Source organism: Anastrepha obliqua, chromosome 1 (genome assembly GCF_027943255.1).
Source record: "Anastrepha obliqua isolate idAnaObli1 chromosome 1, idAnaObli1_1.0, whole genome shotgun sequence".
Classification (NCBI taxonomy): domain Eukaryota; kingdom Metazoa; phylum Arthropoda; class Insecta; order Diptera; family Tephritidae; genus Anastrepha; species Anastrepha obliqua.
In genome coordinates this window covers 98825845-99051442 of record NC_072892.1, presented here as the reverse complement: position 1 = coordinate 99051442, position 225598 = coordinate 98825845, and the positions used below count along the sequence as shown (strand labels likewise).

General features: G+C 36.4%; 2 protein-coding genes across 3 annotated transcripts; both read left to right on the top strand.

Moving 5' to 3' along the window:
• Positions 1–11011: 11011 nt before the first annotated feature.
• On the top strand, positions 11012–170168 carry LOC129253167 (uncharacterized). 2 transcript variants are annotated; one of them, XM_054891437.1, is made up of 14 exons: positions 11012–11173; positions 76483–77724; positions 147162–147595; positions 149601–150331; positions 150435–150971; positions 155088–155324; positions 155575–156133; positions 156400–156598; positions 162801–163065; positions 163326–163531; positions 163695–164338; positions 169007–169187; positions 169305–169558; positions 169652–170168. In XM_054891437.1, the coding sequence occupies exons 2-14, from the start codon at positions 76794–76796 to the stop codon at positions 169919–169921; spliced, it is 5448 nt and encodes a 1815-aa protein (XP_054747412.1). In that variant the 5' UTR covers positions 11012–11173; positions 76483–76793; the 3' UTR covers positions 169922–170168. The 2 variants fall into 2 exon arrangements, with proteins under 2 accessions (XP_054747412.1, XP_054747411.1); XM_054891436.1 differs by having other exon boundaries at positions 11012–11457.
• Positions 170169–175530: 5362 nt separating this feature from the next.
• On the top strand, positions 175531–220543 carry LOC129253166 (dorsal-ventral patterning protein tolloid). The gene is made up of 13 exons (XM_054891435.1): positions 175531–175553; positions 187907–188460; positions 190810–191003; positions 194645–194743; positions 194828–195749; positions 195862–196060; positions 206664–206925; positions 210793–210998; positions 211142–211504; positions 217020–217306; positions 217413–217593; positions 219788–220050; positions 220138–220543. Exons 2-13 carry the CDS (start codon positions 188236–188238, stop codon positions 220396–220398), a joined length of 3462 nt encoding a protein of 1153 aa, XP_054747410.1. The 5' UTR covers positions 175531–175553; positions 187907–188235; the 3' UTR covers positions 220399–220543.
• Positions 220544–225598: the final 5055 nt, after the last annotated feature.

Below are 225598 nucleotides of genomic sequence, written 5' to 3'. Positions count from 1 at the left end.
AACACAACAGTTCAAACTTTCCTCGGCCCAAACTTAGAACCTATCGATGTTGTGCGTCGATTGATAACACAATATCTTAATGATCTCTCTGCCCTGGAAAAGCTCCTCATAAAAATATCAGCCGTTTGGAGTGGGCTTGAAACTGTAGGTCCCTCCATTTGTGGAACAACATCAAGACTCACACCACAAATAGGAGGAGGAGCTCGGCTAAACACCCAAAAAGGGTGTACGCGCCAATTATAAATATATATTGTATATATATAAACTTTTCTTACAGGTTGTATTTTTTATTCCATAATTTACTTCAATAAATATTCATAGCCAGAATGCATGCCGTTAGAGAATAGTTTTTGTAATTAAACGAATTGGAGAAGAGTCATCATACAGAGGAAAGAGGACGCATGAACATTTTTAAATGATGAAAAATGCCCTCAAACTTTTATGGCCTGGGGCAGAATATTTTTCTTTGACTACAGTAAATTTTCATTTATTAACGGTTCTCTTAGTATTGGTGGTTATCTGAACATAATAATTGTGATAATTTAGAGACTGGTTCTGCTAGTAGTATATCCAATTTTTCAAGTCTATTTTTTTAAAGTAATTGAAACAGCAATTTTAATTTACAAACACGTTGTCTTCCATAACTTAAAGATGATGCATAGCAAATCCAACTAAAATCATTGCTTGACCAAAAAATAGTCCCTTATTGTAGCGCAGAAGTGATATTAGCACCTTTTGAGATTTACTGGGCAGTTTTAAAGATATTCTTTAATAGACGAAATCTAAAGAATAAAGTAGAATTGAATTTTCCAAACAACGAACAACGAAATTTCTACACATTATTGTGCAAAATTAATAGATTAGATGCTGAGTTGAAGGATATTATACAAAAAGTAAGCTGTCAGTTAGATTAAATACTTTCTGCTGTTAAATTACATTAAATCAAAAGTATTTGTATCAACAGACATTTTTTTATAAATAAGGAGGATAAACCTCGGTCCGAACATAACCTTATATACTCGCGTACATTTTAGTACAATTTAATTTAGTCTAGCTGTTAGTTTTTGGGGTCAAAAAAATGCATAGGCAATGAGAGTTATAGTTTAACATAAGAGGGGCGGTCGGAAATTTAGTCTTAACATATAAAAAATGGGTGAGTCAAATTTAAATGAGGTGAGGAGCAACACCAAGTGTACCAAATTTGTCCAAATCTCTCATTATTTGTGGAGCAACTTCTTATTGAAGGCATTTCAACTTCAACAGGAAATGTCACCAACGAGACAGAAAATTTATGGAACTGTTTTCTTTGAGTTGTTGTCTATAAAGCATGGATTTGTTTTATAACGCATTAATACAGCTTAACCGACGACATGTTCGATTAACTTGACGAAGAATTTGCATGTGAATTGCTTTCTTATCGAGTAAGATTCGACGCTAGCGAGTATGGTTACACTTGCTAACGCTTGGCGAAAAGAAGAGGCCTATGGACTAAGTCCTCAATACACGAGAACTCACTGCGGTTAACTCAGATACAACTTACCGAAATTGCGTATTGCAAATAACGTAAGTAAATAATTTTAAGAATTCAGTACAACTTCGACAAAGTTTGCTTTTTATATAACTAATGTCTTCTCAGTTCGAAAAAAAAAATATCTTACAGACTAATGCAGATGTTTCAACCAAATATATAATAATAATCTTAATACGCAAGTAGTCCAGTCAAAAGAGACAAAAAAAATAGCCAACTAAGTAATTTTAGGAGTATGCGAGTTTATGGTTTTATTATATAAAACCCATCACTGTGAACTTAAGTTTGAGTTTTCGGGGTCGGGGGTTGTGTCCCGCGGCCGCCATCTTGGAAATAAGGGTGCAACTGGTTTTTTGCGTTTATCTCGTGAATTCCGAAAGTTACGAACATTTTGTAAGATACTTTTTTGTAGACAATAATATTATCTACAACTTTCATTCAAAACTTTTTATTGTAAAATTAATAATAAAAAAGTTATAAACAAAATTACGCGAAAAATTAAGGGATGCATTGTTTTAAAGCGTAATAACTTCTTTTTTATAGATTTTATGGAAAATATACTTTAGAGCTTTTTTATAGAGCATTCTTTTGTGAACATTTTTGTCTATAAGTTTTTTCCGCTATCTTTATTTAGTCGTATGATTTTGAGCTGCTAAGCGGAGCAACCAATACATTAGCGAAGCGCGTACATGATTACACAGGCCGACAAAATTTAACCAACATTCAGACTCAGAAACCAGACTATATATTTCCGAAGGTTTATGATGCGCTGAATCCAAATCTGGTCTCAGAATTGCTCTATCTGCTCTGGTTATCCTAACCTAAAAGTGCAAAAAACACCATTTTTGCCCATATTTGAGGTTATGTAGCCTTGCAGATGTTTTCTTTCACCAAAATTAAAGGATGACATCTTTAAATACAAGCCTTCTTTTTTCAAATAGCGTTTTGTTTGCTCAAATATCATTTTTTTCGCAGAGATATCGCATTTTGAAATTTTCATGTTTCTAAATTTTCCTACACCTGAAAATCGATTAAGATAACATAGACATGATATAGTCGATTACTCCTAAAATTACTAAGTTAAATCTTCTTTTGACTGGACTAAAGAAGAAAAATATAAATTCTGTACTGTTGCGTCGTACAAACTCTAATATAATATACAATTTCCAAATTATATAATTAATATGACTAGTAAAAGAGACCATGTGAATGGCGATCAGTAACATTCCCCACTAGGAAGGACCTCTCCGAGCCGTTTGATACCAAACGAGGTTTCAGACAGGGTGACTAGCTGTCGTGTGACGTCTTTAACCTAATGTTGGAGAGGATCGTACGAGCCGCAGAACTTAATCGCTCAGGCACAATTTTTTATAAGAGCGTACAATTGTTGGCGTATGCCGAGGATATCGACATCATCGGCCTTAACAACCGCGCTGTTAGTTCTGTCTTCTCCAAACTGGATAAAGGGGCAAAGCGAATGGGTCTGGTGGTGAACGAGGACAAAACGAGGTTCCTCCTGCCATCAAACAAACAGTCGGCGCACTCGCGTATCGGCACCCACGCTACTGTTGACAGTTATGATTTTGAGGTTGTAAAGGACTTTGCATACTTAGGAACCAGCATTAACACCGATAACAATGTCAGCCTTGAAGTCCAACGTAGAATCTCTCTTGCCAACAAGTGCTACTTTGGAGTAAGTAGGCAATTGAGAAGTAAAGCCCTCTCTCGACGAACGAAAATAACATTCTGCAAGACTCTCATCATGCACGTTCTAACGTATGGCGCAGAAGCGACGGTTGGAGTGTTTGAGAGAAAGATTCTGCGGAAGATTTTTGGACCTTTGCACGTTGGCAACGGCGAATATCGTAGGCGATGGAACGATGAGCTGTATGAGCTTTACGACGGCATAGACATAGCGCAGCGAATAAAGATCCAGTGGCTACCTTGGCTGGGTCATGTTGTCCGAATTGATACAAACACTCCGGCTCTGAAAGTATTCGATGCGGTATCAGCTGGTGGTAGCAGAGGAAGAGGAAGGCCTCCTCTGCGTTGGAAAGATCAGGTGGAGAAGGACTTGGCTTCACTTGGTCTGCCCAACTGGCACCTGTTAGCACGAGAAAGAAACGACTGGCGCACTTTGTTAAACTCGGCCAAAATCGCGTAAGCGGTTATCGCGCCAATTAAGAAGAAGAAGAAGAAGTAAAAGTGACCTTTGCGTCAATAATAACTTGAACATATGAATACTTCGTTTTTATTCCTTGTTTATTTTCTCCATTTTGGTGGGGGTGGGGGCACAAAAAAACAGAATATGATTGCATTTGACTTACGAAGAAACACCGTTAAGCTCGAATATATTACTGTTAACTAGAGAACGAAAGAATAACAAACCAAACCGAACTGGACTAAATATTTTCAAAGGCGAAAAAATTATCAAAGGTATACAGATACCATACATTTCAATCGCATTAAATTTCAGCTCATAACGTATCCTTATGTTTGCAAAAATAACAAAATAAAACTTATTTTTACATACACATGTATATGTATGTATATAGTTGCATAATTTTATATTGTTATGTAAAAATAAGAGCTTATCTGCGTTTTCTCGTTTCAAGCGGCACCGTCTAGAAGTATAGATCAATCGCTCCATATATGGCTATAGCCACACTCGAAGGAGAAGCAGATAGATATTTTGAAAGAATTTTTTCGAATAATTTATTAGCAGTAAATAATCACTGAGATATGTTAGTTGATGAAAAATAATTGAAGTGAAACTTCTTTAGGCGCGTCGGGGGCCCCAAGGCAGATTGAAAATAGGCGAGTGAAACGGTAAGTTCGGAGCGTTACCGAAATCCGTCAAATGGGCGGGGCCAAGGAGCAGCTGCTCCTTCCCACTCTCGCCTATTCGCTCTCTCTGTCGCTCTCTCGCATCGCAAGCGCTGAACGATGTGAGGGAGCCACCGAGACACGCCGTCTCTCCCCTTCTCTCTCGAATGCCTTTCTTTCTCTCCCGTTTGCTCTATAGCAAACTACCCACGCCGTGCATCAGCCGTTCAGTAAGTGTGAAGTGTGTGTTAGTACAAGTGTGTGTGTGTGTTAGTACAACTAGACAAAGGAACAACAATAGACGCAGTTTTCGCACGATTCATCAACAATTTGAGCGCAAATGTATATATCTCCCACTTTAGCTATCATAAGCCGATTATTAGTATATTAGGAAATAACCATTGTGAGAGTGATCCTGAAAATTTTGCGATGTCATGTGAATAATTTGTGAATACAATCGATGTATATACTAGAAATGTGTTGAAAAGGTGCCTATGATTCCATTGTAATTATAACTATATTTTATCAATGTATAATAAAAAATTTATGAGTAATATTTACGCTTTTCTGAAAAAAAAAAAAATGAAAACCTGAATTTAATACGAGAGAGGGGGGAGAGATCTAAACCGGAGCTCCCATGCATGGAACAACCAACTTAGAAGTTTCACTTCTACCGTGCGTGAGTCTGACAGACCCTAGATTTTTTTTTTCTAATACTATTGCTGTAAATCATTTACCATACTATACATGATAATCATAAAGGCTATCTTGAATTTGTTCTGAATGAATAGAAATTAAACATTGTTCGTTTTTTTGCCGAAGCCGAAACCGAAGTTCGCTCATTCTCTACTGTTAACATAAATGTGAACAATTGTCCTCACCTATTGATGATAATAAAAAGTTTTCCGCTGTTAACTTAAATACTTGACGCATTTGCCGCAACAGTTCTCGCACTTTTATGATAAATGCTGAAAATAAATATTTTGGCACATTTCGGAAGTAGAAAATATTTGTGGGAAATGCAGAATGCTTTGGTTTTACTAGGTTTTCCTTTCGGTGTAGAGGTGTGCCTGCAAAGTGTTAGAGCATTATTGCTTCTTCTAAGAGCAAATGATTTATGCTATTAAGCAAATGATTAGTACACATTTTATTGTATGTCGTCTTTGTTGTACGTTTGTTGAATGTTCGAGTTAAAAAAGCTGACACTATGTTTCCTTCAGAAAAACTTAAGAAATATAATACTTTTTTATCTATAAAATACTTTCACATAATTAAAAAAAATATACAAGAAAATAAAAAAATAAACCCTTGGTTGAACAAGAGTGCATTATAGCATTTATTTGACCACTGCTGTACGAGTAAATACAAGGTGGTGCAAAATTTTCGTGTTGGAATAATTTTACTAACTAAAAAAAAGTGATTTTTAGTATGAAAATCTTTATTTTGACGTTTACGCGTTCCATTGCTTGTCTGTTTGTATACTGTGATTGACTTACGATGCCACTACACAAGTGCATATATGCATTTTCATGTCGTCCTCCAAACGGAGGGATCTACCTTAAGTAGGCCGTAACGAAGCTATCAAAAACAAAGGACAAAAAAATAAATAAATATATAAAAGAAAGAAACAAACAAAAAAAAAATTGTCAGACGAAACGACAACACCAAATGACGTACAAATTTTTATACATTCATATTTTCACCCAATGAAGGTTATAGGTATGTTTTTATGATGGAACTCCCTTCCCACAGCCCCCAGGCCGCGCCACCACTCTCATTCGTCACTAATAATCGAATATTTGCTAAATTTAATCTAAAAAATCTTAGTTTTTCCTATTTCCCACTATTTATAGCACAATCTAGACTTCATAATCCGCATAAGCTGTTCAACTATGACCCAAATGCAAAGTTCAAAAACGGTTTGAGATAGAAAATTAATAAAAATAATTTTGCTTGATATTTTTCTGATTGTTTGTTTTGATTTTATTCAACGAGGCATAGCAACGGATGCCGGGTATTGTAATATTATGGTTATTAATAAAACATTATTTTCTATGAAATTATTGTTTGTAATTCTTTTACATACATATCCTAAATCCCTCAAAACTTTTACGCGAGCGGGGCCGCGGGTTAAAGCTAGTGAACTATAAAACTAAAAGAGGCATGTAGTAAAAAAGTATGCATACTTCAATTTTACTAGTTTTTTCCAAATACTCGTATTTGTATTACCAAATACTCGGAAAGGTACCCTAGGGTTATTTTAAATAGACTCATTTAAGTAATGAAATAGGAAAGCGAAACACAAATGTATGTAAACCTATAAATGCATAATATTAGGGTCACCCTAAAATTAAGCAAGCCTTACCATTTTTTACTATTGAAATATTGTTTTTTTAAGGGGCGTCAGCGTTTATATGCATTTGGCGTTTAAAAATTTGCTGCTATTTACTATATCCTAGTTTTGGGCACTTCTAGTGGTGTCAGGCGGCATTTTACGCTTTCATTGAAAAATTTGACACATTTTACTTTAAACGCATTCTGAACTTTTTGACGGATGTGCGACTTGTATTACTGTTGTTTGTAGTGGCTTTAAATATTCATTTCGGTAAAAAAATGGTATTAAACCGTAAACATTTTCGTACGATTATTTTTTGCAATTTTCGACGTGGATTAACAAGACAAGGATGCATCGTCGAACATAAATTATTATACGGATCATCACGGAGAATATTCTGAAAATCAATAATACCGTTTTCAACTTCCAATGCTAATTTTTCTCTTGTTAAGCCAGAAATATAAATAGCAACCCTCGTAGGTACACATTTTCTATTCAAGGAGAATCCACAAATGGTGGCTTTGATATAGCAACTGTATTTTCTTCTCACGATTGCAAAAACAAAATATGTGGCCTTGCCGGTGTAATAATCATGTCTGAATTCGCTTTGTAGGCAATTTTTAGTTTTTCAAATCCAGTTGAGTTGCCAAAATAGCTACTTTCAACCTATCAAGCATTGAGTTGCTTTGCTGCGTGTCACAGTGCTTTCTGAGTAGGCAAACATCAAACATTTTGTTGTCACAAATATAGACGAATTTGGTATTGTTGGAATGCTTTAGAAAGAAACATTTTTAATGTTCTTAGAGTTAATTTCATCGGGAAAACACTAAGGAAAACACTTTTATCAAACCCCTATTTTTGCCCATTTTTTATATGGAATCATAACACTGTAGGTTGTTTATTCTTTCTTTTTGCTCTGTACACGAGCAAAGCCATTGCTACTCGTCTTCATAACACGACACTATGATTTGTCTATCCCCTTCATTTCATACTTCTTACTTATAAATGGCATCAGTTAGTAAGGAACGCGAAAAAATAACTGCTGCACCTTGTTAAACTTGCCCTAATCACTTCACATGTGGCAAAGCCCTGATTGCATAAAAAAAGCTCAACAGAATTGCAGTTAATGAATTTCCTTGAGGGCACTTCTGACCTTTCAAGTTTTGTTTTCGAAACTGAACTGCATTACCTTGTCGTGCCACAAGTTTTAAAGCAAATTTGAAAAGTACTTTCACTTAAGCGGCTTATTGCTCGTGGGGTCTTCGGCAAAATTCATATTACACGTATATATGCATAAGTAAATGCACATACACACATCCATATGTACTTATATACCTATAGTTTAGTTTCTCGCATTTTACTGTTCTGACTAATGTTGCAAGCAGTGGAAAAAAGTTCATGGTTAGTAAATGTCACGTGTTAAATGCCTTATAAAGTTGAGAGAACACTCTGCTCGTCAATTTGACAGAGTCTGTTGTCGAGTGCACGTGTGCAATTGCCGAGTTTTTCTTACATATATATTTTTGCATTCAAACTCTTTTTCCTTTTTATTCTCTAACTTGTTTATATTAACCTTCTCTAACTTCTCATTTTTGTTAACAAACTATTTTGACACTCTCTAACATCTTCCCCTCGCCCATTTTTCGACTTCAACCTATGCAATTCTGTCTTGTTCTATCATTCTTGGCATTGATGCTTTAAGGGGTCAATAGGGGTTTCAAGCAGGGACAGATCAATATTGAAAGGTTGTAGTGACCATGTTGTTTAGAGGGCAACTGTCAAATTTATTGATAAAACTTTATCAAGTGTAGGCCACTAAGATCGCTTGACCAATCGATATGGCTCTGCAGAATTTTTCTTGCGGGGGTGACCCTCAAAGTCAACATAATCCATGCCAATAATCAAATTCATCACGACTGCAGACTTAGCTCGTTAACACGTTTTTGGTTTTGCTCAACAGTGAGTAAACGCGGCACCTACTTTGAGCTTTCTCATGCTCTTGCACTATAAAACCAACACGCTTTTTTGAGATCTTTACAAAGCCAGCTCACTCACTCAACTTCACTTTTCGATCATTCATAATGGTTTTGTGGATTTTTTGTATGCTTTCTGGTCTCATTTTGACGCCCCCTTCGTTGTTCATCATCGGTGTCTCTACGGCCACTCTTGCCCTCAGCAAATCATCGTTTTTTTGTTGTTTCTGATGGAGCGTAATTCCCATAACACTTTTCAAGCCATTGCATTGCTTGCAGCATATTTTTTCCCCATCAAGAAGCAGTGTAAAATTAAAACACGCAATTCTTTTTGATCCATTGTGTTGAAAATAATGAACGAATGAATAGAATATTATGAAATTTTAGCCGCTGTTAGCTTAAGGTTAGCACTAACTGAAAAAAAGTGAATGTAATAAAACCAGCCTGGGACTTTTCAGCCCATGTGTTATATGGGCCTCTCAATTGAAAAAGGAATTTCGTTGTTACGATTTATTATTAATTTATTTATTTATTTCATTTCGATCCATTCTTATTGGATAATCCTTAAATAATCTTTTTGTTTTATATTAGCGTCACTAGAGTTAAAAAATCATGAGCACTATATATGTGTGATTAAATCACCGTGTTGATCTTTGACCGAGTGACTATACTTTGTCGATATAGATCTGCAATTAAACTTTCCATCACAATGACCGAATGGTCCTTCGTTGTTTTAAGTCTTAGCAATTCCCAAGCCTAGGCCAGCATAAAGGTATCTAAAGTTATCTTCTAAAATAGCCAAGCGGCCATCAAAGTATAACCTAATGTGATGTTTACATTCAGGAGTGATGTGATACTCTTCAACTTCTAGCTGTAAAAAAACAGTTATGCAGTGCTGAGTACTTGACCATATTTATCTTCCAGATTTACTAAGTGGGTAAAAGGCTAGTACCAGTACGGTTAAAAATAAGTGAGCTCAAAGAAGCGAAGCTGTTTGGTTGACATATTGTTAATTAAAAAAAAGCTTCGATCAGGCACAAGATTATCTATTAATAAAACTAATTTCTCTTGTCCGATTGATTTTAGATGAATTTCCAAGGACTTGTGATGATCACCGCAAGGGACTTCTGGAGAAACGAGCTCCACACAAAGAGCGATTACTTTTATAATTATTAATTTTTGTTTTGAAATTTTGTTAAAGGTAATTCGAAAAATGATGCATTAATGCTATATTTTTATTTTTGTAAAATAAAGCAACTGACTAGTAAAAAAATATCGGAAATCATCATTTTTCGAGCCTCTACTACCACTAACCCTTTAACTGCTGCACTCTTTTGCGTTTTGTACGGGAAGTGTAAGTTTTTCACTAAAATTCGCTGAAGGCTCCAACTGGTTATACCCAATTGCGTGGCCTGTCGTCTATTTGATGTTTCTTCGTTCTCAGCGACATTGACAGTCATACCCGTGATAATTTCGGTCGGTGGCGGCCACGCAATGCAAGATATTGTGTGGTACCAACCTGTTCGAGTTGCCATTGGCTGCTGAAAAGCGACCGCCATTACAAACAATTTTTTCTATCAATTAAGTTTTCATTTAGAGTTTCGAACCTGTGTACTTCCGAATGATATTCATGCACCAACCTTTTCGGCTGCGGCGACCGGCAAATCTAATTAGACCTTTTTTCAAAGCGTAATTACGATCTTTACCGTGCGTAATATATTCTGTTTGATTGATGGTAAATTTTATTCTTGTAGGAAATAAATTAACTTGATTATTCCAGAATTTTTTTTGTGTTTTCAAACTTGTCAGGTAATTTTACTATATTCGTAAACTATTTCAAACAAAATTTGCCGGTATTATTGTAAATAATAACACACATACTTACACACAAATACTAAGCCTAACGTCCAACCATAGAGGAATGCATACAGACTCAAATAGTTATAATACATCCACACAGCATCCATTCAAAGCACATTTGCACTTGCGCTTTTATATTTTGTTCGCTAGTTGCTCTCCCCACAAGCACACGATTCGCATCAGCTGAGCCTTTCGACATTCGTCTGACTGTTCCCTCTGCGCTGGACCAGCGTCGGCGTCGTCAATGCTAATGCTGTTTTTCTACTGTGCCGTTTTGGCGCTTTATCAATGCTGAGTGTACACTTTGCATTCATGCTAGCTTCGGCAGCCTCGTGTGCAAGGCAGCAGCAGTTAACAGCAACGATACATGCAGACGATGTTGACGACGGCGACGGCGACGGCGACAGCACTGTGCCGACGCAAATGAGCCTTTTAATGCTCTAAGTTCGCAGCATCTTCTGAACGAATTTCAGTCGAGTTCAAGCAGCCGAACGTTATGGATGCTAAGACATAAAAACGGAAACGAAATAAGAAAAAAGAACTAAAATCGAGCGGGTAATTGAATTTGGCTGATGATGGTAGTAAGTGTGGCATAAATCGTTGAAGTGAATATAAAAAACGAGTGGGTGAATGCTTGAGTACTAAACAGAGGTGAGCATTCATGCGTACGTTTTTGAGTTGTGTTTGTGTGCATACTTATAAAACGGAAATGCTTTCGGCGCCATCTTGGAATTCCTTTTGTGCGTTAGTTGAATTTGAAAAGTGTGTTAAAAAGTGAATAGTCTAAAAAAGTTAGAGATTCGACGGTGTCTGTTAATGAGAGTTTAATTTGTGATTCTACTAAAGTGCACACGTTGACGCTTCTACGTGTACGTGTTGAATATATTTATAATATAAAAGTACTTTCGCTGCGTTTCGTTATGTTTGCATGTGTAGTAAGTATTTATATTTTACAAAGCAATCATTGATAACATTAATTGCGGCGACTTGGCATTTTCTGATATGACTGAGTCTGTAGCTAAGTAGCAGGCAAATGGATGTTTACGCCGCCAGTGAGACAGCTTGACGTACGACAATTTGGCCGGCTGAATGTTTATGCGTATTGTTTTTTTATGGCTTGCCCGATCGTAGTTGGGATGAATATGTGGCGTTTGTTGTCAACAGCTTATCAGTTACCCTGCTGTCATTGCCACTACTACTGGCGATATGCTAACTTTCTACAGCTCGCAATGCTGATGTGTTTCATATTACAGTTTTTGTTTGACTTACTGCAAATGCAGCCGCGACGATAGCTAAAAATAATACTTAAAGTAACACGCGGCCTCAGTAGAATTTTGTTTCCCCATTTTTTCAGTATTGTTTTTTTTTTTGTTTTTTTTTTTACACATTCTATTCGTATTGTTCATTTTTATTGCATTGGTCTGCATTAAACATCTTCTTTTCTTTACCTATGTGCAGCTTGCTGCAATGCTTGCGCATTAATTTATTTTATCTTTGTTTATTTTTCCGCTTGAATTGAAAGGCGCGCAAAGAAAGCATTCGAAAAAGGATTAATTGCTACATTAATGAAATCAGAAAAAAACGACTGAACTGAAATATATATGTACGATATGCAACATAGACATAAGAATAGAAAAATTTGGACATGCATATCAGTCGTCTAATCAAATATACAGGGTGCGTACGGTATTTGAGGACAACTTCAGAGTAAAAATAATTAGCTTTATTTTGGACAAAAATTAAATAAACTCTCCGATTTTTTTACACAACATTAACTTATTATATTATATATGTGTATCTATAAATCATTCAATAAAGTTTCCATTAGTTGCAATAACCCCCTCGATCCGGGTCCGGAAACGATTGCATGCGCGAATCAAATGCTCCTTTTTCATATTGACCATAACGGTATAAACTGCAGCCTTCAGAAAAGAAATGGTGTGATGAGGATGCTTACTGGTTTACGTAGGAACGAAGGATTTATAGCGGATTCATGGAAAATTCGACAGATAAGGCCTTCAGAAACAGTAAGCTCATTCGCTAGGCCTTCAATGCGTTTTATAACTGATTCTGCATCGCCGACTGATGCTTCTAATTCCACGTCTTGTCTGAAAAAGAGCAAAAAGAAAATATTAGTAATGGTTTCGGAAAGATTGTCAGTATATGCATGCCCTCAAATACCGCATGCATGTTTTCATATAAATCGCTTGAATTTACATATGTATGTATATGTATTGAAATGTTATATGTAGAAATATTTAAAATGCCTATTCCGTAAGAATGCTTTTCTACTACGATCCGTTTATAGGAACAAAGTGACTTCATATGAATAATTTTAAACTTTTATCACAGCTATTCATACGTCTTTTCAATTTAACTCCTTCAGCCTCCTCTCGATCGGTTGGTGGAAAAAGCGCCACTAGAGTCTGAGGAAGTGGTTAACGATAGGAAAAGAAATTTAATTAAAGCAACAACGTGGTGAGCTATCAAATTGATTCTAGTTTTATATTGGAGCTACATCCGTACTTCAAACGGTCGGTTACTTTAAGCTGTGGATTCAAGTTTTGATTGAAACGGTCCAATATATCCGACGTTATTCTGGCAATAGAGCCTAGAAAGTTTGCCTCGATCTTGTCCAAAGAGGTTATTTTGCTAGACTTACTACTTGACATAGACCCAGAGAAAATTCGCAGGATGGCCAATTGATAACCCTAGTATGAGATGACCCTGAAGTCAAATTTCTCCTTCATAACTTCGAGCATTGTGTGCTGGTATGGCATCGGTTAACCTATTTATTTACCGGGGACCATTGCCAGCTACCTCAATTCGAAAGAAATAAGTTCCGATGATGCTGCCATGGCATAAACCGCACCAAAAAGGTCTATTTTGGTGGATGCATTGATATTTGGTCGAACACTTGTAGATTGTGCTTGCTTCCACAACGAAAATTTGGCTTGTTTACATAATCTCGCTGAGCCAAAAATGCGCCTCGTCCGAGAAGGTGATGTTTTGCTAAAAATTCGGATTTCCGGTCAGCATTAGGAAACTCACGAAGCTGTCTGTTTTCTTTCGGCTTCATGTAGACCCAAGTTCAACCGTAAAATAAGCCGGGTTGACTTTCTGGCAATACCCAATTCAGCTAATTTTGAGTCTTTTTCGGTACTGGCTGCTGCAGCGTTTACGTTTTCTTCACTTCGGACAAATCTCTGTGTGGTGGTGATATATGCTCCAAAAGATTGCACTCACGCTCAAACTTTTTCATTCTAACGACCGACTTCACGATGAAATTAACGTTGCGTATTTGCAATTGCGCAGAAATTTCAATACTACTTTTTAATAATTTCCACACGTTCGAGAAGTGTGAAACGATACCCGATTATTCTTAAATCTGGATGAATTTGTAATTTTGACAGATGTTAAAACAATTGGAAAAATTATCTTTGCAATCTTCAATCTGCGATGATAACGTTCTGCCTCATGTTGCGAAAGCGGTGAAGACATACCCAAAAACTATTTAAATAGGAGGGTCTTACCACTCCCGCCACACTTGTGCTCTTAAGCGGATTGGTTTATAGCCCCTTAACTTGTAAACAATTGACAGCGCTTCGTTGGTCTTTGATATTCCAATTTCTGTATACTATATATCCTCGTATACCTTCAAATGTGTTCACTTGTTTTTGCAATTTTTCGGCGCTGATCGCCAATTTTATATTATATACTCCGTATTAATAAATTTCTTATTAATAACGGCATTGTTTACAACATATTTTGCGTATTGAGAGTTTTGTGCAGATCATTCTCACAGCGTACAACGCTATCAGTTTGTCATAGAAACTGAAGCCAAGCTAAGAAAAGTGAGCAACACAAGCTTACAATGGGTCACCTCAAGTGGTTGGTGAACTGAAAATAGCTATTGTTATTATCCGCAGGATTAAGTTCATTTGACTTAGTATATTTGCATTTATTATTTATTTCTTATTTCAAAATGTAAAACACTAACCACATAATAAAATTTAATTTATTATTTTTAATGATTTTTTTGGATTTGAAAATTAAAAAAATGTTTTCATAAATAAAATAACTATAAAATTTAAATTTATTAAATAATTTTAAAATTTTTGTTTTGCTAAAAAAGTTAATTAAAAAATGTTTAACGTTTTTTTTTTTCAAATTAATCAACCGAAAAAATCCTACGTCACTCTGTGTATAATACGTTTAAGTAGGCGATAGTGGGCGGCTGCCGTAGCTGACTGTTTGTGCGTGACTACCATTCGGTAGGCTCCGCGTTCGAGCCCCACTGTGGATATGAAACACTAATAGCGGTCGGCATACTAATCTCGGCAGGTAAAGGCACATTTTTGAGTGTATTTTCGCTATGAAAAAGCTCATCATAAAAAACATCTATCGTTCGGAGGATATTTCATCAACAGACAAAATTCTAAAAAATCCCCAATAATTTTTGTGGGCGTTGGCAGCAATGATGTATAACTTCTATTCTGGTATTATGAAGAAAAAGAAACATAAACAATGTGTTACATTCTTCTACAAGAATTGTTCGAGACCTTACGTCCAACTTCCGATAAATAGAATTGGGCTCTTTCAAAAAATATTTATTGAGCAGGCATTGGCTTCCCTACGATTTGAGCCCCCTATTCCATCTATAATTCTTGGCTAAAGTTCACTTTCCTTAATTTTGAGTGTTGTTAATGGCATCATCGACTGCCCAGTTCTTGAGCGGATAAGCTTTAATGTTCCAAAAAGAATTCTTCGCAATTTTTGACGATTTTTTGGGGGTAAATTTAAGACTAAATTTTGAATTAATACACCTATTGCACCTTGAGACTTTAATTCATTATCCAAGTCTAGCTTGATTTCGCTTTATCTAGATCTAATTTTTTAAAAAATTTACAATTATCTGCTTAATATTGAATTTATTGGGTTGGCAACTAAGTAATTGCGGATTTTGTTTAGAAAATCAAAGATAATTTTTCCATGGAACTAAATAACTTTATTCCGTAATGTACTGCCCATTTCGATCAATGACCTTTTGCCATCTTTCAGGCAGCATCATAATGCCACGTTAGCAAAAAACTGAATCAGGTACGATATGACATCATCATCATTATTGAAATTTTTACCATTCAAGCAGTTTTGTAAAGATCGAAACAAAAAGTAATCAGATGGTGCAAGGTCAGGACTATATGGATGATGTGGCAAAACATCCCAATAATTTTTGCCGAGTGGCCAAAGATGTGTGCGCCCTTGCATTGTCATGATAGAATACATTACTTTTTCGATTTGTCAATTCGGGCCGCTTTTCATCAACTGCATTGTTTAATTTCGTTAGTTGTACAATGTAGATATCAGAATTGATCGTTCGGTTGGGTGGTAAGAGTTCAATGTAGACAATTCTTTGTAATCCCACCAAACTGGTAACAAAATTTTCTTTTAATGAATATCAGCTTTTGATGTTGTTTGAGTTGGTTCACCTGACCTGCTGGACGATTTAGTTACCAGTCGTTTTAAAAATGGATCATTTTCATTACGTTTCTTTAACAAATCGCAGCTGTTAATGCGTTGCGTTAAATGCGTTTCTTTCAGTTCGTGAGGAACCCATGTATCGAGTTTTTGAACATAGCCAATTTCGTTTAAGTGATTTTCAATGCATGTATATGATAGATGAAGCTTCTCTGCAATCTCACTGTTGTACTGTGACGATCCGAATCGATTACTTTGATTAGGGCATCATCAACTTCAACTGGACGACCAGAGTATTTTTCATCTTTGAGTGAGCTTGCGATGCGGTTTTCCTTGTTCCTTTTGATTTTCAATTACTTATTTTGATTGGTAATATTTTAGTTGCCAAATTTGGCTTGTTTTTCTTTACATTTTTGTTTTGCCTGTAAGGTAATTTTTACTGTAGATTATTAAAATAAATAAATAAAATGTATTCGGGATACTTAAAACAAGATGAAATTAGACGATTAGTTAATTTCAAGAACAATAAAGATTTGGATTCAATCTTTAAAGTATTTCAAATAATTTTATGTGAATGTATTCTACGCAGCATTTGCTGTCTGGAATATGATATCATAGGAGATGAAAGACCTGTAATTCCAAATTCGCTGACCCTTGCACTTTGAAATTATTATATACGTCTTTCGTTCGATCCAATTTGAAATACGCTCATTTCATTTGGATGCCAAGTCATATAATATACACAAAAAGAATTGAATGGGTTCAAAATTTTTTTCTTAGAAAAACTCTAAAACTCTAAAATCCCAAACTTTGTTGAACCAATTCCAACCTATCAATCGCGCCTGCTTTTGATTAACCTAAAGTTAGAGTAAGATCAATCCTATCGCTTTTATTTGTTAATAGTATCATTAATGGAAGTTTTGACTGTTCATTTCTTTTGGAAAGAAATAATTTCAAAATATTCAATATTTTTCGTAGCTCTTTACCTTTCTGTAGTGCTAAATGTAAAACGGTGTATTCGCATAATGCGAATTTTATTTTAATCTCGGGTTCTATCCAACTAGACTTTTCATACCCGAAAAGTATATTTTTAATTATTTTGTATTCTATTTTTTAGTTATTTAAATCATGTTCGGTAGTTATTCTGCTTTTCGTCGTAATTAGTCTGTAAGAACCTTGTGTTCATACACTAAATAATAATAAATAAAAAGAAATAATAATAAAAAATTCTTACAACTGAAGATTTGCGTTTTTCAAGAGCTAATCGATTTTCTATAATAGTTTGTGCCTAATAACAGACCATTCCAATTTGTTGCCAAATATCTTATTAAACATTAAATTTATCTCTCAAATAAAGGCTTTCCTAATTCACTTCATATAATTTCATATTTATGTATACATTGACTTGCTAGTGCTACCAATTGCAAAAGGATATGCTGCCAAACTATTGACGAAAAACACAATGAACAGAACGAATCATAAATTGAACCATTGTGATCTCCATGAGGATCACATCGTTGTTGTTGTATTTGCCTGCAAAATGTTTATCCGCACCCCGACTATTGAACGCGATATTTAGCTCCTGGGCGATGCTAGGACTACTAATCTGCCGATCACCTTCGATTATTTCTGTGTTTTTATCGAAAGAAACATCAAAAATGCCTGAACGGAATCGGCGATTACACATAATTAACTGTTACCGTATCGACACTAGAAACACCATTCACCACTCACAATTTCACGGCCTGGCTTGCATTTTCGCCTTTATCAAAGAAAAATTGTAAAATGTACGAATTTTCTTTTTGTTGACTTCTATTGTCCCTGAAACACACAACTGAATGGAACAAACAAAAAACAGCAACAGAATGTTTTTAGTGTGACACCTTGACAACGAACATAAACTTTAAGAGGGGGGTAGGGTCTTCACTCATCTTATAGTAAATCATTTCAAGAATGTTGTGTCAAAATTTTAAGTGGATCGGAGCAGAACTCTCAAAGTTATAGCCTTTGTAGGCACTCTACCTCGAATGCGGAGCATCGATAATTTCTCAGAGTCATTTTTTCAAACGCGTTTTTCCCGAAACGACTTCTTAAAAGTCGGTGCCAATCACAACTCCGAAACTATTCAACCGATTCTTTTCAAATTTGGCACACGTTTTCTAAATCAAAAATACCTCCCCCCTACACTGTTTTTTTTTATTTTTTTTTTTAAGGTTGTTTTTCACTTACAAATATGGCGAAATTTTTCGCCAAAAATGCTCGTTTTACGTTTTTTTGCCACCAAAACTACAAAAATGAAAAAAAAAAATTTTATTAATGTAGGGGGGGGGGGGGGGGGGGCATTACGTCATACTTTAACTGAAAAATTCGACTTTTTTAGTTTCAGATGATTCTACGACGAATGCCGATTGGCACCGCAGAGCACCTCTCGAAAAACATATCTCCAAAAAAACTCTGTCATGGGCTTATTTGTCAATATTTTATTATTAATATTTTTTAAAAACTTATTGAAAAGATGTACAATAACATGCAACTGATTTTATTAAAGTATCTTAAGCCATATTTCTGTAAAAAATTCAAAAAAAAGTGTTTTTTTTAGCGCTAAACCCTACCCCCTCTTTAAATTGTTTCATCGATACTTTACGAGACATTGATCCCTACCGCCATCTACTGGGAAAATAATGTATGTATTTTTCCGCAAACTAATATTTGTTATTTTACTTAAAAATTAAGCGAAAAAATTAGATTTTTTGAATACTTGTGGGTGGTCTTACCCTTTAATATTTTGTATATAGTATATTAAGTGCAGTTCAGCTTTATCCGCACAGCGCTCCCTGGAAATCTCCCACAGGTGGAAATAGTACAGTGCCTTCTTTTTTCAGTTCCTTTCCTAACCCTTTCATAGCTTTAAAGGACTCGAATCTCGCTCTTTTCCCTGCAGATTTCACCTTAGAAAACCTTTATGTATAGATATATCACACGGCGCAAAATCTGCATTGTCTCACACTGGGATAGAACCTACCTACTCAATCATTAATACAGGCACACACACAAATATCTAAGTTCGTATTACTCTCTCACACTTGTGCTAATGCACGCCTTTGTGTTACTTAATTTGCTAAATTTTAATTTTACCACGCTTTTTTGAATTTTCCATGAAGGCTGAAGTTTGTTCTTCTACATGTCGACCAGCATTTGCTAACATCATAGAATTTATCTTTTCCGTACTCCGCATATTTACCCATTTCATTTCATATATTCAAATGCACACATAATTTACATACTTTCAGAAAGTTATAATTTTTGCAACAAATTACATATTCCAACAACTTTATACCACTTGTGTTTGGAAAATATTTACTTAGATTCTGTTTCTGCAAAATGTGTACAAATTGAAGAAGGAAAGTTTACGACTCGATTAGAGATTGCAATTAAAGACAATTACTCAAGTTATTAATTTGTTTTTTTAAAGATATTTTTGTTTGCATGCACGTAAATAAAATCGTATCGGAAGATGGTTCCGGGCGTAGCAGTCCATGGAAGTGGGGAAAGTGTTTGTCTGACATTCACCGGTTAGTGGTCGGAAAGGATTTTTTTGTTCACAAGTTTCGACTTTTGACAAGTATTTTCTAATTGTATTAGTTTAGTTTTAATTGCGAGTTAAAGTGAAAATTCGAACTTCGTTGGAGCTACTCTGACGGCTAGAAAATTTGTAAGTAGCCGTCTGCTTTATGAACCTACTCTTAAGTAAAAACATTGGGGTCAGAATGTGCGCTGATCTAAAAAAATAGTTTCCAATGTGACGAATTTTGAATTTATGCATATGGGCCGGAAATAAAACAGCAATCAACAGTATTGATGTTCCAAGACGCCAAGCTGAATTCAACAAGTGTTGTTCGCGGAAGAAACACCTCAAAGCAAATAGTCGTCGGTTTTTTTCTAGGAAATCTTGTCATGTCGCAACTGTACCACTGGAGAAACTTAAAACAGTTAATTCTCAGTGACACACAATCATTTGTTTGCCAGAAGTTTTCGGAGAATTAAGGAAAACTAACCGCTGAAGACGAATCATCCTTCGCCAAAGCAATGCAATCTCTCACGTATCGGCTCACGTGATCAAGCGATTGTTTGAGCACTCAAAAGATCGAATTAATAAGTCATACGTATTGCAGAGGTGATTTGGCACCTATTGATTTCTTTGTGCTCGTATATAAAAAAAAAAATGTAAGGCCAACGTTTTTGAACGCCTAAAGAAGTTGTTGAAACCTTTAAACAGCTTATTTTGGAGGTGGCCTGAGTGGCAAAGGGTTTTTGAAAATTAGTTCAAGCGAATGCAGAAGTGCCTGAATCCAAGGAGAGTATTTTGAAAAACAATAAATCAGCTTTAATTTTTATTTTACTGTGTTTTCATTATTGGGCGCAAAATAAAAAAGGGCAACCCTCGTATGTATGTATGTATGTATGTGCAATATTGAGACTAATCAATTCACAGAAGTACTTATGAGCTCTGCATTAAGTTAAAAGAAAACTGTTTGATATAAATGAAACGTTTTTTGAAACATTTGGTTGATTCCCCACGTTCATTGCTGTACTAGAATCAAAACGAAAAAAAAAAATAAAAACAAAAGCATGAAACAAAGAACAAAATAAATAGTAAATAGGTGTTGAGCTTCTCGCTTGTGGCATAAAAATGCGTTGTATCTGTGTATGTACGTGTAAGTATATAAACGTGTATGTATGTAGCTAAATGCATGCATTTTTTCTGGTTCATTTTTAGCCTGAAAACATTAAAGAAATAAAAATAAGAGCAAAAAATATCAACTAGCTTATCGCACAAAGATTTAAGAAGAAAAGTAAAATATCAAGAGAAACCGCACATGAGGCGACGCATCAAGGCGAGATACGAGTATTACATATCTATATTGAGATATACCCGTATAAATGAACGCGGGCATGAGCATATCAAATAAAAATACCCTGCGAAGTCCCAGTCAATAATCGAGCGTATATCACATGCACGTGAGTAACCCGCTACACGGTTTGTACACATACATGTAGATATGTAAATTTCAATGTATGCTTGAATCTGATGATTGTGCCACACTACATACACTTGTTCCTTGCTGCCGCTATGTCCGTAATATCTATTGCTATTCCCGTTGCCGATTGACGGTTGTCGGTTGTCGATCATCTAAGCCCAAGAAACGTGCAGTGCATCATCTGTACTTCCTCTCTCACATTGGGTGCATGCAATTTGTTGCATTGGTAGCGTAGTAAAGCTTCCGACACCAATTGATTCTTGGGGATTTGCTTGCTTCCCGTTTTTTGTCGTTCCGAGACGTAGAAGTGCCGCCAACAAATAACTACGACTACGACAACGACAACGACGACGACATTGGCAAGGTATTGGGATAGGAAGAATTCTTTATCCGCACACAATCAATAGCATCCCATTACAGAGCAAAAAGCTGTATCATCTCAACTCAGTAGTCGTGAACATTGGCGCGCTTTACGCGTTTAAATCTGCACTTGCACCCGCGTCCGCTTAGCATAGTGTAATTAAACGCTAGTAAAAGCGCATGTCGTGCTGTACCGTCAATGAAGGGTAGAAGATGGGAGTACAAGAACTTGAATGTGGCAAGATGATTTCCTTACACACACACGTATGTATATGTTCGCACACTGGTGCATCCAAAATTCTCGTACGGAGGGGGCTTAATAACAATTAGAAGAAAATATAGTACGCAATAACCTTCATACTTCTAAGACCACTGAGCATCGCTAATCAAATGTATTGCATAAGTTGTAGACATTGAACTGCCTGCAATTGAGAAGTGTCTGTAGATATGACATGTTTTTGCCTATTGGTGGATTTATGGTTGAAAAGAAAAATCACCAAATTAAAATTCTAGCACAACATTTTTGAAGTGAAACTTCTTTTGTCTCGAAGGATGAAACGCTGTGAGGAGTAAAACCATAGCGTTTCATCGATATGTGACGCTACGCCAGCGCCATCTGTTAAAAGCGTGGCGTGGATGAAACGCTGTGAGGAGTAAAACTACGCTAAACTACGTAAAACTCACGCTATGCCAGCGCCATCTGTTACATTCTTATCGAATGTAATTTGTAAATATGACATTTGATTGACGGCCGCCATAGCCGAGTGGGTTGGTGCGTGATCACCATTCGGAATTCACAGAGAGGTCGTTGGTTCGAATCTCGGTGAAAGCAAAATTAATGAAAACATTTTTCTAATAGCGGTCGCCCCTCGGCAGGCAATGGCAAACCTCCGAGTGTATTTCTGCCATGAAAAAAATCTGCTCATAAACATATCATAAAACAAAATGAAATAAATGCATAAAAAAAAAAAAAAAAAAAAATTTCTTGTGATTCGAACCAAGGATTTCGGATCGGAAGCCCACATTGCTAGCCGCTGGGCTATCGCGCTGTGCTGTCGCCGCAAAATAATGTATCATAAAGCTGTTTACCATACCAAAGACCATACACTTTGCGAATGCATTTCGGTGGAAACAGTTGACAGTTATCCCAAACACAATATTATATTAGTAACGCGAGACGCGTCATAGAGTGTGTGTGTAGTTTTGAGCAAATCTTACAAACATATTTTGTTTTGTTGATTGATTTCTGTTAAATATGGCATCAAATCAACAAAAACGGAAACCGAAAACAGGTGCTGAACGGCAACGTGAGTATTTGGAGCGTAAAAAATTAAGAGCTACTGTTGAACACCGTGACAGTGAATCCTCCGGTTGTACGATAAGTGATAATTTGTAGTACCAACAACAAGATGCGGAACTACCATTGATGCAGTATTTCATCGATACCTTGATAGATTAGAATGTAGATCATTTTTTACGTACAGTAGGTTCTGTTTTTATGCGGCTTTTTTTTATGCGGTTTTGAAATAGTGCGGTTTTTTTTAAATTACAAAATGCATGTCGACCTATCGGGAATTGTACATATAAACAAGATTCTAAACCAGCTAAGCAAAAACTCATCACAGATTCATGCGGTCTATGGAACGTATCTATAGTTATAATATGGGACTAGTGCCCTTTTTTATGCGATTTTATTATATTATTTCAGATTTATGCAGTTTTAGCATTTGAAACGTATCTATAGTTTTACTATAGAACTAGTAGCTTTTTTTATGCTGTTTTTTTTTATGCTGTTTCTTGCGGAACGTATCTACCGCACAAAAACAGAACCTACTGTATTTCAGTTACCATAAAGCCCTTGTTTCATTTTTGGAAAACGAATCCAATAATGATAATGACAATGCCGAGAACCAAATGTAATTGAGTACAATAAATTCATTTCTTTTTATATTAAAATAAATAAATAATTCTGTTTAATAAAATTCCATTCCATGCTTTCCATGACTTCTGCATGCATTATATTGAAATAATAGTTAAATTATTGATTTGTTGATAAAAGAAGTTTCACTTCAATCGTGCGGGTTCCGTGAACTACCACACACTTTCTTTTTTTTAAATACTTCGGGAGTGAGCCCTTAAACATACATATTTTCCATCTTGACTTAGAAATTTTTGTTGAATCTTAAGTTTCGGTGTATTAAGAGACTTGCACTAGTATTTTATGACAAACATCTTTTTGGCACATTTTATCCCTCCTTATGAATATTTTTTTCCCTTCTAAAATAAGGGATCTTTTAAAAGACGTGCCTAGATGCTGTTTTAAAATAAAACATGTAAAAATTAGGATTCTTTCATTGTTCACTACTTTTATTCAAAATATATATATGTATATATATAGTATATATAATTGGCGCGTACACTCTGTTTGGGTGTTTGGCCGAGCTCCTCCTCCTATTTGTGGTGTGCGTCTTGATGTTGTTCCACAAATGGAGGGACCTATAGTTTCAAGCCGACTCCGAACAGCAGATATTTTTATGAGGAGCTTTTTTTCATGACAGACATACACTCGGAGGTTTGCCATTGCCTGCCGAGGTGCGACCGCTATTAGAAAAATGTTTTTATTATTTCTGGTGTTTCACCGAGATCCGAACCTACGTTCTCTCTGTGAATTCCGAATGATAGTCACGCACCAACCTATTCGGCTACGGCGGCCGCCTTTTATTCAAAATACGGATCTTAAAATTTATATGTGAAAAATCACATAATTTAAATCTAATTGTTGAGAACGTCGAAATATCGATGTTGAAGGTTGAAGACAACACTTTGCGCTAAAGCAGAAGCAGCAATATTCTCAATAGAAGGTCTAGTGTTTGGTCTGCAAGTCCTTTCTCTATCGTCGACAGAAATTGTTTCACCAACCTTTCAATTGTCGACTCATTCGGACTATTATTTCTACTAAATTAGGCGATACGTTGTCCTTAAAGATGGACCATTTTTATAATGAGTTTCAATAACTTTAATGCGTTGTTCTATCGTGAATAATTGTACGTCTGCCTACTTGACAAATTGCTGATCTCTAGGGGTCACTTTTGAAATACTCTTTATAAGTGTCACATAGTTTCTTATGCTTATTTACCACACATTTGCACAATTTTCAAAAGGGAGGCACTTTGATCTCCCTTAAAAAATTTTGTTGACATAAACTTTCAAAGCGCCGATACACGTACAATGTCCCATATACCAGAATCCAATGTCGGAACTTTGTAATTTGCCTGTGTTGTACAGTGTAATTGGCGTTAAAGTTTCTCTAAGTTGCAATTAAGACTCTGAGGAGAGATAGACGTCATGTTCAGAGATCCCTTCGTACGGTATAACTTTTCAGCCTCCTCTTCTAATGGACTGAAACTGATCGGCTTCACCAGACTCGAGACATAATAAATACATACATATTTTATGGCATTAGAAGTATACATAAATCGTTATTTTGAAACGAAATGTTAGGTTTCAATATTTTAGATATAAGAATTTTCCAAGGGCTCAATGCCCACTCTGATCGTTATTTCACTATAATGATTGTGTCAGAAATATCTAAAAGTAAAAGGATTGAGAGGAGTAAGAAAACTTTATACAAAATTTTTAGAGATCTTCCCGATAGGTGCAAATCTCAGCATCGGTGAGAATGTATAATTTGTAACGAATTTCCTTAATAATCCTTTTGAATTCATGATGATAGTGGGCAGCTGGCAAGAAGAAAACCTAAATTTGCATGACGAAAAAATTAATAGTGCTGGTATTATAGGAAAGCTTACTCTCTCCATTAGGGTGTAAAGGGGCTCACTTAAGCCTGGATGCCCATTGCGATGCTAATTGTTTGGACTTAAGCCTCCCCTCTAATCCTCAATGCGGAACGATAGCTACGGATTCCAAGTTTGTCGGACATGAAAGAAGTCGGAGCTAAGACAGCGATGTAGCGTTTTGGCAAGAGTGGGCGTGTGGCATAGAATGTGTTCTACGCTCTTCACTTCTTCTTCGTTCCTGCAGCTGCAACAGATGATACCAACTACTGCCTGGCGATGATACCAACTACTGTACCAATCGAAAGTCGCGACCGGTCGGTCAGGATTGATGAGGTTTCTAGTTCTGTTTTTGTTCTCGGCCAGACCTCACAAGAGGGTTCCATGGTTCATTCATTGTTGGCCTGCTCGATGTAGACCGACCTGCTCTAGAGCTTTATTAGAGATTGAGAATAAATGAATGTCCATATACTGGACAGAGTTGACTGATTTAAGATAAGTTCGCCTTCTAACCAGCTGAGTTGCGGTGCAATTCCTAAGAATGTCTCTGCATAAAAGAGCCTAACATTAGGAGGAACTTTGGAGGAAGACACTGTAGAGATTTTATGGCAGCATGACTTTCAGAGTAGATTGTGATCGATTGCACTATTACCCCTGTGAAGATCTGACCTACAATGCAGCTTGTTTCATAGCCACGAGTATTCGCTCAGTTTGAAACACACTGCAGTGGTCAGGTAACCGTGACTTAGGTTTAGCAAATCAGCAAATAAATAGCATTTTTAAGGTCAGTCAGCTCAGCGTTTTCCGTTGACGATAATTCTGACGGTGACGAAATACAACTTCATATTCGACTACTCGGAAATATTCTCCAAGCCCCGTTTTTAAGAACTTACGAATCAGTAAGAGCACACTGACTTCAGCAGGCTTGGCTGGATCTTTTCTAGCGTCAGTAATGGGCGGCCGCAAGAGCCGAATGGGCTGGTGCGTGACTACCGTTCAGCAGCGCTCAGGCTCGAATCTTCCTGCAAGAAACACTAAGGGATAGAAAAGGTTTTTTTCAATAAGCGGTCGCGCCTCGGCAGATAATGGCAAACTTCTGAGTTTATTTCTGCCATGAGAAAGCTTCTCATAAAAAACCATCTGCTGTACAGAGTGGGCTTAGAGCTATTGGCCCCTACAACAATATCAAGATGCATGCTACAAATAGGATCAGGAGCTCGGCCAAATACCCAAAAAGGCCCATGATATATACACATATTGAAACTCTGAATTTTCGTTTAAATGTTTTAGCACCAAAATATCTACAATATTTAATACAAGCTGATAGGGGTTCGAATCCCCAATATCCCACCCTTAGATACACTTTGAGCACGTGCTTCTGCAAAAATATTTATGCTTGGCAAGCGCTTCTGCAAGAGTTTGTATATTTGCGCTATTGTACTCTGAATCTTGACATCAGTCCTCCTCACTGTACCATCACATTGACGCGACTTAACTCGGTGGCTTTGGCGCACCATAAATGTACTGTGGATGAAGAATTGAAGCAATGAAGCATTGGATAGCTTTGAGTGCTTCCAGTTCTTTTAATTTTTTTATCGACTTCCTTTTTTCTTGTTCTTGCTCTTCATGTTCTTGCACTTGTGCTCCTGCAGCAGCGCCAACTCGTCGTAGTCGTCGTCAACATTGCGCTCGCTTGCCTTATGAGCCGTGACGGCAGTTCATCGACAAGTGTTTGCTGTATTCCAGAAGGAGACCACTTCAGAAAAACATGAAAATAAAAAGAAGAAATCCTAAAAAATATGAAATACACATTATATAGTAGTAGTTGTACATAGTACATTCGCAATACGAGCTTTGCTGCAAAAACTTAAAAACTGTAGGAATCATCAAAATTAAAATGCTATATTGTAGTGCGCTATCGTAAAGATGGTTGTTGTTGGTTCATTTCGTTGCGGTTAAATGATGGCTGCTTAAAGTTGTTTTACAAAAGCCAGGAAAATGAACAAACTCATACGACTGCATATATAAAAGTTTTGTGCATGGTAAACTAAGTCTGAAAAAGTACAAGTGTTTCGTTTCTAAGCGAACCCTCAAATATACAAGCATACTTTTAAGAATTAATACTAAAGTTAATATACATAACACATAGAAGCTGGGCACAAAGTCAGCGCTTCAGTGTAATATAAGCAATAAAGTTCTGGAACAATTTAAATGCCTTTATCTGTAAATTGAGCTTTGTTCGATAAGTATAAGTGTATAAGATAAGTTGAGGCGTGCAGAAAATCACTTCGGTCACTACTTAAATCATTTATTATCCTATTGTAAGACAAAGAGAACAAATGGTGCACAATTGCGGTGATCTGACTTTTGGAGTACAAGAGATTTTTATTTTGGATTATTATTATTATTTTTAATTGGATTGAGCGACGACATCTGCTGATATGAGATGTGAAAACGATGTCTGAGCTGATTGAAACTATATATGGCATGATGCCGTTGCTGCAAAGCGCAAGATGTACTAAAAATCTCTGTAAGGCGAAAAGTCGACAATCTCCAAGGTAGCCTCGAAATGTCCCTCATCTCTAAACGAGATGCATGAGTCATTTCACTTAAAGGTAACAAGGGTTCCTGGCCATTGTGACACTGAGGGTAAGTGCAGAGCGATTGAACTAGCGAAACTCGGCACCAAATTGACCGATGAGTACATAGACAATGGATATAGGCAGAAGTTGTCTAGATGTGGAAGAGGCAAAGAGGGTCCCGCATTTTTTGAGCCACTTTTCTGGTCGACAATTCTTTAATGAATGAAGATCTTAGTTCAGTTGAAATCAAGGAGCTTCTAAAATTTTTGAAAAGTACGCACTAGTTTTAGGAGAGATAAGGACAAGTTCCCCACGCGGTATCACAATGGGTTATGAGCCTGAGTGTGTCCCATCAGTGGACAACCGCTTCAACTTAACCTAACATAAGACGCAAAAGGAGGGCTAGAATTTTTCACAATGAATGCATAAATTTATCAAAAATGCTGGATGCTGTTTTGCGCGCATCAATGACTTCACACTTCACTCCGCACAAAAGAAGTTGACAGAAAACATTACCTAAAAATTGGGGGGCTTACCATTGGTGTCGCCCTACAGTGGGTTGCGAATTATATGTGAATATTTTTTTTTACTGAACATTGATATTCGAAGTATTTTTCTGCAATTATTTGCTCTTCGCATTATAAATACTATTTTACACAGTACTGAATAAAAAGGATCTTCGCCTTTCTTCATAGTGAAGAAAAGGTTTTAAAAAATATACTCAAGCTTTCCTGTACGAGTATATGATCAGTCATGATGAAGGGCCAGCCTACTTTCTTAGAATGGTAATTTGCAAAATTGTTATATTTCAGTGCAAACTGTTAAGTATATGTGATTATCTCTTGGGGCACTTTAATGAGCACTTCCAAACTTGGTGGACATATCACATTTGATAAGCTTTATTTTCAAAATAATCGAAATCGGTGCAAACTTTTATACGTCGACGAGATATTTTTAAAATCAGTGTGCTGACGGGATTTTGAGGACAACTGGACAGTAAAACTAATTGGCTTTTATTTGAGCAAAATTTAATGAAACTTCTCGAATGTTTTACTTGTAATAAAATTATTACCTATCTATAAAATCATTCAATAAAATTTCCATTAGCTGCAAAATCATCATCGACCGGGGTCCCGAAACGATTGCATGCTCAAATCAAGTACTCATATTTACCATAGCGGTATTAATTGCAGCCTTCAGAGAAGAAACGGTGATATGAGAATGCTTATTGGTTTCATGCTCAACTACGCTCTTTACGCTGTAATCCAGGGGGTTAAGGTCTGGGGAGTTAGGCGACCATAAGTTCGGTGTTATGTGGTCATGGAAATTTTCAGCCATTCAATCTTGAGTCGCCACCGCTGTTTGTGAAGGAGTAGAGTTCTGCTGGGCTGTCCCCGCGTACACTATCAAACCAGGGTTTCACTACTGCCTCTAGAACCTCGATATATGCAACAGAATTCACACGAAATCCTTGAGTAAAGAAGTGTGACGTGTTCTTTGTTGCTCAAAAAATCTAAAACCATAACCATGGCTGGAAACTTCGTGTGCATGACAACAGGAACCTCTTAGGATTGGAAAATATCGATCTGTCATTTCTGCGGTGGGCCTATTGGTCTTAGTCAAATTTTTGGCGTAAAAAAAAAATATATATATAATATATATCATATATATGTATAACATCTCAGGCGCTTAGGGGTATTTAATTTTATTTAGAAGGCGTTTTGATCGGATATCTTGCTGTTCTCGTGTTTGCGCCGACTTAAACTGTGCTCTGCGCATAACGTAGGATTTATATCAGAGATATTTATGGATAACGCGACGGATGCTTAATGTTTATGAGGGTCTTAGAAGCCTTAAGCTCCTTCGCAGGGTCCTCATTGATTTTGAAGGGTCCTCGTCAATTATCGTTTGCCCTTGTTGAATAAATTCTGCAGATCGGACAGTGTCAAAAGGTTCCTCGTGGTTTTTGTGTTTTGCAACGGATTTTGCATCGACGCCTGATGCTTCTAATTTACGGCAAGCTTATGAACGAGTGAACGTGTGCTTTTTCTGACTTTCTCTTTTACCCAGTTTAAGAAAGTGCAATTGAATTCGTCTTTACATTCATCCAAGAAGGCTCTCTTGGGCCACCGCTAAAGATTCATCCAGATGTATCAATTCACTCGTTGTTTCGCTTCCGTCGTTGTTCCTATGATAAAGGGAACCTAGATAAGCGATGTTACCATTAATTCAACCACTGAGTTGACTGACACTTAGTTAAAACATCTGATTCAAAGGTGATGGATATCTTTGACTGCAATTATTTGGAAATTGATCCTACAGACTTTGGCAAAGTTAGTCATGGAGCGATACTCAGTTGAACAACGCGTAAAAGTGACTCAAACCATACGCATTTCGCACATTGCGCTTTAAGCGATGTGGAAATTTACCACCGAAACGGATACGTTAGCAAGCTGAACTGAAGAACTGAAACATTTGGGGTGCTGTCATTTAAGAAAAAATCTATACACAACCAGTCACCGTTTGGTGTGCGGAGTCGTTGGACCGCTCTTCTTCGAAAAAAATATTGAAAATTCTGTTACAGTGAGCGGTGAACATTATTGTGACTTGAAACCAGACTTTGTATGACCTGAATTAGATGTCATGGACTTGGACATACAGCACATGAAGCAATGGCCCTCTTGCGATTTCACAATATTGCATTTCTTTCTTTGGAAGAAAACGCCTTTGACCTAAAGAAATAGCCCTCTGTGCTTTTATGGACATTGAGAGTGCATTTGATAACGTGAAATGGAATAGAGGTAACTGTAAAGGAAGAGATTAAATATCTAGGAATTATCTTGGATAAAAAACTCACTTGGGAGGCCCACCTCAACTCTATAATAAAAAAGGCATCGAAAAACCTATGGACAACAAAGCAACTCTTGGGTAAATCTTGGGTTCTGAAACCTAAAATGACCTTTTGGATCTACATATACCCAATGGGTAAAACTTATTGTACTATGTATATGAGGCTTTGGTATGATGGGTTAAAACACCTCAAACTACTGCTGCAAACTGTGTAAACTACAAAGGCTGGCGTGCCTAAGCATAACAGGGGCCATGAGAACTACCCCAACTGCTGGCATGGAAGCGCCTTTAAATTTACCACCGCTACATTTAGCAATCAAGAGGAAGCTATTATGCAAGCACTCTCTTTTCATATGAAAGAAAAACCAGGAGATCTTACTGGATATCTCAATATCTTGAACAGGGTTGAACATGCAGTATGCATAACCCAGGCGTATGACCACACGGAAGCCGTACTCAATTTTATAAAGAGACACAAGGTTATCTTCCCGTCTAGGAAAGAGCGGAACACAACCCAACATGGCTAAATGATGACTCACAAAAATGGTACACAGATGGTTCCAAGGAGTAGGAGCAGGAATAATGGGGCATAGAGCACACGACTCCCTAACATTAAGTACAGATACCACGATTTTCCATGCGAAGCTCTTCGCCATAATGGAAGCAGTGGATATCATATCCAAAAGAGGGTTCGAGAAAGTAAATAAAAATACTTTCGGACAGCCAATCGGTTCTCAAAGCCTTGAATAGCTTCACATTCAGGTCGAAAGTCCTAATAGAGTGGAGCAATGCACTCAACAAACTGGCCACTCATAATCAGGTCTCACTGATTTGGGTACCAGGACATGAGGAACACGAAGGAAACATTAGGCCACAGGAGACACAGAATCCTGGGCTCGTACCTACTAGAGGAGGGATACATACAATTGCTCCCTCCTAAGGAGCTGGTTCGATTCCTCGGTATACTACATAATTATAATTAAGTAATTAGGGGCGTACAATAGATCAATTTGGTCGCAAAGTATAAAGGCCTTAGCCTAACCCGAACAACCATTATCATGAATAGCAGTAACTCTGTTTTCCCTGGACTCAAATTTATATTAATGTATTTCCTGCGCTCCTGGCAACAATCTTTCCAACACTTTCTCTAGAAGTCCGTAAATGATGAAACATGATTTCGTATTTATATAGCGATTTGATTTAAGTTATTGGAATATACATATATACACCTGTAGGTCCAAAATTAGCTGTGCTGAGTATGTGGCGCGTTTGCTGTGGGTTTTTGCGCAAATTCCACTTTCAGATATAAACGAAACTAATTGGAGAGTTAAAGAAAAGTTAAATCTTATTGAAATGCACCGCTTACTCCGTTGGGCCTGTTCTACATCTATGCGCGCCATATCCCTCCCATTCGCATCCGACGCAATGTGCTCACTTTCAGTTCATTTCATTTCACTTGTTTTGCTGTCGCATAGGGGGATGCCTTCAAGTGAGTGTTTTCACTTGTACGCAGCACTCGTCGACTTGAGGGTATCTCTAAGAGTGTATGTGTGCACGTTTGTAAACTCTCACACTCGCCTCATCACTAATGGCCTGCTCCCTCTGTTGGGTAAGCTTGTTTTTTGTTAGAATGTTCTTTGCTGCCCTTGCTTTTACTTTTACATTTATTTTCCATTTAATAATCCAAATTTGGCCGAGTATGCAATTTCGATGACAATTCTTATTGCTGTGCAACTTTAATAACGACTCTCCATTTCTATTCCCCCGTTTCCGTTTCTTTGGCAGCAACTGAGGCGAAATTGGAAGGTTTATTTGGCTGAAGTAAAGCTATTGATTGAGAACTTACTTAAAATTTGTTTGGAATTTCTGTTGCCTCAGAGTTTGCAGCCATTTTCTTCCTAAGCCATTTTAAACTTCTATAATTGTTGAAAATTCAGCATTTCCTCAGCTAAGCAATTTATATATACTTTTTATGTAGCCATTTACAAGTAAAGGAGTGTGGGCAAGTCGATTAGTACAGAGCTTTACATAATCGGCGCATATTTTAATTGAATTGTTATCGTCACGGTTACAAAAATGAAAATAATGAAATGAAAGGTGGCGCAAAATTACTCATTCCATTTGGATTGTAAATAACTTTTTTACTAAATAAAAAAAAGTTTCTGATGGAAGGAAAACTTTATTTTGACCCTCACCCGAGCGCTCCATTGCTTATCTGTTTGTATACTGCAGTTGTTTAAATGTTTAGTTGTTTGAAAAAAGTATAAATCTTCGGATAAGCTGATTAATTTTGTGTATATCTTTTAGAAACAGTGACCTTTCACAGACCGCAATTTTTCTATCAAGCTATTTTAAGAAATATCAATTATTTTTATTTTTATTTCATAAAGGTTTATATAACAATAAAATTATTATACAAACTGAAAGTAGTGCAGCGCTAGCATCGGAGGCTTTCGGCTAAAGAGCAGTAATTAAAAAATGTAATTAATTTTAATACTCTTTTCAATCCTATACAAAAATCAAATAAATCCAAATTTCTATCTATAAGGGAATTAAAAAAAGAAAGAATTTTCAATCTTTTTTCAATCAGAACTTAAAAAAGCGTGTATGCATTTTTATAGCCTGTTGAGTTTTGTTATGGTTGGTTGGTTGGTTGGTTTAAGTGCTGATTCTTCCAGAATCCAACTTGCGCTTCCGCACCATTTTGTTGCCACATCCTCGTTACCAACTTGTTTACCAGTTATTTACAGCATGACTATATCCAGTCTGTGCGGTTCAGGAACCTATCAGGTTGTTGACATCTAAGCCAGACAGCTGTTCCAGACTCTCGAACAGCGGTTTACCCAGGCTTAACATTCTATCCTTCCATAGGGCAGGGCATTCGCAGAGGGCATTCTCCGGTTCTTTGCAACTGTGACAGTATGTGTTGCGAGGGATGCCAATTTTGACTGCTTGTTCCTCCACAGACCAAAAGCCAGTTATGACTGCCGTTAGTCTCCAGGCGTCCCGTCGTTTCATGTTTATCAATATTGACGATTGCTTACGGTTGTAGGTGGGCCCTAACGTTCTTCTAATTTTGCATTTCGTCTGGTCTCTCCATCTACAATCCACAATTCGGAGGTATTTTAGGGAAATTTCACTCTTGACCCTTCTTGCCAGTTCATCTGCTTTTTCATTACTTTCAATGCTCCGATGTCCCGGGACCCACATTAAGGTAACTTTATAGTTTTCGCTCAAGGTGGTATGGCTAGTCCTGATTTGTTCCGCCAGCTAGGAGTTTTGTTATAATAAAGTGAGTTTTTTTGCTGGCGGTCTTGTGCATTCTTTCCATTTAACGAATGCTAAACATTTTTTTATGTTACAAAAAACACCCAATACCTTGAGCAAAAATAATTTTCAAAAATCAACGCGATGAACTACTTCAATATTGCCCTTGAACATAATATACCAACTCAATTTTATTCAATGGGCTATATAACTGCACTCCCAAATTTTTCTAAAAATTCTGATTCAATCAGATATGAAATTATGATGAAAAGTTTTTTTTAATGTGTGCAAAATTTGAAACATGGCTTTATATGGTTTTTGTAGCAGATTTTCACGAAAAAATATTTACATTAAATGAGCAACAAATATATTGTGGAAACTTTTCAAGTCTTTATGTTGGTTATAACATCCCGAACCCATTATTTTTCTTTGCTCTACAACTTAACTCAAAAAATTAAGAGACTTGCAGTTATCGTCGCTATATGCACAAATCACTCCGATTTAGAAATCTCTAATTTTCTTAAGTGTGCCCGTTCATTTGTTTATAAGGTTCGCCGTGAACTGACAGCATCAGGCGGCGATGCAGAATCTGTTGCAAAAAACAAAAACACGATGAACGTTTTGACCGATCTGAGGAAATTCAGCAAGTATTTTTTTTTTTATTATTGAAACGTTATAAAATTTGTATACATTTCATGGTATTACGCCTAGCTTAAGCTAACAAGTAACATTATTCTATCCTTAGCATTCAAATTTAAAAACAATTATAAATATTTTGCAAACAATTATACAGTCTTGGCGACTAAATCTCGAAGTCTTCTTGTGCAGACTGTTTTGGTAAGCTCTGTGGCCTCCGGGTTTGTGTGCTCTTTCAGCCTGGTTTCACGCTTATTTGCAAGAATTGGGATTATATCAGCGACTTTTTTCACCGACAGATCATTGTGCAGGTCGTGATTTTGCACATACCAAGGTGCGTTGACCATGTCTCTGAGAATCTTATTCTGCAGGCGTTGTACAGCTTCAATGTTTGATTTAGTGGTACATCCCCATAATTGAAAGCCATATGTCCATACCGGCCTAACTACTTGGTTTTATATTAATAATTTGTTCTGTATTGACAATGTAGACTTTCTGCCAATTAACCATTTCATTTTTTTAATTTTCCAGTTGATTTCAGTTGCTTTCATTTTGACATGCTCTTTCCATTTGAGCTTTGCATCCAAAGTCATACCCAAGTATTTTGCTGTATTACCATACGGAACAGTAGCAGATGATATTTTCACTGGGTTATAGGCTATTTTCTTGTGTGTAAAGTCTACGTGAACAGACTTGCTTTCATTTAGTTTGATTCTCCAGTTTTCAGTCCATGCGACAACCTCGTTTATCGATGCCTGTAACTTTCTATTTGATTCATTTGCGTTATTTCCATAGGCTAAGATACACGAGTCATCAGCAAAAGTGGCTATCTTACTTGTATTTGAAACAGGTAAATCTGCAGTATAGAGCAAATACAGTACTGGCCCAAGAATGCTGCCTTGTGGTACACCAGCTTAAATTTTTTTAATGTTTGAGTATGCTTGGCTTTGTTTCACTCTAAAATATCTGTATGTGAGATATGATTCCAATAGCACAGTATATTGATATGGGAGCATCGCTCTGAGCTTACGGATTAGACCTTCGTGCCACATTTTATCAAAGGCCTGTGCGACGTCAAGGAATATTGCTGAACACACTTGATTGTTTTCTATGGCCTCTTCTATGATGTGTACTATACGATGTATCTGATCCATCGTTGAATGTTTTTCTCGAAATCCAAATTGGTGAGATGGTATTAATTGTTTATTAGAAATTATATTCTTTAATCGTTTGGAAAATAGTTTTTCAAATAGCTTTCCGATGACTGGGAGTAATGCTATTGGGCGGTAACATGTGACTTCGTTGGGATTTTTCTCTGGCTTTGGGATCATTTTAATTTCAGAAATTTTCCAATTCATTGGTATGTATTTAAATTCAATGCATGCATTCATTATTAAAGTGAGTTTGAGTTCCCTTTCCAGTATAGGGAAACAACGTGTTATTTACCGTTTCAAGTGGCTTACAAATTTTTTGGAGGTGTTGTGCAGCTTTTTCCGAATCGGTTTTTGCCCAAGCTTGGTTGCTATTTGGCTGCTTAATTGGGGGATTATGTTGAATTGGTCTTTTCATATGTGCCATAGTCCGCCAAAGAGAGTAATCAGTGGTTTTATTTTTTTTATTTATTCTCAATTTCGTCAACATTACCGATTTCATTTGCCGTGTTTACATATGTGTCTAGTTTAGTTCTGAAGTATTGCCAATCTGTATATTTATTTGAAAGGGGCAGCAAGTATGATACAAGCGATCAAGTACTTTTGAAATCAATGAGGAACTTTGCGAGGGAGCTTAGTGTTTCTGAGGGTTTTATCCGTCGAGTTGTACATGAAAATCTCTGGAATAAATCCTACGTTATGCTCAGAAGGTAGTTTACGCCGGAGCGAACACGAGAACAGCGATTTAGTACAATATTTAAATTTGGTTTTGGAAGCATCATTCATCAAAGATTTATCCGAAAGATTTATCACTTAGCTTTGTCTAGGGTTTCTAAATGTTTTCAATTACTTAGTCCTGGCATAAGTTCTGTTACAAGTTAAGTTAATTATAGATAAGAAATTATAATACTTTTTTTAATGTAGTTAGTTTTATCTAATCATATAAATATTAAAAAAAATGTAATTTTCATTCGAAATGGTCCTCATATGCTTTTATACAAACCTTCAAACGATTAGGCCATTCCGCTATAGTAGCACGTACGGTTTCCATGGATAGTGACGTCGCTGCTCGAACCTAAGATTGTTTGCGACTCTCCAAATTTCTATGCGGTCTTCGACAGGCCATGTTCTCCAATTCTGACCATAAACTGCAGATCTGCACTTCTAGATTTCCAATCTTTTGCGGCTATGAACCCAGAAATATTTTTTTTTTTGCCACTGCTGGTTGGTTTTTGCCTTATGGGCTGGAGCGGAATCTTACTGGAAGATCCAACGTTCCCCATTGAAGAGAGTACTGCTCAACGGCTTCACCACGCCTTCTAAGACATCCTCCTGGTACACTTATGCCCCGTTCTTAACCCCTTTTTCGCAGAAATGAAGTTTTAGCATAGTTGTTGTCGTTTTACTTATTAAAAACTTCTTCAATAGTGAAAATTGTATCATCTGTGAAAATAATATTTTCATGGCCGTTGCCGCGTGCCACCGAGAAGCTGATTGCATCTGTCGAGTCTAATTTTCTTCAAGCGCGTTGTCTTACTTCAGGCGTTTGGGAAAAGCAATTGACCGTGCGGTAAACAAACATTCTCGTAATATAAAGTTTTTTCAGCAATTCGTAAATCTCACTTGCACTTTCCCACACTTATGTAATGCAATCACTGAAATGCGATTTTCCTTAGCTCCCCACTCCATTGTTAACAAGCGAAATTTGCCACGAAACTGAGTATAATTTATGAGTAGACAATGCATACCAACGAAAGCAAAAATAGCGAAACTTTTTTCAACGAATTTGTGCTCGCCGTATGCATTGTAAAGTTTGTCACAGAATTTATGGCAACACTAAGTGCATGAATTGATGAACACTTCACGAATAATAGCAAGCCGTCTATTGTCCCGAGAAGTTGAAAGTTATTGCTCCTAAAACCGAAATCTCAAATTTATTATTTCGTTTGCGGATTAATTATAATTATTAATTAAGAGGGCACAAAATACTGTGGGGTCGAAGTGCATACCTCATTGTTATTTACTCATTCAATTATTAATTATTACCTGCAGTTATAGGTCTAGGATCGGGCACACGTACTTGTTAGAAAGTGCAAGGAAATTGAATTATACGTTTCTTATATTTTATCATGAATAATACAAGCTAGATTGTACGGAGGTTGCAGGTGGTCCCCAGTTACCAGCAGACAGATCACACAGAGTATTCAAAGACTTTTATAATCAACCTAAATCCATTTTTTATTTATTAATTTTATTTACTCAAGTAGTGTATTCACTCTTTGTGGTACGTACGATAGCCCCCATCCGATACAGAAAGGAGTAAAAAATCAACTGCTCCGCGGAGCGTTAATAATATTGCTGTAATGCCCATCAAATGTGTCACACATAAGAAACAGTCTTTCAGGTAACTAAAAAATCGCGCATTCCTACAAACATATATAACACACAGACGTTTATATCTTAAACATTCGTAAGAAAACTTATACCAGTACATACACGACCATATAGCTAATCAGTCAACCCACTAACCATGTATGTCGCCTACCTACCAACATAGCGACCGACAAATCACCCAACCAGCCAAGCGGTTAAATCTCTCAAAATCTCTCAAGGGGACTGAATAAATAAATGAATGAATATTTTCTAACTGCAATAGAATTGCTATGCTTGAACGACAGTGTAGCAACAACAGTCGAAATGCCGCAGGAGCAATGACAATCAACAATAAGAACTGAACTAGAGAGCGATATGATTTGAAAGCGAAAGAGAAAACGAAGAGAAAAGTTGTGAACCGTAAATGGTAAAGAATTTCGCAAGACTTGTGCAGTGCATTAGGCTTAGCGGAAGGATGTGAGTGAAACGGAATCAGATAAAGTGAAATTCTAAAGATTTCGTGAATGAAAAAAATAAAAAAGGAAATGCGAAAATGCACACAACGGTAATGGAAATCATAAAGCTAATTATAAATGAATATCTCACAAGATTCTTTGCTTGATTTCTTCTACCCGCTTGCTTTTATGATGACGGTCGGAATTTAATATCTTACGCATAATTCCTTAATTGTACTAAATTATTACCCATTTTGCCTAAATTCAATTTTTATATAATGAAGCTTGTATATTTTTTATACCCAACATACGAATGTATAAAGATATTATGACATTGCACATATGGCTGAAAACGTAATCCTTAAGAATTTATCAAAATATTTGAGGGACACTTGACTACACAAAAATTATTAAAATATACATATATACAATATTTCTTAATGAAAGTATCTTCATTTCAATGTATCTTGGAGATTACTTTAAATTACAAAACTTGGTTAGTTGTACATGCGACATCAACCTCTTAAATGCTTTGGAGCTCTACTTAATGAAACGTGGCTTTCATAAAGCAAATAAGACGCGCTACATCGAGCACCAAGAAATCCATCAAAATTTATATTATCGGACATTTTGATGCTCATATACCTATCATACGACTTTAATACCAATACTGTGGATGCACTTATTTGAAAGAGTAAATCCAGGGACGAAATCATTAATGGGTTTAAAATAACCTCTGGCCAACTTTGTTATATTGATTGAATCTGGGACTATGATTGTTTTAATCCCAACTTAAAAATTTAAAGCGCTTGAGGGAACATTTGAAGCTAACAAAGCTTCAATTCGTGACTGTGGACCCTCCAACTAATGTCCTTTGCACCTCCATATAGTCAGACATAGCGGTCAGTAACCACACCCCCTCCTATACGAGTATAACGGTAACCTCTATCATTAACAAAACAAAATTACTCAAATGATAAACCTGGTTAAAGAAATCCGGTGCTCTCTTCTTGGAAAATACGGCTATCTCGATAACAGCTTAAAAATCTCGTCTAACTTAATATACGTATTGCTCAATCCTTAGTTATATCCGACTTAAATATTATTGAGATCGGATAAAAGCCACAGTCACTTTCATATTTGAATGCTGAGTTTGCGTCCGTTCGTTTGATATATGAAGTATCCAAGTATCCAATTAGCGCTTCCGCTCCATTTTGTTGCCATATTTTCGCTACCAACAAGTTATACGAGTTATTACTTCGTCAGGTTGTTTACGTCTACAGGGTTTGATTGAAAAGTAATGTGCCTTATTTTTTTTAAACAGTTTTATTAAACCTTTTGGGTTATACAACTAATATTCTCAAAATAGGACCCTTGAGCGTCAGTACACCGCTGGTAGCGGTCCTTCCACTTCAGGAAACATTTTTTAAACTCATCCGCCGGAATCGCGTTCAATTAGGCTGTCACAGTTTTTTGGATCGCCTCCCCTTCAGCTTTCTTTTTAGGCGCGGGAACAAGAAGAAGTCCGGAGGGCACAGGTCTGGGCTGTAGGGAGGGTGGGGCGGCACCGGAACCCCCATCTTGGCCAATGCAGAGGTGCAGAGGAAGGCGGTTTGCGTCGTCGAAGACCTTCCAGATCGCTGTTCGTCTTCGACGTCCTCCCTGCCATCCTTGAACGACTTGTGCCACCGTTTTACCTGGGCACTGGACAGAGATTAGCCCCCGCAAGTCTCCTTGAGTAGCCCAATGGTTTCGGTACTCGTTTTGTTTAGCTTTACGCAAAATTTGATCGAGTAATATTGCTCCAACGATCGCTGCATTTTCGCCACTGCAAAATCCTAACACACTTTTAAAACAACTTTCACGCGCGGAGCGATGTTGACTGCACCGCTGTTGCTAGCGAACTGGGACAGGTTTCTAGTGGAAGGGGAAGGTCCAAAGATCATTTTCCCTCACCAGCCGATTCGGTTAATCGCTTGGCAGACGCTCCGCGCGGAAGGCTCATTACTTTTCAATCAAACCCTGTATATCGCCCAGCTCTTCGAGGTTTTCAAAAAGTGGTTTGCCAAGGGCAGGGCATTTACTGAGGAAGTGGAAGATAGTTTCCTTTTTTCCGGTATATTATAACTATGGCAGATCTTCTTCTTACCAGTTCGTCTGCTGTTTCGTTTCCTTCAATGTTCCGATGTCCCGCGACCCAGATTAAGGTAACGTTATAATTTTTGCTCAAGGCGGTAAGGCTATGCCTGCTTTGTTCTACTAGTATAGAGGCTGTTGTAGTCGAATCCAGTGCCTGGATTGCAGCTAGAAGGTACACAGCTAGTATTAGGAAGACACACAGATTTTTTAATTCTAAGTCTATGAGAATATATTTCTGCCCCAATGCCACAATCCATTTTTGAACTATCTGTATAGGCTGTAGTGTCGAAGTTGTTTAGCGAAAAAACATTACCCGTCTGATGTTACAAGCCATACTCCTCAATGCCTATGAAGTTGCTTGATTCCCAAGATTAACAGACAGCGTAAATTAAATTTGACGAAAATGTGTGCGCGTATATAAAGATCTTCCTACTTTCCTACTTGTTTTGCATAAAAATCGTAAACATAACTTTGATTTTTATTGACATTTAATAAAAGTAAATCTTTGCAACGATTTCAGCAATATTCATACGAAAAACGAGAGTACTAGAATTAAAGAAATTAAATCAGATTATGATTACATTGATTGTACTCGATTTTTCTCAACATTTGAGCAGCAGCATTTCACAGGCGGTTGTGCTTCAAAGAAATTTAAAACAAATCATGAAGAAGTGAAAAAGTTTTCGCTTTTGATTAGCTCAATTATAATATCGCAACGATTTTTTTCACACCACCTCTTTTTAAAATACTACAGATACATATACAAGTATAAATATATAGTATTTACCAAGGGGTATCACAATTAATGAGCTCTGTTTAACTTGCAAGCCAAATGTCTAAATTTGTTCCAAGTACTAACACTTCTTCCGCTCCTACCGCTACATTATCAAACCCATTAACTGAAATACCCCTGTAGGAAAAGTAGCTCAGATACAGGGTTGCCCATATTCGACGGACCCGACGGATTTCGATGACTCTTTGGGCCCATTCCAATCGACGAGGCTTGTCCGCAGGCACCAATCTTTGCGTCAATTGAATCTTATACGGGAATAAATGCAAATCAATGCGGATAATTCGTTGTAAAGTGGTCCGAGCAATGCCCAACTGCTGAGAACGGTGATTTTGGGATGTCCTTGGCGACGCCTTGGTCGGTTTTGATTTGGCCTCTTTGGATTAGAAAGAGCATCACCAGTCGAAAACCTTTCGTACAAGCGTTTAATGGTGTTCTTAGAAGGCGCACTTTTCACATTATTTAATTTTTTATACGCACGTTGAGTTTTCACAATTGACTTCTTTTGTTGAATGTAAATTTCAACAATTTGGGAGCGCTCGCGTGGCATGTACTGTTCCATGGTAAACATCTGCTCGGACTGACGCTTCCAAAGCGGTATGTCATTAAGCGATCTGACGTCACTGTCAAGAGATACAGGGTTGCCAAATAGGTCTGTCGAATATTGGCAACCCTGTACTGGTATTTAATAGAAGAAATCATAATAGTTCGTTATTGATCAGCATTATAATACCAGTAAGAAAGTGTTTAGTTTTTCTGCAAATTAGTTAATTATTTTTAGATAAGAAAATTTAAAACTCGTCTATGGGCGCACCAATGCATCGCGATGATTAGAAAATTATGTATGTAAAATTAAATTTTAAATTTTTTTGGAAAACACTATATCCAAGCCTACCAATTAACTAATATTTGTATGAAATTTATCCACTTTATACCATATGCGAAGCTACCACAAGGCAATAAAAATAGAGGAACGGGTTTATATTGTTACATTAGCTCAGTTTAAGTTTAAAGCGTCAAAAGAAATGAATGAGTATTGAATAGTGAATGAATATTGAATACTAAATATTACTATTTATGCCGAAACTCATGTTTTTTTGCAAGCACTCCAGGCAATTTTATTCATTACGTCCTCTCATTAGATGAAACAGATGCCGATGAAACAGAAATGCGATTAAGAAAAATATTTCAATTGAATAAAAAATGGATATAATAAATATATAATCCCTACTAATATTATAAATGTGAATGTAAGTTTGTTTGTTACGCTTTCACGCCAAAACTACTTAACCAATTATTATGAAACTTTGTACACATGTTTTTGGAGGTGTTAGAAGTAACATAGGATACTTCTTATTAAAAAAAATTATTTTTTTTGAATGATAAAAAAATTGTTTGTCAAAAAATCTCAAAATTTCAGCTGTTTGAAATTTTTCTATATTTATTGTTTTTTTTATTAAACAGTTTTATTTAGCTTGCCCAGTTTATTTATTTGTTTGTTTGGGTCAAATTTAGTCATTGGAATTTTACCCTTTTCTTCATGATCTGATATTTGGTATTCTTCTGTTATTTTTATATAAAATATATAAAATTTTGATTTTTTAGGTTTGGTGTCATTTTTGTGGTTAGATGTCACTTGATTATTTTAAATCTTACCACTGATTTTAATTCTTACTCTGTTCTTCTTTAAAAATGCCTCGGAAACGGAAATCTGATCTATCTAGAGAGGATTTTATCTCCTCCTAAGACTACGCTGACTGCCTTTTTCCACCTTTGTCAGAATTATACTTTTGCAAGGACATTATTGTACTCTGAGGTTCCCCGTTATTTTACATGGAACACCTCAAAAAAAGAGTGGCATCGTCGTGTTCAAGGTACACCTGTTGAAAATCAACTTGGGGTTAAAGCATCGGATGCTCTTGGTCGTGTCTATACTGTACATGTTACAAATTTCGAATGCTTTTGTCTGCGTATGTTATTGCATCATGTTAGAGGTCCAACTAGCTTTACAGAACTTAAAATTGTCAATGGTCAGGAATGTCAAACATACAGAGAAGCATGTGAATCTCAGCGATTGTTAGAAAATGATAATCATTGGGACGAAACTATGGAGGAAGCGGTACAATGTCGATCACCAGATAAAATCAGGGAGCTTTACGCTACGCTTTTATCTTCTTGCGGTCTTTCTAATCCTCAAACTCTTTGGGATAAGTACAAGAATAGATACGTGGCCGAAGATATTTTACATCAACTGCAGCGAGTACATACAGATATGACTTTCAATGAAGATATCTACAACGAAACGCTAATTATAATCGAAAATAAGGTTTTTACAATGGTTGGAAAAAAATTAAATGATTTTGGAATGCAAAGCCCTCGGCGAAACAATACAGATGACTTTAATAATGAAATTGCTCGAGAGCTAGATTATGATTTTATAGCACTGCAACATCAAGTAACAGAATTAGTCCCTCAATTAATTCCAGAGCAAAATCATGTTTTCCACCAAGTTTTACGTAAAATAGACTCCGGCAATGGTGGACTCTTCTTTCTCGACGCACCAGGAGGAACCGGAAAGACGTTTTTGCTTAACCTATTATTAAGGTTCTTTAGAAAAGACAGCTTCTTCAGGTATTGCCGCGACGCTATTAAACGGCGGCCGTACAGCACATTCTGTTTTAAAATTACCATTAAATCTGGCACAGGAAGATCTGTAATTTCAGTAAAAATAGTTCGCGAGGTAGGATGCTGCGAGAATGTAAGCTTTTAGTGTGGGATGAAAGTACAATGTCTCACAAGAAGGCTATAGAAGCTTTAAACTGGACTCTCCAGGACTTGCGAGATAGTTCAGATATAATGGGAGGAATGGTAGTTTTATTGGTTGGTGATTTCCGACAAACCCTTCATTCAGAGAGGGACACCAGCTGATAAAATTCAAGCATGTATTAAATCATCATGCTTATGGTCGAAAGTTGAAAAACTCAGCCTGAAAACGAATATGAGAGTTCATCTTCATAATGACGTGGACTCGGGACTTTATGCAGAAATGTTGTTGAAAATTGGTGATGGTTGTTTAGACGTTGACAAAGAAGGTTATATATCACTATCAAGAGAATTTTGCAATTTAGTAGAAAATGATGTGGATGTCATCGCTCATGTTTTTCCGGAATTGCAACAAAACTTGAGTTGTGATCAGTGGTTGTGCGCAAGAGCAATATTAAATGAAATAGTTTCTATTGAATTAATTGAAGTAGTTTCTAGGATCAACACTGACATTTTTAAAGAGGTGCAAAGACAAATGGAGGAATATTTGTCAATGGATACAATTATGGATACGGAACTAAGTACTTCATATCCTATGGAATTTTTAAACTCACTTGAACTGTCGGGTGTACCGTCATATAAAATTCAATTAAAATTGATTGTACCAGTGATGCTTATGCGAAATCTAAATGCTCCTCTGCTATGTAATGGAACAAGACTTCGGATAACAAAATTGGGGCAAAATATACTTGGTGCTACTATTTGAACAGGTATGGGTAAGGGAAGAAGTGTCGCATTCCAATTATTCCCACTGACCTTCCATTCCAAATCAAAAGGGTCCAGTTTCCCGTCAAGCTTAGCTTTGCTGTTACCATAAACAAAGCACAAGGGCAGACATTGCAGGTAGCGGGAGTGCATATAGAAAAGCCATGCTTCTCTCACGGTCAACTATATGTAGCATGTTCGCGAGTGTCTAATGACCGGAATTTACACATATTTGCAAAAGACGGAAAAACTTATAATATAGTCTAAAAAAATATCCTAGATTAATACTCTCCATTATATCTTTTTGAATTATAAGAATTTAAAATTATTTATTTTTGTTACAGTGAAATATATTTTAACATTTGTTGTTGTAATTAAATAAAACATATTTTAAGTTTTTGAAACTGATTGTATGTAGTAATTTTTAAATACTAAATCACATTGATTCAGTCCTATTGAAATGTAATGATCTTTGATATTTATTTTATTTATTTAAGGGCTTCAATGCGAGCGAAGCCGCGGGTAACAGCTAGTAATATATACATATATATTGTTTATTAGTTTGGGGGAAAATAAATCTATTATTATGAAAACTGTTTTATGGTCGATCTTTAGCTTCTGGGCGATGCCACGACTACTAAGATTCCGGACAAGTCTGATTATTTCCGTGATTTTACCGACATTTTCTTTAACATCAAAAATGCCTGAACGGAATCGTATCAAAAATGTCTGAACGGAACAGTATCGGCACCATAAACACCATTCAACATTCACAATTTCGGGGGCCTTGCTTCATTTTCGCCTTCATCAAAGAAAAACTGTAAAACGTTCCGAATTTTTTCTTTGTTGACTTCCATTGTTAACACCCTGTAACTAACAACTGAATCGTACAAACAAAAATCAGCAAAATACTTTTTTTAATATGAAATGTCAACTTGATCGAGATATCGATCACTACAACCATCTACCGAGAAAATAATGAATTTATTTTTCTCCAAACTAATATTTGCATAATTGACGCTTACATCCATTGCCCGCCGAGACGCGACCGCTATTGGAAAAAACTTTTTCTATAATTTAGTATTTCATGCCCGATGGTTTGAACCCAGATTCCGCCGTAATTTAACTAGCATTAATTTTATGTATATTCCGAAAGTGAATATCTGAAATTTTATTTCTTTATTCGGGTTTGTTCAAAGAATCAGCTTCATTTTTTTTGTTTTGTTTTTGGATTCACTTTGTAGGTTAGATTAGGTTAGCCTGGTTGGCATTAAGCCACGCATAAACCTTTTGGTCCCTAGCGATACCAGATGGAGACCGACCTCTATGAATTCTGAAAGTAGACATCATGTAGGATTTCAATGCTTTTGGCTGGAGGATCCGCTGCTTGACTGTCCACGTATACCTATATTAATTATTGAGTTCTTTCTTGTTCTTGTGTAGGCTAGTTCCGCGGCTATCCCCACAGCAAAAACTTCCGCTCGGAAAATACTGCTGTGGTTTGGCAGCTTGATAGACTACCTTATCCTTAGTTTTGAGCAGTAACCTCCTCGCGGATTTCGCTGCCAGATTTTCCGCCATAAGGTCAATAGGTGGCGTGCTGAGTATCATTCCAGCGCCACCGTTGGAGCGGTTATTATCGCTCCTGTTATGCAGTGGCATTAAGTATGCCAGTTTTCTTGTCGCATTCTTATAGTAAAAGTTTGAATCAATTTTTGAATTTTTAACCAATTACTGTAACCAAGTTTCATTTAATTTTCAGAAAAAAAAAAACAAATTTGGTTTTTAAATATCTTTTTTACTAATTAAAAAAACAAAAAAGAAAAATAATTTTGATTGATGGAAATCTATATTTTGACCTTTACGCGTTCCATTGCTTGTCTGCTTGTATACTGCAGCTGTCTAGTTTGCAATTGTCAAATATAATTGATGTATGACACCATTTGTAAAATATTAGCAGCACTTTTCCCTGCAGGGCCGCTCAAGCGGGTATAGCGACTTTACCCATAAATGCATACATATGTACATACAAAAAGTATGCAATACGAGTAATTGCTGATAGACAAATTTATGCTGAATAAAATTTTTTAATTTGCTCAACAATGGTGTTCGGGTTTTTGGCCTATTTACACACATACAATACACGTAAACATATGCACACAGAGTTAAGGGTTAACTAAGTTTGCAGTAAGTTGTTGCTAAATAGTCTGCCATATAATTGTTTTTGTTTTTTTTGTTAATTAGCTGGAAAAAATTGAGCAGATACATATTCTTAATGGAGGGTTATTTCAAAGTTGAAGAAAATGGGTTAATGGAACGCTCTTTGTATAATGAGAGTGCACTCCCCCACTCAATAACCTAAAAAAGAAATGAACACATTTTAGATGTGATTTCACAAAGTTCTAATTCTAACCATGCTAAGAGGAGTTTGGATTACATTTCGTTTCAATTATCGTCAACTTTTTGCATACATACATTTTATAACTGATGCAGTAAAAGCGTCGCTTAGCGTATTGCGTAGTTAGCGCGTGTAACCAGTTTAGTAGGATTCCAAAAGGCCGTATTAAAGTCAAACGCTTAATCATTCTGAACATATTTGTATAGTAACTCCGTGGCGCGTAATCAATTTAATTAAAAATGTACTTTATATTCCTCATAGTCGAGTTAGAGTCGGATTCTTCGCTTAGAGACAGATTTAAAGTTAGAGAGGCGAAAAGCTGTCGTTAAAGCTGCTACTAAGCCTCGTAAATTAAAAGAAACTTCAATGTGTAAGGAGCGTGTGCGTTATCGTATCGTTTATGTTGTAATTTTGATTGAAAAAATTGTAAATATGTACTATTATGAATATATTGCAAGGAACTTCGTTGTTATAAATGATTTACGAGTATTAAAAATAACAAAAATATAAATCAAAACATTCGTCATTGAACAAGTAAACAATTTATTAGTGCCGTTAGGCTGTCGGTTTGATACGAGCCTTAAAACTAACTGCAAAAGTTTCTCATCGTAGACCTAACCCACGAGTCGCGCTGCTCTGTTTTTATTCTGCCCGTTGCTGTGCCTACGTTGAGCGACGTTGGCATTGTGCTTCTGCTGAATTAGCGGCTTGTGTAGAGTATGAAATTTTTTTGGAGAGGCTAACCAAAGCTAAGGTTTTATCAACTGTATGGATCATTGATGGCCTGTTCGGTTTAGAGAAAGAGAAATCTTCTAAAGTCGCTGTACAAAAATTTATAAGTTTCATTATAATGCCAGTATTATTATAAAAGTTATTCAATACACACATACGTATATACATGTTAAAACTGTTGTGTTATATCAGTTTTCGTTTAATTAAAAGTCGAATTAACAAAAAACTTAATTTTTCCTTGAAGGCATGTAACTCCTTGGATTGCTATTCATCACGCTTTAGCGCTCGTACCTTATGTGCAATTTGTGCTTTCAGCTACTCTTCTTCTTCTTGAATAGCGTGAAATCGCTTAAGCGATTTTGGTCGAGTTTAATATCTACGATACGAGTATAATATCTTATATATCGATAAAAATGGAAGTGTAGTATTCTCTGATTGGTAAACATATTTCAGGCCAAATTAAGGGGTCCCGGTGTCTAGAGCTCGAAAATTTAGGGTATCTTCAGGAATTTAAATAAAAAATGAAATAACGACATTTAAATTTTTTTGGCTTTTTAGTTAACTTCTTTTACAAATAAAAATGAAAAAAATTTTTGTTTTAATTTTAATAATTTTAAAAATGGCGCTGAAGTTGACTCTCCCGAAAAATTTGGCCTGGACAGTGTTGTGCATTTTGGCTCTTCTAATAATCTGAAATACAAAAACCAAAAAAATTATTAATCAGTATGACTGTAGCTATGTCCCGTACTAGAATTATATTAAAAAAAAAAAAATGGCGCGGTTTTGAATGACACTGTAAAAATCGGGTTTGTTTTTTAGTTTTGTAAATAATAAAAAAAAAAACGAAATAATTGAAATAGTAATATAATTATTAAAATTTCAGACGATTCGGTTGAATAGTTTTTTTTTTGACAACACCAGGCTGTAAAAGGTTGTTGCGAGATACATAAATAAGTTTAAAGTTTGAGGTACAGGAGCGCGCGGAGCGCTCTCTACCTAGTTAATGGGCTGTAGAAGCTATAATATTGGAAATTTCTGCATGAAAATTTCACAGTATATTCTTAAGATACTATACTTTAAAAAATCGAAAAAACCAAAAATTAGATTTTTTTTAATTTCTAGAACACCGGGTCCCCTTAAGTATACAAGTATGCATTTGTGAAACAACATCAAAACGCACACCCCAAATAGGAGGAGTAGCTTGGTCGAACACCTAGCAGAAGTGTACGCATCAATTATCTTTTTGTTTCTTTAAGTATACAAGTAACATTACCTACAACACTATTACATGATGATGGCTGGGAGTCTTCGTCCCATAAAAGGTTTCTAAGGACAAGATTGTGTGATAGATCTTACAATATAGGGGGTATTATCATCATGATTAAAAGCGCGAAGCGAACTTTCTCCAGCCATAAACACGCAGATAAATCTTGCGCATAACCGATCCGCCTCTGCGAGAGAACGGTCCTATTAGCGTAGGGCATATAGAAGTTTTCGGGACAGCCATTCCACGCTACTGTTTAAAAATAAACGACTATCTCTTCATACTTTCTTGCTTCTTCACGGCAAGAATCCTCCAATTTTCCCCTCCTAAATCCATGGCGACGCTATTTACCACCTGAACGGTGGCGGTTAAACTACAATTGAAGATCCATGTCAACGACGAACTGACTCCAAAGTTACTGGGCGTTATCTTCGTTAGTTTGCTCTCCTTCTTGTGGCATTAAACCGCAATTGTGACTAAGTTTCAAAACCGCAAAGAGGTCCGCAAATCGCTAGCCGGTAGCACTTGGGAAAAATACAAAGATATATTGTTGGCGAAATTTAAAACAATTGATCGGCCGGTTCTGAATTATGCGGGGCCCATCAGGTCTCCCAGTACTAGAGCTCCAAAACCTGTGACTGTTACAACATCTGCTCCGCGAGGATACTATGAACCCAGCTCGGGCATCATTTCTTTAGGCACTTTCTGGAGATTGAGCTAGCTCCCAGGCATGTGAGGAGTTATCTCTTTGACTCAATTGACGAGATCCAGGACTTCCTCCACACGCATCAGTTTATAGACAGGCTATAAACAGAATTTATCGAAAGTCTTTTACCACCATTTTAAACTCCCGCCAGTCTAATGCCGGTATCGGAGTTCAACCACCGCCCATCATAGACAAATAGCTTCAGCTGCCTCGTGAGACCCACGTTCTCTTGACACGATTGCGTTCGGGTTATAGTAGTGGGTTAAACTTCTACCTATCCAGACTCGACGCCGACATGCCCAATATATGATCGTCATATGAAGGTACTTCGCACGACACTAACCACTCACGTGCCCTCTTAAACCCACTGACCTTACACCTCGCTTCCTGTTGGCCCATCCCGTCGAAATAACTTGTTTCTTCAACCTACCGTCAGATGAGATCGACGACGACAATAACAACACCATTGTTAGGCTCCACTGAAAGGTTTGGAATCTAAAGTAAAGAACTTAAGAGTTTTGAAGAAATATCGTACCGCCGCTGGAATCTGTATGCCACTTTATGCCGGACAAGTTAATATTATATTAAAGAAAATAACGAAATAACGAAAGAAATTGCCGGACTACGAACCTTGTCAATGCAATTTAAACACTTATATACGAGAATAACCTCCGTTTTATGATATGTTAAAGAATTTATGATTGAAAAGCGTCGTAACAATAACTATTTACCAAACATTAATGCTACCAGACCTGAGCGTAGTTATGACTATGGTTAAACAGCAAAAATACGAATTCACATCTCAGAATGATTAAGGTTATCTTTTCTTAACGGAGTTATCGCTAGTCACTGTTTTTTTGCACCATTACTCTATAATCTTACGCTATTTGTGCAGATCTCCACAATTTTATTTGAGTTGGTTTGTCGTAGTCTAACAGTGAGCTACTTTTATGATTAATTTAAGAAACCAAGCAAAAGTGATATGCGTCCGCCTGCGCACACTGAGCGAAAGAGGGTATGGAATTTGCTCATATAAAACACTCCATGCAATGCAATTTGATAAAAACTGAAAAATACAATGTCTTTACGGAACCACTAAGGATTTGGTCACGAGTTTGCATTTGGGAAGTGGTAGTAATAATGATTGTGAAATTTGCTTTGCTAGCTCAACTTTTCCTACAGGGTTGTTATTTTTAAATGACAATTTTGTATACTAAATGTATACGTATATTACATACACACATACTTATGTGTTTGATTCCTATATCAGATGTGAAGCAGGATTCGCTTAGCCAGCAATCAGCAAATGTTATTGCGCTTTCCCAAACCTTTGATTGGGAAAAGTTTCACTGCGCATTTAAAAGGGTATTTGACGAGAGGACTATCAAGATTATAGGGACACCTATTATTTATTTATTTACTTACACTTTTTGTTCAAAAAGGAAATATGTATGTACATATTTATTCGCTATATAATTCTTAGAATGTCGCTTCAGCATCCTCTTTCTGATAGTCTCTTCTTTCAGATATCCTCTTTTGTGCAATGTTTTTCAATATTCATATACACAAATATCATTCCCGGTAAATGGAAAATAAGTAATAATTATTTCTCATAAAATAATAAAGACTTTCATTTATTTTGATTTGTTTCCAATTATTGCTTCCATGCATTTCCTTGCATATGTATGTACATACATAAGTACTTAAACAGGGCATGCGGTGCACGTTCGTGTAGGGTAGGAGCGAAAAAAGTTTTCAATAAAATTGTTTGCTTCATGTACAAAGTTGTGCCCCCTTATTAATGTAATTGATCAGTTGTAATAGTCAATTATATTCCAATATGACCAATGAATGTGTTCGACGTCAGTTCACACGCACACTCTGTTCAATGTGGGACTGCTTATCAGCTAATAATGATTATTATTTATTGTCTACACATCGCACATATTCACAAAAAGTGGCACAACTCAAAATTATTCAAAATCGGTTACTTATCAATTTTTGCTAAAATAGTTGCGCCATGCTCACATATTACACACATTTCAGGTACGAAATTTTTGGCAAACAAAAATTTTGAGTTTTGTCTCTTCTGAAAAATAAGTGCTTTTGTATGATGTCCTTGTGAGTAATAAATATTTCCGCATATGCAGTTGTATTGGAGGCGTCTGATGAAGGCTTGTGTTCAAACGCTATTGCGGAAATTAATGAACTGAAATCATCATAAAATTAAACTCGACTTTGGAAATTGCAAACCTATTCGCCAATTTTTTGTTCTAATTTTGATAATAATTACATGTATATACATGGATGATTTGATACACAATACGAGGGTTGGTTTTTATTTTTTGCGACTTTGCAACACTACGAGTTATAAACTGTAATTAGTTACTTTTATCGATAAGTTTTGAATTTTTAAGCACAAATATACATATACAGGGTCCGGGACTCGAAGTGTAACGAATTAAAAATACCATAAATTTAGTTTGGAAAATTACTTTTATTCAATTCAAGGTAAAAAATGTGTGAAAATAATACAAAATTAAGAATCAATTTACTTTTGTTCTATGGCCTTGAGCCGGTCCAAAAACGAATCGCAAGCTGACCGAATGTGACTTGCAGGTATTTTGGCCCGCTCGCGGACAATGGCTTTTTCCAGCGCCTCGAGACTGCTGAAGCTTTTAGTTCGGACTTTGCTCTCTTAAATGGCACAAAGGGAATAATCCATCGGATTCGCGGCTGGTGAATTTAAGAGCCATTGTGTTGACGTTATGAAGTTCAAAACGTTGTTTTTTAGTCATTCTTGGTTCACTCAAGCATTGTTAGACGGTGCCGAGTCCTGTTGAAACGTCCATGGACTGCCACCGAAATGTTTGTCTGCCACGGTTTCAAAGCAAACTCCAGAATACGCTCCCGACAATATTTCGCATTTACCTTGACGTCCGGCTCGATGAAAACGCCATTACCAGAAAACACAATGTTCGAAAATTGACCTCTTTCGGTCAAATGAAGCAACTGCTTCGCTCGCTCAAGTCTGACTTGTTGCTGCTTTGGTGTGAGATTATGCGCTTTTTCGATCTTGTAAGGCTTGACTTTGAGATCATTTTAGGTATGAGGCGAATGCTACGGACAGATATTTTCTGTTCTTTGGCACTTCGTCGGGGTTTCGCTCAAGTCGCTTCTTTACTTTTTGAACTATTCCACGTGACTTTGCAATCTTTTACTGGTAACCTCCATGATGTTTTGCGATGCTACCGGTATGATGGCCGGTTTTTTCGGAATATCTTTTCATCACAATATTTCCTTCTTTTCATGTCACAACTGTACCACTAAATAAACTTAAAATAGCCAATTTTTTGTCACAAGCTTTCGCAGAATTAAGGAAAACCAACCGCCGCAGACGAATATGAGCTCTCACGCATCGGCCCACTCAAGAGAGTGTTTGAGAATTGAAAAGATCGAATTATTGGGTCAACAACCTTACAGCCGTGATTTGGCAATTAACGATTTTTTTGTTCCCGAACATTAAAAATAAAATGCGACGTCCAACTTTTTCGACGTTAGAAGACGCTGTGGAAGTTTTTAAACAGCTCGTTTTGGAAGAGCCCACTTTTTAGTGCCAAAAGTGCTTTGTAAATTGGTTCAAGCGTTGTGTTGACTTTCAAAGTGAATATTTCAATAAAGACATTTTCATTATTATTTTACCGAATGATAGTCGCGCACCAGCCCATTCGGCTACGGGGGCCGCCAGTATTAGAACGCTTAAAATATTTACAATCTTGGCTAATAACGGTGTACGAGTATATGGCTTCTTAATATTATTATTAATATATTTAAAGCTCCTTATTCCCCTCACCTATTACTTCGATCTTTAATAAATTTCGTACTTATTTTGTTTTTACTTTTTTATCTTTTTTAAATTATAGACCAATCTCTAAATTTACTATAGTTTCAAAGCTCTTTAAATTAGCTATTAAGGATAAATTAAAAATTAAATTAGTACTTTTCAGCATAGATCCCTTGCTGACCGTCACAGATTTTTTCAAGACATTTGACAGCACATGACATAGCCATTTAATTGCAAAGCTCCCGAATTAGACAGGTATTGCATCACTGTGCCAGTGTCATGGCTTTTATTATTGCTATCAGTTCAGCGTAAAAATTACTACAGTAGTCGGGAAGTTGAAACTTAGGTAGATCTTTAGTTATTCGGAATATATAAGTACACCTCCGCCCACCCTATCCTCGAGCGTTGAGTCACCTGCGTATGCATGGGCGGACTTGCCCTGTTTTACATCGTCCCGGTCCCACTCTTCTCTTGAGGGTAGGAGGGTGGTCAATGCCCATAAAAAATTTACGTAAATTTTGCAAGTCAGTATGCAGTGCTTAGGTTAGCTCAGAGATCATCTCAATTAGTGTACGATAATAATTAATTCAACATAAACGAACTAATGTAAAATAAATGACAATTTGTCACCCGTAACAACAGATACAAAACAATGAAAGTTCAACTTGAAAGTTAATGCTACACGATGATTATCCGTAGGCGTGATTGTCAGTAAGATCTAAGTCTCTGTTCAATTCTTAGCAAAACTTTTAATTTATTTTAAGATAATACTTAAAATGCTATCTATAAAATATAATTCATAGTTGGCTCCCATATTATGAGCTATGATACTAGGACAAGACATACCGCCAACCCAATTAATATTAGGCAAATTAAAATCTATCAGAACGCAAATTGTTTAAAACAAATAATGAAGTATTATTAGCTTGAGCTTTGTTTAACTCATATCATTTTGCCGGGGGTACACTTGTATCAGGTGTTATTTTAAGAGCTTGAAAACTTAAAATGATAATAAAGGGTTTTCCAATAAGAGGTGTTATTTTGATTAAAAAAAAAATGCTATTTTTTAATATAAATGATCGGATGTTTATTTCATTGTAAAGAGGAAGGTATGCCGTTAATAGTGGAAAATGACACCAGGCAAATGCCCACCACGACCACGCTTACAGGATCCAATTACAATATCTTTTTCATGAAATTTTTCATAACCGAATTGCAAAGTGGGTGCCCTATGTCCTCGATAGTCTCACGAATTCCATCTTTGAGGTCTTGAACCGACTCTGGGCTATTGGCGTAGACCTTCTCTTGCACGTGGCCCCAAAGAAAAAAGTCCCAAGGTGTTAAATCACAAGATCTCGGTGGCCAATAGTGATCCCCTCTTCGAGAGACAACACGGTTCGGAAACTTTTCCCGTAAAAGATCAATGGTTTCATTGCTTGTGTGACCGTAGCGCTGTCTTGTTGAAAATAAACGTTGCCCATATCAATACCATCCAATCCGGCCATAGAAAATCCTTAATCATCTCTGGATAGCCTTTTATATATATTATATTTACATAACACCCGTTATTGGAAAACCCTTTACAAAAAAAGAAATATTGTTGGAACGAATTTTGTTTATTATTATAATCTGGTAGATCATTTTTGAATATGATATTCTGCATAATTCTGACGCGGTTACGAGTTACGTGGTCTAAACGAGTTTTCCAATAAATTTGCCCGTATGGCGTGGCTTGATTATTGCCAGAAATCGACTATTAAATGCGCTGTATTGCACGCTGTGCCGTCTTGTTGGAATCAAATGTCGTGGATGTTTAGCTGAATAATTTTGCCGTCAGTGCTCTATGAACTTCGCGAACAGATTTATTTATTTTTCAAAGTAGATTTCCACAATTTGGAAACGTTGTTCTGGCGTCAAACGATTCATGATGACTTGCCAACCTCACTGAAAAGAAATGTCAAGACAGTTTATCATTCTCAGAGAAGAGTTGCCACTAATACAGATGCAAAGTTGATCCAGCAGAGAATCGGTATTGGCTTCATAGATCTGGAACGCACGCGTGGACTTGACGGCGACGATGACACCACTAGTTTTCGCAGCATTCCTGCCTTGACGAAAGACTTTAAAGAGAGTAGCATCGAAGAATTAAAAAAATGTTGAAGTAACCACGTCTCAACAAGTATATAGCCTTATATTGTACATATATAATATAAGTATGTACTTATTCATAAAAGTGTATATTGTGCAAATTTATGGTTGGTCAAGGCGAATGTTGCAACTCAAGTCGTTAGCCACAGATTTAATTCATTCTCCAACTTATTTACTTACTTACATATTTACAATTTGTACCGAAGTCCTTCTTGTGCTGTTATGCGCGGATATTTATGCAGTTCCCTACAAGCGCTGCAATCATTTTTCATTCGCGCAAATTAAAAGGATTTCCATTTCTTTAGCTGTGCATTTTCTTAATTGTCAGATGAATACGAACATTCAAAAGCTTGGCAAGTAGATTTACGTAAATACCCGCAAATGTTTTCGTTCTTACTTCTATGTATTTGTGTATGTATGTAAGTATACATTTATAAATATGTTTAATGTACGCTACATTTCCAAGTTCATTTAATTGCTTGGCTCGGATTATTTTACTTTCAATTGCTTTATAATTCGGATTGTAGTAGTGCAGCTGGACTTGGATTTCAAGTTTGAAATTAGCCATCATTTGTTAACTAAAACTGCCCTGAGCTGTGCGCTGGTATACAGCGTTGATGACATCTGTCAACACCACCATTTAGCACCTGCAAAATATAAAATTTTACTTACAAGACGTGCCTCGCAATTTCGTGTTTAAGAGCTGCTGCAGAGTCATGGATAAATGCTTCTGGATTTTCTCTGCTTAACTTTATGATTGTCTCAAATATTTCTCGGAGTAGCGGAGTAGCGTAGTTGCATTATTGTGTTGTAAATTTGGTAGGAGGCCAGTGGGCAAGAAAATGTAAATGTAATAAGAACTGTGATAATTTTATTTGGTAGTATGAGTATCTAAGTATGTGGTTGGAATAATATTACCGGCAACAGGATGCGTGTATACATATGTATCTACTTAGGACCACTTGTAACAAGAACCTCCTTAAACGTAGTTTGCAGCAACTAATATAATATTGACCAAAAATTTGCCAACACATCTGGAAGTAATGATTGCAAAAGTTCATTGTGCTTTTGTTTTATTTTTTGGGAAATAATTATGAGCAAGTGCTTGCTTTCCACTGTGGGATGCGTGCTACAGGTGGATAGAGTCGTATCTGCAGTGGCAACTTAAACTTGAAATTTAATTTAAAGCTTAATAAAATGCTGTTTATTTTATGATTCTCTCATGAAACTATCTTCTAACAAAGTAGTTAACTGAATGCTTAGTAGCTTTTGGTGTCGCCAAAGAAAGATGAGAAGTTTGGTTCCCTCACCAGTATTGAGAACAAAATGTCTTTATGAAAAACTGAAAACTTATGAAAATGAAGTTGAAATTTTCTCAATTAATGTTTTTATTTTCCACTGAAATCAATAAAACGAATTGAAAATGAAATTTTGAAGAAAATGGGTGGTGGATGTGTTCTCATAACGTAAATTTGCTGCAAGTCGCATTTGTAGTTCGCATTAATTAAAGTGACCAACTTTTTTCATTCTCAAAGAAGCGCCGATTATAAATTATTTTATCGGCGAAAATCGTTTTGACAACAATAAATCGGGTTCATTTAAGATGACTATTCTTATCAGAGTGAAAGTTTAATCACTTTCTGATACACGAGTATGAGTATATTTATATTTTGTGCCGTATGATAACCATAGGCAGCAAGGTTTCAGAAAGAATAGATCGACAGTAGGCCATATACTACATGGTCCAATAAGTTCATAAGATGAGAGGGTAAAAATAATTTTTTCAACCAAAATTCATTTTATTCTTCAACATAGGTCCCTTCTAGGGCGATACACTTTTCCCAACGGTCTTCTAACATTTTGATGCCTTTCGAAAAATGATCGATAGAAAGTCCTTCAAAATACGCGTCTGTTTCCCATTCAACTTCTTCATTTGATCGAAATCTCTTTCCCGTGACTAGCCGATGAAAAAACTAATAGCTCTAAATATCTTGTAAAAAAATTCTAAAAATAGTAAAGGACTTTGATTCAAAATTACAAGAATAATTGGCGGTTTTTATACATCGTGGGACACCTTCATAAATAATTACGCCTATTTAAGATACAATATATTATAACATGTGTTTGAGCCAACTTGCAATTCAACCATGTATAGTTTAAGTACGAAAAAAATATCAACCCTGTTTGTAACTTCTTTACTTCTTCTTCTTGTATTAATGCTTACTGTGACTCAATTCACTCCAATAAAGTTCTTCAAACGAAACGGTCGTGTTTATATATAATATTATATATTTAATTGCGCTTTTCTCTAATAACATGTGTTGCTATATAACGGCAAGAAAGTTACCATGAAAGAGCCGTTGCAGCTTTTCCTTATCGTAACGGCGACACCCTGTGTACTGTTAACTCGAAATTTTAAATAGCGCGCCAACGAAATCGCGATGACGGCGCCGAGTGATTTTTCCCTAAGTTTTTTTGGTGAATAACTAGGCTATCTTTAAACATGCATGAACATGCTTCTATTCTTTTGTTTCTTTCAACGAGCAGAATACATTGTGTCGAGCATTTGTTGACAAGTAGTTAATGTGATTGTTAATACGCCTCCTAACATGAAGAGAACATTATTTTCTTATTTCGAGCGCCTTGATCCAGAATCAGAACCAAAAATAAAAAAGAAGGAAAAACAGGTAAAGTTAAAAATTTGTATCCAAGAACAGTCAGTGTACAGTTGGTGCTCAAATTAATAGAATCACTATGAAAAATTCAAGTTTCAGCCATTTAACTGAGAATAATCAAAGAATAGTCTATTTTTAATATGTTGTTTATTAAATTTCTATAATACGACAAAAACAATATTCAAACCAGTCTTTTATTAAAAAAATATCAAAAAAAAAAATCAAAAAATCAATATTTTGCGTGAGCACCTCGTGCAGCAATTAAAACCGGAATCCTTTTGGGTATGCTTTCAACGCATTTTAAGCAGTTTGTTTTTATTTGGTCGTCATTTTTCCAAATATTTTGCAGTCTTTCGCTCAGTTGTTCTTTATTTGTAATATTATCTTTCGATATTTCTGTCTTTGTTGACTCTTAAAGGTTCTCAATTGGATTGAGGTCTGGTGAGTTTCCTGGCCAATTAAGAACCTGAATTTTTTGCTCTTCCAAAAAGCTGCTCACAAAAAGCCAAATATATCGAACGGTAATTTCGACAAAGCAATGATTGCTACAATGTGGAACAAATGGACAAATGGATTTTAAAGCTACAGAGTATTACTTTGCGATTCCGTTGTGGAAAATAAAAAAAAAAATTTACCTTACTCAAAAAAAATTCATAAAGATGTCCAAAATCGGCATTTCTTGACTATTTAACCACAAATTGCCAAAAGTCCTGACGTGCTGGAGCATTTTCAAGATCAAATTCGTTTTCAGCACAAAAAAAACTTCAAGAGACACTCGTAGCCGTTTTAGAAATTGGACAAAAATGAAATTACGCAGGCCTGTGTAATTATTCAAAATTTTGAATTGCGTCCGTCGTATTATAATTGTTTTTATTATAAAATAAATTAAAACTGGAAGAAAAATCTAATAAACTGCTAATGCATATAAAAAAATATTGATTTTTTTAACTTGACTCATACAGAATTGAAACATAAAATTTTAGAGCATGATTCCAATGGGGGGGTCCGGACCCGAAAACCCCCCCCGTGGATCCGCCACTGCCCGTAGCCATTGGTGTGTTTCCACAGTGTTTTTTTTTAATTAAAAAACAGTGCATTATCAATACATGAAATTCTTTTGAATCCATTTTTGTCACAAAACCAAAAGTAGCTTCACTTAAACGACTGTAACTCACAAGCTAATCGGCAAAATGTCATGAAAATTTGACAAGTAGCTCCTAAAGGGCGGTTCTCACTATATACCATGTGCTTTTGATATTGACGCCGCCATATATTATATTTAGTATATATGTAGTTCAACACATTGTTGAAAAAGCTATAAAATTCAATACTCCTGCATGTACATATGTGTTTCGTCGATTTAACGAAAGCATTTGATAAAGTTAAGATTCAACACGATTGGGAAATACTGACAGCAAAGACAGTACCGATGCAATTTTAGACTGTAAACAAAAACCTAAAACCTGGATGCTATACAAAAATGAGAACACATGGAAAATATATTGATGAAATACCATGTATGTCTTGAATTCTCCAGGGTGATCCAATTAGCCCGTCCTTTTCAACGTTGTGATGGACCAGATAATAAATGAGGTCAAGTAATTAGAGGATTACCCACAACGTCTATTACATAAACTTGCAGTCACTGCAAGAATATTTAGTATGGAGGTATCGACTGAAAAAACAAATAATTTAGTCGTATTAAAAATATCAATAAGGTACAAACTGGAAATAGACCGAACGATTATTGAAGAAGTGGTGAAGTTTAAATTCCTTGGGGTGGAGATCTCCAGTGACAGCAGCGTTTTTAGGGAAATGCGTGAAAGATGTGCTCAAGGGGCAAGATATCAGGGTGCCTTAGAGACATAATATGCAGGAATAGGTACTTAAGAACGGAGGGTAAAGCCCCAAAGTGTGCAACTTTGTGATGAGACCCATTCTGGCGCATGGAGCAGAGTCGCGTGCTGAAAATGCTAAAACAAAACAAATGCTACGAACAACAGAAATGCAAATTTTACAATCCATAGCAGGAAAAACTAGTCTGGATTGCATAAGAAATGAAACAATAAGGGAGGAAACGATAGTTACTTACATTGTTAAACTTGTAAGGACTAGAAGGCGAGCTTGGAATTCACATATAACAAGAGCACCTAGTGGTCGAATAATAAGGATTGCTAGAGATTCTAAAGTAAACGGAAGACGTGCACCGGCTAAACCTCCGAAATGATCGAAGGAGAGCTGGATATCTATGTTAGTTGAAGATACATACAATTCTTTTTATTACATTTTATTTTTATATATTGAAACTGTGATTTTAATGAATTTTATGTTTACTCGTGTAATGAAATGGAATTTATTTATTTTGCGTGAAGAAAAACAAGCAAGAAGACAAATAGGATTATCTCTGTTTATTAAAAGTTTAAACCTTGAATACATGTTATCTGATAAATGCAATAATTACAGCCGACTTTTGTATAATTGCTTCACATAAATTCTCTAAAAAATTCTTCCGGCTCAATTGTCATACAGGGTCCACTCGAAGTGCGCGGTTGGCATCAGCTGTCTGTTAGTTGGCTAAATGAGAGTAAACGCGAAAAAAGAAAATCAGTAATGGATTTCAAACGTAATAGTGTGATTGCCTTATATTTGGCTGGAAAATCACAGCTAGCGATTGTTCGTGAGCTCGAGCACCGTAAAGTAAATTAAGGTTTTGTTTATGGCATCATTACTCGTTAAAATGATACTAGTAGCATCGCGAAACGTTATGGAAACGTTAACTGGGTTCAAAACTATGGATCTGTGTTCCGTTTTTCTGGATCAGGTCATATTCTTAAAATATTTCTATTCTAAGTTTGCATTGTCTCCTAAACGATTTATTGATTCTTTTTGAGGGAAAAATGCCATCATCGCTGGGAAGAGAATACATTGAAAATAGATTGCCTTCTATATTAGTGATAACTTTTAAAAAAATCATAGTGATAAACTGCGCCTTGAGAGACAGTGCTAACATAGAATCAAAATATCTTGAGAAAATTACGTAGTTTAGAAAAATGGACCACAGATTTGTAATCCACGACCGAAAATTAAGTTTGCGTGCTCGGCGATTTTTTGGGTTATTTTAAAACCTGATATTTTAACTACGATGTTATTGGGAGACGAATTGTTTTTTTTTCTGTTGTTTCCTAAAAATATTTTCTATAGTTTTTACCTTCCTAGTATTTAAGCCACTTTTTATATTTTTTAAATATCAATCAACTACATATACATTTTTTTACGAATCTCTACGGCAGTTCATTTGCACCAGAGCTTTTTCTCGTACCCCTTTATCTATGAGCAAATGAATGCCATTGTACGGCGTCACAAGTTTATTGAAATTAGAAAACAATAAAATTGCAATATATTTGGTTCCTCATAAATGGAACAAACGCAAGAAAAAATTATTAAGTGAAACATTTATTTTTTGCTATACGCGCGATGGTTCTAATGAAAATAAGAAGTAAACTATGTAGCGGCCGCCGTAGTCGGTAGCGCCCGGATTTGAAATTTTGGGCATGAAACACCAAATAATAGAACGAATTTTTCTAAAAGCGGTTAGCCCTCGGTAGGCAATAATAAACCTCTAAATGTATTACTGCCATGAAACAATTCCTCTAAAAAATATCTGCCGTTCGGAGTCGGCTTAAAACTGTACGTCCCTCCATTTGGGGAACAACATCAAGCACGCCATAAATAGGAGGAGCACGCCCAAACACACCGAAAAAAAGTATAAGCGCCAATGCTGTGGGCAAAAAGTAAGGTGAATTTGGTTGTAAAATGAAAAATCTTTATTTATTCTTGTAAATCAATTTCATCCCCTTCAAAATAATCCCCTCTCGATGAAATACACTTATGCCAACGATTTTTCCAATCCCCGAAACATTCTAAATATGGCCATCAGCACCTTCTTTGATTCAGCTTTTATCTCCTCAATCGACTCGAAACGCGTTCCCCGGAGTGGTCTCTTGAGTTTTGGGAATAGCCAGAAGTCACACGGAGCCAAATCAGGCGAATACGGTGGTTGCGGAACGATATGCGTGGAATTTTTGGCGAAATGGTCACGAAGAACGAGTGCAGTATGAGACGGTGCATTATTGTGATGCAAAAACCAAGAGTTGTTGACCCATAATTCTGGTCTTTTTAGATGAATTGTTTCACGTAAACCACGCATAACGCTCAAATAATATTCCTTATTAAAAGTTTGGCCAGGTGGAAGGATTTCATAGTGCACCACAACACGAAAATCGAAAAAAAGTGTCATCATGACCTTTATTTGGCCTCGCCTTTAGCACGATATTCGCTTAATTGGTCGGTTGTTTCAGGGTCGTAAGCATAAATCCAAGTCTCATCTCCCGTAATGATGCATTTGAGCTTGTCCTGATAGTCTGAAAGCATTGTTTCACACACATCAACGCGACGACTTTTTTCCAAGAAATTGAGAGTTTTCGCTACCAAACGAGATTTGACTTTTTGTAGGCCCAAATGGTCTCTCAAAATGGTTTTCACAGATCCTTCTGATATTCCGATCATATCAGTAAGGTCTTTAACAGTCAACCGACGATTTTTGAGCACTAACTCTTTCACTTTATTGACGTGTTGGTCATCTGTTGACGTCGATGGTCGTCCGGAGCGCTCCAAGTCATCACGTTCTCGACCCTCTTTGAAGTCTTTGTACCACTTATAAACATTTTTCTGCGAAATGGTCGAATCACCAAATGCCTTCTGCAACATGCTAAACGTTTCTGCAGCCGAAATTTCATTCCGCAAACAAAACTTGATGGGACTTCTCTGCTCAATCAAATCAGACATTGTAAAAATCTAAAAATGCACTCTTGGTCGTTTGGTAAACACAAGCGTAAATATATTACTGATAATGACATTCACATGAATGTTGGCCCAGATGTTATTAACAGTGCTGCCAACTCATGAAAAAAATAACTAGAGCGAAATTTTAATCCCGCGAAGTTTGACAAATAAATTCACCTTACTTTTTGCCCACAGTAAGGTCAAATTAACATTATATATAATTAAATGATAACATTTTTTGTGAAAATATTCATTATTAGCTACTGCGAGTGATCTAACTAATTTATTGTGTGATTTTCGGCGCGTAGTTAGATGAAATAAATTACGAGTTATTTATGTACATGCGATTTATTTAATTCTAGGACATTTAACATTTCCGCAATGGGCTATTCAAGTATTACAAATATATATTTTGTATATTAATATATAATGAAACACTATCTAAACTATATCCATTGTACCACGATGGCCACAGGTGCTTTTTGTCAGTTTAATTATTCCCACATTACTGGTTTGGGTATTCGATAGAAATTGTTGAACATCATCTACCTCATGCACACAAAAACGATGGGAGGCAATTTGCGCATACAACGACAAACACATACATATTGACATATATATGTATAGAAGGAAAGCTAAATGAATGCATACAAGGAATTAAGGTTCGAATAGTCACTTCTCTGTTACGTAAAACCATTCGTGAATGTACTGTTGATCTCGCAGTGCGATATTATGAAAATGGGACTTAAAATTATAAAATTTTTAAAATTCGTTACAAAATTACAGGCACGACAAAGGGATTTAAGTCAGTAGTGTAAGGACACAAAGGCGGCTGCCGTAGCCGAATGGATTGGTGCGTGACTACCATTCTGTAGTGCCTAGGTTAAACCCCTCGGCAGGCAATGGCAAGCCTCCGAGAGTATTTCTGCCATGAAAAATCTCTTAAAAAATCATCTGATGTTCGGAGGCGGCGTAAAACGGTAGGTGTCTTCATTTGAGGAGAAATATAAGAGAGTGTAAACACCCCCAAAAAGGGTGTAAGCACCAATATATACATTCTGTCAAAAAAATATCGGGAATTGTTCATTTAAAAAGCGCGCGTTACACATATCTCTAAATTTTTTTTGCTGGACTTTTGGTACAATTGTCCTCTATAGTGTCGCAGAGTTTGAGCGTGATCTGTCAATTAGCTTGTTTTTGGCATTTAATTATGTCAGTCAACTGCAGGTGTGCTCTGCGATTTTCACTATGAATAAAAATATCGAACAAATAATTTGTTTTAAATTTTGTGTTTTGAACGAGTTTCATGTGCCGAATCATTGAAAATGTTGGCGAAAGCCTATGGCGAGCGTGTTTTATTAAAAACACGGGTCTACGAGTGGTATAAGGCTTTCGCAGACGGCCGATCTGGTCGCCCAACAATGTTTTCAACGGATAAAAACGTCGACAAAGTCAAGGAAGTGGTGCTGGGAAACCATTATTTAAGTTTGAGGGAGGTAGCTCGTGACTTTAACGTGTCTCAGGAATCAATTCGCAACATTTTACACCATCAATTGGTTATGAGACGCTAAGACGTGTGGTTGCTCGACTTGTTTCAAGAGAGTTGAATTGCTTTCAAAAAAATTCATTGGAAGTGAATTAGGACCCAACGTTTATCCCGTGCATCATAAATGGCGGCTGAATGACTCTATCCACATGAGCCGAAACCGTCGGTTAAAAGTGAAAGTCGGTCAAAAGTGAAAGGCATGCTACTCGTTTGCTTTGATTATCATGGTGTTGTGTACTCGGAATTCATTCCAAATGGTTCTACGGTAAATAAAGAATATTTTTCGGAAGTTATGCGACGTTTGAAAGAGAATGTGCCTAGGAAACAGCCCAATTTGTGGGAAGAAAGCTCATGAATCTTGCACCATGATAACGCACCGTCTCACAAGACGCATATTGTGAACACTTTTTTGACCAAATACTCGACAAATATCCTCGAACGACGGTGGATTTAGCTCCCTGTGACTTTTCCGCGGACGCCGCTTTGAGTCGATAGAGGTCATTAAGGAGAATTCGCTGAAGGAGCTGAAGGAGATTTCTTCAAACGCATTTAAAAGTTGCGTTGATGACTGGACTAATCGTTGGCATATGTGTATTGCTTCGAATGGAGCCTATTTTGGAGGCAACGAAATAAATTTTCATGATAAATCAATTATTTTGCGTTTTATTGAATAATTCCCGGTACTTTTTTGGACAGAATGTATAATATATATACATATACATGTATATTAGGGCGGGTCGATTTAAAAATCGCTCATTGCTCTGTGAAAATCACATTCTAGGGATCAAAATAAGAAACTTTGCCGAAGGAACCATACCTCTAAAACGAATTCTGATGTTCCCCAATTTCAAAATATCACCATTTTTGGCCTTTACATGAAAAAATCAGCTAAATGGCTATGTTTTTTCTTTATTTTTATTTATTTATAATAATATCTATTTTTTCTCTTAAGAAATTTATTTAGTCAGAACATATGTAAATGAAAAAATTAATTTAAGTGAGTTACAGAAAAGAAACTAAAAAGTTCGACCCAAATTGGGGGACATCAGAATTCGTTTTAGAGGTATGGTTCCTTCGGCAAAGTTTCTTATTTTGATCCCTGGAATATAATTTTCACAGAGCAATGGGCAATTTTTTTGCCTCCCCACAAATCGGTCCGGCCTAATATATATATACAAGATGATTTTTTCTGCACTATTGCCGATACGTTCACGGATGTAGCGATGCAGCCCTCGTTTTATTGTGTAATTACGAGCAATGCGCATCTGGAGAATAGTGAGAAAAGCTGACCACTACGCTGACATTTAATTACGAAACAGTGCTGTTGTTTTTCTGAATGATGATGAAGACCATATTGTTGCATGTTGGTCACTGCTGTTGTCATCGCTCCATCATTTCCCCTTTCCTTCGCAGCGGCGGACATTACGAGTATGGCCTTGTGTACTTAGTCTCCTTTTTTGTTTTCGGTTTTGCTATCGTTCGCCCTAGGCGACATTAGCTGTAAACCGCCGTAATGACGAAGCTTTCTTTCGTTAAAACCGCTGCGGGTATCTGAAGCTCTTATGCGGCACATATTCACATGTATGGTTGTGTATATGTATGTATGTACATTTGTATGTTTAAGAAGTATCTTTGCTGCTTTTGCTTCAATAGCTCCTTTGGTGCGCCCTTTATGTAGCATTCAATTTGGAAGTGTAAATTTTGAAAGTCATTTTTGGCAATTATTCCTCCGAGTCGTCGGGAAATTCAGCAGCTTATAAAGTAGTACAATGTCACAACGACTAACAAGACTTACAAATGTACATGAATTCCTGCACTTGTGCAACTACACACATACATGCAACTACGTACATATACAAATATAAGTGGAGAGAAAAATGTATAGCCATGGTTTAATTGTCTCATCCTAATTGCGTTTGCAGGCAATGTTTGGCTTAAATTAGATTTCAAAAAACATTACGAATATACATATCAACTCGCTTGGGATAATGAATTTTATGTTGCAGTGGTTTTATTCAACAACTGTCCTGTGGTTTCGCTTGTAGTGAGTGCATAGATTTCAGCGATAAAGGGAAAATGGAAATGACAAGTCTAACATAAAGTTTGGCTTAGGCTAGCGGGAATTTCGCCCGTATATGTGATTGTTAATTTTGCATAAATTAGAGAGTGATAGTTATAGTGATGGTATGGTTGTAGCATACATGCATGCATGTGTAATTACACAAATTCACTTATTGCACTCTCAGTCTGAAACTTACATACACTACTCAGAATCACAAATATTTAGAGGGAGTTAGATTATGTTATCAATACCCATAGTGTTATCAATTTCTGCGCATTACCTATATCCAAGATGTGTATATGAAGGTTCGAAAATATTTATGTAGGTACATCATAATTGAAGTCTTGTACATTTAACATTCAAACTGAAGAGTTCATAGAAGGAATAAATCTACAATCCATTTATTCAAATTTCGAGTCATTGTGGCTTTCGGCGCTTTATTATTTATTTTACAAATACAGCAGACCAATTTAAAACAGTAATTGCTGAATGTAATAACGCCTGGAAGCACTGAAAATTCCGCGCACTGCCGAGATGTATGAACGCAATGATACATTCTTGCTTCGGCTGACGGTCTTCCCACCGCTATAAATGCAGCTGACCATCATTATTATATGTTCATATGTGTCCAAAATTATGTAACAATATTTTAATCGGCATAAAGTAGTTTTACTTTTTAATGTAATAGGACTATGAATAAGTTCGTGCGGTTTTTTTTCGAAATTTGAAACTTTATTGACGTAAAATGGTTACAAATTTAATATTCAAAGTATTGTCCATCGCTTACTACTACTTTTTCCCATCTTTCTGGCAATTCACGGATTCCCTTTGTGAAAAATTCGGTCGGTTTTGCCGCAATCCACGAATCGATCCATTTTTTGACTTCATCGTAATTACGGAAGTGCTGGTCAGCCAGGCCATGTTGCATCGATCGGAAGAGATAGTAATCGGATGGCGCAAGGTCTGGACTATACGGCGGGTGGGGTAGGACATCCCATTTGAGCGTTTCTAAGTATGTTTTGACCACTTGTGCAACATGTGGCCGAGCATTGTCATGTTGCAAAATAACTTTGTCGTGTCTATCGGCGTATTGCGGCCGTTTTTCTCGCAGTGCTCGGCTCAAACGCATCAATTGTCGTCGGTAGACATCCCCCGTAATCGTTTCATTCGGTTTCAGTAGCTCATAATACACAACACCCAGCTGGTCCCACCAGATACACAGCATAACCTTCAGGCCATGAATATTCTGCGCCGACGTCGATGTTGAAGCATGGCCAGGGTATCCATACGTTGCCCGACGTTTTGGATTGTCGTAATGGACCCACTTTTCATCGCCAGTCACAATTCGATGCAAAAAACCCTTTCTTTTGTGCCGTTGAAACAGTTGTTCGCATGCCATAAAACGGCGTTCAACGTCTCTTGGCTTCAATTCATACGGCACCCAATGGCCTACCTTTCGGATCATTCCCATGGCTTTTAAACGTTTGGAAATGGTTGATTGATCAACTCCCAAAGTTTTTGCAACCTCTTCTTGCGTTTGAGCCGGATCTTGATCGAGCAATTCCTCCAATTCGGTATCCATGAACTTTGGCGGCGCACCCTCGCGTTCTTCGTCTTCCAAGCCAAAATCACCACTTTTAAAGCGTGCAAACCACTTCTGGCACGTTCGCTCAGCTGGAGCATGCTCACCATAAACTTCCACCAAGATACGATGACTTTCGGCTGCTTTTTTCTTCATATTAAAATAATGAAGAAGAATTCCCCGCAAAAACACATTATTTGGCACGAAATTCGACATTTTCAAGTGTGGTAAAAATATTGTTGTTTACGCTTCAAATAAAAAACTTATACTGACGTTTGTGCCTTACGACAGTAGCTCTCCAATGAATGTTTGGAAATGTGGATCGATGGAATAATAATCAAGTTACGAAATCTGTTGTAAAACCGCACGAACTTATTCATAGTCCTATTATTTTACAAGTTCGCCTGTTCAGCTGACGTATTTCCCCAGTTCTACCGCGCAGCTGACTATTTTATTTTTTATTCTACTAAATGACAACAATACTTGAAAAAAATTTCAGCCGGTATAAAATGAGTTGGTAGACATTTTTTTCGACACGTTTCGTACCCTCCCACCGCGGGTGCGCCAGCTGACGTTCACTTTCGTTATTCATGAAAGCTAAGTCACAAGTATAATCAAGAATTTAACGGCATAAAAACGCAGTCTAAAATCGACCCCTAGCTGCCGGACTATTAAGAGCAATTGTTGCAGACTTCAACTTTGTGCTCTCCACATATGCTTTTATTGTACCTCGCACACGTAGGCTTAGCCATTCTGCGCATTATTTTTATAAAATCGCCTGTTAAGCTGAATCTCATTTTTCCATCCTAAAATAACAAAACTCAAGCTCTTTACTTCTAATTCGAGAACAAAAGGGTGCTAAAAGCCTGAAAGTTACGTAAATGTTAATTATTAGTCGAATCGACTAACACGAGCTTCATCACTGCAAAAGAACACCACTTTCCACAATAATATTACTTCATACAACTAACAGGTGGCGCAAAAGTAACCTTGCGATGTTTTTTGGCTGTAATTTAAAAAAAAAAGAAAAACTTTGATTCTTCTTGTGGATTATTTTTATTTGGTCTTTTAATATTTTTTACATCAAGTCGAGAATATGATGTCATGTAAATGGCCGCCGCCACAGTTGATTGCCATTTGAGCCCTTTTTATGGCATTTTCCATCACTTTGGCCAAAACTTCCGGCGATAGGTCCTCACATTCTTGACGGATATTGTCTTTAAGAGCTGCAAGAGTCTGAGGCTTGTTGACATAAACCCGCGACTTCAAAAAGCCCCACAAAAAGAAGTCTGGAGCGGTCAAATCAGACGATCTTGCTGGCCAGTGCAAATTGCCAAAACGGGGGATTAGGCGCCCGGGAAATGCATCCTTCAGCATATCGGTTGTGGCACGTGCAGTGGGTGCCGTTGCACCGTCCTGTTGGAACCACATGTTTTCCAATCCCAATTCATCAAGTTGCGGCAAAAAGAATTCATTGATCATTGCTCTGTAGCGCTCACCATTCACAGTAACCGTTTGGCCCGCGACGTCTTCGAAGAAAAAAGGTCCGATGAGTCCTCCAGCGAAAACAGCACACCATACAGTGACTTTGAGCGGGTGTAATGGTTCTTCGTGGGTTACACGCGGATTTTCAGTGCCCAGAAGCGTAAATTTTGCTTATTCACGTACCCGCTAAGATGGAAATGGGCCTCATCACTCATGATTATTTTTGATGAAAAATCATCTTCCTCTTGGTGGTGATTAAGGATGGCTTGAGGGTATGTTAGACACGATTGGCTGTCAGTAGCTAACAGCTGATGCACCGTTTGGACTTTGTACGGAAACATCTTCAAATCTTGTACCAAAATTCGCTGTAAAGACCGTCGACTGATACCCATTTGCGTGGCACGTCGTCTAGTCGATGTCGACGGCGCTTCCATGACATCCTCGGCTACAGCAGCAATACCTATTCTCTGCAGAACGGCTACTCCGGGGTCTGACACGCCTGGCAGCATCTCGTGTTGTGCCAGTCTCTTCGAGGGGAGCGACTAAACGTCGCAGTGTTTCACCAGTAGGCGTTAGACGGCGAGGAAATCTGCAACGAAATTCACGTTGTGCCAAAGTCACCGACCGATTATTGGTCAAATAAATAGTCAGCAATATTCCGCGTTCTGTTTATTAACGTTCTTGTTTATTAACGTGTATTTCGCAAATGTCAAAACAGAACTGACATTAGGGGCAAATCGCAAAATTTATAGCATTTTCTGATAGGAGCATTACTTTAGCGCCACCTGTTATATAAAATCGGCAACTGAGAAGTGTATGTAAGCGATCGGCAAAGTGAGAGAAAAACTGCTACGAAAAATCGCATCGGCTAACATTAGTATTCCAGGATTAAAAGTAATACAAATTTATTAATTTACATTGTAAATAATTTAGATAACGAGAAAAAGAAGAATTTGATGGCGAAAGTAATAAAACCATGGAAAAATATTCAAGAAGATAGTAAGTATTCTTTTTGTCAGACTTCTCCAGAAAAATATTCCCGTCAAACCAAATGTTTTGCATTTTACTTTTTCATTTCAAATTAGAAAATAAATATATTAGCTTGGCTCGCGGTAATGAAAGCCGCAGACTTAGCCATAGAGAACATTCCTCCGAACACTCATACACTGCTTACGACAATGCCGGAATAAGATGGATGTGCTAGGAACTAAGAAACAAGCCACCATCTAAAAGGGAGCTGAAGGAAACAAGAGAGTGAATGTGCTGGCCAAAGCAGGCGCTAATCTTCCAGTAGCTAGCACGGCCGGTATACAACCACCTGTCTGCAAACAACGACTAGATATAGATGCAGTATATATGTATATAACACACTCGTATATATATGTATATAGCATAAATATATACGTTGCCAGTCAAGCGGCAATAAAGGCAATAAACTCATATGAAATTTCATCTAAAAATATTCTTAGGGCCAGGGAAGCCAAAGAGAGACTAGCCGCAGACAGACGGTTAAAGATCTATTGGGTACCCGGACATAAGGGTATTGCAGGAAACGAAGCCTACTACAAGGAAACGCAAGCTCCATCTGGTACCACTAAGGACCATGTGATGGCTTTCAGCCAGCCAAGTCAACCTAACCTATAGGCAGCAATGATTCGAGAAGCGAATTCTAGGTGGGAAAGACACAGCTCATGCAGAATCGCGAAAATCATGCTACACAAGCACAATATCAGACGTACAAACTATATTTTATCTCTTTCTAGCAAAGAGTGTAAACTTGTAGTAGGGATACTGACGGCCAAACTGAAGCTAGTGCAGAACGTTACATGTACAATACGTAACGAAGTCAACGCGAGAGGTACCCTGGAACACCTACTCTTCCGCTGCCATGCACTTAGCACAACATGAATAAACTGTTTAGGTTCTGCGTCATTTTCAACATTAGAAAGTGTGGCAGATCAAAAACTTAGCAGCCTACTTAAATTTGCCAAACTGTGTATCAAAGAAAAAATATAAGATAAACTCTCCATACTAACACTTGGTATCACTATGAACCAATTTTTGGTCTATGTGCGAAGAGAATATTCGACCCATTTTAGAGTTTTTATTTGATAGAGGCGAAAATGTAAGCCAGGCCGCTGAAGTTGTGAATAGTGTTTATGGTGCCTACAACTAATTACGTACAATTTTGGTTTCGTCGATTCCGTTTAGTCATTTTTGATCTTAAAGGAAATGTCGATAAAATCACAGAAATAATCGAAGTTGATCGGTAGTACTCGAAGCCCAGGTCGCCCAGGATCTAAAGATCGACCATAAAACAGTTTTAAACCGTTTGCGCAAAAATTTTGATGGATTTCTTTTTCCCCACTCTAATGTTTTCGTTTAATTTCTTGCTTTAATTTGAATAAAAATGTGAATTAAAAATATAAACAAGAAATGAAAGTAAATTCACTATATACAAAGGTTAATTATTCAACATACATACATATTCTCTACCTTTCACCTTATTTACATAGGTAAAAATACTCTTTTCGTTACAATTTGCAGCACAAATTTGGTGACTACATAATTTGCTTCCGACGCGTGAGCGAGTTTCTCTCTACATTCTCTCAATTTTCTGATCAAAACTCTTTAAACAACTCCAAGCGATAGATAACTTTCATGAAACTTTTTTCTCATGCTAGAGGTAGACTAAAGTATAACCACTGTTAAAGGACATGATGGAAAGAAAAATGAGATGGTGCCTTTCGTGGTACCGTTACTTTGCTCTCAGCAAATTTGACAATGAGTGACGTCATATTAGCACCAGTATGGCCAGATTACCATTTGCGTAACTTGATTTGAATTTTTTGTTATTTAGAGTTTTAGTTCTTTCTTCATGACATTTTTCTAGCCCGTTCTAATTAAAGTGTAATGTTTATAATTTTGTAAAATAAATTTTTTTTTTAAATTAATTCAATAATTTACTTAGTTTTATTTAATTTTACTTTTTTTAACATCTGGTTGCATTGCCCCCGATTTCGGTTGTTATTGGTGTTCTTCTCCTTTCAGCAGTGAAATCTCTCTCTCACTACTGCAGTGTTGCCCAGCTTTGAAAATAAAAGAGCACTAAAATGCCCATTTAAAGAAAATAAAATACCGAATTTTTGTTGAATTATTTAAAGAACTTTGTATGCGTGACAAATAATCTTTAAAATGTGCGTTTTTTTTTAATAAATGTGTTATGGTTATATTTGAGGTTATGTAACGAGATAAGGTACTCTTTATGTAAAAATGCCGTTATAGTTTCTTCAGTAGTATTTTGTTGCTTAGTTTTACTATGAATACACCTCTTGATGCCCTATGTCCCACTAAGGATTGAGGACCGGAAGAAAGGATTACACCACTATGGTTTTAATTCGCATTCAGTAAAAAGTTTTCAATGTTAAGAAGAGTTAAAAGCCGCAAAAAATTAAATTAACACTTTCAAAATATCAAATTTTAAAGGAATCAACAAATTTTCATTAGCACTAAAATCTTCTCAGAGTGACTTTTTTATCCTCTTTAAATAGTTTGTTTTAAGTTACATTTTCGGTAGCTCTAAATTAAAAGAAAAAAGAAATAAATACCAAACTTAAATTTTTTTTGGAATTTGGGTATAAAAAAACGCTAAATTTATTGCGAAGAGCAAATGGTTGGCAGCACTGCACAACTCAGCTAATGTGACGTCACTCTGATTGGCGCAATCTTACTTCTATCAATCGTGGTTAAAGGATAGTTAGGGCATTAAATTTGTCTCACGTCTTCTCGCAGTTGCGCTTTTTGTTTATCATTTCATTTGCGGAGCAAATCGGTGTAACTCTCAAATGGCTCATAAAATGTTAAATTAAAGCGTATACTGTGTTCACTGTGTTTATAACGAATACAGCTGTGTGCTAACAAACCACCGAGCTATAAATCTGAAATAAAAAAGCTACAAATGAGCTCATCCTCGAGATCAGGTAGTGACAGTATCGGTAAATTTTTTCACAAAAATCTGGACAAGACCCTTAATTATTCACATGGTAAAAAATCCCACAAATTCCCAAAGTTCAAAGTAACATTTTTTACGATATTTTTAGTCGGAGAAAGTAATATATATACATGGATTTTATTTTTTTATGTTGCTGTATTTTTACATTTTTATTGCAAAAAGTTTAAAGCTATTGCTTTTAGAAAAAGCGAAAACAACATTTGGATCTAAAAGTTGTAATTCTTCGAAAAGCCATCAGAAGGCAAACGTGAAGCATAAACACTTTTTATGAATACAACTCTAGCGTCAAATAAATATGCACCCGCATGTTCTAAAACTTTTATTGAGGCTTCCACCGAATTATATGTAAAAAATCAGATTTTCAGAAATTTATCGAATTTATTTTTTTTTTTTTATGTACCTATGTATATAGGTTTAACTATCATCGAAGTGCACTGAATATGAAAATACTGATTGATAATTAAAAACGAGTACGCACAATGAACGATTCATTATGCAAGCGCAACGATTAACTGTGCTATTTTTGAGATATTGAGTTCACATTTCAAAATTTTCAAAATCTTTGTGACTTCTGATGAATTCATACATAGTTGTGATAGGATTTTCTGCAGCCATGAGTTCCAGTTGTCTAGCATGCCTTGCTTATAATAGCGGGCTTTCTAATAGAGATAACTGTTGTTATCTATTTATTCACATCACCATGGCAATTTATACGATTGAACAGGATGTGCAAATAATACAACTTTATAATGAACGAGTCGAAATGACATGATTTGGCCACATATGTAAATAGATCGGACAATTTGACCCACCTAGAGTTTTTGTTGTTTTTTTCTATTTTCTGCAGTCGTCGAATGATGCCAAAAAACTGCAATTCACTAGGGATCAGTCAATTCAACATAAACCTGGTTAGTGCTCAAATTTAGTCGGATCCATACAGCAGAGTCACAAAAAATTGAATCTTCCGTGCTACTGTGTGAAGCCGCGACCCATATTTGAACGATGTCACACTCCATACATAGTGTCATGCAAATAAGATAAGAGGTTCGTTTGTAACTCGCGCACAGGGTATTATTCCATTTCGACCCATCCTTATTGGGAAACATATTTATATCCGCACGATCATTTATTAAAAGCGTATACCACTTATCAACTGCGGTACAGAGGAAAATATTCGTTTTCAGAATCCTTCGATATACCTACGTTCAAGGCTACTGTGCAGATGACACGATTTCGGGGTTTCAAATAAATCGCGGGATTTTTCTAGAACACCATTCCTACTGTCCTAGCAGTTGTACTCCTGAAAATGTGATCTGGTTGGTCGTGGATGCAATATTTAATCCTTATGAGGGTTAAAATATGCTGTTGGTATTCATAGTTAATGAATTTTAATTAATTTTTTTTCTGTCTGCGAGCATTTAAATTTTTATTTAAATTTGGGCAACATTGCAGAAAAATAATAATATATGTATTATTGGGTCATAATGCACTACGACTTGATGATGTGGTCTATTGGCCTTGATCCCAAGCCTAAAAGTGGAGTACTTCCTCAGGTTTTTTGTTTTATATCATAGGAGTACCAGCTTTGGCCTTGCGAGAGTTGCACATTCGCAGAGAAAGATAAACTTTTTAATTTGGTGAGCTTGGTGAGCCCACAAGAAGGTTGTAGCCCAACAACAAAACGATGTTATTCGTTCCCTAGGTGTGAAGGACAGTATAGCAATCCTCAAGGAGTTTGGATCGTATTATTTGAGACATGCAACTGCCTGACTGTCAAAAAAAATGCAGATGTGTCTTTGTGCGTTGTGCTTTTTTGAAGCCATGCTATGGAAGAGTTATATACAAAAATAAAGGAAGCCTTAATAAATATCTATTAAAAATTTCTAAATCGGAAAATACTGAAATAAAGGTTTAGTAACAAGCATAAGTGAAAATTAAATGAGGAGCACGGGCACCTCGGGAACTTCGGGATTCGGGTTGCTAGATTTAGACATCCGACTTCAGACGCCATACGTACGTTTCGTTCGACCGAATATCATGGGATGCAGACAGTATGTCAGTGAAAAACCGTAGCAGCACCAGAATTATTTATTTTTTTCAATGTTCAAGTATTCTTATATTTTGAAACTCATCTTGTACTTATTTGTATTATTCTACATATTTAAGTATAGTATATGTGTACAAACTAACAAGTTCATTTGTTTTCTTCTTTTCATTTGCAGCCATACATTTTTATTAGATTCAACTATCAATAAACAACGGCAATTAAGTGAAGAGTGACGTAACATTTACTTATAAAATTACAGCAATCAAAGTGAGTGCCATACCTATATCGGCACACAACCAATATGGGTGGTGTTTTGAAATAATGCAAAGTTTCCAACCCCACAAACTGAGAGTGTTAAGAAAACCTGAACCTCGAATTACTTGTAGATGTGAATTCAATTGAGACAAATCAAGTGTAAAGTATTAAATTGTTGAATACGCAAAAAAAAGTGAAAATTTAATTTCGAATATTACGAAACGTGTCAAGATGTTGAGCACGCCGCAAAAGTCGTTGCACACAATTGCCGCTAAAAATCGATTGCCATTGCGAATGCATAAATTCCGCAGCGGAAGCGGATATGGCCAAAGGAGCCTGTTGAGCTGCACTCACTACACGGTGCTGCTGGCGACCGCAATTTTAGTCTTAATCAGCGCGCATGCCAAGAGCGCACTACTCTATGACAATAACGATAGCAATAGCAACAACAGCAATAGTAATAACAATAACATTAACAACAATGCACCATCAAGAGATGCCACCGCGATGCCACCACAAGAGGCCGCCTCTCAAACAATGCCACAGTCCGCATCATTTACGCCATTGTCCGAGAAAGTGGAGGAAGCGGAAAGGTTATTTCAGGAGCAGGAAGATGTCGTAATTCCTGTGGACTCCTCTGTTAAGGAGAAATCTATGGTAGAAAATCAGTACAATAGCAATGCTTATAATCATAAACAACAACTGGAGCAGCACAATCATATCAATCAGCAGCAGGAGGGGGTTGAACAACTGACACCCATGCATGACCAGCACCAGCATCACAGCCAAACTCGTCAGCATCATCATCATCACCATCAGCAGCAGCAGCAACATCCTCAACACCATCATCATCACCATCATCACCAACAACAACAAGCAGAGCTTGAGAAGCAAGTACAACCACAAATACAGACCCAATCTCAGCCACAACCGCAAAAGCCATTGGAACTATTCGAGAAAGTGCGGCACGTAGCGGAAGGGGGAGGTTGGCAGCAGCGGAAGCTGCACGCACACCATCTTAGTCACAACATGTTTACCTCACCATTGCGCGGAGTCAGCGGCAAGCGCTACTACCACAGCAAATACTCCATCGAGGAGCTGATGAATATGAAAGTACAGCACCGACTTTCCGACGATATCGACATGGATCCATGCAAAGCAGGTGAGTACAAAGCGACTATCGTATACACACACACACACACACACACTCATATTCACCCACGCACACACGTATAGACACTAAAAACACATTAACACTTGTCGTTAAGCGACCACAGCGAGTGACATTTATAGATATTTTTAAATATTTATGTCTTGCGGAAAACATAAGTACAGTTATTTGCGTCTATACATCGGTATGTACAATATATAAGTGCAATAAATGTATTCGCAGTTATTTACATGGTCGTTTATATGTATAGAGACATGCACCTACATACATACATATTTATTTGCACAATTCGCGCACGACGCAACGACGCAACGACGCAACTACGGTCATTTGCATTTGCGCATTCGCATTTTTTCTATCTTTATTCATTGAATCTTTTTCATTGCTGTCTGTTTAATAAATTCAAAGTTCAATGTAGGCAAGGCCATACCAAGCACGAATGAGACCGCGATGAGTGGAGGGATTTAGGCGGGTATTGTGTTTGTGTGACCATTCCTACTGCATGAGAGTAATTAAAAATGGTCAACGACGAAATGTAAACTTTGTCTATCCGTTTGATCGACTGACATTGTTGGCGCATGAATTAATATTTACTTAGGATGGTTTTTATGCAAATTTTCAAGTGCACGCATTTTTCAGCTGTAGGCTAAACGACTAAGTATTCTAAAATATTCCAAAAATATGTTTGCCGACTTACATACATATATACATACATATATATATGTATGGCACTTATATATTACTCGTAAATACTCGGTATTTATTTTGGCGTGGGATTATGTGGATTTACCATTCTGTTCGTCTCGGGTTCGATACGAACTGTGTACTCGTATATTGCTCTCAGCAGTCAATGGCAGACATCCGAGTGCAGGAGAAAGGAGGACAATTTTTTAGTAACTTATCCTCCTATTCTTTGTATATATTTTAATGGACTTTTTTCTGACTTTAGGTCTTTAGTTTAAAAAATTTGTTGAATATATTTTAATCTATTTAATCTTTCCGCTTTAACTTTTTCATCTTCGACAGAGCGCATGAATTCCATTCCAGTAGAACCACTGGAAAAGTGTTTGTATTGATCATGTAGATGCTGCAACACATTTCTTCACAGTAGCGCCACTTGCAGAGGCGATGAGAAATTATTTCTTCTTCTTAACCATTTTTAAAGCTTCTGAGGTAAAGGACTCAACGATAGTAGAGGTGTCAACGAACTCAACACGAGATCGGTTTCAGTCCATTCTGTCTTGAAAAACGGCAAACTTTGATTTTTTCCCATCTTTTAGTAGCTCGCCTAGTATCCGTGGTATCCTAACCTATAATGTGTCTGTGAAGTAATCAATAAGGTCGAGATAACCAGTAAGACCACTTGAGTTATAGCAGTCGTGCAGAGATCTTCTGAGAGGACGTTATGAAAACCAATGGCTGTCTTTTCCTTTTGACATTGAAATTCCTCCCATATTAATTTAATAGTTCCGTCGCGATTTCTTCGATTCCGCAGATGGAAGGATATCAAGACATAAAACTAAATGCCAAAATTACAGAGGCATATCCTAACTTAATACTCGTTATAAAGTATTTAGGTAGGTAGGTGAAATGGTTCAAGTGCCGGTCTGGCACTCCTCAAGTAGCACTAATATAAAGTATTTACTAATGTTCTTTTTGAGAGACTGAATATTTATGCTGAAGACATCCTAGGCGGTTACCAATGTGGTTTCAGAAACAGCCGCTCAACGATCGATTAAGATTCTACTGTCCATCTGATATTTGACAGGTTTAACGAATATAACATTGATATTTGTATGTATTTTGCCCCTTTGTTGACTTCAAACAGGTATCTGACAGTATAGTTAGGAAACAAATAAAATACTGCTTTCAGAAAATTGGAATACCTTTGAAGTTTATTAATTTGATTCTCCGTACATTGTCGAACACACAAGTAAAGTGCTGGTGCAAGGAAACGTATCAGACCCAATTCAAGTCATATTTGGTGTAAAACAAGAAGACGAATATCATTTTTAATATTCAATCTAATGCTACACACCACTGTTCAAGAAATACTCCCTAATGGAACATTATTAAATAATGATTTTCAGATATGTGCCTACGCTGATGATATTCTTCTTATGACTAAAACAGAAACACTCTTACACGCGTCTTTAAACTGGTTGATAAAAATGCGAAGGCTCTAGGACTACATGTAAATACTGAGAAAACTAAGTACCAATAACACTACATGCGATGATCTAACTAAAGGGTTTTCCAATAACAGGTGTTACTTTGTATAGCCCGCTATTTCGGTAGATGTCATTTTGAAAGCTGTCATTTTTTGATATTTGACAAGTAGAAACTACGCCATTAATAAAAATGGAACGATGCACGCTTAAGCAATGCATTGAAATTATTAAAATTCTCTTTAAAAATGGTGAAAATTTAGCTGAGACGGTTCGTAAAACTCGAACATTTTTGCGTCATCGAGAAGCACCTTGTCAGACCGCAATACAGAAATTGGTGAATAAATTCGAGCTGTTGGGACAAGTTAGTGACGTGAAGTGTAAAACCCGTGCACGCCGCTCAAGAACAGCCGAAAATATTGTTGTTGTAGCTGAAAGTGTTGAAGAAAATCCAGGTTTGCCCATTCCTCGTCGAATTAGGTATTCCATAAACGTCATTACACCGTATTTTGCATAAAGATGTAGACCCACATCTTAAGGCTTATAAAGTCCGGTTAACGCAAGAACTCAAGCCGGCCGATCACCAACAACGTCGTGTATTTGCTGATTGGGTCGTTGAAATGAATGAAAATGATCCGGAATTTCATCGAAAAATCATCTTGAGTGATGAGGCCCATTTCCACCTCGGTGGCTTCGTCAACAAGCAAAATTGTCAGATCTGGGGCTCAGAAAATCCAAGAGTTATTGTTGAAAAGCCTCTCTATACTCAACGTGTGACTGTTTGGTGCGGTTTATGGTCCGGCGGAGTCATTGGACCTTACTTTTTCGAAAATGAAGCTGGGCCAATAGTTAATTGCGCTATCGAGAGATGATTAAGGATTTTTTATGGCCGGAATTGGATTGTATTGATCTGGACAACGTTTATTTTCAACAAGATGGCGCTACGTGCCACATAAGCCACGAAACCATTGATCTTTTACGGGAAAACCACCTCTTATTAGGAAACGCTTTATAAACAACTTTGTTTTCGAAAATATCACTGAATTTAAATACCTAGGTTTTTAAATATCAGCTATTAACAACAAAACCAAGCTCCAAACATAAAACTATTTAAATCAAAAGATTTGCTCACAGCCCAGAAAATAGGAATGCACACAACACTGATACGTCCGGACCTTTTATATGACGCAGGAATATGAACTCTGAAAACAAATGATATTCATCAAATGATATTGATATGGCGAAAGGCGTGTCTTAAGGAAATTATATGGTCCGGTTAAAACATTAGATGGCATTTACCGAGATTAAAGATTCTGTCTGGTTTCACTATTTTTAATCCAAATACGGCTCTTAACAATTATATGTGAAAACTAGCATCATTTAAATGTCCACCATCATGAGCCCATTTACAGTTAAAATCCGTGAAACAGTCGATTCATTAATGTCTAATTGTTGAGAATGTCGAGATATCGATGCTGAAAGTTGCTCAGCAACACTTTCCAGAAGCAGCAGCAATATTCTCAACAGAACGTTTTAAATATGCCAGTTTTATTTCTATCGTCGGCAAGTTTCTAGGAAATTTTTCACCAAAAACATCCCAAATTTTGTGATATATTGTTTTTAAATATCTACAATTTTATAATAAGTTTCGATAACTTGAACTCGTTGTTTTATCGTGTAAAATTGTACATCTGTCTACTTGACAAATGTCAAAGATGGCATGAAAAGAAGGTACCGTCTAGGAATTATTCACTACGGGCGCCACTTTGGCAATACCCTTTATTTACAAGTATAAGTATAGTTTGGTAGGGCTTTCTATGCATTTTACGTTGAGAGAATCATAGTGATTGCTATGTTGCCAAAGGCTACTCGAACCAAACGATTAAGTTTGCGCCGAGTGTCACCAGGATCCTACATGCTTGGCATTTGGTCACCGATTAGTACCATAGGATATTAGTTTAGATGGAATTCTCTACGTGTTAACAAGAAATCTCTGTCGGTCATAAAAAGTGTGAAAACTTGTTTGCAAACGTTATAGGCTGACAATTATAAGAGTTGAATCTTTTACAAATAATCATCCCTAGATCTACCGTCTCTTGTAGAAATCCAATTTCTCTTCTACCTAACTTTTGTTCTCGCGTAACGCAAATGGAGAAAGTACCTACCATTTGAGAATGAACTTGAACTCGAGGTACTTACATGTAACTAAATAACAAACTCATGAAATTATTAAGTGACACAATGATGGCACTCAGTAGAAAAGTATGAAATTTGTGATAAAATTTCGATAACATTTAAGTTTACAGAAGTTTGCTAAGCCCAAACGTCACATGCGTGTTTTGTTAAGAGCACAGCTACATCGACAAGTTGGCATTACGCCTTTATGCTGTATATAGTCACGCATCTACATCACCCATTACTCCCGCTTCCGCTCATAGTTCGTCAAAGTATTCAAAAACAAGCCATATCAGCACAACAAAAAATGCATACATAAATAATGCGTAAATATATATTGTACTATCTTACATACTTATGTATATGAGCAGAGAAGTGTTGTCAGTAGAAACTATTGCCGCTGGTGATGATGGCACTTGCGGTCTCAATAGTGTTGCGCGCCTGTAAATATGCATTCATTTCAATTTCTTTTGCTTTGAGCTTTGCATTCAACTCCGTTGACTTCCGCTTTCATCTTGAATGCCTTTTTGTTACTCATTTGCATATACTGTTCTGTGTTGGTATATGTATATATGCGTGTGTGTGTGTATTTTCCAGTAGTATGTGTTTAGTGCGCTTGGGCGCAGTAGTGTTTGCTTACAACGCTGCGATTTGCATTTCACTTTCATGCAACACAATAAGGTAATGTTGCTGCCTTGTTGAGTGGGAATTATTTGCAAGTGCTTTAATCACAGAATTGCTAATCAGTGTGTGTGTATGTGTGAGTGCTCTTGAGCCAATGACAACACTCGTGTACGCTAATAAATAGAAGTGAATTCTTAAAAGTGCTGTTAACAAAATGGGAGAAATATTATCAATCGAGCCAAAGTGTTGAATTTTAAAGCTGTTGCAATAATATCAGAATAAACATTTGCGGGCGAACGAGTTTGTGAAGATACAAGTATCATGCAGATCAAGTATCATTAAGAGCGTTTTTTTGATTTTTTTGATATTGTTGACTTTACAAACAATTATTTTAAAAACTGATCGATCTCTCATTTCCTACATTATATATATATATATATAATGTATATATATATAATTGGCGCTTTCACCCTTTTTGGATATTTAGCCGAGCTCCTTTTTCTATTTGTCGCATGCGTCTTGATGTTGTTCTACATGTGGCGGGACCTACAGTTTTAAGCCGATTCCGAACGACATATGGTTTTTGTTTTGTATGAGGAGCTTTTTCATGGCAGAAATACTCTCAGATGTTTGCCATTGCCTGCCGAGGGGCAACCGTTATTAGATTTTTTTTATCATTTTGCTATCCGTACTTTCAAATGGTAGTCATGCACCAACCCATTCGGTTATGGCGGCCGCCCATTTCTTATATTGGGAAAGAAGTTTGGGAAAATGTTCCACACCTTTACTGACCAAAGTTTTCGGATGGACACTCATTCGACGATCACCACCTTCATGAGCTCGCATCCCCTGAATGCAGTTATCGGAGTTTAACCACCACCCATAGCAGACGAAGATTCTGCTGTCGCGTTAACCCCCATACAAATACTTTATGGGTACTGTTGCTGGTTATTTTGTTTAGAATCTACCAACATGCAGTATATATCATAGAGTAGTCTCACCATCCAACAATATTGATCTATTAATCCCTTGAAATGTTACAAAACATTGAGTGCCATAATAAGTAACGCTATTCCAAAAAATACAATTTACTGCTGGTGACAGTTGTTTCTGATCATATTGTTTTCTAACCACAAAGTTCGCATTTATTGTTGGTAAGCCAGCTACTGGCGTTACAAAATAAAGTTTCCAAAGAAAATATCATATATTATTATTTTTCTTTTGCAAGCCGCTAAGTGAAGAAACTGTGTTAGTAGCAGCACTCAAAGAAATCAAATATCACGTTTTATTAACTATTTTGTAGGTTTCAAAAATTATTAAGAAGTATTAAAAAAAATAGATATTTTCATTTTCTTAGATACTAGAATAGATAAAAATGCATGAAAATGGTGATACCAACAAAAAACCATATATTAAAAAAAAATCGCATACGGCCATCGGGAAAGTCCTTCGGGAGTACAAGAATCATTTACGCATACGACAGGCCACGAGATGCGCCCAACGAGTAGCTCAAGTTCGAAGCTCTGCCTTTGTAGTTCTTACCATAGGAGACACCTTGTTTTACTTAAAGATACACAACGTGCGGAAAGGGGTCGAGATATCGACTTGTCCTTTTTTGCGATATGTTAAACCTTTATGCTTTCTATTTTATTACACTTAAGAAGTTTTCAACCAGACACAATGAATAATTAAAAAACGATCCCTTTTCGCAGCAATGTAGGCAAATTGAGGGCTTCTATTCAAGTGAACCAATAAATCAAGCACAGTATTACAGCTACTGAAGTTTTACTGCTGCGAAATACCGTTAGATGGAATAATATTTTGATAAAAAAAAAAATAAATAATTGGCGCTTACACTTCTGTTAGGTGTTTGGCCGAGCTCCTCCTCCTATTTGTGGTGTGCGTCTTGATGTTGTTCCACAAATGGAGGGACCTACAGTTTCAAGCCGACTCCGAACGGCAGATATTTTTATGAGGAGCTTTTTCATGGCAGAAATACGGCGACCGCTATTAGAAAAATGTTTTTATTAATTCTGTTTTCACCGAGATTCGAACCAACGACCTCTCTGTGAATTCCGAATGGTAATCACGCACCAACCCATTCGGCTACGGCGGCCGCCGTATATTTTGATACATATTTATTTTCGAGCAAAGTACAGACCTCACTTGATTTATAAGAAAACTTGAGTTATTTATTCCATAAAAATTAGTGCCTCTTATCAAATAAACCGGACGGTATAATATTTAATCATATATTTGGAGGTATCCTAAGATCAAAAAGTACCGGGAAGGCGATTTTGACTGTTTTCTTCGGTTCCCATTCCTTCCATCGGGTCAGACAGTCAATAAAGAATATTATTTATCCGTTTTGAAGCGTTTGAGAGATGCTGTACTTCGCAAACGGTCGGAAATGTGGGTAAACAATTCTTGGATTTTGCATGATGATAACGCGCTATCGCACTGAGTCCAAATTGTGCTGGATTATTTGACCAACCACTAAATAAATACCATAGTGCAAGCACCGTATTCCCCTGATATGGCCCCGTGCGACTTCTTTTTGTTTCACAAGTTGAAGTTACCACTTCGTGGAAGGAGATTTCAGTCGATAGAGAAGATCAAAGAGAATGCGACGAAGGAGCTGAAGGCCACACCTTCGTCGACTTACCAGTGGTGCATGGAGGACTTGGTTAAACGTTGGCACATGTGTGTTGCTTTAGACGGGTTATATTTTGAAGGAGATAAAATAAATTTGCCTGAAATTTAACTCGGTTTTGTTTTATTTAAACATTCCCAGTACTTTCTGATCATTCCCAGTACTTTCTGGTATATTCAGTTTTATTGTATTCCATAATGTTTAATTTATGTAAACAAAATTCCAATAGCTTTCATTTATAAAAAAATATACGATACTACTTGGAACATAATTGTGCTGGGTGGCAACTTATTTATGTGATATACTGTATGTGCGGTATGCGGAGGTACCTCGCACGACACAAACCATCTCTTTACTTTGCTGCATACAACTACTCATCTAACACCTTCCTTCCTTCCTTTGGTTCCGCGCTGTCGAAACAACTAATTTAATGGACCTACCGTTAGATAAGACTGACATTCGGCAACCTATTGACAATATCAGCCCATACCTCTCATAATGCAAGTGTACTGCTATCATTTTCTAAACTCTAGCTTAACTGCAGAGTCCATAGATGGAATAGTGGGTTAGATTTGGTCTAGATCCAACGATTGCCCTTTTTTATATACATACATACTTGTTTAATGTGGATGCATGCCAGTATATTGGGTTTCCCAGCAAACTCCTTTTTACGCATCAGGCATGGCGAAGAAAAAATATAAAGGATGGATAGATATCTTTCCCGTTGACCTGCTCTATTTATACCGATACCTCTTCGATGTTCAGGCGGAACTGGCTTCGATGAGCATTCATTTTTTAATTTCCATGTTTGTAATGTGAATTCACAAGATAAATACTGAAAAAATTAGCATTGTGCAAGATAAGGCATTGTGGACAGCGTACGAATATTATTTTGATTAAGATTGTAAATTGATTGACATTTTCAAAGCGAATTTATCTGTGTTGATGATAAATACCTTTACTACTCATTGACGCGCAACCACCTAACGGCACTTACACTATTCCGCCTTCACTTCCTTTTACGCTCCTTGATGAGCCTTTTCATCATACCTGTGCATACAGGGTGGCTGATGAAAGCCGCTACCAAAAAAAAAATTGAATAACTTTTTTTCTTTTTAAGTTATCTGTTCCATTTTTGTTTTAATTTGCAGATTGATCTTTAAAATTTATTAAAATGGATAACTGGGACACGCAAACAAGAATTTGGATAGTCCGCTGCTATCACGCACTGGAGTCCGTAGTTTTGGTACAGAGAGAGTACAGGCGGATGTTTGGCGGCGATCCCCCGAGCAGATGGACCATAATGAGACTGGTGAATAATTTTGCTGAGCAAGGAACATTCGCAAGGCCTTATCATCGAAACCCACCAGATCGGACGGAGGAAACGATCGCTGCTGTAGCTGCAGCTAGAAAGCAATCCAAGGGTTTCAACAAGAAGCTTATCTGCTCAACTTGGTGTCAGCCGACAGTCTTTGCAAACAATAATGCACAAAGATTTAGACTTATTTCCCTACAAAATTCAAATGGTTAACAAACTGAATGCAGCAGACTTGCCGATTCGCTTGGAATTTTCCCAGAAGATCCTGCAAATGGTGGAAGAAGACCAAAACATGTTAAACTGCCTTTTCATGTCTGATGAGGCCCATTTCGATTTAAACGGCAATGTGAACAAACAAAATTGTCGAATATGGAGTACTTCTAACCCACAGATACTCCACGAGACGGAATTGCATTCTCTTCGCGTGACAGTGTGGTGTGCGGTCTCTTCACGCTGTATTGTCGGGCCTTATTTTTTTGAAGAAAATGGTCACACCGTTACGGTTACTAGAGACCGTTATTTGAAAATGCTGAAAGAATTTTTCTATCCAGAACTACGCCGAAAGAGAATTCCTTTCAACTCTGTGTGGTTTCAACAAGATGGGGCAACGTCTCACATAGCCCAGACTGTTATGACAGAGTTGCGACGAAAATTTCCCAATAAACTGATTTCAAGAAACTCCGAATTTCGTTGGCCCCCCAGGTCGCCTGACCTTACTGCACCTGACTTTTTCTTGTGGGGTTTATGTAAACAAGAAGTTTATAAAACAAAGCCAACAAATTTGGATGAACTAAAACAATCCATTCGGGCAACAATTGCGGCTATTCCTGTCGCAACTCTCAAAGCAGCAATGAACAACTTTTTACTAAGATGCCGCACTTGTGTCAACGAGCATGGGGGGCATTTAAATTCAATTATTTTTAAAACTAGTTAAGCTACATTTAATAAAATTTAATGAACTTCAACTTGAAAAAAAAATAAATGAATTCCATACACTAAAAAAAAAGTTATTTGAGTTTCTTAATGTAGCAAAATTCATCAGCCACCCTGTATAATGGAGCAAAGCACTCTTGACGAATTGCCCTCAATATCCGATTTGCAGAAATGCAAATCACAAAACTACCTGTGTATGTACTTAAAATATGTGCATGTATATGTACATATGTACCTATATGGGAGAGCAAATCGAAATCGCTATGAAGAAAGCAAGAAAATCGAAGTTCAATACAACACTACATATTTTGGGAGGAAATCCAAAAGTGATAAATGTAATTGCTAGTCTGTTTACACCCACAAATAAACATTAATTTCAGATTTTTCTTGTTATAAATGTATTTATTTAAACTTGTGATTATGGTGTAGGGTTTTTTGTTTTCGTAAAAAATTGCAAATTTATTATAGTTTGGTGGTTTTGCATATTCCTTAGAGTATTTATGCGTCTGGCTGGATACAAGTTCTTGTGGCTGCATTGGTAATTCCGTCGATAAACTTAATCATCTCGCAGCTACTAAGCGTGGTTTTGTGGGTGTTGGTGGGTTTGGGGTACTGGCAGAAAATCCTGGTTTCAATCGATAATGCGAACAAAAACATGAACATGAACATTTTTTATTTTATTTTGTTTGACAAAAGCTTACATAAGAAGAAAATTATTACATAAACTAAAACTAACGCAGAGCTAGCTTCGGAGAGACGCAAAATTTATATTGATTGTTCTGGCTATTCATACGATTTAGCAGATAGTTTCAGTTCTTCCTTTTATCCGCCATGTAGGGTACTTTACAAACCAAATATATAACACAAATATATTTTTAAACTTCATATTTTAAGACGTATGATCAGACCAATGACCATACGTGGAACACTAGCTCAACATGCTACATGATGACTCACAAAAATGGTATACAGATGGATCCAAAATGTTTCAGATGGTAGGAGCAGGACTAGTGGGTCCTAGAGCACAAAAACCATTAATACTGAGTACAGATACTATAAATACAATTTTCCATGTGCAGCTTTTCGCCATAATGGAGACAGTGGAAATCGTATTCAAAAGAGGGTTCGAAAAAATAAAAATTTAAATACTTTCAGACAGTCAATCAGTCCTCAAAGTAAATAAATTTACGTTCAATTCAAAAGTCCTTATAGAGTGTAACAATGCACTCAAAAAACTGGCGACTCTTAATCAGGCTTCTTTGAATTGGGAACCAGGAGATGAAGGGCACGAAGGAAACGAGAAGGCAGACTTTTGTGCCCAAAATGGGGCGGAAGGGCCATTTATTGGACCAACCCCGTTTTTCTACTTTAACAAAAACAACATGAAACAGGAAACCAAAAAATGGCCCCAAATAAAAACCAGGGAATACTGGAACGGCACAAGCTGCCTTAATATCTCCAAAAAGTTCTTCTGTGAAGCAAATACAATAGGACTATCCAGCACTAGTTTATGCAGGTTCTGCTGTGATGAAGAAGAGTCTATGGAACACTTAATCACCAATTGTGAGGTATTAGTACCTCGTAACAACTAGAGGATAAAGACTTACAAATGCTCCCTCATAAGGAGTTGGTTTGATTCCTCGTAATACTAAATAATCAACTTTAAGCACTTAGGGGGGGCACAATAGATCAATTTGGTTGCAGTGCATAAAGGCCTTAGCCTAACCCGTACAACAATTACCATTACCAAGACTATAGCGTTTTAGAATTACTTCGACTTATCTAACATTTCTAACAATAATTAAATTAAATTACATTAAAATTGTAATAGTAAAAATAGAGATAGTGAAAGATAAAATGAGAATGAGTACATGAAAAAGAGGAAAGTGAAATGCCTCGATATCCAATCATCAGACTGTTTTAAAATATTTTTATAATTGTGTCTTGTAGTCCAGCCTTTATTGACTCAGGGCTTGAATTCCAGACTCTGACGGTGCTAATGAAAAATAATAAAGCTTAAAAGAGGGTAAGTAATTGTATTTTGGCACAACTAGACTATGGTGTCTCCGTGATCTGACTGATATCAGCCTCTCAAATAAATAAGTATGTGTCTCCCACATAAGGACTTAGTACTTAAAAATACAATTCCTGCAGACAAGTAATTTTTCAAGGCAACAATCAAGTATGCAGTTAAATGCTGCATTAAATTTATTCAAAAATACTGCTTGCATTTTACTGTATGAATACTGCCTCAAAGTAGGTGATAAGTGGCATAATTTTCAGTTTTCTCAGTCTAGCGTACACATTACTAAGCCCCCTATTTATATGATCACTACATGTAAGTTTAAAGTTCAGAATGAGTCCTAAATTATTTACTTTATCCACAAAGTTAAGGGAACGAGGTCCAATCCACAGCTTAAGAATATTACCAACAAATACTACATTATTGCTTATGTATAGATAAGACATATAACTTTGACGCATTCAAACATAGAGAATTTTCACTAGCCCAAACAGAGACAGCAGACAGATCACAAATTATTCTGAAACATAAATTCTCTCCGAGCGCAATACAAATAGATAAGCACAATTGTATATTAATACAGGGTGGCTGATGAATTTTGCTACATTAAGAAACTCAAATAACTTTTTTTTTAGTGTATGGAATTCATTTATTTTTTTTTTAAGTTGAAGGTCATTAAATTTTATTAAATGTAGCTTAACTAGTTTTAAAAATAATTGAATTTAAATGCCCCCCATGCTCGTTGACACAAGTGCGGCATCTTAGTAAAAAGTTGTTCATTGCTGCTTTGAGAGTTGGCACAGGAATAGCCGCAATTGTTGCCCGAATGGATTGTTTTAGTTCATCCAAATTTGTTGGCTTTGTTTTACAAACTTCTTGTTTACATAAACCCCACAAGAAAAAGTCAGGTGCAGTAAGGTCAGGCGACCTGGGGGGCCAACGAAATTCGGAGTTTCTTGAAATCAGTTTATTGGGAAATTTTCGTCGCAACTCTGTCATAACAGTCTGGGCTATGTGAGACGTTGCCCCATCTTGTTGAAACCACACAGAGTTGAAAGGAATTCTCTTTCGTCGTAGTTTTGGATAGAAAAATTCTTTCAGCATTTTCAAATAACGGTCTCCAGTAACCGTAACGGTGTGACCATTTTCTTCAAAAAAATAAGGCCCGACAATACAGCGTGAAGAAACCGCACACCACACTGTCACGCGAAGAGGATGCAATTCCGTCTCGTGGAGTATCTGTGGGTTAGAAGTACTCCATATTCGACAATTTTGTTTGTTCACATTGCCGTTTAAATCGAAATGGGCCTCATCAGACATGAAAAGGCAGTTTAACATGTTTCGGTTTTCTTCCACCATTTGCAGGATCTTCTGGCAAAATTCCAAGCGAATCGGCAAGTCTGCTGCATTCAGTTTGTTAACCATTTGAATTTTGTAGGGAAATAAGTCTAAATCTTTGTGCATTATTGTTTGCAAAGACTGTCGGCTGACACCAAGTTGAGCAGATAAGCTTCTTGTTGAAACCCTTGGATTGCTTTGTATAGCTGCAGCTACAGCAGCGATCGTTTCCTCCGTCCGGACTGGTGGGTTTCGATGATAAGGCCTTCTTGCGACTGTTCCTTGCTCAGCAAAATTATTCACCAGTCTCATTATGGTCCATCTGCTCGGGGGATCGCCGCCAAACATCCGCCTGTACTCTCTCTCTGTACCAAAACTACGGACTCCAGTGCGTGATAGCGGCGGACTATCCAAATTCTTGTTTGCGTGTCCCAGTTATCCATTTTAATAAATTTTAAAGATCAATCTGCAAATTAAAACAAAAATGGAACAGATAACTTAAAAAGAAAAAAAGTTATTCAATTTTTTTTTGGTAGCGGCTTTCATCAGCCACCCTGTATATATATACGCGTGAACGTTCACATACTTAAGCACAGAAAGAACATCTCTAAATAACAAAGAGCCTAACTAAAAGTGGACCGAGCATTTAACAGCAAGTGCTGACATACAGTTGTAAACTTCCATACATGAACGAAATAATCCGACCATGCTTGCTAAAACAGCTCGTGAGAAACCATTTAGATTTTACTATTAAAGTGTGTTTTTATTTTCTGATTTCTAATTTTTAAAGCACTATGAGTGAAATTTTCTCAAAACTCTGATGTGACTTAAATGCCGTTAATCACTGTCCAGCGATATCCAAAACAAACAAAAAAATATATAATTTTGTTGAAATTCTCTTAGTCTTGTATAATTTCAGAACAGCAAGCAATGCAAAAATCTCGTACTAAAAAATGTAAGAGTACGAGGGCACTTCTGTTGCGGAATTGCAGCGATCTCAGAGTCGGATTATCTTCCTACACTTCGTTGCAAGGGAATATACATATACACATGAGCACAGGTGTAGCAATTTTCGCAGATATTGGATACATTTTCTTGCATGTGTTTTGTTGTTGTGTCATTGCACATATATGCAGGTATTACTTACATTACATTTCCGCTTTATGACATTTTTCATTATTTACTCAGTGCAGTAGTCTCATTCAACTACAGTTGACTTATTCTTCACCTCCGTGGAATTAATACACATGCTGCACCTGAGCCAATTTTCATTTAAGGGGTAAGACCACTGTAGAAATTTCAAAAAATTGATTTTTTTTTTATAAGCTTAAAAAATTCTTTGAACCTTTTAAAATACAGAACAAAAAGTTTTATACGTTACCGAAGTTTATTTCATAAATATTTTTAGCTTTTAACCAAGCGTTAGTGACTGCTACCTAACGACTTCTCCAAATTTCCAAACTTTAAACGCGTTTTTCTCAAAACACGTTTTCTGAAATTGGCACGCAGCATAACTCAAACAATTTTAAATATTTTTAATCAGGTTTTTCACTACGTCTGTATAATAACCTTCTTAAGAGAAGAGCGTAGGGGATTTTCGATAGATTAATTTAAACGATTGTTATAATTATTTAAGTGCCGTTTTTTTAGTCCAAAATAGAGTTTTTTCCTTCAAATGCTTGCTAATTCCGCAAAAATAAATATTTTTTAAATCCCCTACGTGTTTCTCTAGCTATTCTTATCTAGATTAAGAAAAAAAATGTTTCTTTGTTCCAGATTAAAATTTGCACCCTCTGTGCTGCGTGCCGCGGAGCTCCTTCAAGAGAAACCACATTACAAAAATGTCTCCAATGCCGCCATTTTGTAAAATTTTTCGATCAAACTTTGTAGTTTTGTATTTTAGTATATAAGTAATAACTTCCCAAATCAGAGTGATTGTTTTCCCTTTCCTTCTATACAAAAAAATTCTTTAAAAATCGTGTTTATTTTACGCGTGTACAGTGGTGTTACCCCTTAAACCAGCCATCATTTCTTTCGTGAAGTGCTCTGAGGATTAATCGAAAGATGCATGAACGTGAGCGCTCTGTGTGAGGTAATATAGCTGGAGCTTCATTAGGAGTAGCAGAAATTTGAATTGCCCTCCTAATGCAGGTCTTTGAAATTTAGCGAAATCGTGATTCGGATCTATGTCGCGGAATCATAGTAGATTGGTCCTCTCGGAACGCTTTCATAATGCAAAGCCTCACCGAATATTTGAACGATGTCAGATACCCTTAGTAGGGCGATTAATTAATTTTATGATTAACAATTAAAAATATGATTTATTCCAAAACAAAAGCCATATAACTTAAAGTTTTAGACTTTGTCCAAAATTTTAAAATATCTAACAAATTCCTATTAAAATTTCAAAATTTTTAGAAAGATTTCGAGTAAGCAGTTTTATAGTCAATTGAATTTTGTGACAATGGCTGAAGCAATTTTTTTGCTGATGGTGTTATGCATTTTCATCCATATAATGAATGCTCGAAATTTTTTATATGGAAAAATACCTAAATACCGTCAGTAAATTAAAAAAAAATGCAATTTTTGAGTTACTTCAAAACTGAGCTTTATTAAGGACATGCAATAGGAATTTTCTCAATAATTTCATATAAATTATCCAATGCACTCCTTTTTTTATTTTGATTTAATATCTGTCCTAACATCGTTCGATAGATGTTCAATCAGATTTAGATCCACTTCATAATGGTGCAATTTTGATCTCCTAGGACCTGCTTTGCTCTGCTTTGAAGTACGTTTTAGATCATTATTGGCTTGTTCATTCTGCAACAACTTTGTTTTCTGCGTAGTGTAGATAATAATTTTCGTTTACGCTGACTTAGATATGATGATGCATAATAATACTTAACGGTATATTATATTAGTCATAGGCTATAAACTGTCATATTGAAACTGGTCTTGGGCTGCGTACTGTCATATTGTAACCAACTTTTTCTTTCCCAATGGGTTTTACATACTTTTCGTTGAATTCTTTCCCGATAGTGCATCTACGACAACTTTGCCTTCTTTGTAGGGGAGACAATAATTTTTCAATATGTTGACTTAGATATATTGATCTAGAATAATATCACAGGCCTGCGAAATTTAACTTTTTTCAGTTTCTAGAATGGCTGTACTTGTTTCTTGTAGTTTTTTATGCGCTGAAAACGAATATGACCTTCAAAATGCTCCACCACGTCAGGATTTTTGGTAAATGAAGCCTAAAAGGTCAAAAAATGGCCATTTTAGCTATTTTTGATAATTTTTTTTGGGATAGAAATTTTTTTTTTCAATTTTCGACGAAAAGGTCGCATAGTACAACTCTTTAGCTTTAAAACCCATTTTTTTTAAATTATTGTACGATTTTTTAAAAAAAAGTTATGACATTTTGAAATTAACAGTTTAAGTTACGCCAATAGACGTTATACCCAACGTATACGTAACAGTACAGCCATTCTAGAAACTCACCCTCGCAGGACTGTGTATTTAATGATGTATTATATTAGTCTTAGGCTATCAACTGTCATACTCTAATCATCTTTTTCCGTTCCCAATTAGATTTACATACTTTTCGTTGAAGTCTTACCCAGTTCTGCTCTAAAATATGATATGTACCTGCATATATTTTTTCATCCCATCCGAAACAGTTATCGGATAGTTTTAGTACACAAAATACTTTCATCTCCTTCGGAAGTCTTGTCCTAATTCCATGTTACAAATGGTGTACTACGCTGTTTACCATTCCGAACTAAAACATGGTATTAGCTGCTGGCGAGAAACCCAAACAACAAATTAGAACCTCTTTTAACATTGCAGAACAATGTCATAAGGAAAATATTCAAAGCAAATTCTCGCGAGCATTCCACTGAATTTTTTAAAACTCTTAAAATTTATACTTTTACAAGGTTTTAAAAATATTTTTTATAAAATCTGATCCCATATAAAGTCATTGCAATCTATAAATTTTGGCTGCCGTTCCTGCCATTGAGTCAACACATTACATTTTTATACCATATAACTTATTTAACAGTTGTCCTTATACTATACGAACCTTAAGAAATCTACGATAATTTCTGCAGCTAGTGACCAGACTTCGTCTCGATGTTTTCCCACAAATGGAGAGACTTACAAATTCCGTATTTAAATGCCCGCTACTGCATATGCATGGACCTTTCCATTAAAAAAGGAATTTCTTTAGCTCCTCATACACAGCTGGGCTTATTTAATTTTAACATCGACCCGCCCTAATGGAATACTTTTTATTTCCATAAGATATGCGAATAAGTTATCAAGTATTACTCATTGCCTCACAATCACTGTGTCAGCGCAATACGAGCTTTATCGAACTCTTGCCTATATATTTGGCAATATATTACAATAGGTATGTTTACTCGTATCATTTTCAACTCACCAGTCCAGTATTTGTATTTTAAAGGTCTATATGTTTGAGAGGTGCCAACATTACTTTAAACAGGAAAAAAATTAAATCGGCTTTTACTAAGAGTTGAATGGCATATGTATATATGTACATACATAGGTATTTGCTGTGATGTACATATACATATCACATTCTAAATTGAAATGCCGTTCCAAAAGGGCATTAGTTTTAAATACTTGTAGGAGTATCATCTATGTATGTATGTTTAAATGCATTCACACTTATCGCCATTCGTACATATCTACAAATGAGTTGGTACATTTGCATTATTTTCACCATTGTGTGTGGAGAGCATTGTGGTTGGTCATGGTTAGCTGATACAACAACAACGGCTAGCTCGCATTGTACTTATACTAACAACAGTGTCGACAACATTTACAGTAGTAACAATAAATAATGGATATTATCAGTCTGCGCATGTTGAATTGTGTCCTACACAACAGACTGCTACATTTCGTATTTAAGCTCGGCGTGTGCAGCTGCGTTTGGACGTGCTTGCATATGCATGTGTAAGTAAATATATTGCAATTGTATAGACGGAGAGGCATAGGGATTGCCTGTTGGTAAGTAAGCCTCTTTGGATGAATTTTCCTCGCGTCTCATCTGGTTGCGAGAAGTTTTTAGCATTTGTTTATTTTTCTTGTAGCCTAGTTTCCGATGGGATGCAAAATGTTTTGTTTTTGAAATTATGACATTTTTTTTTTAAATTCGAACAATGTATTTAAAGCACACATACGCACCTAATTGTACAAGCATGTACATATGTATTTAGATATAAATGCATTCAAATGCAACCAAAGTTGGTTAAAACGAGGTGTCATTACATATGGGAATTATGTGGTTTGACGCATTGGGAGAGTTTTATTGTTAAATATAACTGCTCGCCTTTGCCTTCACTAAAGATTCTCTTGCTATAAACACAACTTTAAGTTATTTTCGTAGAATGTGAAATACCATATTTACCTCAGGGCATTGGCTAATGGAAATTAGGAAGCCAGCTCGAAATGAATGAAGTGTTTTACATGAGTTTCGCAATTTACTATATGCAAATGGAATGTCATATCCGGACTGTGTGTATGTACACATGTAGCATATATATATATAGTATACGAGTAAATATGTATACGCAACCAATGTTTTAATGTTTGGCATTCAAATGTTGTTGTTTGTTGCTGTCATTGACTTGTGTGCCTCGCAAATGTATGTGCGTACGTAGAATGTCTGTGTTGTTTTGGCAACATTTTGCGGCAGTGGTGACAATTACAATTTTACTAAGTGCAAAACAAATATTTGTCTGCTTTAGTTAAGCCATTGTCATATGTTTGCCCACAGATGCATTAAAAACAATTAAATACCCTGAAAAGTACAAAAAAACGATTGATGGTCATGAAAGTAATGATAAATAATTGCAATAATATTGGTTTTAGTTTGGCTATGTTACGTTTGAATTGTGATTAAAATTATGGTTAGAAGTCTAACCTCACAGATGATACAAAATATGTAAATAAAGTGGCGGCCGCCGTAGTCGAATACGTTGTTATGTGACTACAATTCGGGAGTGCGAAGGTTTGAATCTGCGTGCATGAAGCAGCAAAATGATGGAAAAGTGTTTCAATAGCTTTAGCCCCTCGGCAGGCAATGACAAATCTCCGAGTGTCTTTCTGCCGTGAAAAAGTTCCTCATAAAAAACGATTTGGCGTTCGGAGTTGGGTGAAAACTATAGGTCTCTCCATTTGTGGAACAACATCAAGACGCACACCACAAATAGGAGGAGCAGCTCGGCCAAACACAGAAGGGTACGCTCCAACTATTTATTTACTTATTTAAATACGAGTTAGAATATCGGTAAGCATAAAAATGGACTGAAAAATATACCACACATACATACATAGTTAAAATGGCGTTATAGCCTAGACGGCGATTACCGGTGCAGTTAATTCTGATTAAACTTGTAGTGTGACAGACGGTTGTTACGCGGATTAGTGAACAGTTGATTTGTTTATTGAATACTTTTGTCACTAAAAGATGAATCGATGGCAACAAATTCTGGTGTTAGCTGCCCTAATGCTAAAAAATAATTATTTATTTAAAAAATCTTAAATTGCAATTTCTCAAACTGCTCCGAAATATCAAAATTTAATTAATGTAATTTCGAACGTCTTAGTGCTAACTAGAACTGCATATATAACATCTTCGGACAGAGAAGGAGATATCTGGAAAATTGTAAGTTTGGTATTATATTGGGTTGGCAACTAAGTATTTGTAGATTTCTCTCATAGATGGCTTCAGTTGAATTTTTAGGTTTGCACACGTAGTACTTGATAGTTGGCAATTCAGCTGCAATTCAGTAAAAAAAGTTTTTTGATCGGTTGCGTAGTTTTCGTCTGGCATTTTTGTCATATTTTGCTTGTTTATTTCCGCAAAGGTAAAACCGCATCGCACGCTCATAAAAAGTTTTGTGCTGTTTATGGTGACGAAGCCTTAAAAGAACGGCAGTGTCAAAATTGGTTTACCAAATTTCGTTTTTGTGATTTTTCACTCAAAGATGAAAAACGCTATGGTCGTCCAGTTGAAGTTGATGACGCCCTAATCAAAGCAATAATCGATTCGAATCGTCACAGCACAACACGTGAGGTTGCAGAGAAGCTTCATCTATCATATACATGCATTGAAAATCACTTAAACGAACTTGGCTATGTTCAAAAACTCGATACATGGGTTCCTCACGAACTGAAAGAAACGCATTGAACGCAACGCATTAACAGCTGCGATTTGTTAAAGAAACGTAATGAAAAGGATCCATTTTTAGAACGACTGGTAACTAAATCGTCCAGCAGGTCAGGTGAACCAACTCAAACAACATCAAAAGCTGATATTCATTAAAAGAAAATTTTATTACCAGTTTGGTGGGATTACAAAGAATTGTCTACATTGAACTCTTACCACCCAACCGAACGATCAATTCTGATGTCTACATTGAACAACTAACGAAATTAAACAATGCAGTTGAAGAAAAGCGGCCCGAATTGACAAATCGAAAAAGTATTGTATTCCATCATGACAATGCCACACACACCTTGCCACTGTTTTGCCACATCCACCATATATATAGTCCTGACCTTGCACCATCTGATTACTTTTTGTTTCGATCTTTACAAAACTCCTTGAATGGTAAAAATTTCAATAATTATGATGATGCCAAATCGTGCCTGATTCAGAGTTTTGCTAATAAAAGCCAGAAGTTTTATGAACGTGGGATTATGATGCTGCCTGAAAGATGGCAAAAGGTCATTGATCAAAATGAGTCATACATTATAGAATAATTACTTAGTTGCCAACCCAATACAATATATAGGGATGTTATTCATATTATATATTCATGCTATAAAATGCATACTTCTGCTGTGGTCATCATATAGTTCCAGAATTCTAATGCTGCAAGGATTGTTTTCAGTCTTTGTTGTTCTTCTCTTTAAAAGTTTATTATTTTTCATTCACAATATATATTAACTATCGGCAATGCTTCCATCGAGTATACCTCTAATACGTATAAATTATGAGAACTGAATTTAGTTGTCAATCCGCAGCAGATTCTGCTTCGAAAAGTTTGAGAGCCGGAACGTTTATACTTTACTACTCAATTGCCTACTTTGTCCAAAGTAGCACTTGTTGGCAAGAGAGATTCTCTAAATAAGCGAACTCTCTTACTACCACAAACTCTCTTACTACCACAAACTCTCTTACTACCGCGAACTCTCTAGTAACATCGTGGCAAATACGCAACTCCTTTTCGTGCTGTCGAATCATCATCATCTTTTAACGCTAGAGCTTCTTGTGAGCTTTGACCTGCTGTACGTAGGACATCCAAATATCTCGGGTGTTTACGACCTTTTTCCAATTCTTTATCCGAAGTTTGTCGATGCGATCCTCTAGTTCATCGGCCCATCTTCTACTCGATCTACCTTTTACTTTAGAGTTGAACGCTCTGGCTTCAACAATTTCCTTATGCGTCCTTGTATCGTCCATTCTTGTTAAAAGACCCAGCCATCTTAACCGCAAGGTTTTGATAAAACGTGTAATATTTTTGCCATTCATAATCTGGTCTAGCTCGTCGCTCCACCTTCTCCGCCACTCGTCGCGAATTTCTTTTATAATTTTTCTGAGTATTGCAAACTGTCGAATGAGAGAAAAAAATGATATTGAGGTTTGGTTTATTGACTGCATTTCCTACGGAAGTTCGATTTTAAGTCATTTTTAATAAAAGACGGCACCGTTAACTTAAATGGCATTTTAGGGTATGAGGTGGTATACCGTAGCCTTGAAAGTAAAAGTATGTTTAGTTTTTTGAAGTACATATAAGCGAAATTAATATTTTATATACATTTTATTTAGCAAATGCAAATGCAATAATCAGATAAAGCTTTTGATGAAATGAATGGAAGATGGTAACCTACTGTGAAAGAACAATTAACTTTAATTTAAATTTATTTCTAATTTTATCTCTTTAGTTATAACTTCTAGAACAGTTGCGATTAGTAATGGCTATGGATAATATAATTTATTTTATTTATTTATTTACAAAATTTTATTAGCCATTTATTTCGGAGATACGAGTACGTTTTAATAATTAAATACACATTTTCTTAAAAAAAGCCACCCTAAACCAAACACAATATAAATACTTAACCAACAAATGTAAATCAACATAATCACGACAATAACGATTGTGCTTCGCTCACTTTTAAAGTGTGCATGATATGTCATAAGTGCTTAAGAGGTTAATATAATTTGTGGACGACATTGCGTATGAGTAACGAAACTCAATAGCCAAAAAGCATCTAAATATTTTACGAATCGCTTCAAAGTTCATTTTAATAATATAATTTCTAGTTTTAGGCTAATATATTTATCTTTATAGTCTTTTATGTAATAGGTACATTGATAGTTTTAACTAATTTGTATAGTCAGGTGTGCAACGAAATTTGATACCACAATTGTATAAGTATACCATAAAACGTAAAGTCTCCTTTAAAACGATGCGAGATATAAATCAAATTAACCAGAAGTAATGCCAAAATTCATGCTTCAGACAACACTAATTAAACTAAAAATTGCATACATATGTATGACTGATTCCATGTCAAGTGATTCAAGTATGGCATTGTTGTGGATTCTACTAAAAATAGGTTTGTTTGTTTTTTAATTTTGAAAAACACGCAATAACTCTTAGATTTACTCATATTGAACATTTTGATAAGGATTTTTTAAGGTGAAATATTTTTGGTTCTTTTTAAAGTTTTCTTAATTTTTTTTTTTGATTTTTGGGAGGAGATATACTATGATATTTAATTTTATGCTAAAACTTGGTTTTTGTGTTATTTGAAAAGCACTCCCTTCAAGTTTCATAAAGGGTTAGGGGTAGTTAGAATTTTCAAAAAATTTGATTTTTTGTTTTTAATTTTCTTAAAGTATAAAATGTTAAAAATTCAACAATTAACGAAGGGCGCTCGGGCGCTCCGGAGCGTTCGTCAAACCACCCCTAACCCCAGTTCAGGCTAAAAAACTTTATACCAGGAATGTTACCATTGAATAAATCTCAGAATTATAAAATTTTTCTCAACATTTTTTCAGTTTACTTGTTATTACTCGTATACTCAAGCCTACAAATCAATCAATTTTTAGAAGAATTGAAAGAAATGCAGACTTGAATCACTTGGCATGAAACCACTTATATGTATCACTAACTATGGCTGCAAGGGTTTATGTGTGACCACCATAAACTGACCAGGCAACCTCCGGGTGTATTTCTGCCATAAAAAGGTAATTATAAAAACAAGCCGAACAACATAAATTGGAGGAGGGGTTGGCCCAAACATTTTGCAAAGCGTGCATGTGCCACTTATATTTGTATGTATACATATTTGTCTAAAGATAAATAATTGTAAAATGAGAACTGAAAAATTTTACTTTACCAGAGATGCTTTTGGTTAGATGGTTTTATTAATCATAAGGAATAGTGTTTTTTCTGAGTATTGCATCTAATCAAATTTTTTAAGAATGTGGTCGTAAGTAAAAAAGGCCTTTATAGATTGAAATTGGACCTTTGGAAAAAAACTATATTATTTTTCATTGCTGTATTTTATCAACATCATCATTCGCATTACAGCATTGCTCGATCGATTCTCTGCACAAGCTTGCGATTCGCAATATCTGCAGGTCAATTGTTACCTCATCAATGCAGCGTATACTTGGCCTCCCTTGTCTTCTGTATCCAATCAGTAGTGTATGAATCACTCTGGTTTTGGGCATTCTGTAGTATGCCCCAACCATCTTACTCTTTGATTTTTGTATATTATTTATTTGTATTTTGTATTACATTTTCTTGATGTATCATTGCATCGAGCCTGTCATTATCTTCGATATATATCTTCATATTATTCGGTATGTCCCGCCATCGAGTCGCAAGGGACCATATATTTTTGGTAGTGCCTTTCTTTCAAATCCCAGTATTTGGGCTGCCTCAATTATCCATACCACGCTGCTCTATGTTAGTATGGGCCTCACCAGCGCTTTATATATATAGGGTGGGCCATATAAAATTTCTTTTTGAATCGGCTATAAAAAAAAACTAATCAATATTTTTTTAAACTTTTTTTTTATTTTGAAGATTGAACATTGTCATTTATGAATGAAAAATAATATCGTTCAAATGACTACCACGACTGGCTTTACAGTAGGCCATTCGATCAACCCAATTTTTAAGCACATTTTCGATTGTTTGGGCTCATGAATGGCAACTTCGATTTCGTGTTTTAAAGCATCAATAGTCTTTGGATGGTTCGCATAGCATTTGTTCTTAACGGCTCATCACAAAAAATAGTCCAACGGGCTTAAATCACAGCTCCGAGGCGGCCAATTGAAATCGAAATTTCGGCTGATTATTCGGTTTTCAAAAACAACTCTTTGAGCATGTCACGATAACGCTCGCCATTTACTGTAAACGCGGCTCCTCGCTCATTTTAGAAAAAAATGGCCGCCAGACCAAAAACCGCGCCAAACAGTGACTCGTTGTGGATGCATTTGCTTCTCTACAGTAACGTGTGGATTTTCTGAGCCCCGAATCCCACAATTTTGCTTATTGACCTACCCACCGATGTGAAAATGAGCTTCATCAGAAAAGAAGAAGAAGACTCACCACTTTGGAAATAGGTTTTGAATATTTCCCAATTTCGTTCCAGCTTATAGCGTCCCATTACGCAAATGTCAAACCTTTAAGTAAATTATGAATACATTTGACATGTCATTTGCGTTACCATTCTCAAAAAAATAGGTGGTTCAGTGGTAGTCTCATGGCGTGGGGCTACTTCACTTGGTGGCATATTGGTCCATTGGAACGAATATTCGAGATAATGAAACAAGACGACTACTTGAGTATCTTATATAGTAGGCCAATTTGCCGGACTATGCTGACCTAAGCGCATATTCAACGGAATAGGTTATGTTTCAGCAAGACGCGAAAGAATTTTTTCTCATGTTTGCAATATCTTTTTTATTTTTAAATGTTTTGTAAGCTTCAATTAATATGATTTTTATCTTAATAAATGAAGCATTTAACCTAAAAATTTGATAAAAAAATGACTCATGACAAAAATGCATGAATGTGGCAAACATTAAGCCAATTCTGCTCGCTACTGCACATTAATAATAAAAATATTTTCGAGTTTCTTTGCCCACCACTGTATATGGTATTTCAAAAGATTTCTCGTTGCGGCAAAAGTGAGGACATGACGTAAAAAATGGCCATTGCTCTAATTTTTTCGCACCAGTCAGACAGGGAAGCGCACAAAGAACACAAAGTGCACGAATACACACACTTTTCTGTAGAAACACACGCGTATACATACAATAAGACATAATATAGTAAAATGCAGAAACGAAAGTCATTTCCATGCGAAAGTGCCGAGCGATGGGTGAGTGAATTCCCAGAGATGCGCAATATAGTACAACGTTATGGAGGCAATGCCATCGTCAACCGTGCAGTTGGGACTGTGAATGCCGATGGCTGATGGCGACACGTTTTCCGCTTCGGCGTTAACAGAGCGCACGCCGTTGTGTGTGTGCTTGTATTTTCCTGTTGGCTTCTAGTGTGTGGTCGATTTATAAATAAACGCCGCCAGAGACACAATTTAATTCGCATTGGCGCGTGCCGCGAGCTCGGTGCATTTGGGTTTTATTTTTGTTATTTTTTATTTTATTTTACGCTCTGCTTTATATTGTGAGCCTATCCATCGAGCGGTTGACTGACTGCTGGCGTCTGGCGACTGGACGTCACTTTTATTTCATATGATGCTTGTGTATGTATGTGTGTTTGTAGTGCGAAAGGCTTTTGAATCGAGTCTGTTGCTCCTTTGCCGCTTATTCACATGCAGCAACATCAGCAAATATCTGCGCAATTATCTGATGTCAGTGCACAACTGCACACATCCATGCATATAACACATAAATATGCACATTTGTTAGGTGCACTTGTACGTGCCACTTCAAGAAGATACATATAGGTGTATTTGTAGTGGCGGCATGAGTGCGTTTCCTTTTTCACTGTTGCCACACAAAGGGCAATATTCGATGGGAGTGCACTCAAGCTCGATGAGTAAAAGTTTATTGAACTCCACTCGACTCGATAAAAAAAAACAGAAAACACAAATAAAACTAAATAGAGAAAAAAGTGATGCGAGGTGCATCTACCTTTCAGTGCAATACGACACACACATACATACTTATACCTCCTTTTTGAAAGTGATCCAGTCCAAAGGAGATTTGATTATACAAGCGTGCCAACATGTGTGTACGTATATATGTAGTTGTGTAAACATATGTACTTATAAGGCTCAGTGCTGGTGTGATTTACTTCCTGACACCTACAAGCGGTCGTTGTGGCGCACATAACTTCTTCTGGCAAGGCCGCCACTTGAGCAATTCATCTGCTATTTTTCATCTACAATTTAACTCTTATAGCACTTTCAGAACTCTATGTTCGTTTATCAGTCAGATGGCAAACTCATCCCTGCAAAATTCTTTATTATAACTGTCAGTTTGCAAGTCCAATTTATATGTTGTTTTTATTATTTGTTTGAAAATGTTGAAAGTGTTTGTAGAGACTTACAATATTTCATGCCACTTACCACATGCAACAGCAGCCTCATAAAACGATTTTTATTTTTACAAGTTTTTAATTACTTAAAACTTGTAGAAATAGCAGCAGTTTCATATAGGCTAATGTTGTTGTTAATAGCTGCTTGCCATAAGTGTAGCCAAGTACTTTTGGGTGCGTTGCAATACATTGCAAATTTTAATGTACATTTTTGATGTACGCATTTTTACGATTTTTAACTAAAATTTTTAGGCGTACGACTTCTGTGTTAGATTGACATGCACTTATATGTGTGTGTATGTATGTACACGTGTGTATTACGGCGTATAGAATTGTTCTAGGAAAAATAATCAAAGTTGAGTCAGTTACTTTCGAAATTTATACAAATACGAAAAAACCATAGTAATACTTATTTAGCACAATTTATATTTTATTTTCATATTTTAATGTTAAAGTTAAAATTTTTTTTCCACAAAAAATTTACACCAAAAAAGCAACCATTAATGAAAGTTTAGTGCCGACTTAATAGGAATATGAAAAGTTTGTGATCTCTATTTCGCTATAAAATTTCTTCAGGGAACAGTGCGTAGCTATTTTACTTCATTTTATTCAAATTTCAAAGGAAAATCGACGAAAATGTTAAAAACACATTTATGTGTACTTGAGTTGTATGAGCTATTCGATATTACAGAATGGATAGGGGTATTCATGATCTGCCACAGAGTCTGATAAAAGAACAAATTTTGACACAATCTGACACGCTGCATATAAAGTAAGAATTAATAAAAGTTTTTTTTGTAATTTGAGACAGGAAATCGTCGATTTTTCTTTTTAAATTCGGTTTAAATGATATTATATTGCACTCAAAGGGCAAAAATCGGTTTTTTGAAAAAAAATCAGTGAAGTGAGTCTTAAGTTTCACTAGTCCCAAGTTGAATTACTAAATTCTTTCAGTTGCAGTTCTATATCCCCGTAAGTTTTCCTTTGATTCACGGTGTATAAATTATATCGGGCAGACTATAAGGCGAATTAAAATTCATTCAATGCTTAAAAGAAGTTTTGTAACAGTTTTGTGTACATTGAAGCCTCAGTTGTGTACTATAAAGAAAACCCGATACATTCTTCAATGCGACGCACATAAAAATTCAGAGCCAGCGGAAAAAAAGAGTTAAATACAATATTGATCTCCAATGTCAATGCAGTGACGTTCTGGTACGATTGTTGCCTTTTATATTTGCGCCCAATATTGATAACACAATAAAATAATAATTAGTTTCAGAATATTCTTCTTGGAAGTCAATGCACTTCCCCATTCACTTGAACCAGTTTTCGAAGCAAAATAGTATAAAATACCCATTAATTCCATCTTTTGAGTCCTCAAAAACTGTCTTATGTGTGCCGATACGTGAGAGTTTGCATTGCCTTGGTAATGACTCGTCTTCGGCGTTTGGTTTCCCGTAATTCTCCAGAAACCTGCGGCATTCCACAATAATTGTATACCACTCAGAATCGACTGTTTTAAAAAAAACAGACAGCCATTTGCTTTGAGTTGCTCTTCCGTGAAAAACTTTTCTTAGATTAAGCTCGTCTTAGAACACCCATACTATCGATTTTTTTTTCCTGCTCATGCATAGATCCAAAAATCGTCATCTAGTACAATGTCATAGGCCTGCTTTGAATCACCATGCGACTAAATTTCTTCAACATCGACACGAGCTCTTTTTTCTTGCGCAATCGCCATATTAAGCGATATCTAACGAGAACAAATCTCCTTGACGACCAAATGGTTGTGCAATATTGATATAAGCTGGTGCCATTAATGCCCAAGGATGTCTCTATCTCCAGATATGTAACATGTCGATCTTGCGTTATCAGTTGACGCCCAGCATCGATTGTTTCTGGCACAGCAATTGTTTTTGGTTGTCACCTTCACGAAATTCAATTTGCAAGTATCGATAGCCATTTTGAATCGCTGGTTCAAAGTCGAAGTAAGTTGATTAATCAGGGGTGCATTATATCGAAAATCGATAATCGACATCGAAAATCATAATAAATCATCGCACGAAAATTTTTGTTGAAAACCAGCCTTCGTAGTACGCACGTCAAAGATAAAACGCTCTTTGGTAGGTAAATCGCGTTGATAAAAATTGCGGAAATTGAAAGGTATAGAAGATTAGTCAGAAAACTGTTTACAACCATTTGCGTAAGGCTGCTCTCAAGAAGTAACTCGATGCATCGAATGGGTGGCGTAAAATTAATCATCCAATCTAGTTTTTGAATAACTTTTTTTTATTAATTAAAACACATGGTTTTGAGTGATGGAAATCTCTATTTTAAACTTAACGCACTCCATTGATTTCTGTTTATATACTGCAGCTGTCTAGTTCACAAGTGTCAAATATGATTGACATACAACACCATTTGAAAAAATTATAAATCTTCCGATAGGGTGAATAATTTTGCGCCACGTTGTACTGCGTTAAGATGACAAACTTCCACAATTTGTTTGTTTCTCATTTAATTTTAATATTTTGTTTTTATGAAAATATAGTTCATTCTTCTACAAAACGCCAATAAATACCACATTAATATAAAGTTTCTTTGTGAAAAAAAAACAAGATAAACAAATTGTCATCAAAATTTCACTCGTTTTAATCAGCATTGTCACAAAAATTTCTTCTCTGCAGTTTTATAGCCAAATTTGGTGTAATAAAGTCTAATATATAATAAAAAAATATAATAAAATTGGAGCATTTATTTATTTAATGCAGTTTTTACTCTTATGTTTATATGCATACATATAGCATACATGATTTTTATTTATCTGTATTAAAATGAAGCTCTGCCAGCCACTCATGAGTAACCTGGGATAAGTTTTGTTCAATCTCAATAATATTTAAGTCAGATCTAAGAGATGCGGGAAGTAACACTTATACCACATTTAAGCGAGTTTTATTAAGATGTTATTGATATACATGGCCTTACCCAAAAGTGGGCGTGGCACCGCAGATTTTTATATACCTTATTTATACTAACTTTTAGTAATTTTGCTTCATTTCAGAGATACTAAGTTTTTTATTAAAAATTACCGTTACTTGACAGGTGGGCGCGGCTATTGACCGATTTTGCCTATTTTCAAAACCATTTCACCCTGGTCAAAGTGGTCCACGTTTCATTGAAATATATTAATTTCTGATCGAGTAATGGTACGCGTGGACGAACGGACGGAGGGACTCTAAATCGACTTCTCCCAACATTCTGAGCATTTTGGTACATATGCATATTTACACATTTCTATATCTATCTCGATTCCTTTCTCTTGTTTCATACAAACATTTTTTGAAAAAAAAAAATCGAATACCCTTTGCCACACTTTGCCGCGCGAGTATAAAATTATAGTTTAGTCTTACATTGTAAACCCGAAATTACTTTCTTGGCAACTCAATATTGCTATTTTCAGATAAAATTGAATTGAATTTTAAACTGTTCCTAAAGGAGATTAGATCGACTAATTTTGCTGCAGCTGGTTGAAATGCGTAACTCTTTAGGCAATTTTAAACTTTATTACCCACAGGGTAGTCCAAGTATATGCAATTTTTTAGTTAAATCAAATAAACAAAACTTAATCTAATTTAGTAAATCATGACTACAACATTATACTTAAATAACAAACATCCCCATTACTTATGTACGCGTACGACTTTATACGCGTTGCTGACTGGGATCGCTTAGTAATAGCGTTTGCTCTCAACTCACATTTCAAATTTCCTTTTTGTTTCTACCTCTCGAATGGTCTTGACGATATTCACCCAATTGCTCTGGCAGTCCTGTATTACCGCATATTATCATCTTTAACGATATATAGCAGAAAAATAATATTATATGATATATAACTTAGTGCACCAAAGGTCTAATGTTTCAATGGCTGTGTAATATGGCGCGCCATGCTGCTGAAAACAAAGAGCGTCCAGGTTCATAACGGATCACAAAAAGTTAGTAACCATAGCCCAGGTGGCCGCCGTAGCCTAGGGTGTTAGTGCGTGACGACCATTCGAAAGTTCACTGGTTTGGAACACCAATGCATGATGCATGAAACACCCAATGATAGAAAAAGTTTTTTCTAACAGCGGTAGCCCATCGCAGGCAATGGCAAACCTCCGAGTGTATCTCTACCATGAAAAAGCTCCTCATAAGAACAAAAACCATCTGCCTTTCGGAGTCCGCCTAAGACTGTAGGTCCTCCCATTTGTAGAAAACATCAAGATGCATATCACAAATAGGAGGAAGAGCTCGATCAAATACCCAATAAGGGGTGTAAGCGCCACTTACACATATAAAGGGTCCGCCATATAATTTTACGGAATTAAAAATGCTATAAAAAAGAAACTACTCAATATTTTTCCAAACTGTTTTTTTTATTTTGAAGTACAATCCTTCCGGTTAATGATGGAACACAACTTCATTCATATGGCTGCCTCGGCTAGCCATGCACCATCCCATACGATCGGTCCAATTTTTCAACACATTTTCGATTGCATGCGGCTGTATTTCAGCTATGACATCGTGTATGTTGGTCTTCAGTGCATCAATTGTTACTGGTTTGTTGGCATAACACTGGTCTTTGATAGTAATCCAACGGCGTCAAATCGCAGCTCCGAGGCGGCCAAACGATATCAGAATTTCGGTTGATAATGCGATCTTCGAAGACAGTGCGCAAAAGATTGATCGTAGCATTCGCTGTGTGGCAAGTATGATACCGCTCTCTATTGACGGTTACGGCAACCCCTCGCTCATTTTCGAAGAAAAATGGACCAATGATGCCTCTCGACCAAAATCCGCACCAAACAGTGACTCGTTGTGAATGCATCGGCTTTTCTTCGAGTGCGTGCGGGTTTTCTGAGCCCCAAATGCGGCAATTTTGCTTGTTAACATACCCGCCGAGATGGAAATGAGCTTCATCCGAAAAGATGATTTTTCGGTAAAAGTCTTTATCTTCTTCAAGTCGATCCCAAACCCATGAAGCGAAGCGAAAACGTATTGGGTGGTCGGTCCTTTGAGCGTATACACAACTATTTTCGTTCAGCGGAAGAATAAAACTAATTTTCTGTCAAATCAGATGACAGCTAAGTGTTACCATTCTTCAAATAATACCTAGTTCAAATCCGTAACGATAGATGGCGGGCCCTGTATATATAATGCTGCAAAGGAACTGAAGAACAATTATAATAAAAGCAACTGGCACTTTTCGGAGATGCGTTTCTTCTTCTTCTTCTTAATTGGCGCGATAACCGCTTACGCGATTTTGGCCGAGATTAACAAAGCGCGCCAGTCGTTTCTTTCTCGTGCTAACCGGCGCCAATTAGACACACCAAGTGAAGCCAAGTCCTTCTCCACCTGATCTTTCCAACGCAGAGGAGGCCTTCCTCTTCCTCTGCTACCACCAGCTGGTACCGCATCGAATACTTTCAAAGCCGGAGCGTTTGTATCCATTCGGACGACATGACCCAGCCAACGAAGCCGCTGGATCTTGATTCGCTGCGCTATGCCTATGTCGTCGTAAAGCTCATACAGCTCATCGTTCCATCGTCTGCGATATTCGCCGTTGCCAACGTGCAAAGGTCCAAAAATCTTACGCAGAATCTTTCTCTCGAACACTCCAAGCGTCGCTTCATCGGATGTTGTCATCGTCCAAGCTTTGGCGCCATACGTTAGGACGGGCATGATGAGAGTCTTGTAGAGTGTTAATTTTGTTCGTCGAGAGAGGACTTTACTGCTCAATTGCCTACTTAGTCCAAATTAGCACTTGTTGGCAAGAGAGATTCTACGTTGGATTTCAAGGCTGACATTGTTATCGGTGTTAATGCTGGTTCCTAAATACACGAAGTCTTTTACAACCTCAAAATTATAACTGTCAACAGTGACGTGAGTGCCGATACGCGAGTGCGCCGACTGTTTGTTTGAAGACAGGAGGTACTTCGTTTTGTCCTCGTTCACCACCAAACCCATTCGCTTTGCCTCTTTATCCAGTTTGGAGAAGGCAGAACTAACAGTGCGGTTGTTAAGGCCGATGATGTCAATATCATCGGCATACGCCAGCAATTGTACGCTCTTATAAAAAATTGTGCCTGAGCGATTAAGTTCTGCGGCTCGTACGATGCTCTCCAACATCAGGTTAAAGAAGTCACACGACAGCGAGTCACCCTGTCTGAAACCTCGTTTGGTATCAAACGGCTCGGAGAGGTCCTTCCCAATTCTGACGGCGCTGCTGGTGTTGAGCAACGTCATCTTGCATAGCCGTATTAGTTTTGCGGGGATACCAAATTCAGACATAGCGGCATACAGGTAACTCCTTTCCGTACTGTCGAATGCAGGTTTGAAGTCGACGAAAAGATGGTGTGTGTCGATTCTCCTTTCATGGGTCTTTTCCAAGATTTGGCGTATTGTGAATAGTTGGTCGATGGTAGACTTTCCAGGTCTGAAGCCACACTGATAAGGTCCAATCAGTTGGTTGACGGTGGGCTTCAGCCTTTCACACAATACGCTCGCTAGAACCTTGTAGGCGATATTTAGAAGACCAATCCCCCGGTAATTGGCACAAATTGCAGGATCGCCCTTCTTATGGATTGGGCAGAGCACACTTAAATTTCAATCGGCAAGCATGCTTTCATCCGACCATATTCTGCATAGGAGCTGATGCATGCACCTTACCAGCTCCTCGCCGCCATGTTTGAATAGCTCAGCCGGCAGTCCGTCGGCGCCCGCGGCTTTGTTGTTCTTTAGTTTTTTATTTTCTTTTTTTTTCTTTTTCTTTGTTGCTGTTTTCATTGGGGGGGGCTTTTTAAGTGGCGGGTCCCAAACCCAGCGCACAACCAGCTATGCTGGGATGCTTCGCAACTGGCACTTTTCGGAGATGCGTTTACTTCTCGATAATCGCGCGCGTTTTTCCAAACACTGAATGTAAAATTTTCTTTGTTAAAATACATATGTAGCTGCTGAGAGGAAAATACGCCTTATTCAAAAATACATTTCCAACAAACCACTTCAGACAACAAAAGAAATGAATCAATTCGCTGATGTACGATACAGATGGGCAGTAAAGATTTCTCGTGGAAAAATTGTCAATGTCAAAATAATATATGACTCTTAAAGTTATTTGAAACACCCTGTATAATATCCGCCTGTCAAATGTGACTCGCCACTGTGTGCTTTGCCAATGCAGCTGGTGATGTAGCAAGAAGTTTTTGTTAGTGCCAAAAAAATTTGGCTCTAACTCTAAAGTGAATCATATATGTGTGTGTGTATGTATATATTATACCACATTCATTGTTCCAATTGCGTGTTGTCCATCATAAATCTTTTTAACCACAACATGCCTCACCATTGTTGCCCCACGCACTCTCGGTCACATTGTCCGGTATCAAAGCCAGGATACCATTATGGTTCTATGGCGGGAAATCGCCTTTGCTAGCTGGCTAGCTAGTTGGCAAACCGACCGCCAATGTTGTGTCATGCCTCAAACATTTGACATTTTCCGTTTGTGATAATATTTGCTTGCACTCAAATTTATGGATGCTCTTTCCTTCCCAACCTAATAAAACCACCTCCGCTCTTCATGGCTCATCGTACTGGCCTTTCAATGGCCAAAAATCGTTCCAAAGTATTTCCTAAATAAACAACAGGCAACAATAAATGCTGCAACAACAATTGTAACAATAAATTGAACATAAAACGGATAAAATACTAAGCCTTATGTAGCGTAGCGTTGGTAGCGGCATCTCAGTTGCCCACTGTTGTTGGTTAATTCTTGTGGTCTTCTGGGGCATTGCTCTGTGTCATCTCTGTTTGTGCTTAAAAGGATTGCCAGGATTGTGGCCGTCTGAGCTCCATATTATATTTGCACACATTCTTTGATTTTGTTGTTTTAGATGTTGCTATTTTTGTTGTCATTTGGTATTTAATTTATTAAATTGTCACAACGGTGTGAAGAGATGATTGGGGCTTAATGCTGTCCATCCTACATTTGCATTTATGAGGAAATTTAATAATTCAACGGCAATGTTCAACAATGTTCTCAACAAATTTCTGCATTAAAATTACGGTTGCCTAAAGGTTGAGTTATGGGCTGCTAAGTTCACCCTACAAAATATTCGAGGATGGCAATAATCCTTTCAATAAGTTAATAAAATGGGATATATGCCTCTAAATGTGAATTTTTAAGAAATAAATAATTTTGTACGAGATTTAAATTGGCTTTTATCTATTTATAAGAAATAACTATTTGGATTTCGTAGTACCCGCTAATGCCGGCCGGTTAGTTCGGTGCTTGTAGATGAAGTAATCTACAGGTTTATTTGACCTCTGAATAACAGATTATTTTTTGTTAGAAGTATTACCATTGCCTGCTTAGGAGCGATTGTTACTAGAAAAAATCTCTTTGTATCGTTTGGTGTTTCATGCACACAGTGAGCTACGTTGGGAAAACACTTTTGAAAATTAATTGCGTAAAGTTTCATCAATATCAGAACAATATAAAATTGGCGTCCATTAAAAACAAATAAATCAGAGTCTTACTTCAATGCGTGAAAGTCTATGGACGCGAATTAACTCTAATTGCAAGTAGTTAGCTTGTAGTTTGCCCTTCCGCACTCATTGACATACATTACTACCTTTACCTTCATCTTTGTACTAATTTTAATTAGTATCTAATATCTAATCTTAATATTATATTGGGGGATAAGTTCGTCGTTTTAACCGAAGACTTTTATTTAAACAAAAAACATTAATTATATCGATAAGTTAATCAATTATATATTCGCCGTTGCTGTTTGCAACCTCTTCCCATCTCTTGCCAATTTGTTGATGCCGTTCCGCCATAAATCGCCTGGTTTGGTGTCAAAAAAGTTGGTGAACCAGTTTTTAAGTACCTCTTTGTTATCGAAGGTAACGTCCTTCATATCGTTTGACAGGGAGCAGAAAAGATGGTATTCGGTCGGTGTAAGGTCTGGAGAATACGGCGGATGCTGAAGGACCTCCCATTCAAGCGCTTGGAGTGCAGCTTTTACGACTTGTGCAACATGGGATCTGGCGTTGTCGTGAAGAAGTATGGTTTGACCATGTCGATCAGGTCTTTTCAGTCGAATAACTTCATTCTTTGGATGAAGATTCGGTTTGACTCTCATCTTTGGCGTATTTACTGGAGTCACCCATGCATTGCTTTGCTTTATATTGTACAGGCACCATTTCTCATCTCCCGTGACGATTCGGAACAAAAAGCGCTGCTTATGACAGCGTGTTGCTCGATGGCGGGCGAGATGTTGAGAAGCAATTTGAAGGCGACTTTCTTTGTTTTTTTCGTTGAACTCGTGAGGTAAATCGGTAAATCTCATTGAATGAAGATGATTGAGAAATTATTTATGAACGCAGCCCAAAAGTTTCCTTCAAAAGTGATTTGCGACGTTCTTCATCGAATTCACAAGGCCTTCCACGTGTCATCGACCTCAAAGTCGCAGTTTTTGAACTTTGCACACCATTTTCGTGCAGTTGGCTCGCCTACGACACCTTCTTCATACGCATCGCAAATGTCCCGGGTTGCTTCGGCAGCTTTTTGACCTCGATGAAAAGCAAAGAAGAACAGGTTCGAAAATGTTGTCTTCCATTTGTAAGCCTCAGAACGAATAACATACATAGTTTGTAGAGGAAGAAGATTTCTATTGAATAAATACTTACCCTTTCCAAACAGCAAACAAATCGTTGTAAAATAAAGGAAAATGTAAAAACGCCATGAACTTATTCCGCAACCCAATATTATTCATAAACCGCTGCTTCATATTAATTTCTATGTATGTTGGAAACAAAATGTAACTACTTCCACTAAGAGCCAAAGCGATCACTTGTTGTTTCCACAAATGGAGAGACCTACAGTTTCAAGCCGACTCTGAACGGTAGATATTTTTTATGAGGTATTAAAAAAAAGGTAAATGGGAGATGTGAAAAATTCCCCGTAAAGAAAAATCGCAAAATTCGTTTAAATAAAACATAATTTTGGCATCACTTTTCTGTCTCGTATCATTAAAAAATGTCATAAGCAAAAGGTTATTTAATGTAGTTTAGTCAGAATAAAAATTTCAAACCAGGCAACGTCATCGTCGATTTCAAAAATCCGGCTAAAAGAAGGAAACCGCGCAAAAAAATCTAATTTGGGATTTGATTAATTTTCTTCCCTTCAGCATCCTAATACGTTTCAAATGATGCAACATTTTCATACCTTATTCACTGTCTCTACATATGAACGCTTAATGCAAATGTTGACGGCTCGGCGTACATCTCATGTCATAAGTCCAAGAGCTTATGGCATGTAGTTTATCGCATGCAATAAACTGCCACTTTGGTGACTGCTATATTCTCGTTTTACGAAATCTATGTAGTGGCAAAATTATCAAATCAAAAGGGAAATTTTAAAAATATGGGTTTCTTCTAATTCCATTAGCCTCTTTAACATTTATAGCACTTAAAGGCAGCAAATATAATGATTTACTGCAATTTTTTTTAATTTTCGATTAATAACTTTAGTTTGCTCGAGAAAATAAATAGTGCTTTGTACGGAATGACAACTTATGACATGGCCACATAAAAAATTCATCTACGATAATTACTCCGCATGCCATGGAATTGACAGTTCGCATGCGATAAATCATCGGAAATGGAGATGTGGGGTTGAAATAGAGTTATGTTATCAAAGGGGATCTAAAAAACGGCAACATGTTGGCCTATTTAATTATAGATAGGATATTTTGAATATGAGTCAAATTGGATAATAAATTACTTTTTAAAATACTACAATGCTATTTTCTACTTATGCACATTTGTAATTTCGGTTCTTCGAAATATCTCGGCGACAGATCCATCTGATGCATTATGTTTTTAGGATGACAAGTATCCTTACTACATTTTAAAGTGCTTTCTACTTGACAGTGAAAGGCAGACGAAATCCAGTCAAAATATTGTAAAACGCTTATTTAGCTTTTCGTAGCACTTGCATGTCATTTACTTAAATATTAAATGTTCTATGCTTTATACAAAAGGAACTTGAACAAGTGTTTCTAACTTAAATAGAAATAAAAACATATTCCTTACGATAAGGGGCCAAGTCATAATATATTTGGAATAAAAAACTGGTTTGGTGGATCGAAGTTATCGAATAACTATCACTATCTATGATAAATAAAATTTCACATAGATTTAGAGATCCATCGAAGAATATATTCAAAGGCCCAAGTAACAAACAAGCAATGATTTTTAAAAATATAATAGTTTTTTATTAATAAAACAGCAAAAAAGGTGCCCAAGTCAACATTTAGTAATTATTGAAACATATGTACCCATGAAAATTGAAATTTGAAAAGGTCGAGCCAAGGAGCACCAGGAGATTTGGTGGCTCCTAAAACACTCAGGCTAAAAAGCCCATTGTATTGAAAGCTTTCGAAAGAGGGTAGATAATCAAGGAGGGAAGGAGAAAAGTATCAGAGAAAGAGATAGGAAAGAATAGAGACAGAAATAGAGATAGTTAGTCCTGAGGGAATTTTCCAGATTCTTTGGCAAATCTGTAAACATCCTCCAGTTTTAGAGAACGAATAGTAATCATTCTCACGACGAACCCAAAACTCATAGCCATGCTCTAGCAAAGGCAAGACACTCACAGAGAAAGTGCTCAGTGCTATCCGCCTTCTCCAAGCACGCCAGGCACATTGGGTCCTCAATGATTACAATGGTGGTCATATGCTAACCCCATGGGTTGTCTCTGGTAATGATATCGACCATCAACCGAACGTCTTTCGTTCCAAGGTTTAATAGAAAGTTTGACAGTTTTCTGTTCGGACTTGTCACAAAACATTTTGCAGTTCTGCAGCGTTCTAGACCGGACCATAGCTCTTTATGGAGATTGCCTACATAATCGCTGATCCAATTCATGATTCCTGCGAAACTGATTTCGAATATTGGCTCTGGCCCTTGTGGGGGAACCGCTGATCCACGGCTGGCCAATTCGACGACAATTTCGTTTCCTTGAACACCGGAGTGTCCAGGAGCCCATATAAGTACAAGCCTGTTTTGTCTCGCGACAGAATTAAGCTTCTTCTTACATTCTTGAACAATCTTTGAGGTTTGCTTCGCCTTCTCCAGGGCCTTCAATGCAGCCTGACTGTCACTCGCACTCACGCATTCCTGTAAGCTATTACGTGTTTTTGAGTAGTGATAATATTCTCCATATGCGCTAAAATGCATGATTCTACTTCCTGTATTTCATCCTATACATACATCTCGACATTGTCATTATGGAAATTATGGAAGTCCAAGTTATAAACGTAAATATTTCGCTTATAATAGGCTAACGAAACAGACAGTTTAGGGTACGAAAGTGCTTTTCGTATATCAAACGAGAATCCATAGTATTCGCTGGCATTTCTTTGGCTTTTTTCTGGTCGTCTGCAAGACAGTTCCTAGCTATTTCGGCATTTTGTAAGTGTACATCATGACTTTCTCATTTTTGCTTGCTTGGATTTTTCTATTCAGAAAATCGCAGTTTTGGCAAGTGTCTTTTCGAGGAACATGGTAATTAAAGTTAAATTCAGTATTAAATATTTTCCTGTAGATCCATTATTTAACAAAGGATTGGTTCTTCTCCTCACATTTCCCTACATATAGTTAGTTAGGCTATACATTTTACGAATGTCTAGGCCACGACTCGAATATTCTCGACCAGGAGTGTGACGAGCTCTGATGCAGTGGCTCTCACATGCTGGAAAAGTTAAAATATGTTCTCGGACAGCTTTTATCTTAATTTCATCTGTTGGCGTTTTCGTTATCATTTATTTTACCAGCCTCCCATGTGGTTCAGAAATACATCGAACATTGGGTCACGCGCTATTTTCAAGTTATGTTTTTATCTAATTTCTTCAAGTTTTTGACTTAGACCACTTCCATAATTAACACTAAATGAATTCCGTATAACTTTGAAATTACATTCACCTTCTAAATTTTTGACGATATGATAAAAATTACAATAAATACATATAGTGTAAGATAATGTGGATGTGAAATAAGTGTAAAACTAATTTCTTTGAAATTTTGACTTAGACCACTTCATAATTATGGGCACATATAATTGCATAATTTTATATTGTAATGCAAAAAAAGACAGTAGGTTATCGACATTTTCACTTTGCTAGCAGCATCGTCTACCGGTATATAACTGACTTGTAATACTTAAAATTGTTCGCTCGATATTTTGAATGATATTTTGAATCAGCATAAAATTTGTGATCAAAATAAATATGATCAAAAGTTGACACAAATGTTCGGCCGAAATTCGGTTCTTTTTAGCCGAAGCCGAATCGAAATCTAACTGAAATTTTATGAACGCATACCATGTGCGTATGTACAATATTTATGTCAATTTCGGACCCAAAATAAAAGATTGTTGTTTGTGTCAGCATTTATGGTTCATTTATTATATTCATAATCAGACGCAGTGCTTAGTTGGCAGAGAACCAGTAAATTGTCATGAAAAACGTTTAGGCATGGAAAATACGAACTCCTTTATAACTACACTTACGCATTGCAGCGTCCCTGCAGGGAATAGGTTCCGAACTATTGCCTTCCAATGAGCGACAGTTGCATTTTTAGTTGCAATATCCAATTAGTGCTATTATCAACGTATCAGGTATATTAAGCTAGATCTAATTTATTGTAAAATCAGATGTCAGCAGAATAACATTCTTCATTGAAAATCTCACACGAATGCATCGCTCAATTAAAAATTAGGTAAATAAAACAAGAGTTTTTAGTTTATTAAATTACTTTTATATATAAATAGGTCTTAGGGACTCCAACTTCGTTTTTATAATTTTGGATTGTATAGGAGTTCGGCAAAAACGTGTATTTGGTAATGTGAACTCAAATTTGAAAACGAACAGATTACTTTTTTTTAAGGCTGATAGGGCAATCCGGGCGCGGACTATTTTTAATACACTCTCGACATTTTAAAAATGCTTGATACAAAACTCTCAAAACTACAAATTGAATAAATTGTAAGTTTCAGTAGCGAGTTTTTTAAGTTTCATGCTTCATACAGTACCGGGCAGTAGTGCCTTATTCGAAAGAGAAGGTTTCAAGGTTAACACTTAGGGGTTGTTGGCGTTTGACCCTTCCGAATTTTTTTTAAAAGCATCGTCACTCTTATTTTTTACAATTCTACCTCACTCGTAGACTAATTTAACTACAAAATCCTCTTTGTTTAAGGTGCTATGGTAGAGTCAACAGAGAACAACTTAATGAGAATACATCTTTCGTGACTAAAAACAAATCTATTATTAATTGTCGAATGCTTCGACCGTTGTTTTCGAATGTCTTCTGCTTTAAGTGCAAAATGTCACAATTTTTTTAATTTGTAAGAAAAACAAAATGAGAAAACTAGGTGTTGTATAATGATTTAGTCAGTAGTCGCTAGACGCTCTTCATAATTATTTTTGGAACGTGGCAGATGCCTACCAAAAAATACTGAAATATAACATCTAACACTTCTTTTCGATTGAATAATGGCCGAGTTAATATTCTTGTAAGCCAATGCCAACACAAAAAAATAAAAAATACCCAGTGCAGTGCCAAAGGCAGACATATCTAAAATTAAAAATGAATTCGAAAAATTAATTTCTTTCCAACATTTTTGATTTGGGCTCAATAAAATTTATTAATTTGAAACAAAAAAAATTCGGTTCACTGAAATTTTTAAATTCCTTTAGAATCCTTTGTGATCCCCCACTAACTTAATTCATTTATATTTTGATGTACCCTATGATCAGAAAGAACCATAAGTAAATAAATAAACCAAAACAGAGTTAAATTTCAGGCAAATATATTTTATCTCCTTCAAAATATGACCCGTCTGAAGCTACACACATGTGCAACACATGTCCTCCATGCACTCCTGGTAGACCGTAGAAGGGATAGCCTTCAGCTCCTTCGTCGCATTCTCTTTGATTCCCCTATTGACTTAAATCTCCTTCCACGAAGTGGTAACTTCAACTTGGGAAACAAAAAAAAGTCCCACGGGGCCATATCAGGTGATACGGTACTTGCACGATGGTATTTATTTAGTGGTTGGTCAAATAATCCAGCACAATTTGAGCTCGATGCGATGGCGCGTTATCATCATGCAAAATCCAAGAATTGTTTGCCCACATTTCCGGCCGTTTGCCACGTTCATCATCTCTCAAACACTTCAAAACGGATAAATAATATTCTTTATTGACTGTCTGACCCGACGGAAGGAATGGCAACCGAAAAAAACAGTCAAACTCACCTTCGCGGTACTTTTTGATCATAGGATATTTTGTTTTGGCCTTCTTTGAATTGTTGAAAGTGTTAGTATTACACCTATTTTTCCAACAAGGGTGCTGCCCACAAATTCATGGTTATATATAGAAAAACATTTTTCATACATAAGTGCGCCCATATGTACAATACATACATAACTACTCAAATATTTGTACACACATTTAATATTAGCAATGTTGGCAACTTTTGTAAGCACACACAATAGAAATCGTTCAGAACTCCATCCACTTCCGTGCATTCTCCACTCACTCGATGGTAATTTTACTGTTAAACCATTGTTCACCAAATTGGGTTGCCCCTTTTCCCACTGCTCACAAAAGAGCACGCTACTTCGTTTCCAGTTGAGCAAAAACGTAATGGACGCCAGGGCGGATGATGCTGGTCGGCAAGCGTTTGGTCATTGTGTTGAAAGTTCTCCTGCAACGGTGCTGGTTTTAGCTTAGGCTTGTCTATAGTTTTTTGTAGGTCAAAAGTAAAAAAATAAATAAAGAAACGAAATACTTTTTTAGCAATGTGTTGAATGTTCTGTTCATGCGCTTTCGAGCCGTTAGTACGCCTTTGGGTAGTGGATGTTGCCATTTGGCAGTTGGAGCATAATCGGCTAAAAAGTTGGGCCGGTAGCGTCCATTCAGTAGTTGATTCATTCAACAGCGAGTTTTGAATTTGTATGAAATAAAATTTACAACCTATTCATAAAAGCCAACTTTTGCCGCTGCTCAGCCTGCCACTTGCAAACAAAGGGGGCAATGGACTGCAATGATTTGACCGCAAACCACCCACGTTTACTTTATATGTGTGCATGTATGTAGGTATGTATGAACATATATGAAATAGCAGGCAAATACCCGACTGCGAGCTTAGGATTGAGGCGTAGTTGGTAGGATACAGCTGACGTGCCTGCATCCACACCTATTCAAAAATTAGTAACACCAGATGAATAGAAAATCAAAAAATTTTAAATTTCGCTAGATAAAAATGTTTCCGGTAGTTGAGTACAATAGTTGGCGATATGCAGGCCCATAACTCTTTCCACTGACACATTTACTAGCCGAGGTAAGTATATTTTGAATGTTACTGGGTATTGTAAAACTAGCAAATTGTATTGCAGAATATTGTTACCGGCATTAGAGGATATAGAGGGAATTCGCGAGGCTTAAGAACTTGCTCAACTCGTCAATAAACTTCCCGCATCTAATTAATAAACTATGATAGAAATACTCTCGCAATCTTCTTACAAGTATATCTGAAATGCGCATTAAAGTGGCTAACGTTAGTTGGCGCGATTAATCCACCTGAAAATTGTGTAAATTGTCAACTACTTCAGTCGACAATTAGTGCCGAACGCACTAACCATTTATTAACCCTAGACAAAGTCTAAAAATATTATTATAACTTAATAACATCTGGCATCACAGGACAATGTCTGTTAGTTGAAACGAAGAAGAGTAGGTACGATTCTGAACTTTTTGCCTGAGTAAACCGTTCTTGTCGGACGAAGACTTTCTGCTCTAGAGAGACAAGTCTTTGATGATTTGAAGCGATTTTTTTAAGTAGAAATCAGAGAGCACAAATCGTTTTGAAAGAAATTGATGTAATTTTTCTCATGTGACAGGAGGTAGCCGGGCTTAAGTATGTCTTATTACAGGGCACAGTGTTAGCATAATCTAACCTAACCTGATCAGTATTTTGTCGCACTTGCAAGGCCATCAGTAGTGCGAAACAAGTTATGTTGCATATATTGAGGGGCGCCTTTTGTGATATATTAAGAAGCACAATTATGCGAAATGAACTACTTATGTAAGTATATAAACAAAGTTGGAAGTTTTATATCGGGTGTTTGTTTAAGAGTTTGAGAACTTAAAATGGTATAACAAAACACAAATATTGTGGGAATTATTTTTCTTTATTATAATCTGGTAGATAATTTCATATGATTTATTTTTTTTTAAGTGATATCCAGCCTATGTCCGCAGCGGCTGCTAGTTACAAGGTCCATTCGATCAGTCCAATTTTTGCATTTTTTTTTCAATAAATCTGACGTATGGTGTGAATGGTGGCTTTAATATTGGCTTTCAATGTTGCAAAATTAGCTGGTTTATTGGCATAAACCATTGACTTAACATAACAACATAAAAATTAATGCATAAACCTTAAATCGCACGGACGACGAAGTCAGTGAACAGGACCACTACTGGAAAGAAAATTGTCACAATTGATTTTGCAATAAATCGATTGTTAAGCGCGTTGTATGGCAAGTTGTGTCGTCTTGTTTGAACCAAATGTCGTTGATGTTTAACCATTCATCGTAATGATAGCTCCTTGCGATGGATGGATCGATGATGCCACCAGTGCTCCATGAACTTAGCGAACAATTTGTTTTTTCAAAGTAAATTTCCACAATTTCGAAACGTTGTTCTGACGTTAACCGATTCATGATGGCTTGCCAAACCTTTCTCAGCTGTCAAACCATAATAATCGATATCGATAGTTCTCATGTAGCACTTTGGGTTCTCTGCTACATCTTCTGCCTACGACCTACTATCGATAAAGCAGAAACATTTGGGGATGGCACTGCCATACTTGCAGTCGATAACACTATCGAAAACGCAACGAATAAATTACACGAAGCTGTTAACCTTATTGCCACATGGACTACACATGGAAGTTGAAAATAAAGCTAAACAAAAACATGTAGTGTTTTGCCTACAAGCCAACCTTCACCCATACTTCGATAATCCCATACGTTGCAAAATTGTGCTGGAGAGCTCACGCCAATAAAAACACGAGAGGAGCTTGACTTAATCACAGATGGGTCAAATCTCGAGGGCAGCGTGGGCGAATATGTATATTCTGAACATCTGGGCTCCGATTGGGTTCTCGGCTCTCCGACTGCTATATTGTTTTTCAGGCTTAACTGATGGCAACAATCAAAGCTGTGACAGTGTTGTGCTATACCTGGAGATAATACATATTAGCATTTTCACTGTTAGCCAGGCGGCGATAAAATCTCTCACAAAATAGTGGGCGACCTCCAAGATAGCCATGAAATGCCGTACATCTCTTAACGAGATGGCTGAGTCACATCGCCTAAAGCTAGCATGGGTGCCTAGTCGTTGCGACAATGAAGGTAACTGTAGAGCTGATGAACTCGGCACCATGTTGTCTGAGTGCATAGACAATGACATAGGCATAGCCTTACAGACATGTAAGCTACTTATCCTTGAGGGAATGCTAAGAGCAGCGAATGAAAGATGGCGTAATGAAATCATCTGCAGAATCGCACAGAATCTTTACTAAGCCAAAATAAGCATAATCTTAGCACACTGATTTCAGTAATAACAGACACGCCCGTACGGATGGGCGTGCACAAAATCTTCTTCTGTAGAAACTGTATAGATGAGGAAGAGGAAGAGACGATCTCGCCCCGCCTGTGCCATTGTCCTGATCTATCCAGACATAGATCTACCATTGCAGGTAGGCAATTATCTGCTGACTCAGAAGATATCTGAAAGAAAAGTAGAAAGGAAAGTAGGGATCTTCTAAAATTTTTGAAAACAACACACTGGTTTTAGGGGAGATAACGCAAGTTCCTGCGCTGTATCACAGTGGACTATGACCCTGAGTGTGTCCTTACAGTGGACAACCGCTTCACCTAACCTTGACTTACTTAAATGTGCTATATTTCCTTATTGGTAGGCATTTAAGCTGATTGATAAGCTATAAATTACTTATTTAAGAAAAAACACTAAGGCTGGTTTGGGCTTACGGTATACAATTCTGGGGATACGCTATTCAAAAGTGTATCACCGCTATCCAATGTCTGTAAAACACAATCCAACGCGCGATACTACATATATAAAAAATAGCGACTTTCATCGTGTTCTTGGCATACGAACTGTGATTGAAGTAACGACATAATTTGCCATAGCTTACAAACAGCGACTAAAAAATTATATCAACGACGCAACAGCCAGCTTACTTTAGCCGAATTCTTTTCGAAGACGATTAAAACACATAACGGTAGCATCTCTTATGGAAAGCGAATAGCGATTATATTGTAAAATGCTTTCTTAAAACAAGTTAATTTATCAAATGAAAATGCATATTCTGCGGCTTTATACGAGGTGTGTTCAAAAAGTATCGCGAATTTTGTATTTTTTTTTTTTAATTATTTATTTATTCATTAATATCTATTTTGTCCCCTTCAAAGTAATCCCCATGAGATATTATGCACTTGTGCCAACGTTTTTTCCAATCTTCGAAGCACTTAAAAAAATCATTTTTTTTATCTTGTTCAGCTCCTCCTTCGATGCCGTATTTATTTCGTCAATCGTAACGTACCGTCCTTTTTTCATGGGCCTCCTCATTTTCGCGAACAAGAAAAAGTCAGAGGGGGCCAGATCTGGGGAATACAGTGGCTGTGGCATCATTAGTGGGTTGTTTTTGGCCAAAAAGTCGCGCACAAGCAACGATGTGTGAGCAGGGGCGTTATCGTGATGCAAAACCCAATTTTTGTTCTTCCACAAATCCGGACGTTTCTGCAGGTTGTATTTCTTATTGACTGTTTTACACTGTGGCAAGAACTTATGATGCACAACGTCCCTGAAATTGAAGAAAACGGTAAGCAAAACTTTTACATTCTACCGAACTTGGGGCGCTTTTTTCGGTCTTGGTTCGTGCGGCAGCTTCCATTGAGATAATTGAGCTTTGGTTTCCACGTCATAACCATAAACCCAAGATTGGTCACCAGTTATGACCCTCTGCAGCAAATTTGAGTCGTCGCGGACAGAGTCCAACATCTCATGAGCAATGTTCATGCGATGCTGCTTTTGGTCGAAATTAAGTAGTTTCATTTAAAAAACCGAATGGCACGAGCCAATCGATATGTCTAGGTCATCGGCAACTTCTCCAACGGTGATTCGACAATAGGCCAATTCCATTTTCATCACTTCATCAATTTTTTCGTCTGTTGTTGAAGTGCTCGGGCGTCCGGCTCGCTTTTCGTCGTTCACATCTTCTCGGCCTTCTGAGAACATTAGATCGATAAACGTTGCTTTGGTCCAAAGTAGCTAGCGTATGATACAGTTAACATTTGATACACGTTCTTTGATCCATCTTTTTGAATAGGTAAAAATCGAAGGCGAGCCGAAACACGTGCAAGCAAAGCACCTGTCAACAATTAACTGAGCATTCGAAATGGCCGAACTCGTCGGCACGAGTGAGAGACATGAGTACCAACATATCGCCACAAAAAAATAGAAATTCGAATAAACTTAACCTGCGAAAATTCAAAATTCACGATACTTTTTGAACACACCTCGTATGTAGGTCTTATTTTTATTTTACTAGTTGCAGCTTCACTATGCTTCTGAAAATGTCTAAAAATCATTAATAAAAAAAATTCGATATATTGGCTGAATAGAATTCGTTCAGGAAATAAAGCTTATAATCCATATCCGCAAGCACTCGAGCCATTTAGTGCCTCTGCTGAACTCAGCAATCTCATGCAAAGCATATGTTCCTATTCAGATGGATGATGTCTGCACTATTGCTCCACTCTAAGTTTTTCTTGCTTTCATCGAGTTTAGTTAAATTGTGAAAATTTAATAGCTTTACTGTCATAGAAGTAGAAAATGAATATAAAAAGAGGAATGTGTGTTATAGAAAGGAAATGGATAGAAAACGAATCTTTAAGCATGTCTACTGAAAGTTTAAACACCGGAGATTTGAACGTAAATATAAAAAATAGACATACATATATACTTATATACATTCTCATTTAAGTACATACGTTTTCATGAGCCGTCAACTACCTGCATATGTATGTGCGTATTATATTTATATATTTTATTTATAGGTGTTATAAGTATCAGTGCGTTCAGGTATTTTGCATGTGGTTAGTGGATAGTGTTGACACTGAATATCTATATATGTACAAACATACGCACTCATATTTTTCATGCTTACTTTAAATGCACACATACGTGAGCACGCTTACACATCTATGATTTATTTTAATGCTTTTTACAGGCCTCAAGGGTTTTCTTCTCTTCACCATCCTGACCACCTAAGTGGGCTGTATTTAGAGCGAGATTAAAAGTACTAAATTATTTGCACGTTAAAAATAGTAAAAAATGAGAAAAAGGGAAATTATCCAGCGTATTTTTTAAAGCACAGAGATAACGATTCTACTTGCATGCATATATACTTACATATATTATATTATCATATCACATTACGCGTCCCGATTACGTGTGCTTATAGATGTTTTTGTATGCGTGTACGGTGATATTTCAGTTCGTTTGTCTGTCAGCCAATGCTTTTCTTTCAGTTCGACGATAACAATGACAGTATTTTCTATTGTGATACGTTTTTTGTACTGGTGTGATCGGAAGCATCTTCTTTGGATTATTGTATGTACATACTCGTACTTCATTTTCTATTTTTCTAAATATTTAGGTTAGGTAAGACTGTGTTGGCTGTTGAAGTAAACTTAGATCGCGACTGACCCATTGTGATAACATTTAAGCATCTCCAGCTAAGCTCTTCTTATACCTCTTGAATCGCTGAGTGCGCTTTGGTGGAGTATATGCCCGCTAGATATGCAAAAAAATATTTTTGTAGATAACGGTGTCGCGTCTTGGCTAGAGCGGGCAACTGACAAAAGAAATGTTAAATTGTCTTCATTTTCTCGTTGGCAGGAAGCGCTACATAGAAAGCCGAACCTCTTACCAATTACATCGCGCGACTAAACTAAATTTTATCCAGGAAAAATGAATGTACATGTAAAACTATGAACTTTATATAGTAATGCTGCATACTTGATTTTTCATTTTATCATCGATTTAATAATTTAAAGACTTTGAAGTTTCGTAGTATCCACTGCGTATGATATATTTCTTAGCAGGAAAGTTCAACTATATACATATTTTCGTTATAATTTTGTAAAACGGCAAGAAGAATGAAGTTGACATACTGCATTCTTTATTATAATATATATATGTATATATATACATTCAGAATAAGCTGTCCTTCTTATTCTTTATTTGCCTATTGGTTTTCAAATTTCAACGATCATATAATAAATAATTTATCTAATTTTAAATATGTCGGTTTGAAAACATTGAATACCTTTGAAAAAAAAACAACTTTCCAATTTGCATGAGCGAGGGTTTTTATTTGGTTTGGTTATTTACAATTTATTAAAACTATTTTTGACTACAATATCAATAAAGTGGCCACCTTTATTAGCAATCATAAACTGCGATCATTTTTCTGCGTTTGTCACCGCCTTGTCAAGCATTTCGGGTTTTATAGATCTCGGTTGTTTCGGTGTAAAGCGATCCATGGTTGCAATTGTACTGAATTGACGTATCGAAAACATGTGTGTTGAAGTCGATCGCTTGGTAAATGACAAGGTTATTCGGCGTTTACATACTGACATGAAATATGGCGCATCCTGTATGTATAAGTACTTATACATTAGGCCGGGTCAATTTGTGGGGAGGCCCATTGCTCTGTGAAAATCATATTCTAGGGATCAAAATAAGAAACTTTGCCGAAGGAACCATACCTCTAAAACGAATTCTGATGTCCCCCAATTTGAGTCGAACTTTTTAGTTTCTTTTCTATAACTCACTTAAATTAATATTTTCATTTACATATGTTCTGACTAAATAAATTTCTTAATAAATAATAAATATTATTATAAATAAATAAAAATAAAGAAAAAACATAGCCATTTAGCTGATTTTTTTATGTAAAGGCCAAAAATGGTGATATTTTTAAATGCTTTGCTTGATTTGCTACACCCTGGATCTTAAGACACAACAGGAAGCAATAAAAGCAATGTGTATACTCCATAAATATGGTTTCTAGCACGAAGACGGAACTTCGGGACACAGAGAAATCTTTAGGTTGCTATCTGAGCAGTATCTTTTGTTTTTTGTTTGACCTGATACCCACAGTTTCATTTGGAAGGAAATTTGATGTCAGATTTCCATTGCATGAGCAATGGAGGAATCCAGAATGCATGCAGGGAGGTTTGACGGATATTTTCTTTACCGATGGGTCCAAGAATGAAATAAGGTCTGGAGCCGGATGGTACTTAAAAGATAGTAATATCACTGTCCTATGGTGGAAATGGCAACTCTTTTCCAAACAGACGCTTTTGCCATCCTGAAAGTAGCCGAATGGATAATCGAGAGGAGATGGAGCGGGAAACAGATTGGAGTTTTCAGTGACAGTCAGGCTGCATTGAAGGCCCTGGAGAACGCGAAGCAAACCTGAAAGATTGTTCAAGAATGTAAGAAGAAGCTCAATTCTGTCGCAAGACAAAACAGGCTTGTCCTTATATGGGTTCCGGGACACTCCTGTGTTCAAGGAAACGACATTGCCGACGAATTGGCAAACCGTGGATCAGCGGTGCCCCACAGGGGCGTGCAGAACTGCAAAATGTTTTGTAACAAGTCCGAACAGAAAACTGTTTAATTTTCTACTAAAACTTAGAAGGAAAGACATTCGGTTGATGGTCGGTATCATTACAGGACACAACCCATGGGGTCAGCATATGGGCACCATAGGAATCATTGAGGACCCAATGTGCCTGCCATGCTTGGAGGCGGCGGATAGCACCGAGTACATTCTCTGTGAGTGTCCTGCCTTTGCTAGAGCACGGCTATGAATTTTGGGTTCCAATTTCATGAGAATGAGTAATATTAGTTCTCTAAAACTGGAGGATATTTACAGATTTGCCAAAGAATCTGGAAAATTCTCTCACGACTCACTATCTCTATCTCTGTCTCTATTCTTTCCTATCTCTTTCTCTGATACTTTTCTCCTTCCCTCCTTGATTATCTACCGTCTTTCGAAAGCTTTCAATACAATGGGCTTTCTAGCCTGAGTGTTTTAGGAGCCACCAAATCTCCTGGTGCTCCTTGGCTCGACCTTTTCAAATTTCAATTTCAGCTATATGGAAATAAGCAATTCTTTAATTATTTTAATTTCATTAGTTCAATTTATTTACAGTTTTTTGGAGGTATGATTGACTTTTGATTCAAGGTCACGCACTTAAATTATACCATTTTCAATTCACTTGCTATGATCGCTTTTTTAAGACTTGCTATGTTCGCTCTTAAGATATTATATTCCGCGTTTGCTCGGTCCAAATTAGGGTCCATATTAGTCGAGTGAAAATTGTTAAAAAAAATGCGTGTGTTTTGCACTCCATTCACTCAATTTCTCAGACTCGAATCCATCACAAGAATCTTGCTGTCGATTGATCAATCTTTTCCCAATAAGTGACAGAGGTACCCTTCAGGCTGTATAATTTATTTTTGACCTCGTTAACGGAAAAACTTACTGCCCGACTTTTCTAGAAAAAATACAGTTTAACTTTCCTTGCAGAATTTTTGTCTTTTTAAGACTTTTCACGTTGTGCTAATGCGCCACTCATTAGAACGTTGTCTGACTTTAATTGGCTCTCAAAACTTTTTGGATTTGGACCTTTCTGTGACCGAACAGTTATTTTAAATGTTATCAAAATTACAAAAATAGTTCTCATGTGACAAATCAAACTAATAACTTCCAAATGTTTGTTATTTTAGTTCTTTATATATTATTATGATTATTTTAAATTCAATGTCGACTTGTATATATTTTTTAACAATTTAAATGTTGTCTTATATTAGTAATTTAATTTTACTACACTTTTTTAGTCTTAAATATTCTAAAATATTTGTATTGAGGTTATGAAGTGATTTCTTAAATGTCTGTTCTGAATTTTTGTTAGATATTACTGAATAAATAAATAGAGCCACCTTTCACATCAGCCGTCCAAGTAAACATATATTTTTGTCGCCCTGTATACAGTACACTTAGCAAATTTTTAATGTGAAAGTTACTTAGTGCCATTGATCCATAATTTGGTTCACAAGCGAAGATGCATCCAACTTTTCTGTCAATGTAAGTGCTAGAGGCTAATAATACAGGTTTACATAGTTCTTGTTTTTTTTATATGATACCGGATTCCGATGTATTTTCGAGGGCTGAACACAATTATTCGGTAGTGTTACGTCATGGTGCTGAAAACTTTGAGGCTAAAAACCTATACAATCTGTTTCTTAGTATTTTTACTGCACCTTTTCTTAAAAACCTGACGTACTAGAAACTTCAACTTAAATTCTACACTATTATAATATTAATATTCCCTTACACATTATAACCATGTATGCGAATTCTAAAAACAAATAAACAAGTTTGCATTAAATTAAATTAACCCTCTAAGGCGCAGTGATTACGATCGAATATCAAATTTTACCGTGTTCTTCATACAACAATACATCGGAAAAATGTAAATCATATCAAAAAGAATTCAATTTTGTAAGCCTCTGTATTAAAAAGATGTGTAAAATGTCATATATTACATTATTGAAACGATTTTTTTGTAATACAATTCTTTTGGACTACTTTTTCTATTGCTCAACGACTTTAAGATGTGCCCAATTATGCTGAAAAAGTGGCTTAATATTAGATCGACCTTATCCATAAGACGAGATTGATTTAATCATATTGCAGCAAACCATAAACTTTTAAAGTTTATAATGCCCAAATATTGCCATGTCGTTTAAAAACAGTAATGGATTTTATTTTATTTAAAAACAAAAACTTTACGGTGTACCATATACACATACTTGTAGATTTTGATTTATGTGTGTGCTATTCGATGAATAAATTTCACAAATTAATTCCCTATAATGAAATGAAAACAACTTATTAACATTAATTGCGTGTTGAACAGCTGAACTGGACACACACAAAATCTGATAAAACAAACGTTCATAAATACCCTGCAGAGAAAGCATCTGAAGAACTGTGCTTGTATGTGTAAGCTCAGTATCATAAAAACTGTGAACAGAAAAAATGCTTTTCTCGTTTATTCAAATCTGCCAAAGACACGAAAAAAGCAAATTTCCACTTCCTTGAATTCTAGCTATTCCAGGTTTAACTTAAAAGCATAAAAGCCTCAAAGGCATAGAAGCCAAATCGGGAATCAAGCCGGTTTTGTTTGACTGCAGCAGCAAAAATAAAAATCGTAAATTAATCAAATAGGATATGTCTGTCTATCCGTCTGTTTCTCTGTATGTTGTGCATGGGATAAGGTAGGTTGCTTTTGAGAGTCCTTTATATTCTCCAAGGAGGCAAAATAGGTGCAACTCCTTGATAAAATACTCGCCAATGAGAGATTTATTAGCTTATATTTTTTTTTTTTTGTAAAATATGGAATAAAAAAATAGCGTCGGTTAGTATATATAAGTATATATTCAATATATTAGTTGCACAACTAAGTGCGTCTTGATGTTGTTCCACAAATGCAGAGATTTACAGTTTTAAACCGACACCGAACGGAGAATATTTTTTATGAGGAGTTTTTTTCATGAGGCGAGGGGCCGACTACTATTAGAAAAAACTTTTTCTTCATTTTGGTGTTGCACGGAGATTCGAACTTACGTTCTCCGAATGATAGTCACACACCAACACATCAGGTTACGGCGGTCGGTAAGTATGTATTGGCTTAAATAAATGATAGATGCAATGAAAACCTGCCCCTTAAATGGACCCAGTGTATTGATGGTAATGCTTCACTGCCGTATTCTGAGGATGCTAACTATTTCTTATTTAAAAATTTTAAATACAATAACTTGAATAGCTTTTTTATCTAATAAAAAACAATGGTTTTGGGTAATGTAAATCTTTATTTTGGTCCTTACAGTTTTTTAGTTCACAAGTGTCAAATATGATTGACACACAAAGCGATTTGTAAACATTATAAATCTTCCGATAGTATGATTCATTTTGCGCCACTTTGTATGAAGTAAAATCTTAATGAAACTTTCAAATAAGCCAATATTGTAAATCTGTAATTTTTAACCAGAATTTTTGTACAATAAAAATGAAATAACGCAAAATTTCAAGCTTTGTACAAATTTTTAATAATTTCATTAATACTTCAATTTTCTAAGCAGAATTTTTCTAGGTAACCAGTTTTATAGCCCATTGAATTTTAGTATAACAAAGTGTATAATTTTTCTCTGTATGGCAGATAAGGCGCGACACCTCAGCGGACAAAATTGCCAAAAATCTACGGCATTTTTTAGATTAATTTTGTTATAATCAATGGGATATAAAATTACATACCCAGAAAAATTCTTAAAATTCTGGTTAGAAAGTTGAAAGTTTTGATGTAATTTTCAAAAAATGTGTACAAAGTTTGTAACGTTTGCGTTATATGATTTTTTTGTAGTATGAAGTGTTTTTTTTTATAAAGTAGTATGAAGTGTTTTTTTTGTTTATAATTTTGCAACGGGGTATACGAGTATACGGGAAGAAAGCGTTAGAGTGCAAAGAGTCACAGCACGAAGATGTGAAAACTGATGAAAATGTATTCAAGTGGAAGCAAGTTAAAAACATCCTTACTGATGGGCAGCTACCCCGTTCATTTTTTCTATAACAATTTAATTTGTAGTACAAAAAACGCCGAAGTCAGACATCTCCCTCTGAGGGATCAGGTGTTTGCGCAGCGCAGTAATGACAACATGGGGAGAGATCATGTCCAAAGAGCGCAAGCACAAAGACAAGCTAATTTCTAGGTTGTGAAAATTCGAAATTTTCATCTAAGTATCATATTTTGGTTCAGAAATAAAAGTGGCTGATGCTATGCATTATTGCGTTGAGGAAGTGATCCAATCAATCCGATGTAAATGCCTTGCATGCTAGTTTCACTAAATTTTACTTCACTAAGAATGTATGACTAAATGTCCATAGATTCAAGCATTGAGCCAAAGCGTGATATCGAGAAGGCACAATGTAAATCACAGCTACTAAATACTCTATTGAATGCAATGAATTCTCTTTGAATGCATCACAGTTGCTAAGCAAATAATTGTTTGTTTAAGCAGTGTGGCCCTTTAATCCATCAGAAATATGGCATAAGATGTGATGCGTGTGCTTCCAAAGTGACCGGTATTTTGCTGATTAGACCTTTCTCACGGGAACCCCAGTCGCTGCTCTGGAATTTCTTCACCAACTTTTTGGTTTCGCGCGTGGAGTGTTGAGTTATCATCATTTTTTGTGACCACAAAAGAGCACGAAGTGTTCTTTGGCCTTTCTAAGAGCAAATACTCTTATAGACAAATTATGGCAACGAAGAGGTAATTGGGAGCTCAAAGGACATCACCGTGTAAAATTCGTCAGTAAAACAGAGAAAAAAGATAATCCATCATAGTACTGAACTCACTAGAAAGGTGGAATATCAGAATAGATGAATTTCCTTGCCGGGTACATACATACATATTTACCTTCATACGCAAGATCTACTTATACATACACATTTATTTATAAATTTACACCAATTCGCTGACGCGCAAGTTAAACTCATACTAATTAAAATGATTCAGCTGGTTAGCCGACTGTGTTCGAATATGCGTATGCATGTGAACGGGGATGAATGTATGGATTTGCAAACGATACGCGATGCACATTTCATTGTTAAATACATATGTACACATTATATAAGCGTGTTGTAGTAATTAATTAGTAATAAAAATATCAACCTATGAAGGAACAATGCATACATTTATGTGTGTCACTTCCCACTGGGAATAAATGAGTTGATAGAGAATTGATTTGTTGGTTGTTTACCACCGCACATATTCCCATTCAATCCTAACTCATTCAGCAACCAAAAAGTATACGTACCGTAATGTGCAGTTTTATCATCTTAAACCAACATTATCAAACATGAAAGAACTCTAGAGGAAATAGGCTCTTAATGACTATGGGAAAATTTCGCAACAGTTGGCAGCCGGAGGTCTGTACACATATATACATGTGTGTGTATGTGGTTGTACAGAATTATAAATGCCTTCTAAACTGACTGTTTAGCCTCTTCTATACATATTTCTTATTTACACTCAATCATTCTCCATCTTTACTTTGCATCTATGCATTTGTGGGCTTTTATACACAACCACTATGTAATCCTGAACAGTTGCTAGGAAATTAATGCTTTTGATGATATCCGCCTACAATTTACCCATGTTTGATTAATGCACATATAACGTTGGCATGAATAATCAAATATGTTTTGATGTGCCCTGTAGGAAAGTTTACTATTGAGCAATTCCATATCAAGTTATCCAGATATGTTTGACATAGTATTAATTTTTTTCAAAAATTGGTCTAATTGTAGGATTGAGTGTAATAAGGAGTAAAATGAAAAAGTTAAAAAAAAAATATAATTTTTATAAATTACTTTATTCAATGTTGAGAATTTCGGTATGCAGTTTTAAAAATGAAATATCTACGGTTCTTATTAATATTTTTATAAAAATTTGTTTCTGATTTTTTAGGATAAAATACTTATTAGGATGAAAAATACCAAAAAAAAATTGTTTTCCAAAAAATTTTGGACGAAAACAAAAACAAAATTTAAAATTCATACTCATCAAATTTAACAAAATTTTAGAAAAAAAATTTAATATATTAAGAAAAACACGCCGCTTCAGATATTTTTTTTAATTGCTTCTATTAATAATTCAGACTATGCTCACTAATTTGCAACAAAATTAAAAAAAATTATCTTTTAAAAAAAAACACACCCCCTCAGATTTATTTTCTTATTGCTGTTATTAATAACCAATACTATGCTCACTAATCGCTACTAGTTTCATAATGCAATTCCTATAACTTTTTGAGTTATATTCAAATACGTACAGTGGACCAGTGAAAAAGCAGTGCAAAATACCGCTAGCGATACTCTGCATACTTGTATGTAACAGATGCATTCCACACGTTGATATCCAGGGATAATGCAGCATATACTCGTTTGGCCAGTAAAACCACGGATTCTGCTCTTCGGGAATAAGTAACCTGTCAAAACACCACCACAAATTGGACAAGAAAGCTTCCGCCACACACTTAACAAAAATGGTGCAAGCACCAATTATATAATATTATATATATACAAGGTGACGTAAAATTAGTCACCCAATTTGGTTTTGGTTAACTTTTTTACTAAATAACAAAAAATGATTTTTACTGATGCTCCATAGCTTGTATGTTTGTATACTGCAACTGTTTACTTCACAAGTGTCAAATATGGTTCATGTACTACGCCATTTACAAAAATTATAAGCCTTCATAGCTAGAGTAATTAATTTTGCGTCACCTTGTATATATGTACATATATAAAAGATAGATGCCAAAAGATGTGTGGGGGACAATTTAAATGCGGTGTTTTTCTGAAAGTATCAATACCGGAACTCAGTTGATTTAAATAAAGTAACAGCAAAAACATGTAAACATTCTTGACAATAGGGGAGATGTTTATAGGGGGATGCAAAGAGTATGCAAACGAAAGTTGTCCAATAATTTTCGACCACAACTTCTGAAGCGTGAGCTGGTGCATAGTCGATATGGAAAAGGAAAATCACTCAACTTTCGTGGTTCAATGAATGTCAAACACAAAGGAATAGGCCAATCTGGCTCAAACTTGGTGTGCGTTCTTCCAAGAGAAGTCATCTCTCTGACTTTGCACGGACTTTTCAAACGACCCTCATAGCATTTGGCAGACTGCCACAGTTGATTATATGTATGTATGTACACATGTTTGTATACATGTCGCATTAACTGAGTTCCACAATTTCCTCTAACAACTAATTTTACATATATTATATAGATTTACCAACTTTACGTATATCAGGTGTGCGGCAAAGTACTATACTAATACTATACTATAGTATGTCACGTTTCGCTTCACAAATCCTCCCAAATTCAAATGAGTTTCCTATAGTCTAGGTCTAAGGATAAGCGCTTAGATAAATTTTTGCAATGAATAATTTTATTTATTTATACCCGGTTTCACTAATAAATTTGTAAAAAAAATTTAAATTTTAAATTTAAAAAAATTGACTAGGCTGTTGAGCCTTCTAGTTGTACGATTTCAATACGAAACTTTGTTATTTTAAATTTTAATAATTACTAAGTTTCTTGATTTTAGCAGTCATAGGTATTTTATTCAGTAGAAATACATTAACGCAGGTTAAGTTAAATTGGTTGCCCAAAGAGTGGATACACTTGGACGAAGAAATCAAATTCTTCCTTTTATTTTCATCCTTATTTATTGTAAAATTCTTTTCCCGGTATACTGCTGCAGCAGTAGAAAACTCAATTGGTCTCAGAAATAAAAAATTATATTCCCCGATAGGTTTGATTCATTTCAAGCAAGAAATGGTAGGTTAAAGTTCCAGTAATTCCATTTTGCTTACTCAACTTATTGACATGGCTAAAAAATAGCTGAAGCAGCTGCAAGAAATTACTGCTAAGACTTGATAGTTTCGACAAATTTATCAGCTTGAAGATAATAATAATTTTTCTACTATATGTACATCTAAGTATTTTCGTGTTTAGTGAATATAGCCCGAAGATCCATTACGTAAAATTCCAGGACTGGATTGAATAGCATCAAATAGAGGTACTTACGTATTTGGTTAAATAACAAAAAATAACATCAGCTTCTGCGCTAATTTTTTGACTACAGTGTTTGGTCTCGTTAACACTAAATTTCGCAAGCACTACGCCTGGAACAGAAATGTGTAATTCTGGTTAAATAAAAAACCTAAAACTTCCAAATACAAACCTTTGTAATCAGGGAAAATCTCATTATTCCACTATATTAATAAGACAAAACGGGTAACATATCACCAATTAAGGTAACAAGTGGATTAGAAAACAAATGCGTCAGTAACAGCTTAGTGAAAGAAGAAAGTATCCGCAAAAAAGTCAATTTCCATAATTTAGTTAAGCTTGGGTAAAAACTTAATTCCCTACAGGGTTCATTTGAAATATTGTAGAAGTAATTGTTGTGTGTGTGCGCGTTCTCAACTGTCGTTGTATTCATATACGTAGGTAGTTGTAAGCAAGCTATTATCACTGCTAAGCAAAATTAAATTATTTTTACATTTTTACATTTACGTTTTGTTCCCGTTTTTGTTTTTGTTTGTACGGTATATTAGTATTCTCAACATTTGTTTCAATGTTGACAACCAAGCACGTAGATTAATTCAATGATTTGCAATGAACGTCAGGGATTAGAGATAAGCGCCAGCCTACAAATAAAACAAATATGTCTACGACGAAACATCATATTCAAGGGAATACTGTAGGTAAGGGTTAAATAAAACTCATTGCAGGGACTGCAGCAAATAATGAACCTTAAGACAATCAGTTCAATCAAATAGAAGTATCATCATAGCAATAGATAATGAGAAGCCAAAGAAAGTTTGGTAATCACATATACATTTTTTTTAAGTTTTAAATGAACTTCATTAAACCAAAAAAAAAAACTGCACTCTTCCCGAATGATCTTATGCTATTTTTCATTAGGATAGGACTTTTGAGTTTCCTAAGCAAGCATTTGTCCATTTCTTGCAGTGACCCAACTAACTGATAGCCTGAGGAGGCAAGGGCGGCACTTTATGTTTGAAGTATCAAAACTTCTCAGCCGATTCTTCCACGTCATCAAAAATATCTGTCCTCGGGAGTTATCACGATTGCATACGAAATGCCGAATATATGTAGGCTTTCAGAACCTAGAACTAGAATTGAAGATTATTGATCTCCTGAGTCCGAGTCTGACTTTAGAATAGCTCAAGTTTATTTTCGGGATATTGTGGTTTAAAAGTGCAAAAACACAAGTGGATTAGTGGTTATGTAACAACTAGGTCGTAACGACATTCCAAAGTATCTATAACTCGTTTTCAATTCCCCAGCCATTGTGACATTGAGGGCAACTGACGATCCGATGAAATAGCGAAACTCGGTACTTAATTGACCGGTGAGTACATAGACAATGATGATGATGACACACCCTTACAAACATGTAAGCTACTTATCTTTGAGGAAATTGTAAGAGCAGCGAATGAAAGATGGCGTAATGAAACCACATGCAGAATAGGCCGGCAATTGTGGCCGACTCTCAATTCCACACATTTAAGGGGTAACATCACTGTAGAAATTTCAAAAAATTGATTTTCTTTTTATAAGCTTAAAAAATTCTTTGAACCTTTTAAAATACAGAACAAAAAGTTGTATACGTTACCGAAGTTTATTTCATAAATATTTTAAGCTTTTAACCAAGCGTTAGTGACTGCTACCTAACGACTTCTCCAAATTTCCAAACTTTAAACGCGTTTTTCTCAAAACACGTTTTCTGAAATTGGCACGCAGCATAACTCAAACAATTTTAAATATTTTTAATCAGGTTTTTCACTACGTCTATATAATAACCTTCTTAAGAGAAGAGCGTAGGGGATTTTCGATAGATTAATTTAAACGATTGTTATAATTATTTAAGTGCCGTTTTTTTAGTCCAAAATAGAGTTTTTTCCTTCAAATGCTTGCTAATTCCACAAAAATAAATATTTTTTAAATCCCCTACGTGTTTCTTTAGCTATTCTTATTTAGATTAAGAAAAAAAATGTTTCTTTGTTCCAGATTAAAATTTGCACCCTCTGTGCTGCGTGCCGCGGAGCTCCTTCAAGAGAAACCACATTACAAAAATGTCTCCAATGCCGCCATTTTGTAAAATTTTTCGATCAAACTTTGTAGTTTTGTATTTTAGTATATAAGTAATAACTTCCCAAATCAGAATGATTGTTTTCCCTTTCCTTCTATACAAAAAATTCTTTAAAAATCGTGTTTATTTTACGCGTGTACAGTGGTGTTACCCCTTAAACGAATTAATTAAACGCAGATAAGCGCGGTCTTAGCACACTGATTTCAGTTATAACGAGGCACTGCTTAATAGGCAGATACGCCCAAAGGATGGGTGTGCACACAGATGACTTCTGCAGAAGTTGTCTAGATGAGGAAGTGGAAGAGAAGATATTGCACCTTTTGTGTCATTGTCCTGCTATATTCATACGTAGATTTACCATTTCAGGTAGGCAATTCTTTAATGAATTGGAAGTCAGATATCTTCCCAAAATTTTTGAAAAGTACTCATTGGCTTTAGGAGAGATAAGGACAAGTTCCCCAAGCGGCATCACAATGGGCTATGAGCCTGAGTGTGTCCCATATTAGACAGCTGCTTCAACCTAACCTAACGTTTTCAAGTAAAAAGCCTTTGTTTTGCTCTGTGATATTCTCTATTGCTGTATTTGCTGTTTTTTGTGTAGTAGTCTAATACTGTAAACTCAACACGCTGCCTTCTGAGTATTATTTAATTTCTCTCAGAGATTCACAATCGTACAATTTGACGCTATTTGTAAATAAGAAACCATTTTGCTAAGCATACTTTTCTAACTGTATTTAAATGAATTGAAACTTCTTTTGGAAGATAAACTTCGAAATTACAATTGTAATCTTATTAAATTATTAAATAATTGTCGATAGACCGTTTTGCTTAAAAATATATTTTAGCTAACCTATCCTCTCCAGTTGATCTTCAACAGATTATTACCTGCAGGTAATTTTATTGATGAGTGGAAATTGGCTCTTATTACACCAATTTTTAAAAGTGGAAACAAGAGTATTCTGGGCAATTAAAGACCTATTTACAAGCTTTCTACTATCCCTAAAATGCTTTAACACGTTGTAAAAGATAAGATGTTTTTTGCTGTCGAAAGCATAATATGTTTCAACCAGCACGGCTTCATCCCTGGTAGATCGTTTCAAATCTGGGTTTTTTCTCAGAAGATTGTATATCAGCTTTTCTGAAATGTTTACAGGTCGATGTTGTGTTTACGAATTTCTCTAAGGTGTTTGTTAAAAAATTAACATACCTTGGCTTCCATTCCATATTTCTCTGTTAGTTCGAGTCCTATCTCTTTAATCGTAGATAAGTGATTGTTGTTAACAATCATCAGTCGTATCCTATTATTGCGATATCTGAAGTTCCATAAGGTAGTTTTTTTTCTTTTTCTATATTCGTTGTTTATGAGAAAAAAACTGTTTTTTATATACCAAGTTTTTACTACATATTTTCATTTCAAAATCTAAAAAATTATAATAATTTATTCCCTGATGAAGAAATATGGCTTGGGGTGATATCAAAAAGAAGTAAGATAGTCTAAAAAAATTAAAAACTTTGTATGGATTTACTAACTTTCAGAAAGAGGGTCTAGTAACTCATACACTTATTATAACGAAAACTTGGGTTTTGTGTGCGTGACTACGATTAGGTTGGTCCAGACTCAAAATCTTACAGCAAACAAAAAACAGGAAACGTTTTATGTAGTATTTCTAGAAGAAAATTCACAGATACTTTCCAAATTAGAGGAAAGTTCGCCTAAGCGCCTACAAAAGGGCAGGCGTGGCAATTTTATATATTTACTCAAATTTTTGAAAGCATAGCGCCTACTATTAAGGGATTATATACGTCCAGCAGCGCCGAAATTGCGCTTGGAATAACAAAATTTCAAACAAATTCTTTGTTCATCGTTAAATTCGAAAAACACACTCGAGCTTGATTTGTTTACAGTAGCACAGAAAACAAACTATGTGACATATCACGCTGAAATTTGCCACGTAAGCTTATAACAGTCCTACCATCCAACAAAAAATTTTGCCATATGTCATCCGCGGACCGTTTTATTGATAAAGTCTCGTTCATATTTGAGCAGAAGGTATTTACTAGTACTTAAACTTTATAAAAAAAATGGATTTTAATTTTTCTTTACAAAAATTAGTATATAAAAGTACAATGAAAAAAAGTTACTCCACGGTCTACATAATTTCTCCTTGAAATGTTAATGGATCTGTAAAAGTAGAAAAAATTCTTGTAAAATAAAGTTGTAGTTATAGTCTGTCGAGCCGGATTTTTGAATTTACATAAAGGCACACTTTATTTACGTTTATAAAATTTTATATCTACAGAGAAAACACTTTCGAATATTAAAAAACAAACCGTATCACAAAATAGGCCGTGCCGGAAAAAGTAGTTTCGAGAACGAGTTTAAAGTTTGAGATACAGGAGCGCGCAGACCGCTCTCTACCTATTTAATGGGCTGTAGAAGCTATAATATTGGGAATTTCTGCATGAAAATTTCACAGAATATTCTTAAGATACCATACTTCCAAAAAATCAAGAAAATTGAAATTTGATTTTGAAATTTCTGGACGCATGTAACCCCTTAAATAATTAGCCCTTACATCCTTTATTTTTTCATAGAAGAAATACAGTTGGAGGTTTGTTCTTGTCTGCCGAGGGGCGACCGACGTTCAAAACACTTTTTCTATAATTTGATGTTCTATGTCCTTCGAATCCGAATGCATCGAATGGTAGTCGCGTACAAACCCAATTTTATTTTTTTTTTTCAAAAATCAGATAAACTGCCATAGTCTTTACTAGTCGTACATACTCCACATTCCAGGCATTCCATATATTCCATACAATAAGCACTGCAGAGACTATAGAGTTTTGAGGCTAAATTCTTATTTGATGGTTCTATTTAGATTTTAGTGAAATTAACGGAAATAATTGCAAATACTGCTCCTGTGAAAATATAACAGATTTTCGTATGTGGATAATTACATTTTCCAATAAAGAGAGTTCTCAAATTAACTACATATGTATGTGTACGTAAATGTCAATCTTGTTCCAGCTTATCTTTCAATTCAAAAAATTAAACTCATGTTCAGCGTGCTCACCAACATTATTTGCACAATTTCTACTCACATTAAATTAACATTCAACCAGCTCAGCTCGGTAGCTTTTTTTGCGCTACTGCAACAATTTATGACACATACAATGACAGGATGGTGTATCAACACAGGAGCAGTGTTTGCAATGTTTACATGGTTTGAACTGATTAAATGGTTTGTTAAAAGCCGTCGGTTGGTCGGCTAGTCATTTCGTTGATATGTGGGTCGGTCGATAACCAGTAGCACCTGAAACTGTTGATTCTGGTGTGCAAACGCAAATTTATTTAAATTAACATTATTTAACTCTAGGATAGCAGAGGACGATGAGCGACATGGAGTATCTAGATATTGTGTGTAATTTCGACAGCGATTGCCATTGCCGATTCATCAGTCCATCAAGCACATACACACCTGCATGTGCACACGTATGTACATATATAAATGAACATACATACAAACATATGCATCTGGAAGTGAAAACCAAATTTTCGCCTGGAGCGAGAATGCCAACCAGTGGACGACCATAACGTAGCCATAAAATTTCAATTAAAATATTTTATTTAAACAACACGTTGATAACGTAAAATTACCAGGCCACAAAGTATATAAATGGCGTCCAATCATTTATTTATACATATGTAAATATATCAGCATGTTTACAATGTTTGCAGACAATTTATTTTCAGAGTGCATATGCAAGCAAATATAAAATTAAAAATATATTGTTTGCCTAACGAGGGCGTATTTGTGGCAATTACTATTTATTGTGATGCTTTATTATTATTGTTTTCAATTTTGCTATAACATCAATTTAAATATGATTGGTCAATGTTTAAAACACATACTATGGCAACTCTTGTTTAGATTGTCTCATTATTTTGTTTGACACATGCTCTTGAGCAATAACAACGATTTTAACACTTAGCTTAAGTTTAATTTTGAACACTACATTGGGCGAGCTATCTGGAAGACACAGTTAGGTTTGGTCCGAGTAAAAGAAAGATCCGCTTAGCTATACAACTCATCCATATAAAGACCTTAGGGTGACTCTTATCATATCCACGCGCGCACGCATCCAAGGGCATTATAATTTTGTTCACAAAACGATGGAATGTAACAGCATAAGGGTACGGTTTAAGGAATATCAGCTTAAGGGGTCCCGGTGGTCTAGGGTATGACTGTAGCTATTTATTTTACAAAATGGCGCGGCTTTGAATTTGACACTCTTTTTCAGTTTTTTAATCAAAAATATACGAAATAATTGAAATAATAATATGATTCTAGTACGGGCGATAGCCATTGATGCTGTGAGCAACATATAAAAATTTCAGATGAATCGGTTGAACAGTTTTTTTTTTGTTTTTTTTTTTTTGACACGCCTACTTTTGTCCGAATAGTTTTTCGAATTGTGTTGTTGCTTTAACGTGAGGAAAGTTGTTTGTGAGTGTGTGCGATGTTGTTAATATTAGTAGTTTATTAAGGGGGTGTCAATTCGGCCGCCGTAGCCGAATGAGTTGGTGCGTGACTACCATTCGGACTACGTAGGCTCGAATCTCAGTGAAACACCAAAATGAAGAAACAGTTTTTTTTAATAGCGGTAGCCCCTCGACAGGCAATGGTAAACCTCCGAGTGTATTTCTGCTATGAAAAAGTTCCTCAAAAAAAATATCTGCCGTTCGGAGTCGGCTTGAAACTGTAGTTCCCTCCATTTGTGGATCAACATCAAGACGCACACCACAAATAGGAGAAGGAGCTCGGCCAAACACCCAAAAAGGGGGTACGCGCCAATTATATCTATATATAATATATTTAGATATTACTCGTTTTCCCCATACTCGGCAAGCTACTGATTTGCCAATCTATTACGAATCAAGTGGCCAAACCTTGTAGCTTCCCTCTATTGAATTTTTTTTTAATGTTGGGTCTTTCAGAAGACGCGCCTGTTATTTTAAAATAAAACATGTAAAAATTTAATTTATTTCATATTTCACTATTTAAAAGAAATTTACAGCATTTTAAAGTCCGCCATGAACACTTTGTGCTACAACAGCAATACCACATTCTCTACAGAACGTCCAGTTTTTGGTACGCCAGTCCTTTTTATATCCTAGATAGAATTAGTTTCATGAAATATTCTCATAAACATTTGAATTATCGACTCATTCGGATGATTATTTCGACTAAGAAAATTCACAAATTTTTTATATATTTTTCTTAAAGATCGACCATTTTCATAGAAAATTTCAATAATTTTAACGCGTTGTTCCATCGTTTAAAACTGGACATCTGTCTAATTAAAAAGTGTCAGTGACGACTAAAACAAGGTACCGCCTAGGAACTATTCCCTACTGATATCTATACGTCACTTTTGAACTACCGTTTATTTTATATGGTGCTTTTAAAGCACAAAAACTCTGTTTCAGGAAAGAATTTCTTTATGCTACATACGAGGGTCATTTGAAAAGTCCAAAAACTAAGACTACTTAATTGTTTGGGGTAAACCTGGTGGTGAATGAGGACAAAACGAAGTACCTCCTGTCATCAAAGAAACAGTCGGCACACTCGCGTATCGGCACCCACGTCACTGTTGAGAGTTACGATTTCGAGGTTGTAAAAGACTTCGTTTATTTAGGAACCAGCATTAACACCGATAACAATGTCAGCCTTGAAATCCAACGTAGAATCTCTTTTGCGAACAAGTGCTACTTTGGACTAAGTAGGGAACTGAGTAGTTAAGTCCTTTCTCAACTAACAAAACTAACACTTTATAAGGCCCTCATCATGCCCGTCCTATCGTATCGCGCAGAAGCTTGAACGTTGACAACATCCGATGAGACGTCCCTGGATTGTTTGAAAGAAAGATTGTGCGAAAGACTTTTGGACCTTTGCACGTTGGTACTCGTAATGGTGAGTATCGCAAGCGATAGGACGATGAGCTGTATGAGCTTTACGACGGCATAGACATGCATAGCAAATAAAGATCCAGCGGCTTCGTTGGCTGGGTCATGTCGTCCGAACGGATACAAAGACCCCGGCTCTAAAAGTATTCGATGCGGTACAAGCTGGTGGTAGCAGAGGAAGAGGAAGGCATCTCCTATGTTGGAAAGATAAGGTGGAGAAGGACTTGGCTTCACTTGGTGTTTTCAACGGTTCCGGTTAGCACGAGAAAGAAACGACTGGCGCGCTTTGTTAAACTCGGTCAAAATGACGTAAGCGGTTATTGCGTCAATCAAGAAGAAGAAGAAGAAATATGTTTTATATTTCGACATAGTCTCCTTTTAGGATTACACACTTCGTCTAACGTTGTTCTAATTTGTAGATCCCTTCCCAATAATAGGATTTTTCACAGTTTGAAAAGTCGCCATTCGTTTTTGTAATCACTTCCTCCTTTGAATAAAATCTTTTTTCCGCCAGCCAGTAGTACCATCTCCCTGACTCCTCACGGAGTTTTCGAACGACCCTCGTACACTGTTGGACAGATTAAATAAATTTATGATATAGTTGGCATAGTTTTTATTGTTTTATTCAAAAATATGCTACGAATTTCTGCAATAAAAATAATATTACTTCACCCGAAATTAAAAACAAGTTCTGTAAAAGATCGAGTTATCTTTTGTAAACAGAGATTTGGTGAAAGACACCAACCTCGGCCAACTTGTAGTCGAGCTTGGTAAGCGATTATCACCATTACGTAATGGAAGAATTTTCTAAGCTACTTTCGAACGCGACACTGGCAAAATATGCTAAACGTTCTCTGTTGAGAGAAGGCGCGCGAGGTGACTTGGATTTCCCACAAATGGGTTTTGCAAAAGTTTCGATATTTACTGTGTTGTTGTCTTCAACTATGCAGAAGACAAAAATGTTGATTGCAGGGTTTTTAAGTGAACTGTAATGTTGGAGCTTCGATCGCTGCTCAGACTTATTATTTCCACAGACTTGCTTAAATAAGATTAGTGTCTTTTGAATTATGGATCTAATTACAGGCTTACCTGTTCTGACAAAATTCTTTGATGTACCTAACCTAGATGATTACTTTCATCCATCTATCGTTTTGATTAATAGAACTTTGCATGAACTTTACTTTTTCCCAAAGTTCTTAAAGTTATACTTATCACAATTATCACTTTATTTTATTTAAATTTAATATTTTTAAAGCATTTATGTAAATCATACTAGGTTATTCAATAAGTTTTGCGGTTCGATAAGAGAGGACACTCTTCATATGAACGTATGTGAAGTTTCATTTCAATCTGTCATTTATTTAGTATCGATGTGTCACAATATTTTCTGCAATGCAAACAATGAAATATCGTACAGTGATAGAATTTTTATTTTTGAAAAATTTAAAAGCAAACAAAATTTATTAACGAATCTTGAAAGTGTATACAAACTCTTCGCCACCTGAATTTAAACGTGATCGTACGTGGTCGGGGTCTTAAAGACTATCCACGTCAAGGACGTCCAGCAGCAACACTAGAAATCGTAGAGAAAGTATAAGGTATCGTATTGAAAAATCGTAGAGGGACTGAACGGGTTTTAATAGAAGCCCATTCGTCTTCAGAAAGCTGTGTGCACAATGGATGCTGAATTCGCTAAAAATTGAACAAAAACACATTCAAATGCGGTTTTCTCTGATGATGAGGTCATAACAGCTGTGAAAGCGTATTGTGCAGCCCTTCCAGATTCTCACATCAGGGATGGAACTCATAAATTGGAATCTTGTTGGAATAAGTGTATTGTGTTTTTCTTATCGAACCGCAAAGCTTATTGAACAACCTAGTATAAATCATTATATAAATAAATATTACAAACATTTTAGAAATGTAGCTTATTTGAAGAATAATTAGTTCTTTTGAGAGTAACTTGGATTTAAAGAATTTATATGATGTTCGCCGTAGCCCAATGGGTTGGTGCGTCGTGACTAACAAATAATAGAAAAAGTGTTTTCTAATAGCGGTCACTTCTCGGCAGGCAATGGCAAACCTCCGAGCGTATTTCTGTCATCAAAGAGCTGCTCACAAAAATATCATCTACCGTTCGGAGGCAATATAAAATTGTAGATTCCTCCATTTGTGGAAAAACATCGAAGTCACACAACACAAAAAAGATAAAGAGCTTGGCCAAGCACCCAATAAAAGGGCGTAAGCGCCAATTATATACATACCTATGTATATATCACACCACCTCACCAACCGTCCAACGCTTCAGCAGCAATGATTTAAAAGTAGCCAATGAAATGAAAACCTTTTATCTTGCAAAACGTTTAAATTGGCTTTTATTTGCATTATCGTTATTTATGGATATTTATTTAAGAATATACATATGCAGACCATGTAGATATGTACACTATTTTATTTATCCACAAGTATGTATTTTCGTTTATTTATTCATATTCTTATACTACATATTTCATCTGCAGCTCACCATCTGAATTCAATTAAATGTTTTCGTTTTTTTTTTTTTGCTTTCCCCACAGGTGGTTTCATGGGTGATATCGCACTGCCCGACATTAATTATGACGATGACCCCGTTGTTGCACACACTGTACTTATACCGGTAGAAGAGAGTCGCCACGCAGCCAACGACGATAACGATGGCGATGGTAAAAGCTATGGAGAGGGTAGTGAAAGTTTACTCAAGCAAGAGGCAGACGAAAAGGATAACGCTTGGGATTGGCAATCAGATGCACGAGCCGACACGCCGACAATTGCTGAAAAAGTCCCAGCCACTGTTAAAATCAATGCATCCTTCCAACAAGAATTGGAAATTCTCAAGCAAGAGGTTTACCATGAAGGCTTACAGGTGGAGGAGGAGGGTCTCACTCACATTATACGCAAGAAAACCAAACTGCCGAATTCACGCTATGACTACAACAACAAAAATGAACGTAGCCGCAATGATCCGGCTCTGGTGAGTTTATTATTCATGTAGGAGGTTTGTTCAAAAAGGGTGGCTTAACATTTTTCTTGAAAAATATTTATTTATTCATCAAAATCTATTTTATCTCCTCTAAAATACATTACCTTGCACAAATGGTTTTCCAAATCTTCGTAGCACTTTTGATACATTTGCGCTTTTTGATATGATTTTGAAGGTTTTCAATGATGCGATCTTTATTTTCTAAATCTCTATTCTTCATTGGATCATTACGATTTTGTGAACAGGGTAAATATGCAGGCTCTCTCATTACGGTATTGTATTTTTAAGTATGCCAACCAAATTAAAATTTTTTACGACCCTCAAAATAGTTTGCCTCTAACTCTAAACAAAAATTCCAACGTTGCCTCCACGATTTGAAGCTCTCTAGTTCTTCATCACTCATTTTCAAAACGCCACTAAAAAAACACATTTAAAACAAAAACCAAACTGGTATCAAGAGTCGGTTGAAGAGGAAGACAGCTTCCGTCTTTAGTGTTCCGTTTAAGCTTACGAATGCAGTTCCTGAGCTATAACTAAATTCCCAGAACATAATTGGCACATCTCTTAATAAATAATATGAGTAAGTTCGTATGCATCGCAAGCTAGCAAGAAGGAAATGTAATATTCTTGGTCTCAATTTAACTCCATTTTAATATAAAAATCATTAAAGAAGAGTACATCTTAAAGTTCTAAAAGGAGTGCTCTTCTTAAATCAATCAATCACACAGTCCTGCGAGGGTGAGTTTCTAGAATGGCTGTACTTGTTTCTTATAGTTTTTTATGCGCTGAAAACGAATCTGACCTTCAAAATGCTCCATCACGTCAGGATTTTTGGTAAATGAAGCCTAAAAGGTCAAAAAATGGCCATTTTAGCCATTTTTGATAATTTTTTTGGGATAGAAAAATTTTTTTTTCAATTATCGACGAAAAGGTCGCATAGTAAAACTCTTTAGCTTTAAAACCCATTTTTTAAAATTATTGTACGATTTTTAAAAAAAAAGTTATGACATTTTGAAATTAACAGTTTCAGTTACGCCAATAGACGTTATACCCAACGTATACGTAACTGAAACTGTTAATTTCAAAATGTCATAACTTTTTGAAGCTTGAAGCACTACCAGCGGTCGGTTAATTTGTTGATGACTCCTTCAAGTTCCATGTGTTTGGCGTTATTCCGATAAGTTGTTGGTTGTTTGACGTAGCACGTGAGGTATGTCAAGTCGCATGACCGTAGCAGAAAATACTGTACGTTGCGACACTTGTATAGCATGTAGCGCCGTATATTTCGAACCACTGCTCTGCTATATCGACGCTTTCAAACTCTGGTTAACATAGCTCTATACTGAGGGCAACTTTCGACCTTCCACAAGAATAAAGGTTCGATGACGCCTCCATGCCATAAACCGCCTCAAACATTCAATCTCTTTAGATGTGTTGATGTTTGGTCGAGCACAATTCTTTCTTGATTGTGACTGCCTCAATAATGGTTATCTTGCTTTTTAGCATAACCACTTAGCACTACAGCTGAACCGATTATGGGTAATATTTTGGACTAATTTTCATTACTTTGGCAAGCGTGAAACGATGCACGATAAAAAGACAAAACTTACTAAATATTTTTACAGCAAATATTATTGGTATCTTTGACAGTTTTTAAAACATAAAAACGATCGCTGCTCTCAGATCACCCTTTATAACCATAGTGTGGTTATTGGGACCTGTTTTGTTCATGCGGTTATCAAGAAGACGCCGAGCAAAACTACTAAAAGTCATTCCAAATTCTGTTTTCGCTTTTCTTGTATGCAGTAGCCAAATATTATCGTTTGCATTTATTGAATTTTGAGTACGAAATGTCTTCGCTGTGTAAAAGGCATTCTAATGAAACTCAATCTTTTGAGCAGCAACCAAAAAACTTTTAACACATTTCATGGTGTTCAATTTTAATTTTTGTGTCTATTTTTTCATTTCATTTTCCTAATGTAACTCCGTCAACTAGTCGGCCAATGAACCGGTGAAACCCACAAGCTTTTCAATGAATACGGACTATTTGATGAAAAACTTGAAAAATGAAGTTATCAGTAGTAGCAACAATAACGACAATGGTCAAAGGTACAGACCGAGCCCCATTTACCATCCGGTTGATGGCTCTTTTTTCGATTCGAAGCCAGCAAATCGCGAAAAATCCACGGATACGGACTTGAATGAAACACAGTTGCTAGGTGCACACAAACAACAACAATTACGGCAGCGCGCTCTTAGTAGCGGTAGTGGAAGCACTGGTGGATTGCATACACGTCCTGGAAAAGCCACAACTTTTGATGCCAATGGTAAAGTGGAGTCGATTGCATTACATCGTAGTGGAGAGTATTTTGGGCCAGCAGTGAATAGTGGCGATAGCAACGGTGCGGGTGGCGGTTTCGGACGCACACCGATTGAGAAAGCAGTAGAGGTAGAAAAGCAGCGCAAAGCCACAGTAGGCATTAACAATCGAAACGTCGATCAACGAAAAATACAATCGAACACGAAGGACATCGAAATGGATTCAGGTAATAATTTTGTTGCCGAGCGTCGCATGGTCATACTGCCAACTTCGCTACCCACTCAGCGCTCGACATTACCGAATGTTTACAGTAATTCCGGTGGCAATGGCATGAAACTAGATGATGTGGATTTTTTGCACGCTGAAGGTGCAGTGCGACGACGACATCGACGTGGGCGCAAACACAGGTAAATACAATAGAATTGTAAGGGCTGAATTCCACTTCAAAATAGGTCAGATCATTTATACTCGAACCGCAAACCAAACACAAATAATTAACTTTCATTACAGACGCAGCTCAGATATTCGGCATGCGGATTTTAATGTGAAACTACAGCGCCTGAAGGAGGAACTCAATCGGCCGGTGCATATCATTCACGATTACCAAACGCAAATGCGACGCCAACTGCCATTACACAATGTGGACGGCCACCTCCCCGTCGGCCATAAAACACATAACAAGAAACAAACAGCGAAAATTGGAGTAACAACTGCTCCAGCAGATAAAACCGATAACACAGAACCCTTCAATGAGCGACTGCTAAAACAAGAGTACGTACAGCAGCAGAAGCAGCAGCTGGGACCAGAACGGCAACAACATCATCAACGTCACCACCAATGGATGCCAGTACAGCAAGTAGAGCAAAGTCTAGCCAAAAATTTCAATTATTCAGCAATACAAAACGATGAGCTGGAAGCATTAGATGGTAGAGGGGAATTCGACGCCTACGACCCCATCACAGCCAACAACGAGCGGAGCGTCGGAGTAAGTGCAGATACTGGCAGTAAAACACAAACACCGTTAGAAATGGAGCTACAAAAAGCTGAGTAAGTAGGCTGAAAAAATGAGGATTAAATTACGAGTTCTATCGTTAGCTGAAAATCTGTGCTGATAGAGACGAAAGCGTAACTAGCGAAAAAGAGCCGTTTGTAGTCCATGTGGGAAGTCGAAAAATTGTAGTAACGAATTTAGTGTTAAGAGAAGTGCTGCTGTGAATTTAGGGAAGAAGGGTATCTTTTATGAAAAGTGATGATGGGGGATAATAATCTTTGTGCATGATGGTAGACGCGCCCAATTTATTTTCCCAGAATAAATATCAATTTGAATCCCGGCGAATGAAATTTTTATTTTGTTCAGATAATTTAAAGTTGAAGTTATATCTTCAAAATTAGTGATCTTCTTTATAAATTTTAAACCAAGCGAAACCTTAATAACAAAAATTTTTCTTAATATCTGAAAACACATACAAAATATTGTAAAATCTAATAGAAACCTTTATAAGTTTGATAGCTCTCCTAAAGGGGCACTGCTATAAATATCAGCAGTAAAAAGAAAGAAAACGAAAACGGAAACTAATGGATAAAGTTAGCGATAAAGAGTTCAAAGAATAATTTGAAAATCGATAGATTTCGAGAATATCGATAAATGGGGAATTAAGAAATGAGATGGTTTTATTTAAAGTGATGTCGATTCATACTGCACGGATTCTTACCACGCCGTACTTGACTAAGGTTACCATCATTGTCCTAAACCATTCCCAATATACCGCCGGTTGGAGGACCTTGCGTTATTACATATCTTGGTAGCTCACTTGCAACCTAACTATCCTAAAAAAGCTTACTACATGGTTTTTTTTTTCTTTTAAGAAACCATCTAGTAGATACCGTCCAGAAAAGACTGATGGAGAGGTCTGGTGTTCTCCAACTATGTAGTTTCGGGGACATTGCCTACGAAACTTATGCTTTTATTGCCATTGACCTCTGAAAAGACAATGCACGCTTTAGCATTTCTATATTAAAAGACCTTATAAGCCTACTCCCATAGATAGTAGACCGTTATATCGTGTTTGATTTGATACTATTAATAACCAAGGAGGCACAAAAAATATTGAGGACATGAATAAGCAAATCCAAAATAATTTAAAAAAATATATTTCTTAATGGCATATACGAGACGTGTTCCAAAAATAAGGTTCATTTTCAAATTTCGCGGGCTACGTACATTCGACTTTCGATTATTATTTTTTTGTATGTTGGTACAATCGTCTCAAAGATATGTTCACGGTTTCAGCAATAGAGCTTGTTTAGTTTGATTGTAAGAGGCATAAATAAGACAAGTGTTTTGCGTGTTCGGCGATTTTCTACTATCGAAAAAAATGATTAAAGAAGTTGCATCAAATTTTGTGTAAAAAATGGAATTAAGTGCACAAAAACACTTGAAATGTTGACAATGGCATACGGTGAGAGCACTCTGAATTAAAAAATGTTTAGAAGTGGTACAAGCTTTTCACAGAAGGTTGAAAAGATGTAAATGACGACGCTCACTCTGGACGCCCTAGCACATCAAGAACCGATGAAAATGTCGAGAAAGTGAAGAAAATTGTTCTGTAGAGAAGTTACTGAGGATGTCGGCATATCGGTTGGCTCATGCCATACAATCTTTTTGGAAATTTTGGGCATGAAGCGTGGAAGTTCGTTTCACAATTGCTGAATTTTTACCAAAACCAAATGACGGCAACGATGATCCAGATTTGCTTAAAAGGGTCATAACTGGTGACGAATCATGGGTATATAGTTATGATATCGAAACCAAAGTCCAATCGTCAAAATGTAAGAGTCCAGGAGAGCCAAAACCAAAAAAAGCACGCCAAGTTCGATCAAATATCAAGGTTTTGCTCACTGTTTTCCTCGATTACCATGGTGTAGTGTATCCTGCTCACTCATATTTGCTTGTGAGAGATTATGTGGCCAAAATCAACACCGTTATAAAGCCTCAGCCGCCGTATTCACCAGATTTGGCCCCCCTGCAACTTTGTTCTGTTGCCAAGATTGAAGAGACCCATGAAATGACGGCGTTTTGTGACGATTGAGAAGATAAAAACCGAATCGCTCAAAGACATACCAAAAAGTGCATATCAGAGCAGCTTCGAGGATTGAAAAACCCTGACACAAGGGTATTATATCTGAGGGGGACTATTTTGGAGGAGATAAAATGGATACTGATGAATAAATAAATATTTTTTGAGAAAAATTAAAATTCACCTTATTTTTGGAACACACCTAGTATTTATTTGAAGTAATAAATTTAGCTGTTTCACATTTCCAAATTGATATTTGATAGGTGGAAGTTACCAAAATTAAGGTATGTTATGTATGTAAATCTCAGCCCTTCTTATGGTAATTCGATTCATGTTCGCCAAGGTTTAGGTTGTCGCTTTCTTGATGAATTATAGACTTCAGGTACTGGTGTCTCTTTGGCGTAGAAGAAAGTAAAAAATCTCGTTAACCAACCAAAATCCTCTAATCGAAAAATCAAACTTCATGGAAACGGGTTCTTCCAAGTCGCTATGATCAGATGCCACTGACGGTCCGTCTTGTTGGAATCATATGACCTTCAAAGCAAACTCATACAATTTCAGTACCATGTTGGGTTACCATGTTATCGTGTTTCCCTTATTATTGTTAAAAGAGTGGGATGAATCACAGATTCAGAGTAAACATTGCACCAAACTATCGCTTTTGGTCAATGGTGTGGAGTCTCATGGAGTGCAGGGTTCTTTGTTTCTTCACATGTCCAGAAAGGTGGAAAGGATAAACAAATTATTCTGCAAAATCAACCCAACAATTTTTCTGGGTTTTGACAGCGAATAGTTCAAAATGGGTTACAGAATTTTCACGTCAACGTTTTGTAACTTTTTGCAACCAAAATATCTGTAGTGTTGGAGCTTTGGTCCTTTAAAAACCATGAGGGTTACTACCTGTTCGACCTAAACAATATCCGTAGTCATCCTGTACCACAAAGCCAAAACAATCGTAGTTAAAGCAGCAAACGCAAGCAAATACGAAAGTAATGCGACAGCGATATTCACAGCAACACTCTGGATTTTCCTATATCGCTCTCACTATGTGACAGCACAGCTTCGGCTTATTTTATAGCTACGCACTCTTTTCCCAATGGTTTTATACTCTTGTTCACATAACGGTTGTATGTAACAGTATAAAGGAATCGAGATAGCTGTAGATATACGAGTATACAAATTCACCAAAATGCTCTGAATGGTGAGAGGTGGCGTTCGTCCCTGTCTGTTCGTCTATCTATCCATGCGATGACTCGATCAAAAATTAATATATTTTAATGAAACTTGGTAAAAATGCATGAAATCGGCCAGTAACCACGTGTAGAGTAATTTTCAATAAGTAAAAAAAAGCTTAGTTCGTTTCAGATCGAACTTAACATACCCGCGCACATTTAATCTTTAATTTGCCCTGGCTGTTAATTTTTGGAATCACACCAACTCGTAGACAATGAGAGTTACAGATTGAAACATCAGAGTAATCACTAAGTACCTTGAAGACTGGTTGGTTGCACTGCTTACCAAGTGAGTACTTAGAAGTCAATTAGCCTTTGGAGACACCATTTTATAGCATTCCTCGAAAATTCCTTAAATCGAAAAGTTATCAGACACCATCCGTATGTTTGACATTTTAAGAGTGTCCCAACTTGAATATTGGGCCTAAGTTATACCATTGAGAACTTAAAATGATAATACAAAACAGAAATATTTTTGCTTTTTTTTCTATTATAATCAGGTAGATAATTTCATGACTCTTATTTTTTGTCGCCGATGTTTAACTATTTAATTTTTGAAAAAAAATGCAGTGCATGGCTCGAAAACGCTCACCGCCAGTGAGTTTTCTGTGAACTTCACGAACAGATCTTTTGCAAAGTAAGTTTCCACAATTTGGAAGCATTGTTCTGGCGTTAAACGATTAATGATGGCTTGGCAAACCTTATAGGACAGAAATGTCAACACAGTTTGCCAATCTCAGCTGTCAAACCAAAGTTATCGATATCGATAATCCTCATGCAGCTAAAAAAACACCGATATAACCAAAATGAGTTGAAAACCTTTAAAAAAATACCAAATTAATATTTTTTCGTAGGAGTTCAAAGCACTTGAAGCATCGCAATCGAATGGTGCGCGCTGTGACAGCGAAGAAGGAACGTATCTGGGATTACGGTGTCATACCATACGAAATTGACGGCAACTTCAGTGGACTGCACAAGGCACTTTTCAAACAGGCAATGCGGCATTGGGAAAACTCCACTTGCATCAAATTCATTGAACGTGATCCAGACATACATCCAAATTATATTGTCTTTACAGTACGCAGTTGTGGGTGAGTTGAATGAACGAGTACATACTTTTATATCGACCATACGTATATAGAGGACAGACACAAAACATCTTATTTACACACATTCATGGACACGCTTTGTGCTCACTAATCTTTCTTCTTCGCTACATGCACACATTTATATTATGAGTACATACATACATACACACTTACAAGTACATACATATATGTAAATAAGCATGCACCTTACCAACCCAAAATTTCATTTCGCTTCTCCACACATTTGCCACAGGTGCTGTTCATTTGTTGGCAAACGCGGCAATGGAGCGCAGGCCATATCAATTGGTCGCAATTGCGACAAATTCGGCATTGTAGTGCATGAACTAGGTCATGTTGTTGGCTTTTGGCACGAGCACACCCGTCCCGACCGCGAGAAGCATGTCGTTATCGAGCACAACAACATTATGAAGGGTCAAGACTACAATTTCAACAAACTGACACCGGAGGAGGTCGACTCGTTGGGACTGCCATATGACTACGACTCCATTATGCATTATGCACGCAATACATTCTCCAAAGGCACCTACCTCGACACCATTCTACCCATTGAAATAAAGGGTAGAAAGCGCCCTGAAATTGGTCAACGTTTACGCTTGAGTGCGGGTGATATTGCGCAGGCGAATTTACTCTACAAGTGTCCTAAGTGTGGCCGTACATTTCAAGAGAATACCGGCATATTTGCCAGCCCTTCATATTACACGGCTGGTGCATTGACTAACGAAACGGAGCAATGTGAATGGCGCATCACAGCTACGCATGGGGAGCGTGTGGTGTTGAAGTTGGAGAATATGGTAGGTAGAATTGACTGGCTTGAATGAGAGTTAATGGGTGTGAGTGAGTGAGTGTGTGAGTGAGTTGCCTTCTCTGAAGACAAGGCATTCCTACATACATATATATTTCAAAAGAAAATAACAAACAAAATCATTTTCATTAGATTTGCTTTCCTCAGCTTGGTGGCAATCATCTTAATGAGAAACTATTACTAATGATGTAATTTTCTGCATAAAATATTTGCTGAACATAATTCTTCTTCATCTTCTTCTTTTTTTTCTTATAGAACATTTTTAAGTCGAATAACTGTCAAACCGATTATTTGGAAATACGAGATGGTTATTACTTCAAATCGCCTTTGATCAAGCGCTTCTGTGGCAAGGTGAATGGAGAGATTTTAAAAACGGAATCGAGTCGTATGCTCTTGACTTATGTTAACACACATCGCATGGACGGCTTTCGCGGATTCAAAGCGGAATACGATGGTAAGCATTTGGAGCTGGTTTCGAAAGCGCGTGTTGGTAAAACTCATTGCTCCTGCAGTCGGGTTCACTTGATTAGAGGCAATAATTTTGATGGTGATTGAAGCAACCGGATTTGACATAGTAACATAAGGGTTTCCGATATTTCAAGTGAAGATTGTACTTTGCTCGAAAATAAACATGCATGAAAATATTATTCGATCTAACATTGTTTCGCAGCAGTAAAACTTCAGCAATTGTAATACCGAGCTTAATTTATGGGTTCACTTGAATAGAGGCACCAACCAAATAAGAAAAAATAATAATAAATATAGGAAATTTTGTTTTTTTAATTTTAATGACAATTAATATTATTATAATATATTAGCATAATAATTAATTTTATTACTTAAAGCTTAATCATTTGTGTTCCCACTTTGTTTATAAATAACTTCGTAAATACGTCGATGAAAAGATTTGCACAAATTTTCCTGATATCCTAATGAATTTTCAGGCCAGGCCGTTTCAATGAGTCGAATTAAGGCATTTTTGTCTTCAAATTTTTTCCATTCTCATAAATTTACGTCTTAGTCGTCCCCATAGATTTTCAATAATATTCAGATGTGGAGAATACGGTGCTACAGTTTTAATCTTTTGGGACGCAATCCAAGTTTTGGCCACACTTGAAGTATGTACACGTGCATTATCCTGTTGAAAGATCCAGTTAGTAGGTCCAAATTTTTTTCGAATCGCGGGAAAAGATGATTCCAACAGAGCTTTATGGACCATCATTTTCAAGTCTACAATTTTCAATTCGAACGCGGCATAGTACGATATTGGTCTCCATACCACAGCACCGCTTTCACGGCTGTGATATCGATTCAAGTGCCATTCCTCCTTTCTTAAGTCATGGAAATAGTAATTCTAATCCAGATTTGTATTTGTAACAGAACTCCGAGCTATGTGGTCCTTTGCAAAATCGAGGCGGCGTTGCTTGCAAAATTTATTCAAAGATTGCTTGTTTTGTAATTTTTTATACTTCAGATGAGGCGCTTTTAGAATAGCCCTTCGAACAGTGGCTTTGTGGCTGCAACCTTTGCCATTTCTTTAATTTTTCTGCGGAAAGTGCGGAATTTGAATCCTAAAGAATTTTCTCCTTTCACGAACTGTTAAACCTTTCTGCTTTCCCATTTTATTGTAAGAAAATTAAGTAGTTTTCGACCAAACACAATGAATGCTCAAAAAAAACGATCCCTTTCCATAAGTTATAAGTTGAGGCATCTTTATTCATCACACCTTCGTAGTTAGACAAGATAGAAATAGAAAGATAACTAAGACGTTCGGGTGGGACCCTAACTTTTATGTCTCCTTCGTCATGCAATTTAATGCAGAGTGTAACCTTAAAATCTATGTAGGCAGTAAAACGCACCCTGTGTGTGTAAAACAAAATAATTATTACATTAAAAAAACTAATTAGAATTCTCGAAAACTGTTTCGCACACATTCCAGCTCTCAGAACTTTTGGCAATTGGCAACAAAAATTGTTATCTAATCAAAGTAAGCGAAAGGAAATAGCCACCCCTATTTATGTTGCTACCTATCCAAACACAAAATAGTCATATGTCTTTTAAGGACTAAGGCGAACGTAACCTGAAATTTCTAAGCATCAAAAACAAGTATATATGTATATATTTTCCCGTGGTTCCTAATATAGGTAGAATATAAGACCTCCACGTGTTTAATGGGGAAGTGATGCGTGTAACACAGTCCTTTCCAAATGACAACTTCCACCCACTGTCCTCGAATTTCTGTTTCGAACTTGGTATCTCCTGTTTTTGCCAACGAGGCTCTGTCGACCGTGTCAAGGCGGTATAACCTTTCCATCGGCAAGACAGAAATTTCTTTGACTTTGCCAGCCTGGGGACATAGCCGGCAGTCCTGGTCCCAGGCTCGGATGCAGAAGACCAAAATAACCTTTTTTTCTTGTTCACTCCACTCGGGAGCATAGGGTCTCGTCAAGACTCAGTATTGCGTTGGTTTCGTTAATCTATTTTGCTAGATTACTGAAACCGATACAGAAACAAATATAGTAAGCTTGTGAATTTTGTTTTAATTTTTTTATTTGCTATATTATTTACATATTTTCTTTAAAATTGTTCTGCATGTAAAACCATGTGATATCACTATTTTTTCACTCCTGTTATAACTTTTTTGGTATGTTGTTTCTCAATCTTTCGTCAGCACTTTGACCTCCTTTACTCCCCTGCTCCATTTTATTTCTTAGCTATTTCCATTTCCAAAATGTACACATTTTGCTTGGTTCAGTCCTTACAGATAAATCAGGGGTTTCGGGATTTGTTTCCTCAAAGTACCTGACGTATACCTATGAAACCAAAATTTGTAAAGTAAAAAGTAAAGTAAAAAATAAAACGTTTTAAGCATAAGTACTAAAAAGTCGATGTGAAAGGCGTAGTTAATATATTTTTAGTGATTTTGACAAGCCTGACGTCAGCTCCCTTCCCAAACAATCAAAAGTAGGAAAAATTTACATGTTTGTGGAATTATGGAAGCACAAATTAATATAAAGCCTCAAATGCAGCTTTTCCGCGATTTTATTCGGATGATTCCATGGCAAGAAAGTGTGTGTGTGTGTATAACTTTTTGTGTTTGGCAATTTCTATTGCTTTCGCCTACTCTTCCTCTTCACAAACAAGTAATTCCCCTTCCTTTTGTTTGTATTCTCTCGGAGCCTGACTTTGATCAAAAAGTTCCTGGAACCACCTGGAACAACCACGTGACGCTCTAAGCCAATTAAGTTGAGTTCTGTTTGTTTTATTAGGTTGCCCCATCTGTGATTAATATTTCTACCAAAATTTTATCGGCATTGCTTCACATTTCCAAAAGTTACGCCGCCTTGAGTGAATCTACCTCTGCACATGTTTTCCATTTTTTGCAGCTTTAAAAGTAGTTTTCATATTTCAACAACTAGTTTGTATTAAATTTTGCATTAAAAAGTGCAATGGTGCAAGATTTTTAGAAATGTTGGAAAACTGTTTCGGTAATGAGAGAGAGAAATCGGCCGCTTACGAGTGGCATGAACGCTTCAGAAGAGATCGAGTTCATCGAGGATGACGAATGTAGTGGCAGGGCATCGACATTGAAAACTGATCAACAGAAAATATCAATAAAGTGAAAGAAAAGCTGATCAATAACCGCAAAGTAACCATTAGAGAGCCGGCAGAAAACTCGTCCTTTCAGGGCATTGTAGTTAATGATTTGAGTCTTCGCCGTGTTGCGACAAAGCTGGTCCCAAAAAACCTGAATGTCGTGCCAAAAAGGGACCTCGCTGATATCGCCAAAGACATGATTTCCAAGGCTAAATCAAGGCTCCGAATGAATCCAGACCAAAAAAACCACATCGTTTTCAGTCAAAAAAATAAAATAAAAATAAAAAATGATCACGGTTTTTGTGGATTACCATCAATATTTTGACTGGATTTAATTATTTTTCTTATCTTTTGTTTGAATGTTCATTATTTTTTTTATAAAAATATAAAATCTTGTCTAAGGAAATTCATATAAAACCAAGTTTCAAGTTTTAGACAAAAATTTAAAAAAAATCCACAATCTTTTTCCAATGTTTTAATTAGAGTTTCTGAAAAGAAAATTGGTGCGTAGTTTTATAGCTTATTGAATTTTTGCTAATTTTGTAAATTTAAAGCTAATTTTCTATATTTTCCCCCCTGACGATGTGTTGCCCATTTTCGCCATACAATAAATGCATGTGAAATTTAATAAAAAATAAAACTGCATCCCAAAACTTTTCTAAAAATTCTAATTAAAATCCGTCGAATTGGGACGCAAAACTTGAAAATTGGATTAATTTGGTTTTTGTTATAGAATGAGCCACACTTTTATTCAAAAATAATGGGTATAAAAAATTAGCAATTAATGACATCTCCGTAGAAAGAAAATTTAAATAAAAAAAATTGGGATCCTTCGAAAAAAATAAATGCTCGTATTTAAACTTCTAGGGCAGCATTCCGTAAGTACAAAAAAGTTCTGAATAATCATGACTTCAGTGTGAAACTAAAAATCCGATTTGTTAAATGTTGCGTGTTTTCTGTATTACTGTATGCTATGGAGATATGAACTTTTCAAACATCTGAAATAAATGAAATATAAGTATTTGAGATGAGGATATATAGAAAACTTCTAAAAATTCCCTAGAAAACTTCTAAAAATACCCTATACGTATAGAGTAACAAATGTTAAGGTACTGCGTTTAGAATTCAATATGATCCCGACTAGAATTACAGTGAGGCATGCCGAAGAATCAGTTAGGCCCGAATTAGGCAGGCCTTACTGAGGCACGTCTCACTAATACCTTACCAGGCCCACGTTAGGCAAGGCAAAGATTGGCATGCCAGAACAATACCAAATTTGGTTGTGGTCGCGAAAATCTGTGGCAGTGTCTCACTTAGGCATAAATTGGAATCCCTAACTGATTTGTAGAAGGGCATCCGGAGTATTACCGAAGTTCGGTTTTTCGAACCTGCGCCTATTGAGGCAGATGTGTGGCGATACCTTTCGGGTCTTGGACCTAGTTTGGCTGCCTTATGAGGCGCAAATTTGGAATGCGGTCTGCCTTATTTGCGCCTAATCACCGCCTTACCAAAATTTCTAGTCGGGATCGTGATGATATGAAGAAAAAAATCTGCTTATTGTGTCACATTATGAGAAACAATAATTTCATGTATTTCAGCTAATCCTGCAAGGAAAAATATTATGTACAGAAAACGTGGCATAGGTAAAAAGGTAAGGAATTGGAAGTATAGGAAAAACAAATACAAAATAAAATTGGATAATCGCCTACGTTCAAAATCGAATTGGCAAATAAAGTAGAAGAAGAAAGTTCAGGTTCAACGTTCATGCATTGTCGTTTTATCGTGTGGTTTATGATCGAACTGCTACTTCAAACTGAATATCAGATTTCCATCTTATTATTTATTTATTAAGTAGTATTATACAACGTTCAATATAAAATTTTGGTTAAAGTCTCCAAGTGAGCACATAGTAAGCGGACTGCACTATATTTGTATGTGGTATGTGAGAATTCTGTCTACTAGATGAGATTTCAGTAGTTTTTTTTTACCAGTGACAAGAATTATAAATTCAAAGTATTACACATTTTTATAAAAAATTAATTCGAAGAAATAACGCAGCTCTTTATTATAATATCAACATTCCCTGCATATACATATAAATATATGTACGTATATATATATATAGGTATACAGTAGGTTCTGTTTTTATGCGGCTTTTTTTTATGCGGTTTTGAAATAGTGCGGTTTTTTTTTAAATTACAAAATGCATGTCGACCTATCGGGAATTGTACATATAAACAAGATTCTAAACCAGCTAAGCAAAAACTCATCACAGATTACATCAGAATTGCTAACCCTACAAGTATGGAACCGCCTGCATAACCATCTAGATCAGACGTGTACATTTCCTAAAGTGACGAAAGTGATTTTACGCCAAATCCTAAACGAACGCGCAACATGTGGGTATTGTCTGATTCCATTTCTGACTTAAATTTATTTTTCGATTCTGACGTTTCTTAAATAAAGATACAATATAATTTTCAAAAATACAATTTTATTTATTTTATTTAATTATTTCAGATTCATGCGCTCTATGGAACGTATCTATAGTTATAATATGAGACTAGTGCTCTTTTTTATGCGATTTTATTACATTATTTCAGATTTATGTGGTTTTAGCATTTGAAACGTATCTATAGTTTTACTATAGAACTAGTCGCTTTTTTTATGCTGTTTTTTTTTATGCTGTTTCTTGCGGAACGTATCTACCGCATAAAAACAGAACCTACTGTATATATAACGGCATAGTTACTACATAATTTCTTATTCAATTCCAGATTATCATTTTCTTACTTAGATTTTCAAAGACTATGCCTTCATGTGCCGCTTTTTAAAATTCTCCTTCTGCTATTTCCATAAATCCAGTTCACATTTATATTACTACTTCATCCTGATTACTTGCCCTTCCGCTCAGCCCTCCTTTTCAAGCTCACTTCATTGCGAGTCCACCGTGCAACAATTCCACTTTGTCACGAGTCATCACGATATATTCACATCCATGTATAAATACATGCTTTCATACTTGACTAAAGACATGTTTTCCTTTCTTGCACTTGCAGTCATCTGTGGCGGTGAGATGTCTGTCGACGATTCTGAGGGTCGTTTAGAGTCGCCCAACTATCCGTTGGATTACCTGCCAAGCAAGGAGTGCGTGTGGAAAATCACCGTGCCGAGAGGCTACCAAGTGGCGCTCAAATTTCAATCGTTCGAAGTGGAGAATCACGATAGTTGTGTATACGATTATGTCGAGGTGCGAGACGGTGCTACAGAGGATGCGCAATTGATTGGCGTCTTTTGCGGCTACAAACCTCCACCAAACATGAAGTGAGTACACCCATCTAAATATACTCATATAAGTAGCTTACAAACAACTGATGTAGTAGTTGGTAGACAAAAAACAAAGTTTTGTCTGCTGTTCGATTAGTTGAGCGATCCTTTAGTTGGTCGCCTGAGTGCTGCTGGTACGTGCTGATGGCAAGTGTGCCGATGCGCCCGAAAGCAAAATTGAAAGTGAAACTTTTCGGCACTACGCTTTACTCGTTTTCTTGATTTCTTTTTACGTTGTTGCTTTCTGTACTCTGTAGGTCAAGTGGCAATGCTATGTACGTGAAATTCTTGTCGGACTCATCCGTACAGAAAGCCGGCTTCTCAGCCATTTTCATGAAGGAGGTAGACGAGTGCGAGACACAAAATCATGGCTGTGAGCATGACTGCATCAATACGCTGGGTGGATACGAGTGTAGCTGTCATATCGGCTACGAATTGCATAGCGATAAAAAGCATTGTGAAGGTATATGCATATGTATGTGTGTGTAGACTTGACGTATATATGTATGTGGGAAACCTCTTCCACATACACACATTTCGGTCGTTACACCACCTATAACTACCACCACTTTGCTTAATACGGCGTTATATACCATTACAACTCTTTACTATCTTATTCAACTTAGATGCTTGCGGTGGCGTCATCGAATACCCCAACGGTACCATAAGTTCCCCATCATTCCCAGATGCTTATCCGGTGTTGAAGGAATGCATTTGGGAAATTATTGCACCACCAAAACACAAGATATCACTCAACTTCACTCACTTCGATCTGGAGGGCAACACACAACAACAAACGGATTGCGGTTATGATTCGGTTACTATATACTCCAAATTGAGTGAGAATCGTTTGAAGCGCATTGGTACATACTGCGGTACCACCATACCACCCACCGCCACCTCGGAGGGCAATGCGCTACGCGTTGAATTTCATTCTGATAAGACTATACAAGGCACTGGTTTCGCAGCGGTATTCTTTACGGATATCGATGAGTGTTCGACCAATAATGGTGGTTGCCAGCATGAATGCCGCAACACTATCGGCTCGTACATGTGTTTCTGCCACAATGGCTATTCGCTACATGAGAATGGACATGATTGCAAGGAGGGGGAATGTAAACATGAAATATCGGCACCTTTTGGCACCATCTACAGTCCAAACTTCCCGGACCTCTATCCGCCGAATGCTGATTGTGTATGGCACTTTTCAACCACGCCAGGCCACCGCATCAAGTTGATATTTAATGATTTTAATGTGGAGTCGCATCAGGTGAGTGAATTAAGAACTAATTGGTTCAACAATGTTTATTATTTAATTTTTTTTTTTTTTTTTGATACTTCAGTTAGAGGCATCGATATAATATATAATTTTAGTTTGAGTAGCTTCAATCATATTCTCGAAATAATCAGTTCATGAATTACAATTCTTTAAAGCTTCGAACAATCGGAAAATTTATAATTTTTATACTAGAACTAAAATTATTTTATTTTAAAAGACGATATAGTTTTAAGATAAATAGATGGAAAGAAGTTAGAGAAAAACTCTAATTTCCCAACAACAAACCCATTAGAGAGGACTAATTTTTGTCTGTCGCCAAAATAATGCAAGAAGAAAAACAAATTACACAAAAGCAGAAAAAAATGCTATGCGTGAATTTGACAGAATCGTGAATTTGACTAGGTTTGACCTTCAGCTATGATGAAAAACAAAATTGTGAGAGTAACTTCAGCTGCCACGTCACGTATTCACACACTCGTCAAATCAGTCTTTGCTTAGAAGTTATCTATCGAGTAACCTGAGTAGAGACCTGCGTTGATTTTTTCGTATATACCCAGCACAATCTCAGTTTTTTCTTAAACAAATCGCTGTTATGACCCCGGAGCCGTCAGCCTAGCACCTAATTCTTTCAAATTCATTGAGCGTCGGTTAATGGTCTGATCTTGGCCACTTGGCGAATCTTGGCGAAATTAAAAGAATCAGTTGATTGTCTGACGCCACCGGGATCATGACAGCGGTTTGCTTACGAAAACACGGAAATTTTCGCTCATGTTACTTTGCTGCGTGAATACGTGTGAAACGAGTGATACAAAGATACTCTCTCATTTTCGTTTTTTACCGTGTGCCTAATCAACTTTTGGTAGTTAGTGGTAAGTATTAACATTGGCCCCTCCTTGATTTCTAACTCTGAACTGATGACGTCAAACTCCGCAGAGGCTTGCATGCTTTGCATTTGTATTTATAAGGTTTTCAACCATCTTTTCAAAATTTTCATCAGGCTGATGCGTGAGCAATTGCTCATTCTTCGATAGAGAAACCTCAGTTTCACATATGCCTGCTACAGACAATTTTCAGCAGAGTTGATGCAGTGACTACCTCGTTCTGCCAAAAATTCTTAGCAATTTAGATATATGTAAGTTTACAATATTTTCGCTTTATTTATATGTCAAAAACAAAATACATGGTTCAAAAATAAACTTGTGTACAGCACCGTATATAAGTCGTTATATACATTTTTTACAAACACAACGTGACATATGATTGCGCATCAATATTTTGACCATATTTAAGTATTGTTCTTTTTTTCTTGAATTTTCATTAAAGTAAAAAATAAAAAGGAATAAAAAAAGTATAACATATTGTCTAACAAAATTTATATAAAAACACTTTACACAAAAATTAGAAAAATTGCCCAAACTTTTCATCCGAATTCTAAGTTTTTTAATTAGAATTTCTAGAAAAAAATTTAACTTGCAGTTTATAGCTTATTAAATTTAGTGTAGCAAAGTGCAAGTTGGAAGTAGGTTAAAAAGTCAGTCGTTCATATTATGATTTTTTCTTTGACGGTGTTGCTCATTTTTTTTCATATAACTGAAGCACAACGATGATAAATAGAGGGAAAAAAGTTTTCAATGCACGAGGAGGTATAGAAATTGGCTGAAGGCATAAAAAATTTCTTTCGGGGCAGACATACAAATAATGGAAGATCAATTTGAATACTTAGATCGAAAGACATAGCAACTAAGTTGAAAAATAACTTACATACATAAAAGATATCCCAAAAGTGACGGCTAGTTGTCAGTAGTGAATAACTCCTAGCGGTACCTATTTTGTGTCATTGAAACTTTCAAAATTATTAAACATTTTTTATAAAAATGGTCGATCTTTAAAAACAACATGTCGCAAAATTCGTTCATTTCTTGTGGAAATAATCGACCGAATAAGTCGACAGTTCAAAGATTGATTAAAAATTTCAAGAATTTGGTTCTGTCAAAGATAGATACTGGACTTGAAGATCAAAAGCTGGACGTTCTGTTGATGCAGCTGCTGTAGCGCAAAGTGTTGCTGTACAACCTTCAACATCGATAACTCGACGTTCTCAACAATTAGGCATTCATGATTCAACTGTTTATTGTGGATGTAGTGGATGTTTCGTTGGTTCAAAAAATCGATTTATTTTTTTTTTGCTTATTAATTTCTACAGCATCTCAGGAATATTATCCTAAATTTTCAAGTCGATCCGAATAATAAATTCGGAGATATAGCCTTTGGAATGTGTGCGCTTCAAACGCGTTTTTCTCGGAACTGTGTTTTCAAAGTCGGTTGTCAAATGTTCTCGAAAACTACTCAACCGATCTTGATGAAATTTTACACAGGTGTTCGAAACACAATTTACTCGTGTTTGAATGAAGGATTTTGTTTTTTTTTTTTTTTCAATTACAACTATTTAAAAAAAAAAAATGTCAAGCAAATTTGACCGAAATTTTCATTTTTTTGCAAAAATGTCTGCCAAAATTAAAATTCTTACTTTTTTTCTTTCCTTCGTTCAAGCACGAGTTTATGGTCTTAAGGGGGTAGTATGGTTAATTCGGTGTAAAACAAGCATATTTTTTGAAATTTTTTTTGTCGACACAGTTGATTTATTCAAAATTTTAAAATTACTTCATTATAAAGTCATATTTAAAGAATATTGTGTGAAATTTTCATTGATTTTTATGAAGAAATGAGTTGGTGGCAGCGAATCTTCGCGGACGTCTCATAAAAAAGTTTTATTGCGGTGTCCCTCAGAACTCATTACTGGATCAACTAAAATCAAAAAACCAAATTGATTTCATCAGCTAATAAAGTTTCGCAGGTAACAACGTCGAATTTTTTTTTTTTTTTTGTTTTTTTTTTTTTAATTTTTTAAAGCGCTTTGAAGTCAAAACACCGATTTTTCATAAAAAAAACTTGAAAACTTTGTTGTTTTAAAATATGACAAAATTAAAAAAAAAAAAACTCGACGTCATTACCTCGTGAATAAAGTAAAGCACTTATTTTTCTTTTTTCATTTTTGATGAGCCTGTCAGGAGTTATGCTGACAACGCGGACGCACCTTTTTTCGAGGGGTCACCGGAAATGACGTCACAATGGAAGAGTTTAAATTTTTTTTTTTTTTGAAAATTTCAGAAATTATTCTTTAAATATGTATCTATAAGTCAGAAAAAAGTTTGAATTAAATAAATAATTTTTTACATAGAAAAAAAAATATTGAAAATTGGCCTTTTTTTACCCGACGAAACCCATGTAACCCCTTAGATATTAGTGTGGGAAAAAAGAAATCCATTATTTTCGCGGTAGATGGATATGGTGATCGATATTTCGTATCAAACAATTTAACACTAACCGTACCGGGGTATCACGTATACCTATTCTTACCGCAACCGGTCATTTGACCGGTTATGAAATAATTGTTTTTTCAAAACAAATTTTTAATTTTTTCTAATACATAAATCAAACTCAAAAAAAGGCAAATTGCTAAATTTGATAATACATATATGAATTTATATAAAGTTAAATTAATCACGGAAATATAGTCAGTTCATATTTTTAAACTCAATTTTGTAAACGGTAATTTGACCGGGCGCGGTACGGTTAGTGTTAAAGTTTATGCTCCTTGTCAAGATGACATTTCACACTTAAAAAAATTATTTTCCTGTTTTTTTGTTTGCTCCATTCAGTTGTGAGTTACAGGGTGTAAAAAGTGGAAGTCAACAAAGAGGAAATTCGTACATATTACAGTTTTTCTTTGATAAAGGCGAAAAAGCATGCCACATCGCTAAAATTGTCAATGGTGTTTATGGTACCGATACTGTAAAAGCTAATTACGTGGAATTTTGTTTTCGTCGAATCCGTTCAGGCATTTTAACTTCAAAAATGCACCTCGCACAGGCAGGCCTGCCGCCGAAAATGTCGATAAAATCACATAAATAATCGAAATTGACCGGCATGTTAGCAGTCGTAGCATTACCTATGGGATAAGGATCGACCATAAACAAGTTTTAGCCATTTGCGCAAAATAAAAAATAAAACTAATGGATTTATTTCTCTCCAAACTAATATTATTGTTAAGAGCAATGTTTTGAATAAAACTAGTGGAGCTTGGAAGAATATAAATTTTCACATGTCTTATTTTAACACAACATCTAGGCGCGCCTTTTGAAAACCCCTTTACAAAAGTAACTATGTATTTTTTTTTTTAATAAATTTTTGTGAAACATGCACTAATTAAGGCCAAAATTTTTCTCAGCAGATAATTGTAATAGCAAAAAATTATAATATGCAAAACCTTTCAATCATTTCCAGTATTTTTAGGTATTGGCAGCCGCGGTAGCCGAGTGTAGTGCATACGTGGGCGGCATACCGGTAGAAGGTCTTAGTTTTGATTCAAATGAAACACAAAGAAGATCGAAGAAGCTTTCTCTATTACCGGTCGCTTCTAAGCGGGTTGTTGCCTATTTGTATTTTTTTTTAGAGTTTTTTTTTATAAATCTGGTTGTATCTGTAAGGCTTAGCCATTTATAACACATCAACCCACAATAAAATAAAAAATTAAAGTCTAGTTCACTTTAAGTAAACTTCCGATTAGACTCAAAATACAATGCATCTAAATTTCCACAGGAATGCGCCTACGACAATGTGGCCGTGTACGATGGCGAATCAGAAAGCAGTTCTATTTTGGGTCATTTTTGCGGCGACAAAATACCGTATCCCATCTCATCTACAACCAATCAGCTATATATGGTATTCAAAACGGACAAAAATAAACAGATGACTGGATTCACGGCTATTCATTCAACATGTAAGTTGGAATTTATGCATTCAGCTGCACATCTCTATCGAGCTTTTATGATTGACCATAAAAATGAATTAAAATGTTTGCATTCCGGTTGGTGGTTTTCTCCCTGACTCTATGTAGCATGCGGCGGTTATTTGCGTGCCACAAATCAAATACAGCAATTCTACTCGCATGCCCTCTTCGGCAACCGCAACTACAATGAGAATATGGACTGTGAATGGACGATTCAAGCGCCCGCCAGCAGCAATGTGCAGCTACTCTTCCTAACTTTCGATATTGAGGCCAGCGAAAATTGCACTTACGACTATGTGCAAGTGTATTCCGGCATGGAGGATACTAGTGGACCAATGTATGGACAATATTGCGGCAATACGGTGAGTTAGTTAGCGAAATACGTATCAGATAAAATTTCATATTTTGTTTTTAAAGTAAAATTATATAATAACAACAATGATTTTGCTTTGCAGCTTCCACAAGATATCATTTCTCTAACCGATTCTCTATTGGTGCGATTTAAAACTGATGACACAGTCACCATGAAAGGTTTCTCTGCCTCCTACGTTGCCGTCGATCCATTCGAGAATAGCGATGAGGATTTCAATTCGTATAGCGCAGAACGCGCCACACCATTCCCGGGTTCTTTGAAGAGCATCTACGAGGACTCGGATGAGTATAGTGATTTCAGTGAGAATCAATTGATTGTACGGCCAAGGGGTCGCTATTACAACGGTTTCTAAAACGCGGCCTATCGTGGGTGGCATCCACCCATATTTTATGTAACTCCTTGAAATTGGCCGGCGCGGATAAGGAGTGCAAAGAAGAATAAAAAGAAAAAGATGGTCATGAAAAAAGTGAAACGTAAGAAGATAAAGATTTGGAAGCGTGAATGAATGAAAATAATGACAATAGCGAAAAATACTCGTATCATATAGAATTTAGACTTTTCATCTTTTAAAGCATATCAAACGTAAACATACATCATCAAGTCAAAATAGAGTACGAATAAAAACTTAACAACAAAAAAATCAAATAAACTTTCTTAGATTCAATAAGACGAAAAGAAATATTTCGGTGTGCAATTTACTTAAAAATATCATGCAAAATGTAGAATTAATAAAAAAAAATATTTAATAGAAAAACTCAATTTTTTAATATCTAATAAAAGAAGAAAAATCCGATTGGAATGTAACCTTCAACGGATATTTCGAAAAAAATATATAATCATCATCATTTATAGTAATGACAATGAGAGAAAAATCAATGTTGAAAAAAACAAAGTATATTACAGCGTTTGAAATTATAAAATTGGAAATAGATGTGGTTATATACATTGCAACTTCTCGCATTTTAATTTTGTTTAAATACACTAACTAATTTTTAAGTAAAATTAGAAAAAACAAAAACCAAACATGTGTATTTATGAAAGAAATATATTTTAGAAATGTTAAATGTATCTACAAATTGTCGACAACTTAAAAAAATATACATATTAAATTGACATACCGAAAACTTAGGCGTAGTTGCAAAAAACATTTATTTAAATAATAATAATAATGAGGGAATTGCATTTATGAATAAACTATAATCGATCATAAAACATTTAAACCTTTTCCTTGTTCTTTGTAGATATTTTTGAAAAATCACAAAATATCGAAAATCTATTTTAAGCGTATATGAAATCCCTTCATACATGCGCACATATTTATACACAAGAATACATTTATAATACACTCATATCGAAAAACCTGGAAACCTTCTTGTGTTAAGCAATAAAATTGAATCAAGTCGATTTAAAAACATTTTATTGTAAAATTATACATCCAAAATAAATAATTAGACACTAGAAAATTAAATGGGTTTTAATATAAAGTATTTTAAAGAGGGCATTAGGTTAGGATATATGATTGCCCATGCTAAGGAACACTTGGGAAATCCAAATTGTATCTCTTGTGATACCATTGTGTGGATGAAAGGGAGAAATGCTGAAAAGGAAGGAAAGGGGAGGGGTTCTATTTAAGGGCTATGGAGAATACCGAATGATGAAATCCATCAGGTGTGTAATACCTAAACCAGATGTAGCAAAAAAGGGAGTGTCAAGATGCCTAAAACTTAACCCTCCCAAGACCGTACAGCTGAGGTGAAAGTCATATTCTTCTTCTTGCGGTCACCAATTCCTTGTGTCCCACAAATAGGCCATCAAAGTAATCTTATCCGTGGCTTAATTGATGTTTTGTTGGCGCAAAAAGTTTGAAGAAAACAGGACAGCAGCGTATTTACCTCTATTCTGGTGACAGAACTTGTCCTCTTTACAGCCCTAATTTACCAGTAACCCTCTTCTGGGTCTTGGACTGCCACCGTTGACTCACAAGGGACTCTTCCGTCACCATTTCCATATGACCAAAGACCCTGGTATAGTCCTTAGCACCTCGACTTGAAATATGTTAAATACGCTCAGAATAGGAAAAAAGAAGGCTGATCCTCATTCCTCTCCAACTACCATTTTCGACCTCTGAGCTAACGCTAGACTCAGCGCTGGGTTCAGCACCTTGATCATAGAGATCTTGCACCTTATATTCAGCTGCAACTTAGACTACTACACTGCTGTGCACAGTGGAGTAGCCCATTGGCCTTAATTTTAACTTAATGCGGAGCTTTTATCAGAATGCAATTCCGCCAACTCTTTCGTCACACTTCGAGCCGAGAACAAGTTAACTAAGTCATCGATGGAATATGATTAAAGAATGCCCGCTCGGACACAGTGTATATGTTTATTGATCAGTTACTACGGGAAGGTACTCAACGCTTTTAAGGAAGCGCGAGTGCCTGTACAAGTTATCCGAAGTACTCCACTGACTCCAAGGGGCAGAGGTTTGGTCTCTCTCCAGCTAGTTCCACGAGACGAGGACTGCGTACAACAAAATTGGCTTTGTAATTGTGCTAAAAGCCCTGAATGTTACTCTACACCCCATATTTTGTTAATGGGCGACCCTATAACTATATGAGGCAACTGTTGCCTTCTTAATCCTCTCTTCAATATTGAGTCAGGTTAGTTTTCTATCAATTATTCACCTGGTCAGTTAGTACCAGGAGCACTTCCTATTGCCCTTGCAATAAATGGCACGTTATTCCTGCAAGTAATCACCCTGAAGTCCCTTCTCCCGTTCTTCTCCAGTCAGTCGTTAACTATGACAGCCCAGAGTAGGGGTGACAATGCACCGCCTTGCGGAACGGAGAAAGGTACCGCCCAAATTAGTTTATCCAAATACTTTGTGACTGTCTCCGGTAGGGAGAACATTATTAAAAGCCTGTTCAATGTCGAGGAGGGCATCCATTGTGAACTCCTTTCTGAAAAATGGAAACCTCTATATCTTTAACAACCATGTGCAAAGCAGATTGTATTGATCTGTTTTTGCAGTAAACACGTTGGGCGTGTATCAAATGCTCCCGAGGAATTTCACACCTTACATGCAGACCAATCAGTAAACAATCAATCAGCACGCATAAATAGGAACCAACCTACGACAAGCCTCCTCTGCAGATTTCTGCAGTTGAGCAAGCATAATGGCATCGAAACCTGGTGACTTGAAGAGCTTGAAAGAGTCAATCGCCCAAGCAAGGCAGAGCTTCTCTAGCAAGCAGCTACGGATGGGAGAACGATTTTGTACTCTTGCCTAGCTGTTATTGCTCGATACCGGATTCAAATATGGGTGTCGACAAGTAACTTGAGTGACTCTTGAATGTTAGTTACTAGTTAGATGTTGATGGGACCTTACGATTCAACACCATCACACATCCCTCAGGAACCACATGAGCGTGGAATTTCTTGAGAAACTATCACGCCGCTCGAAAACGAAATGGGATTTAATATAGAGTATTTTATACAGATAAAGTAAGTTTAAAACCGGCCAAAGTCGCTTAAGGGACTATAACGTCAATCGAAAATAGAAAAAGTAAGTTTTTTTCGCGTTTGAGATTTTTGAGGTAGGTGCTAATTAGCAGATGTAGGTTTTTATCAGCAGAAAATGTTACATTAACAGTAGCTGTAAAAGTAAGCTACTTTTCTCAGCCACAACGAGTAGAACGAACTAAACCGAAGAGTCACGACGTACAAAATGCAAAGTAGTAACTAACATGGAACCGAGGCTGTCAGAGAATTTGAAGTGATCAACTAATCTGCTGACGTAATAAGTGAAATAACAAGAGTTTGCTTACAACAGTGATCGGAAAAAATGCAGATTGAGTTGTTAATATATGAAAGAGTCAATTCAGCCACCGAATAGTGCATGAACAATGACTGAAAGAGAATAAGAACATGTTTGAAAATAAGCGGACACAATTGCGCTGCCTTCAACTTAGTCCCCTCACAGCCAACTTTACTTTCACAATTTTGATTCCGATGCCCAAACTTTGAGAAAGCGTTACAAATTGAAAAAAATATCGCATTATAATTATATATTACAAAACCTCAAACATAGCCAAAAATCTTTCTAAGACAATTTGGAGATCAAATTCGGATACAGCGCACCAGGAACCTTCGGAAAAGCGTAGATAGTCTTGCTATTGGCCTTAAAAGTCAAACTAATCTTATCAGCCTGGATCAAGGATAAAAACTCCAAAAGTATAAACCGTAACCATGAATATGACAACCACTTTAATATTACTAACGGTAAAAACTAAATAAATGCTATTTCAAAAGTGACGTAGTGATGAAGTCAGTATTGAATAATTCCTATCCCGTTTGTTATGCCATCTTTAACATTTGTCAAGCAAATGAATGTACTTTTACAATTATTGAAACTTATTATGAAAATGGTTGATCTGTAAAAATAACATATCACAAAATTCGTGCTTTTTTGGTGAAAATAATCGTCCGAAGGAGTCGACAATTCAAAGGTTGATGAAAACATTTCATGAAATTGGTTCTGTCTGAACATATCCGATATCCCGACGTTCTCAACAATTAGGCACTCAAGACTAGACTGGTTTGCGACTTTTGCCGGACGTGTTAATGGTGGGTATTTAAATGATGTTCTTATTCACACATAATTGTTAAGAGCCATATTTTGAATAAAAATAGTGAAACCTGAATGTTGGTTTTTAGATATTTTATTTTAAAACAACATCTATGCGCGCCGTAAGAAAGACTTTTGATACCGATTCATGCTTCAGGATATATACTCGCATCTACAGCAGCATCAGCAACATCATCATAGCATCACAGTTCAGGGTGAACCATTGCTTCCGTTATAATTCGCCGCCCTGTCACTCGGTCATCAGCTTTTCGTTTCATATCAAATATGCCCATAGCTCCAATGTCACCTTCAATGTCATGCGGTAAGTACCGTCTTCAAGTTGTACAGGTCCATATATTTTTCGTAGAATCAGAAACACAATTTTATCAAAGCTAGACGTCTAAACTGTCATAAATATTTGGAAAAAAATGTCATTTCTCTCATACTTGAGGACACTTAGGTGAAGTTTCATTAAAATCAGAACAAAAATAAAACTAATAAGCGATTCTGAAAATGCTCTCTTAATTCTCTGTGCAGCATCAAATACATTTTTTTAACAACTTTGTTAGGACAGCCATATAATCGGAGAATTTTCATTGTCTGCGGCTGCAGCGGTAGAAAAAACTCTTACTACTTACATTTACTCTCTTACTCTTACATTTATAATTTTTAATATTTCGTATGCAAGATCAAACCCACAACCAGCCGCTAAAGGGCAATGCGTACACATATACATGCATATTGCATGATGTAATATAATGTTTTGATGCACAAGCACCCATATTGTGTAATCTCCAATTAAGCCTTGTCTATTGAGGTGTGCTGTGATTCTTCTAATTACATGATTAATATTACTAAAATGACATTAAGCATTGGAGGCAAGCAAATACCAAACATGGACTTGTCTAAAAAAAGCTCGTTCACAAACATGCCCTCACTGACCCATCTATTCAATGAGGTTTAAGTCAATAAAACTGTATAATGTAAACAAATCATTTTAAACAAATGGTTTAACGTCCTGTTGGGAAACCGATATGCACATTCTAGCTTTAATCGCTACGCTGCACTATTGCTCAAATCACCATGTTTTGCGGTCAAAATTCGTCTGTTTTTTTTAATTTACAATTTTTGGTAATATTTTTTTTATCTGAATAATGAATATGCCTCTCTTTTCGAAATCAGTAATATATTGGCTTCATGGTAACTCTAGTTTATATGGGCACCAGCTGAAGGTAACGGATTTGTCTTTGCTATCTTTGCCATTTCTTTGTTTTAAAAATCTGTGAAAGTAAAAATTGTGTGCAAGGTGAAATATTACAGTGAAAATTTTTGTTTATAATGGAAAATAATTGTTTAGGTGTTTTAAACTTTTAAAAACGCAAAAAAGACATGAGGGACCTGCGTTTAGAACTTCGCAGTAGTAATGTGCAAGTCATAGATGTGTAATTTTGCAAATGTTATTTTTGTTTCGTGGAGAACAACTCTTCTTATCCTACTCTATCCGATATGAAGTTGTGTTTGGTGTATTTCTGTGGTGGTGATGTTTTCTAATCGCCTACTTATCAATCATTTTCTGAGCTCATCAATGACAAAAACTAAGATATTTTCAATAGGCAATAAAAATAAAACTTCCGGTTTTATTGGATCATTAATAAATTTAATGATTAAACAAATAAGGAATAAAATACAAAATAAAATAAATGCTCACACAAAACCCAAAAAGAGCTACAAATGGAAGAAGTTGCCTTATTCACTATTGTTGTGTTTCGTCATTACCTCTTTTGCATTATTATCCTTTGTAACACAATTTCTTAATATAAAGGGTGTTTTTTTAGAGGTTAGGTTTTCAAGATGAAATAAAACGTATGTAATTTAATTTTAAGGCCAAGAATTTAGCTTTATTATAAAGATAAGGGTTTGCCATTATGTTTTAAAAATGATTTCGGGCAAGTGGCCGCCGCGGCTGGCTCGAATAAATTCCAGCCGAGAGGCCCAATTTTCGACCACTTTTTGCAGCAATTGGGGCCGTATGTCAGCAATAACGCGCCGAATATTCTCTTCCAAGACGTCAATCGTCTCGAGCTTATCTGCGTAGACAAGCGACTTCACATAGCCCCACAAGAAATAGTCCAGCGGTGTTATATCGCACGATCTTGGAGGCCACGCCACAGGTCCACGGCGCGAGATAATGTGCTCACCAAAAGTTTCCTTCAATAAATCGATTGTTGCGTTGGCTGTATGGCATGTAGCGCCGTCTTGTTGGAACCAAAGGTCGTCCACATCAACATCGTCCAATTCAGGCACGAAAAAGTCATTAATCATGGCTCTATAGCGCTCTCCATTGACTGTAACATTATGGCCGGCTTCATTTTTAAAGAAATATGGACCAATGATTCCCTCTGCCCATAGAGCACACCAAACAGTGACTTTTTGAGGATGTAACGGCGTCTCAGCAATGGCTTGTGGATTATGTTCACTCCAAATGCGACAATTTTGCTTATTGACATACCCATTCAACCAAAAGTGAGCTTCATCGCTGAACAAAATTTTCTTGTGATGCGTCGCGCGAACCGAACCATTATCTTCGTAATAAATTTGCACGATTTGCAAACGTTGTTCAGGTGCAAGTCTATTCATTATGAAATGGCAAACCAAACTGAGCATAAATCAAGTGACAGCTGTCAAAAAGACCATCTACGAAAACAGTAGTGCCAACATGAAAACCTAACCTCTAAAAAAAACACCCTTTAGTAATAATCTTGCAAGTGTGAACCAAAAATTACCTTCTTAACATACTATACACCTTAATATTTTTAATTTTGAATGGCATTTTTTCGAATAACTTTAAAAATTTAATAATTACGGAAAAAAATGTGGGAAATATAAGCTGCTGTTTCACACACCAATTCTCTGTTCACGAGAAAATTGCGCTGTTCGCTAAACGAAAAATTTGTATGTGGAAGCAGCAAAAATCTAGCAATATTTAAGCAGTTGCTACGTCAATAGATGACAAGTCACGAAACTCTTATTTTTTGTGAATTCTGCACTACCAATCCATTGGCTGATGAACAGCCGATAGAGGAAATGGTGGGCTTTCAGAATTAATGTTTCGTTAATGTTTCGATTTCCACACCTTGCAGGAAATTATATTCAAGTAAGGGGGTAATTATTACACATATAATATAATATAGGTAGGGTGGGCCATGTCAAATTTGCTTTTTGAATAGGCTATAAAAAAAACTAATCAATATTTTTTCAAACCTCTTTTTTCATTTATGAATAAAAAATAATATCGTTCAAATAACTGCCACGACTGGCTTTACAGTAGGCCATTCGATCAACCCAATTTGTAAGCACATTTTCGATTGTTTGGGCTCCAATTTCATGAATGGCAACTTCGATTTCGTGTTTTAAAGCATCAATCGTCTCTGGATGGTTCGCATAGCATTTGTCCTTAACGGCTCATCACAAAAAATAGTCCAACGGGCTTAAATCACAGCTCCGAGGCGGCCAATTGAAATCGAAATTTCGGCTGATTTCGGTTTTCAAAAACGGTAGCCAAAAGTTCGAATGTAACTTTGGCAGTGTGACAAGTTGCACCGTCCTGTTGAAACCAAATGTCGTCCATGTCATCCTCTTCAATTTTTGGAAACAAAAACTCGTTGAGCATGTCACGGTAACGGTCGCCTACTGTATCCGTGGAAGAAGAAGAAGACTCACCACTTTTGAAATAGGTTTTCAATATTCCCCAATTTTGTTCAAGCGTATAGCGTCCCATTTCGTAAATGTCAAATTTAAGTAAATTAAAAAATTAAATTAATTATGAACACATTTGACATGTCATTTGTGTTACCATTCTCAAAAAAATAGGTGGTTCAAAAAGCAAACGCTATATGGCCCACTCTGTATTATATATAATTTATATACTCACAGAATTCTATTGAAGAGTGGGTGTTGTTTTGTGCAAATAAATAGTTTCCGTAAATATTCTATACATTGCCTTTAAAACGTATATAATTGAACCGAATTTGAGTTGTGATCTCTTTATTTACATATTTATTTTGTGAACATACTTTTGTTGGCTATGCTCGTTAATCGTAATCTTTATTTAAATTTATTTGTTTTGCTTAAATTATTTTTATTTAATTTGATATTATATTTGTTTTTTTTTAAATTTGTTCTGTCCGTTTCATATGTTTTATTCAAAAATCGCATTATTTTAGGTAATTCTTTATAATTATGGTTTTCGTCCTCATAATTTTTGTGTTTCAAATATGGATAATTTCATTTGAATCTTAATTTTTGAGTGTTCCCTATATCAGCCATACACACATATATACAATAAAACTAAGCATATATACATAAGATACATAAATAACTAAAAAATTCAAACAAATGGAATTATTCAAATTTTAAACCCAGAAGTAATGAACACGAAAAACATAATTATAAAGAAGTGCATAAGATATTGCAATTTTTAATGTAACATAAAATATCTCAAACAAAAGAGATCACAACTCAAATTCAATTCATTTATCTATGGGATTAAAGCAAAGTAGAAAATATTTACCCATCTACTTACATATCATAAGAAACACTAGAACACATATACATACATATGTACACAAGACGAGTATAAGTATAAGACGAAAAGGATATAAAAGGCTGTGGAAAGTTCTAAAAACAAACTTCAATTTGAATTATTGCGTATCAAATGAATTTATTTCAATTCGCGACATTTTGCCATTAACGTGAAAACGCATTGTTTCCGTGAATTATTTTTGGTGCCTTATTTCTGGCAGCCCGCGATTTCGACTATCAGCTGCTCATCAGCCCGGGGATTGAGGATGCTGCCAAGAATTGAAATGAGCTCCAGGACGCGTTCTCACACAAAACAAGAGAGTTTCGCTTCTTATTACCCATGGTTACAGTTTAGACTGCAAAAAGGCAACGTAAGTATTGCTTGCTTTGATTATCACCAGTCCAATCTCAGTTTTGTCGTGAACAACTTGCTGTCACATCCCCTGTTACGTCAGCAAGTCAGCTAATTCCTTCAATCGCTACTAAATTCTCTGCACCATGCGGTTTACCCACTTTTTATTTCCAACCATAAGTAGGGATATTTTACATACTTTCAGGCAGGTGCTCTGAAAACCAATGAAATTACATTACAGTTTGTCAAAATGCAAATAATGTAATGCAGTATTTGACAGAAATATAAAACGTTAAATTGAAACAATTTTTTTTTATTTTATTGACCACAACCAAAACACACATACATATAGCGATATCCCGAAAACTAAACGTTAGGCTTTAATCTTGAATTTATGCAAGACAATACTCTGAAGACAATTAAAAATTACCTGTGAAACAAGAAAACAATGGTTTGTGGCACCTGGTTGTCCAGGCAGTTATAAAGACAATTCCCTTGTAAATAACCGCCGTTTTGTGATTAGGTTTTTCTTTCTTTCGCGAATTACGACAAAACGTCGCCGAATCGACCATGAAATTATTTGGCCAAATTTACTGCCCTCGAAAAATCATTAACCGTAACGAAAGCAGTGAGAGAATTGTGAACGTATTAGTAAAAAAATGTGAATATACATATAGCTATTTTCAGTAAGTGGGTGGTCATATCAGATTCAGCGAAAAATTTCATATGGAATTAGGATAGTTGAAATCTTGGGTAAAGCAAGATGTTAATTATTTTGAAACTTGTCTTAAATCAAAAATTGTCCTTTGGTCCGATAACACCAAATTTTCACGAGAACTTTTTAGTGATGTGAGTACAAAATTTGAAGCCTCTATCTGCACTGGCTGATTTTTGGCCGCAGAGCATGACCATTTGAGTCATAGTACGCTGTTGGCATATGTGGATACATAACACCCATATGTACATAAATAAATGAATAGTCAGAAAGATATGTACAACATCCCTGCATAATAGGTTTTACATTCGGTTGGCGGAGAATATGGAGATAAGGTTGAAGGGCGTTCAAATCACGCAGGTAGAGTGAAACTTCAAATGTCATTCCGCTTAAACATAAAATCAATGCTTCAAACGCTACTAATGACACAACAGAAGAATCACACTGGCGGACGGCAACTGTTTGCTCGCATTTGTTTGTTACTACAAAAACAAATCCCACGTGTTGAGTTGTACGAAGCGGGAGCAAGCAGATAAATGCTATTCAACTTTTGTATGTCCAAACATCGGAACATAAATGCCCTGTAAGAAAAACGTGAGTTTTTAATATAAATTAATCCAATTTGAATTCATGCCAGGGATGAAACGATACTAGGCAATCCACGATACTTTACTTGGTAGTAGTATCGAAAGATATTATGGAGTCTAAAGTATCTATAAAATATCGTGTCTAAAGTATCTATACTTACTAGTATCCGTAGGCATCCCGTGTGAACTAAGTTAAAGTTTGCTTTTTAAGTCATAAGTTCATCATTATCTGGGGTCCTTAACTGCTTAAATAACTTAAATGCAGGAATTGGAAATAAATAAAACCCCATGGCATATCAAAACACAGAAAAAGATTACAAGGAAGTTAATCTCGTTTAATGTAAACTTTACTTCCCAAGCGTAAGTTTTTCCAAATGTTTACCCGTCAACCAATTTATTGACGTGGTTATCTGCTTTCGAAAATCAAATCGTCCGACCGAACAATCAAATATATACATATACGTATATATATAATAATTAGCGCTTACACCCTTTTTGGGTGTTTGGAGGAGCTCCTCCTTCTATTTGTGGCGTGCGTCTTGATGTTGTTTCACAAATGGAAGGACTTACAGTTTTAAGCCGACTCCAAACGGCAGATATTTTTTTATGAGGAGCTTTTTCATGGCAGAAATGCAGTCGGAGGTTGGCATTGCCGGCCGAGGGGCGACCCCTATTGGAAAAAACTTTTAGCCAATTTGTATTTCACCGATATTGGATCCTACGTTTCTTTGAATTCTGAATGGTAGTCATGCACCAGCCCATTCGGCTACGACGGCCGCCAATCAAATATGATAGTTTCATCAAAAACTTATTGTCATTGATTGGTCATCAGGAGTGCGCATATTGTGTCGATAATCAGAAATTTAATCATCCAAATACTGACTGGGGATATAAACAAATATGAGCATAACTCAGTGCAGCAATTTTTTAGCATCCCATTTAATATAAAAAATCCAAGAATAAAAATAAAAGACAAATAAAATATTTCTGACCTTGATCACTTCTAGTGTTCTCAGGTGCCGTCTGACGTTTACATTGCAAGTTTTAGAATATTTTATCATAAACGCACTCAGAGCATTTTGATGAGTGGGCCATATTAGTGTTAAAAATTCGTCTCGGAAAAAAATGGAATTATACCACGAACACTTTTGAGCGATTATTTTCCACAAATTTCGACGTGGTTTAACTAGACACGAATGCATCGATGTATTAAAATCATTATGCGGCGTGTAAGCACCATCTTTTAATATTGTAAAAAATCTTGTACAATGAATTTTCTTGTGGTCGCTGTTCACTCACCGACCAATACCGGAAACGTCGGCCAAAAGATCTTTTCTGTGCATGAAATTATTGAAGAATATCGCTAAGTCACATATCGCGAAATTGAGGCATCCTTGGGCTTTAGTTCGATGAGTAGCAAAAGAATTTTCATACTGAAAAACTACGGCACGTAGTTCGCTCTTCCATTCGTAATTTGCTTTCTCATTCGTAATTCACTTCCTAATTATCCTTCGAACTACGTAATTTTTCACACTAAATTCTGAGAGGAAATTACTTCATTTGTAAGTAATTCAGCCCCAATGAAAAGAAAATTATCGAAATTAGGTACTTCTCTCACCAAAGGCAACTAAAGACAACTCTCAGAACACATTCAGAACTTTTTACATCACTTTTACATTTGAAACTTTTATATGAAAAAGGGTTTATATGTGCTAATTGCTATTTAGTATAAAAGCTCTGTCTCGAAACCAACCAAATGTCCTGCAGGGTATGTAAATCAGTTCTTTCGAATGCGCGTGTATAATATAAATGAAAGTGATCCACCTCCTAATCGTATTGAAATAAATTGGAGATATCGTCTTGCTGGGGCCAGACAGTCAGCGCCACCGAACGGATCGCTATAAGCTTGCGGCTGGCGGCCGATGAATGGTGCATTTGCGCAAAGGGATTCTCTCAAATACCGACTGACTGACCAACTGACATGCCAGGAAAAAATAGCGCAAAACGCAATACAATGGTGCTCTGAAATTTATTGTTTGTTGAGCTTTGCTTTCCCGCTACGAAGCTGTTGAGTTGTGGCAAAGATTTTTAAGCAGTGCGATGTCTGATTTGCCGTTCGATGTGGTATTTGCGCCATTAAGAGTACAATCAAAATAAATACCTCCAACAGCCTCCACACCTACACATGTACATATGTGCATATATGTGTACGTATATATCTGTCCGATTGTGTGTTGTCCGCTGATTCGATTGTCGGGTGTTGCCTCATCTGTCTTCCCGTCTGTCTGACTTACTTCAATCCGACGTTGTTACGTGTTTTTTTTTTTTTTTGTAGTTTAATCTTAACTTTATTGTTGCAGCCCTAAATGTTTCAGCCGATTCATTTGGTAAGGACAGCAGTGCTGTTTTGCTTTTGTACTCCCAGGTGAGCTGGGTTTTACACCGACTTATGTATGCCTTCAACGTGGCTGTAGTGTATTTCACATGCACATACACATGTACGAGTGTACGCATATAAATTATATTACTGTGATAAGCACGTTTGCTTAAATATGACATTGTGAGACGAGTTCCCTGTACTCATTTAAATAAATGGGAAAGAATAATACCTGCTCTTGTGCGGTCTATTGTGATTGGTCCTTCGACCTCTGTGTGAAGACAATTTCAGCTCTTTATAGGGTTTATTCCTTCATATATTTTCTGACGAGATCACACCACTAAGTCTACGCAAGAGCGAGAGCCATACATTGACAGAAAATGTGCTCTGAGAATAAAGCAGACTTAGCAGTAACCTCTGTAATATAAGTACATTAACGTACATTTCATAGGCCCTCTCTTCCTATATTAATTCGTTAATTCTCTCTGTTCTCAATATTTTATCCAGTGCCAATTAAATTTATTATCGTTCCAGTAGTTAAAAGTATCTCCTTCGTGTGCTTTGATAGGCCTACAAGAATAGGCGCACGAAATAGTGATTTAGTGCCTCGCCTGCTATTCGTCTTTCGCTTGTTTTTGTCTATATACGTGAAATTTCATGATGTAGATGGACTTCGAAGATGTACCTCTCCGAAGGCATTCCAATGCTACAAATTTTTATTGCATCGTTGAATCGTCCTTTAAATTGATATTTTTAAATTTCCGCCATTAAATACTCCGCAAACTTTTATCCGCCTATATACCAGGCAAGAAAATAACGTTTGATTACATGGATTTCTAGTCCCCAAGTGTCTGCAAAACGCACTTGCAATATGGAAGTATTCCCGAACTTCATTAATATCCGCATATAATCCATCACAAATATTTTCGATTTTTAAATCAGAACTTTTTCATATCCCCAGCGTGAATTATGTGAATTTTGTCAACTCCATCTCTATAAGAATTGGTTATTCGTAAGACAACGGGTTCCTTAAGATTTACCAGCGATAACACTGTCATTTCGGCTCGAATGTTGACTTTACGCTCTTCTGCGGCCTTCAAATTTACTTTTAAAAAACTAGCTCAATAGGAAGCACGGTGGAATCACATTTGTATACCAAGAACCCCCAATCAAGATCACTCTCAGCAAGCAAAACTTTCTTTCAAAAATCGGCCAGTTGACGCGGCTTGTTTGTTTCTAGTAATTCGATTGATGTTTAACTGTTACGGTTGGCAGCACATTTGGACTTTCAGTAACATCATCTTCAACGGCTTCAATATTTTTATTTAAATGAGGTTATCTAGTATATCGTGCCACCTTCAGGTGCACTCCAGCCAAAATATTTTCGATATGCCAAACTGATCGATTATTTTCAATGTAAAGCCAGACTATTTCAATGCATTCTTTCAGTGTACTTATATATTGATACAAAGTTCAAGCTTTGCTTTAACCAACCTGATAGGAGCTATATGTGTCTGAAAAACATAATGAAAATTCTTAATATGTTACGATTATATAATACTGTACGAGGGTCGTTGGAAAAGTCAGTGCAAAAATAAATACTGCTAAAACGCCGGAATCGATTTCAGGAGCTTCTTACAGAACATTGATTGAAAACTTTTTGCGGCCAATAGCGGAGCAATATCCTAATTTGTGGTTTCAACAAGATGGAGCAACTGCGCATACTGCTAGACAGCAGTCTTTAGTCATTAGTAGGTCTTATTTGGCCCACCCTGTACAATTCGTCCAATGCTGTTCTAGTTTCTTGCTCCCTTCCGAATAATAGGATTCGTCCAAATCTGAAAAATAGCCATACGTTTCTGCATTCACCTCCTCGTTTGAATAAAATCTTCCTCAAATTGTGGAACAAGTAGTATCCGAGGGAGCTAAGTCTGGAGAATAGCGGGATGTGAAATGAGTTGGTGCCCTATTTCCATTAATTCTGCTACCACAACTGCTGAGGCGTGAGCTGGTGCATTGTCGTGATGGAAAGGGATTTTTTTTTTAATCACAGATCTGGCTGAGACTTGTTGTGGTTCTTCCAAGATATGCTATTAACTAAACATAACCTCGATACGCGCCAGTAGTGTCATCTCTCTTATTTTGAATCTGTCAGAGCTTCAACCTAAATTAATAATGTCAATCTTTTTTACTGTGTGTGTATGGTAAATTGTTCACATAAGTATAAAAGTCATTGAACTGTATAATGAATGGGCTCCGACGACCAACTGCTGGTCACCAAAAAGATACAAAACCTTGAGTTTGTAAAACATTTGGAAAACTTCTAAAAATGGTTTCTTCTACAACCGGAAAAGGTGACATGCAGACAACAGTTGCTCATTCAACACTATTTTATTTTATACAAATTGATATGAAACCGTCTTTGGAATGACCTTTGTTTTCTGAACAGAAGGTCGCATTACAACACAAAACTTGTGAAACAATGGATCTTTTCAGCGCTAGGATTGGAAATTGCGTTACCAGCCGTCTCCTTCAAAACTACGATAAGGACTGCCGTTAAATATTTATGTTGTCACTGTTATGTACGTTATTTTCCTTATGACAGTTATGTTAATATATATTGTGTTATGTTAAACGATCTAGCACCCTAAAGCAATTCGTCTAAAGCTTTAGGCAGAGAGTACGAAAGCGAGGTTGCTGACAAGTGTGCTTAGAAAGGCTTGTGTTTTGTTATGTTATTTTAAGTTATTTTTGCTATGTTATATTAAATGATCCACTACTTTAAGATAATCTGTTACAAATTTTATGTTGGGAGAAGGAAAGCGGGGATGCTGACGAGTGCATTTAGGAAGGGTTATGTTATGTTATGTTTTGTTATGTTTTGCTATGTTATGTTCGTTTTGTTATTTTAGTTATGTTATATTTTGCCGCCGTAGCCGAATGGGTTGGTGCGTGATTACCATTCGGAATTCACAGAGAGGTCGTTGGTTCGAATCTCGGTGAAAGCAAAATTAATAAAAACATTTTTCTAATAGCGGTCGCCCCTCGGCAGGCAATGGCAAACCTCCGAGTGTATTTCTGCCATGAAAAAGCTCCTCATAAAAATATCTGCCGTTCGGAGTCGGCTTGAAACTGTAGGTCCCTCCATTTGTGGAACAACATCAAGACGCACACCACAAATAGGAGGAGGAGCTCGGCCAAACACCTAACAGAAGTGTACGCGCCAATTATTTATTTTTTTTTTTTTTTTATATTTTGTTATGTTAAATGATCCAGAACACCCAGGAAATTCGTCTAAAATTTTAGAGGCGAAAGCGAAGTTGCTGCCAAGTGGATCTAGAAAGGGTTATGTTTTTTTTTTTTGTAGGTTCTCTTAAGTTAAATAATTCAGAACCATAAAGCAATTCAAGTTTTAGGTAGAGAATAGGAAAGCGAGGATAGTGACGAGTATGTTATTAAGAAAGGGTGTATGTTTTTAGTAAAACATTCACTCCATAACGCAACATAATAATAGCAGATGGGCTGATATTTACTCCTATTGGCAGAAATATATTTATCTTCCGTGAGCAGACGGACGGATTGAGATATGACATAGTCGACGCTTCTCATCATTTTGTGCATAGGGGATATATATAAATATACATATTGTATATATATATATATATGAATTTGGTGGTTGTTCGATGATATTTGTCGAGTTTTTGGTCAAAAAAGTGTTAACAATATGAGCCTTGTAAGACGATGCGTTATCATGGTGCAAGATCCATGAGTTTTCTTTCCACAAATCGGGCCGTTTGCTACGCACATTCTCTCTCAAACGTCGCATAACTTCCAAATAATATTCTTTATTTACCGTAGAATCATTTGGAACAAATTCCGAGATTCTGAGTGCTCAACACCAGAATAATCAAAGAAAACGACTAATGACTTTCACTTTTGACAGACTTTGACGTGGTTTTTTGGGTTTCGACTCATGTGAGAAGGGCCGCCTTTTGCCTGGTTGACTGGTTTGCATGTCAAACTTATATACCCACGTCCCATCACCTATTATAATGCGCTGGATAAACGTTGTGTCCGAATTCACCTGCTCAAGTATGTCTTCAGCCACCTTCTCCGATGAGTTTTTTGAAAGAAATTCAACTCTCTTGGAACGAGTCGAGCAGCTACACGTCTCATGCCCAATTGATGGTGTAAAATGTTACGAATTGATTTGAGAGACACGCTAATGTCACGAGCTTCCTTTCTCAAACTTTTATATATATATGTATCTACATATATATACATATATCTATGTCGATTCCTTTATGCTGTTCAATACAAACATCAGGTGAAGCAAATTGTAATATTTACTTATATAATACTTGTCTCTGCAAGACGCGACTACCAGAAACTCCAACACAATCAAAAATTCTGACATCGACACTAACACATTTACGAGTATGTAAATGAAATGAGTGACATTTTTCTCTTGAGTACCCGAACCATGCCAGTATTTAGAAGAGCGTTTGCTCGTGCTTCTCAAAAAGGTAACGCCGGAAGCATTTCTAAACGTTATTTGTATATGTGCCTACATATGTGCCTGTGACACAAATGTCAAAATTAAATTTGGCAAGTCTTTGCGAAGAGCAAGGTATTTCGATTTCTGTAATAAAACAATTTTCGGGTTTCATTGTGTGTTTGCAAAAGGTGGTGAACAAATAACATTAATAAAGGGAGAAAATAATAAAAATTGCTTCAGGCTTGAATTATTTTATTCTTAAAGTCTTAAATATCATAACTAATAACTAACAATAGACCAGCTAACATATCTGGTATATTAATAGTAATTTAACTCGTAGTTTTCTTGCACGATTGTGTGCACTAGTACACACGCGATTGAGAAAAGGACCCTGTACTGTTACCCGTCTATGTATGTTTCCTACAGCAATTTTCTCAGTGTATAATATATGTGCGTGTATGTGTGAACTTGAGAGTATGTTAGTAAGATCGCCTGCGGTACCTGCTGCTGCTGCTGAGCGCTGCTACTGCGGCCTGTTACTGGCATCTCCGCTGCCTCTCGCTCCCTTTTGTTGGTTGTTTAATTTTTACTTGCTTTCAGAATATTTGGTACCTATGATGATCAGCCATATGTATGTTGTGTGGCAGAATATATATTTGTACTTGCAGTTAAATTTGGTCGCAGGTCCCTAAATATGATCAGTAAGACATTCTTTGCTGTATGGTGCGGTACTGAAATATTCGCTTTTTTGTCGTATTCTCGCGCTGTCGGGAGTTTGTCGCAAAATTTGTGAATTAAATATTCAAATTAAATAAGAAGCTCAATGAAAAGTGGATAAAATAGAAACATTTAAATAAACTGCTAAATAATTTAGTGTAGCTTAGTGTAACAATTTATACAATAAAACAGTTCCAACTACCAAAATTACTATGCTGCATGTGAGACAGTGCTTGTTGTTCATTTTTTTGTCAACATTAACGGTTGTGGTAGTATCCAGTGGTGCCCAAAAAACGCCAATAAGAGAACAGGGCAACCACAGCCAATTGACGCGCCAACAAAAAATTGCACTTACTTTTGCTGGTTTACAAGTGGAGTCAGAGGGCTCTGATACAGTTGAACTACCAAAGCTGTTCGGAGCGATCGATACACAAATCGTAAGTTTAGCTTCTTAATACCTAAGATGAGTATATTATATATGTACATACATATGTACATATACAAAGTGAGGTCCAAGTGATGGCGCCATCTTTTTAATGAGTTAGTGCGTTGGAAGTTGCATCCCCAGCTGACTTCCAGTGAAAGCTTGGTGACATGCGGTTAAGTGGAAGTGGAGTTATTGCGTCTAAAGTGTCAGTATGTTTGTGTCATCGGTGCAAAAATGCATTTCGAACAAAGAGCTAATAATTTTGTTTTAAAATCGGTAAAACGTTTACCGAAACATTTGAATTTATGAAAAAAGTGTATGGCGATGATTGTCTATCTCGTGTCAGAGCTCATGAGTGGTTTACACGTTTCAGAGATGGTTGTGAGAACATAAATAAAAATGAACAAAATCATTAATCACCGAAAACTCCATCCAAATTATTCGTAAATTTATCAAAAATAAACTGAAATCATCGTTAAAATTCATTAGAGTTGAATATCTCCAAAACATCGTTTTATCGCATTTTAACTGATCATTTGAGCTTTCGAAATGGTGGTGCAAAAAATTGCTCAGAATTCAACATTCGAAAGACCTCATTAAAAAGGTGAGAAAAGACGAGAACTTCCTTTACAACATTGTAACTGGTGATGAAACGTGGTGTTTCCAACATAAACCTGAAACTAAGCGTCAAAGTGCCGAATGGAAGGCCCCAGACGAGCCACCACCCAAAAATTCGTGTTTGGAGAAATCAAAAATTAAGTCGATGCTTATTTGTTTTTACGATTCCAAGGGAATTGTCCACAACGATTTGTGCCAACCGTCCAAACTGTCAACACAATTTTCTATCTTGCCGTTTTGAAGCGTTTGTTGCATCGCATTCGTCGAATTCGCCCTGAATACCGCGAATTACGAAGCTGGCCCTTATTGCATAATAATGCACCATTTCATCGATCCACTCTTGTGACTGATTTTTTGAATAGAAATTGCATTTTAACCATCACTCACTCACCGTATTCACCTGATATGGCTCCCTGTGACTTTTACCTATTCGGAAAACTGCATTTGGCCATGAAAGCAAAACGTTTTGCGTCCGGTCAATGACCTGAAACACTCTTTTAGATCGCGCAAAACCGTGTATCGAGGCCAGAGGGGACTATTTTGAATAAATAAACTCAAAGTTATCAGAACAAATCTCCTATCGTTTCTATTTTAGCTCAGTCTTGTTTATTTTGGACTGCACCTTGTATACATACATATGTATGCATATAAATAGATACACTTACATACATAAAAATATATAAACTTATAATATTTGCGTTTTTCTCAAGTATCTTCAGTTAATCAAGGCTTATGCTATGTTCCCACGGCACGTAATTCGCGCTCCCATTCGTAATTCACTCCCTGACTCATAATTCACAAAAGCACGAATGGCCAGCATCAAACTCTTAATTGGCTCTCAGAGAATTTGAAGGAGTCAGCTGATTTGCTGACGTAATAACGGTTATAGAAGAGGTCGGCAAAAACTAAGATTGTGTTGGTGATACGAGTATAAGAAAAACTCAACGCAGTCACTAACAATGCTACTTCGTTGCCATCTGAACAATGACTGATTGAAAGAGCGGAAGAATATGTGTGAAAATTTTTCTTTCAAAAACGGAAGCAAAGAAAGATACTGTGAATAAATTATTATTATGTCGAGGAGTTTGCTGAATACTTCCAGAATTGTGGTAGAGACCAAAGTGTCCTCTGAGGAACTGTGTCACCTTCATGAAAAGCAATTGCCGCTATTGAAGCGTGCACTCAAGTTTTTCATTTCGGTTTTAACTTCCCCTACCGAGTAAACAAATCCTAGTTTGTTCAATTCTACTATTTCTAAAAGTATGTGTTTTTTTCGGCAACCTGGCTACTTATTTATCTTCTCGCCGCTTGTTTCTATTAGGGCCCTTTCGCCAGCTGTTGCCATTTGCACTTTTTCTGATTGCTGGAATTTGAAAGGAATTAATGGATACAGTTGCGCCATAAACTATAGTGAAATCTTAGTTTTAACTTTCTTTTTTCCACCATCACCGATAAAAAACAAAGAAAAGATGGAGAAGGAAAGCAGAAACAGAGTAATTCGCGAATTACTCAGAGATCGAACTACGTTCCATAGGAACAAAGCATACAACTTAACTTAGTTTTCGTAAAAATTAGAGATTGCTACTCAGCATTTCATTAATTTTTTATAGTCCGTGTTTGAAGTGCTTTGTTCTGTTTGCCATCTCTAAGTTTCTAAAAAAGCTAAGTTAAGTTAAATTATGTCTAAGGCTTGGCTAACTGAAGCTTTACAATATTCTACAACCCCCAACCACTTTTTTAGGTACCAGACACCAAAGACACACATGGCGCCATTAAACCAAAGCGCTTAAAAAAAAAACGCAAGATTCCCGGAACCAAAGAACGTAATATTACTGCAGACGCGGCGCTATCGGAGGGCGAACAAAATAACGCAATAAGAAGCAACGATACAAGCGGCAACTCGCGCCAGCGGAAACAAAGCTTAGCATTTCCGAGGTGAGTTAAAAAGGAAGAAAAAAATAAGATCACCTACATACATCTGAGTGTGGTGTGAGTAACAGTCGATTATGTTAATTTTTTTTTTTTTTTTTGAGATAGTCGTTAAACTTAACTCTTCGCTCATCTACTGAGTCTTTTGCGCACTCAAGCCGTTGCGGTTGTTGCTTAGCACAGTAGCAGTATGGTCACGTGCCTGCATACCAGGCTACAAAAGTAGTATGTTTATTTTGGCTCCTGTTACTTTCATATCAATTTGCAAAAATAAAGTAAAAACAATAACCAAGTATTGATTCAAAAAGTGGCAGGCGAATGGTTATAAATTTCAATGAAGCACAAAAATGGTTCTGTCAACTGATCGTATGGAAGCTACACTTCCGTTGCATTCGTGGACATATAAAGAGCATAATTTTGTTTTTTTTTTTTTTTGTTTTGAGTGATTTTGTACATACGCATGTGTTTTAAATATTCGGGCTTCGGTCACTTGCCATGCCTGCCTTTTTGATGTACTGCGCGATCACTTTCACAGCTCAAACGTGTTTCTCCCTACCTGTTTTCATCGAAAACACGCACCAACACATTATCGCGGACATAAGCACAGCACACTTGTATCCTGGTTGAATAGCAATCACACACACATAGTTTCAATCAAGTAGGCAAACGACAGCACGTTCGCGTAGACAATTTGGCAATCCTTCCTACAACTACTCATATGGTACATACATTACTGTACGTTATTTATATTTTCACTCGCAAAGCACTTTGTGTCTATGATCGATGAGGAATTTACTAATGCTGGCCACAGACGGAAATCAAATCGAAACAATCGGTTGTAACTCATTTTGCCACACACCTGTAGATTCGTTGACGATTTTAGTTTCACGCTGTTCGTTGCTAAGTGAACATGGAAGGGGAAAAAAATTATTGTCATTTATGGTACTTATTTGTGCTTGAAAAGAAGGGGGAGGGAAGATTTTTTTCACACTTTCTATATTAGCGTTTTTGTCTATTTCTTTAAATTTTTCTAATAAAATATGCCACGATTTTAATTTTACATTTCCGGCTTTATATTCATATCTCTAATTTTTTCCCAATGGTGGCTGCTTTTTGAACAAATTTTTGAATATAATTATAAATAATTATATTATATTACGAAAGCCAATAGTAGATAAGGCTAATGGGCCTGTCTCACTATATGTTTTGCTTAATGTTGCCATTTGTCCGCTCACGTGAACACCCACCCATTGCAAGTTGACCAACATTTTTGTCTATTTTCGATCGGTTTGCCAACTGCGTCAATTTTCAACCGATAGATTCGATTTTTTTTTCGTTTGTGGCCTACATAAAGCAAATCCACAGAAAGTAACTTCGCTATAGCAGCTGATTTTTGTTTTTGTTTTGCGATTTGCTGGCTGAACCCTGTTTCTTCGTTCTTGCCTTATTTCTCTGTTTACATAGTAATTGATATTTTAACATTCGAACGACCAAACTGCAAAAGCCCAATTCCGGGTAAAGGTGGTTGTTGCTCTAGCGATGTCCCCTTCTAGGAATTCGCCTTATTATCTACTTAAGACAGTCGAAAGATTTCTTTATTCAAATATTCTTCCCTTGTTCTGAATAGCCGCGTACACACATAGTGCCAACTCAAATTTCTGCATGACTAAACCCTCACTAAATACTTTAATTAAAAGTAGTTACCCTTTGTTAGATGCTGTCAGGTTTTCACTAAGCGCACAGGTAGGCCAAATTTTCTCCGTAAATCTTTCGGCACTCCTAATAATGTGTTCTCAATTCTGCGATTTATTTTTTTCGGAAATAGATGCAAGGTGGTGCAAAATCAGTAACTCTATCGGAAAATTTATAATTTTTGCAAATGTCGCAATTACGCTTGACATGAGCGACGACTGTAATATACAAACGTACAAGCAATGGAGCGGGGAAGGTCAAAGGTCAAGATTTCCGTCACTCAAAATAATTTTTTTTGTAAAAAAGTTGTTCCAAAACAAAATTGGATGATTAATTTTGTGCCACCACGAATTTTTCACACAGGAAACTGTGGGGTTGACACTGAGAGTCGGCCAAAATTGCCAAGCGATTCTGCAGGTGGGTTCTTCACGCTATTTTGCCATTTCGATATTCTTGCAAATTTCTCAAAAATAAGTAAGTTGCATCTTTGTTAGGGTATACCTATATAATTATCTACGCTCTTGTATGGAAGTTTTGTACCGAGACTCGCTAGTTCATCCCCAGAGTTCCACTCAATATCGAAATTGCTCTGTCATCTCGTTAAGAGATTTGCAGAATTTCATAGCTACTAGGAGATTGTCAACTTTTTCGAGGAATTTTATGGCTGAAAATATCCATATCATCTAGGGTAACGCATCGCATTGCACCAAGAGTATGATCTTAATTATTGGCAAGAGTTCAGCCAGAAGAACACTACAATAGTCGGGGAGCCGTAAGCCAAAATGAAGTCCCCAGATGCTTAGAATATACACCACCAACAACTAGATATAAATGAATGTTCGGCGTGAGTCTTAGAAAGTATCGTCTCTACTTTTTCCTTTGAGGGTGGGAGAATCGTGGTAATTTGAGGCGCGAGTGCGTAATTCACAAGTCCAACAAGCTGTGAAATACTGATTAGGGTATTACCGTGACCGTAACTACATAGTTTTTGAGTACTTACTTAAAGTGTTCAATTTTTATGTCGCGCTCTGATGGCATATTTTGCCTACCGATCGTTTACATTTCCCTCGATGGCGTGGTTGCCAATAACCTGACTCTTGGTACTATTTTTGGCGGAAAAAACCACGCAGTTTTCTCGAAAGTCGTTTCCAAGATTAAAATGTGATTTCCGAGAAACTTCGACTGTCTGAGAAGGCATAGTGCATAGTTTCGATAACTTAAAGCTTGGCAGTTAAATTTGTACCCGTTTAAGCAGATACAGTCAGTACTTCCCACTTATATGGTATATGCAGATAATTAGGTAAAATACGAAAATTCAAACGGAGGTACCAAAACGCAAAATCCACAACGCAGGTCCTTTTCACACATTTATTTAAACTTAAAATTTTATTATTATTATTTTATCAGAATTATTTATTTGTCGGCGCCCATTTTATTTAGTTTTTACTTTGACGTTTCTCCTTGCAGGGTTGTAAGGAAAAAGGTATCTTCATAATCTAAGATTATTATATAATATAATCTCGGATTTCGGGAGAGAAATTTTTTATGGGTAATCTTGCTTTTTAATTACGAATTGGGAGTTAAGTTCAAAAAAGTAGATAATCTAATTATATGTATGTGAACCTATTATAAGGCTGAAAAAAATAAGCTAATGGAAAAAGAAGAGTAGAGGCAGAAAATACTGGGACTGGGACTGTTATGTCCTTGCTATTTATAAATGGCCTCCCAACCGCTATGCCACATCTTTTACTTCATTTTCAATCACCTGCTGCTTCAAAATTCCTGACAGGTTTATAAATCAAATGGAAGCTGGGTGTGCGCTTGGTGGTCTGTAAACGGATTGCAACCAGCTTTAATAGGTCTCCAAGCAACAGAGAATGTGCTCGAGCAGTCCCTCTGAGTTAAACACCAATTATGCAAGTCGGTACTAAGTGTTTCATTTGTATATTTTGCAGACGCTTGTTCAAGCAACTCAAAGGCCAACGGATACCGATTGGCAAGAAGAAGAACAAACGGCCCACGGCGAGTAGCACTCGGAAGCCATCGAAAAGCAGGTAATTAAGTTCTGTGAGCTTCTCTAAAGTTATCAAATACATGTAGAGGTATAACCAACGACTCTGTATTATTATTCTTCATAGGCATAACAACAACAACAACAACAAAAAATCCAATCGCAATCATAAATCAAAAACACACTCATTCCATCATCATCAAAATATGAATGACACTACACGACTAGCACGTGCTGTTACCGCTAATAAAGAACGCATCTGGGATCATGGTGTTATACCCTACACTATTGCCAACAATTTTGATACTGAACACAAAGCACTCTTTATAAAAGGTATGCGCCATTGGGAGAATTTCACTTGTATCAAATTTGTGGAGCGCCAGCCTAAAGTACATCCCAATTACATACACTTCACGGTAAAGAATTGTGGTTGCTGTTCGTTTGTGGGCAAGCGTGGAACAGGGCGTCAGATTGTTTCGATTGGCCGCAATTGTGAAACATTCGGAATTGTAGTGCACGAGCTGGGGCATGCGATCGGCTTTTGGCATGAACATACACGCATCGATCGCGATCAGTACATAAAAATCATTAACGAGAACATCATGAAGGGGCAAGAGTCCAATTTCAATAAACTCTCACCGGTGGAAGTTGATTCTCTGGGATTACCGTACGACTACAATTCAATCATGCATTATTCGAAAAATACGTTTGCCAAAAACGGTTATGTGGAAACGATACAACCAATTGGCTTGTCAAAAACTCAGCAAAATGAGATTGGCCAGAGATTACATATCAGTGATGGTGATATTTTGAAAGTGAATCTGTTGTACAAGTGTAGTAGTTGTGGACGCACGTATCAAGAGAATTCTGGACAGATAGATTCACCGCATTATAAATATTCGCAAGCAGCGGTACAAGCAAGTAATGTGGTCGATGAAGGTGGAAGTGGAGACTCTGAGGTTAGCGATTTCGATAAATCATTAGAGAAGTGCGAATGGCGTATTACAGCAACGAATGGCGAACGAATAGTATTACAAATTCACGAAGTGGTAGGTTTGATTCGATCAAATAATTTCATTCAAAAATAATTTTTTAAAGCTACAATGAATGTACTACACATATGCACGTCATATTCATGCCATTTCGTTTCCTTGTCTCTAGCATTTGCTTGAGTCCACTAATTGCTCTGTGGACTATTTAGAAATACGCGACGGCTATTGGAACAAATCACCCGTTATTAAAAGACTTTGCGGCAATGTTACTGCGGAAACTGTAGAAAGCAATTCGAGTCGAATCCTTATTAATTATGTTAATCAAAATGCCAACAAGGGATTTCGCGGTTTTTCTGCTGAATACCAGGGTAAGTCTTAAACAATTATTAATTTGTGAAACAAAAGTTAATACAATTCGAAAATCAAGAAAATCAAGAAAAATACTGAAGAACCTCTACAACGTTCGGCAGGCATTGCTTCCCTTGTTTCCTTGGAATTTTCAAATAATTGATTCAATTTTGTGATATTCTGCGTACTGAGTGCATTTTTACGTCGTTCCAAAGATCTTCTATTGGATTTAAGTAGGCACTCGAGAATGCCCCATCCAGAATAGTAATCAAATTGTCTTCGAAAAACTTGTTTGGCACATGGGAAGTATTCTTCGGATCATTGCCTTGTTGAAATTTCCTAATCATCGGTAAATTCACTCCCGCCTAAGGTTGCATTACATTTAGAAGTATCTGAACATACTTGGTCGCTTCCATATTACCTTCAATACGATGAATTGGCCCGACACCGCTCCACGAAAAGCAGCCCCACACCATTATTGAGCCTCCCCCGTGCTTTATGATTGATGAGACGAACTTGGGGCGAACGAATGCTGCACGTTCTATCTGCACCAATTCTATTTATTTTCTATTTCGTTTCTTGGCTGAATAAAATATAACGTCACTAATTTTGAGCCCAGGATATGAGTTCTCGAGTAAACTCAATTCGTGCCAGTCTACCGACAAGCCCTGGGAACTTTTCGTGCTTTTTTATCTAATAAAAATCTATCGTTTTTGAAATGTTTAATTTTATTGAAATAGCATTTTTGGATGATCAGGCCTTTTACACTCTTCGATTGCTTTTCGCAATTTTTCTCTTTCGACATTATTAAATCATTTCAACTATAGTAAAGTGCTATATGACTGGAGTATTCCTTTATTCACAATTCACAAAAATTTGGACGAAGACCGAATCGTTCGTAAGTATATTTCTCACAAAAATATCAGTGCTCCTACTAAAACCCAAAAAATCAATGCGAACCCTTCAACTGTTGTTATCCAAATAACGGGCCCCACATGAGCTGATAACTTGTTTGAGCGACTGAGACCACTTACCACTTACCTTTGTTCAGCCTGCCGGATTGGTCTATATTTATTATAGAGCGCGTCCGAAATTTAAATTATTTTCGACCTCAAACATAGCCAAGTCAAAAGCTGCAAAATCACACGTGTTGACTTTATGAGTCATAACTTCTACAATTTTTCGTCGATTCGGACAAACTTAGGCTTAAAATGTAGGTGACAAAATTGTCTTTCAGAAAACCTATCTTATGTCGATATAAACAAATTTTTTGTTCCAGAAAAAAGTTAATGAACTTTGATAATTTAGTAAAAAACGTCAAAAATGCCTTTTTTTTACTTTCAACAGCTGTTTTGCGAAAACTACGACTTCCATTGACACGAATTATATATTGCCATGTAGGTTATATGTGTGCCTTTCGAAATTTATGCACTTCAAAGAAATGGCGCGCACTGTTTTCGAGATTGCAGGTAATAACTGCACTATTGCCCAAAAAACAGGTTTTTTGGGAATATCTCGGAAACCGTTTTTTGAAAAAAAATAAAATTCAGTTTTGCTTTCAGCGACCTCAAATTAGTTTAAAAAACGCCTTTTGGTCGAGGACCATTTTTGGTGTAAACTAGTGTAAACCGTTGTTATTAATACCAGTCATAGTTCAGAAATGAGCCGGTAAACTTTGCTTACATATACCAAGTAAATAATACATTTGATTAGATTGTTAGATGAGAATTGTATAGGATGCTTTCCATTTAAATTCAACCGGGTCATGTTCTTCGATTTCGATATAACTCAAATATGTTGCTCCCTGGTCAAAATAATAAGACACGTATTTTTTTGTTCGCCCGAAAAACAATTTTTTTCAAGATTTATCGGCAATTTTGTTTTTCGACTCAAAATCGATTTTTTTTAATTATGTAAGAAGTTTTTTGTTTAATGCTCATAACTTAGTCAAAAATTAACCGATTTTAATGATTCTGATTTTAATTCGAAATTTTTTCCGAATTCAGTATTTCAAAACGAGTATTTTTTTTTTTTTTAACTTTTTCCAAATCAAGAGGACACCTCAAACTTCAATTGAGCTGAAAGCCCAGTAGCTAAAATGAGTTGTTTTTGAGTAATGAATTTTTGAGTAAAAAACCTGTTTCGTACTTTTTGGTTTTTTGCAAAATAAAAAATTTTCAACTACTTTTTTGCAATTGTTTCTACACATGTAGTCGCTCGTGTAAGTAATGACGATAATTTTGAATCATTAAAATCGGTTCATTTTTGACTAAGTTATGAGCAATTAAAAAACAATTTGTTAATTTAGATGCTTTCCATTTCAATTTAACCGGGCTATTCGGGACATGTTCTTCGATTTCGATGTAACTGAAATATGTTACTCTCTGGCCAAAATAATGAGACATATTTTCTTGTTCGCCCGAAAAACATTTTTTTTCAAGATTTATCGCAATTTTGTTTTTCGGCTCAAAATCGATTTTTTCAATTATATAAGAAACACCTATGATGGTGTTTCGAAAGCGTATGGCTATCTAGCTATTATTTACTCTGAGAAGGCTCCGAAGGCCTATTAACTTGCCGATGGTAATAGCACAAACATGGATTCTTAGGAATTCCACTTGTTCCGATTTATAATGTATGGCCTTGTCTAGCAGTACTTTCGTTCTAAGGAATATCCCAATAATTGATTAGATTCGTCCATCGCCTGAAACAGCGAGGAGTTAATTTGCTATTCGAAAGATAAGAAAGCATGTGACTAACGATGAGTATTATTTTTGAGGATTAACTTGTAACTATTTGCATAAAGTACGGACACGAAAAATATTGGTCGCGCGAAAATCATTATAACAACAACTTTATATAAGATATAAAACAATTTTTATTTTATTTTCTTCTTTATTTAGCAATGGCATTCGTTTTTGTTACGGTATCCGCCGCTCTCCGCCAATTCACTGCTGCTCTTATTTAATTACTTTTTTTTGGAATTTTCTTTTGACAATTGCCCAATATTGTGCACAGTTTGGTGGGTTCTGGTCCTTTTGAACAATATTTACCCTGTGCTTTTCATACCGGTTCATGGCAAGACGGCTATAATGACACGATACTAAATTGTGCCAGAACAGAACTGACCCTTTATGTTGTTTTATGAATAGCAGCAAACGTTTTTGCAAACACTTCTTCATATAAATTTCTTGATATATGTGTATGTATAGTGGCTCGTGGTAATAAACGTTTTGCTTTTTATCCCACACTAGCAGATGGCTTGCCAAACCAAACATTTTTTAGAGCACTTGTGCAATATTTTTAGCTTAAAGGCACCCGGGACTCCTCCGCTCTTCGTCTCAGTATACAACTCAGTGCTCTGAATCTGTTTAAAGTCTGCGTTGAAGCATGTTTCATGGTCCATAACCACAAGTCATATTTATGAATGTCTAGACTGTATAATTTTCGCACATGTGCTTAGCATTCTTATTTGGTTTTTCATTTCGATTAAGTGCTACAATCTTTTTACATTCACCTATACAAACCTTCACTTTTGCGCACTTTTTCATGGGATTGTGCGACAAATTACCATTTTCTCGCTTTTTGCGCATAATTTTCTCCGCAAGTGTGAGCTTATTTTGAAGAATACGCAGAACTTATGAAAAGTGAATATGCCAAATTAATAATGACAACAAACACTATAAACATGCATATATGCATATAAATATATTTATTTTTTATTTACAGTTAGTTTTACGCAAGTGATGAGTAAACACAATCGACTAGTTTTTTTCGTGTCCATTCTTTATTTAGTATACAAAAACGTTTCAAACTTTCACAAAAAAAGAGAGGTTTTCCAGTTTTACATTTCTCAACAATTAAGCATTCATGAATCGACTATTTGGCGGATTTTATATGTAGACGTACTCATGGTGGACATTTAAACGATGACATATTTCATATATGTATGTATAATTGTTAAGAGCCGTATTTTGAATAAAAATATTCAAACCTCAAGCCTAAATTTTTACGTTTTATTTTAAACCAACAACTAGGCGCTTCTTTTGAAATACCCTTACTGACACATTACCTTCAAAGTTTACTCAGAGTTGCAATGACTGGACTGTAGCTTACAGATTGTGTGACAATGCGTCAGACACTAAATCAAACGCATTCAATGCAACCACTGGCGGGAATTTAAAAGTTTTTAACTAGTCACCTACAGATATATGTATGTACTCGTAGAGTCCTCCACAAAACAGCGACAGCCTGCATACTTGATGACTTTTTTCCGTTGCCAGTTGCCGTATATCCGAATAGACGCAATTGGCTAAAATATATACATACATACACGCATGCGAGTATACACTGTCGGTCACGCTGATTTCCCACTACGATTTGATAAAAAAATATAATAAATATAAATGTATAATAAACATATAAATGTAGGTAGAGATACAAAGCGAGACGCGATTAGTCGAGTCAACTAACGAAGTACATCCAGAGTTAAAATTAGTTTTTCGCAGAAAAATTTCAGGCTTCCTTTTTTTTACGTTTTTCTGTTTTCTTTCTTAAAAATTAATTAAAGATAAATCAGTCGTAGTTGTACACAAAATATATAATAAGTAAATAAATATGAAATTTATAATCTTGAATTAATCTTTGCTAGAAAAGTTATTGAACCAACAATGTTTTCCAATTTCGGCCAAATTTCTTGTTGCCATACTTATTTCAACTTTTTTCTCAAGTCTGTTTTGTTTGCCAGTCTGTAAATGGCAATTTGACACCTTACTAAGGGCTTATCTTGTACATACAAGGATCATCTATCGAATTTAAATCAGGGAGGTTCATAAAAGTGCCCACTGATCGACTCAGCATTTTGATACTGGATATTTCTTCGACCCGCATTATGTGCTGTGTTCAAGAAAATATAGCAATCCAGACAAATTAATATGCAAAGAACTTAACTTCTTATTATAAATATTAAAAATGTTATAAACCGACTTTATTTATCTCAACTTACCGATCGTTCTTCCACGATAGTCTTAATGGGATGCTTTATCAACTCCTTCTACTTTTTTGCGTCCATTAATAAGTCAACAAAAATGTAAGTGCCACGCACAAGATGGCACGAAATGAATCACCGTATCGGAATATTTATAATTTTTGCAAATGGCGTCGTACGTCAATGATATTTGACACTTTGAACTAAACAGCTGCGGTACACAACCAGACAATTATTTAGTAAAACAGTTATTCAAAAACGAAATTGATGATTGATAAATAATTTTGCGCCACCTTGTACATATTATAAAACACATCCCTAAATCATCTTGTTTTGAGAATGTTTAACTATTGCACACGTATCCTAGGAAATCGTTACACCTTTAGGATATTATTGGCGCAATTAATTGAATTTGCTCTCATCTGGCTATAAGGTATACATTTTTCCATTGCTCAACAGTCCAGCTCCACCTTTAAGGCCAACTTCCAGGAGCATATTGCGTGCGCTATTTCGATACTTATTTCAACGTCATGCTGCTGCTTAAGGTATTTTCTAATTTCCACTGCTCTATTAAGCTAAACCTTGAGATGCACACAGTGAATGATGTCAGTCGGAGGAGTTGTCTTTATTACAGTCCCTTTTTACAGGGACAAATACAAAATTCGAGTAAACAAGCATCTGGATGTAAAATGTACTGTGGTAAGTAATGCGCGACCACCAGTGTACAAGCATATGAGGCCACAAATGTCATGATAAGTTGGTTATTTATGACTTCCATAAATAAAGGAAATACAAAGAAAAAATATTTATGCATTCGGAATGAATTTGCAAATGGACTATCAATCCTGCGGCATCCTTCAACAGTCTAGTATAACTCACACTCGCTCTACCCACGCATTTCGCAATACATTTTTATCTCATTTTTATTTGAAGTGTGCTTGTTGTTGTGATATTCAAAGCGATTTTTCACACCCGTTGCATTTTAATTTGCATGCATTCAAAGCAGAAAACGCAAAACAAAAGCAATTTTGTTTATTTGCACACATACACATGCATACATACATATGTGCATAAAACAGCCACAAGGATCAGTGCTACAATTCAACAATAACTTCTGCACTATCGACAATGACGGACCCTCCAAAAATGACAAAAATGAAGGAGAAAAGTGTTTTATGAACTGATTTATTTTTTTCGTCAACTCAGCTGATCCGACATGGTATTCCACTATACAGCTGCTGTATATGGAGTTGTTATATTGGGCTTGTTCGCGGGTAAATATAAACGGAGACGTGCGGTTATTGCCAATGACAGTTGAAATGACAGCAATGGTCATGTGTATATTAGCAATTTACAGCACTACATAGTATGTATGTATGTATATGTGTGGTATGTCCTAGTTGGCGGAGTACTTGCACCCTTTCCGGTATTATTATTACTACAGCATATAAGCATGTTATGTACATATATACGTAGATATGTATGTATGCATATAGTTTTTAGCATTGTAAGAGCTTATTTTCATCACTAGGCTTATTTCTTATATGAGTAGCCTTCGTTGCATGCCATAAATAGATGCAGTTATTCTCATATGGCGTCCACTACACCACTAGATTTTGCAAATGTAGTTTCTGGTTAAGTGTTAAAACAAAAATTGGATCGAACGTACTTTAATTTTTTAGGACTTGTTTTATAAATTTTTACTTTAATTCAATTCAATTACAATTTAGTGTTTTCTTGACGAAGGCAGTATGGTGTATTCAAAAGTTCTTTCGTGGCGGAAACGCACCCAAAGGCTTGCCATTGTTTGGGTAGGAGCCAACGTTAAAAGAAGAAAGGTTTCAACAATCTTTGTCATAAATACATATGTATTATATGTATGTAAAAAAAATGTATCCACAACTACATATCGCTCATTTATTTCAATAGGTCCTTAATCCAAAAACCAAAATTGTTAAGATAAGCATGCAGAAATGGTCACAAGCTCTTCTTTTACGGTTTATAAACAATTCATCGCGATATCTATTTCATAAGATGAAAATATGCCTTTACTCTTGTTTTGTTTTTTGTAAGTAAACAAACGATATAGGACCAGTACAAGAATGATAGAAAGAAGACTGCGCCCATCAGAGAGTGCGTGACGTCACGGTTTTCCGAGTTGTGCAGTATTACCAACCATTTGCTCTTCGCAATAAATTTAGTGCTTTTTTATACCGAAAATGCAAAAATTTTGAAGTTTCGTGTTTGTTTCCTTTTTTTTTAATTTAAAGCTACTGAAACTTTAAGTCAAAAAAACTGTATTATTATACAAAATAAGGTTAAAAAAGGCCACTCTGAGAAGATTTTAGTGCTCCTTTTAAGGTTATGCAAGAATATTAAATGTCCCTCTCTCAACTCTTCTTAAGATTGAAAACCTTTTTACAAATTTTAAAAGGCGTTTGAATTTACTGAATGCGGATTAAAACCATAGAGGTGTAATCGTTTCTTCCGGCCATCAATCCTTAGTGGGATATAGGGCATCAAGAGGTGTATTCATTGTAAAAATAAGCCACAAAATGTAATACTAAAGAAACCATACTGATATTTTTAAAAAAAGAGTACCCTATCTAGTTACATAACCTCAAATATAGCAAATAAGTCGTTCCCATAACAAAGGAGTCTCGCTTAACAAAAAACAAATCCATAAATTAAATTGTACATAACCATAACACATTTATTAAAAAAAAACGCACATTCTAAAGACCATTTGTCACGCATACAAAGTTCTTTAAGTGATTCAATAGAGAGAGAGAGAAATGTGACTGCCGAAAGCAGAAGAACACCAACAACACCTGCAATCGCGGGCAATGCCACCAGATGTTAAAAAAAAAGAGGTTGTCTGTAAAGGCGGTTTACTGACGATAGTTTAACGTGACAATGTCATAAGAAAATATTGATGGAATGGTTGCAATTTTCAAAACAAAATTTTAATTTTATTTATTTGATAGATATTTTGTATGGATATAGAGGAGGAGGTAAATGGAATTGCAATGGAATAGGTCAAGTTACATTTACACAAACGTGAAAAATGACGAAACATTTATCAAATTCATGAAAGATATCTTCAATTTCGATTGTGCATCAGACGTTAATAAGTCAACAACACTAAGAGGCACCATCATCGATTTGCCTTTTTCAAGACACTTTACACTCGAAACACTCTCTTTCATTTCCTACTTTTTCTATCATCGTCCTATTCTCAACAGAGAAATGGTTCATTACCATGCACACAGCAAGAAGGCATATGCAAATACAAGTATGTGAATTTATATACCTACATATGCGCATATACATACATATATATGCTCACTCAAGTAGGACAGAGCAAGATGTCGAACGTTGCCGAACGCGGGGGCCGATTGTGCTGTTTGTCGTTCGTTCCGCGCTCTCGCTTGCAGTTCAAGCACATTAGCTTACATTTGCTTGCGTACGGAATAGATTCGTATATTTGATATGTCCATATGACTTGTATGCATCTTTACATATAGATTTGTTCTTTTTGAAAATTGCGCGAAATTGTATATGTATATGCATGTTTATATACATATATTAGTATACAACATATCTTATTAGGTATATGGTAAATATTACCAGACATTTTTTCCTTCATATATAATAAAAAAATTAATAATAGTAACATTAAAACAACAGGTATTATTAACAAACTTGGTTTTATTTTAAATTCTTCAAGTAAATCAAATTAATAATAATCAATAAGAAGGCATATGCAAATACAAATACGTGAATTTATATATGTACATATGCACATATACATACATATATACGCTCACTTAAGTAGTAGAGAGCAAGATGTCGAACGTTGCCGTTCGTTTGCTTTGTTTGATTTGTCGTTCGTTCCGCGCTTTCGCTTGCAGTTCATTCAAGGTAACGGCAATGAGCAAGGTAACGACAAATGAACAAGGTAACGACACATTTTTTCGTGCGTGCAGCCGGCTAAATCGAATTATAAGACGTTATCACGTCAAAATGTATATTTTACAAAATTATAAACACTATATTTTAACTAGAACAGGCTAGAAAAATGTCATGAAGAAAGAATTAAAACTCCGAGACTAAATAACAAAAAAAAATGCTAAATTAAGTTGCGAAAATGGTCCCATCATGGGTCTAGCATCTAAGCATTTCGAATAAAATTGTATGTACAGTGTGTTTTACAACCAGATTCACCTGTAAAATTTGAAAGAAATAGTTTATAAAAGCTTTACATTTTGATTTTAGTTCTACTGATATCGCACGCGGTCGAAAATTAATCCAATAAGAATTATCACCCTAAGTAGTGAGTTTTACCTGGTAACTATCCATAAAAATTAGTTCGAACTTTTGAAATTTTCATTGTTGCATTTGTTTTGTATCCGATATGAGATTTAAGTTTATATGAACATTGTTGATCGACTAGTTTAGATGTTGGACGCTCGGCCATAACACTCGGTCTGGCTCTAAACAATCCTATTCGCTATCGCTTGAATTAAGCATATTTTAGTAGGTAAACTATAATTCCTAGTACTAGAACTGCTTACGTTTCTTTACTTATGTCTCACAGCTTGACAATGAAGTTGGCTTTGGTGTCTACTGCAAGAAGCGAAATCTAACTATTACTATTAGATCCACAGGAGGAAGTTTCAGCAAATTATTATAATTCAATTACATATATCTTAAGCCGACTTAGGCGATCATTGGTAACACCATAGATTTGTCTAAGCGAGTTAAAGCCTCAAGTTCACATTATATTTTATAAAACCGGAACGATACGGATTTATATCCGACCAAGAAAGTCACTTCAACAGTGTTCGCCAAAATAGTAAGCTCAAAGAGTTTGGCTTAAACAAAAAATTCCTCAATACAATTTAGTATTGACTTCTAGATTTCATATTTTCAGAAATATGTACCTACTAGGTGGCACAAAATTAATCGCCCATCAATCATCGGAAGATATATAATTTTTGCAAATGGCGTTGTACTCCAATCATATTTGGCACTTGTGAACTAGACAACTGCAGTATGAAAAGAGACAAGTAATCGAGCGCATAAAGGTCTAAATAGAGATTTTGTTTTCTTTTTTTAGTAAGTAAAAACATTACTCAAGAACAAAATTGGATGATTAATCTTGTTCCACCTTGTATATACATACGTACATATATAATTTGTTGGTATAGGGTCATTCTGGCTCAATAAGCGAGACAAAAACTACGACCCGAAACAGAATTGCAGCGGGTCAGCGGGTAATGGGTTGACAAGTGGTGATCAGTTGATCCACTTCCGTCAGAAAATTTCGTAGGTTAAACAAAATTGCGACGCGACGGTTTTCAGCTGACATCTTATAGTTATAATAGAATACATTTTGTAGTGAAATCTTTTTTCATTGTTACAAAACAAAAAATTATTTCTAAATTATTATATTATTATATTATATTTTGCCGGTGATTGCAGTGACCTGCCTAATTTTTAAATTATTTTTTATATGTATATTATGTTATTATTTTAATAAAATAATATTAGTATATTTATATATTAGTTTCCCTAATAATTATTAAGTAAAATAATTAATACAAATTTTCTATTTTCTTCCTGTTATTTAGTAACTTGTGGCGGTGAAGTCTTTATTACCCAAGATCGACGCATCGACTCTCCAAATTATCCTCTGGAATATCCCCCTGACCGGGAATGCATTTGGCATATTAGTGTGGAAGAAAATTATCAGGTTGCGGTGAGATTTTTGTCATTCGATTTGGAACATCGAGAAAACTGCCTTTACGATTATTTAGAAATACGCGACGGCAATAGTAGTGACTCTCAGCTAATTGGCGTTTACTGTGGCAATACGTTACCGTCAACCATCAAGTAAGTACAATAGTGACTAATGCATTGATTAAGGCACTTGAAAGCAGACATTTATGTGCATTTACATATGCATGCATATTAGGGGTGAGGGAGGATTTTTCATCTACTTCTTTTCGGTGACTGATGGCAGTTATGAAAAAAAAAACATGGAAACATAGATCAAACACGCATTTCGAGAATACTTATTTTTAATATTAGTTATACCTATGTATTGTAAATCTCCATAAAATTTTTTTAAATTGTTTAGTTTTTTTGGAAGAAAATATAATATAAACATATGCGGTTTAGGGTTCGCAAAATTCATAACTTATTTGTGATGTTCATTTTGTACCGCTAAAGAACGCAGGGTTGCGGGTACATTCAAAATTCGGAGTATACAGTTTTTTCTACTATTTTATATTCAAATATTTGTTTTGTCCTAGAGTTTTTCTATTGTCAAATACTTTTACATTTTTTATATATTTATTTTTTTAATAATATAAAAAAAATTTAAATACTTTTTTTTTGTTTTGTTGAAAAGTATATTAGGTTAAATCGATTAACGTTCTTTGAGAATAGTCAATAGTGGAGGATTTTGGGCAACATAATCATCAACCAATGAATTTTTCATACCCAAAAAATGTTTTCAAATATTTTCTTTCAAAAACATTTAGCAAAAAATAAATAAAAAAAATTCATTATAAATTAAAAACTAAAATTAAAAATAAGGACGCTCGAAATCCACTTTTGAGCTATGCTCCCTTCGACTTTTTTCATTAAGAATTGTCAGTAGAATTCTTTGGTCGCCGAAACAAAGTCAGTTATATTTTTTAATAACACATCGACCGTCCTAATGTATTATATATATATGAATACGCCTGTTTATATACTATACATTAATATGGCCACCATTTCTCCCGCTAAGCATATGAAGCCTAAAAAATTCCTAAACCTGAAATACTAAGCCAATCGCATACGATTAAGAGGTTTCGACTGGAGCTGGAAATTCAAAAAATGTGTATTTTTCTAAAGTAAGATTGTACCTCCGCCCTATCGGATGATTCATAATTTTTGCAAATGTTGTCGTAGGTCAATCATACTTGACACGTGTAAACTAGGCAGCTGCAGTAACAAAAAAGCAAGTGATGTAACTCAGGGCGCGTTTTATTCAAGAAGAAGTTAAAAAACGAAAACACAGAAATTACGTTTTGAAATGTAAAATATTGAGTATGGGAATAAGTTTCCATCCTTTCTTAGCCAAAGTTACGAATTATTTAAACAATTAAATAATATATGATAGTATGCGAAGTATGTGCCATTGGAAGCTACAACTTTACTCCAACTTTCAGGCAGCATACGGATTCCTCTGACAAAAAATTCGAGTTCTTTTGACTTGATCCCTTCATTAAGCCAGTTTGCGATGCTCTTGTAAGAAGTGAACCGCTCTCCAATAAGGACTAACTGCATTGATCGGAACAGATGGCAATCCGAAGTTGCAATGTCCGGGGAATACGGCGGGTGAGGCAAGATTTTCCAATTCCAGTCCCTCTAAATATTTCTGGAGCGCTTTAGCAACTTGTTGCCTGGCGTTGTCATGCAGCAAAATCAGTTTATCATGTCTACCGTCTCATTCCAGCCGCTTTTCTTTGAGAGCTCGATTCAAACGCATTAGCTGCAGTCGGCAACGATTCCCAGTAATGGTTTCAGATGGTTTAAGGAGTTCGTAACAGATAACATCCTTCTGATCCCACCAGATGCACAACAAGCATGAATATTTTTTTCACTGTCGATGGGCCTGGATCCATTTTTTGTCGCCAGTGACGATGCGACGCACAAAACCTTTTCTTTTCTGCCGTTCAAGAAGCATCTCACACGCCCCCAAACGTCTCTCTATATTCCAGTGGCGCCCAATTACCTGCTTTCTGGTTGATCTGTCAACATCCAACTCTTTAGACATACCATTAAGGGTTCCACATGTGTCTTTATCCAATAATTGTTGCAGTTGAGTATCTTTGAATTTTTTCGGTGCTCCTTCGCGATCTTTATCACTCACGTCGAAACCACTTTTTACAAGTTGGATTTTATGGAGCGTGATTACCGTAAATATTGATCAATATACGAAACGTTTCAGGTGCATTTTTCTTTAAAAGGTAATAACGGGGCATGACTTCCTGCAAATGCTGTTTTTTCGGGAAGAACGTAGACATTTTTGACGTAAGATAAAAAAAGATCTTTACGCTTCAAACGAATGTCAACTACTGCGATCGGGACCTCACGTATACACCTTCGAATCACCAGTATATTACTAGAGCTAACACAAAAATAGTATCAGCAGCGACACCTCTTTTACGAGGGCGGAAACTTATTACCAGTGCAATGTTTGTTTTAAATTTATAAGTTTTCGACATTTAAATATAAATGGAGAATAGATGGCGCAAAAGATTGCATAGAAATTGCGTCATAGACACTGTCCAACAATTTCCATCACTGAAATTTTTTTTATATTAGTAAAAAAAATTATTCAAAAACATAATTATGTGATTATTTTTGCATCACCTTGTATATGTAAAAAAATTAATTCCAACTTCTCTTCATTTTCCAAACAAAATCATAATCAATGCATTTTCAAAAGTCTATTGGTCCAAACAGAATTCTGAGATAAATAACGTATAAATAAAGTATTTTAAAAGTTGAAATGAATCAGGGAATTACTGAAAAGTACTTCTATGGTGTCTCAGTATGTATAGTTCTATGCTAATGCTACTTTTTCACGGATCCGCTGTACGTATTTGAATATATATAACTCCAAAAGTTGTTATGAAAACTTGCAGATATTACTAACCATGAATGAAAATGAAGTTTACACTTCAACCTCATGGTCTTTTGTGCCCTTTACTAGTCATAGTATAAGCTGTTATTAAGGGGGTAGTATGGTATTTTTTTTCATTTTTTTTTTTTTTTTTTTTTTTTTTAAATTGTTCTATAACATCTTAAGATTATTGTGTGAAAGTTTGAAGTGCATTAGAGTAAAATTGACAAAGACACAAAGGATTAAGTATCTACCTCTCCAACCGGATTTCACGCTGCCGAAATCTTTAAACGCGTTTTTCTCACACTTGCCTTTTTTACGGTCGGTGTCCACTGTAGATTCATATCTACTGCACCGATTCTTTTCAAATTTGGTTTTTTTGTTTCTTTACTTTATTCACGAGGTAATGACGTCGAGTTTTTTTTTTTTTAAATTTTGTCATATTTTAAAACAACAAAGTTTTCAAGTTTTTTTATGAAAAATCGGTGTTTTGACTTCAAAGCGCTTTAAAAAATTAAAAAAAAAAAAAAAAAAAAATTCGACGTTGTTACCTGCGAAACTTTATTAGCTGATGAAATCAATTTGGTTTTTTGATTTTAGTTGATCCAGTAATGAGTTCTGAGAGACACCGCAATAAAACTTTTTTATGAGACGTCCGCGAAGAATCGCTGCCACCAACTCATTTCTTCATAAAAATCAATGAAAATTTAACACAATCACACAATATTCTTTAAATATGACTTTATAATGAAGTAATTTTAAAATTTTGAATAAATCAACTGTGTCGAGAAAAAAAATTTCGAAAAATATGCTTGTTTTACACCGAATTAACCATACTACCCCCTTAAGAAAAAATAGCATAAACTATGAGGGGGTGCCTTTCAAAAATTACATTACTTCCCGCAAATAGTTAAGATGTTTAATCCCCCCATACAAATTATGGCCACCCTAATGTACCTAATATACATACCACACCATTACCATGAGTATTCATACATATGTGTGTGAACACGCCGCAACATTAACGCCATTTGTGAGTCAACATTATTTGTAGTATTGACATTTTATTATCCTTACAGGACCAATTCAAATCAAATGTATGTAAAGTTTGTTTCCGATGGTACGCTACAGAAGATTGGCTTTTCGGCGATCTTCCTAAAGGAGGTCGACGAATGCAAAACTTTCAAGCATGACTGCGAGCAAGAGTGCATCAATACGCTGGGGAGCTATCAGTGCGATTGTTTTGTTGGCTATGAGTTGCTTTCCGACAGACGGTCCTGCGAAGGTTTGTTTACGTTTCATTTGTGCACATGCGCATATTTATTTAAAGCCATATGTACATGCATGTGCGTAAGTAACGCGCCCGTGGGTGTACACTTAATTGCTGTTTATAGCCGGATATTAACAAAAATTAACGTTATTTCACAGATACGTGTGGCGGTATTATCGATGCGTCTATTCCCAATGCCACAGTTTATTCACCAGCATATCCAGATGTGTATCCCATATCGAAGGAGTGTGTGTGGGAGGTGGTGGCACCACTCAATCACACGGTCTTTCTCAATTTTACACACTTCGATTTGGAAGGCGGCAAATATCAATTCGTCGACTGTAATTATGACTACCTGTTGGCTTACTCGAAGTTGGGCAATAACCGCTTGAACAAACTTGGAATATATTGTGGCCAAAACATGCCATCGGCTCTGCAATCCGAACAGAATGTAATGCGATTGGAGTTCGCCTCAGATAAATCAATACAACACACTGGGTTTTCGGCAGATATACACATCGGTAAGTAAGCTATGCTTCATAAGAGCTTTAAATATCTCATCCTGGTCTTAATTTTTGGTGCCTCAGCTTGAAATTGCACCCTGTAATTAAAATATTTTTGAACAAACCGTCTCCTTTCTCCCTACTACTAGAATTCTTCGGTCACTATGAATACTAGTACACAGGCAGAAATATTTGAAGAAACTCTTTGCTTTAAAGAAAGTTTTTCTTAATCTTACCCAAACAGTTATTTTTTCTTTGAGAATACCAGACGATTTTGTTAGTCACTTTCGTATGTTACTTTTGTGGCATTCAATCTTATCTACCGAAACACATTCAACTGGGGATAGACATCCGAAATGATCACCAGGTTTGCACTGGCAGCGAACGTGTTAAAGCAAGAGAAAAAAGTACGACGCATATACTGCGCTACGCAAAGCAAAATACTTTTTGGAAGAGTTTGCTGTCCCCAGGTAAAATCAGCCATACAGTCGATTTATACCTGTTAATTGTAGAGAACGTCGAGAGTGCAGCAATGATCTCAACAGAACGTCCAGTTTTTGGTCTGCCAGTCGTTTTTCTATCCTCGACAGAACCATTTCCTTGAAATTTTTTACCAACCTTTGAATTTTCGACTCATTTGGTCGATTATTTTCACACAAAAAAATCATAAATTTTGCGATATGTTGTTCTTAAAGATTTTTGTTGTTCTTAAAAATGTTCATAATAAGTTTCAATAACGCGGTGGCGTTAATCGGCATTAACAACATAATTCAGAATTGTCTCAGAAATTAAGTGCAACTAATGCGGATTGAGAACTTTACTTAATTCTCATTAATTAAGCGGATTAGGGGAATTTTCGATGGCAACACTGCCGAAAAATTACAGTAAATATCTATTGCGAATGAAAACTAATGAAACTTTTAAAGAGAAAAACAAGAAATATTACATACAATGTTAATTTGCACCACCACGTTCAGAATTACTTTAAGAATTAGACTTCCCCCTACTGTGACAAGGGAAAAAACAGGCTTATTTTCCTGATTTTATTTCTAACAAAATATTGCTCGTACATAAAATCTATTTAAACTCTTATCTTTATTATATATTTAAGTTTTTGAAAAAAAAATTTTAAGTCAAAATATTCAAAATGGCCGCTGTGGCACTTCTGCAAGCGCAGGTCCGCTTTTCTTAGGTGCCTAAACGGTGTACATGAAATCTTACGTTTCGGTGATCTAAAACAAAAAAACAAAATATTGTTAAAATATACATAGTATTGACTCTCGTCTGACGTAGGATTATGTCGATAAAAAATTTTGCCGTTGAAAAAAAAATTCTTGAAATTTTTTTCTTTTTTTTTGCCTAAAATTGATGTTACTATTGTTTATAACAATTTAACAAATAACGATATCAAAAAAATCCTATGTCAGACGAGAGACACTATTACTGAGAATATATAATTAAATTTTTAAGCTGATTCATTTATCAGAACTCGAGATATCGTGTACACCGTATACAAAAACTTAGTTTCGAGAAAAATGCGTTTAAAGTTTCATGTGCCGCAGGTACGCGCTTTGGAGCGCTTCGGGAAAAGGTCGAAATTTCAACGAAGAAAAATTTAGCCAGCTGTAACACATATTGTACCTTATTTAAGAGGGTTCAAAGTATTTTTTAAGCTAATAAAAAAAATCGATTTTTTGAAAAATTCACAGTAGACTTCCCCCTTAAGTGTTTCGATATTTCGGAGCAGTTTGAGAAATTGCAATTTAAGATATTTTTAGTACTATGAATAAGTTCGTGCGGTTTTACAACAGATGGCGTAACTTGATTATTATTCCATCGATCCACATTTCCAAACATTCATTGGAGAGCTACTGTCGTAAGGCACAAACGTCAGTATAAGTTTTTTATTTGAAGCGTAAACAACAATATTTTTACCACACTTGAAAATGTCGAATTTCGTGCCAAATAATGTGTTTTTGCGGGGAATTCTTCTTCATTATTTTAATATGAAGAAAAAAGCAGCCGAAAGTCATCGTATCTTGGTGGAAGTTTATGGTGAGCATGCTCTAGCTGAGCGAACGTGCCAGAAGTGGTTTGCACGCTTTAAAAGTGGTGATTTTGGCTTGGAAGACGAAGAACGCGAGGGTGCGCCGCCAAAGTTCATGGATACCGAATTGGAGGAATTGCTCGATCAAGATCCGGCTCAAACGCAAGAAGAGGTTGCAAAAACTTTGGGAGTTGATCAATCAACCATTTCCAAACGTTTAAAAGCCATGGGAATGATCCGAAAGGTAGGCCATTGGGTGCCGTATGAATTGAAGCCAAGAGACGTTGAACGCCGTCTTATGGCATGCGAACAACTGCTTCAACGGCACAAAAGAAAGGGTTTTTTGCATCGAATTGTGACTGGCGATGAAAAGTGGGTCCATTACGACAATCCAAAACGTCGGGCAACGTATGGATACCCTGGCCATGCTTCAACATCGACGTCGGCGCAGAATATTCATGGCCTGAAGGTTATGCTGTGTATCTGGTGGGACCAGCTGGGTGTTGTGTATTATGAGCTACTGAAACCGAATGAAACGATTACGGGGGATGTCTACCGACGACAATTGATGCGTTTGAGCCGAGCACTGCGAGAAAAACGGCCGCAATACGCCGATAGACACGACAAAGTTATTTTGCAACATGACAATGCTCGGCCACATGTTGCACAAGTGGTCAAAACATACTTAGAAACGCTCAAATGGGATGTCCTACCCCACCCGCCGTATAGTCCAGACCTTGCGCCATCCGATTACTATCTCTTCCGATCGATGCAACATGGCCTGGCTGACCAGCACTTCCGTAATTACGATGAAGTCAAAAAATGGATCGATTCGTGGATTGCGGCAAAACCGACCGAATTTTTCACAAAGGGAATCCGTGAATTGCCAGAAAGATGGGAAAAAGTAGTAGCAAGCGATGGACAATACTTTGAATATTAAATTTGTAACCATTTTACGTCAATAAAGTTTCAAATTTCGAAAAAAACCGCACGAACTTATTCATAGTCCTAATAATAAATAATAATTTTTAGTATCAGGGCAACTAATGCCCGTATTTTTTGCCTACGATCCATCTTTCACTGACATAACTATCCAATAAACAAATCAGCTGTTCACTAATCTGCGCAACAACCGTCTGTAACAGTACAATTTTAATCAGTATTAACTGCGCCTGTAATCCGTCTGTCTAGGCTATAAGATTCCATGATGGAAAGATTAATGAGATGGCGCCTCTCGTGGTCCCGTTACTTTGCTCTCAGCGAATTTGACAACGAGTTACGTGATTTTAGCTCCAGTATGGCCAGATTACCATTCTCGTAACTTGATTTAGCAGTGTTTTTTTGTTATTTAGTCTGAGAGTTTCAGTTCTTTCTTCATGACATTTTTCTAGCCTGTTCTAATTAAAAGTAATGTTTATAATTTTGTAAAATATACATTTTTTTTAAATTAGTTCAATAATTCACTTAGTTTTATTTAACTTTACTGTTTTTAACATCTGGTGGCATTGCCCGCGATTGCAGGTGTTGTTGGTGTTCTTCTGCTTTCGGCAGTCAAATCTCTCTCTCGCTACTGCAGTATTGCCTACCTTTGGATATAAAAACGCACTAAAATTCCCATTCAAAGAAAATAACCCAACAAATTTTTATTGAATCATTTAAAGAAATTTGTATGCGTGACAAATTGTCTTTAGAATGTGCGTTTTTTTTTAATAAATGTGTTGTGCTTATGTACAATTTAATTTATAAGTTATTTTTGTCAAGCGAGACTCTTTTGTTAAGGGAACGATTTATTTGCTATATTTGAGGAAATGTAACTAGATAAGGTACTCTTTTTGTAAAAATGTCAGTATGGTTTCTTTAGTATTTTCTGGTATTTTGTTGCTTATTTTTATAATGAATACACCTCTTGATGCCCTATGTCCCACTAAGGATTGATGGCCGGAAGAAACGATTACAAATTTTATAAAAACCAACTAATTTTCATTAGCACCAAAATCTTCTCAGAGTGGCCTTTTTAACCTTCTTTTGTATAATAATACAGTTTTTTTTAACCTAAAGTTTCGGTAGCTTTAAATTAAAAGAAAAAGAAACAAACACGAAACTTCAAACGTGACGTCACGTAATCTCTGATGGGCGCAATCTTCTTTCTATCATTCTTGATAAGATTCTATTTCTGTCTACTGGAAAAATGTCAAAGAAGACATAAAAAAGGTACCGCCTAGGTATTATTCACTACAGACATTTAAGCGTCACTTTTATAAGGCCCTTCACAATAAATATCAGCCGAGAATTAAACAAAAGGTTCCAATCGAAAGGTTTGAAAAAAATGGAGTTTCAAAATCTGTGAGAATGCATCTCGATTTTCTCACTGAAATCTTAGCCGATATGAGCGATGAGCAAGAAGAGATTTACTTAACTTAACTGAAAAATTTGACCCACCTGTTTTGAGCAAACATTTGTTAGCCGGTAATTGAAGCTTAATTTAACTGAAGAAGCTGTAGATTAGTAACTTTCGATCCTATGCAAATCGAAAGCGGTGAGAAAATCATGTTTAACATGTCTTAAATTTTATAATTCTTAAAAAAATGTGTTTAGAATTTATTGTATTAGCTGTCTGGAGAATGAGACGTAAAAGATCTCTGCAACTTCTCCTCAGCTTACCTGCTCTCGCGGGGTTAAGGATTAGGCATCTCGGTTCTCACTGTTTTGTTGCACCTGATGTATAGCAGGTTTAGATATCATCCGCCTGGTGAATTACATCACTCCCAGTTAGCTGAACCGCAAATATATATCGTAGAAGTTGTTTTTGTCAGACCTTGTCATTTTCAATAGTATATTCAGACAAGATCAAATGCAATATGTGTACCAAGTTTCATAGAGATCGTTAGGAGTAGAAAAAAATTAAATAAGCCTTTTTTCTGGGGCATTGTATTGTATACAAAATTTGAGCATTAACTTTACTTAGTACTGAAATGTCGTAACAAGTCAGTGCCCATTTTTTCTGATTTTCAAAGCCAACCTTGGATACCTTACGTCAAGGTAAACAGATTTGACAATATTAACTCGAGTTAACGCGTGCACAGATAGGCAGGTAGACATGAATAAATAGATAATCCAATTTTATCTTTTTTATAACTTTTTTAATATTGAATGTCAAATATGATCGTTCGACACAATTTGCAAAAATTAAAAATTATAAATCAATTGGGATGGGATGATTAATTGTGTGCCCTCCTGCATACTTTCCTTTCGTAGAGCGGTTACAGAAAACCCTAGTTATAACTCAAAAAATTAAAAATTAAAAAAAAAAAAATGCTTCAAAGTTTTCAATTTACAATTTCCCCTTCTTTTCGCGAAGAAAGGAGAAAGAAGAAGAAGTGGCGAAACGAATTTTTTACCAGCTCCTCTGGTAGTTATTTTAGTATAATTACCTAAAACAAAGCCAACGAAATCGCTGCAACTCAGTTCGATATTTTCACAATACAGATTTGGACGAATGCAGCATAAACAATGGAGGCTGTCAGCAACATTGTACAAACACATACGGCTCGTATATGTGCAGCTGCCGAAATGGTTACACTCTTCACAACGATGAGCACAATTGCACCGAAACCCAATGCAAATTCGACATCGGGACTGAAAATGGTACCATCTACAGTCCCAATTACCCCAACGATTATCCGAAAAGTACTTATTGCTTTTGGCACTTCCACACTATACTTGGTCATCGCATGAAGTTGATATTTCACGAATTCGAAATGGAAAATCATCAGGTGAGTAGATTCAGTCAGAACCATTTCAAGTACTCAAAGATTCAATAAATACCAAACTAATCTTTATTTTTTTATTACCACCTCCTACGTGTTTTTGCATATGTAGGAGTGCTATTACGATAACGTCACCTTATTCGATGGCGAATCGGAAAAGAGCTCAATATTGGGCACGTACTGTGGGGAAATGGAACCATATGCGGTGGTGTCAACGACGACAGATATGTTCATGGAAATGTGGACTGATGGAACAATTCAGAAAAAAGGCTTTGTAGCTACGTATCAATCAGGTGAGCGTGCGATTTTAAAAATGTTAAGATTTACGTCAGTTGGACCGATTAGAAAACACCTCTAAAAATTGAGTTATTTTTATAAATAAAATTAGGGCTTAAAAATAGTTTTCCCAGATAACAAATCAATTCCGACAGTAGAAAAACTGTACCGTTTTCTTGTTTTTGTATGGGGGTGATGCACCCTTATGTATGTATATCGGGCTTACCCAAAATGTATGTTGTGCGCCTTTTCTGTGTTCCACAAATTGAGCTTTCTACAACTTTACGCCGTTCCGAATGCCAAATGGTTTTTAAGAGGAGCTTTTTCATGACTTGGAGGTTTGTCATTGCCTGCCGAGGGGCGACTGCTATTTCGCTAAAAAAACGTTTTCATCATTGGTATTTCATCATTTGGTATTGCATTCCCATAGTGGGTTTCGAGCCTAGGACATGCCGATTGATAGTCACGCACAAACCATTCGACTACATCGACCGCCTCATCAGTCAGACATATTAATTTCCAGAACTGTGTCTGTAATATAGTTTTTATACTATCGCAGTTTATTGGTAGATTAGTTAGAATAGTTTTGCATGCGAATAAAATCCTAGTAGATCTTAGAGATAGTAACTTTAACTTCTCTAGAGAGGCTATATAAGTGCTATGGTTAGTAAGCCATAGGCCAGGTTAGGCGAGAATCTCATTGACTAATTTTCCTTACCTACGTTAAAGTTTTCTAGTTAAATCATTATATACGTGGCAGTTCATTAGGTATGAAGACATGATTTTTTCAAAAATGTTTATTTTTCAACATAGTCCCCTTTTAGAAAGATGCACTTCTCCCAACGCTCCGGTCATTTTTTTACCCCTCCAAAAAATAAGATTTGTCGAATTATCCAAAATACGCCCCTGTCTCGGCGATGACTTCATTGCTTGAACTAAATTTTCTTCCCGCGAGCCATTTTCTCATGTTAGCGAACAAAAAAAAAATCGCAGGGATCCTGATCGGATAAATACGAGGGTGCGGCAGCAATTCATTACCCAATTCATGCAGTTTGACGCATCTTCTTTCTCGTCTCGTTCAATTTTTTGTGGCGGTAGAAGTGAGAAAGCGGTAGAATACTCACTGAGTATTATCTTATTGTCCAGTGATCGTTTTTCCTTATTCTAAAAAATCCATGAGGATGACGACGTTCACATCCGAAAAAATCGTCGCCATGACTTTTCCGGCCGATAGGACTGTCTTCGCCTTCTTTGGAGTAGAGAAAAATATTGTTTTCATTGTTGCTTAGTTTCTGGTGCGTAACAATGAATCCAGGTTTCATCAACGGTGACATCTCAGCGCAAAAATTTATTCGGATCTCGCTTAAATTGCTTCAAACTCTGCTTCGAAGTTAGCAGTCATATCCGCTTGCTGCCCACCGTGACACACCTATCGACCACCGTCGATCAGCGAGAATCTTGTCGTGGAGTTTTTGAATGATTTCCTCGGTAATCACGTTTGCCGGGCGTCCTGGCTCCTCATCAAAAACGAATATTCGCCCATGTTTAAATTCGTTGAACCAATATCTAACTGTGATCATAGATGGCGAAGCGTCCCCATGGACAGCATCCAACTTTGATTTTATCTCCTATCCAAAAACAAAAAGCGAATTACCGAACGATACTGCTCTTTTCCCATCTTAACGAAAATCACGAAACACGTCTTACTCGAATAGCTGCCAAATCCAAACTAACCTATCAATCAGCATGAAATTGGCTTTGCCGTCGTTTGATAGATGCCAGCACATGATGCTAACACCAACTTCCCTCAGGAATGCCCTCATCAATCACGGGTACTTATTGAAGCGCCCTCGAATAATATCAGTAAAGATAACAGTAGAGCCACTTAGGGATATTCGCTACCGGGCACTATCAAACTATTTAAGCTTTCAACCAAGTTAAATTTATATTTATACTCAAAAGTAGGTCGATTTAGATACCGGAAATCTACTTTCCTCTGAAAGAGTGACTCTTATTATTGTATGTATGTATGTACTCGTATGTTTCTGGGTCCAGAGAGTTGTATAAAAAAGAGCGAAGCGACAGAAGAAAGTAAAACGAATAGAATCATTTCAATGACTTATTTATAATACTTTTCTAATAATTAATCTACTTTACTCATAACTATTTTCCTCGTGTGGTATAATATTTCAAAATTTTATTGTTTTTTAGTATGTGGTGGCTTTTTGCGGGCGACCAATGAGACGCAAGTCTTCTTTTCGCATCATCGTTTTGGTTTTCAGCCCTATAATAATTTAATGCGCTGCAGTTGGGTAATACAAGCTGACCCTGAGAGTAGTGTTGAAATTCAATTTTTACACTTTGACGTCGAATTCTGTGGAAGCTGCATCTGTGATTCGGTGGTAATTAAAGAAGAAATTTTTCAAGAAAAATATATGCGAAATAGCAATCGTGGTACTTATTGTGGCGATAAGGTAGGCAACAAGTTTTTATATAAAATTTGCGTATACTTATCGATAATAAATTGTAAATATTTTTTTATTTTGATTGTATTTTTCCAGAAACCACCCACGATTACATCATACACTGATACCCTACTCATATATTTCAAATCAGACGGCGATAGATCTTTTAATGGTTTTGCGGTTTCTTTTAAAACCGTTGGAGCCCATGATTACGAGCTCGTAGATGAAATAGATGAGGCGACTCCTTTTCCAGGTTACATGCGCAGCAAGTTCTTACCCTCGAGTCCGGATAGCGATGATTTCGTTGATAGCGATAATGGCGAGGATGGCGGTGATGCCGATGCGTACAATTATTAGTACAGTGAACTACATTTACATGTATTTCTTGTTTTTTATTGCTGATGTTAGATTATAGACGAATTAAAAAAAATATAAATAATTAAAATTTAGTAATAATATATATATTTATTTTGTATATATGTATGTATAATTTCTCTACCAAGCCCATAAATATAAAACTAAGAAGTTATGAATATATAAGATATATATAAATATATATATATATATAATATGTACGTATATGGATATAACATATAGAAGAATCTTAGTTTAGCGTGTCCCTCTAAAAACTTTGGATGGAACCGAAAATTTAAGACCATTAGATTTATATAATATGTACTATACATATGTTTCTTTTTCAAAAACTAGGTGATTTTAATTAAATCGATAGTTGTATGTTTTCGACTCTTGTACACACATACATATTTCCTATACATCAAATAAAGTGCATTTCGATTCAAATAAAGTTCAAATTAATTGTTAAATTTACATGTGCCCATAGTCAAGTGGAATATGCAGAAGTATACCAGCGCCGTAGCCGAATGGGTTGGTGCGTGACTTCTTCTTCTTCTTCTTAATTGGCGCGATAACCGCTTACGCGATTTTGGCCGAGTTTAACAAAGCGCGCCAGTCGTTTCTTTCTCGTGCTAACCGGCGCCAATTGGACACACCAAGTGAAGCCAAGTCCTTCTCCACCTGATCTTTCCAACGCAGAGGAGGCCTTCCTCTTCCTCTACTACCACCAGCTGGTACCGCATCGAATACTTTCAAAGCCGGAGCGTTTGTATCCATTCGGACGACATGACCCAGCCAACGTAGCCGCTGGATCTTTATTCGCTGCGCTATGTCTATGTCGTCGTAAAGCTCATACAGCTCATCGTTCCATCGTCTGCGATATTCGCCGTTGCCAACGTGCAAAGGTCCAAAAATCTTACGCAGAATCTTTCTCTCGAACACTCCAAGCGTCGCTTCATCGGATGTTGTCATCGTCCAAGCTTCTGCGCCATACGTCAGGACGGGCATGATGAGAGTCTTGTAGAGTGTTAGTTTTGTTCGTCGAGAGAGGACTTTACTGCTCAGTTGCCTACTTAGTCCGAAGTAGCACTTGTTGGCAAGAGAGATTCTACGTTGGATTTCAAGGCTGACATTGTTATCGGTGTTAATGCTGGTTCCTAAATAAACGAAGTCTTTTACAACCTCGAAATTATAACTGTCTACAGTGACGTGGGAGCCGATACGCGAGTGCGCCGACTGTTTGTTTGAAGACAGGAGGTACTTCGTTTTGTCCTCGTTCACCACCAAACCCATTCGCTTTGCCTCTTTATCCAGTTTGGAGAAGGCAGAACTAACAGTGCGGTTGTTAAGGCCGATGATGTCAATATCATCGGCATACGCCAACAATTGTACGCTCTTATAAAAAATTGTGCCTGAGCGATTAAGTTCTGCGGCTCGTACGATGCTCTCCAACATCAGGTTAAAGAAGTCACACGACAGCGAGTCACCCTGTCTGAAACCTCGTTTGGTATGAAACGGCTCGGAGAGGTCCTTCCCAATTCTGACGGCGCTGCTGGTGTTGAGCAACGTCATCTTGCATAGCCGTATTAGTTTTGTGGGGATACCAAATTCAGACATCGCGGCATACAGGTAACTCCTTTCCGTACTGTCGAATGCAGCTTTGAAGTCGACGAAAAGATGGTGTGTGTCGATTCTCCTTTCATGGGTCTTTTCCAAGATTTGGCGTATTGAGAATATTTGGTCGATGGTAGACTTTCCAGGTCTGAAGCCACACTGATAAGGTCCAATCAGTTGGTTGACGGTGGGCTTCAGCCTTTCACACAATACGCTCGCTAGAACCTTATAGGCGATATTTAGGAGACTTATCCCGCGGTAATTGGCACAAATTGCAGGATCGCCCTTCTTATGGATTGGGCAGAGCACACTTAAATTCCAATCGGCAGGCATGCTTTCATCCGACCATATTTTGCATAGGAGCTGATGCATGCACCTTACCAGCTCCTCGCCGCCATGTTTGAATAGCTCAGCCGGTAGTCCGTCGGCGCCCGCGGCTTTGTTGTTCTTTAGCCGTGATATTGCTATTCTCACCTCGTCATGGTCGGGTAACGGAACTACAATTCCGTCGTCATCGATTGGGGTATCGGGATCTTCACATTCTCTACGACATGCGCAGCTGTCACTGTTTAACAGGTTCGAGAAGTGTTCCCTCCATAATTTAAGATTGCTCTGTACGTCAGTCACCAGATCGCCGTCTTTGTTCTTACAGGAAAACGCCCCGGTCTTAAAACCTTCTGTAAGCCGCCGAACTTTCTGGTGAAATTTTCGGGCGTTGTTCCTGTTGGCCAGCATCTCAAGCTCTTCGCACTCACGTATTTCGGCCTCTCGTTTCTTCTTTCGGATAATACGTCTCTCTTCCTTTTTCAGCTCTCTGTAGCGATCCCACATGGCTCGCGTTGCGCCCGATCGCAGCGTGGCTCTATAGGCGGCATCCTTTCTTTCTGCGGCAGCATGACATTCCTCGTCGTACCAATTGTTTTTTCGGGCTCGCCGGAATCCGATTTCTTCTTCGGCGGCGGTACGTAGGGAACGAGAAATGTTGCTCCATTGCTCGTGCATGCCGGTTTGTTGGGAAGTGCTCTCTGAGAGCAGGAGTGAGAGTCGAGTGGCGAATCTTCTGGCTGTCTGTTGTGATTGCAGCTTTTCGATGTCGAACATTCTTTGCGTAGGTAGATGTACGTTTTTTGCTGCACAGAGGCGTGTGCGCAGTTTGGCTGCAACAAGGTAATGATCCGAGTCAATGTTGGGTCCTCGGATCGTACGTACATCTAATACACTAGAAGCGTGTCTTCCATCTATCACAACATGATCGATCTGGTTTCGCGTTTTTCGATCAGGAGACAGCCAGGTAGCTTGGTGTATCTTTTTATGCTGGAATCTGGTGCTGCAGACTACCATGTTTCGGGCCCCGGCGAAGTCGATCAGCCTCTGTCCGTTACCGGATGTTTCGTTGTGCAGGCTGAATTTTCCGGCTGTGGGACCAAAAATTCCTTCCTTGCCCACCCTGGCGTTGAAGTCGCCAATCACGATTTTTATGTCGTGGCGGGGGCAGTGCTCATACGAACGCTCCAAGCGCTCATAGAAGGAGTCTTTGGTCGCATCGTCCTTCTCTTCCGTCGGGGCGTGGGCGCAAATTAGCGATATGTTAAAAAAACGTGCTTTGATGCGGATTATTGCGAGACGCTCGTCCACCGGAGTGAACGACAGTACTTGGCGACGAAGTCTCTCTCCCACAACAAATCCGACACCGAATTTGCGCTCCTTTACATGGCAGCTGTAGTAGACGTCGCAAGGTCCTATGGTTTTCTTGCCTTGCCCCGTCCATCGCATCTCTTGGATGGCAGTGATGTCAGCCTTTGCTCTTACGAGGACATCAACCAGCCGGGCAGAGGCACCTTCCCCATTAAGGGACCGGACATTCCAGGTGCATGCCCTCAAATCGTATTCCTTATTTCGTTTGCAGGGGTCGTCATCAGTGTTGGAAGTTCTCATCCGAGGCTTTGTTGCTGTTTTCATTGGGGGGGATTTTTAAGTGGCGGGTCCCAAACCCAGCGCACAACCAGCTATGCTGGGATGCTTCGCCTTCTCACGTTAGCTCACTCCCGAACGGGTGTTCGAAAGCTAACCAGAGGATACGTGGGCTAATCCCGGACGTTGTGAGCTGCTTGAACCATATGTAGAAGAATCGTCCTGGCCACTCCCAAGTGAATGGCGATCAGTAACTTTCCCCACTTGCATGGACTTCTACACATGGAACCATCCTCCTACGTGACTACCATTCGGAATTCACAGAGAGAACATAGGTTCGAATCTCGGTGAAACACCAAAAATTAAGAAACACATTTTTCTAATAGCGGTCGCTCCTCGGCAGGCAATGGCAAACCTGCGAGTGTATTTCTGGCATGTAAAAGTTCCTCATAAAAAATATCTGCCGTTCGGAGTCGGCTTGAAACTGTAGGTCCCTCCATTTGTGGAACAACATCAAGACGCACGCCACAAATAGGAGGAGGAGCTCGGCCAAACACCCAAAAAAGGGTGTACGCGCCAATTATATACATACTTATATACCAGCGCACTATCCTTGCACTTAGATCTACGAGTATTTCAATAAAAAAGTCCTATTACTGTGTTTGTACATTTCCTAGTGTATTCCGATCAAACTATACGCCAATATCACCTCAACAACCGCACCGCTAGTTGCGCCCTCTCGAAACTGGACAAAGCAGGGAACCTTATAAAACTAGAATTTAAAGCAGAACTGAAGTTAAGACTGAGTAGAAATTTGGAAACGTGGTTCGTTATTTTGTTTTTAATGCCTTAATATCATATTTGAGGTCTACCAGACTTCGACTTCAGCCACGTTCAAGTACAAAAGCTCGGCCCGGTGTCAGTTATTCTGCGAAAAATAGCCAAAAAAAATGTTTAAATTAAAATTTTCAATTTTTGATTTAATTCTCAAATTAAAACTTTTAATTTTTTATAAATTTTTTTTAATTTTTAAATTGAATAAAATTTGTTTAATTTTTTTTTTTTTTAATTTTCCTTTTTGTGAAATTATCAATTACTAGCGTCGAGTAAATATTAAAAAAAAAATCAATTAAAACGTCACTGTAAATGTTCTAAATGTAATAAAAAAATCAACTAAAAAGTGACTTTGAATGGGCAGCGCCATGGACTGTGGCTAGGAGTAATTGTTCAGTACTTGCAGGGTTCAAATCGATGGATCGAATCGATGTGGCGTAATTATGCTCGACAATTTTGTCGATTTTTCTACAGAAACGAGTTTTCTTAGAAGATTACGAGAGAGAATGTTCTGCGCGTGCTCATACTTCACTGCAGCAAAACAACTATGGAAAAATATCAAAATGTTGAGCATTTTGCAAAAAAATGCGTAGAAATAGAAAAAATATTGCAATTAATCCAAGGCGAATCTATTAAAGGTAACATCGGTAAATCAGTTAATTTTTTTTTTCGCCGTGTCCATGGGGCTGTCAGCCCAGAATGAAACGACTATATGCATTTGTAGAATATGCCTGCAATAGCCGAGTGCTGCATGCTTGAGAAAAGTTGAATGCACAAGAGCTAAGAATTGACGTTATTGACGTAAAATTGTTTTTATTCAGTTGCATATATACGACTTGCTGCG

What these genes read in the sequence shown, in the direction of transcription:
- LOC129253167 (XM_054891437.1), top strand. Translation starts at nt 76,794, where the DNA reads ATGTTGAGCACGCCGCAAAAGTCGTTGCACACAATTGCCGCTAAAAAT. An exon ending in TTTACAGTACGCAGTTGTGG is followed by an intron (nt 155,325 to 155,574) that starts GTGAGTTGAATG and finishes CATTTGCCACAG; the next exon opens with GTGCTGTTCATTTGTTGGCA. An exon ending in CGATAAAAAGCATTGTGAAG is followed by an intron (nt 163,532 to 163,694) that starts GTATATGCATAT and finishes TATTCAACTTAG; the next exon opens with ATGCTTGCGGTGGCGTCATC.
- LOC129253166 (XM_054891435.1), top strand. Translation starts at nt 188,236, where the DNA reads ATGCTGCATGTGAGACAGTGCTTGTTGTTCATTTTTTTGTCAACATTA. An exon ending in TGTAGCTACGTATCAATCAG is followed by an intron (nt 217,594 to 219,787) that starts GTGAGCGTGCGA and finishes ATTGTTTTTTAG; the next exon opens with TATGTGGTGGCTTTTTGCGG. An exon ending in GTACTTATTGTGGCGATAAG is followed by an intron (nt 220,051 to 220,137) that starts GTAGGCAACAAG and finishes GTATTTTTCCAG; the next exon opens with AAACCACCCACGATTACATC.